Source organism: Prionailurus viverrinus, chromosome A2, assembly GCF_022837055.1.
Source record: "Prionailurus viverrinus isolate Anna chromosome A2, UM_Priviv_1.0, whole genome shotgun sequence".
NCBI classification, from domain to species: Eukaryota; Metazoa; Chordata; class Mammalia; order Carnivora; family Felidae; genus Prionailurus; species Prionailurus viverrinus.
This window is the reverse complement of record NC_062562.1, coordinates 163,682,513-163,888,938: the sequence shown is the minus strand read 5'-3', so window position 1 is coordinate 163,888,938 and position 206,426 is coordinate 163,682,513. Positions and strand designations below refer to the sequence as shown.

General features: G+C 57.4%; 12 protein-coding genes across 28 annotated transcripts; 9 read left to right on the top strand and 3 right to left on the bottom strand.

Annotated features, from left to right (window-relative positions):
* The first annotated feature begins 2,094 nt into the window (after positions 1-2,094).
* Positions 2,095-32,396, top strand: SMARCD3 (SWI/SNF related, matrix associated, actin dependent regulator of chromatin, subfamily d, member 3). 5 transcript variants are annotated; one of them, XM_047847059.1, is made up of 14 exons: positions 2,095-2,158; positions 3,986-4,126; positions 26,111-26,322; positions 28,053-28,095; positions 28,936-29,058; positions 29,179-29,301; positions 29,553-29,648; positions 29,820-29,921; positions 30,149-30,310; positions 31,007-31,104; positions 31,251-31,386; positions 31,665-31,787; positions 31,907-32,008; positions 32,209-32,396. In XM_047847059.1, exons 2-14 carry the CDS (start codon positions 4,088-4,090, stop codon positions 32,260-32,262), a joined length of 1,413 nt encoding a protein of 470 aa, XP_047703015.1. In that variant the 5' UTR covers positions 2,095-2,158; positions 3,986-4,087; the 3' UTR covers positions 32,263-32,396. The 5 variants fall into 5 exon arrangements, with proteins under 5 accessions (XP_047703015.1, XP_047703025.1, XP_047703035.1 ...); XM_047847069.1 differs by having other exon boundaries at positions 2,096-2,158; positions 4,017-4,126; XM_047847079.1 differs by having other exon boundaries at positions 2,144-2,158; positions 4,023-4,126.
* CHPF2 (chondroitin polymerizing factor 2) lies at positions 30,573-38,269 on the bottom strand. Of its 2 annotated transcripts, XM_047847039.1 has the most exons (6): positions 36,465-38,269; positions 35,466-36,030; positions 34,692-34,874; positions 32,168-33,988; positions 31,659-31,808; positions 30,573-31,405 (listed from the first exon to the last, which is right to left on the bottom strand). In XM_047847039.1, exons 1-4 carry the CDS (start codon positions 36,749-36,751, stop codon positions 32,681-32,683), a joined length of 2,343 nt encoding a protein of 780 aa, XP_047702995.1. In that variant the 5' UTR covers positions 36,752-38,269; the 3' UTR covers positions 30,573-31,405; positions 31,659-31,808; positions 32,168-32,680. The 2 variants fall into 2 exon arrangements, with proteins under 2 accessions (XP_047702995.1, XP_047702988.1); XM_047847032.1 differs by having other exon boundaries at positions 31,659-33,988.
* Positions 38,270-45,122: 6,853 nt separating this feature from the next.
* ABCF2 (ATP binding cassette subfamily F member 2) lies at positions 45,123-60,629 on the top strand. 2 transcript variants are annotated; one of them, XM_047848853.1, is made up of 15 exons: positions 45,123-45,265; positions 45,927-46,124; positions 51,773-51,985; positions 52,487-52,669; positions 52,769-52,940; positions 54,092-54,187; positions 55,016-55,118; positions 56,307-56,402; positions 56,574-56,693; positions 56,779-56,868; positions 57,233-57,343; positions 58,012-58,074; positions 58,275-58,403; positions 59,095-59,298; positions 60,007-60,629. In XM_047848853.1, the coding sequence occupies exons 2-15, from the start codon at positions 45,968-45,970 to the stop codon at positions 60,142-60,144; spliced, it is 1,875 nt and encodes a 624-aa protein (XP_047704809.1). In that variant the 5' UTR covers positions 45,123-45,265; positions 45,927-45,967; the 3' UTR covers positions 60,145-60,629. The 2 variants fall into 2 exon arrangements, with proteins under 2 accessions (XP_047704809.1, XP_047704811.1); XM_047848855.1 differs by lacking the exon at positions 45,123-45,265 and adding an exon at positions 45,357-45,431.
* A 2,534-nt stretch (positions 60,630-63,163) lies between these two features.
* On the top strand, positions 63,164-65,676 carry LOC125160175 (histone H2B type 2-K1). The gene is given in 3 exon segments (XM_047848856.1): positions 63,164-63,352; positions 63,355-63,455; positions 65,425-65,676. Coding segments are annotated over 3 exon segments (366 nt in total). The 5' UTR covers positions 63,164-63,324; the 3' UTR covers positions 65,662-65,676.
* A 1,680-nt stretch (positions 65,677-67,356) lies between these two features.
* On the top strand, positions 67,357-80,764 carry IQCA1L (IQ motif containing with AAA domain 1 like). The gene is given in 20 exon segments (XM_047848852.1): positions 67,357-67,367; positions 68,045-68,067; positions 68,070-68,371; positions 69,084-69,203; positions 69,522-69,707; positions 70,914-70,985; positions 72,528-72,733; positions 73,265-73,349; positions 73,816-73,941; positions 74,086-74,161; positions 74,570-74,676; positions 75,450-75,533; positions 75,622-75,677; positions 76,463-76,545; positions 76,703-76,810; positions 77,404-77,603; positions 77,981-78,067; positions 78,357-78,534; positions 78,927-79,165; positions 79,727-80,764. Coding segments are annotated over 20 exon segments (2,451 nt in total). The 3' UTR covers positions 79,829-80,764.
* A 1,261-nt stretch (positions 80,765-82,025) lies between these two features.
* On the top strand, positions 82,026-91,559 carry ASB10 (ankyrin repeat and SOCS box containing 10). The gene is made up of 7 exons (XM_047825964.1): positions 82,026-82,132; positions 82,251-82,530; positions 83,329-83,596; positions 86,312-86,831; positions 90,540-90,653; positions 90,934-91,119; positions 91,263-91,559. The coding sequence occupies exons 1-6, from the start codon at positions 82,130-82,132 to the stop codon at positions 91,117-91,119; spliced, it is 1,371 nt and encodes a 456-aa protein (XP_047681920.1). The 5' UTR covers positions 82,026-82,129; the 3' UTR covers positions 91,263-91,559.
* Positions 91,560-97,671: 6,112 nt separating this feature from the next.
* On the top strand, positions 97,672-117,327 carry GBX1 (gastrulation brain homeobox 1). 2 transcript variants are annotated; one of them, XR_007147372.1, is made up of 3 exons: positions 97,672-98,309; positions 114,795-115,490; positions 116,756-117,327. XR_007147372.1 is itself a non-coding variant. In XM_047835736.1 (2 exons), exons 1-2 carry the CDS (start codon positions 97,775-97,777, stop codon positions 115,346-115,348), a joined length of 1,089 nt encoding a protein of 362 aa, XP_047691692.1. In that variant the 5' UTR covers positions 97,672-97,774; the 3' UTR covers positions 115,349-115,593. The 2 variants fall into 2 exon arrangements, 1 of the variants encoding a protein (XP_047691692.1); XM_047835736.1 differs by lacking the exon at positions 116,756-117,327 and having other exon boundaries at positions 114,795-115,593.
* A 1,349-nt stretch (positions 117,328-118,676) lies between these two features.
* On the bottom strand, positions 118,677-173,927 carry AGAP3 (ArfGAP with GTPase domain, ankyrin repeat and PH domain 3). 7 transcript variants are annotated; one of them, XM_047835667.1, is made up of 19 exons: positions 173,805-173,925; positions 173,313-173,516; positions 147,054-147,112; positions 146,699-146,786; positions 146,410-146,495; positions 146,124-146,265; positions 145,603-145,737; positions 145,315-145,442; positions 143,569-143,727; positions 139,937-140,029; positions 135,206-135,310; positions 128,522-128,690; positions 124,749-124,862; positions 122,855-122,992; positions 121,001-121,155; positions 120,813-120,903; positions 120,444-120,666; positions 119,523-119,778; positions 118,677-119,381 (listed from the first exon to the last, which is right to left on the bottom strand). In XM_047835667.1, the coding sequence occupies exons 6-19, from the start codon at positions 146,143-146,145 to the stop codon at positions 119,175-119,177; spliced, it is 1,995 nt and encodes a 664-aa protein (XP_047691623.1). In that variant the 5' UTR covers positions 146,146-146,265; positions 146,410-146,495; positions 146,699-146,786; positions 147,054-147,112; positions 173,313-173,516; positions 173,805-173,925; the 3' UTR covers positions 118,677-119,174. The 7 variants fall into 7 exon arrangements, with proteins under 7 accessions (XP_047691623.1, XP_047691632.1, XP_047691614.1 ...); XM_047835676.1 differs by having other exon boundaries at positions 173,313-173,925; XM_047835658.1 differs by lacking the exons at positions 173,313-173,516; positions 173,805-173,925 and adding an exon at positions 148,367-148,781.
* A 2,844-nt stretch (positions 173,928-176,771) lies between these two features.
* On the top strand, positions 176,772-179,293 carry TMUB1 (transmembrane and ubiquitin like domain containing 1). Its single transcript, XM_047835747.1, has 3 exons — positions 176,772-176,894; positions 177,777-178,195; positions 178,478-179,293. The coding sequence occupies exons 1-3, from the start codon at positions 176,781-176,783 to the stop codon at positions 178,827-178,829; spliced, it is 885 nt and encodes a 294-aa protein (XP_047691703.1). The 5' UTR covers positions 176,772-176,780; the 3' UTR covers positions 178,830-179,293.
* Positions 179,294-179,550: 257 nt separating this feature from the next.
* Positions 179,551-183,916, top strand: FASTK (Fas activated serine/threonine kinase). The gene is made up of 10 exons (XM_047847466.1): positions 179,551-179,765; positions 180,549-180,971; positions 181,465-181,644; positions 181,771-181,910; positions 182,398-182,611; positions 182,716-182,875; positions 183,109-183,200; positions 183,281-183,416; positions 183,490-183,604; positions 183,705-183,916. The coding sequence occupies exons 1-10, from the start codon at positions 179,684-179,686 to the stop codon at positions 183,810-183,812; spliced, it is 1,650 nt and encodes a 549-aa protein (XP_047703422.1). The 5' UTR covers positions 179,551-179,683; the 3' UTR covers positions 183,813-183,916.
* A 95-nt stretch (positions 183,917-184,011) lies between these two features.
* SLC4A2 (solute carrier family 4 member 2) lies at positions 184,012-200,985 on the bottom strand. Of its 3 annotated transcripts, none has more exons than XM_047847443.1 (23): positions 200,621-200,985; positions 197,033-197,146; positions 195,188-195,353; positions 194,809-195,050; positions 194,610-194,728; positions 192,961-193,193; positions 192,727-192,869; positions 191,539-191,719; positions 189,479-189,614; positions 189,220-189,385; positions 188,953-189,067; positions 188,638-188,822; positions 188,300-188,525; positions 187,941-188,156; positions 187,712-187,860; positions 187,393-187,587; positions 186,275-186,529; positions 186,078-186,167; positions 185,712-185,878; positions 185,076-185,329; positions 184,811-184,980; positions 184,363-184,536; positions 184,012-184,256 (listed from the first exon to the last, which is right to left on the bottom strand). In XM_047847443.1, the coding sequence occupies exons 2-23, from the start codon at positions 197,081-197,083 to the stop codon at positions 184,176-184,178; spliced, it is 3,714 nt and encodes a 1,237-aa protein (XP_047703399.1). In that variant the 5' UTR covers positions 197,084-197,146; positions 200,621-200,985; the 3' UTR covers positions 184,012-184,175. The 3 variants fall into 3 exon arrangements, with proteins under 3 accessions (XP_047703399.1, XP_047703391.1, XP_047703410.1); XM_047847435.1 differs by lacking the exon at positions 200,621-200,985 and adding an exon at positions 199,383-199,554; XM_047847454.1 differs by lacking the exons at positions 197,033-197,146; positions 200,621-200,985 and adding an exon at positions 196,373-196,473.
* Positions 200,986-201,319: 334 nt separating this feature from the next.
* Positions 201,320-205,606, top strand: CDK5 (cyclin dependent kinase 5). 2 transcript variants are annotated; one of them, XM_047848909.1, is made up of 12 exons: positions 201,320-201,450; positions 202,108-202,196; positions 202,289-202,356; positions 202,525-202,585; positions 202,685-202,741; positions 203,471-203,566; positions 203,718-203,792; positions 203,957-204,053; positions 204,223-204,292; positions 204,958-205,018; positions 205,121-205,201; positions 205,328-205,606. In XM_047848909.1, the coding sequence occupies exons 1-12, from the start codon at positions 201,414-201,416 to the stop codon at positions 205,412-205,414; spliced, it is 879 nt and encodes a 292-aa protein (XP_047704865.1). In that variant the 5' UTR covers positions 201,320-201,413; the 3' UTR covers positions 205,415-205,606. The 2 variants fall into 2 exon arrangements, with proteins under 2 accessions (XP_047704865.1, XP_047704864.1); XM_047848908.1 differs by having other exon boundaries at positions 203,417-203,566.
* Positions 205,607-206,426: the final 820 nt, after the last annotated feature.

The following is a 206,426-nucleotide window of genomic DNA, read 5'->3' as shown; positions in this document are numbered from 1 at the left end:
GAGGGCAGGCGGATGTGTACTGCCTCTAAATAGACTCCTGTCTGCCCAAGGGGGTGAAGTCTGGGTCATGGGAAGTCTTTCAGGCCCCCTCAGATCCCACTATCCAGACAGCTTTCCATCCCTCCCAACCCCAAGTCATTGGCAAATCCTCCCCACCTCAAACTATCCCCTTCTCTCCTTTCCCTGCATTTCCAAGAGTCCCTTGTTAAGAGATAAATGTTCCTAGGAAGGACAGCATGGAGTTGTCAGCAGGAATACGTTTGATCGAGAGCATTGAGTAAGCAAATTTGGGTAAGAAGGCCACCATGGGTCCTTTAGCAGCCGAAGATCTGAGGTGCTCTGGGGAAGGGTCTTGAAAATAGAGTCACAGGGGCTGGGGAGGATCAAGCATGGCTTTCCAGGGCTGAGCTGGAGTATGTTTCTGTCCAGTTTAGTATCGACATGGTTTGTTTGTTTTTTTAAATGTTCATTTGTTTATTTAGAGAGAGAACGCTAGCCGGAAAGGGGCAGAGAGAGAGAGGGAGACAAGAGAATCCCAAGTCTGGGCTGTCAGCGTGGAGCCCAATGCACGGCTCATTCCCATGAACCCATGAACCGAGAGATCATGACCTGAGCCAAAATCGAGAATCAGACGCTTAACAAATTGAGCCACCCGGCACCCTTAATGTCAACACGTTTTAAAGGGGGTGTAAAAGCAACATTATTCACAGTGGTCAAAGGTGGAAGCAACCAAATTATCATGGACAGATGAATGGATACACAAAATGTGGTTGATACACATGTATACGGTGTATATATCGTGTATATATCCATACAGCGGAGTCTCATTCAGCCGGAAAAGGAAGGAAATCTTGACACCTTGAGGGGTCAGCCTTGAGGACGGTAATGCCCAGTGAAATAAGCCAGGCACAAAAGGGCAAATACCATATGAAGGTTTTTATACGATGGGCCTTGAGCAATCAGATTCATAGAAATAGAACGCAGAACGGCGGGTGCCCAAGGGGATAGAGAATGGAGAGTCATTGCTTAATGCGTAGAGTTTCAGTTTTCTAAGTGAAAAAGTTCAGAGATCATCTGCACAACAAAGTGAAAACACTTTACAGCTTTGAACTATATACTTCAAAGCGGTTAAGATGGCAAATTTTGTGTTATGTGTATTTTAACATAATTGGGAAAAAAGTTTTAAGTAAAAAAGGAAAACATAACAACAACAACAACAACAACAAAGTGGAGGTGGAAAAGCCTCCAAGCCCGCTCCTCTCCTGGACGGTGCAGGCCCAGGCAGCGCTGGGGGCCCCGGATCCCCAAATGCCCACGGTGTGAGAGGAGTGGCCCGGATGGGGCCAGGCTAGGCATCGGGGGAAGAGGCGAGACTCTGAGGGGACAGGTCGCCACCTCCACCCGGGCCTCAATCACAGCTCTTCCTGGTAGGGGGGTGGGCAGGACCCTGACCCCAAAAGTCCCTACCTGCTGGCTCCGCCACGCAGAGGCTCCCACTGCCTCGGAGCTTGGCTCAGGCTCTCTGAGGCTCATCCCTCTCAGCAGGGAAGAGCTGAGCCCCTACCGTGGGCCAGGCACTGTGCTAGCTGCCACTGATGGTTCGAGGACGACTCCTGGGAGACCCCACGGGGTGACGAGAGTCCGCTCATCTGAGTGGATGTGGGGCGAGGGCCTGTGCATAAAGGTAGGAGGAGGTGCCATCAGTCAGTGCCTGGCCCTGAACCTGGAGTGGAACCGAACCACCACTCCCCGCTCGCTGCGCCCCCACCCCCCCTTCCAGGGAGGTGTTTGTGTGTGTGCAAATGTGTCTGTGAGCCTGTGTGATCCAGAGCAGGTAATGTCTGCCGTCACTGAGGCTGCTGACAGTCTGTGTCAATCCGCGGGCGCGTAGGTGCATCTACAGACCTAAGGCTCCTCCGTGCACAGGCTGAGAATCACAATGAACTTGGCCGGGGCGCGAGCGTGGCGATCGCACGTTCGCCTGGATGGGGCGACGCTGCCTGCTCTGATCCCTAACTCATTATTAAGCTCCTCGCTCTTTGCAGACGCTCCCTGCGCCTCCCCCGCTCCGGGCTGCAGCGGCGCAGGCGCCGGGCCGAGCCGAGCGCCGAGCGGGGAGCGGGCGGCCGCGCTCCGGGCCGGGGTCCCGGGGGAGCAGGTGAGCGACCCGCGCCGCGCGGCCCCCAGGCCCTTGCGGAGACGCCGCCCGGCCGCGCTGCGCCGGCGCCCCCGCCTTCCCTGCCTGGCAGCACCCGTCCTGCCTCTGTTGGCATCATCCCTCCTCCCCCCTGCCTGGCATCCCTCCTCCCCCCTGCCTGGTATCTCCTCTGCTCCCGCCTGCCTGGCATCCCTCCTCCTCCCTGCCTGGCATCCTCCTCCCCCCTGTCTGGCGTCTCCCCCTGTCTGACAGCCCCCTCCACCCCCCCGGCCTCTCCCCATTCTCCTCCCTGCCTGGCATCTCTCTGGTCTCCCCCCCTGCCTGGCATCTTCCTTCTTATCCCTGCCTGGCACCTTCCCCTTACCTGGCGCCTTCCCCTTACCTGGCACTCCCCCTCCCTGCCTGGCATCGTCATCCCCTCCTCCTTTCCTGATCTCTCCCCCCACTCCTGACTCTCTTCCTCCCCCTGCCTGGCACCTCCCCCACCCCGAGCCGGGTATCTGTCTCTTCCTCCTCCCCCCTTCCTTGCACCTCTCCCATGGCTCCCATCTTACCTCCTCTCTAATACTCCCCCCCCCCCTCCTCTCTGCCTGGCATCTTTCCCTCCTTCTGTACCTGGTTCCTTCCCATCCTCCCTCCACCTGCATGCCCCCTCCTTCTCTTTGCCTGGCACTCTCCTGCCTGGTACCTTCCTCTCCTCCCTCATGTCTGGCACCTACTCCTCCCCCTCGCCTGTCACCTCCTCCCTGCCGAGCATGTTGCCATCCTGCTCCTGCCTGGCACCCTCTCCCTCCTACCCACTCCCCTGCCTGGCACCTTCCCTCCTTCCCCTCTGCCTGGCACCTCCCCACCTCTCCCCTGCCTGGCACCTCCCCACCTCTCCCCTGCCTGGTACCTCCCCTCTTCCCCCCTGCCTGGCACCTTCCCTCCTTCCCCTCTGCCTGGCACCTCCCCTGTCTCCACTTGGCATCCCGCCTGGACACCCCTCTCCCACCCAGGCTGTCCCTCTGTCTTCAGCCTTCCTGTAAGGCACCTCCCCCCAGCCCTGAGCCGGTAACCTCTCTCCCAGGGGCATCTTCCTCCTCTCATGACCTGTCCTGCCTCCTCACACTTGTCAGAGTCGCCTCCTGGCCAACACCACCTACGTGTGACCCTGAACTGCTCTCAAGCCCCCCGACCCCGTACCTGTAGCACTGCCTTTTCCTCGTTCCCCACACCCGCCCCTGCTCAAGGACTCCAGTTCACAAAGTGGGTTCCGACGCCAGCCTGTGGCCTTCCTGCTTGTGCAGGAGGGTGGGACCAGGAAAGCTGTGCACCCGGGGAGAGGCCAGCATGAGCAGAGCGGGCGGGTCACAAACAGGCCTTCTCTACCTGCCCGTCCCCCCTCGGACTCCCTCAGATGTCCCTGGGCTCCAGAAGCCATCCAGGTCCCATCCGGGCCTCCGGGTCGTGCCCTATGCCTCCGAGGCCTGGCTGCCCCCCTCCCCGTTCGCTGCCTGTGGCCACCCTGTTGTCCCCCAAACTGGCCTCCCCTGCCGGGCCTGGGTCTTGCCTGGGTTCTCTGCTCTGCTCTGTCCTAGCTCAGTCCTGCAAGACCTGGTCTCTGCCGACTGCTTCCTGCTCTCACACTGCTCCCACTTGCCTGTCACCTCCATCCTGGTCCCTTTCTGCACCCCTCCCGTTCTCTTTCTCAGACCTCCTTGTCACAGACTGTGGTCCACCCAGCTGGCCCCCTCAGACTCCCTCATCAGCCCTCAGAGGTCCATTTGGACTCTGCCTTTGGGGCTCAGGGTCTGGGCCACCCCTCCCACTGCCCTCTCCTTTCAGATTCTCCTCACAATGGCCCTTGGTGCTGCAGGTGCAGTGGGCTCTGGGCCCGGGCACCGAGGGGGCACTGGATGACTCCCCCGCTGCAGGACCCCGCCACCTATGACTCCAGGCCTTCAGCACCCACCCGCCGTGGTACAGGTAGGCGTTGCCCCCTCCAAACCCAGGAGCAGGAGCCCTGGGATGCCCCTGAGAGGTGTTGGCTCTTGGCCTCCAGTCTTACCCCAAGGCCGCCTCTTGGCACTTCAGCCCCAAGCCAGACCCGTGACAGTGCTTCTGGTCACCCCCTCCCACTGCTGCGGCCACTCCCCAGACCCTGGTGACATCTCCTTCCACCCTTCCGCCGCCTCTTCTGAGCGCCCTCACTTCCTGGCTCCCCGTTTCTGCCTTTCAAAGCCAGTCTGAGCCAGGAACCAGTGAGCCCGAAACCAGCTTTTGGTTCAGGTGAAAGTGGTCTGGGGCTCTGGTTTCTTTCACTTCCTCCTCACCCACAGACACGCTGCCCCACCTCCTCTGTGCTCAGCCGTGTGCGTGCTCGCGCACGCACCTGCACACCGTGTGCACACACGCTCTCTGCTAGCTGGGAGGGGCCTGCTTCTGCCCGACACGCCGGGGCTGTAGAAAACGAATTCTGGACATGCTGTGGCCACCCTCTACACGGCTTCCAGAACCCCGGTGGGGGTTTGTTCCTGGCGGGAGGGGGTGGCTGCGGCAGCCTGTGGCGTGGCCTCAGTAGGCGGGCCTCAAGCGCACAGGGACTCCGGGCCCCTTGCGCGTGAGTTGGACCTTCTTGAGCCTCCTCTTGGCAGAGCTCGAGGAGGCTGGCCTGGCTCCCAGTCCGGGAGGCCTGTGGTTCTGGTCTGAGTCCTTCCCACCCAGCCCCCACCCGCCATTCTGGCCACCTCACCAGCGGGAGTCCCCTGTGACAGGCTGGGCGCCGTGGGGCCCTGGGGGTGTTGGGGACTTAGTCCCGGCCCTCAGGAACCATAATCCGGCAGGAGGAATGGACTCAGGGGGTCCCGAGGGAAGTGCCCAGCAGACAGCTCAGGCCTCAGGCCCGTGGAGGAGGGGGAAGGCCTTGAAAGGAACAATTTGAAGTGGGCTTTCAGAGATCCGGGGGGGTGGGTGTAATGAGGGTGCCTTCCTCAGCTCCTCCTTCCTCAGAAGCAGCGGACGAACTTACTCTCCTGCCTGGGCTGTTCTGAAGGTCAGGGCAGCCCGTTCCCCTCCCAGCTTTCCCCCGCCTTTGCCACCGGCCCAGAACGGTGCTGTCACCGGCTGCCGGGGGAGCCTGGTGCTGTCACCCAGTGCTGGTCACTGTGGAAACAAATGCAATGCTGTGCAGGAAAGTCAAGCCCCCCAACAAAGGTCCTGCCCCTTGCCCCACAACCTAACCACTGCCTGTGTTAAGCGTGGGCCTGTTCCCCCAGCTAGCAGGGCTTGGCTTTTTCATGCAGAATCCTAAAGAAAAGGTGAACCCTGGTGCATTTTAGGGGCAACTCTAAAGTTGTCTGAGGCTGTATGAGGGTGGAGGCCTGCCTAGTAGGTGGGGCTGATGAGGGGGGCAGCTGGGGTCCCCGGGAGGTACAACACAGCCAGGTCCCCACGTGGCGAGTCCTTGTATACTATGGCTGGTCTGGGGTACGCTGAGCTAAGCCCTAATGGGGCTCTCCAACAGAGAGAGCTGGGTTGCTCTAGACCCAGCCTGAAGGAGGTGATCACCCTGAAGGATGGGCCGTTGAGGAGGGGAGGCCTGAGAAGCTGGGGGGGGGGGGAGGGTGGGAGGCTGAGTGCTCTGGGTACATCCTAGCAACACGTGGTCCTGGAGCAGCCCGGTCACAAGGAGAATTGAGGGTCCACCCTGAGATTCCTAGGGACTCGGGAGTCCCAACCTGTCTATGTGACAAAGGGGGTAAGGAGGGAGGTGCTGCGGGAAGTTTCTGGTGTTTTGTTTTAGAGTCACATTCAGCATGTGCCGTCCCAGGCAAGAAGCCGGCTTTGACGCTCGGCGGCTTGGGCACGTGCTGTCATTTGGATGCTGACAGGCCCCGTGCTACCGTCTAGACAGCACGGTCGGCACGAGCCCAGGCGTGCAAGCAGCTGGAGGCTGTCTTTGCCCCGAGCGCTGGCAGCGTGATTGCAGGCGAGAGCTCGTTATTAGCGAGCGTTAAGTGGCGGAGGTAATGAGCTGGAGGTGTCACCGGGAGGGGGTGTCCCTGGAGGAGGTGTCACGAGAGAAGGCTGGGTTACAGACACCCAGGATGAGTGAACGGCCCTCGGGTTTGGCAGGATTCGGAGGCCTCTCAGATCACCGCATCTGGTGGGCGCGCAGCTGAGGGACGCCTGGTGGGGGCCACGGCCGTGTCCCTGGTGTCCCCGCGCGGGTGAGGGGTGTGCAGACCCCCGGTCGCGGATGAGGACCCCGTGGGAGAACAGTTGCCCACCTCAGCCAGGCCCACTCCTTCGTTTGCTTCCCAAGCTGTGAAACCCATTTCTTTGTTACCTAAACTTACGTCCGGGAGATCCGAGAACGTGTCTTACGAGCATGTGTCCCCCGCTCATGCCTTTCCCGGAATTTGCACACTTGGATCATCTCCCGTGTCAACCTTCTTTCCAGACCGAAGAATGTTCTGGGGCCCGGAGCGAGGAGCAGCATGCTGTGGGGAGGGGAGAAAGGCGGGGACAGGAGGACGCCGGAAGGTGGGCCTGTGTTCCACCCCACCCCAGAAAGGGTTGGAGGCGGTTTGCAAAGACACGCACAGTGAGGAAGGCAGGACGTGGGGACCCGAGGGGCGGGAAAATGTGCTGCAGCCGCAGATAAGGTTAGCGCGCGAGACACAAGCCGTGAGGCCCCGGGGCCCCTTCCGTGGTGGGAAGACAGGAGCACGGGTGTCATTCATGCTGCCCAGAGAACCAAACGCCACCGGCTCAGAGACACTGTGATTTGGGGCCGTGAGACCCCAGGAAGTCTCTCCCGTGTGATGGCACGAGGGGGACACTGGGTGACCAGAGCTAAGCGATGTCCTCAGCAATACTGCAGGTTTCCCTGGGGCCCAGGCAAAGAGCGACACAATAGCGGGCCGCCATGTAAACATCGCTCGATCCCAACCCGAAGCTAGCACACCCAGAGAAGTGCACTGCACACCTTCAGGTTACACGCTAACGGTCACAACATTTCTGAGAAGCATCCAGCAGCGGGGAGGTCTGTTTAAAATCGGGAATTAAGTCCAGTCACGTTCTTGGGGAAGCGTAGTATCCTTGCAGGAAAACAGAGACCTCCGTCCGCACATATGCCCAGCAGGTGAGTTTGGGTACAGGGTGAGACCAGTCACACGCTTTACGCCCTAGGTCGCGAACCCACCGAGAAGTAGGCACGCGTGTCTGTTGCAGGCTAGAGAAGGAAGCTGGAACCTGAGGCCTGGATGTAGCGGGCGGACCCTACGCCCTAACTTGGGTTTGCTTACCTAGGGTATAGGAAGGTGGAGACGGGCTCCCTCGGGCCAGCGAATCCACCCACAAGGGAAGGACAGGCTTCAGGGGACGGCCCTGATGTCACCATCCCCGACTCAGGAAAGGAGCTTGTCCAGTAGATGTCAGGCCCCCACCTCATCAGGCAGGGAGCCCCTCCCAAGGAGAAGAGGCCTGGGAGGAGGGGTAAGATTGTTCCAGAGTCTTCTCTCCAGGAGAACAGAGTAGAAGTTTCCTGGTGAACACAAGAAGACAGGAACACAGGGTCCCCTCCACAGTGGGGGTGGGGCCGGCCATATTGCTGACAGTGATACAGAAGCTCAAGCCCTCACCTGGGAGTGACATTTGACCCTCCCCCTTCCTTCTCTCTCTGTTGGAGCAATCACCTCATTTTATTTTATTTTATTTTATTTTATTTTATTTTATTTTATTTTATTCTATGTCCTAGACACATCTCAATTCTGCCCACCCATTTCTCACGTCACCACCCTAGTGGGGCCGCTGCTGTCTTCTGCCCGGACCACGGAGATAGACGCCTCAGTAGCGCCCCCCCACCCTCGGTCTGGGCCCCTCCTCCCAGCCCCAACCCACCAAGGTGGCCAGAGCTTCCTGCAGTGCGGACCTGATCTCTTCTGTCTTCTGTCTTCATGGGCTTCCGGCACCTGCTGGCACTCAGGGCCTTCGCACATGCTGTTCTCTTTGCCTGCAACACCCTTCCAGCTCCCTTCACCTGCCTGGTTCTGTCCATCCTGCAAGTCTCCACTGGAATGCCACTTCTTGCAGGGAGACTTTCTCCCCCCTTCCCCCGATTAGGCATCAAGTCCCACCTCCTTACATCTTCTAGCGTGTACCCCAAATTTAAATGATCCCTGGTAGTGGTCCTTCAAGGCACAGCCTGCATCTGTCTTGTTCAGCACAACGCAGAAAAACACTTTGTGAATGAATGAGGTGGGGACGTGGGGGGGAGGCGGCTCTGACCGCTGATCTTGACATGACCCTGAGACCCCTTTGTACTGTTAGCCCTGCCCTCTCTGCACCCCCACAACGCAAGGGTGGGCCTTTCCGGCCTCCCCACCCTGAGCTGCCGACACCTGAGCCGCTCGTGGCCCACAGCTGGGCAGTCCGTCTCCGAAAGGACCTGCTCGCCATGCTCGCAGACACCCCCCCTTGTTTAGTGGTTCTTAAAGTGAGGAGAATCTTCCTGCCTGTGACCCTGGCCTTCCCCTTTGGAGTTACAGAGAATAAACCCCTTTCTACCTCTGTGACGTTTGGAGGCGGTTGTCCACACTTCCTGGGTCTGCTGTCAGGAACGTTCAGGTCTGGTTTCTTCAAACGTCCCAGACTTGGGGGCTGGGCTCTGCCCCTTGCCAGCTGGGCTGATGTGGGCAGAGGCACTTAGTTCTCCGAGCCTCAGTGTCTCCTCTGTAAGGTAGGACCTGACGCCCCTTCTATAGAGATTCGGTGGGATGCTAAGTACTGAGCACTCGGGTCAAGATCCAGAACGCCGTGAATGCCAGAGAGCCCCTTGTCACCCTGTGGGTTAAAATGTGATGCTCAGTGCTGCCCTCCCCACCAGCACGTCTAGCTGTCCTCTGTAGACCCTGTGACCATGTCTCCCTTGGTTCCAGGCCCAGCTGGCCATTCTCGCTGCTGTTACACTGTTGGTTCAGAAAGGGCTGGAGCCAGTGAGAAGCCCCTGGGCCTTTCCTCCCGTCCGCTGAGAACCCCGTTCTCCCCGTTCCCGTATCTTGAACTCAGACGCAGAGCTCTCTGGTTAGCCTTAGCCCGGCTTCCCAGCCAGCAGCCCTCCATCCAGCCTGATGCCGTCTGCATATTTGAGAAGCCTGCCTTCTTTACCTTTACGAAAGTTTTGAGCTGGAAATTTAAAAAAAGTGAGCCAGCAGGTGGAGGAGAGAGCGCTGTGGTCCTCTGACTCTCCCGAGCTGTGAGCAGATTTCTGATTTCCTCAGAAGTCACAGTGATTTCCTGAAGTCACAGTAGGGGCCCAAGGGGGTGGGCTTGGAGGAGGGCCCCCCCACCCCCCGCAGGGGGAGGGCAGCAGTAGGGAGAGGGGAGGCGGAGCTCCAGCTCGGTCTCCAGATCCCACACCCCACCCAGCAGGAAGCATTATTTTGCTTTTGCCTTCTCTTGCCTCAGTTTCCTCTCTGAGCCCCTACTCTGCCACCCCACCCCCCGTCTTACTCTCACCCCTTCCTTCGAGAAAAAACCATCTTAGATACCCTTTCGAAAAATGCCCACTGAGGGGAGGTGCCTGGGTGGCTCAGTTGTTTCAGTGACTGACTCTTCCTGGTTCATGGGTTTGAGCCCCCCATCGGGCTCTGCACTGACAGCACAGAGCCTGCTTGGGATTCTCTCCCGCCCTCTCTCTCTCTGCCCCTCTCCCCGCTCTTTCTCTCTCAAAATAGATGAACGTTTTTAAAAATGCCCTTTGGGTGGACCACAACCCCACCAGACCAGACTCCACCGCCGCACCACCCCCAACAGCCCCGCCCCCCACTTCTGTTGCCTGAGACCCCAGAGCAGCTCCCACAGGACAGAGGAGAGCCAAGCACACGAGCACAGAATACTAGCAACCGGTGTTGACTGAGAGCCTCTTGCAAGTTTTAGGAACTGTGGAGGATTTTTCGTGGTTCAGCTGATCGGTCCTCACAAGAGTGAGAGAAACTGAAACACAGTTTCATCGTGTTGGTGCAAGAGTCCCAGTTGGGGTCCTCCTGGCAGCGTCCCATGGGGGAGGAACAGCGAGGTGTGCCGTGACCCAAACCACAGTGACCCTGAAGGAGGCAAAGCAGCCAGCCCTTTCTATAGGCCCAGCACTGAGGCCCAAGGTCAAGGCTAGTTGTCCTGGTGCACAAAGCTCCCGCCCCTCATTTACATTAATTGCTGGGCCCCTGGGCGTTTAGAGTTTGTAACCCCTAAAATTGGGGGGGGGGCTTGGTGAAATGGAGAAACCCTGCCTCTTCAAAAAGGGACAGCCCCTATTAGCATTCTCTGATTGTTTCCAAGTGCATCGGTGGGCTTGTGTTGCCAGATTTCCAGTTTTTTGAGAGATTCTGGAAATCTGGCTGTTGGTGTGAAATCTCTCAATTTTTAAGATTTTAAAGAGCGTTTTTTAAAAATTTTTTAATGTTTATTTATTTATTTATTTGTTTGTTTGTTTGTTTAACATTTATTTATTTTGGGGACAGAGAGAGACAGAGCATGAACGGGGGAGGGGCAGAGAGAGAGGGAGACACAGAATCGGAAACAGGCTCCAGGCTCCGAGCCATCAGCCCAGAGCCTGATGCGGGGCTCAAACTCACGGACCGCGAGATCGTGACCTGGCTGAAGTCGGACGCTTAACCGACTGTGCCACCCAGGCGCCCCAGTGTTTATTTATTTTTGAGAGAGAGACAGAGCATGAGCAGGGGAGGGGCAGAGAGAGAGAGAGAGAGAGAGAGAGGGAGACACAATCCAAAACAGGCTCCGGGCTGTGAGCTGTCAGCACAGAGCCCGACGCGGGGCTCGAACCCACAAACCGTGAGATCATGACCTGAGCCAAAGTCAGACACTTAACTGACTGAGCCACGCAGGCGCCCCTTAAAAAGTGTTGAAGACACAGTGTGGGCAAAGTGACACCTGTCTGCCTGCCCACTCTGCAACTTCCTCCCTGGGCTCCCCTCCTGCGGTCACCACCCACCTGGTACCTCTTCTAGCCCTCTGGCCCAGAGCCCTGAGTCAGCATTCCTAGCCCTGAGAACTCCATCGAGGGTCCCACCCTGAGAGACATTGCACTGAGCTGCGGTCACTTTAGACAACCTCTTGTCAACGATGAATTTTAAGCAAAATGCAAAGAGGCTTGTTGAAAACTTGAGGGTTCTCCCCCAGGTAGAAACAGGGATCCCAATGACGTGTTGTGAACGGGAAGGACCACGGGTAGAATCCCCCTCACAGTTTGTCTGTGTTTTAAGCCCAGAGCAGTGGCCGGTGAGGGCATTCAGGGCAACTTTGACAACCAACGGTGGCGGCCGGGGTCGGGGGAGGGGGGGCATTTGGTGAGCCGAAAAGAACACGACCTTCAGATCAGGACATGGCGGGTTTGAGCCCACCTTTGACTAGTTCTCTGTCTGGCTCTGAATCAGTCATTAACCTTGTGTGCCTCATCTTTATAATGGGTATAGTAGTGGCTCAGTTGGTTAAGCGTCCGATTTCTGCTCAGGTCATGATCTCAGGGTTTGTGAGTCCGAGCCCCACATCAGGCTCTGTCCTGACAGCTCGGAGCCTGGAGCCTGCTTCGGATTCTGTGTCTCCCTCTCTCTCTCCGCCCCTCCCCACCTTGCACTCTGTTTCTCTCTCTCTCTCTCTCTCTCGAAAATAAACATAAAAAAAAATAAAAAATAAAATAAAATGGGTACAGTAATATCCAGCCCTTTAACTCCCTGGGATGTTGAAAGAACCAAATTAAATAACGCACACCGAACTATTTTGTAGGCTATGGAGCTCCGTAAAGATGTACGTGTTCATTTGAAGGGGTTTGACAAAGTCTCTCCCAATATCTGGAGCGTGACACATAGACGTGGGCTGGACGCAGTAGTGTGCTGGTAAATATTTAACAACTGGATCCTGACAGGGTGGGAAGGGGGAACTGGAATCTGATTTGTACTATTTGCCAATTTCCATGGCATAAATACTCCTACTGCAGCCGATTTTAAACCAGCAATGTGACACTGCGGCACGTCACTGGATGTCACTATGATTGAGCCCATTTGCTGCCAGTTGAAGACTAGCCTCAGAGGTTGTAGGCTGTCTGGAGAGAGGGCTTTGTCCTGGTGCCTGTCCTTTTCCAGAATAGTCAGCACAGACCCAGATGAAGAGGGAAGGTCATGTTCAGGGATTTGTGAATGACACACAGCTGGACAGGATGACAGATACAGCGGATAACAGAACGGGGATTCGAAAGATCGCGAGCTAGAATAATGGGCTAATTCTTATGAGACGGAATAAATATAAGTATCTGTTCTTGAGTCCAAATAGGCAGTTTTACCAGCAGGGAATGGGAGACGTGCTTCGGCACAATGAGAGTAGGAAGAGAATTGGGGGTGGGGGGGGCGCCTGGCTGGCCCCGTCGGTGGAGCCAGCGGCTCTTGATCTCGGGATTGTAGGTTCGAGCCCCACGTTGCAAAGCCCCAAGCTTTGCATGGCGTCAGCCAAGCCAGGGGACGTAAGGGGAGAGACCGGTGGCAGTTGGGACTGGCAGGCAGGCCACAGGAGGGCCCACACAGGAGTACTGAAAGCAGTGTTAGGGGGTGGATTCGTCTCCTAGGCTGTAACAAAGTACCGGGCTGGGCGGCTTAAACAATGGAAACGTATTTTCTGGAGGCGGGATGTCGAGATCCAGGCGTCAACAGGGTTTCGGGTCCTTCTGAAGCCATGAGGGAAGATCTGGCCCGGGCCTCGCTCCTCGGCTTACAGATGGCTGTCTCCCCACGTCAGTCTTCACTCTGTGTGTATCTGTCCCCGGGTCCCAGTTTCCCCTATTTTATGACACCAGTCATACTGGATTAGGGTCACCCTAATGGCCCCATTTTAACTTGATTACCTCCGTAAAGACCCCATCGCCCAATAAGAACATATTCTGAAGGTGGGGGGGTTAGGACTCCAGCAAATGAGTTCTGCTGGGGGAGACACAACTCAACTTGTGCCCGGGGGGAGGGGACCGCGAGGGCTGCCTTCAGAGTTTGGATCCGCGTCTCATGGAAGAGGAAGAAGATGAGCTCTAGGTAGCCAGAGCGTCCGGGTGGTGACCCAGGGGTCGTGTCCACCGCAGGAGGAGCCAAGGTGTGATCCATTGGGCCCCGTGGCCACCGGGACGCCAGCTCCTCGCCTGGCTCTAGCTTTCCTCGAGTGGGGACGGGCAGAGCCAAAGGGGGCCTTGAGCTCCTTGTCCCCGCAGGTACTGCAGGCACTCACCGGCGCACCCCACAGCTGGCTCCACGGCCCCCTCCGCCAGGACCAGGATCACCCTCGGGCATGGCTGCTGCTGCTGGCTTCCCCGCCCCTGCCACAGGCCAGCCACCTGCGAGCCACGGCCCCTCTGCAGGGCCAGCTGGTGGGAGCTGAATGCCTCTCTTCCCCGTAAGGAAGCCCAGGGCTCTGGCGTGGGGCGTGCTGCTCCTGCACGCCCCCGACCCCTTGCCAGAGCGGCCGCTGTCCTGCGTGCGGGGGTGGACGTGAGCTTCGCACCATATGGATGCCGGGAGCCCCTCCAGCCCCGGGCCAGTCCTCCTTGTGTCCCGAGGGCCGAGGCTGCGTCTAGTGTCTGTTGTGTGGCTGAGCCGCCCTTTGCACTGAACAGTCACACAGGAGGTGCCCGCCAAGTGAGCGGCAGGACGGCAGACGAGGAAGGGGACAGGCGTGCGAGGAGGCCCTCCCTGCTTTTCTTCCAGATGCTTCCCTTGGCAGCTCTTAAACCTCAGCTTCTCCTGGCCCGGTGGTCTCCCGTAGAATTCTTCTTAGGTGTGAATGCAGGTGCTTTGCTCCGTCTGGTGGCTTCGGAATGTTTCCCTGCCCGCCTTTCCTGCAGCCCTTTACCAAGTTTCTGGGCTGCACACACAGGCTTCCCGTGTAAGACCCACCCTGCAGACTAATGCCACTTTCTGTGCTCAAGGAAGCTTCCGGTGGTTTGGGTGGAACCCAGACTCTTCACGGGCTCCCAGAGCCACCAGAATTAGCCACTGTGAATAATTGCCTGGCCGACCCCTCAGAGGTACCCTCCATGGTATGTGGGACGGTCCCACAGCTGGGGGGCTCTGGGGGCCCCCTGTTTTCACTACTCCCCCAACTGGGGGCTGTTCGACAGCAGGACCGCTAGGACCCAGAGATAAGGCAGAGCAGAGGCAGCCAAGCCCCGCAGGCTCGGGCCAGCTTAGCATCAGGAATCCAGTAATGGCAGCGATTACTCGTTAAATGTGCCCTCTGTGGCAGGCGCCGTGCTGAATTCCGCACATAACGCGACCTCGTCTGAATCCTCACATCTACCGGTGAGTCAGGCGTAGGGCTCCCTGTCTTGAAGACAGGGAAAATGGAGCTCAGACGGGTCGAGTAACCTGTACCAAGTTACGGCCACCCAGTGGCTGAGCTGAGTGTGAACCCAAGACCATCCAGCTCAAGAGCACGGCTTCTCAACCCCGGGGCAACTTCACCCTCCAGGGACAAAGGCCGATGTTGGGAGATACTTTTGTTTGTTGCACTGGAGGGGGACCGGGGGGAGTGCTTTTAGAATTTACTGGATAGAGGCCAGGGATGCTACTGACATCGTACGATACATGAGACGGCCCCCACAATAAAGAATCATCCAGCCCCAAATGTCAATGGTGCTAAGGCTGAGAAGCCCTGTTCTTGGGTCTAAGCTCAGAGTAATCACACTTTGGTGCCTGCAGAGACCCCACCCAGGGCAGTGGGTTCAGGGCCTGGGGGAGGACGGGACCCCCGAAGAACGGGGACAATGGGTAGGGCAGTAGGGCCTCCCTGTCCCAGCCCTGTCCCAGGACAGACTAGGTGGCAATGGCCAAAACAAAAGCCCAGATCTGGGAGCAAGGGCAAGGGCGTCAGGGCTGGGTGAGGGGCTACCCGGAGGGGGTTCATTATATGGGTGGGCTGGGCACCAGCTGGCCTTAATTACAAAGGATCCTCCTGGAAACGAGGCGTGGGTTCTCAGAACCGAGAAGGTTCTGAGACCACTCCTTCCCTTTCCTCCCTTCTGCCCACTCCGTGGTAAGTCTTCATGAGGCCTCTCAGCCGTCTCCACAGCTATTCAAGCCCAAGAGTAAAGAGGGTACCCTGTGTGGGGTCACGAGAGAGGCCGAGTCTAGCTTGGACTATGAAATCCTTGATCATAGACCAGCCTCAAAGACCATCTCCTGGTTTTAAAATTTTTAAAAATTTATTATTGTTTTAATGCTTATTTATTTATTTATTTATCATTTTCTTTATTTTGAGAGAGACAGAGACAGCACCAGCACGACAGGGGCAGAGAGAGGGAGAGCATCCCAAGCAGGCTCCGCATGGTCAGCGCAGAGCCCAGTGTGGGGCACGAACCCACAAACCACACCATCATGACCCGAGCGGAAACCAAGAGTCGGACGCTCAACCGACTGAGCCACCCAGACGCCCCAGTGTTTATTTTTGAGACAGAGAGAGAGAGAAAGCATGAGCGCGGTCGGGGCAGAGGGAGGGCGCCGACAGCAGAGAGCCTGATGCGGGGCTCGAACTCACAAACTATGAGATCCTGCCCTGAGCCAAAGTCGGATGCTTTAACTGACTGGAAGCATGCCCTGAGGTGGCTAGGTGAAAGTTCTTTAGAAGCTTCTGTGTCTCCGTGAGGTGAGAAGCCAGGGCCTCAACTGGGAGCAGGAGCGGGGGAGGAGCTGGAGGTTGGAGGGGAGAAGATGTGGAGACTCGTGTAGGAAGCGGAGTGGGAGGGGGTGTGCGTGGACGAGGGACAGGGGGACGGCTGGGCAGCAGGAGGCCAGGTGAAGTCGGTGCTCCTGAACTGACAGCGAGACCTGGTCAGGGTGGCCGTGTGTCTTTCTCCAGCCACCTTCAGGTCCTGGGGACAGGGGAGGAGTTGGCGAAACTGGATTGAACATTTAAGTAAGAGAGTCAAGAGTATGTATGTGCAAAGCATGTTAAAATGGTAAATTTTATGTTATGTGTTTTATCATTTAAAAAAAAAAAGGATCATATGTAACAGTCTCATTGTGATGAGGGGTGCAGGTCAGAGAAATGGACCAGCGGTTCCAGTGGAGTCACGGGCTTTGGGCATCAGGGAGCTGGGCAGAGTGAGCTGGAAGGAGACAGGGCGGCAGTCAGAGTGAGCTGCTTCGGACTGATAAGGGGGTGAGGGGCCACTGGAGTGACCAGACCCGGGAGGTGACCCTGGAGCAGGTGGCTGAGGGAGGGTGGAGAATTTCCAGAGGAGAGGTGGCCACGGAGCGAGAGACCAGAGGTGTGGAAAGACCCCCCGTGAAGATCCCCAGAAAGCAGCAAGAACAGGACAGAGTCCGTGAGTGTCTCCGAGTGTCAGGGAGGGACAGCGAGCCAGGGGCTAGAGCCCTCGAGAAACGGGCACCAGACGTGGGGCAGATGCAGAGCCAGGGCTCTGGAAGCAGCTGCGAGGGGCAAGGAGGGTCCCTACCCACCCCGAGGCCAGTGGTAGGGGTGCTCTGGGAAAAATTCTGCCACCACAGTGGCAGTTTGGGGGGGGAGTGGGTCCTGGAGGGCTTCTGTTACAAGAAAGCAAAAGCGATGTTCACGGAAGCGGCCAAGTGTCTTGGAAAGTTTTATCTGTGACAGACCGCGCAGTGGAAGGGTTCAGGTCAGGAACTGGGAGAAGAGGGGCTACACAGAGCCTTATGCAGCTGAGGGTACCGGTGAGGGGAGTCTGGGGCCTTCTGTGGTGCCTGACATGGGCAGGGAGAACACATCATGGCAGGAAGGCAGGTGCGCTCAAGGCAGACCATGGGAGAGACAGAGTGTCGTGTGAGGAGGGGAGGGCATGGCTTTCTCAGCCCCCTCAGCCCCTGCACGGCCCACCCTTGACTCCTAATGGAGTTGAAGATACCTGGGAGACCAGGTCTGCGTGTGGCTTCCAGGCATGTTTTATCTACACAGTCCATGCACGGTGGCATTTGGCTTAATTTCCCTGAACAATTCTTTAAGGACATGAAGTTTTGTCTTGTTTTTGTTTTTGTTTTTGTTTATTCTACTCAGTTTTCTTCACTCAGGTGACATCCCAGACTGCAAAATGCAGCGGTTCTCAGGAATCCCTCTGACCACCTGGGCAGAGTAGTAGCTGAGGCCTCAGAAGCTCCTCTGGCAGGGGGGGGGGGAGGGGGGGGGCAGGGTAAGGGGCAGGACATTAAGCCACCAGGAGACTGTCCTGACACTGGTCATGAGGAAGCACTGAGTTCCAGAAGAGCGAGGAGAGGAGTCAGAGGTGCTGGGATGCGGCTCCTGTCTGCCAAGGAAGAGGAGGGCAGGAGCCTGGGAGCCATGGGGGTGTAAACAGGGCAGGAGTGATGGCTTCGGCCAGGCAGAGGGCACGGTGGGATGGGTGCGTTCCCAGGCCCTGGCTGGGATGGGCAGCTCAGGAGGGCGGCAGAGGCAGGAAAGGCTCGCCACTACCTGGAGTCTTAACAGCCTGTGAGTCCCAAGGACATGAATCCCTCGTTTTTGCCCCTGAATCTACTAGACAGGCCAGTGTTGGTCAGGAGGCAGCTGGCTGGGGAGTGAGGATGCACCTCCCTACCACCGCACCAGGCAGAGCTGGCCCCATGTGGCACCCCTAGGCTGCAGGGGACTTAGAGCACACCTCAGGATCCCGTATAGATACCTCCCCACCCTCCCCAAGATGGAGAGCAGGCCCGTGTGGCTCGTTTTTTTTGTTTGTTTTGTGTGTGTGTGTTTCATAGTGCTATAAGCTGTTGGGCATGGATGGCCCCAAGGGACCAATTTATGGCGGTCGGTGGTGAGGGGAGGGTGCAAAGCTGCCACAGATCCAAAATGTGCCTCCCCTCTGGGCTGGTGGGTGCTCAGGCCCCCGTGACCCATCTCTCCACCCCTCCTGTGGCCGGCAGTTTCAACATGCTGATGTTTGCAGTTATCGTGTGTGAGGTGTAGGTGGGGGTCAGAGAGGGGGCCGCAGAGCGCCCCATCAGACTGACGAAACCCCCCCGCGTAACAAGAGAGGAAGGACTCGATCGTGCCACTTATCTTTCTCGTACACCTGCTAACTGAGCAGGACCCTGGGGACCCGGGCAAGGCCTTGCCCTGCTCCCAGGAGGCTGACTGCACAGTGGTAAAGGCTCAGTGGCAGTGTGAGTGACAAGCACCAGGTCTCACCTCAGGTTAACGCCTTTGGTTAAATGGTGTGGGCCTATTTCTCTCTTGTTTCTGTCTCCCTCTCCTTCCCGCCTGGTCTGCCTTGGTTCCTGTCTCTCTTACAGAATCCTTGGATTTCAGGGCAGGAAGGCCCTAGGCATCATCTGCCTACACCCCTCCTTTTACTCCCGAGAAAGCTGAGGGGCAGGGAGGCAGAACAACTTGCCCAAGGTCACACAATTATCTTGGTGTCCTCGCTTATCTTTGGTTTTTTTGTGTTATGTTTTTTGCTTCTTTCTATCATATTTGTCTTTCTTGCGTGTGTTTGCAAAACTGACACGGAAAGGCAAAGTCACACAAAGAGACAGAGGGCCCCCTTGATAGTAGCAGGGGGTGTCCAGCCACAGAAACATTCTCGCACAAAGGGAGAGGCACCCAGCGCTGCTCTGGCCTGGGAAGAGTAGTGGGGGCAGCCTGGAGGAGGAGGATTGTGCCACGAGACATCCTGGGCCTGTCCGCCCCTGTCCGGTCTGCTGGCTGGGAGAAGTTCCTCACCAGAGGTGGGGGGTTAAGGTGCAGGCTCCCCTCCACCCGTCTCTGGGGACTGGGCCTGGCCCCAAGGTCTAGCAGGGGTTCCTTGGGGGCCCGGGATTGAGGCCAGGCAGGTAGGCTGGGTCAGAGCCGCCTCTGGGACCCCTGCATGTCCTGGGTTTAGTGACCAGAGGAGAAGGTGGGAGCTGGTTAGCAATGGGCCAGAACACGGAGATCAGAGGTCCTTAGCCTGAGAGCTCCAGGTGGGCACTTTCTGTCTGTCTGTCTGTCTGTCTGTGTCCCTCTCTCTCTCTCTCTCTCTCACACACACACACACACACACACACACACACAGGCTCACGCCCCAGTCAGTGAGGGTAATATTGCTGGGGGTATACAGAAAAGGGGGCAGCGGAAAGAGGTCTCTCCCTTCAGTCTGATTTCCTTTGTTCCTCCCTCGCCTTCCTCCCTCTCCCCTTCCCAGCTCCCCTCCTCTCCTCCTAGCCTCCTTCTTCCATCCTCCCTCCCCGGCCCCTCCTCCCCCTCCCCCCAGAGCCGGGTCCCCGTAACAGGACTTCCACTGAAGGCGGGGAGGGTGGGACCAGCGGGCTCCGGCCTCAGCCTCGCTGCCCATCTTCCCGCAGGGAAGGAGTTAAGTCTCTCCGCTGCATCCCTCCTCCCTCCTCCGCCTCCCCCGCCGCCACCGAGTCCTGCAGCCAGGCCCTGGGCTGACCTTCACCGGGAGGGAGGCCGCAGTGCGCATGCCCGGGCCGGCTCCCGTCCGGCTCCCGCCGCTGCCCGGGCCCGGGGCGGGCGAGGGCGAGGGCGGGCGGCCGCGGGCCGAGACGTGCCCCTCGCGCCCGGCCGCCCTCCGCTCCGGCGCGGTGGAGGGGGGCCGCCGAGCCCGTCCCGCCGGCCGCGGCGCATCTCTCCCTGAGCGGGGAGAGGCGCTTTGCCATTTGGTGCTGGTGGTGCTTCGGAGGGAAGGAGAGATGGGGGGACGGCAGGGGGGACTCCGGCTCCGCGCCGCAGGGCGGCCGCCCTCTGCCCGGACACGCGCACGGTCTGCCCGGAGCACGGCCTGGGCCGGTCGGGCCGGGGCTAGGGGCCCGGCTGGGCTGGGAGGAAGGCCCCCTGCCAGCTGGAATCGGGGCTCTCCCGGGGCCTCCACCTCCCCCGGGCCTGTGGCTGTGGCCGTGGCGCTGCTGAGCGCTCTTCTGGGGCTGAGCAGCTGGGGATCCTGGCCTTTGTGAGATGCGAGTCGGGGCTCCGGGCACCCACACCTGCGCCTCTGCTGTCTGGTCTGAAGGCTCCCTGCCCCGGGTCCGCACACCTAGGGTCGCCTCCGTAAAAGCAGTAGGCCAACGTGCCCGCTGGCCCGCGCCTGGTCAATCACATCTTGTGAGTGGGCTGGGAGGAGGTCAAGATGTGCCTGTGCGTGCAAATCCGTGTGGTTCCTTGTGCCTCCAGCGTTTGCACTCATGTGTGTGCCCGAGGGGCCTGTAAGCATTATGTATCTGCTGTCTGTGCTGGCATAAGGGTGTCTCCCAGCCAAGCGGCTGGGGGAGCCGGGGCTGGTGCTGGGGTGGCTCAGGAGGGAGTCATCTTTGGACTTGGGTGACACTCACCACTTCTTGGGTACCACCAGGGCCCTTGGTCTGACCACCTCCTGCAGTCTCCCCCACCACCAAGACCAGTCCCCTCCCCAATGCTGGACATTCCCGCTGTCCTTCATATCCCCCTCAAACTTAGCTGCCCGAGCTGGGGTGCCTGTCAGCCTCTTTGCTATCTTCTTGCCCCAGAAGGCCTCTCTGAGAGTTGAGAACTCTGAGCTTTACACAGAGCCTAAAGGTGACTGCCCCTGCCCCAGTCCCCCAGAACCTCTAAGGTCTGGGGTCTCACATGCCCGTGCGGGAAGCACCCACAGTGGGTGGGAGTGCCCATGGGGACTCACACCTTCAGGTAAGTGGCAGAGTGTGAGCTCCGTTCACTGGCCCACTGGGCTTCGGGTGGTTGCAAGAGTTAGCAGGCATTTGATGGTGAGCCCCTGTGTCCCGGCATGGGGGAAGGTAGCAGGACGTAAAGACCGGATCCTGATGTCAGGGGACCACATTTGGGAAGCCAAACCTACCGTCTCAGACGCTGGTCAGGCAAGTGCCAATTCACAGCATAGCATCGATGGCAATGGGCATTCAAAGAAGAGAAAGGTTGGTGCGCAGGAGTGGAACTAGGGAAGGCTTCCTGGAGGAGGTGGGGCCCATGCTCAGCTTTAAAGGATGAATGTGATCTGGACAGGCAGAGGAGCAGTAGAGGGATTCTGGGCAAAAGAACAGTGTGGGAGCAGAGGCTTAGAAATGGGAATGAGCGAGGGGTTTTGGACGTTAGTGGACAGACTGGTGAGTCTATGGGGGAAGCTGGGTAGAGATTTGGTAGGAAGGGGATATCTAGGTCCCTTGTTAGGCCAGCGGTAAAGGAAGGTTATCCTGGACCACTCTGGCCTTTCAGGAGATTGACAGTGGGCACCTGAGTGGACAGTGACAGGCAGGAGCACAACCAGGGTCCTAGGAAATCAGGCTGCACGCAAAAGGGCTCTCTGGGCAGAACACTCCCTTGGTTCTTCGTCTGACCTCTGAAGGCATTTTGAAGGGGTTGAGGATCCCCGAGTGTAATTCTGGGTCTTTAGGGTGTAACTTCAAATAAGTTGTCCAACAAATTCCCCCCCGCATTTCCCTACCCTCACCTGGCTTCTGGCAGTGCAGCCCCTAGAGGCACATAAACTTGACCCACTGTCGTCCCAAAGCCCTTGGGCTCTTTCTCCAGAAGGAGGAGAGAGGGGCGTGGCCTTTGGGGGCAAGGGTGGTGCTGTGGTTCCCAGCCTGGTGAGCTCAGGATTTGTCCCTCCTGTTTCCTGTCCCTCCTTCGCCCCAGGGACTGCCAGCTCCCTCCACACTGCCTCTTCTAGGGCTCCCTCAGAATCCCACACTCCCCGGGCTTTCTCTGGGGCCTGGAGGCTGGCCCTGCCATACCCAGTAGCCCCAGCGCCTCTGGGTCCCCTACCCCCACCTCATGCCCCATTCCAAAGCCACGAGGCCCACCTTGCCTCGATCTCTCTGCCCATCCACCCAAGCACCCACCCCAGCTCCTAGCCTCCCCTCTCATTCTCTCTTCCTGTTCTCATGAGTCCCATCCACCTCCCTTTTCCGAAATCCTTCCCCCATTGCCCTCGCTTTCTCACATAGAGACAAACAAAGACTCACATCCCCAGAAATAGACTCACACGGAGCTGGAAGGCACAGGCCATGTCCTGCCACACACGCACCCACAAGCGCGCACACGCACCAGAGGCTCCCGTGGAGGGAGGCACACAGAGAAGGCGTTTGTCTGTGCACGCACGTAAACAATCACACCCACAGCCACCGGGCCGTGCCCACACAAGGGTGCAGACACACACACACACAGCGGGCGAGACAAGGGCGCACACATCTGTGGACGCGAGGGGACACCGCCTCCCCGGGCACACCCACCACTGACGGCCTGGTGCAGGAGGAAGGCCTCCTCCGGGCTCCGGGCTCTCCCCCCCTCCACCCCCCACCCCCGGATTCCTTCCAGCGAATGTTTCCCTACTTGGCCTGCCAGGTCTCTGGGGAAAGGGCCTCAGAAATGCAGCAGGAGCCACTTGGGGGAAAGTTGGAACTGACTGTTCCCTGCCTGGCCGTGCCGGCGAATTCCCTAACCGAGAAACTATTTGTGGCGAGAGCCCGGGTGGCCGGCGAGCCCCCCGCCACCTCCCCTCGCGTCCCCTCCCCGCGCCGCCTCCCCGCGGGCCCTCGGGCGGCCTCGGGCTGCAGTGCCGCTGCCCAGCGCCCGCGAGCCGGGCTTGCCGGCGTGCCTCGCCGCTTATCTGCGCTGTTTGGACAGCGAGGGTTGGAAAGGCAGGCGTTTCTGTCCCCGCCGAGTCAACAGGCAGACCCCGGGCCGCCGGACTATTTCTGTCTTATCAGTGCAGGAATGCGGCAGCCGCGGCGGCGGCGGCGGCGGCGGCGGGCGGGCGGCGGCGGCGTGGGCCGTGGGCCGTCAGGGCAGCCCTGAAGGGGCCCCCTCCCCACTCCGCTCGAGTAGAAGTGTGAGAGAGCCCAGCAGGACTCAGAGGGGAGAGTTGGAGGAAAAAAAAAGGCAGAAAAGGGAAAGAAAGAGGAAGAGAGAGAGAGAGTGAGAGGAGCCGCTGAGCCCACCCCGATGGCCGCGGACGAAGTTGCCGGAGGGGCGCGCAAAGCCACGAAAAGCAAACTTTTTGAGTTTCTGGTCCATGGGGTGGTGAGTGGGGGAAAGTTAGCGGGGGAGGGTGAGCGAGCTGGCTCGGGCTGAATGGAGGGATGATCGGGAGGGGCCGGGAGGGGGCTCCCGCTCTCCCACCCCTCCGGCAGGGGCGCCGCGGCCCCGCGGCCCAGCCCCGGGACTGTGCCGGCGCCCTGGCACTCGAACACGTCGTCAGGCGGCGGGCCGGGGATGGGTGCCCGGGCGGGGACGGGAGGCGTTTGCATGGGTCCTTGTCAGGGGCTGGGGGTGGGACTTGGGGACTGTCCCCCCCCCCCCAAGTGGGGGGGGTCCCCTCCGTACCAGACGTGTTGTCTTCTGTTCTCTGCCTGGTGGGCCCAGGTGTTCCCCTGCCCTCCCCCCCGCGGTGGGGGTGGGGGACATGGCATCGGGTAGGCTGGGTTGTCTGCCCATCCGTTGGGACAGTGTCTCTCTGTGTCTCCGAGAGCAAGGAGCAGGTGACCCTGGAGGCACCGTGAGCGGGAAGCTCTCTAGCTCTCCTGGCAGGAGGGCTCTGGGGCTTTGCTGGTGGCCTCTGCTCACGGGGGTCAGAGAGAGACCCTCTCTAGGGACAGACCCCAAGTTAAGGGGTCTGAGGACCCCCTTGGCAGACTCAGCCACCAGAAGCTCATGTCCTTAATGCCTCAAAGGTGTGAAGGAAGGGCTGGAGTCAGGGATGTGAGGCCTAGAGACCAAAGGGGCGGGCCAGCACGGTCCTGCCACCAGCCGACTTGGAAGGCACACAGGGAACCTGAGGGAGCCCAGGGTGACCTGAGGGATGGGACCTCAGGCTGAGGCAGCAGGAGCCAGGTTGGGAGCCATGTGGAGGGCGGTGGAATGGGAGAGGCAGGGGCTGTAAGACTTGGGATGGCTACCGGGGTTGGGTTGGAGTTGGGTACAGAGGAGTCAGTCAGGTTGCCTATGGCCAGATTTGGTTGTGACCCGAAAGAAGGCACATTCTCGGTGAGGAGGGCCAGAGTCCCTAGGGTCTTGGCCCTTTGTTGGGTGGCCCTGGTAGCTAGTGCAGCCCTCTGGGGGCTCTGGAAGTTTCCCTCTCAGGGCCTCTTCAGCAGATCAGCAAGTATCGCTGGCCTTGAAGAATGGGAGAGCAGCTGATTGGGTGAAGGGGGTTTCGCTGGGGCTGCCTGTCCTCCAGTCCCAGAGATCCCTGGGGCAACTTCCCAGGGGGGCCTGTGTCTCTCAGCTGAGTGCCAGTCTAGTCTTGCTGCTTGGGGGAGTCCCTTTAAAAAAGGCCCATCCAGGAGAGAGAGGGGATATACATGTGGATTTTTTTATTTGGCCAACTTAGAGCTTCAGTTCTTGGGTGGCTGTGAGTCCCTCCTCTCCACTCCCTGTAGTTCATCTATGCTGGCGGGGCTGGGCCTAGGCTCCATTCTGGGCCACCCACTCTGGAGATGTGAGTGACAGGGTCAGGTGGGGTGGGGGAGGCAGACACATGGACAGGCAGTTTTCACTGTGGGAGAGACGGGCAGGGACAGCTGGCTGGCCGGGCGTTAGGGTTAGACACGGAGCAGGGCACGGCGCAGGGCAAGAGGGACAGAAGGGAGAGTTGGCAGTTAGAAGGAATTCACCCAGCTCGGGCCTAGGGCTCCTTCTTGTGCCTGGAGGCGGTGGGGGGGGGGGCATCTGCACTCCAGGGGACAAAGTGCGTGGCAAGTAAATGGTAACGGGCACAGGGGCCGCATCCCTAGTTCCCTCGTCTTCCTGCTCGCTTTGTCCCCATCACGCCCACCCGCCATTTGACAGCCCCTCTGGCCTTCCCCAATCCCTCTTCTGGAATCCGGACAAGTGGGATTTAAAAAGTCTGTAAAACACTTCACTTAATGAACTTGGATCTCATCTACATCCCATCTGAGGTGGCAGGGGAATACACCTGCCTCATCTTGCTCTCCGTGGCTTCCTTGGAGCCCTGACTCCTTCCTACCTCACTGGGGTAGGGGGAGAAGCAGAGGGGTTCTATAGGATGGAAACATCTCTGGTAACCCAGGCGGACAGGAAGGGGGAGATGGGTGTAAGAGGAAATGCCAGTGCCTTTGAGCTATCCAAGCCCTCTGGGCAGCCCACCTCCAGCCCAGCTGCCTCCTGTCCTCTCCTAGAATCCTGGCAGGGTGTGACCTCACTGCCTCCGGTGGCCTCCAGCCTTCACCTTGGGAGCAAATTATGGGGCGTGGGGGTGGGGGTGGGGGTGGCTAAGCCTTCCAAGCCCCTGGGTGTGGAGGCTTGGAACCAGCCAAAGGGGGTGTGGGTTGGGGCTGAGGGGCCAAAAGCAGGGGCCCAGAGAGAAGAGCTGGCTTCGATGGGGAGGGAGGGCGAGCGCGAGGCAGGACAGCCCAGGGGGTGGACGGAGAAGCAGAGTGGAAAGGGGGGCCAGAGGTCCCAGCAGGGAGCCGGGCCTCGAACCCAGACGAGGCTGCGGAGAGCGAGCCGCCCCGGCCCCCCGCGGGAAACGGCAGTTCAGCGCCGCCTTTGCCGGGAGGAGCTGCGTGACCTTGGCTAGGTCGCTTTTCTCCTTGAGCCACGGTTGCCTCATCCGTCAAGTGGGGATGGAAGGACCCCCCTCAGTCTGTCTTGCAGAGGAGCGCGTGGATGTGAACATCCGCTGAAAAGGTTGAGAGGCGCCATTAATATTCATTTTCGCGGCACCTTCCGCAAATCCGAGGCTGGCGATGCCCGGTGCCGTTGCCTGGCTTCAGTTAGCTTCCTGCAGCGAGACGCAAAGCCCCCTCCGCCGAGCCGCGCGGTGGCGGCGCCCCTGCCCCTCCCACCCCTCGCTCACGCTGGCGGCATCAGGGTCACCGGCCGGGGGGCTCGGGGTGGGAGAGACGCGGCTCACCGCGCCTGGAACCGGGGCCCTGGTCCGAGCGGCGGGCGCCCGTTTCTGCTTCACCTCCGTCCCCACCCCACCCCCAGCGCCCCGGGATGCCGTCTGGAGCCCGGATGCCCCACCAGGGGGCGCCCATGGGCCCCCCGGGCTCCCCGTACATGGGCAGCCCCGCCGTGCGACCCGGCCTGGCCCCCGCGGGCATGGAGCCCGCCCGCAAGCGAGCAGCGCCCCCGCCCGGCCAGAGCCAGGCCCAGAGCCAGGGCCAGCCGGTGCCCACCGCCCCCGCGCGGAGCCGCAGGTGAGTGGGGCCCAGCGCGGAGGGGGCGGGCCACGGGACCCCAGGGACGGGGTGGGTGAGGCGCGAGACTGGAAGGAGCGAGGAAGAACGGGCAGCGAGGGACGGGCCGTCCCCGGTGGGATGCCCTCTGGGGAGGTGGGCTGAGGGGGCACTGGTCTGGTTCCTTTGTGTGCCCACCGCAGGCGCGGAGGCCGCGGCCGTCGCGCCCTCCGCCGTGTCACCTGCTCGGTCCCTCTCTCCACCCCTCGTCCCCAGGTTCTGGGAGATGCTTCTGTCTCCGGGGTGGGGGTGGGGCTGGCGGCAGGACTGAGGGCTGAGCTTCAGGGACTGTGTTCCTCCAAGTGTGGCTGTCCAGGGCACCTTCCTCGGTCCCCTGGCTGGACTGTTTAAAAAGCCCCACTCCAGATATTCTGAATGCGACTCTCTGGCCAGGGGGGTGGAGCCTGGGGATTTGTCCTGTGGGTGGGTGGTCTTCCCCACAGTCCTGCTCTCAGGTGATCCTTAGGGCCTCAGAGGCTAAAGAGCTGCCCCGATCCGTCGTCTGGACCAGGTCTGCCTCTTCATCGCCAGGGGCCAGCCCATTTCCCCGTCTGAGCCAGCTGGTGTCACCCCAAAAGCCCCTGCTGGTGTCTGGCAAGAGAGATGCCCCTCTGGGTTTCACTATTTAACCAAACACACATGCTTCCCTTTGCACACCAGATGGAGTCCTATAAAAGGAGTAATACGGATCTTACCTCATTATTAAATATTTTTTACACATCAAGGAAAATTCACCATTTATAGGAATCCCATGATGAATTCTTTTGCAACGTGAATCATGCTCTTACACAGTACGCGCGTTCCTGGTTTGTCTTGTATGAACGGAGAATTTCACGTAGACCGTTTCTTCAAAACAAATCAGACCTTTTGTGAAAGGTGCTTACCTGGCCTTAGAAGAGGTTTTTGGACAGGAGGAGGCAGTGGTGAACACCACGCAAGGGCAGTACGGAGCCGTCCTCCGGGCTGAGTTCTAATCTCACCTCGCCAAGGATTTCCTGGGGTGCTCTTGGGAATCAGAAGCAGCTAGCGGGTCAGGAAGAGTCCGTGTCCCCGCTGCCACCCCAGGTTCAGCCCACAGTCGTGCCCCACAAGAGAGCACTCTCTCTCTCCGGATCCCTGTGGGGCTGTTTCTGGAGCCTGTTGGCAGGTGATCCAAGGGCATGAGCACTCCCTGCCCGTCAAGCCCCTTCCAAGCCCAGGGTGCCAGGGGTACAAGTCCCCCCCCCCCCAGCTCAGCCTTCACCTCCTGTTTCAGGGATGCGGTAGCGTGTCGGCGGTCCCCTCCCTCCGAGCTCAGGCCACCTTGGACTGTGCACCCCTGCTTCACAGAAAGGGAAAGTCCTCAGAATCCCTCCTCCCTCTCCTCTGTCCTCCCCCTCTGTAGCCTTTCTCAAACACTTTTGCAGCTCCCCCACCCCCACCCCTCCTAAGTCTAAATTTCTCTGGCCTGCGGGTGTGGTGGGGTGGAAAGGGGCTCCCAGGCTAGAGAAGGGACGGGACCGCGTCTGCTCCCCGCAAGAGGACTTAGCGCCATGCCAGACCCACTGCCGTCGCCCCTTGGGCGGGCGGACAAGCGGGCTGTGGGAACCCCAGCTAGGCGGGTGGAGATGTCGGGATAATTTAGCAGGTGGCCTCGTTACTCCCAGATCTGTCGCCATGGTAACCTGGTTTTTTCTTTAAAAAATGTACAGTGCCAAGAGGAGGAAGATGGCTGACAAAATCCTCCCTCAAAGGGTGAGTGCCTTTCACAGCAGCCCCCAGCCCACCCCCCGCCCTTTGCCGCTCTGCCTCCTCTCCCCCCACCGCCCCCCTCCCCACCCTGGGCTGCTTCCCCTCCCCCCTCAGGAGCAGAGCTGCAGCGGCCCAGTCACTTCCACTGTTTGTTTAAAAAGCTCATTAAGAAGTGGGGCTCCCTGGCCAGAGGGAGGGGGTGGGGCAGAGGGAAGGGGCGGAGCCATGGGGGAAGGGGGGGGCAGCGTCCTGGGCCCCGGGGGCGCAGTGGACTGAATTCCAGCGGGTCCGTGGACATAAAGGTGTGGGACAAAGAGGGCACAAGAGCTAGGGGACGAAAGGCTGGCAGAGGAGTGGAGGGAGCGGAAGCATCAGAAGTGAACCCAAGCCAAGCTAGGTGTGGGGGCTTATGGTTGAGACGCCAGGTGGAGTGACAAGGTGAGGCACCAGGGCAGAGGCAAGCAGCCACGTCCTCTGTCCCAAGGACCCCAGGGTCCTAGCCACTTTGCAGACACCCAAGGAAGGCCCAGAGGCCATGTGACAAGGGAAAGGATGAGGAGGTGAGGCCCTAGTGGCTGGGCTCCGTGGCCGCTCTGGCCTCCCCTAGTGAAGAAATGCAGGGACCTCTCTAGAGGGAGAAGCCGTTTTTTTATGCTTAGATGTCCAGGTCCTTTCTGCTGGATGTGCAGTCCCGGGGAGAAGTCCCCGTTTGCACTCTCAAAGTTCCGTGCCCTGAGCCTGGCCAGCTCTCCTCGACGCTCTTTGCTCTTCGTACCCTGGGACCGCGTGACAAGCACGGTCAGCCTCCAAGGTTGGCTGAGCCCCTCGCTCCTTCTCTTCCAGATCCGGGAGCTGGTCCCCGAGTCCCAGGCTTATATGGACCTCCTGGCATTTGAGAGGAAACTAGATCAAACCATCATGCGGAAGCGGGTGGACATCCAAGAGGCTCTGAAGAGGCCGATGAAGGTGTCTTGATTTGGGGGCAGGAAGAGGGCTTTAGGCCCTGTTGTAAGAACGGAGAGCGGGACTGCCCCGGGAGTGGGAACACGCGGCGTTTGCTCTGTACTACACTCTTTATTTCTACAGCAAAAGCGGAAGCTGCGTCTTTATATCTCCAATACGTTTAACCCTGCGAAGCCCGATGCTGAAGATTCCGATGGCAGCATCGCCTCCTGGGAGCTGCGGGTGGAGGGGAAGCTCCTGGATGACGTACGTCCTGGCCCAGGTCTCTCCAGGTGTCCTGGGGTGGGTATGGGGCCGAGCTGAGGACAGAACGAGCTGTGGGCACTATGGGTTAGGGAGTCAGCCCTGGCCAGGGGTGGGTGGCCTAAAGAGCCATTCTGGGGGCAGAGGCCTGCTTCTAACCATGCCGCCCTACCCGACCAGCCCCACCCGTTCCCAACGCATCCTGCCCCCACAGTCCCTGTCCTGCCCCCACGGTCCCTGTTCCTCTCCCACAGCCCAGCAAGCAGAAGCGGAAGTTCTCTTCCTTCTTCAAGAGTTTGGTCATTGAGCTGGACAAAGACCTTTATGGCCCTGACAACCACCTAGTTGAGGTAAGACCCAGACCTCTTTTGCCCTGGAACTGCCACCTTTCCACAGACAACGGTCTCACCGGCCGCACAGATGTGGGCCAGGGACCACCCTGGGACCCTGGCCCCCCCGCCCCAGATGGGCCTCAGAGGTGACCCAGCTCTCCCCCCTCTCCCCGCCTCCGCCCCGGGCAGTGGCACCGCACACCCACGACCCAGGAGACGGACGGCTTCCAGGTGAAGAGGCCGGGGGACCTGAGCGTACGATGCACGCTGCTTCTCATGCTGGACTACCAGGTCTCTGCCCCCACCCCTACCCCCCTGCCATGAGGCCCTCGGGCCCCCCATGCCCTTTGTCTTCGGAGTGTTCCCTGGGAGACCCCGTTCTCTTCCTTGCCTCACCTTCTCCAGAAACATCCTTCCTAGGGCCCAATCACCACGTCCCCGCCGGCCCCAGGCTGCCTGGCCTTGAGCTCTTTCCACTTCCTCTCTCTCATTTAATTTTCATGGCCATCTTTTCTCAGCCTCCCCAATTCAAACTGGATCCCCGCTTGGCCCGGCTGCTGGGGTTGCACACACAGAGCCGCTCCGCCATCGTGCAGGCCCTGTGGCAGTATGTGAAAACCAACAGGCTGCAGGACTCACATGACAAGGAATACATCAACGGGGACAAATATTTCCAGCAGGTACCCTCTCTCCTGACCGCAGGGGTGTGGGGAGCAGGCAGAGGCACCAGTAGGGGAAGTGCCTTTACTAAGGCAACGCTCGCACACACTTCTAGATTTAACCAAGCCAGGAACGTTAAGAGGCCAACAGTTTGGGGAATATGATAGTCTTGGCACTTGGAGTTAGGGGCCCTGGGCTCTAGTCCCGGATCCAGGCTCTACCAAAGTAGAGATTATTGTTAATACTACTTTTTGAATAAACACAGCAGATAAACTCGAGGAGCAAAGTAACAGTTGGTGTTTATTGAGCACTCGCCATGTGCCAGGCATGCTCGCGGGCACTTAACGTGGATCACATTTGGTCCTCACAGCCGCCCTGGCAGACAGGTACCATGACCATACCCGCTTTAGAGATGAAGACACCGAGGCCCCCGAATTTAGGGGACGGGCTCAAGGTTGCACTGTTAATGGGAAGAGGCAGGATTTGCACCACGGCCCCCGGCCCAGGGCCCATGCTTCCAACCACTGCACGGCCCCCACCCACCTCTGTGTCCGCACTCCACCCCCAGACACCTTAGTCCCGGCCCCAGGAGAGGAGTTAGACTGGCTCATAGCGTTGCCTTCCCAGAATGGAAGGCTCTAGGACTGTAGTTCTGCTCTTTTCAAGCAGACGAGAGTGGTGTCTCTCTCTCTCTCTCTCCCTCTCTCCTACTTCAGATTTTTGATTGCCCCCGGCTGAAGTTTTCTGAGATTCCCCAGCGCCTCACAGCTCTGCTGTTGCCCCCTGACCCAATTGTCATCAACCACGTCATCAGGTGAGGCCCCAGCTTGCTCCTCAGCCCAGGGAGTCATTGCCGTCCTGCCCTCCCTCTCCCCACCCCCACCCCCCACCAGTCTGCCCCTGGGGCCCCTGGCCTCTGTGGCAGCAGCACGGACACCAAGGCCTGGACTTCCCTGGCAGCGTGGACCCGTCGGACCAGAAGAAGACGGCGTGCTATGACATTGATGTGGAGGTGGAGGAGCCCCTGAAGGGACAGATGAGCAGCTTCCTTCTGTCCACGGCCAACCAGCAGGAGATCAGCGCTCTGGACAGTAAGGTGGGGCCCGAGCCCAGAGCTGGAGTGGGACATTAACCCGGAAATGACAAAATACAGACAACAGACGAGAGCATAGGCCCATGGAGAGATTGGGGGGGGGGGGGGCACGTGGCCCTCCCCTCGCTACTCGGAGCTCTGCCCATCCCCCATTCTCTGGGGCTGCAGAGGCGTCAGGGACCTGAGGGACTGTCCTTCAAAGGGACGCAGCAAATCCCCCCCCTTCCCGCCTCCCCCACATCCCCATGGCCAGGTGAAAGCGTCTGTCTTTCTACCTGCAGATCCATGAGACGATTGAGTCCATAAACCAGCTCAAGATCCAGAGGGACTTCATGCTAAGCTTCTCCAGAGACCCCAAAGGCTACATCCAAGACCTGCTCCGCTCCCAGAGCCGGGACCTCAAGGTGAAGGGGACTCAGGGAGCACTGGATGGAAGACAAGCATATTGGGAAGACAATAAATGTTGTCACACGCGGGCCGGAGGGGGTCCGGGCTCAGGGCTGACCCCGTCGCTTCCTCCCAGGTGATGACGGACGTGGCAGGCAACCCTGAGGAGGAGCGCCGGGCTGAGTTTTACCACCAGCCCTGGTCCCAGGAAGCCGTCAGCCGCTATTTCTACTGCAAGGTGTGGAGGGGCCCATGTCCCTCAGGCCTCCCCCTCTCACTGCAAGAGAAGTCCCGCTTCTCAGCCACTTCTACCAACCCCCTCACCACAGAGGAGCCCTCCCTGCTCCCAAAGGCTCTTCCAGGGTGGCTGGGTGGCTGGGACTGTCCTGTCACTCACCAGCAACAGCGTAACCTGCCAGTACTCTTATTTCTCTAAAGATCCAGCAGCGCCGGCAGGAGCTGGAGCAGTCGCTGGTCGTGCGCACCACCTAGGAGCCCCTGCGGAGGAGCACCAGGAGCACCACCGAGGGCCTCTGGGCCGGGCCTGCCCTGCCCCCGGGCTCTGCCATCGCCCCTCTGACGCCTTCCGGGTGAGGCAGGGGAATGATTAAAGCTCATGCATCTGAGAGCAGCCTCGTGTGTCATTGGCAACCGGGGAGGAAGGACAAGGGGGAAGGCGGCGGGTCCCTCTGGGAAGCCTCCCTACCCCCTCCCTCAGATTCTCCTCCTGACTCCATTTCCCCTAGACCTAAAAACAGTTTGGCAGAAGACACTTTTAATAACGTTTTCTTATTAAAAAAAAAAAAAAAATACAGCAACAAGCTCTCCATCTGTCCGTCCATCTTGCCTTGCCCTTCCCGGGGCTGCGGCAGAGAGGGGAACTCCACAGAGGGGCTGGGCCCGGGGCGCGCTAGGTGCTGTTGGCCTGCTCCTGCTCGAACAGAGCCATGGCGAGCTGGGCGCGGCCCCCCAGCCCCTCCAGGTTGCTGAGGCGGCAGCGGTGATAGAGCTCCTCGCTGAGCCGGGGGCTGCAGTCTCGCAGGGAGAACTTCTGCACCAGCCCTGGCTCCACGGCCCGGAAGAGGTGGAGCCCTGAGAACCGGAGGAAAACATCCATCACCTCCAGCCCCTCCAGGGCTTCCTCCTCTTCCTGGCCTGCCAGTTCCCCGGCCAGGCGGGCTCGGGCCGCCAGGTAGTCGGCGTTGTAGAAGCAACCCTCCGCGGAAGCCTGCCGGTCAAACCTGCCTCCTACGGGAGCCCCCCGGGAAGGGTCGGCACCGGGAGGGGACGGGGGGTCGGGGCCAGCCCCCGGGGGCCCCGCGGGAGATCTCTGTGGTGCCAGGGCAGGGTTGAACTCCTGGAAATGCACTGGGAAGAAGGCCTGCCAGCCGGAGATAGCATTCATGCGGCAGCGGTTGAGGACTTCGGGCCCCGGCCTGGTCCACACGGTGGTGAGGAAGAAAAGCGTGTCCACGGGGTGCTTCTTAGAGACCACGTCCATGAGCCGCACCTGGGAAGGGGCCTCCGCGCGCACGGCGAGCCAGGCCAGCCTTGTCCCGGGGTGCCGCCGCTCTAACTCAGCCGCCGCGGCCTTCACCCCGAGAAATGGGTCCGGGGCCCCCCGGCCACCGTCCCGAGGTCCGTAGACCAGCAACAGGGTGAGCAGCGCGTGCTCTCGCGGCTCCAGAACACTGGCTGCAAAGGCCTCGAGGAAAGCGAGGGCGGCAGCGGCTTCGGCCACCGGGAGTGGCAGCACCAGCTGCACGCGGGTGGCCTCGGTGACGTAGGGCATGGGCAGGATTTCCACCCGGCTCAGGGGCCGCAGCAGGCTGACCCTGCGGGCCAGGGCCCGCCGGTGCCCGCGCTGCGTCACGGCCTCCAGCAGCAGGTCCAGGGTGTACTCCATGCCCCGCGCCGGGTCGAAGCGCCGGTACCCGTTGAGCAGCCGCTGCTTCTGGAAGCGCAGGCGGGGCTGATAGCGCCGATTCAGCTGCTCCAGGGCCGTCTCCACGGCGTCACCCACGTCCGCCCTGCTCGCCCCCTGCAGCGGGCACTTGGGGGACCCATCTGCGCAGGAGAAGGTATGCTGCTCCGTGAAGTAGTCCCAGCCCAGCACCTCAAATCGAGAGTGTGGGGTGAAAGGGGCCGGGAGCCCAATGGGCCAGCTCAGCCCTGCCTCGCCCTCGGGGGTCAGCACGGTCAGGTTCTGGATCTGAGCCTAGGGTGGGAGGGATGCACAGTTAGTGCCCTCTAGGTCGTCAGAACCCAGCCAGGTTCCAGCGTCCTGGCTTTGGAGCTCTGTCCTGACTCTGTCAACACTTAGTGAGGTGCCCCCTTGGCTAACCGCTCAATTCCTCGTTCTTTCTGTCCTTGTCTGTGAAACGCAGAAAGCATAGGGATCATAACGCACCTTACACAGCTGCTGTGAGAAGGAAGCGGTGGGAAATGTGCTTTTGCAGAGATTAAAGCTCGCAGCCTTTCTCTCCAGGCCCAGAGTACGTCCTCTTCGTAATGGAACCTTGGCTTTCACCTGTATGCCACCTCTGACACCCCCCACTCCCCACAATCAACTGGAGGGTTCTTCCACATCTACCCTTGGGCTTCTGAAGGACAGTGCTAGAGATTTAGGGCTTCCTGGGCTTCCGCTCCTCCGGTGGAGAGGCACAACTGGAGAGAAGCTGAAGTGATCGTGTCTAAGTGCTATACCGAGCCCTGCTTCTCATAGTTCGCCTGCAAACACTTTTAACCACATCCAAGTCGAACCAGGGGCTTATCTCACAAGTGACCTGGGTCCCCGAGGGTCCCTTCTCCTTGGAGTTGTTTCACCCTTCCACCCCGCCAGCCTCCCCTCTCAGCTGCCTGCTCACTGTGACCCCGGACGCCTGAAGCCCCCCGACCTCCAGCCGTGGGCCCGGGCTCACCTGCAGTTGCTCTATTTCGCTGTACGCCCGCTCCAGCTCCAGAGCGCTGAAGCGTTTATGGAGCCTGTACATGAGGGTTCCCTCGGAGACAGGGTGCACTGCGAAGGCACTCAGGAAAGCCGAGCTCCCCTCCTTCTCAGGGTCCCTATTTTTGGCCAGCTCAAAGGAACGATACTGCTGCCCCTAAAGGGACCAATCAGACCAATCAGTGCCACACACGGAGGGCTGCCCGTCCCAACCACGCTTAACCGAACTCAGCATTCATGCTTTTTACTGCCGCCATCACGACGGAGAGCAGGAGCTCATTCCGGTGTTCCCTGAAACTTGGCCTTAGTCTTGCTACTGGATTCGGGAAAAAAGAATGTTAGGTAGGCAATTAAAGAAGGACCCCACTGCTTCCAGGAAACGAAAGGCATGAGCCAGCAAGGACTCCCACTACTCTGGTTTACTGTACTCCCTGTGACAGTGGCCATCTCTAGGACATTCCCAGATCGCTTACGACTGTGCATGTGTCAGAGGAGGGGGTGAAGGGCGGCGGGGGGGGGGGGGGTGATGGGAGGAGCTGGCGAGGAGGGGCACCTTTCTACCTTGCTCAGAGGGTCCCCGGCAAGATGCCACCTTTGACGGCCCCGGGGTTCTAGCCAGGGTCGGCGGCTAGGAAGGACAAAACCCCAACGTGCTGCTGGGAAGGAGCCAGCCGCAGCCACCCCGGAGACCAATCGCTCAGCCACTACCAACTGTCAGGGGCCAAGATTGACTCGAAAGGGCTGTCACCTGGTGCTGCGAGACACAGCCGATGCCTAGAGAGTCGATGAGGCAGCGGCCGAGCCACTCATCGGGACGGGCACTGAGAATGTCTCCTCGGCAGCCATCCAGATGTGGCCGCAATCGGAGCAGGAGACTCCGTGACAACAGGTAGCCAAAGCCCCCATGGCAGTACCGAGCCTGCTCGCCGGCGCCGATAAACTCCTCCGCTCGGCCCAAGTACAGGTCTTGGTTGATGCTGAGGTGGCCAGCAAGGGCTGCCAGGCGGGGGGCCTGGACATACGTGTCATCCTGCATGATGAAGAACCAGTCGTAGTCGGCCCCAAAGTGTGTGTGAAGGTGGCGCAGGGTCTCTGACATGAGCCAGGCCGGCCGTTCGTCCCCGTGAGATACCACCTGCATGCCCGCAGGAGTCCGGGCCCCCTGCTGCCCCGTGAAGTACAATAATCGAGGGAAGTGGTGGGCCACCGTGCGGTTGACGGCCACAGCCAGAGTGGACAGGGTGGCCCGGGAAGTCAGGACAGCCACCAGCAACCGCTCCCGAGAGCCCAGCTCCGTCTGGATGTACCGAGTCCTGCGGAGGGACCAGCATGCCAGGGGTCAACTCCTTATATCTTTAGGAGCCCAGTCTGCCCAGCATACACATCCCTCTAGTAATGAGTGGGTTGGGGTTGAGAAAAGAGGAGAGAGACACCTCCTCACTAACATTAATGAGCTACTACAATGAGCGTCCGCTGACACTGGAATTCATTTGGGGACGGGTCTAAGGATAGATTAGACGGTTAGACGTGATTCCTGCCCCGTTTAAAAAACATCCAACACTAACTTAACACCAATGAGTGAGACCTTCTTAGACCTGAGAAGGGAAAAATAGAAACAAATCATGATGGGTAATAAGGCAAACAATTGCTCTGGGAGCCTAACAGTGATTACCAGCGAAGGCAGAGACAAGGACTTAGAGCAGCGCTCAAGTGGGGTCTGGGGGCTACGTACACACATAGCTCTCACCTGAGCACCTTCTTGTAGGGCTTGTTGGGATCCCTGTAGTAAGGGACAATCCGGGGTTTGAAGTCTTCATCACTTTGGTCGAGTCCAGTTCTGGAGTCTGGATTATGTGGCACTCCTGGTTCCCCCACGGCCTCTACACAGGGATCTTCTCCCTCACCCTGGATCCAGGAAACCCGCAAGAGGCTCAGGCTGCACCCCAGAGACAGCCCGAGGATGAGGGGCAGCGCTGGTCGCAGCAGAGCCAACAGGGAACTCAGGCGCATGGTGGCAGGCCCTGCCACGTGCATGCCCCGGAGGGGACCGCCTCAAGGATCAATCAGTAGGTTGATGGGTGTCGGGCCAGTAGTAGGCGTATGGTTTTATCCAGGAAGCCTGGGGTCAATGAGGTCAACGACACAGCAAGGTTGCCAGGACTGCTGCCAGGCCCAGCATCCCCAGGAAGCATATGCCTGGGCTCCAGTCCTCAAGGTGCCGGATTTAACCCTTCGTCTAAATGGCAGTAAGTATTAGAGTCAATTTCACCCACTAATGTGCTTATGGTCTGTCTTCCATAATGACGAGGAAACAAAACTCAATCCTGCCAAATCTAACCCAGAAAGAAGGACTACATGCATCTGTAGACTGGATCTAAGTGGAGACAGCAGAAGCGAGTAAAGAAGGGGCTGGGGCCAAAGGCATGCTCCATCAAAATAACAGCCTCAACTCCAACAGCCTGTGTCGGTAGGCCTTTGTCAAAGGGCCCCTGGCTGGGGGCACGTTGCTCACTCAATGTACCAAAGAGGGTGCCGACTAGCTATTGAAGGCGAGCCCAAGGGAAGGGTTAAGGGCCTCTCCCTACCCTACTCCTGAGTGTTACGGAAACACACAGCTAGAGTAACCCCTCCTCCCAGTTGGGAGTGGTCAGGAGCCACTGCCATGGTGCACAGTTCTGCCCACCCAAGTGAGGTGGACAGATACGCTGAATCAGCACGGAGAGCCTCTCAGAGGAGCACAATGGCTGATGGAGCCATTTTGCAGGGCATCCTTCTCTGAATCCCAGCTGCTGAGAGGCTGGTGCTGCCCACCTTCCTCTGTGAAGAGACGACGAGCAAATGACGGTGACTCTGGCTGTGTAAGAGCAATTCGGTGTCTGGTTTTACCAGGGACCCAGGGCCCCAAGCCAAACCAAAGTGGGGAGATGAGAAGCTAGAGACAACACACGGCTCCTGCAAAAGCAAACGGAGGCTCGGCTGGCTTGGGAAGTGACCTCTGCCAAGGACCAGACCCCCTGCTCTATCTGCTTCTCAGCGATCAGAGACCAGCTCCAGCCCTGGAAAGAAGGCCCAAAGCGAGTTTTAGCTGTTAGTCTCCAAACAGAAATAAAACCGGCTGCGTCACGGAACTGTCGAGGAGGGGCTGGGGGACTCGGCTGGGTTTGTTCCGGCGGAGGCAATGCAGGTTCGCGGCTGGGACCGGAGGGCAAAGACCCCGTTACCAGGCCCGTCGGCGGGGCAAAGGCCCTGCCTGCGCCAGCGGATGAAGGAGAGCAGGCACACCCCGAGGCCCGCCGGGGGGGGAGGCGGCGGACCGGTAAAGGCGGCCCAGGTGTGGTCCACGCGGCCAGGACCGTCCTGGGGGGAGCAGGGACGAGGGCGCGGGAGTGGGACCTGCTCCTGTCCTCGGAAGCGGCGCCCCTGTGGCCCCCGCAGGGGGAAGGGCGGGGAAAGGGGAACAAACCCCAGTGCCCAACCGAGGCGCCGGCTCCGCCGCTGCAGCCGCTGCCACCTCACAGCCCGGCCCGCGCCTTCCTCTTCCGCTCGCCGTCAGTCCCGGTCTCTATGGTGACCGCATCCGGTCGCTCGCTCCGCCTCCGCCGTCTCGGTGGTCTCCCCGCCCCACTCCTCGCAGTGCGCAGCCGCGGTGCGGGTGACGTGTCCGCCCGGCCAGGCACCCGCCCCCAAGAGCGAGCGTGCGTTCCACGGACGCCGATACGAGTGGCCTGGAAGGTGCCCCACGTCTTCAACCTCCACTGTTACCTGCCTTGGGGGAAAAAATGCCCTCCTCCTCCTCCATGGGCGCGCCCCTGCCTCCTCCTCGACTTCTCCCCGTTATTACAGAAATGTTTGTTGTCTGCCTACTAAGTTGCAGGCCGTCGTTGTAAGTACGGAGTGAACCAGCGGTGGAGAGGTGGGCGTGGTCCCTGCCCTCAGGGAGCTGAGAGTTGAGCGAGACAAGGATGAAACACACACTGTCGTACCGAAAATAGGCGCTTCGGTAGAAATCTCAACCTGGCACAGGTACCATTGCAGAAAGTAGAGCCCAGTGGAAAAGCCTGACAAAAGGAATTAAATTAGACTGGGAGTTCGGGAACGCTGAGATCCAAAGAGTCAGTGTGTTACCCAGACAAAAAGTGGAGAGTTTTCTGGGCAAAGAGCAGAGCGCACAGGCGCTGAAAGACGAAAGCTAGTACCGTAGAGAAGAACTGGGGAGGCCAGCGCCAGGGGAGGCCGGAGGGCAGGCAAGGCCTTCAAAGGACCACCGCGGGTTCCCAGCCAGGATGGAACATTCCTAATAGGCAATTTGCAGGTGGACGGGGACAATCTTGTCATATGATTTGGCGGGGGGGGGGGGGGGGGGGGGTAGGGGGGGGTTGGGGAGCCAAGAATGCTGGGTATCCCAGGGGCACCTGGGTGGCTCAGTTGGTTGAGTCTCCGACTTGGGCTCAGGTCATGATCTCAGGGCTCGTGAGTTCGAGCCCCACATGGGGCTCTGTGCTGACAGCTCAGAGCTTGGAGTCTGCTTCGGATTCTGTGTCTTCCTCTCTCTCTGCCCCTCCCCTGCTCACTCTCTTTCTCAAAAATAAATAAAAACTTTAAAAATTAAAAAAAAAAAAGAGTGCTAGATATGCTGCACGTTGTAGGACAGTGTCATGCATGACTCATCTGCCCCACACAGCTTTCAAATGTCCTTCTAAAGATTCATGTAAGTGAAAAAAAAAAAAAAGTTATAATTAATCCTTGAGCCTGTGTTATATATATGGAAACAAAGTGATTTTGCAGGGTTGTAACGTGCTGAATTTTCAAGCAATGTAACTATCACGTAAATAGAAGCTAGTACTTTGTTTCATTCAGGAATTTACTAAGCAGTTACTATTTTGGAGGGGCGCCTGGGTGGTTCAGTTCCTTAAGCATCCGACTTCAGCTCAGGTCCTGAGCTCCAGGCTGGTCAGTTTGAGCTCCGTGTTGGGCTCTGTGCTGACAGCTCAGAGCCTGGAGCCTGCTTCCGATTCTGTGTCTCCCTCTCTCTGCCCCTCCCCCACCCACACTCTGTCTCTCTTTCAAAAATAAATAAAACATTAAAAAATGTTTTTAAAAAGTCACAGTTTTGGAGAACTATATCACAGTAACATCACTCATGGTGTTCTGTATGCATTTGTGCTGTCACACTCAAGGTGATCCTATGTACAGGTACAAATATATGACTATGTTTTCTAGCATACTGAAATAACAATTATTGGAAAGGATTTCCTTTTCTTTCTTCCGTTATGGTGAAGCACCTGGGCGGCTCAGTCAGTTTAGCGTCGGACTCTTGGTTTCGGCTCAGGTCATGATCTCTGTTTATGGGTTCGAACCCCTCATCGGGCTCTGTGCTGACAGTGAGCAGCCTGCTTGAGATGCTCTCTCCCCCTCTGTCTCTCTGTCCCTCCCACACACACTCTCTCTCTTTCCCTTCCTCTCAAATAAATAAAAACTTTTTTTAAAAAGTTTGCTATTAAAAGGCAACATTGGGGCTGGTAGAGTTAAGGACCACCATTCTAGGAAATACATAAAATAGGAGTTACCAGCATTTGTTATCCTTTACTGTTTTCAGTTTTCTCCTCAAGTAGTCTGCAATTTGATCTCCCCTGAACAACTGACACTTAATAGGTGGTAAGTGAATGATTTGTTAGAATAGACTCTGGGAAGCAGAGTAGGGATGCTCACCTTGAAGCTGGAAGATACAGATTCCAGACCAGTGTTGTCCAACAGAAATATAATGTGAACCATATATGTAGTTTTAAATTTTCTAGCAGTCACATTTTTTAAAACAAAAAGAAGTGACATTAATTTTAATAATATATATTATTAAATAGATCAAAATATTATTTCAACCTGTAATCAATATAACAAATTGAGATATTTTACTTTTTTTTTCACATGCAATCTTTCTTGTTTTATTTTTAATTCCAGTATAACTAACATTTATTGTTATATGAGTCTCAGGTGTGCAAAATAGTGATTTAACAATTGTATACATTACTCAGTACTCATTATAAGTGTACTCTTAATCTCCATCACCTATTTCACTCACCCCTGCACCCCTCTCCCCTCTGAATACCATCAGTTTGTTCTCTGTAGTTGAGTCTGTTTTTTGTTTGTCTCTTTTTTTTCTTTGATCATTTGTTTCTCAAATTCCACACGAGTGAAATCATGTGCTATGCTGTGTCTTTCTCTGACTTACTTGCTTCAGTTAACATTATATCCTCTAGCTCCATCCATGTTGTTGCAAATGGCAAGATTTCATTCTTTTTTAAAAATTTTTTTTAATGTTTATTTATTTTTGAGACAGAGACAGACAGAGCGTAAATAGGGGAGGGTCAGAGAGAGGGAGACACAGAATCGGAAGCAGCTCCAGGCTCCGAGCTGTCAGCACAGAGCCCGACGCGGGGCTCACACTCACGAACTGTGAGATCATGACCTGAGCCGAAGTCGGAGGCTCAACCGACTGAACCACCCAGGCGCCCCAAGATTTCATTCTTTTTATGGCTGAGTAATATTCCACTGTGTGTGTGTGTGTGTGTGTGTGTGTGTGTGTGTGTGTGTACATATCACATTTTCTTTACCCATCCATTTATCAATGGGTACTTGGCATTGCTTCCATAACTTGGCTATTGTAAATAATGTTGCAGTAAACATAGAGGTGCATGTATCTTTTCAAATTAGGGTTTTCATTTTCCTTAGGTAAATACCCAATAGTGGAATTATTAAATCATATGGTAATTCTATTTTTAATGTTTTGAGGAAACTCCATACTGTTTTCCAGAGTGGCTGCACCAGTTTGCATTGCCATCAACAGTGCATGAGGATCCCTTTTTCTCCACATCCTCACCAACATTTGTTGTTTTTTATCCTTTTGATTTTAGGCATTCTGACAAATGGGAGGTGATATCGCATTGTGGTTTTGATTTGAATTTCCCTGGTGATTAGCGATGTTAAGCATCTTTTCATGTGTCCGCTGGCCATTTTCTTTGCGAAAATATCTGCTCGTGTCTTCTGCCCATTTTCAAAATTGGATTTGGGGCTTTTTTGGTGTTGAGTTTTGTAAGTTCTTTACATATTTTGGATACTAACCCCTTATTGGATATATCATTTACAAATCTCTCATTCGGTGGGTTGTCTTTTGTTTTGTTTATGGTTTCCTTTGCTGTGCAGAATCTTTCTTTTTTGGTATAGTCTCAATTGTTTAGTTTTGCTTTTTGTTTCTCTTGCTGAAAGAGACCTATCTAGAAAAATGTTTCGATGGCTAATGTCAAAGAGATTACTGCCTATGTTTTCTTCTAGGAATTTTATGGTTTCAGGTCTTACATTTAGGTCTTTAACCCATTTTGAGTTTATTTTTGTGTATAGTTTAAGAAAGTGGTCCTTCTCCTCCCCCTCCTCCTCCTCCTCCTTTTTTTATGTAGCTTTCCACTTTCCCCAACACCATTTGTTGGAGACAGTCTTTTCCCCACTGCATATCCTTGCCTCCTTTGTATCCACGCACGCTCTTTGAAATTAATGATCATTTTACACTTATAGAACATCTCAATTCGGACTAGTCGCATTTCAAGTGCTCCATAGCTACATGTGGCTACTGTCTAACACATCGAACAACATAGTTCCAGACCCTTCTCAGTTACTAAGTTTCTAGGTAGTTCTGGATGAGATATTTCCTTCGTTGGGTCTCAGTTTCTTCATAGTTTATTTTTCAATTTTTTTAAGCAGGCTCTACACCCAGTATGGAGTTTGAACTCATGACCTCAAGATCAAGGGTTGCACATTCCATAAACAGAGCCAGCACGTACCCCTGTTTCTTCATATTTTAGAGAGAGTCGGACCAAATGTTTTTGCTTCCAGCACTGACCTTCTGTGATATTTCATACTTGGCAGTTCTTCTTTTCTCCTCTCTACCCACATCTCTCTCTGACTCTCCCTCCCATTTTCCCAATTTCCCCCCACCCATCCCCAGGTCTGTTCCCTGAAAGAGATCCAGCCCTTCCATGCGAATGGCAGAACTCCTCCTAAGTGGCCAATAATTTTTCTAAGCCACTCTTGCTGTGCCGGGGGAGACTCTGCCCAGCAACTGTTGATAATGGGAAATCATGGATGTGATTGGTTGCTATGCAGGTGGCTTCAGAGAAGTAGCTAGTTTGCCTTTCTCTGGCCAGCCCAAGCCATTTTACAAAGCTGAATTTCTGGGACCAGAAGATTCCAGCCTTAAATCCTGGTACTGTCTCCTACCAGCAGTGTTGTTTTATTAACAGCTCTGTGCTTTCATTTCTAATCTGCAAAATGGTAATAATACCCACCTCAGAATTTATTGGGGGGATTAAATGGGATAGCATAGATGTAAGAGCATAATAAATGTTAGTTCTCTGTAACCTGTAACCTGCTTGTAACCACGTGTTTTAATGAGGCTGGGAGAGGGAGGCATATGGTCAACAGTGCTCCCAGGAGGCTAGGTGCTTGAATGAATGATTTTATGTGATCCACAACCATATATAAGTTCTTTGCTCCATAAAGAAAGGCTTTGCAATCAGTTAACTATTGTCTATGTTCTTTACCTAAAACAATGTTCTTGCCCATAGTAGGTGTTTAATATTTGTTAAATATATTAAATAAATATCTAGTGCATACTTAAGTAAGGATTCTATTAGTAGCAGAGTTCAGCTAGCAGAACTCCAGCTAAGTAATAATTAGCCAATTAACAAAAATTAACCTCTAATCTAACAACTGTATGAGGTAAGTACTATCATCATTCCTGTTTTACAGAGGAGGGTGTATTTTGCCCAAGGTCACACACTGTAAATGATAGAGGAGAGGTCTGAATGAAGGCAGTCTGCCCCCAGAATTCATGGTCTTAGTTATGCTATGTCAAGTGAGCCCCACCTACATACTCGAACAGCATGCATAAGTCACTTCTTTTATGGCACTTATCACCTGAATGTCATGGACTGTTTACTCTTTAAATATTTTTTAAGTGTATATTTATTTTGAGAGAGAGATCGATAGAGCTCGTGCACCAGGGAGGGGCAGAGGGAAAGAATCCTAAGCAGGCTATGTGCTGACAGCACAGAGCCAGACATGGGGCTCAATCTCACAAACTACGATATCATGACCTCAGCCAAAATCAAGAGTCCAACGCTTAACCAACTGAGCCACCGAGGCACCCATTTACTCTTTCATTGCTCCTTCTTAATCGTGAGCTCCCTGAGGTCAGGGAATAACTTGTTTCCATTGCAACTCCAGCATCTAGCTCTGAGCCTAACACACAGTGGGCACTTAATTGGTGGAGGGTCTTGCAGAAAAAGCTATGCTCAAAGGCATGAAGGTATGAAATGGCAAGGCTTACTTGAAATACAAGTAGATTCTACTGAAGCATCAAGTTTGAAGAGGAAAACTAGTTCTCTGGAGAGAGGAGTGAGTTTTTTTTGTTTTTGTTTTTTAACTCGGGTAGGGCAATTTGGAGAATGTGCTCCAAAGGAGTAAAAGCTTCATTTTGCCTCCCTCCAGCTGTGTCCCTGATGGTGAAGCACCGCTGATCAGAAGCCTGGAGAAGTAACAGGGTCAGTCACAAAGGGCCTGCCTTGTATTTGAGGCCACAAATTTGGGGGTTACAATGTAGGTGAGAAGCCTGAGGGATTTTAAACAGTAAGACTCAAAAGAAAACTAACGGGCAAGGTTACATGTCTAACCAATGATACCGCTGAACTCAGGAAATGGGTCTTTTTTTTTTTTTTTTTTTAACTTCAGAGCTCTTACCACCAGACTTACACGGCTCTGATGGGAATCTAACAATTCTAGAGAGTGTAGGCTAAGCGGACAAAGTTCAGGAAGAACGTTCGGCACCTTCTAAAAGTTTGGCTAACACTAGACCAGCCTGTAAGATCTCAGTTCCAAAAAACGAGGACGCCTTTCTTTCAGGGATTTCTGTGCTTCGCATCATCTTCGTAGCGATGCGCCTCCTATTCGGGCCGCCTCTTCCCAGCCGCTTCACTCTTCCTCCTTCTCCCTCCACCTCCCTCCTCTTCTCTCCCATTGTTTCGACCCACTCCCGCCTGATGCCTGCTGGGAAGTGTAGTCCGTCGCCCTGCTGTTTGGGCCGGCTGTTGCGGCCCTAAGAGCTCAGTGCCTCCACAGAACTCGACAGATTTTCGAGAGGTGGGGTAAAGCCTGGAAGGCCCAGCCCCTTACCGGAGGAGCAGTCTGGGAGTTGCAGTTTCCAGGGCCCGAAGCGGGCAGGCTGGCCGCGGGTTCCCGGGCACTAATCCCGCTCCCCCTCCCCCCGCCGGCCTCGCGCCGCCTGATGACATCACGCGGGCCGGGGAGGCCCCTGCCACAGGCGGTAGTTCTCGAGGAGGGGTCTCCCCCCCGGCCGCCGCGCCTGGAGAACAACACTTCCCAGGATCCTGCGCGGCGGCGCGCCGACAGCCGCGCGATGCCGTGATTGGCTGGTGAGCCGGCCGCACGCGGAGGAGCCCAAGGAGCAGCTCTGTTGCGACAGAGGCCGAGCGGCGAGGCCCAGTGAGTTGGGGGAAGGGGCGCCGGGGGGAGGGTGCTGGCCGGTGAGGCGGGGGAGGGAAGGAGAGAAGGAGGAGGGACGGGGTCGAGATGGAGGAGGCGGCGAAGGAGAAGAAAGGGCCGAGGGAGAGACGCTGACGGGCGGGGGCCGGGGGAGGTTCAGGGGATGGTGAGTGAGGAGACCCTGAGGGGACTCACGAGGGGAAGCCGAGCGCGTCCCGGGAAGAAGCTGGGCCCGACGGCTCGGTGGTGTGGAGGGGGGAACGCCGGAGAGGAGGCCTGAGGCGGACGGGAGGAGGAAGCCCGGCAAAGCGAGGCGGCCGGCTGGAGCGCGGAGCGCCAAGTTGCGGGGAAACCGGAGACGGGGATCTCTGCCGCGGGGGCAGAACCTGGTCCTTGACTGGAGGCCGTGAAAGGAGGAGCGTTTCCAGAGCGAGGCAGCCCGTGGGGATTGGTGGACGGAGCCTGAGGGAAGAGATGTTAAGATCAGAAGAGCGGCCGGGGACCAGAATTGGCTTGGGAGACCCTGGCAAAATGGGGAGCGGCGAGGCATGGGCGGAGCTGGGGCTCGGCAGCCCGATGGGAAAATTCCCGAGCGGGATGGGGCAGGGCCCAGGCGTTCCGTCGCCAGTTGAGACTTTTGGGGCTGTTTGCCTCCCTGCAGGCTCCCTGAGAACAGTTTCGTACCCCCTGTGGTTCATCACCATGCCCTCTGACCTGGCCAAGAAGAAGGCGGCCAAAAAGAAGGAAGCTGCCAAAGCGCGACAGCGGCCCAGGAAGGGCCACGAAGAGAACGGAGACGCTGTCACAGAACCACAGGTGGCAGAGGAGAAAAGTGAGGCCAATGGCCGAGAGACCACAGGTGAATGGAGGGAGAGGTGGGCTCCTGGGATGGATGGATGGATGGATGGATCCCCCAAGCCCGAGCCAGAGTCCTGACGCTGGCGGCCCTGGAGGATAAGTCTGGTGCCGCAGAACTTGTCACAGTGAACCGAACCAAATTAGAGTGGCAGCTGGTGCCTCCTAGTTATTGATCAGGGAGGCTGCACACAAGGTTCTCACGTAGCTAGTGGCGAACACATCTATGGGTGTTGTGCTGCCTTGCTGCTCCGGGCGCTGCACTGGGAGCAGGAGGTCATTTCCTTGCCCTTTTCTCAGTTTCCTGCATTTGTGCACACGGTGGTCAGTGCGCCAGGTTCTTTGCCACGTTGTACCTCTGTCCTTCCAGGGGTAGTGACTGTCCCAAGAGAGGAACGTAGGAACTGTTTCATGGAGTTTTCCTAGCAAAGAGATGCTTTCCTGTTGTTTATATTTGGGGAAATATTTATTGAGCACCTCTCAAGTGCTGGGCACCGCGCTCCGTGCCGACGCAGGATGAACCATCTGCTGACTTACGGTCCAGCTAAGGAAACGTGGCAGTGTGTGATACAGAATTTTCCAGGCCCTTGACCGTCTGTTCCCAGCCTCCTTTTCTGTCCCTCTGAAGATTCCCTGAACAGACCCGCTCCATCCGGACTGTTACTGTCCCTTCACTAGTCACATTTTTGTCCCTTTACACTAAAGTTCTAATACCACGATTTTTGTGCGAGTAGCTACATTTGACATTTTTCTTAGGGCCTAGCTCAGGATAGCAAAACCTTTCCCCCATCAAACCTGACCTTTAAAGTAGTACCATTCACTATACCCCTATGCTGTCTTAATGGTGTTACTTTTTTTTTTTTTTAATTTTTTTAACGTTTATTTATTTTTGAGACAGAGAGAGACAGAGCATGAACAGGGGAGGGGCAGAGAGAGAGGGAGACACAGAATCTGAAATGGGCTCCAGGCTCTGAGCTGTCAGCACAGAGCCCGACGCGGGGCTCGAACTCACGGACCGCGAGATCATGACCTGAGCCGAAGTCGGACGCTTAACCGACTGAGCCACCCAGGTGCCCCAATGGTGTTACTTTTTATGTTGTCTCTTGTGTTTCTTTACATTGTTTAGCCTTTGAGTGCAGGGACCATGTGTCTTGGGTGATAGGACTAACCTTGCAGACTGAGATACTATGTAAACGTTTGAAGAGGAGAGCGGAATTACTAATACAAGTCATAACAGATAGGAATTCAGAAAAGGGGGAGTTAAAAGTGATTGAGAGAGAGCTGAGTGGTAGGAATTGTCTCCAAAATAAGAATTATGGGAGAAAGCTGGTTCAGTAAGGTCAGGCCATGGGGAAATTTTATTCCTGGCTGGAGTAGTGGAGGATTGCCAAGTTGAGAATAACGGGAGTGTGGATGAGCAGGCTGAGTTGTGACCTCTATTTTAGAGAGGCTCGGTCCTGTCTCGGCCCTCAGGAACCACGGTTAAGCAATGTATGTCATCAGCTCTACAGGTATGTCATCAGTTATTCTGGCTGAATCGGAAAGGTGGCAAAGTGAATCCCTCTTGAGACCATTGTCCACTGTTCCCATCACAAATATCTTGTTTACCTTTCTTTGCTCCTTGGAAAATGGGATTTTTCAGGAAACCCAGCTGTGGAATCCCCATCTCAGTAATAGATCTTTGGTTTTTTTTTTACCTTGCTTCCTCAGGGAGCTACTGTTCTGAAATGTGACCTTTGTTTTCTTTCCAGCCCTCTCAAAACTTTTTTCTGTCTTTCAATTTTTCAATTTTTTATTAGCATGAGTGTAGGAGAGAGGCAGAGGAAGGGAGAGAGAGAGTATCTTAAGTAGGCTCCGTGTTCAGCACAGAACCCAACATAGGGCTCGATCCCACGACCCTGGGATCATGACCTGAGCCGAAATCAAGGGTCAGATGCTCAACCGACTGAGCCACCCAGGCGCCCCTCAAAACATTTCTTATTGCCAGGGACCTGTGTCATTTCTGCTTCTCTCCCAAGATTGGGTCCTCTCTCCTGAGTTTGAGATTACGTGATGCTACAGGTTATCATTCTCCAACCTTTACTGATTGCCATTGCCACACAGTCTTCCTTAGGTAGTAAGGTATGGAAAGATCGAGATGTATGTCAAAGAAAGTGACTTTTGACAGATTAACCTTCTTTAGAACGTGAGACTCGTCAAGACAGGCACTGGAGTTCAGCTGGTCCTCTTGTTGGGAAGTAAGTAGAAAGAGACTTCTTGTGAAGTCTACAATGTTCTCCGTGATGAAGTTTCTTTCAAAATCCCTTTTCCATTTATTCAGTGCTGTTCATTTGTCTTTAAGTGACAAGTGTTTTCTGGGATGCTGTAGGCCAGGAAAATGAGGTCTGTTTAAGGCTCCTTCTTTTGAAGCTTAGGAGATGACTTAGGTCATAGATGCTGTCAACTTGAAGAGATCAAGAGAAAATGGTATATTAACTTTCCCTTAGTTTTGTTCTTCCTCTTGCCTGAGCAGATGGAGATCTAGACTAGGGGTCGGCAAACTTTTTCTGTAAAGATCCAGGTAGTAAATATTTGTAGCTTCGTGAGCTATATGGTTTCTGTTGCAGCTGTTCAGTTCTGCCATTGTAGTGAAAGCAGCCTTAGACACTATGTAAATGATGAGTGTGGCTGTGTTTCAATAGAACTTTATAAAAACATGCTGTTGGCCAAATCTGGCCAGCCTTTTTTTTTTAACCTCCATCCCAACCCCAAGCTAAGAACGGTTTTCTACATTTTTAAAGTGGTTACATTTCACATATCTTGATTTGGCCACTTGGCTCATAAACCCTAAAATATTTAGCATCTGGCCCTTCACGAAAAAGTTTACCAACTCCTGATCTAGATCATAAACTTCTTCCTACTCTGTCTTCTCAGCATCCGGAATAGGGATTGGCAAGAATCGGAGTTGTGGGAAGTCTGGTAACTCAACCGTGTAGAAAAGAGACTGAAAATTCCTTCATGCGAGTCAAAACAAAAACTTTGATCTCCATTCAAAAAGTACTCATCAAACACTTATTTCTAACACCGTACCCAGAGCTGCGGACAGAGTGCCCGCCAGCTGTCTACTGGGGCAGCCCCTGCCCAAGTGTTGGCTCCTTGAAGGCAGAGCAGGTTTAGCGCCAGCTCGTAATCACCTCACAGGATGGGGTATTCAGAGAGTGACCTGTGACTAACCACCACACACCCTCTCCCATGGAGTTGCTCTCCCCCAGGAGACACCTGTCTTCACCCCTCTACCCTGTCTTTATTTTTCCTGTGGACAAGCACACACTCTTCTCATTCCAAGGATTCTGTGAAGTCACTAAGGGAACATAGGTAAGGGTAACAAAGACTAAAAAATCAGCAGATTCACTGAGGAGGGCACCTGTTGGGATGAGCACTGGGTGTTGTATGGAAACCAATTTGACAATACATTCACACAAAAAAATGAATAAACATTAAAATTTTAAAAAATCAGCACATTCTCATAGTAGTGGAACCTCATGTGTAGTTTCTGACTGCTTCCGTAAAACGTACATAAATTGCCTTACTCTTTTCGAAGAAGCTTACCGGGACGCCTTCCACCCCCATTTCTGTCCCACTTTCAGTAATACTTTATGGGCACTTTTCTTTATGGAAAGGTGGTATAGTGACATAGTTAAGGTCACCTGGTTCAAGTTCTGGCTCTGTCGCTAACTAGCCTTTTCGACCTTGGCTGTGTTACTTGGCTTTTTCACTTATAGAACCGGGATTGTCAGTGTGTATCTCCTACGTGTTGTAAGGATTAAGATAGATGGAGAACAGTGGGGTAGCACAGAGTAAACTCAACACTTTTAGCCATTAATAGTGATAGTTCTTCCCAGGCTTAAGATGTAGTGATGCCTGAAAAACCACCAAGGCACAACAGCTCATGGTCAGTTTGCATCTTTTAAACCCTCCAGATTGGGGAGCGCCTGGTTTTCGCAGCCGTGGCTCTGCCTGTGTTGATCCCTTTGTGCATTTTCTCACACTGGTCCCTTCTGTGCTGCTCAGAGGTATATCTGGAGGCACCTGGGTGGCTCAGGTGGTTAAACATCTGACTCTTGATTTCAGCTTATGTCATGATCTCATGGTTCATGAATTCGAGCCCTGCATTTGGCTCTGAACTCAGGCTCTGCACTGACAGCGTGGATCCTGCTTGGGATTCTCTCTCCCTCTCTGCCCCTCCCTGCTTGCACACACATGTGCATATACTCTCTCTCTCTCTCTCTTTCTCTTTCTCTCTCTCTCTCTCAAATAAGTAAAAAACTTTGAGAAGTATATCTGGAGTATGGAATTCCAGTAGGTCATGGAATAAGAGAATGGCACTTCTGTAGTGTCTGCTTTTAGGTTTTAGGACTAATTCTTTCACACATACTTATGGAGAAAAATTGAGAGTTCTAGCCATTCCCCTCATGCATTTATGTCATTTAAGAATTAGAGAAGTGGGCCCCTAAGTGGCTCGGTTGAGCGACTGACTTCGTCTCAGGTCGTGATCCCGCATTTGTGAGTTCAAGCCCCACCTCAGGCTCTCTGCTGTCAGTGTGGAGCCCACTTCAGATCCTCTGTCTCCCTCTCTCTGCCCTCCCCTACTCGTGCTCTCTCTCTCTCTCTCTCTCTCTCTCTCAAAAATAAATATTTAAAAAAAAAGAACAAGAGAGGTTAGAATTAAAAGAGCAAGTTGTGATTCTATTGAGCCTTTTGCTTATTATGGGCTATTTACCTGTGTATGTATATTTCCATTTCTTTTAAAAAAAAATTTTTTTTTTCAATGTTTATTTATTTTTGGGACAGAGAGAGACAGAGCATGAACGGGAGAGGGGCAGAGAGAGAGGGAGACACAGAATCGGAAACAGGCTCCAGGCTCTGAGCCATCAGCCCAGAGCCTGACGCGGGGCTCGAACTCACGGACCGCGAGATCGTGACCTGGCTGAAGTCGGACGCTTAACCGACTGCGCCACCCAGGCGCCCCGAGTATATTTCCATTTCTTAAAAAAGCTGATATTTTGTTTTGTTATTGCCCTGGCTTGACACAATGTTTTTCTCTTTTGTGCTGTGATTTAATTGGTCGTGTTTATGGGAAGAAAATGCCAAAATGACATGATCTTAGGAAATCTGAAAAGGTGCCAGAAAATGTTTTCCAATATTTTCTTTTTTTTTTTTTTTTTTGTATGTTCTCTTTAGGCCTGGCTTACACGTTTCAGCAATAGGTAGCTAAACAGAAATAAAGTCTGTTTTGCCGCTGGTCTTAGAAAAGTTAAAAAAAAAAAAAAAAAAAAAAGAACAAGTTGTGAAGTGAAAAGTAGTCCGTGAAAGAAGGGTGTTAGGGCAGATCTGTACACTCTTGAAAGCTTGTGAAACATGTGAATCACCTCCACTCGATCTTGAACCAGGTCCTACAGGGCATGCCTTTTTCAGCATTTCGGGCTTGATATGACAACATTTGGTAACCTGAGTAAGGGGCAAAAGCTACAAATGCCCAAACAGGGACTTGAACCCTGGACCCTCAGTTTAAAAGTCGGATTCTCTACTGACTGAACTGTCTGAATGCTGTAGGACGTGACTTAGTGCGAGAGCAGGGTCTGTCTTATTCCCAAACTTCTTTTCTGTCTCCAGAAGTGGATTTGCTGACCAAGGAGCTAGAGGACTTTGAGATGAAGAAAGCTGCTGCTCGCGCTGTCACCGGTGTCCTTGCCTCTCACCCCAACAGTACTGATGCCCACATTATCAACCTCTCCCTCACCTTTCATGGTCAAGAGCTGCTCAGTGACACCAAACTGGAATTAAACTCAGGCCGTCGTTATGGCCTCATTGGCTTAAATGGAATTGGTGAGGCCCTTGGAAGGCGAGGTGGGAGGTGTCTCTCCTTGGCTCGTCTGTCACTCAGCAAGTATTTACTTAGCACCAGCTATATGCAAAGCAAGGAGTTTACAGTATGGGTGGGAGACCACATATGTCCAGGGAAAAGGAACTAGCAGTACAGAGCAGTGTGTGGTAAGTAACACGTGAGCAGTTACAGACAGTAGGTGCTGGAGAAGTGGGCGGGAGGGGCAGGAATGGTGGTGTGCGAGGCCGCTGTAGGCGAACTGACTTCACGCAGGAGGGGTGGGACAAGAATTGGAGGAAGGTTGGAAAGGTAGCCCGGGGTGGGGGGGGGTGGGGGTGACTGGTAGTAGGATTTGAACAAATGAAAGGAAGGAAGGGAGGAAGGAAGGTGCTCCACAAAATGGTGAGGTCGTGGTTTGGCTGGAGCGGAGGAGCTGATGCAGGGGAATGACAGGCAGAACTGTGCCGAGTGTCCTCTGCCCACTCTCTGCTTGCCCTTCTCAGGAAAGTCCATGCTGCTCTCTGCTATTGGGAAACGGGAAGTGCCCATCCCCGAGCACATTGACATCTACCATCTGACTCGGGAAATGCCCCCTAGTGACAAGACACCCTTGCAGTGTGTGATGGAAGTCGACACGGAGCGGGCCATGCTGGAGAGGGAGGCTGAGCGGCTGGCTCACGAGGATGGTAGGGCTCCTGACTTGGGACGGGGAGTCGGGGGGTCGGGGGGTGGGCTTCCTCCCAGGAAAGGCCCGGGGAGCCTCACGAGCCATATGCCGCCCACAGCGGAGTGTGAGAAGCTCATGGAGCTCTACGAGCGACTGGAGGAGCTGGATGCTGACAAGGCGGAGATGAGGGCTTCGCGGATCTTGCATGGACTGGGTTTCACGCCTGCCATGCAGCGCAAGAAGCTGAAAGACTTCAGTGGGGGCTGGAGAATGAGGGTCGCCCTCGCCAGGTGAGTTCCTTTCTCCTTCTCTACCCTCTGTAGTTGCCCATTTCCTTCAGGGTTGGATGCTCACTCCAGTGGAACTGTGTAGAACAGAGGTCAGGGGTCAGTAAGTGCCAGACGAGACACGACATCAACAGTGTGAAGGAGGGGTGGTATGCATGGGCTAAGGCGCGAGCCTCCTGGCCGAAGTGACCATTGTTGGATCTCTGGCACAGTGTTTAGGAATCCTAGGATCAGCCTTGGGTAAAATGGTAGACTGGGTCCATTTCTTCTTTCTTCCTGACTCCCATCCTATCCTTTTTTGTATTTCAGTCCTTCTAATTGTTGCTGCATAAAGATAAAATATTAGACAGCTGTTAAGTGATCTTTCCTTATCCCCCTGTGAGCTGGACCCAGAGTGAGTTTGTGTAGACCATCATTCCCTCAGCAGTCCCCCCAGAAAGTCCCCAGTTAAGTAGGTTGTTCCCTCACTCCACTGTTCTCTGCCAAGTGAATTGGTGACACTTGCTGCTTTAGCAAAGCTGCCTGCGTGTGCTTTGGAGCCGAGAGCAGTGGTTCCACGTGCAAGGATTAGCCACCTCCGTTCATCTAGGGAGCTGCAGAGGTACAGATTTCCTAGCCTCTTCTTCATATCTCTGTGGTTGGAATACTGGAATTTGGTGCCCAGAAATTTTATTTCTAAAAAGCTCTGCAGTGCGGTGACTGCAGATGTGGGAACCAGTGCTGTCCCCCTGCGTCTCCTGTCTTGAGATTCCATCTAAGAAAAGAACATTTTTTGCCCTCCTTGCTAAAGGCTGGCAACCCCATCGATTTAACTTGAATGCTATTTTGCTTTAGCAGTTTATCTCCTCTATCCTTTTGTCTTCCTGATGGTCACCAACTTCAGCGTGAAAGACCTGCAGACTCGTAAGGACTTATACAACCTTATCTTCAAACTGCACCATCCCTCTGCTTCTCAGCCCTGTTTTCTGCCCTTTCATCTCAGCTCTTCAACTCTCGTTTCTCTCCTCATTCTCCCCTTTCCTCTCAGGTGTAGAACCTAGAATTGGTTTCAGGACTCAAGCCAGGCCTGACCAGGGTTGCAGGTAGCAGGCAAGGCCCCTCCTGCGTAGCGCCCATTAGACTGAAGGGGCTCTGTCTCCTCTCCTGTCCTTCAGAGCCCTCTTCATTCGGCCCTTCATGCTGCTGCTGGACGAGCCCACCAACCACCTGGACCTCGATGCTTGTGTGTGGTTGGAAGAAGAATTAAAGACGTAAGGGGGTAGGGATGGGGTTGGGAATGGGCAGGTCCTGAAGGGGGAGTTGAGCAATCTAAAGGAAATGGGTGCCTGGAAACTGCAGTGATGCTAGAGCAATGAGAAAATGAACTGACGCGAGGTCGGGTGAAGGCCAGATTGAAAAAGTAGTAAGCACCTTTAGGGGAGACCATTTGGTTTGATTCTTTTTTTTTAGCCTGAAATGTGTGAAGTTTTTTAACTTTCTGGTTCTTCCATTTAAAATACGACACCTTTATTAAAGACTGTATTTTTCTCTTAACCGTATTTATATGCGTCATATAAAGAAAGGATTCCCACTTAAGATCATGATGCAGTAGCAAAGGAAACCTAGCTGATGTGGCAAGGGTCCTTGTATGGCTGCAGCACTGAATAACCCGGAATACTGTACCGACTCTGAGGGAAGGCTTTTAGCGGTCTCTGCAGTGACTGGTACCTTTCAAAAAGAGGACTACAGTGATTTTTATTGCGCCTGTTCCAGTTCTTCCCACCCACAGTATTACATACACTTATGGATATGTTTGTGTACATATGCTTGTTTTTACCATCATTGTTAAGCTACCATCTCCATTCTGCTGAAAATTAGAACAGAAGATGGAGAAAACTCAGACTGAAAGGGGTCAAGGTGTCGTTCCAGGTAGATGGTGCACTGGCGGCCTAGGTGGTTGCTGAGAGCCGGGAATTGGCCGTTAAATCTAATGGGGGCTCAGGATGGGAAAGGATGAAGGTTTTCTGGGCCTTTCAGCTCCCCTGCTGTGGACCGTCACAGTTTGGAGCACCTTCCTGACTGGTTCTCTGGCTTTGCAGTTTTAAGCGCATCCTGGTCCTCGTCTCCCATTCCCAGGACTTTCTGAATGGTGTCTGCACCAACATCATTCACATGCACAACAAGAAACTGAAGTATTACACGGTGAGTAGGCCCCAGCGTCTGCACAGCAACCTCAGCGCTTACCAGTTCCTTGAAGGTCTCCTTTAAAAAAAACAAAACAGACTTAGCAGCCCTTTTCTACCTATTGCTATAAAAAGATGTGAACAAGGAGTCCTGCCGCTTGTTCTATTTTAGTCTCAAAGTAGTTGCTCTCAGGTTGTAGGCCATTGATTGGCAGCCTGTGTACGTGATGTGTGTGCCTTATGGTAAAGAGGTTGACTTTGCATGGTGCCCAGGCAGGCCCTGCCGATCCCTGCCTTCTTGAATGACTGCTTAACTCTGCTTTGTGACAGCCCATTTACCTCTCTTTCTGTGAAGACTGGGAGTCTGGATCTCAACAGCCCACTTGTCTGCCTTGCCTTTTCATTATCCGTATTTAAAAAAAAGAAAAAATAGGAGTCCTTTTCATTCGTAGTTATACTCACTGTGGGAGTATTAATAATTTCTCATATAGTCTTCCAGAGATTTTATGTGTACTTGCACGGATTTGTAGAAAATTTTGTGTATACACATCACAGCTGTAATGTTAATAATCACTCTCTTCTGTAGGTTGCTTTTACATTTTAATATATCTTGCGCCGCTTTTCATATGAATAGTTATAGATCCATCTCATGCTTTTCAGTAATTGCATAATATTTCATTGTGTAGCTATCCACTCCTTTATTTGTCAGACCCTTTCTGATGAATATTCAGGTTGAGTCCAGTTCTTTGCAGATAGAAACCATGGCAGTCCAATTGTGCAGAATTTGCTAGGTCCTAAATCTGATTGGTCTGCTGTCTTCCTTCCTGGGCGCTGTTTCTGTAGCCTGCATGGGGCTTGAGCCTCTAAGGGTGGGGAGTAGTAGGAGGTCCTCTTGGAAGGCTGTGAGCCTTGTGATGTCCGTATGACGGTTGTGATCAGGGCTACTGCTGGTGCTGTGGGTGTCTTTACGGCTAACCTGAGGATTGGATCTGGAGCCCTGCTCCGGCTAAGCTAAGAGTGAGAGGCACACAAATGGAAAGACTTCAGGTTCTAGGTTAGGGTTTACTTTGCCAACGTCCTTCCTCTTTCCCTACTGCACAGTCTTCTAGCCAGGGCCAAGTCCGATGCCATCTCGCATCCCCCTAAACCCTGAGAACCCGGGACCGAGGCTAAAACTGCCTGCCTTACCTGGCATACTTCTCTTCAGGGTAATTATGATCAGTATGTGAAGACACGGCTGGAGTTGGAAGAGAACCAGATGAAGAGGTTTCACTGGGAGCAAGATCAGATCGCACACATGAAGGTAGGGCAGTTGTAGATGAGCTCACGTTCTGGTGGAGAGTCGGGGGAAGGTACGTGGGGAGTTCGGGGTGCCGGGTGTCAGGAAGACGTTGTCGTCAGCATCTACCCCGCATTTAAGGAGAGTTGCTTGATACCTGCCCCTGCTCCAAGCCCCCTTTCTGGTCTCTTTCAGAACTACATCGCTAGGTTTGGTCATGGCAGCGCCAAGCTGGCCCGGCAAGCCCAGAGCAAGGAGAAAACGCTACAGAAAATGATGGCATCAGGACTGACAGAAAGGGTCGTGAGTGACAAGGTGGGGTCCGAGCGAGTGGAGTTAGTGCCCGAGGTGAGGTGGAGGAGACATGATCTAACCGGAAAATGTCCTCTCCTTCTCCTAGACCCTGTCATTTTATTTCCCACCGTGTGGCAAGATTCCTCCACCTGTCATCATGGTGCAGAACGTGAGCTTCAAGTATACAAAAGACGGGGTGAGTCCTCCTGTGTGGTTGGGAGGCTGGGACACATTTTACAAGATAAGCGTCAACAGGTTGGGAGAGTCTCCGGTTCTTTGCTCAACACACCTGCTAACCCGTGTGGTGCACGGGATTTTTCAGGCATAGCAGCTTAGGTGCCTCATCCAGGGACTTGAGTGGCCCCTCTTCAAGTACTTGGAAAACTGCTCAGCTGAGATGGCGGGTGGAGGCAGTGGGTTGGGGTCTGCTCTGAGAGCTTTCTCCCTCCTCCATACTCCCGCCTACTCCGGTGGCGATGGGGGACATGACAGGGCTAATCTGCCAGCCAGATTGATTGATTGGTAACCTAACCTCATATTCATCTCTCTCATCCACTCAGCCCTGCATCTACAACAATCTAGAATTTGGTATCGATCTCGATACACGAGTGGCTCTGGTGGGGCCCAATGGAGCAGGGAAATCAACTCTTCTGAAGCTGCTAACTGGAGAGGTATGGTGCCAGGCTGGGGCATGGGACTTCCAAGAGTAGGTGCTTACTGTGTCTGAGGAGGGAAGGTGTGAGGGGCTTCTCGGAGGCCCTCAAGGCGCCTGAGTGCCTTGGTGGTGAGTGAGCCAGCTTCTGGGGTGGGGGATGTTGTCATTGGCAGTGCTGAGATTTGGAGCTGTTTTCTCAAAGAGAGGGAGGGAGGGGAGTGTGTGTGTGTGTGTGTGTGTGTGTGTGTGTGTGTGTGAGAGAGAGAGAGAGAGAGAGAGAGGCACATGCATGTGCCTCAACATTTTTCTGTTTTCAGCTAGAGCATCTCGAGGAAATCTGTGCGTCGAGAGCCGTGTTTTTGTTTTAGAAAACCCATGTTGTACATATATATGAGTCCTTTGTTTTACTGGTGGTACCTTCTGTAGTAGACCTTTAACTACTAAGTAGACCGTGTTGTATGTATCTTTGCCTCTCTTGAGAACATCTGTTTCAGTTTATCTTCCTAAATATTTTTAGAGTGGCCAGAATAGCAGTCTATGAGGTAGTGATGTAGATTCTATTTGGAAGTTCTGAGTCTTGTTCAGTGAACATATGTTTATTTCCCTACTCTGTCTGTGTCTGCTTCTCACCGAGTTTCTCTTTCTGTGTGCTTATCTTTCTACCTAATACTCTCTTCTTTCTAGCTACTACCCACAGACGGGATGATCCGAAAACATTCTCATGTCAAGATAGGGCGTTACCATCAGGTACGGGCCTTGGGGTCCGGGGAGATGCCCAGGGTGTGGAAAGGGGGCTGCATGTGACCAAGTCAGCTTTTGCCTGCTTCTCTCGGAATCTTGAACAGGTGCCTGGGTAGAGGTGGAGAGTTACTCAGCAGTTAACCCAGCGAGGTTCCTTTTGAAGTGGGACACCAGTCACATCTGAGTGGATTCCTTTTTTCCTGTAGCATTTACAAGAGCAGCTGGACTTAGACCTCTCACCTTTGGAGTACATGATGAAGTGCTACCCAGAGATCAAGGAGAAGGAAGAAATGAGGAAGATCATCGGACGATATGGTCTCACTGGGAAGCAGCAGGTCAGCAGAGGGGGATGTGGGGGAACAGCGCCAGATAACTGGGAGATTGTGGCTACACGGCCAGGGTGCACTGCCCTGGCGACCCAAGTTCGGGAGCTGTCCCAAAAGTCTCTTTCTTTTTCTTTCTTTTTTTTTTTTTTAAAGTAGGCTCCATGCCCAATGTGGAGCTTGAACTCACAACCCTGAGATTGAGATTCAAGTGTTCTACTGAAAAGTCTCTTCCTTTGATTCTAGCGTCTGAAAGAACCTGCTAGCTTTCCTTTGGCCTAGGTGTATGTATTGGAGTATTCAGGTCTCATTATGAGGAAGGGGCAGGGATAGCATCCCAGTCTCTGACATGCCTTCGCCCCAGACTAGCAAGATAAACCAGAATGCTTGAGGGGGAGGGAAATTGAAACCTAGAAAACGAGTTCCTGGACTCAGATCTCGATTGGGGTCCACCACATTGTTCCACTTAGTTACGATTTAAGTGCCAAGGGAGAGCGAGAGGTGTGGCCTGAGTAGCAAGTGCTTCCGGCTTCCACATTTATCCCTTACGGGCCTTGAGAGACTGGTACCATCTCACTGTGATCTTGGGTCTTCCTTTTTGTAGAATTGTGGCAGTATTAATGGAGAAGCAGCGGGGGGAAAGTGAGTCATGCTCTGTGGTGGGAGTAACACCAGGTTCCGTAAATGTCGCGGTTCCACGCAGGTGAGCCCAATCCGGAACCTGTCTGATGGGCAGAAGTGCCGTGTGTGTCTGGCCTGGCTGGCCTGGCAGAACCCCCACATGCTCTTCCTGGATGAGCCCACTAATCACCTGGACATTGAGACCATCGACGCCCTGGCCGATGCCATCAACGAGTTTGAGGGTGGTATGATGCTGGTCAGCCATGATTTCAGACTCATTCAGCAGGTGAGGCCCCGGCTGGAGTGGAAATCAGAGAGGAGGGCGGCCAGGAGATGGTTGGATAGGACACAGTCATGGCATGTGGAGGGCACTTAATATGTGTTTATTGGATTTGGGAAAAGGGCTCAGGGTGTAGACAGGGTGATGAGGACCAGATTTTATGGCTCTTTGAAAAACTGAGAAAGCCTTAATGGAAAACTTTCATTTTTTCAGTAGCTATTTGGAGACATCAGCCTACTTGGCATTTGGCAATGTTAGCCAGAATTGGCGAGGGAGTTGGGTAGAGGATAGGGTGCTTTTACTACCGTCTCAAGATTCTTCAGCATAGAAGTAGTATTATACTAAGGAGGATTTGGACTAGAGGGCTACCACCAGTCATTGGTGGAAAGGCCGCTGGTCATTTCTCTGCAGCTTTGGGAAAGATGGGATAGAGAACAGGAAGCTGCGGGCGAGGCCTCTAAACAGTTCTAGGCCCTGCCGGGGAGCTGGAAATCAGGAGACAGAGCAGGTTGTGGCTTGGAAGGCTCCAAACCTGCTGGTTACGGTACCCCTGGGTTAGGCATCCCAGAGAACAGAGAGAGACAGTGGAACTGTGAGCCGCATACGGGACTGGGCGGTGGAGGTTTCTTCCTGGAGTTCCTCTGACAGTGGTCTTCTGGGCAGGGATGGGGAGAGTGCTGGCCAGGAGGATTGAGCCTCAGATTTCCTTTCTAGGTTGCACAGGAAATCTGGGTCTGTGAGAAGCAGACAATCACCAAGTGGCCTGGAGACATCCTGGCCTACAAGGAGCACCTCAAGTCCAAGCTGGTGGGCGAGGAGCCCCAGCTCACCAGGAGGACCCACAATGTGTGAGCCCCTGCCCGGGCTGGGCTGGGCCTCTGGGGCCACACTCCTGCATTGCTGCAATACCGCTCCCCAGCCCCTCCCCTGTCCCCACCTGCCTTAGCTGCACTCTGTGATCTTATCTACAGCTGGACAGTACCTGTCCGTTTCCTGTCCTTGCAGTTACTTTTGTCCATGTCTGGACTCGGCTGGCTGTTCTGCCAGCTCCTTGCTGGTTACTGACCTGATGGTGATGCAGCCAGAGGCACCTGAGGGTTAGCCCAAGGGCCCACATCCTGGGTTGGCCTGTGAAAGAGCTTAGGGTCCTCGTTTTCTGGGTTTTGGTGATGTTGGAGGAATACCCCCCAGCCCACCGCCCCCATTCCTTTCCGCTTCTGGTTTGGAGCTGTGGACCAGGGCTTTAGTCCTGGTCGGTTTTTAAATAATTATTTAACAGTGTAACTTTTAGACCTGCGTGACATCTACCAAGTGTCCAATAAAGAAAGAAGAAGCCATGGTCCCTACCTTCCTTTTCTGGCCTCTGGGCCCTTCGCTTCCCTCTTCCCCTCAGCACCAATACTCCCATCCCCTCAGCAGGAGCTTGGGTGGAAATTGGCGGAATGGACGCAAGCAGGGCTGGAGTAACTCTCTCCTTCCTTTGATTGAAATGCTGCCTTTTGTTAGGCCATTGCCTCACAACACACACATCAGAACCACCTAGAAGACTCATTTGGTATCACAGGTCACCGGGTCTTGCCTCAGGGTTTCTGATTCAGTAGGTCCGGGGTGAGACCAGGAAGTAAAACATTTCCAACATGTTTCCAGGAGCTGCTGATGCTGCTTGTCTGGGGGCTGAACTTTGAGAACCACTCTCCTGGAACGTGTTTTTCAGGGTGGTCGGAGGCTCCCGTGCTGCAGCCTCTACCACAGCACTTGGGGCGGTGGGGGTGGGGGTGCTTGTTAAACTGCAGATCCCCGGGCACTGCCCTACTGATGCCGTCTGGTGGGTGAGAGAGGTGAAACGGGAGTCTGCATCTCACTCGGGTTTGTGAGCCACCGTTCCTGGGTGGGATGAGGAAGTTTTGTTATTTTGCCTATTCTCAGCCTTAATTTTTGTTAGCATGGTCTAATTTACTTCCAACCCAGAGCTCTGCGTGGTCTGTCTGAACTTGACAAGCATCCACAGCCCTTGTTCACCAGGGACACCAGTGCCCCTTCTTACTGGTGTGGCTTCACCTCTGAGGCCTCAGCGGCCGGCCCTGTGGGGAAACATACACAGCCGTGACCTTTCAGTGCTCATTACAATACATCTGAGACTGTAAAATACCCAAAACAAAGTCCCAGGTGGTGTCCAAACCCCCAAGGAGCTCACGATCTAATGGGAAGCCAACAGTGACTAGCGAACGAGACCGGGCATAAATCAGAGGCTCAACTGTGACTTGTTGGGAAACACAGAGGGTTCGGAAGGGAGGGAAGTTCTTGTGAGTCCGGAAAGGCAGGATTGGTACTCGAACTTGAAAGGTGAGTAGGACCTCAGGCGGCCCTGAAGTCCAAGAGCGTCCCCGGGGAAAAGGGACGGTAAGAGTGAACGTGACGTGAGAAGCCGCAGCTGAACCCTGGACGGCCGAGGCCGGGGTGAGGCTAGGAGTCCTCCTCTGCCCTCCAGCCCTGAGCCTGGCTTTGTGGCTTCGTGCCTCTCGTGGGACCTGGCGCAAAATAGCCTAAGTCTGTCTGCCCTGAGTATCCAGAGACTTGGGTAGGGGGGAGGATGGCCTCAAGAATGAGCTGCTGGAATGAGGGGAATGGAGGTGAGAGCTTCCGCTTCTTCGGCCAAGGGAGCGCCCGGGTGTGTTGGCAGGAACTCGCCTTGAAATCCCTCAGGGTCTCCACCATAGCCTTGAGGTGCCGAGGCTTCAGAAGTGGAGGAATCGAAATAGGCTACAAGTTGTCTCTCCCCCGCCCCCCCCCAAAAAAAAGCCAAAGTTTCAAAAACTTGGAGGATGCTTAAAAAGCCCACTGTATACAATCTCTCTACCAAGGCCTAAAAGTAGTGCTTTATTGCGGATTATGAATTGCCCTGCGGTCCTCTTAAACCTTAGCGTGCAAGAGGCAGCCGGATGTCGGGAGGTAGGTGAAGAGGTGAGGTTGGGGAGCTGGGCGCCGCTCAGGCTTGCTCTCTCGCCCACTGACAGGTGATGCTCGTCTTTGCTCCTCTGCCCCACCTCCTCTTGATTGGGAAAACCCTCTTTCCCTCCCGGCCTGTGGTTCTCATGTCGCACCAGGTTTCTGTAATCACAAGTCCTCTTAAGAACCTGAAACGTGTTCACACATGGGGCAAAGCGAGAACTCCTCCGTTTAACAGCCGCCTTTTTCTTCCCTTTGCAGCTAACCTCCACAGGGAGCCCACATCACCTGCTTTATGGAGAGCAGACAGTGTTTCTCGGCTCTGGCTCCTCCAGTCCACCCCACCCGCTCCCTGCCGGGCCCTCCCAGCCTGTGGTCCCCTGCTGCCCACATCTGGTCCGGGCTCGGGTTCTGCTCCATTTCTGCCTTCCTTCCAAGCCTCACTGTACTCAGCACGCATTGATTCCACCCTGCTTTGTCTTTCTGGGGACCAGTTCTCCCCACTTAAACTGTGCCCACCCTACAAGACCAGCTTCAAATCCCCACTCCTTCCGTGCAGCCCTTTGGCTCCTACAGCCCTCCCTCGTTTTCTTTTCTGAACTCTGCCCCTACACCCCCTCTTTAGTCCTTCCCTTCTCTGTTTCATGTGAGTCACTCTTGCCTCTTTGGCCGTATTGCAGGGCTCTGGGGGCGGGGGGGGGGGGGGGGGTGCCCTGTGTTCCTCCTGACACTCCCCTGCATTTCGAGTCAGCTGAGCACAGTGGTTGCAGAGTGATCTCGTGGCGTGGTCTGGTGGTGCGTGAACTCTTAACAAGTGTGTAATACACTGGGAGATGATCAGGTGGGGGAAGAGACGGTGGGGGGGGGGAGGGCTTCTTATTCAGAGACAGGAAATCACTTGGGAGAGGCGGAGCTACCAGTCTCCTTCAAGATTAACCCAGAGCATGTTCTGGATCGGGTTGGGCCAAGCTCCTCCCCGCCCACCCCCTCCACCCCAGGTGCTGGCCCCCAGCCCCACCTGGTGGGCAGCTGACCCCATAAAAGTCCCCCAAGGAGCAGGAGGCGGCTGTTAGGAAGGGCAGGAGGATGAGCGCAGAGCATGGACAGCAGCAGCAGTCGGGGGCCGGAGGGGCCGTAGTTCCGGCGACAAGAAGTCCAAAAAGCGCAGCCGGCGCAAGGAGACCTACTCGATGTACATCTACAAGGTGCTGAAGCAGGTGAGAGTGGGAGCTCGCGGGCGCGCGTGTGTGTGCAGAGTACGACCGACAGATTCGTACTCCGTTTCCCCCTGGCACTGAGGGGAGGGGCCTCAGGCACACCGTGCCCCTTGTGAAGTGGCCGCACTCGATCTCAGAGGTCCCCACAGCCTCCCAGTATCTGTCGTGCACCTGTGATGCGCCAGAGACAGTTAAAGCACGCCGCCACAATCCGGAAGCTTACGGGCTCTGGACGGACCAAACGCTTATGCGGAGCGTCAGGAGGGACGTAAGTAAAAGGCAAGACCGTACGAAAGTGTGGAGCTGAAGGACGATCACGTGCCGGACGCATCATGGTACAAACCAGAGGCGCTAGTCGGTGGTGGCCCGGAGCAGGGAGCCGTGCGTGCGAGCTGAGGTCTCGGGCAAGGCCTTCCAGCCCCACAGCACTCAGTCTCCGAGGGGCTGAGGGACCGGCCTACTGTACAGATGAGGAACTAAGGTCCTTGAAGGCGCAAAGCACTGACTGAGCCCCATGACCTGACAGCAGCAGCAGTCAGCCCCCCCCCCCCCCCCCCCCCCCCCCCCGGGCCCCTCGCAGGCCCCTCGCGTACTTCCCGCCGGTCGCGCCTCTTAACCCCCAGGTGCTCCGAATGCTCTCTGTTCATGCGGCCTACCAGAGCACCCAGGAGAAGCACCCGCTCCTGGCATTTGCACACTGACGGGTATTTGGGGGGCATCCGTGGGCACCCAACAACGGTGTGTCTAGTACACGAGGCACCCTGGTCTCGAAGCCTCTGGCCCACTCAGCGGGGCCAGGAGCAGGCAGCACAGCGGTCTTGCCTGCCCTGAGCCTCCCCGACCCGCCCGAGTCTCACTGCTTTGTTCGAGCAGGTCCTAGAGTCTAGATCCCGTTAGCAGTTTGGGTGACCTGACGCCCCGGGTCTCTGGGAATGCTTTTGTGGGGCCGGGGGCGGGGGGTGGGACCAACACTGGCGTGGGCTGGCCAAAGGGGGCGGCAGCAGAGGACAGACTCTGGCACCCTGGAGGAAGTGGGGCTGGGAGCGTCTGTGAGCCCTGCGGCTCAGCCGACCTTGGGGCTCAAAAACAAGTGTGGGCCCTGGATTGCACGCGCGAAGGAGAGCTGCTGAGTGAGTTACCCTCATTCCTGTGAAACTTAACTGTTACGCCCCTCAGCCGCAAGGGGAAAACGATGTGATGACGACACAAGGGGTTTAGGCTCCGATCCCGTGCTGTGCTGTCCGTGGCAACCAGTGGCGGCGGCGAGAGCCTGTGTCCACCATCGGCTTGATGGACGTCGCCGGTCGTCTCTTCTCTCCCACCTCTCAGGGAAACACTTGATGTCTGCCTGGTCACACGTCAGGGTTGTTAGTGGGCCCCTACCGCCGGTTTGACTGGAGATCTTCTAGCTCAAAAGCTGGTGTGACAGAGGAGGAAACTGAGGCCCAGAGGAGAGTGCCTTAATCTGAGGTCCTCCGGTGACTCACGGTCCGGCCACAGAACCCTGGTGTCCTAACTCCTAGTCTGGTGCTGAGGCTGCGTCACATGAGTCCGTCCTCTGGAAAGTAATGTGGTGACAGTCCGCCAAGTTAGGCGCATAAACCCTTGGACCCGGCGGCGGTCTGTCTCACCCCTGGGAACGTCACCTCGAGGAGTAACCCTATGCAAATGCATTAAATGAGAAAAGCAAAATGCTGTGTAACTGACCCCATTTGTCAAAGACTGATGCTCCCATGTGCTCATACGAGGACCTTAATAGCGTTACGTCCCACCGGTGAGAAAAACTTTTCACTCGGATGTGGTAGTAAAAAACCAAATCCCTACCTCCCGGGCTGGGCCTCTGGCAAGAGGCTGGGGAGGCAGCCTCGCTGTCCTGCCTCCAGCTTCCTGCAGTCCCGAACTCGGGGCTGGGGCTGGCGGGGTCGGGCGGCGCCTCCTCGCTAACAGAACGGTCTTGCTGCTTCCCCAGGTGCACCCTGACATTGGCATCTCTTCCAAGGCCATGAGCATCATGAATTCGTTTGTGAATGATGTGTTTGAACGGCTGGCTGGCGAGGCTGCCCGGCTGGCCCAGTACTCGGGCCGAACCACACTGACCTCCCGGGAAGTCCAGACGGCCGTGCGCCTGCTGCTGCCCGGGGAGCTGGCCAAGCACGCCGTGTCCGAGGGCACCAAGGCCGTCACCAAGTACACCAGCTCCAAGTGACCCAGGACCTAACGTTAATAAAGGGTGAACTGCTCCCGCACACTGTGGTCATTTGAAAAGGGGAGGTGTGGGGCGCCTGGGTGGCTCGGTCGGTGAAGCGTCCGACTTCGGCTCAGGTCCTGATCTCGCGGTCCGTGAGTTCGAGCCCTGCGTCGGGCTCCGGGCTGACGGCTCAGAGCCCGGAGCCTGCTTCCGATTCTGTGTCTCCCTCTCTCTCTGCCCCTCCCCTGTTCATGCTCTGTCTCTCTCTGCCTCAAAAATAAACATTAAAAAAAAAAATTAAAAAAATTGTTTTGAAAAGGGGAGGTGTGATGTGGGGCAAGGGCATTGTCACTTCTCACGGCTAAAAACTGGAACAAGCCTACTTTTCAAATCCTGGATATAAAACGGAAGGCATCTCATAACCTGCCAGGACCTATAGGATGTTTTCAGAACATCGTGTTTTCAGAACAAATTGGTAGGAGTATCTGGGGCTCCTCTTTTCTCCCAAATTTTACGTCGAAAAATCTCAAATCCGCCGAAGGACTGCGAGAAAGTACAACGGCCCCTTGTATGTCCTTCGCTGAGATTCACCACCGAACGTTCGGCCACGCTTGCTTTTTCTCGTTTGGCCTCTGCTCTACCTTGTGGGCATACGACCACCAATCCTCTCCCAAGCTGTGTGGAGGGCCTGGGGCTCGAGGGGTTGCATTTAGCGAGCAAGTCCAAAATCCTTTGTCGCCCCTTTGCAACTGGATAGATACAGGTTGTCACCTTCAACTTCACGTACCGAACAGCCATGTAAGAATGGCTGACGTTGGGGCACAGGCCTACATACTTCACATACGTTTCTCAGACGGAGTTGTAGCCTAACGTGCAGATGCCATGAAAAGAGAACCCATCACCCATATCTTAGTCCCACAGCTAGAAAGGGGGGGAGCCCAGGGCATCTGGCCCCTGAGCCTTCACTGTCCCCCATTCCCACTGTGTTCCATACCTTGCTAACCTGTGACTCAGAGACCCAACTCAGATCGTGGAATTTTCGACAAGATTTCGGGTAACTTGCATGTACCTTAAAGCCCCACAACTCCTCGTCCCTAGCTCCTCTTTGCTGCTGTCGCCTTTCTCCCCCTTTCCTTGGCCCTGGCCTCGTGTATTCATTCGTAAGTCCCCACTTAACACTGAATCAAAAAAGTCACCCCCAGCTGACTCCGTTTGTACTTTCCGAATGATGGCCTCCTGAGCCCGTAACGGCGATGGGATGACCCGCAGATGGCTCAAAGTGAGCCCCCAAAGACCACCGAGTCTCACCTACTCCTTCTAATGTCGATCTTTCCACTGGCACAGTTCACACGGACCACTGGCTCTGAGTTCAGGAATACAGGCTTCCTCCAGCTGGAAAAATGAATGCCAGAGCCTACAGTTCACGGGGTGACTTCAAATCGTGACCACCCTTTTGTTTGAGTCTCACAAGTAGCCACAGCTGACCCCACGCTCTGCTCTAGCCTTCCAAGGCTTGCGACGAGAACATCCTAAGCGTCCCCAGCCCTGCACCTGCTGTCCCCTCCCCTCACAGCCTTAGAACACTGGGACAATGGGACAGAACTCTTAAAACCGGGCTGTTCCGGCCTTCGGGGTGGGTGGAGTCAAGGTGGAGCCACAGGTTGTGTGGATGGCATGAGCAGCTCACCAAGGGCGGTGTGAGAAGTGGGCACCATGTCTGAGGGGTGAGTGAGGAGGAGTGAGGAGTGGAGCACCCAGGGCTGGGAAAGCAAAGAACGAAGGGCCTCGCCTGGTCCCGTCAGGCTGGGGCAGGTGGGCCGGGAGGAGGGATGCTGGGAGAGGGGCTTTCTGTGCTGGGCCAGCCTGGCCGGGCCCCTGGGACATTCACACAGCAACCCTGGCTGCTCCGGCCTGTGGTCAGCTTTCCCTCTTCAGCCTTTCCTCGGACCAGTTTACTTATTCCAGGATCAGGGGAAGAGACCTTCTCCACATTCATCCCTCACCCCCACTTCCCACCCACCATTCTAGACCCTTGCAGCCTCCGCGGGGCCGCACCCTCTCCCCGGAGGGACCCAGTGCAGACTCCCAGAGGCCCCTTCCTTCCTGGGAGCTCCCTGCTTATCCCCCAGCGGACTCCCTCCCGGTGATCCCAATCTCACACCTTCTCTAAGCCTGGGCATGAGTTCTCTGTAATCACCACCTCACTCCCCCCGGCGACTCCTCCCTTCGCCGAACTCCACCTCGGCCCCATGGGTAACCTTAACCTCTGGAACCCGAGTTCGCACTCCTCACAAGGCACGGCAGCGCCCCTCCCCCTGCTCCCCCCCCCCCCCTCACTGTCCCCACCCTTCCACGGCTCAGATCGCCCCACGCCTGCTGCCTCCTCTCCCCTCCTCTCCAGAGCGTACCAACGCCTCTGGGACACCTCCACGTGGCCCTGCAGGAGCTGCTGGACCAAGAGCAGCCCCTGCTCCAGCCCGTGCCGGACCGGGAACGGCAGTCGTTCCAGTACAGGCTCTCGTCGCTCTACCTGCACTACCTGGGGCTGCTGCGCCGGTTCGACACCCTCCATGACCAGATGGTGCAGCCGCAGAAGCGGCGGCTGCTGCGGCGCCTGCTGGACAGCGTGGCCGGCCGCGTGCTGGAGCTCAAGGACGACCTGGTGCGCGCGGACCTGAGCGAATACCACCGCCTGGACCGCGTGCTGCACGACCTGAAGTTCACCACGGTGCGCGGGCCACGCCCACTCCAGCGCCCGCCTCCGGCGGCGCCGAGCCCCGCCTCCCCCACCTGGGGCAGGAGGGGGCGGGGCGGGGCCGGAGCGCGACCGGCCGCGGAACAGCCCTGGGGTTGGGACCCCTGCCCCGGAAGGAGGGTGGGGCAGATCAGCGGGTTGGGGTTGATCGGGAGAAGGGTTTCAGCGAGAGGGCGTGCGCGCTACCAAGTAGCTAGGGGGTGGCTAGAAGAGTCAGGCCGGAGGCCCCGTGAGGCCGGGAATACTCACCAGCCACAGGGGATCGGCGAAGAGAATCCCCTGCCGGCTTGCTTCTCGAAGTGTGGTCCTTGGAAGCAGACACAGCGGCATCACCTAGGCGTTTGTTAGAAATGCAGAATCTCCGACCACAGCTCAAACCCACTGATCGGCTTGAGCCTTTGAACAAGCCCCTCAGGTGATTCTGACGCACGGCCAGAATTGGAACCACTACCCATCACCTATCGTGACCCTCCAGAACTCAGCTCTGGTTACACCGTGGAGCAGGGGGATAGAGGCATGACCTTCCGGGGGGGACCTGCCCATGACCCATAAATCTCCCACCCCAGGGCTCTAGGATGAAGGAGAGCATCACCAGGGTCCGTGTAAGCAGCTGAAAGTGGGAACGATCGGCCAGATGGCCTGGGTTTTGATTCCTGACCCTCCTTCCCCCGCTATCGCCCCAAAGGCAGACCTGGAGGTTCCAATCCCCAGATACTTCCTGCTGGAGCAGTCCAGCATTCTGAAGGAGCGGGAGCTGATGCTGGCAGAGATCCTGTCGAGAATGGAGCCAGTGACCTCCAGGGAGGTAAATCAGGGAGACACCCTCCCAGATTCTCCTCATACCCCGCTCCCAGGAGAGAGATGCCATCCTCCAGGACACAGAGAGGACATCCCCTGCCCTATAGCCACCTCCGAGCGCTCTTTGGGTAATCCCTGGCCTGCTTCAAGGACGCTCTTGTGCTCCTTGAAACCTTCTCACACCAAGATAGAGGACGGGACTGGGGCACTTACGTGCCCTGGGAGGATCACGTCCCCAGCATGCCCTTTGGCATGCCAAAGGCTGCCAGCCTGAATACAAGCCCTCTCTCATCTCCCCCTGAGCCTTTGCCTATGTTCTGGCCAGCGTTTTCCAGAACTGCGCCGGACCGAGGCCATAATCCTTCTGCAAAGGGCTGAGCGGGCCAGGCAAGGCCGGCTCCGAGCCATCTTCATGCGAGAAATTCGGAAAGAGGAGGAGCGGGATCGGAAGATTCGAGAGGAAGGTTGGCACAAGTTCAGTCAGGACCAAGCAGCTGTCACCATTCAGAAGGTAATCCCCCAGCACCCAGGAGGAAGGTCCGGGTAGAGTCCCCTCTTCCAGGAAGACTGCCTGGCTCACCAACCGAGGGCAGAGGTGCAGGAGCTTGGATTCTGTTGCCCCGCGGCTAGATCCTCAAACTAGGGACCTAAGCAGTCAATAAGTGTGTATCTTATTTGTTTATTACTTATTCTACACCTCTGTCCCCCAAAGGACTCGTAGTGGGATATCATAAAAGCCCCAGAAACAGAAGGATCGTTAAAATTAGGGGAGAAGGGGGCGCCTGGGTGGCTCAGTCGGTTGGGCATCCATCCAATTTCGGCTCAGGTCATGATCTCGCGGTTTGTGGGCTCGAGCCCCGCCTCCGGCTCTGTGCTGACAGCTCGGAGCCCGGAGCCTGCTTCGGATTCTGTGTCTCCCTCTCTCTCTCTGCCCTTCCCCCACTCACACTCTCTCTCTCTCTCTCTCTCCTTGAAAAATAAATAAACATTAAACAAAAAATTAGGGGGGAAGGATCCATAGTAAGTGAAGCACAGGCTGCCTCCCCCCTGCCCAGTGCCCACCCCCCCCCCCACCCCAGCCCCCAGTACTGGGCTGTCCTCGGCTCTGTGAGCAAGCAGCTGGAGGCCTGGGAGAAGAGCCCTGGGCAAGGAGTCAGGAAACCTGGTCCTGTCTCAGCTCGGCCCTCACGGGCTCTCGGACCCGAGAGAGGCCACATCCTGTCTCTAGCCTCAGTTTCCTTGTGTCAAAAATGTAGTAATTAATCAGGGGAGCTCCACAGTCCTTACAGCGCTGATGTCTATGTGCCTGGGGGGGAATCAAGTAGGTATTCCAAATGCTGTGGGAATCCAGAGAGGTAGAGCGGGGGGTGCTTCCTGGAGAAGGTGGCCTTTGAGGTCCGTGTCAAGAGATACACAGCAGATTAGAGGGCGGGACTGAGAAGGAGGGAATTCCTCGGGGCCCTGGGGAAGCAAAAGCTTGGGGCTGGACTGTGTGGGTGCACACCAGCCCCACCATGTTCTGGGCAGCCCCTGCTTGCCTGCGGGCTGCCCTGGGAGGTGTCCTCCCCAGCAGTCCTCACCCACCTCCTACCCCCAAGCTCCCCAACCAGACTTTCCTTGGGAAAGTGGCTGGTGCTTCCCCCTGGAGGCTGATGGCACGAGCCACGTCCCTGCAGAAATGCAGCATGGGAGTGTCTGGGCCCCTGTGTCCCCCCAGGTGTGGAAGGGTTACCTGCAGAGGAAACGCACTCAGCAGGACCGGCGAACTGAGATGGAGTTCATCGGCATGGTAAGTGCCCCCCTCGCCACGGCCACAGGCCAGAGCACGAGGCGGGCCGGTGCGTGGGGTTCCCTCCCTTATTTTTTTGTCAGAGTGCAGCCCTGCATAGACCCTCACCGCCCACACACCTCCCTCCACTCAGGACTGTGGTTGGCATGGGTGGAGGGGTTTAGGCCTTGCGGACCCTGGTTAAGGGATCCTTCAGGGCTTGCGAAAGAGGCCAAAGGAACAGAAAGCCACCAACGAGCCGGGTCCCTTGCCACCTTTCCCTCTCCAAAACCCGTGGAAGGGTCTCAAATGTGGGGCGGGGTGAGCGATAGCAGCACGGAGCATCCTGGACCTCGCGTTTGCTCCCCTGGCTGGAAGGAGAGGCTGGAAGGAGAGGCGGCTCGAGCGGCCCCAGCAGAGGGAGGAGGCCACAAGGCTAGTGGGAGCATCGCCTCCCTCCCCGCCCCAGGCTCTTGCAGCCTCTGGGAGAACCGTGAGGGCCAAGTTGGGATGGGGGCCACATCCCTTCCACAGCACAGTGTTTCGGGCCACGGTCTCCCCCACTTGTTCTGCGGGGGCCCAGACTGGCTTCTCCTCTGCTATGCAGGGACTAGAGCTGAGTGTTACCCATGTACATGGGAAAGGGTGTGCCCGGTGGGGCAGTGTGGGTGGTTACAGTGTGTGTAGACAGGCAGGGTGAGCAGGCCCCACTCCTTGAGAGGCCTCTGCTCTCTGATGGATCTTACATCGGGCTAGTCTCTGCTGACTTAGGAAAGGAAGGCCCTGGTGGGGGTGCGGCTTCCTGAGAGTGGGCTTTGCAATGTGCAGAGGCTGTGAAGGCCTCCTGATAAAGGGAGTTGGGGAGGGGCCGGGGCCCCAAAGGGATCAGAGACAAAGCCTGGGGTGGCTCTTCCCGGAGGCTTGGGGGCTTCAGAAGGAGGGAGGGTCCAGAGGGCACCGCAGGGGAGTGGAGGTCAGACTTGGGGGTTTGGAGAGCAGGGCCCCCGGGAGGCAAGAGCAGGCAGAGGGGAGGCGAGGGTCAGGCCTTGGGGGGAGGTGGGGGGCATGGCATGGTGGTGGGTGAGGAATGAGCCTGGCCGCCCGGGCCCATCAACAGTGTGAGCTCAGCGTTTTCAGTAATTGTCTCTGCGCAGAGTGATATTTAAAATACATTTGGGAGCCAATGAGGCGGGAAAGTGGCTGCGAGAGCGGCTGCCAACACGGGCCGCTGGGGCGGGGGTGTGGGTGGGGGCTGGGGCCGGAGGCTCACAGGGGAGGGTGTGCTTGGGGGGGGGGGAGCGGGCAGGGGGGCCGGCCCAGATGCATCTAGCGAACTCATTATCAGAGTAATTTACACAGGCGAGTTTTGGCTCTAAACACAATTTCTCCTGCTGCAGGCCTGCCCGTTGTTCCGTGTGGGCGTGTATGCAAGGCCTCACGTGTGCGGGTGTGCTGGGGAGCGAGGGGGGCAGGTGTGTGTGCCTGAGGCCAGGGGCTGGGCCCGCCCCCCCCCCCCCCCACCTCCCACTCCTGACACCCTGGACCTCTTCTCCTCTTCGCCAGCTCCCTTCGCCTAACAAGGTGGAAAGCTTGGGTATCATGTTCCAAGCTGGCCTCAGGGACGATGTCCGGAGGCTCTGCCAGATAGAGAAGGAGGAGGAGCTCCAGCTGGCGATGGTGAAGACTCATGATTCTCTCAGAGAGACAGAGGGACCTGACATAAAGGAGAAACTGAAGGAGCAAATCCGACAGTGGTTTATTGAGTGCCGGTCAGTGTCCCCAGCCTCAGCTGACCCAACCGATCCCTCTCTCCCTGCTCCGCACAGCGTCCCCACACCTGCTCTGTGCTCTAGTCCAGGCGGATCCCTTTTCTCCACTCACTCCCATCCCCCTCACTCGCTGCGTACACACCTGACTTCAACCTGGGGCCCCCAAGCTACAAGACCATCTCTACACATGACTTCTCATTTCCCCCGATGGAAGAGAAAATGCCAAAAACATATGGGGAAAGCAACCATGGAAGCCCCCTGAGGAACCTCTCCTTTCTAATCTGTACCTCTCTGTTCCTTCCCTCTTGTTCTCTATCCCCCTAGTCCTTTTTCTTTCCTCATCGTTCCCTCTGTTTAACTACCCGTCCATTCACCCACTCTTCTACTCACCCCGTCCATCCATCCATCCATCCATCCCCCCACCCATATCCACTGTCCATCCACCCATCTATCCATCCATCTATCTACCCATCCAGCCATCTGTCCATCCACCCACCTGTCCATCTCTCTGACCATTTTATGTTCACTTAGTGCCCTTACTGGTCGATTCCCTGATTATCCAGATGAGTCTTTAGGTGGATCCTACCTGATCTTTGCAGACAAGACTCCAGAACAGGTACCCTATAAGTGGGGACAGGAGACTTTTTGTGGTAGCAGGGGTCTGAAGTTATAGAGCCTACTGAGTGAAAACTGAGGGTGGTGGTGGGCGGGGGGAAAGGTCAGCCTCAGTGAGGGCAGACGTGGCTGGAGGAAATATAGGTAGCTAGCAAGACTGCGTGGTGGGGAGTGGGTGCCTGTGTCTGGAGAAGGCATCTTTGGCCAGGGAGAGAAAACATGTCTGCTGAGACTTTTGTGGCTCCCGGCCTCCATGGGCCAGGAAAGAGCAGCAGCTCGGATCAGAACACCTGTTCACCTGGTGCCCCTTTTTTCCTGGACCCCAGTGAGATCTCTGGGCTCTCAGCTATCTGGCCCCCACCCGTGGCCCTTGTCTACCCCCATCTACCCCCGTCTCCGGTCCGGGATCTTTTGCTCCCATCGAATCCCTTGGTCTTCTCTGAAACCTCTTCCGTCACTGATCACAGCTGAAAATGGAACTGGAGGCGCAGGTCCAGGAGAGCAAAAAAAAGGACCAAGAGAAAAATAAGGAAAAAGAAAAGGAGAAAAAAGAGAGGAAGAAGAAAGGGAAGGAAACAAAGACCAGGAAGGGGGTAAGACACCTCCCGGAGGTGTGGACCAAGTGGGCAGGGGGAAGGGAGTCTGAGGGAGCTCCTGGTGAGAAGCTGGTCTGAGGGGAATAAGGGCCAGAGATCTTGGGGGGGGGGGGTCAAGATAAAAGGATATTTCTATCCTAGGAAGCAGACGCAATACTGAAAGTCTCACCATCCAAATTTATACCTGTGATTAATGCCGCACACGAGGAGTATATAAGTAAGAGGGGAAGGGGCTGCGGAGGAGTGTCTAGGCCTTGTCAGGGCCTTGGGGTGACCCTTGGTCCTGGGGAAAGTGGACATACGCTGTGTGGGCCATGAGGCGGCAGTGTGGGGTGCAATGGCGTAGGCCGAGGGGAGAAGGCCGAAGGGGGACAGAAGTGTGAGGTATGGGTGATGCCTTATGACTTCGGATCCGAATCCTGAGGCCTTGGGATCAGGCCTCTGTGGTCCGGGTAGCAGCAGGTGCCAGACAGCCCCGTGAGGACGGAGGTCCCAGACTGGGGCAGGTTCCTGGCCAAGTGCGCGTTGAGTGCGAACGCGCGAGCCGATGCGCGCACGCGTGCCGGAGCGTGTGCGCGCCCCGGGACTCTGAACGTCATTCCTCTGTCCGTCTCTCCACGGTCAGCTGTCTGGAGACAGCGGCATGAGAGCGTACACCCCAATCAGAGTTTTGACCCCGAGATGCTCCGGGTGGAGAAGAGGAAGGAAGTGGAGCAGGAGATCCGGATACAGGTGAGCGGGCAGGCTCGGGGCCTCCCTGCAGGCCTCCTCTGTGTCCCCACCGGGGCCCCCGGATGCTTCATGCGCTTCCCCTCAGCCCCCCTCCGTCCTCCAGCCTGCCCCTGCCCCTCTTCTGTAGCAACCTCTGTGAGCCGCCTTTTCTAGAAGGTATCCTTCTAGCTCCACCTTGGTCCCTCTCGGTCCTACCGTCCTCTGTGTCTCTGTGTCTCTCCAGACCCTCTCTCCCCGGGGTGCAGATGCAGACTGGGGTGGGAGGGGGAATGGCAGGGGCTCTGAGCTGGGGTCTCGCCCACCGGCCTGCCCATCAGCCCTTAAAGGGTTCCTGCCATGTGGATACTGTGATCTTTCTGACACCCCTGAGGTAGGCGCCATGATTTTCCTGACGTCGGGAAACATGCAACCGCTCGAGTCACACAGACTTTGAAGGGTGGGTCTGGGGCTTGAACTGAAAGCCAGTTGACTGCATCCTGGAGCTTCTCCCCATTGGAGAGCAAGGCTCCCGTGTAAGCGGGATGTGGATTAGGATTGGGTGCGGACCGGTGCAGGGGCAGGGGCAGGGGGAGGGACGCAAGGCCTGAAGGTTCCAGAAGAGTGTGTAGGAAGGTTGTGGGTGGCCACCCGAGCTGACTTCCAGGGGCCAGTCTCGTTCTTCTCTGAGGCAGCCCTCCTCCTTTCCGCCCCGTCTCGGTGTGGCCCTCCCACCCGTCCTCTGCAGCCCCTCACTGCCCACCCCCCCCCCCCCCACACTCCCTGCTGTCACCCAGGTGGATGAGTTGATGCGTCAAGAGTTGAAGAACCTGCGCCTGGCTGTGGACAGGGAGGAGGAGAGAGCCTTGAAGGCTCCGAAGGCAAGACCGAGGGCTAAGACGAGGACACGCACACAGCGGGGGAGGCAAGGAACAGAGGACAATTGCCTGTGTGCTTGTTTCCAACCAGAAAAAGACCGGGAAGAAAACTGGGAAGAAGAAGGAAAAAGATCTGACCCCAAACAGGTAGCAGACCCTTACTGTGGGGGGGGGGGGGGGCGGGGGGAAGCCCCGGTGCAGGACAGGTCTGACTTCCGGGCCTGGTTCTGTTGCTGCGGGACCTAGAGAAAGTCACTTAACCTCTCTGGCTCCCTGTCCTCCCCAACCAAGTACCTGCCCTGCCAAACTCACGGGATAGCCGTGAGGATCAAATAGAAGCATGAGAAAGTGCTTTGAACAGGATGGCGCAGAGGCAGGTGTGAGTGGAAGAGTGTCCTCGGCGCTCCCTCCTTCCCGGTCCTCCCTCCCACCTTTGCCGTAGTCAACTGTGTCCCTGCCAAAGCCACCTGCCCCCGGCCTCCACCTTGTCAGTGGCCCCTGTCTACTCACGTCTTGGGTGAAATGAGTCTCAGGTACATTGATGTCAGCCGCCCTAGTGCCTACGGGAGTGTGTACGTCTTCAGTGTGGTTTCTAGGAAGACGGTGATATGTCGCCCAGACCACTGGGTTTCGGGTGATGGAACTTTGGGCCGTGAGCAGACTGACGGAGGGAGTGTCTCCGAGGGCCCTGGGCCTCCTCACACCCCACTCAACCCCCAGAGCACCCGCTGTGGGCTGGCTGCCTTCTGGGCCAGCGGGTTGGTGCTGTTCCTTCGTGTGCCGGCTGGCCAGTGGCACCGTGGGTATTTTTGAGCCCAGCTATGGGGCGCGAGGCCCCTGCCACCTGTCTCCTCGAGTCTGTAGCACCTCCCACTCATCTCTGTCTCCACTTCCCTTTGTCCTCGGGGGCCCCTCTGTGCTGTCCTCTGCAGGACCCTGGACTCTCTGTTTGAAGAGCTTGTGGTCTCTGGCTTCCTAAGGAAAAGTCAGACTGTGGCCTTGAAAGACTACATTGGTGAGACCCCTCCCCAGTGCCTCCTCCCGGGCCACGGCCTTTCCCACAGCCAGCTACCACCCTGTGCAGCGAGCCTTCTCCACAAATGGCTTTCGGCAACGCCCCGGTGGGTGGCACTCACCAGGTGGCTGCCTGTCCCCCCCCCCCCTGCCCCCAGGGGACTACCTCTATCTTGGATCCACGCTGAGTTTGGCAAACAAGTTGCCTATGCCTTCCCTGTTTGACATACGACAGAACGTGGCCTTGTACGCGGTCCTTCGGCTTGGTGAGATGCCCTGCGGAGAGGGAAGACCCAATGCTGGCAGGTGGCTCGAGGGGGAGACTGGGTGCAGGTTAGGGGGGCTGAGGTGGGCATGTCCCCCGTGCCGTGGACCCATGCTGGAGGCCGCACCCAGATGGGGCCACCCCAGAAGTCATGCGGGCCCTTGACCTACCGAGGAGACCACTTTGCCGGCCCCTTAGCCAGCCCCAAGTGATTTCCCATAGTCTGTCCCGTTCCCGGAAGACCAGGATCCTTCTGAAGTGGTGGGTCACGTGCCCTTTAGTTCCACCCCTTCGTAATCCAGATGTAGGAAGAGACGGTACAGAAAACAGAAAGGGCGTCGAGGTGGGGAGGGGTGGGGGGTGGGCATCGGGGGTAGAAGGCCCCCTCCTGACCCCGCAGGCCATTGACGGCCATCCCGGCTGCCTCTCTCAGCGAGCCCGCCAAGGGCTCACAAACCCCGGGAAGGCAATGCAGCCAGGATCTGAACTTCACCCCACCCAGCCTGCGGCCTCTGGCCTCACCTTACCCAGCGGCTCCACCCCCACCCCCCTGCCGGTCTACCGCCAGCCTCTGGCCCCTGTTTCCTCCTTCAGGCTCCCCAGATATACACTCCATGGCTCCCCTCATCCGTTCCATCCTCCTGGTGGGCCCCTCTGGCACGGGGAAGAAGATGTTGGTCAAGGCCGTATGCACAGAAACCAGTGCCAACCTGTTTGACCTGTCACCTGACAACCTGCAGGGCAAATATCCTGGCAAGACCGGGGCGCAGATGATAGTGCATATGGTCTTTAAGGTCTGGGTCCCCCGACTTGGGCGTTTCTCGTTCTCAGGCCGCGCCGACATGGCGGGGTGGGCTTTATGCTTAGGAGGCCACCCGTCTGCCCACTTGGTGTGGCTTCAGGAGCCGGTGAGGTTTCCCTCCCACCCCCTGCTAGGAGCTTGCAGATACCTGAAGCCCTGGGGTGGCAGCGGGGGGAGGGCTGTGTGCGCACTGAGCTGTGATGGACAGTGCAACAGGCCGAGACGGGGGGGGGGGGGGCAGGCAGTGCGTGGGAAGTGGGGGCTGGAGACTCAAGGCCAGCCCCGACCCCCTCTTGGTCCAGATGGGGAGGTAGGTGACCCTTGCCCAGGGACATCTGACGTCAGGTTTTTACTCCCTGACCTGTCCAGGTGGCTCAACTCTTACAGCCCTCTGTTATCTGGATCGGGAATGCCGAGAAGAACTTCTATAAGAAGGTCCCAAAAGAAGAGAAGGAGGTGCGGGGACCCGGGTGGCCGCGTGAGCCACGGGCAAGGCTGGCGGTCCCTGGCTTGTTCACGTCAGCGCCAGACCTCGCTCACCGTGCGGCCTTGGACAGGTTCCTTGTCCTCCCGCTGCCTTGTCCTGATCCTTAAAGCAGGACTGAGAGCCTCTCCTGGCCGCCTCCCGGGGCCCATGTGAGGCTGAATGTGGGCGTGTCCTCTGAGAGAACTCAGAAGCCCCTAGAAGTCACCAGGTCTCAACCCCCTCCCCTCACCCCCCACCCTGGCCTCTCACCCCGAGCAGATGGAACCGAAGCGAATAAAGAAGGATCTCGCCAAGGCCCTGCGACTGCTGCACCCGGGAGACCGTGTGATGCTGATCGGGACCACCAACCAGCCGCAGCTGGCGGAGATGCAGGGGCTGTGCCGGACCTACGAACGGATCCTCCTCGTGCCGCGGCCCGATTATGCTTCTCGCTACGGTGAGGTCCTGTGACGTGGAGACAGGCCAGACAAGGGATCCAGGCCCACCCCACCCCCCCCTCCCCCGCCCCCGCCCCCGCCAAAGCATCCTCACCCTTCTTCCCATCCCCACAGCTGTTCTGAGACCTCGCCTCCATGGCCAGATGTCCTGGAAGGGCAGCTGGACAAGCAGCCCAGTGGCCCGGGCCCTGGCCCAGCTCCGAGGTCCTGGGCCGGCCACTTAAGTCCTCAGCGTCTCATTTCCTCGTGTTAAGTGGAGACGATGATTCTCACGTTCCTGGGAGGGGAGGCAGCGATGAACAGAGAGCTGCTCTCCAGAAGCCTGGTTCCGAATACAGGCAGAGGTACTCACTGCCTCTCCCTGCCCTGTGTCCTCCCCCAATGTCTGCAGTGCTCTGGAGGCAGATGATAGAGGCCCACAGAGTCCACGTGACCCAGGGCCTGGACATCAGTGCCCTGGCCAAGGTATCTGATGGGTACACACCAGGCCACATTCACCAAGCCGTCCAATCAGTGCTGACCGAGCGGCGGGTCCTACAGTTGTCAAAGAGGCCCCTGGTGGCCTCGGAGTTCCTGGGGCATCTGGCGAAGCTGGAGCCGGTGTACCGGGAAGAGGAGGAGTCCCTGAAGGTGAGGTTTTAGGGCTGGGGGGAGCAGGGAGGGGGAGGAGGGAGGGTCTCGGGCCAGCACAACCAGGGGGTCAGCCCCCTGAAGCCCCAGGCCCACAGCGCCCCTTAGATCCTTCCCTCTGCTCCCCCATGGAGTTGAGCTGGGCAGGGAACAAGAAATCTCAGGGACGGAAACATGGGCAGGACCCGCTCACCCGGTTTCCTCAAGGGCAGGAGCCTGAAAGTGCCACCTGTGTGTTAAGAGCCCTTGGTTGGCCCTGGCACCAGGTGACACTCACTTTCTCCACCTCAGTCAGTGCCCACCGGTGCCCCGGGGTGGCAGGATGGCCGTGGGAGGACAGGACAGAGGGCTCGCCCCCGGCAGTGGTGGACCCTGTGGCCCGGAGTGTTGGGGGGGGGGGTGAACAAGGAAAACCAGGACTCCAGCAGGACGCCTGACTCCAGGAAGAGAGGAGAAAAGGCTGCTGAGGACACGTCTGTGGCTAGGGAAGGGCAAGGTCAGGAGGCAGGTCAGCAGGGGTGGATCTGCTGCACTTACCCTCCCCCTCTTCCTCCCACCCAGGATTGGTACTTCAAGACCCCACTGGGCAAGAAGAGGCTAAAACTCAGCAAGGACCAGGATGCTGAGGAGGCCAAGCTGGCAAAGGAGAAGAAAAGGAAGTGATGGCTGAGGCCAGGGCGCCCGGGCTTAGCAAGGGGGACTGGGCGGTGCCCGCAGGTGGAGGGCCGGGGGCAGAGACATAAACGCCCACACGGCTTGGGGAGCAGCTCTCTCTGTCCATCTCCATGCTTCCCGCCCCTGCTCTGTGCCCCCTGCCTGTGCCCAGGCTCCCCCTCATGCCGCACCCCTCCTGGTCCTCAGTCCTCGCCCACTCATAGCCTTCTCTGCTCGTGTCCCAGGTCCTTGTCCTCTGACCCCACCCAGGCCTTCATCTCCTGTCATTTCCTGTCCTGGCTCCCCAGCTCTCTTCCTCCTGGGGGAGGGGGTGGTGTTAAGAGAGAACAATAGAGAGAGCCAGGAGAAAGGGGGGTCTCCACTAAGTCTGGAAAAGGAAAAAAACAAGTGTGGCTGTCGGCAGCCCCCGGTCCTCGCCTCACTCGGTACTAAGTCTCTGTGTGATCTTACACAGCCCCCTCCGGTCGCTGGGCCTCAGTTTCCTTACATGTAAACTGAGGAGAGGTTGGACCAGCCACCCTCTGAGGTCCCCGGTGCTCTAGGGTTTGATTATTCTGCAAAAGTGTGCCGGGGGGTGGTGAGGACTCTTAGGCAGCAGTGGGGTGGGGCGGAGGAAGGTTCTAGGGAGAAAAGGTGTAATAGGCGCTGGCTCTACAATGTGTGGTCCCCACATCTTTCTGAAGCGCCCCCTGCCCACCTGCCCGAGCTCTTCCTCTGACCCAGAGCCTGTCCCTCAGGGGGCCGGTGGGACCAGAGGATGGGACCCAGGGCCGCACGCCCCTGGATGGAAGTTCATCTGTGGGTCCCCCTTGCTGGGGAGGGAAGAGTTGGGGGCACTGAGGGCTGAGAGCCCCGGGCTCTCTCAGAGGAAGCAGCATAAAGAGCGTGTCAGTTTGGCACGCCTGGGTGGCTCGGTCGGTTAAGCGTCCAACTTCAGGTCGGGTCATGATCTCGCGGTTCGTGGGTTCAAGCCCCGCGTCGGGCTCTGTGCTGATGGCTCAGAGCCTGGAGCCCGCTTCGGAGTCTGTGTCTCCCTCTCTCTCTCTCTGCCCCTCCCCTGCTCAGGCTGTGTCTCTCTCTGTCTCAAAAATTAAAAAATTAAAAAAATTAAAAAAAAAAAGAGTGTGTGAATAGAAGTCAAGGTATATTCTGCCGCTCATGGAGGCCAATGAGAGCCAGACGAGATGAGACCCGAGGAGCAAGCCCAGGGCAGGCGGTGGGGCTGCCCGGGGATGGGTTTCGAGTTCTCTTTCTCCCTGGTTTCCTTCTTATCTCTCCAAATGAAAGTAGTCTTGTTATCCTGAGACCCATTTCCTCCTTCTCACCCCCCGACTGAGGCCCCTCTAACCTTGGCAGGCAGACATGGGAGATCCAGGAGACATCCAGGGAGATGGAAGGGTCAGACCTGGGGTGGCCAGAGGGGGGCAGCACCTAGCGTGGACACTGGGAGTTTCTGTTGCTGCCTGTGGACCGAGCCTCTATCCTCCAGGCGGTATCCTCCAGGCGGAAGTCTGTCTTCTATTTTGTTTTTGAAATTTTTTTAATGTTTTTATTCATTTTTTTTGAGGCAGAGAGAGACAGAGCATGAGCAGGGGAGGGGCAGAGAGACAGGGAGACACAGAATCCGAAGCAGGTTCTGAGCTGTCAGCACAGAGCCCGACGCGGGGCTCGAACTCACAAACCGCAAGATCGTGACCTGAGTCGAAGTCCGACGCTTAACCGACTGAGCCACCCAGGCGCCCCAGGTCTGTCTTCTAGAGAGCCCCTAGAAGGAGTGCCTCGTGGAGTCGGGCGCTCTCTGCCATGTGTCACTGCCGTGGACTCTTTCCTTGGTTTGGGGGGGAAGGGTGTGCGGGGCTAATTGGTGACATTTGGGAGGGCAGGAGGAATTTCCTGGCACCCACATGCCCTCCCTCTGGGATCAGAGCCCAGGCCACTGGAGGCTGGCTTGGTGAAGCACATGATTGATGAGAGACAGTATGAAAATGGCAGCTTGAGAGCCCCCCCACTCCGCCCTCCGCCCCCATTCTGGTCCCGGATCTGCAACAAACTCACACCTTGGGCAAAGCACTTGGCACGTGTGGGCTCCGTTTTCCTTTACCTGTGAAAGTGCAGGCTGGATCCCACGATCTGGGTGACCCTTTCAACCCTGACAGCGGTCAACTCCAGGGTGAAACTCAGGGTGGGGGGGCTTGATCCCCCTCTCTGCTCTCCAGCTCCTCCCTGATTCCCACTCCAGCCTGAAGCCTCCTTCCCTGGGACCGACAGCTAGGACAGCCGGGGCTATTTATGGTATGGCCTGCGTGTGCTCCCCTGCCCCTCCCGCTCCAGGCCTCGGCCTGGCTCAGGCCCCGTCAGTCAGCCAGTGGAATCGTCCCGAGGCCTGCTTCTTTGGCTCCCTCTCTCCCAGAAACTGGCTATGCCTGGAGGAAGGAGCTCCCCTCCCCCCTGGGGACACCGTCTGGGGAGCCGTCCTTCGGCCCCTGCCTGCCGGGTCTGGGGGTCCCGGTCCGGCCCAGCCCGGGAGCCGCCTCGGCCGTCGCCTCTACTGTGCCGTGATATGGCCCTGCAGAACGCCCTGTACACGGGAGACCTGGCGAGGTTGCAGGAGCTGTTTCCCCCGCACAGCACAGCCGACCTGGTCCTGGAGCACCGGGCCGCCGAGCCTCGTTGGAGCAGTCACCAGAGGGGTGAGGGGCTGCCGGGAGTGGAGGGCTGAGGACCGGGGGCCGGGGTTAACCCCATCAGGCACAGAGACACCAAGTGCTTGAGGAAGAGGAGAAGCCCCTGGCTACTTCTCCCCTACCCAGAGGCTTGCCTAAGCCTTGGCCCAGGAGTGAAGTCATGCGGAGCCCAGAATAGCTTCTGCTGAGCCGCGTGGCCGGGTCAGGCTCAGCTCGGGGACACAGAGACCCTCTCCCTCCATCCGTCCCCGTTTCCCTCCCCCTCTCCCTCTCTCTCTGCCTCTGCCCCCTCCCTCCCCCTCCTCCCCCTACGCCTCTTCCCACAAGCTCATACTCTGTCCTCATGAGCTGGTCCCCAGAAGAGTGCAGGGGGCCGGGGGAACCCCCCGGTGACAGACACGCCCTCTGTGCCAGGCTGGTGGAGAGGCCCAACGGAGGGTCTGCAGAGCGTCCAGAGTCTGGCTCGGGACCCATCGTCACCCGTACGGCCTCGGGACCTGCCCTGGCCTTCTGGCAGGCAGTGCTGGCCGGGGACGCGGGCTCTGTCTCCCGCCTCCTCGCCGACTCCAGCACCGGCCTGGCTCCGGATTCCGTCTTTGACACCAGCGACCCAGAGCGATGGAGGGATTTCCGCTTCAACATCCGGGCTCTGAGTACGGGCCAGGGGCACTGGGGGGGGTGTCTGAGCGGGAGCGGGGAGGCTGGGGACAGAGCCCTGAGCTCCCTCTTCCCAGCCTCTGCCCACCTCCTCTGCTGCTCTCTGCCTGTCTTCGGGGTCTGAGGCCCATGTCCCTCTCGCCCTAGGACTCTGGTCTCTGACGTACGAAGAGGAGCTGACCACCCCGCTGCACGTGGCGGCCAGCCGGGGCCACACGGACGTTCTGCGGCTGCTGCTGAGGCGGCGGGCGAGGCCCGACAGTGCCCCCGGGGGCCGCACCGCCCTGCACGAGGCCTGTGCCGCGGGCCACGCTGCCTGTGTCCACGTTCTGCTGGTGGCAGGAGCCGACCCCAACATCCCTGACCAGGACGGCAAACTCCCCTTGCACCTCTGCCGGGGGGCTGGCACCCTCGAGTGAGTGACCCCTTGCCCTAACCCCCGTTCCACTCTTCGGGCAGGCAGAGAGGTGACCTCGGGGAGGATGAGGGAACACGTTGCGGGCTGGCAGGCCTGGTGAGTCGGGCTAGAGGAGACGGGGCTCAGGTGGAGAGTCAGGATGTGGTTACTCCCCAAACCGTCCTGCCAGCTGGCCCCGGAACTTCGGACCGGCCTGTACCTGGGACAGCTTCTGCTTCCCCAGGGGTGTCGGAGGACTGTGGTGGGGACCCACCTGCGGAGCCTATGTTGGGGAAGTTGTCCAGATCCATGGTGGGGAGGCGGTATACTATGAAGTTTTGGTTTTTCTGAGATTACCCAACGTTCCAGGCACCGTGCTCAGTACAGCAGGAACTGAGGCATGATCCTGCCCTCAGAGAGCTGACCGTCCAGGAGTGATCCGGATAGTCTGTAAAGGATAACAGCCCCCAGTTGGGGCACGCATCAATCCCTGTGGGCAGGGTCTGGTCCTACCTTGGCAGGTCTGGCATTTCCCTATTGGCAGGTACCTTCAGATACAATGGGCCTAGGGACCAAGCTCAACTAACTAAACTCACAAGAAATGGATGGACATACCCATGTGACAATGTATTATTTCGTGTGCGGGAAATTCCTTTACTGCGACCCAAATAATTATGCCCTACGTGTAGGAAGCATTGGGGGATGAGTCCTCGCTCAATTAAAAAAATTTTTTTTAATGTTTATTTATTTTTGAGAGAGAGAGAGAGAGAGAGAGACAAAGTGTGAGTGGGGGAGGTGCAGAGAGGGAGGAAGACACAGAATCCGAAGCAGGCTCCAGGCTCCGAGCTGTCAGCACAGAGCCCGACGCGGGGCTCAAACTCACGAACCGTGAGATCATGACCTGAGCCGAAGTCGGATGCTCAACCGACTGAGCTACCCAGGCGCTCCATCACTCAATTTTTTGATGAGCACGGAATCCTGGCAATCGGAGCCTTGGCAAATCCATGAACAAACTGTACATACAATAGAGGCCCTCTCTCTACTGACTGCACACTTGACAAATTTCACATCTTGCTTCTGAATGAGGCCACATTTTTATTCCTTTTGTGAACCTCCCTCCTGTTAATTTATCCTTCAGCAGACTCCACTGACTTACTATGGTTGAAGGTATATTCCATACCAGTGTGTTCCAATAGAAATATGTGAGCCACGTATGTAATTTAAAATTTTCTAGTAGCTTTATCAGAAGGATGAAATATGGGACACCTGGGTGGCTCAGTCGGTAAAGTGTCTGACTCTTGATTTCGGCTCGGGTCGTGGTCTCATGGCTCGTGAGTTCGAGCCCCGCGTCAGGCTCTGCACTGACCGTCAGGAGCCTGTTTGGGATTCTCTCTGTCTCTCCCTCTGCCTCTCTCTCTCAAAATAAATAAGTAAACTTAAAAAAAAAAAGATGAACAGTAATGCGGTGTCTGACTGGTTCCGTCAGTAGAGCTTATGACTCTTGATCTCGGGGTTGTGAGTTCGAGCCCCACATTGGGTATAGAGATTACTTAAAAATAAAATCTTAAAAAAAGAAATAGATGAAATTAAAAATTTTTAAGTGAGGTAAAATACTTCTAACATAAAATTTACCATCCTAACCATTTCTTTAAAAAAATTTTTTTTAATGTTTGTTTATTTTTGAGAGAGAGAGAGAGAGAGACAGAGTGTGAGCGGGAGAGGGGCAGAAAGAGAGGGAGACACAGAATCCGAAGCAGATTCCAGGCTCTGAGTTGTCCGCACAGAGCTCGATGCAGGGCTCGAACTCACGGACCGTGAGATCATGACCTGAGCTGAAGTCAGATGCTTAACTGACTGAGCCACCCAGGCGCCCCTAAATGAGCTACTTTTTTAAAAGATTTTTTTTTAACGTTTATTTATTTTTGAGACACGGAGAGACAGAGCATGAACGGGGGAAGGGTCAGAGAGAGAGGGAGACACAGAATCCAAAACAGGTTCCAGGCTCCGAGCTGTCAGCACAGAGCCCGATGCAGGGCTCGAACTCACGAGCGTGAGATCATGACCTGAGCCGAAGTCAGATGCTTAACCCACTGAGCCATCCAGGTAACCCCTATAGATAACTGCACTTCATCCATTGATCTGCCGCTGAACGATTAGCTTGCTTTCGCATTTCGGCTGTTGTGAATAGCGCTGCTGTGAATGTGGGCATACAAATATCTGTGGAACAGCTGGAATTAATTTCAATAATATATTTTATTCAACACGTATCTCCAAAATGTTGTCACTTCAACATGTACTCGATATATATATATAAAAAAAACTAACGAGATATTTTACATTCTCTTTTTTGTACCAAGTCCTCAAGCTGGGTGCGTATTTTACTAATAGCACGTCTCAATTAGGAGGCGTCATAGTACAGGGGCTCAATAGCTGTGCGTGGCTGGACAGCACAGCTCTACACAAGCCCACATTGTTACTGCTCGTCGTGTTCTAGTCCAGCCTCTCGGAGATCACACCCAGTGATCATGGTCCTTTCCTCTCCCGAGTAAACAGAAGTATTTTTAAATTTTTCATGGAGAGTTTTAAACACCTAGGAATGTGGGCCGGAGAATAGAATGAGCTCTCCTGATCCATCAAGACGCCGCCCCCCACCCCCCACCCGCTTTGCTTTGCTCGGACCGGTAGGAGCGCAGGGACCTGTCTTCCTCCCTACTGCCATCTCGCCCTCACCAGGTGCGCAGAACTGCTCCTGAGGTTTGGGGCGAAAGTGGATGGCCGGTCTGAGGAGGAGGAGGAGACCCCTTTGCATGTGGCCGCCCGGCTGGGCCACGTGGAACTGGCGGAACTCCTTCTGAGACGGGGGGCATGCCCGAATGCCCGGAATGTCGAAGGCTGGACCCCACTGCTGGCTGCCTGTGACATCCGCTGCACATCCTCCACCGAGGCAGAGGCCACCACCGCCCGCTGCCTCCAGCTGTGCCACCTGCTGCTCTCGGCTGGAGCCGAGGCCGATGCTGCCGACCAGGACAAGCGCCGGCCCCTGCACCTGGCCTGCCGCCGTGGTCACGCGGCCGTCGTGGAGCTGCTCCTATCCTGCGGTGTCAGTGCCAATGCCATGGACTATGGGGGACACACGCCCCTGCACTGCGCTCTACAGGGCCCAGCTGCGGCCTTGGCCCAGAGCCCAGAGCACGCAGTGCGAGCTCTGCTTAACCATGGTGCCGTCCGCGTCTGGCCTGGGGCCCTCCCCAAGGTATGGGGCTGGGGCCCGAGGGGAGGGCCATGATGGGGAGGGGATGAGGGGACTCGGACCTGTGTTCCCACTTGCTCTAGATGCAGCCTGACACATCTGAGCACGTGACTCAGTTCATCATCTTTCATTCATCAAGCAAGCAAAGCCCAGTAGGGGGCAAAGACAAGGACGCAGACCAGCAGGAGGGGTGTATGTGTGTGTGTCGTGTATGTGTGTGTGTGCGTGCACACACACACGTGCTCACACATGCATATACACGTGCGTGTGCATAAATGTGTATGCATGCATGTGTGCATGCACACGTGTGTGATGGAGGTGGATTGAGGGCAGGGGGCCAGATTGTCATGCATCTGAAAAGACGGGAACCAGGACTGATGTGGGCTTCAGGGAGTCCTTTCTTCATCAGGGGGGCAAGCCAATGAAAGAATCGTGCAGGAAGCTCTGCCTGGCTGTGGGATCCGTTCAGTGAGACATTCTGTGCCCAGGAGAGGCTTCCCCAGAGCAGAGCGATGAGCCTGGGTCATGAGGTTCAAAGCCTCCTGACCTTTTGCAGACAGACATGGTCCCTGTTTTTGAGAGCTTAGCAGGACATGCATCACCCAGACCAGCAGCTGCTATCCTGGCACGGGAGAAAAAGCCTTTCACTGTCAATTTCCTGTCTGTATCTTATCTTATTAACATAAAATATTCCCATAGTGGGTTCAACTTGAAGATCTGTGCTACTGATGTCCTGGCAGGGGGCCCTGTCCCATGCCGTGTCGTGTCTGGAGGGGGCTATGTAATGTCACAGAGGGTGCTGGGCCTGGGGCAGGGACTGCCGCCCCCCCCCCCCCCCCACTTCTGAAGAGCCCAGTCAGAATGGATACAGAGCAGCAGGCTGTGAGCAGGTCCCCTGCCCCATCTCTGGGCTTGAACTGTCCAGCCCTGCCTGGTCCTGGACATTCCTCTGCTGGCCCTGCCTTTCCCCTTCACTCACAAACCTAGAAGCATCTGTCTAGATTCCTAAGCAAGACCAAATAATTAAACAGCCCGAGAGTTCGGCAGATTGGTCTCCCCTTTGGGAAAATACAAGAAAATCAACAATTAACACTAATTAATCTCCTATTAACACCAGATAATTAGGAGACAAGCAATTCCCTGTAATCTGACGGTGGCTCTGACAGCTAATGATTTCCCCTTCAGGGAGGGGTTGGAAGAAGGAGGCAGAGCAGCAAACAGATTTCCTGGGACCCCACTGCCCCTGCCTCTTCGCCCTGCTCTGCCCTGCCTTAAGGACCAAGGGGGCGGGCACAACCAAGTGCCCCATTCCTCCCCTCCTCTGGGCGCCTCGCCCCAGGTGATCAAAAAGTTCAGGAAGGAGTCTGCCTCCATCTCCTATGATCTTCAGTGGCCCCACGCTTGCCAGAGGTCCCTGTCTCCCTGAAAGAAGTCATCTGTGATCACTGCCAGGCCCAGCCAGCTCTCCAGGAGCCACTGAGTGCTCAGGAAACCTGAGCTTGTTCCTGTGGCTATAGGGAAGTCACTGGAACTCTTTGAATGCGTGTTCCTTGCATGTAATACAGTGTCCTACCCACCAGTGATAAAAAGCTATAGGTATAGGAGCCTCGCGGATAACAGGAGTGAGCATAGCCCTAACCACCACCAGACACTTTCTAAAGTGTGTTGCCTGCTACGTGGGTTCCTCCCAACAGTTTTCCCAACAAACTCTGAGGTAGGTGGTGACTAAGAATGCAGGCTCTGGAGCCTTACGTACTACCCGTGTGCCCCTCGGCAAGTTGCTTAATCTCTCTGGGCCTCAGTTTCCTCATCTGTAAAGCAAGGACAGAAGAACGTGCCTGCTTCTTAGGCTCAGTATGAGAACTGAGTTTCATCCATATAAGGCCCTTAAAAATTTTTTTTTACATTTTATTTATTTTTGAGAGGCAGAGCGTGAGTGGGGGAGGGGCAGAGAGAGAAAGAGACACAGAATCTGAAGCAGGCTCCAGGCTCTGAACTGTCAGCCCAGAGCCCGACGTGGGGCTTGAACCCACGAGCGTGAGATCATGACCTGAACCGAAGTCGGACACTCGACCAACTGAGCCACCCAGGCGCTCCCATATAAAGCCCTTTAGACAGTTGGGGCACCCGGGTGGCTCAGTTGGTTCAGTGTCTGACGCCTGATTGCAGCTCAGGTCATGATCTCACAGTTCATGAGTTCGAGCCCCAATAAGTTGGGCTCTGTGTTGACAGCATGGAGCCTGCTTGGGATTCTCTCTCTCTCTCAAAATAAATAAACTTAAAAAAAAAAAGCCCTTTAGACAGGGTCTAACCTAGAGTCGGTGCTCCACACCTGTTAGCTCATGCTGTTCTAAGTTAAATAATGTGTGAAAAGCTCTGGAAAGCTGCTGGGCATCATCCCAATATAGGGAGAGAGATTCAGGCGGAACGGCCGCAGGAGGCTTCCTGGAAGGGATGGGACTTGGAGTGGGCAGGGCTTGGAAATGCAGGAGGAGGGCCCAGGCATTCCAGGCAGTGCAGAGACAGGAACCAGCGTGGGCTGGGAGGCCCCGCCTGAACAGCAGACAGGAGTAGCAGGTAAGAGCAGGAGAGCCAGATGTGACCAGACTGTTCTTTCCTAGATCTAAGGAGGAGGAAGTCAGAGACCTGCTCTGGGCAGATGGGATGGGGCTCCAGAGAGCGCTGCTAAGATGCAGGGCAAGAAGCAGAGGGCTTCAGGGGTGTGCGGTGCTTTCTCGGGGGCCCTGCTCCCGCCACCCAGCAGCACGAGGCACATGCCGCATTCCCAGCCTGCCAGGCAGAAGGGTTTTAAAGCCCCCAATGTTACATGTAAGTGTGTGGGGGGAGACGGGTATTATGCACAGGAACGCCGCCAGAGAGATAGCACTTAGCTGTTCTCAGATTTTACAAAGGGTTTGCGGCCACTGCCTATAGCTTGAGATACGGCAGAAGACACGGAATGAATGAAACAAATGTTTCCAGATAGACCGTGCAGACCCCCGGTGAGTATGATGGTGTGTGCACGTGTGTGTGTGTGTGCACTCAGGCCGAGTGCGGCTGTCTTTCTTTCCTTGTGGGCAGTCTCTGGCATAGGCTGCTCTCCTAGCATGGCTCACTCTTCACCCAATCAGGTCACCTCCTCAGAGAGGCTTTTCTTGACCACCCATCTAGGACAGCGCTCTCCCAACCATGCTCAGTCGCTACGCCTACTTATTTTTCATCGTGGCGGCTTAGCTGTAAGTGGTTATTTATGTGGTTATTGTTTTTTCCCACGGAAATAGAAGTTCCCAGCTGACAAGGACCTGTCCGTCATCCTGATGGCTGGGGCCCCAGTGCTCGGCCCATAGTGGCCCTCCGTAAATATTTACTAAACGAGGAAATGAAAGAACAAATCTGGATCCAACTGGACTCCACCACTGCTCCTTCATCAGGCCTCTCCTGGCCTTGTCCCTTCTCTCTGAAGTCCCTCCCTAATGACCTCATTTTAACTTGATCACAACTGCAAAGATCCTATTTCTAAATAGGGGATTTCTAATGGAGATTAGGACTTCAACGTGTTGGGGGGGGGGGGGGACGGGGAGACACAACTCAACCCATGGCAGCTGTCCTATTGGGACACCAAGGGATGTCTGATCATCCCGTGCGGCCTGGCTGGGGAGCCTGCAGTGTGTGGTAACCCCAGGAGCACTGATGCGTCTCTGCCTCCTCCAGGTGCTGGAACGCTGGTGCACGTCTCCGAGGACCATCGAGGTCCTGATGAACACCTACAGCATCATGCAGCTTCCCGAGGAGGCCATGGCCCTGGTGCCTCCTGAAACTCTGCAGGTCAGATTCCAGGACCCTGAAAACACGCAGTCACTCAGCCCGGCCCCAAGAGACTCCCACCTCCTACAGGGAAGCTCTGTCGGTTCCCCCACCCTGCCCCTCAGAAACTACCAGAGACCTGCTCACATCCCAGAAGAAGAAAACCCACAGAATGAACACCCAAAACACTTCTTCTTATAGGCTCCCGTAGACACCTGTTGGCCCCCAGCCTCCCCGCTTTAGGAGAAATGGGTGCCATTTGTCCAAGGCTGCCTCGCTGAGCCCCTCCTTCTGTCCCCAGAAGCACCACCGTTTCTACTCGTCCCTTTTCGCCTTGGTGAGACAGCCCAGGTCCCTGCAGCACCTGAGCCGCTGTGCCCTCCGTGCCCACCTGGCAGCCTGCCTGCCCCACGCCCTCCCCCGCCTTCCCCTGCCACCCCGCCTGCTCCACTACCTGCAGCTGGATTTTGAGGACGTACTCTACTAGGTGAGTCCTGGGGTCTCTGGGCAGTCCCAGCCATTTAGAAGGACGGGTAGGCGGCAAGAGAAGAGTTGGGGGCAGGGCCTTGGCCAGAACCGGCCAGCCCCCTGGACCGTGTGACCTCTCTGAGTCCACGCCTCTCCTTGCAGGTGTCCACTGCCTTTTGAGAGACCTGGAAGCCGGTTCCCCAGGCCCCAGGGGGCTCAGGTCTGCCTCTCACAGCACCCCAAGCCTGGGACGGAGTTGAGCTGGTTCAGGCCGAGGTGGCCCTGTGGATGCTGTCATTCCCACCAGGGAGAGAGGCAGACAGACCATGCGGCCAGGGGATGTCTGATGGAGAGAGAGCTGGGACTCACGGCAAGTGATACACTCCTCTTGGTGGTCTCCCGAGGCATCCCTCCAGCCCGGCCAGACCCTGTATGAGCATTAAAAATCTGCAGGCCTGTGCTGTCGGGTGCTGTCTCCTGCAGGCCTTCCTCCCAGCTGGTCACTCAGGGGGCTCAGGATGGGCAGGCTTGTGGGGCCGCCCTGGATCTGCCCCATGGTGCCAGCTGTGTTATCTTCCCCCTTTCGAATCTACCAGCTGCTGAGCAGTCCCAGGCAGACTGGCCCCTCTGGTTCACGATGTGGCACAAGGGCCACCAGGCGAGATAGCGTCAGAGGGTGGGTGAGCTAACAACCTTGGGTCGGGAGGGAGGACGGCAAAGGGAGCCTTGGGGCAAGGAGGTGAGGCGGCGAGCAGGAAGGCCAGCGAGAAGGTGGGTGCAGGTGTCGGCCATCAAAGAGGGTAACCGTGGTTCAGGCGAAAGTGAAAGATTCAGGTTTGGAAAAAGCAAACAACTCTACCTACTGCCTGCCCTGTGGGTCAAGGAGGACGGGACGCACACCTGGCGCCCGCCCCTCTCTATCTGCTCCTTCCTTCGCGTTAGCTTCGCGGCAGCGGGCGCTGAGAGTCACATGTCCTGGGTTCTAGACTCAACTCTTGCATTAAGTTGTGGATCTTAAGTCTCTTCCCCTCTCTGGGCTCAAGTTGCCGCATCTGCGCAACAAGAGAGGAGAGAGCCCCTGAAGGCCTTTGCAGGGCCAGGGTTTTAAGAACCCACAGCTAGTCCCCAAGCGCAGGTAGGAAGAGAGAGTCGCCCCGTGACGCAAGCGGCCAATCAAATGCACCGTGATCCGTGACGTCAAGGGTCGCCGGACAGGTTTCCCAGGGCCCCGGAGGGCGCAGGCGCCGGCGTTCACGCTTTTTCCCGCCAACTGCGGGCAGCAGGTTGCGGGGCGGGGCCTGGAGGACGCAGGCGGTGAGGGCGGGGCCGGGAGGGCGCGAGGCCGGAGAGGGCGTCGAGAGAGAAGTCGAGAGAGAAGCCCAGGAGGGTCGGCGCCGAGGTGAGTGGGCCCGGGTTCCCGCTTGGAAGGAAGTTTGGCCTTCCAGAGGCGGGGCGCGACCAGGGGGGGGGAGGGGGGGCACGGGCCCGCCTGACGGGAGGGTCCGCGGCCGGGCCTCTCGGCTGAGGAGCCCCACCCCCCCCCAGGGTCCTGAGGGCGCCGACCCCACCGCAGCGGGGGAAGTCGCGCGCGTGCCGGGTCGGGAAGCAATTCCCGCGAGGCTTGGGCGTGTGCGAGCTCGGCTCACTGGGCTCTGGTGCCCCGGTCGCGGGGGGGGGGGAGGGGTGCGGGGGGGGAGGGGTGCGGGGGAGGATGCCCCGGTGCCCATTCGTCTGTCCAACCAGGGTTCAGGGCCGCGCACAGCGGGGGGGGGGGGGGGGGGGTGGCTGGCTCCTAGTCCCTGTTGGCGTGAACTTTCTAGTAAGGAGGGAACAGTGTCAGGGGGATAAGCCCAACGCTGATTGGCAGAGAGTGCTGTTGGAGACTGGGTGACATTTAACCTGAGGCCTGCGTGACCAGGAGGAGCCAGCCATGGGAATGGAGTGGGAAGAGACGGGGGGGAGGGCGTGGGGGCGGGTGGCATGAACCGATTTAGGTTTGGAAAGCTCTCTCTGGCTGCTGAATGGCTTTGGGGAGAGGCGGGGGAGGATCAAAGGCCAGCAGGAGGCCACTGCTGAGGTCCAGAGTCGTCCCCAGAGATGGGGAAGCAGTAGGCGACACTTGGGACCCTTCTTGGAAGACTCCGAGGAGACCTGATGGACTGGACGTGGGGGGGGGGGGGCGCTGAAGGAAAGCGTAACCCAGGGTGCCTGTCAGTGTTTGGGCTGAACAACTGGGCGGAGGGTGGTGCTGATCGTTGCCAAGGTGGGGAGGGTGAGAAGCCGGCAAGGGGTGGAGGAATCGGCTGATCACTCTGGGAGCTAGAAGTGGGAGCTGCCCATTACACGTCTCAAAGAGGCTGTGTTACAAGGTCCTTTGGATCTACAAGTCTGGAGACCAGGGGCAAGGTCAGATCTGGGGATATAAATGGGATCGTTGGCATGTGACAGGTGTTCAGTGCTCTAGGAGAATCCCGACTCCCAAGGGGATGGCTTTCCTGAGCGTTGTTTATGCGTTTTGATGGAAATTTTATTTAAGCCCACCCGCGTCATTCGCTTTGTGCTTCCCGGAGTCCCAGGTCTTAGTCACTCATGTACAGCTGTGAAGGAGACCACTTCCTGCCCGCAGTGACTTTTCCATCTAGCCTGAAAAGCAAGCGTGTGAATGACTAGTTCAAGTACAAGGGACCATGAAGTGCATGCAAAAGGCACGTGGGAGCAAGAGCTGGGGGCTTGAGGAAGGTGAGCAGTAAAGGGCAGGCGCTTGGGAAGGCTTGACAGGAAAGTGGTAAGAAGGGAGAAGGATTTCCGGCCATGGCTGAGCGTGCACGCTCCTCTGCAGGATGCCTTTTTAAGGAGGGCGGGGGTAAGGGGAGAAAGGTGATGTGGAGTGGCCAATGTGAGGGGCTGTTGCCCAACCCCACGCGTTCTCCCACTAGCCGGCAGTGTTAGGAAGGTCCTTTCTGGGGTTAGACATCCACAGCCACTCTTGCAAGCCGGGGAGCTTCCTCCCCAGCCTCCTGGCTGCGGGTCCCGCGGGCTCAGAACCTCTCCCCGGTAATTGCTTTCCGTAATGTGTTTGCTCCAAACCAATTTCACGCCTCCGTGAGGACTCCGCCCTGCACTGGAGGCGCGGACCTCCCTCCAACACCACCCCCCCCCCCACCGGCCACGAACCTACCCACGTGCAACGCGTGCGCACACACAGACGGCACGCATTTTACACAACACACAGGGGTCGAGTAACTGGACACAAAAAATGTACCTGAACCTACACGCGTGCATACTAGACTTGATTCTTGGGTACAGTCCCCGCCCCGCCCAACCAGTGTCCTCACACTTGAAATGCCCCGCAGCAGCGCCCAGCGCGCTCGCCCTAGGAAGGCTCACCTGGCTGGGTTCCTTTGCCCTCGCACGGCTCCTAGACCAACGCCAGGGGGCGCTGCAGTACTCCGCACTTCTCTCGCGGTGACGCAGCTGCGCGCTGCCGCCACCAGAGGGCATCCGCGGGCAGGGCCCGACGCTGCCCATCGCGAGTGGACTCTCCCGCCAATAAGTGACGTGGAGGTACAGGTACGTCGGCTTTGACTTCAGAATACTTCGTTCTTAGCGCCCTACGTGCTGGCTTCCAGACCATGAAAGGCGGGGGGAGGGCAGATGTGAGGTCCGATACAGGCACGAAAGCACAGAGGGTAGATTCAAAATAACATTCTTCTGTATGAGCCTTTACCCAACAGGTGGAATATAGTGAGAGGGGGACAAGTTCGAGCATGTGGACGATTAAAGAAGCAGAATGCTATTTGAGACAGAAGAGTGCTTGCCCACAATGGGCCTGTTCGGGGATTCAGTAAGAGAAGCACAGAGTTTTCCTTTGGTAAAGAAAGGAGCCAGCTCTATTCAGATTTGAGAGTGACGGCTTTTTCCCGGGGACTGATAGCAAAGTAAAGGAGAGCCCCTGGCCGGGGGCTTCTGTCCTTGCCTACTCTGCTCTTCGTTGTCCATTTAGTACAGGAAGGAAAGGTATTTTGAAAGGCATTTCTTCATGTCTGACCCTTGCATGGGGTTGTTGGCAGAGTAGAAATTAATCACTTCCTCTCACAGATGGAGTTAAGTCAGAAGGGCCAAGGTTACGTGGCTCAGTGAGGGGTCAGAACAGGACCTTCACTCCAGGTCTTATTACTGGTCGGAGGGAGAGGGGTCGATATATACCCATTTGAGCTTTTGGAATCTTGTACTATGCAATTTTATTACCTATGTAAAAAAAAAATGGAGTGCCATTCCTTTTAAAAATGTCTCTTCCTTTGTGCTTCATTCGCTGGTGGTGTTACTGCTCATTCAGCTTTAATTTCAGAGCTTGTAAGCCAAAGTCTCCTCAATAATTTATCAAGGCAGTGAGCCTCTGTTGTGTGTCCGACACTGTGCAGCCATCAAGCCAAGTACTGACCTCTCATCTTCAAAGCACAATACACTTTTGAAACCTGGTCTTCCATATTGGTACCGTGACGCGCGTGGTCACTTCATCAAAGGGTTCCGAAGAGTATCTTTAGAGGGATGTACAAAGATTTTCCTAGTACGCTAGTAGTGAGGTAGGGCTCGCAGACCTAGGGTGAGGCACCTCTTCTTTCTCCGTGGCGACATCTTCCCACTAGGCTTGTCTCTCAGAGGTTTCATGAGTTTAATGTAGAGCCCGAGATAGATCAGGACCGCGTGGAAACCACACTCTTCTCCCTTTTCCACTCTGACGAGTTGTCAATCAAGCGTAACCAAAGAAATCTCCCTTCTTGGTTGCCCCCCCCCTTTTCTGTCCCACTCTGGTGACGGTGTCTTTCAGGGTACTGTTTTTTAATACCTCAGTCTGACATCAGTGGTGTTCACTAGGTCACCACGACACTCCTGATTTGAACAAGCGTCACTGAGATCCAGAGTTCTCCCCTTGCCTGCTCTGCCTTGGCTCAGAAACGCTTACCTGAGCCAAGTAACTTCCCCTATCTAGACTGCATCTTCCTAAACTGGCCTGGCTTTGCTATTAATTTTAACTAGCTTGACTCTCCCTGCCCCCCCCACCCCCAACAGTTTCCCAGTGACCAGGTGACCCTCATTTTAGAGAGGTAGGCTTGCTCTGTATCCTGAAGCTCGGGTCACTCTTCTGTTGACTTGCCTGTCTTAAGTCTTTCTTGCCCATTGACCTGAGGCTCCTATCAAGCAAAAACGCCCATGACTTTTGCCTCTAGATTGACAACTACGCTGCTGGGAATTGGGGGTGGGGGCGGCAAAAGACGCTACCATTTCTGTGTCTGAGAATGGGGGAGGTGAGTAGAGTCATCTGCAATTAGCGAATAATTAGCGCTGCTGACCCTTGGGGCTCATCAGCGCTCCTGGGGCCAGCCCCCAGCAATCAGCTAGGGCAGGTCGAGAGTGTCAGGCCCAGGAATGAATAGGGCTCATCAGCGGTGCTGGAGCCAGGGAGCCAATCAGGGAAATTAATAGCGGGAGAGAGGGAGAGAGGGAGGGAGGGAGGGAGACAGAGATAGACGGACAGACAGACAAGAGATACAGATAGAGGTGAGAAATGAGAAAAAATAGAATAACAACTGGGATAGGGAATGAGAAATAGGAATAATCAGGCAGGAATAGGGATAGAAAGGAAGGCAGGAAAGGGAAGAGTGGGAGGAAGGAAGAGCACGTAAGGGAAGGGGGAGAGGTGAGAGGAATGGTAAGTACTTGGCATAGTGTGGGCACTCGAGGAAATTACCTCCAGAGGCTACAGTGAGGAACTGAGGTAGTCCGCCACGGAGGAGGGAGTGAGGACGAAGGGGAAGAGCCACTGTCGAGAGAGCAGAGACCCGGGGAGAGGGGAACGGGGCTGGGAAGAAAGTACCGAGGGGGAAAGGGGCCCCTACACGAGGACCCTGAGCTGCGGCGCCCGGCGGCAGAGCGCGCCCCCTGCCGTCCCCGCCTCGCCGCCCGAGGGGGCGCCGCGGTCCAGTCCCGCCCGCGTCGCAGGGGCTTGCTCTTGGGGCGGCCCGGGAGGCACTCCGGGGCCTGGCCCAGGGTCCTGCGGCGGGCGGCGGCCGGGGCCTGGGGCTTTGTGGTCCGGCCCCGCCGCCCTCCCGCCCCTCGCGGTGTGCCCTCCTTGCCTGGCGTCCCTCACCGCGTCCACGCCCAGGCCGGGCGGGCCGAGTGGGGGTGGGGGGGGCGGGTTGGGTGGAGGGAGGGGCACCGACCCAGCAGCTGCCGCCGCCTTCTCGTCGGCCGCAAACTTTCACAAAGCGGCGTGTCCGGCCTCATCAATCTCCATTAATAATAGTTGGTTGGGCCGCGGGGGGCGGGCGGGGTCCCGGGCCGGCCGGCCGGGCCGCTGGGAACGGGCTCTGCGGAGGGAGCGGAGCCGGGCGCGGCGGCGGCGGGCGGAGGGAGGAAGTGAAGCGTAATTTGAGGAAGATGGATGAGTCCGGAGGGCGACACCCCCAGCCCGCCCGCTCGCCCGCCCCCTCCCTCCTTATGAGAGCGAGGGAGCGCGGCGCCGGAGCCACACTGCGCCGAGCCCGCGCCCCGCCGCCACCTCGGCCCGGGAGCCTGGGAGCGAGCCCTGCGTGTCCGCGCGGGGCGCCCGAGCCGCGGGGCGCACGGCGGCGCCCGGAGGGGAGCGCCCCGGGGCGGCCGTAGCTCCGGGCACGATGCAGAGAGCCGGAGGCGGGGGTGCCCCCGGGGGCAGCGGCGGGGGCAGCGGCGGGGGCCCGGGCACTGCCTTCTCCATTGACTCCCTGATCGGGCCACCGCCGCCTCGCTCCGGCCACTTGCTCTACACCGGCTATCCCATGTTCATGCCCTACCGGCCGCTGGTGCTGCCGCAGGCGCTGGCCCCTGCGCCGCTGCCTGCCGGCCTCCCGCCTCTCGCCCCACTAGCCTCCTTTGCCGGCCGCCTTACCAACACGTTCTGCGCGGGACTGGGCCAGGCCGTGCCCTCGATGGTGGCGCTGACCACCGCGCTGCCCAGCTTCGCGGAGCCGCCCGACGCCTTCTACGGGCCCCAGGAGCTCGCCGCCGCCGCTGCCGCCGCCGCCACTGCTGCCCGAAACAACCCCGAGCCGGGTGGCCGACGCCCCGAGGGTGGGCTGGAAGCCGAGGAGCTGATGCCCGCCCGGGAGAAAGTGGCAGAGCCCCCACCGCCCCCGCCTCCGCACTTCTCAGAGACTTTCCCAAGTCTGCCGGGTAAGTGCTGGGGCCGACCAGGGCGCCGGGCGGGAGGCTCGTTCACTTGGAAATCCCAGACAGCAGCCGGCTCAGAATCTCAGCACCTGCCTGGAGCCCTGGAATCCCAGACCCCCAGATGCTGGGTTCTGCAGAACCACCTCCAGTTCTGTTCCAAACACGGCACCTCTAGAGCCCAGAACCGCTGCCCTGCTCTGTCTTCCCGAGTGCCTGAAGCCTCACCAAAGACTTCCCAGTACTCCCTTCCAAATTAGTGCCTTTTCTCCCAGCACTCTACTCCTCACGCCTTGGCTCCCATGTCTCTTTTTAAGAATCCCTTCATTTTTCTTCTCTGCAGAGGATAGAGAAGCTGCGACTGTGGGATTCCTGGGGACACTAGCAAGACCCCAGGGTGAGGGTACATTGGGACAGCTGTCAGTCCAGTAAGGGGAAGGCGATTCTGGCTTCTGTGTGGACCCCAAATGGGCTCTGTGATTGCAGGGGCAAAGGGAGAGTCTTAAAGCAGTGGTGACCACTCTGGTGACCCGGTTTAGCCTTAGTAGTAGAGGTCACTTCTGAATTGGCAGATTTAGAGATAAGCCTTGAAGAACTGAGTAAAGGGCCTAGCAGCTGCTTGACCAGTACTGACTGGGAGGTCAAGAGAGAGGCTAAAGGCTGGGCTGGGTTGGGTGTGGCACAAATGCCTGGAGTCAAGAATCTAGCTAAGATTCTGGAACCAGTGAGATTCAGCTAAGAGATAATTCAGGAACCCTGGATCCTCCATGGGAAGATGCCCTCTCAACGGAGGCAGGGCGTGTTAAGCTGAACCCGGTTTAGAATGAAACTACTCTGAGCCCTCCTGACCTCCCTGGTCAATCCTTAACCCCTAGAAGCCAGTACAGCTTTCCCCTATCCAGGGGCAAATCCAGGTGAGAGGAGATCCAAAGCTTATAGGATTTAGTGGACTCTATTTAAGAAAAGAGGGGCTGCATGCAGGTGTGGGGTTCCTGAAGCTTAAACTTCTTTAGCCTGAGGATGGATCCGCCTATGCTTAACCATTCATCACATCAGCTTGGCCGGAGAAAGTGACCTCAGGAGGCCTGGAGGCTGACTCTAGCAGAGGCAAGGAGGAGATCCAAGAGTCCTTTTGTCCTTTGCCAGGAGAAGACAATTCCCGGTGATAGGTTTCTAGGCTCTTCCTTGAAATGGTCCAGAGGTCTCGTCATCCTTCCAGACTCCAAGCGCTGCTACAGGGCTTGTCTTCCTCTTCTTTTCCCCTTGACCCCTGGCCATTTTGGCTTTGGGGATCCAGTTGTTGTTTTTGTACCTGGTTGGGCCGGGGCGGGGGAGGGGGGGGTTGCGGTGTCCAGTGGCTGAAGTCTGAGCAGCCTCTTCTAAGGAGGATCAGAAGGAAATGATAGAGCAGCTCTTGGATGGTGGGAGGAAATGTCCACAAAATTCAAGGGCCCAGAGGGGAGGGGAAAAGTAGCTGGCGGGACGCCATTCGGAAGAAGAATGAATCAGGAGGCTTTTCAGAATAGGATAGTCCTAAGGTAGAAAAGAGCAAGGCAGGCCATCAGAGGGATGGCTTTGGGGGCAGTAGGAGCTGGAAGAACAAGCAGATACCTGAGGACGAGGTGAGCTGAGGGGGAGAAGAAAGGGAGGCAGCCCGGGGAAGGGGAACTGAGGGAGGAATCTGCCTAAGCCCTGGAGAGACTTGTCCTACTCTTTCAGGTCCCCTCGGTTATTTTCACCCATTTATGGAATGGAGGCTCTTTTCTGAAGCAGATAGAATATTTGCTGTAAAAGCAGACAGTGAGTGAGGAAATGAGAGGAGTAAGCAGAGGAAAAGAACTGAAAAGAAATATTGAGGAAAGAGGAATAGAGGAAAGGAAGGACCAACAAATGTGCTGTGTCCCCAGATTATCCAAAGAGAAAAGAGACAGAAGAGGTCTGTCTGTTGGAAGAGATAGTTACAAGGGATTTCTAGCCTGGGCTGTAAGAATAGTGAACAGAGTCTCTGGACCAGAAGTGTACTGTGTGTGTGTGTGTGTGTGTGTGTGTGTGTGTGTGTGTGTGAAAGAGTTCTGTTTTGAGAGGTTTGGGAGCGAACTAAATAAATGTTCTAGTAGGAAATGGGGAAAAGTGTCAACACTAGGAGTAATTTTTTAAAAAGGTTTTTCAATATTGGGAGTGATGGTAAACTGGAATTTATACGTAGAGAATGATCAAGGAGAGATCATCATCTGAGGAAAATGTTGGAAGCAATAACAAGACACTTGTTCTTTGAGTAAAGACAATTTTTTTGGGGGGGGGGGTGCCTGGGTGGCTCAGTCGGTTGAGTGTCTGACTTCGGCCCAGGTCATGATCTCATGGTTCGTGGGTTCGAGCCCCATGTCAGGCTCTGTGCTGACAGCTCGGGGCCTGGAGCCTGTTTCGGATTCTGTGTCTCCCTCTCTCTGCCCCTCCCCAGCTCTTGCTCACACTCTGTCTCTGTCAAAAATAAATAAACTTAAAAAAATTTTTTTTTAATAAAAAAGACTTTTTTTTTTTTTTTTTTTTTTTTTTTTTTGGCTAAGAATGATGAGAAGGAGACCCTACAGAGGAAGAATTCTGAGAGGTGCTAGAGTGAAGGTAATCAGTCATATTGGGAAGAGGTACATACACATAAAGGGTTTACAGTAGGGCTTGTGGGGCAGAGCAGTAAGGAGAGATTTCAGAGGATAGAGACTGAGATCTTTATCTGTGACTGCCACCTCCTATCACTCACCAGGCCACTCGCATCCCCCTGGCCAGCCCTCATTTTTCTCCTTAAGTAGTTGAGAAAAGAAAAGGAGGTTCCAGAAATGTTAAACGTAGAATCAGTGTGGGGAGTGATGACACATGGCCCTTGCTGAAAATGGGAAAACGGATATTTGGGGAATTGTATTAGAATATTTAGTATGAAATAAGAGAGTTTTGCTTGAATAATGGGATTGAAACCTCAACATTAGAAGAGTTTTGGAGAAAGAATGCTGTCTTTAAAATGACAGAGGAGGAGTTGCTCTCCTAGTGTGAATGGGTAACATTAGTCTGAAATTAGAAATTTCCATTTGTTTAGCATTTTACAGTTACTAGCCCTGTTAAGTGAAATTATAGTGAAGGTAGGCCAGTTTGGAGAATGATGAGTGATGTTCTTTTTCTTGGGAATTACTATTTTTTTTTTTTTTGAAATTTTGCTTCAAGAGAGACACCACCTTACTACAATTGATGATGAAGAAAACAGAACTTTATTACGATTTGCGTGCAGGGGTAGAAGGTCTATTAGCAGGCAAAAAAAAAAAAAAAAAAAAAAAAAACCAACCCAACACGGTGTTCAGAAATAATGGGTAGAAAAGGTATTGAGAATGGTAGATTAAAAATAATTCTGGGTTTAGAGTGTGGGCAACGGTGAGGATAATTGGGGAAGGTATCTTGGTGGAAGTGCTAAAAGAGGAGAGAATTTGGATTCCTGGAGAAGATTTAAAAGTATGAATCAACAGAAGAGCCCAGAATAGCAAGCCATTTATATAATTAAAAAATCACTAGCCATATTAAAACGGTAGAAACAAACAGATGAAATTAACTGTAATAACATATTTCATCAAACCCAATATGTCTGATACTACTTCAGCATTAATCGATATCAAAATATTTAATGTGATATTTTATATCCTCTTTCCATATTGCCTTCCGTCTCCAGTGTGTATGTTATACTCCCAGCACATCTCAGTTCCATCAGCCGTGTTTCAAGTGGTCAGTAGCCTCATGTGGGCAGTGGTGGCTTTTACTCAACATAAGTGATCTAAAAGTCGTGAGAACAGAGTCATGTGAAAGTGATGGGGGCAAGGAGCTTTGAATCGGGGTGGACAGTGAAGTCTCCTCTGTGTTAGGAATAATGCAGAAAAGAGAGTAGCAAACTCTAAGTAAACCATAAAAGGAGAAAAGGGAGTGGGCTGGGCAGCGGCGATCCTGTTGTACGTGAAGGTGCATGTGAGCTCTGACCGAGAGTAGGTCCCAGCTGACTTGCAGACGTGGTGCAAATACGCGTCACAGAAACGATGGGTGAAGGTGATGCTGTGTGCCGGGGGAATGATGGAAAGAGCTGTCCGTTGGTAGAAATACAGAAGAAAACTTTAAATTGGGGGTGCTTACAGCAATGATTCAGGGAGAAAGGAATTGGATTGCTTGAAAACAAAGACTTAAGAAGTGAGGGATGGCAGAGAGTCCATATATAATCGTTGGATGGATGATAAACATATAGTGAGAGATTCACATGGAAGATAATGCCAGTATGGAGCATGGTGAAGAGAAGAAAACATTTGAGAAGAAAACACTGAGATGATGCAGGAAGAAGAATATGCTGGGACCAACTGCGAGATGACAGTGTAGTGAACGTTATTTTTAAAAACTAAATTAAAAATTTGCTGATTTCTGAATAGAGATTGGCAATAATGACAGAAACCATGCAAGGAGACTAGGGAAACTTTCTAGGAGCATGATATTTGAGGGCTGATTGCTATGCGCTAAGCACCCAATTGTAGCTAGAGAACATTTTAGGTGACCAATTTTTGAATAGGTGCCCATTGTGACTGTCAAGATGTATTTACTCATGAGAGAAAAACAGGAAATGATAATGTGATATGGAATCAGAGACTTCTGTTACAATTAGGAGGGAAATTTTTCTTGGAAGCAATGGAGACGCATGTTTTCCTAGAAATGTTGAGCACACAGAGTGTTTGCTCCGCTGACATTTATAGAAAGGCAAGTGTTGCATTAACTTAATGTGATCGAAGGGTCATTTATTTAGGAGTCATGACACATGCACTCAGGTCTCAGCTTCGTCACTTATTAGTTGTGCAGCTTTGGCAAGTTGCTCCCTTCGATTCAGGGAACATTTATTGTGTGTTTATTACGGGCTTAGTATATTCAAGACACTATGGGAGAGTCAAGTCCTATAACTTCTCTAGGCTTAAGTTTCCTCATCTGAAACATAAAAGTTTTGATTTAGATTATTTAAAAAAAAATTTTTTTTAATCATTTATTTCTGAGACAGAGCATGAGTGGGGGAGGGGCAGAGAGAGGGGAGACACGGAATCGGAAGCAGGCTCCAGGCTCCGAGCTGCCAGCACAGAGCCTGACGCGGGGCTCGAACTCACGGACCGTGAGACCATGACCTGAGCCGAAGTCGGACACTCAACCGACTGAGCCACACAGGTGCCCCCAGATTAGTTTTAATGTCTCTGTCAATTCCATAGAATAAAAGCTTGTTTTTCTAGCTTCAGTGCGTTTCATGGGCCCCTTGTAGAGGGATCTGTTAATTATTAGTAGGGGGAAAATTACATCTTTATTTTTACTTTATTCCTAACTAAAAGTTGGCATTTTCTTTAATTACGAGTGTAGGCCAGAAACGATAGTAGTTTCAGCAGTAACTGAGATTTTTGTCATCAATAGAAATTACAGATGCTTTCTTATAAGTTTATATAGTCTTTGGAGGCATCTTGTTCAAAGAACTAACAAGCGTATATGATTATAACACAAATGCATTTTTAAATATCTGAAAACTGCATTTTTATATAGTTAGCTTCTCATGTAATCCTATGTGTTTTATGTTATACACCTAAAAAACATTATTCTGAGAAGGGATTCACAGGTTGTATCAGACTGCCAAGGAGTTCATGGCACAGTGTTAAGAACCCCTAGATGAGGGACAGAGATCTGAGAGACGACAAGAGGAAAATTGTATCCGGAGGATTAGAATGGGATATTGAGGTGCCTTATACCATTGTGCAAGTAACACTTGGGAGGGTTGGAATAGAGAAAGGGGATCTCTGCAGTGGCATATGTAAATATGGAGATATATATTTAGATGATTAGGAGGGTAATTCTTATACGCAGAATGATGGGCATAAATAGTCTATACTGGGAATAATGGGAGCAAGGAAGTAATTGGAATAATGAAGGGGAAATATTTTAATTGGAAAGGAGGAACATGACATGACGAACGAAGTGCTTTGCATTGAGAGTAATGTCACGATGGGAAGCTATAGGCAAGAATTTTGCCTTGAAAGTAATGGGGAAAGAAGGAGCTTTGCCTCAACCGAAGCTGGGAATTGGGAAATGGAAACGAGCATGATGGAGCAGATGTGTAGCAAGAGAAGCTTAAGTAGGACCGATGGCAGGGAAAGGGGTTGGTGGGAGAGGATTTTTATCTAGAGGGAATAGGAAAATGCCCCATGCTGGGGTAGGAGAGAAGAAACCCCGAACCAATGGAAAGGATGGCACTGTCTATGCCGGTGGTGGTGCTCACGGCTACAGTGGTAGTGATGATGAGGCAAGAGGTCTGGATGTGGGAGTGATGGAGAAAAGGCTTGGGTTTTTCGTTGGCAATACGGCCATGCCGGGAGCAAGTTGCCAGCTTAGAAACACCGATGTGTTAATTGGGAGAAAGAGTGTGGGGAGAAGAGATGCTTGAATTTGGTGTGATGGAACAGCGGACTTCCACAAGTTGAACTGAGTTGTGGTAGGAAGAGACAACACAGTACTACAACTAGTTGTGAAGCAATGTCTTCATTGCCTTCCCATTGTGGAAGGGAAAGGAATAACCTTCAAGTGATGACATGAAAAATCTGTATTAGAAGCAAGGGGGCTGCAGGGACTCAGAGAGACTAGGGGTATGAGGAGGAAAGAGCACGGTGTGAAGAATGAGCAGAAAAAAATGCTTCTGAACTGGGGGTGAAGGGAGATGGATTTCTTGACCGGATTACGGAGGAAATGGAATTACAATGGAAGCAATGGAGACAATGGAAGTCTGTATTGGGAGCAATGGGAAGAGAAGTATAGTGCAGAAGTATACTAGAAGGAGGGAGGAAGACGAAATTATCCTGAGAGTGAAGGTAAGAAGCGCTTTGTGCTGGAATTGGTGACGGCCCTTCTACACGTTACGCGTAGATACTAGAATCGTGTGACTGAGGGATCCTGGCCAACTCACACCCGTCTATGTCTTAACTTCCTCATCAGTACCATTAGGGGTTTGACTTAGATGATCTCCAAGGTCGCTTCCAGCTCTACAATCGTTTTATCTGTAAGGATACCTTTATTAATTAATTGTTTCCTTTGGGGGAAAAAAGGCATCCTGAGCAAAGGGGTTGGGGGAAATTCTGTACTTCTCAGTGCTGAATTGTCGTGGCCGCTGAAAAGGAGGCAGGCTGGGATATGTACATCTTGAGGCGAAATCGGGGCTGGGCTTGAGGATAGTGGAGGTCTTGTCCTCTGGGATTGGGGAGGTGTTATCAGAGCTATGGCTGTGTACGGTTGTCAGAGAGAGAAACGTCTGATGAAGGTGAGTGATCTTATCAAGGCCAAAAAAATTTGGGATGGGAGCCCCTGGGTGGCTTAGTCGGTTAAGCGTCTGAGTCTTGATTTCGGCTCAGACCACGATCTCACGATTGTGAGACCAAGCATCTGGCTCTGTGCTGGGTTTGGAGCCCGCTTAAGATTCTCTCTCTTCCTCTGTCCCTTCCCCGTTCTTGTTCTCATTCTCTCGCGCTCTCTCTCCCCCTTCCTCCTTCCCTCTCTAAATAAGTTAATAAATACACAACAACAACAACAACAACAAAACTTTAAAAAATTGGGGATCAGTTGTGCCTGACTTTACCTGGTGAGGAAGGAAGGAGTGTGCCCGTGAGGGAGTGAGAAAAAGAGAAGCCGTGTTGTGGAGCCCGTTTCTGGCCTTCTTTGTTACGTCGTCATCTGGTACAGGGTTTGTGCTAGGGTGCCACGGCAATCCAGTGTTCACAAAGGGATGTGGTGCCGCACAGCGGAACGAGCAGGGGCTTTGGATACAGATCTCGGTGCTACCCTTTCTTCGCGAGACAGATATTGACAGCAGCATACTCAGTCACAGTTTCCTCCCCAGCAAAATGGGGCAACGATACTTACCTCACAGAGTTAAGGATTGGATGAGAAGATGTTGTTCAGCATCCTCATGTAACAGGTGTGCAAGAAATTCCTGGTGTCGTCCGTGTACTGGAAACGGATGGGGAGCCTCGCTGGGAATTAAGTTGTGGAAGACTTCTTTACTAGAATCGCATAGGATAGGCGACACCCTTTGTGCTGATAGGGAGAAATAAGTCTGGAAGTAATGCTAGAAATAGCACTGTATCCTGAGAAGTGAATGCCGGGAGAGAACCAATGTATGCAGCGGATGAGGGTAGATGTCCCATTTTTTCCTTTGGCTCTTTCCCCCTCCTTTGATGTCTCTGTCTCACATTTCGGCATTCTCTGTAGAAGCCAAGACTACCCAACACCTTCCTTCCGTGTCCCACCGGAGCCTGTTCTTTTCTTTACATTGTGTGTATATTAAAAAACACCTCTCCTCCTCTCCTCACCCGAATTCCTATTCCCTCATATGTCTGATCTCGCCTTGACGTTAAGAGCAAAGCTATTGGATTAAAGTAATTCACACTCAGATGGATTAAGGAGATTTTTTTAAAGTCCACATGGATTTCAAACTGGTGGAATATTAGGTGGCGTCATTATGAATAATTTCAGGTAATGCGGAAACACTGTTTTGGATGGGATTGCTGTGGAGTGAGGCGGAGGGGCTTACTTTCCCCGGAGTCATGCAATTCTTGTCACTTGCAGTTACAGCACGGGGTGCGGTCAGAGCTCTTTGGGTTGCAGGTGACAGTAGCTCAACTCTAAGCTAAAACGGGCATTTATGGATTCACGTGGTTGTAAGTATAGGAGTTGAGTGGATCCGAAAATGCAAACAGTATCGGTTAGATCTTTTTTTTCCTTTCACTGGGCTGAAGGAAAGAGGCTTTGCCACATTCCGTCTTTAAGAGAGGTGAGAAAGGGCACAAGCATAAGCAGCTCTAAATTTTTACAATCCTAGCTTGAGACCCCAGTGGATTCTAACACACACAAAATTCTAGAGTGACCGATTCACTGGAGTCCAGTCTCCTGGCAGATGGGAGAGATGGGATGTTAGGATTGGTCAGATCCAGGCCACGTGCTGCACGGCCGTGAAGGCGGGGAAATGCGACGGGCAGGCCACCGTACTGGGTAGTTGATGAAAAGCGGTGCCCAAAGGGAGGGAGGGACGGGTGCTGAGCAGACAAAAACAAATCCCAAACAGATGTCTACCTCAACCCAAAGGAAAGAATCTACCTTAACTCCCTTCCAGTATCAGGGAGGAAAGCCTTCTCCCTGGCTCACTAAGTACTCCTAAGAGTGAGGGAAGAGACAGGGAGAGCGGAGCGCTGAAGAGAGCTCTGTAATGAACGAGGTGGAGAGATGGGCACGGTAGAAAAATGTCTATTCCTCAGTGAGGCTGAGTCCTGTACAAGAAAGAGCTGTACTTGAGGGATGATGGAGATATTTGTAAACTAGAAGCTAGAAGAAGAAATGGATAGTAAAACAAAACTGTTTCCATAATTTGGTGATACTATTTTTTAAATGAAAAAATACAGGGGTGCCTGGGTGGCTTAGTTGGTTAAGCGTCTGACTTCCGGCTCAGGTCATGATCTTACAGCTCGTGGGTTCAAGCCCCGCCCCACATCGGGCTCTGTGCTGACAGCTCGGAGCCTGGAGCCTGCTTTGGATTCTGTGTCTCCCTCGCTCTCCACCCCTCCCCTGCTCGTGCTCTGTCTCTCTGTCTCTCTCTCAAAAGTAAACAAACATGTAAAAAATTTTTTTAATGAAAGAATACATTTCTAAATAAAAGGAATGCTGACTGGTAAGCTTACATCATACAAACAATAAGGACAGAAAAAACTGATCTGGTAGGAATTTTGTCTTGGGGAATGATGGGAGAAATAGCCTATTAAGGACAAAGGTGAAATTTGGTAAGTGAGGCCTCTCTTATGGCAAGTGTAAGAGGCTTCTCTGAGCATAGTAAGGGAAGATATTAATGATGAGGCTGGAGCTCTGGAGTGATAAGTGAAGGGGATGAGATCTAACTAAAACCAGGTTTGGTGGGAAGGTTATCTGATGAGGCGTCTGGGCATTTACTTCAAGTGCGAAGGGAAAAGAAGATATTCTACTGGAAAGGATAGAAGGAGCATTGGTTGGAGATTTAGGAGACCAAGGTTGTAGACATTAATCTATCTCTAGCTGCGTGACTTAGGAAAATCATTTAATCTTTCTGAAACTCCCTGTTTTCACCTGAAATAAGGTTGCCAAGCCCTCCGTTAGTGCTACTAATAGGTCTACTCTATTTCAGCGAGTTGCTTAAAGGTAAACAGTAAGCGTGGAGATGTTTTGGAACATCAGCGTTTACAAGGGTGCCCTTGGCAATGACAGTGTTGGTATGCCATGAGAGGAACTCTGAGCTTGGAGTGGTGGGGAAATTGCCCTGAGCTCGTCATGAAGGTGGGAGGGGTCCTGGACGACAGTGGTGTAGAGAAGACTCTCAAGTCAATTTGGAGTAGGGAGTGCTGAAGGGTCGTGGGAGAGTGGAGAGACAGAAGGTAAGAATGAATTTTCCTTATTGCACCAAAAGTTATAGGAAGGGGTGGTAGCATGAAAGGGGATGAGTGAAAAATAAATTGAAAGTGAGCTAATTGCCGTAAATGACGAGAGAAAGTACTGTCTCCACAAAGAACAGAGAAATAATTCCATGCTGGACATCATGATGAAGATTTGGAAACGAGAATGGTGGCAAACCTACCTCTTTTTTTGAGGGGTGACCTGAGTTTCTTTCTACCTTTCGACCTCACGCAAAATTGTTTCTGTATTCAGGAAGCTGAGTAGTGGACTCGGGAGGAGACTTACTACCCTGACAGTAGTTCGGGGTGTGTGAGGGTAGTTGTTTTGGAAGTAGAGGGAAGTCAGAACTGAGTATCATGAGAGAGAGACTTCTCTTCAGTGAATAATAAAGGCTGTTGATTTTATAGAAGGTGAAACGGAACAGGATGGATGAGGGACAGCACAGGGGCTCTGTGAGTTCCCATAGCTGGGGTCTAAAGTGGTTTTCCACTCCTTGGGTGGTTGTCTGCACCACAACCCAGGCCCAGCCCACCCTTCTTGGTGACCACAGCTCTAGATGGTGCAAGTCTGGTGCTATTTATTTTTTCTCCTGGAGAGTATCTACCGGGGGTTCTTTGGCCCTTGATTTCTTCCCCAGCCTGACCAGACCCGCTCATAAGATGGGCTTTTCTGTACCTCTGGTGCCCTCTTGGAAGGAAGGCCCCACGCAGATGTGTCCCTGGAGCCTGAGTACTGCTCTCTGGAGTGGGAAGTATACTCTCGGCATGGACTTGACAAGTCATTGTGGCATAAACCTTCTGATTTCTGGTTCTTAGGATAATCACATCCACTGTGAGAATTCTTAAGAACTCTAGATATTTCCTCGTAACTGATCTGCCCCACACTCATAGGATAGACACCACACTTCTTCCTGATCCTAGGCTTACACGTAAGGAGTAAGCTGAAAACTCAGCATCCTCTTATGTCACCAATAACATCACTTTCATACGCAAAGAACAGAACCTTTCTGTTTGGCCTAGCTATGTACACAGTCAAATTGTTTCCAATTAAAACTTTTTTCTTCTGAAATTATTCTCATCAGAATCATTATTTCCCATGTAAAAATTTCAATGAGGTCTTATCTTATGGATCAAGTTTTCTGTTCATATCAACCGGTTATAGCGTCTGCAATTAGTAATTTACTTTTATGGACATTATATCTACCAAGCCCAATTATTCTAAATCAAATTTTGCAATTAGAAATTTTATTAAAAAGATTTGCTTCTGTCAGTTTTTAGTCAATAACACGTTTTTCTACGTGCAGTTTGTTTTATCTTGTTTGATTATATTTACCATTAATATTCATTACAAATCAGATAAAATAAAATAGCTTGCATTTATTTTGTAGCTCATCTATTAGAAAAGAGTAAGCTGTTTCAGGATTACTATATTGTTTTGTTTTTGAGAGAGTGTGCACGTGCACACAAGCCGGGGAGGGGCAGAGAGCCAGCAAGAGAACCTTAAGCAGGCCCCATGCTCACGTGCAGTGTGGAGCCCCAGTCCCACAGCTACGAAATCATGACCTGAGCAGAACTCACGAAGTGGATGCCACCTCGGTGCCGCAGGATTGGTACATTGTTAAGGGTTGGTCTCCCTTTTTGCCTCACCCAATTCTTTTGAATGTGTCTCCTTCACTTTGGGCAATGATTCTTAGAGTGCTCTTAGTGGAGCAAAGAACATGTGGCAGGGTGAAAATGTTTTGTTTTGCTCCAAATGCAGCAATGGTTGGGGGGAGAAAGGCAGGGGTGTGATTTTTTAAGCGTTTTGCTCTTTCCCCCCCTATTTTCTACCCCTTCTTTCGACTTTCCAGCCCTTTGACTTTCTCCGATTCATCATTTCATTCTCCTGCCACTACGTCTACCCCACTTCTCTCTTGTCCCAGTCCTCTTTCTGCCTTCTTTGGCCTTACCTTTTCTTTCTCACTTCTCAGTGTTATTCACTGCCCTAGACCTTCTCCTTTGAGGGTCAAGCTGTATTTCCCCCTCCCGTGGCTTTCTCCTATTGCCCCGCCCCCACCTGCCTCCAAGAGTTCCTTATCAGAGCCCTCGATGTCATGATTATAAAGGCTCAGAGAGAAACTCTGGCCCCTGTCACTCGGCATCCTGCCGGGATCGAGTAACCAAGAGAGGTTGTGAACCTGTGCCCCATGTATGGCTTTAAAAGCAGCACTGAGGGAGGCCTGCTTATGTGGGCTTGGTTTTATGGAATCTGTCTGAAGACAGAGGGATAGATGATATGATCTCAGGGGGCCCTGCCAGATCAAGGAAGCTGGGAGCCTCGTCTCAATCACCATCAGTTTAGATTTATGGGACGCCCCCTGGGTGCTCGGAGCTGTGCTAAATGATTTCACCCTTCAGGCCCTGAAATCCAGTTTCTGCCTTTTTAGCAGCTGTTTAAAATATTGTAGTGTTGGGCTGCGTTTTTACAAGCTTTTATTCTTTTTGTTATTATTTACTACAAACCATGTTTTAAAAATTGCAAGTTCAAGGATTTAGTAATGATGTACGTTCACTTCATCTTCGTGTATTTGGTAATGATGTATATAGTATATAGTATATAGTAATAGTATATAGTATATACTATATATATATAGTATATAGCATATAGTATATAGTAATGAGGGTAAAGGAGGGTTTCCCCTCCTTTCTTTTAGCATAAGACCCTATAGATTCCCACTGCATATGGCTTTCTCTCCAGCCAATGTGAGATCAGAGGGCATACTGAAAAGTGGATAGAATCATACTCATGGAGAGGATGTCTTCTGGGCACTGGATGGGGTGGAGTTGTGGGGAATATTTTAGGAGAGGGTTGGGAAAGGAAGAACAGAGATAGAAGTGGGAGAGAGAGGGGCGCCTGGGTGGCTCAGTCGGTTAAGCGTCCAACTTCGGCTCAGGTCATGATCTCGTGGTTCATGAGTTTGAACCCCGTGTCGGGCTCTGTGCTGACAGCTCAGAGCCTGGAGCCTTCTTCAGATTCTGTGTCTCCTTCTGTCTCTCTGCCCCTCCCCTCCTCAAGCTCTGTTTCTCTCAAAAAGAAATATAAATAAATAAATAAATAAATAAATAAATAAATAAATAAATAGAAGTGGGAGAGAGGGAGGAAGGGAGAAAGTGCTGGGAATAGGTTTTTATTTAGTCAACAAATATTTATTAGGTGCCTACTCTGTGCAGTTGATTTCCTAGATGCTGAAGATACAGCAGTGAAAAAAATGTATTAAGAATCCCTACCTTCATGAAGCTTCTATTCTAATAGGAAAAGACAGTCAATAAAATAAACAAATAAAATTGGTGACATGTAGTGTAGCAACAAATAAAGCAGAAAAGGGAGATGGGAATACTGGGAGTTGTTTGTTTGTTTGTTTAGGGAGTTGTCATTTTTAAAAGATAATCAGGGAACATCTCCTTGGTAAAGCAAGGACCTGAAGGAGGCAGGAAATGAGCCAGCGCAAAAATCTAGATGAAGAGCCTAGTATTCCGAACAGAAGAATAAGCTGGCGGAGGGGGAGGGCAGGGCAGGCAGAAGCAGGGAAACCAGTTTGGAGAAAAGGTCGATGAACTGGGCAAGACATGATGCTGACTTGGATTAGTGGTCGCAGAGGGGGTGGTGAGAAGGGCAGGCTCTGGGATCGGGCATGGGTTGTGAGAGAGGAGTGAAGGATTGATCTGAACCACAAGGAGGACGGAACTACCATTAACCAAGCCGGGAAATGCATGGGTGCAGATGGCGAGGAGCTGGTTTGGGGGAGAGGTCAGGAGTTCAGTTTGGGACATGTTAAGTTTGAGGTGCGTGGAAACGGAAAGGAGTGTGAGGAGGAACCACTGGCGACGCGAAGGAGGAAGCCAAGGATGTGACTGTTGCAGAAAACAAAACGTACTTGGCCAGGATGGAGGGACGGGAGAAAGTGTGGACCGAGAGGGGAGGACGTGAGGAGGGATATCGAGACACCACGTGGAGCGGGTGCTGAGAAGCTCAGACCAGCTGCCAAAGAGACTAGAGCATCCCTGCTAATGAAAAGCAACAAACAGGAGGAACATGGGAAGGCTGGGTGAGCCTAAACTAGGGTATGCCACACGGGTTTTGGAGTCAGATAGAATGAAGCACGAAAGGAAGCAAAGGCAGGGCCTGGGGATAAAAATGCCCTTGAGATGCGCAGCAGCTGACTGTGCCGGTGGTGGGTAATCTGGAGGTGGGCTGACAATTCTGGCCTCTAAGGAGAGTGTAAACATGGTTCTCAAGGAAAAGAAACAGGCGTAGATTGATTGCGTCAGGGTAGGGAAAGGACGACCCTGGGGATGGCGAAGGGGAAAGTTACTGGGCTGGTCCTTGAGACGCTGAGAAGTTCCTTCTGGAGCACAGGCAGGTGGGGAGGTGTGCTGGAAGGTGTTCTAGCCCCGTAGGCACGTGCACACACGTTTCCCCTTTAAAGCATTTCACCGCTCCCTGAAGTTACTTTACTTCGGGCCGTATTTTCCACCTCAGATCTTCTGCGTGTCCGTGTGACGCGTGGTGGTTATAGATAGATGCACTCCGGCACTTACAGAATCCTGCCCCCTTCGCACGTCAACCGGATGGTAAAAAGCTGACTGTTCAGTTTACTCTTGTTCTCTTTCCTATTGGTTGGCTTTCTTTTGAGTTTTTGTTTCACTGCTTATTGGCCCTTTGGGCAGCAAACAAGGCAGTTTTACAACTCAACTACTGAAAATATTTGTAATGCGTTCTTTGCAGTGCTGACAAAACAGTGGGCAGGAGTAAAACCAATGATTAAGTATTAGAACTACACACGGATTTGAAATGCTTCATATGGCTGATTACAAATAGTCAGTAATCTACTAAATGAGCCAAAATTTATTTCACCCTTTTCCTATCTGTATTTTCCCTTGTTGCACTTCTCTTTCTTCGTCTCCTCCCGTATTCCCTCCAGTTCCTCCAGCTGACGTCAAGCTCGGGGGCCTCAGGATTCTGAACTTGAGCAGAAAGCAGCTGTTTATGCTGCTCAAGCATCCTCGGTTGGGAAAGAGGGAAGGTGGGAAAGAGAAGGTATCATTTTATCATTGAGGAGTAGGGGAAGGATGAAGAGGGGACTAAGAGGGCTAAGCGATTGGAAGACAAATCTGGCCACAGATAAGGTGGCCCTGGGAGGGCTCGCCATTCTGGGCTGGACGATCTGGTCAAGAATTAGAAGTAGGGGTAAGGAAACCTCTTTGGGGTAAGGAAATCCTTTGATGGTAATATTTCTTGGGCCCAGATTGGGGGATCGGTGGGGATGGGGAATCAGATGACCCTTAGGTTTCCGTCTGGAAATGAGATCCTAAGATTCTAGATCTAGGGAAGAGGGAAGGTGGGGAGACAGTTTAGCACTGGGGCGGGTGAGGATTCCTAGGAGAGTAACAAAGGCCGCAGTGTGATGTCCCCCCTCTATCCTGCAGAAGCGCATCCTTCTAAACGGCTTCCTCCTGCCCACAGTAACGGAAAGCCTCCTAGGCCGGGTCCCACACCGCTTCATTCTGGGGCCTGAGGCCGTGCAGTCTGGATCTGGAGGGGCGGTGAAGGAGTGGAAAGTGCTTGGTCTGGGTTTGGAGAAAGCTGGGAAGGTAGTGGGTAGGGAGAAAGAGGTGGGGGGGGGGGGGCGGGTGGTAAAGTTGGGTCACAGTCCTGGGAATGACATTCCTTTGATATGCACTGACTGCCTCCCCCCACTTTGCTGTAGTGAAATCTGTGCTGGTTAATAGCTCTCTTTCCATCTCTTTGTCTTCCCTGAACCTCTTCCCCACCCCATGTCCTGGATGTGCCGTCCTTGTCCTTGTCTCCCCTCCTCCCCATCTCCTCCCTTCCACGTCTCGTGCCCTCCTGCCGTCATCCTGTCCGTGCCCGGCCCTGGTTCCATGTGCCTCCTCCAACCTGTCTGCCTTTTCCTTGCCTGCTCCTTCCCCATCCGTTGGTTTTCGCTCCCCACAGCAGAGGGGAAGGTGTACAGCTCAGATGAGGAGAAGCTGGAGGCACCAGCAGGAGACCCGGCAGGCAGCGAACAGGAGGAAGAGGGCTCAGGCGGTGACAGCGAGGACGACGGTTTCCTGGACAGTTCTGCAGGGGGCCCAGGGGCTCTCCTGGGACCTAAACCGAAGCTAAAGGGAAGCCTGGGGACTGGAGCTGAGGAGGGGGCACCAGTGGCAGCTGGAGTCACAGCTCCTGGGGGCAAAAGCCGACGGCGCCGCACGGCATTTACCAGTGAGCAGCTTTTGGAATTGGAGAAGGAGTTCCACTGCAAGAAATACCTGAGCTTGACAGAGCGTTCCCAGATCGCCCACGCCCTCAAGCTCAGTGAGGTGCAGGTCAAGATCTGGTTTCAGAATCGGCGGGCCAAGTGGAAGCGCATCAAAGCTGGCAACGTGAGCAGCCGTTCCGGGGAGCCCGTGAGAAACCCCAAGATTGTTGTCCCCATACCTGTGCATGTCAACAGGTTTGCTGTACGGAGCCAGCACCAACAAATGGAACAGGGCGCCCGGCCCTGAAGGGGCTCCCAAGGATCCTGGAAGGCAGCCGATCTGTCCCCGAGCCTGCTCTGAGACTGGGTTAGGGTTCTGCGGACCAGCGGGGCTGCTGCTACGATGCTGCCCTGGGAGAGGGCTCCGTCGGCAACTAACTTAGCGCTAGGTACGCTCTCCTGGCAACCTGAGACCTGGGCCCCTGGCCCTGAGCCTATTCCAGGGATCCTCAGACCGGGGGCTTCAGAGTTAACGGGGCTTGAGTCCTCATCACTGCGGAGCTGTTGTGGGCGGGGGGAGACGGACTCCTGGGGAGGGGGTGGGTTCTCACCCGCCAAGGGCCTGAGAGCTTCCCACTAATGCCCTGGGACTACTTCTCACAGGGGTGGAAAGAATCCAGGGTGATGCCTAGCCAAGCTGATCACAGCTCCTTATTTATTTTCTGTAAAGTTTGTATATATGGAGCTATCTGCCTCTGTCTGTCTGTCTGTCTGCACCCCTGAGAGAGACTGGGAAAGTTCGATGTTCCGTCATGATTAGCCAGAGTTCAGTTCCCTCTTACTGCCTCGTGGGCGCGGCCTGGCCTGTCTGTAGCGCAAGGGCATGCAAAGAAACAGAATGAAACTGTCACCAGCCTCCTTAGAAAACCTTCGGCTCGCACCATCTCCCCCCATGTAAACTACCTTCACCTCTGTCCTTCCCCGTCCCGGTACCTCCCACGGTCCGCACCTGGGCCTCACGTTCCCAGCACAACGCTTCTTTTCTCTTTACCCATTAAACAGGCAAGCTTCTTCATCTCTGCTTTCTTCTCTTTGGAAGAGCTGGCAGACTTGAGAACAGAAGATCCACTCCCTTCTGCATTACGAGGGGAAATGAGTACTTGACCCTAGTTTATTTAGCTGGCGTACGGCCAGGCCCCGACTAGGCAGACGCTGGCAGTCCTGCCAGTGACTAGGCAGGGCAGTTTGGGGGTGCACCGTTACCATCCGCGAGCTCGTTACTCTTTCCGGGCAGAGGACGCAGCAGCTTAGTGCATCTCTGCCGCGCTTTGGTATTTCAGATGTGAGGGCCCGGAGCACGACTCCTTTCTGGTTCTGTTCGTACTGCGTTAACTGGTGTCTCCTCCTCCCCATCGCGCGTTTTACCAAGGTTGGGGTACCAAATCCTCTTCCGTTATGAAACGACATTGGTTGAGAGGCCCCCCCCCCGCAAAACGGATGAGGCAGGAAGGAATGATGGTTCTGGACGTGTGTACTATAGGAGAAGCTACAGAGATCGGACCTGGGAGCTTGGGGCTTGGGATTCTAAGAGCTAGTTAGGGGGACCAAGTAAACGTGAGGATAAGAGACTTCAGGGGCACTTGCAAGAAACCGGGTATCCTGTGAGCGAAAGAAGACAAACTAAAGCTATTTGCCATTTCCCCCACCTTCACAGAAGGGCTACTATCCTGTACCAACTGTGGAGCGGGGCTGCACAGACACGCCTGCACAGACATTGGGGAAAGAGGATTATTACAGAAACCAGCTGAAGTTGGGATCATGGTAAGCGGGGCTTCTTGGGAAGAAACCTGACCTGCACTGATCTGGGAGGACAGCTAGGGGAGAGAACAGAGCCGCCGAGAAGAAAAATGGGCAGAGCGAGGAGTGAGGCTAGGACACTCAGAAGATTAAGGTCAGGGAGGGAAATACAAGCTCAAATACCTGGCCGGCCCCCTCACCTTCCTTAGAAAACTGCTGCTACTCCTGATTCCTAGCATGGCAGACCAACCAGTATTTACTCCAACATCTGCTGAGTGCCTCGTATGATGAAGACAGGCTTTCCTTGGCAGTTCCTTTCTCCTAGCTGGTTTTGGCAACCAAACAGCAAGCCGGGGCTGTGACCGGTTATTCGCAACAGGGTCGCGGTTCCCCAGCTCGGATGCAGGGGTCCAGGCTGCTGTTTGGCTAAAATCCAGCAAGGCTTGAAAATTAGGTTAAAAAAAGTAGTCCGGACCAGCCCCATTCCTGATCTAGATTGAGGCTCTCTCTGCCCACGAAGGGAACCTATGAGATTAGATGCTTTTTAGGGGCCAGGCCAGGCAGTGGTTGAGGATCACAGGCGCTATTGTCACTTTGGCGGTCGGGAATTCATGCCCACAGGTCTAGGGCTAGAGCAGACGTTCTCTGGTGCTGTGCCTGAGGGAAGGAGGCTGGGGGGAAACCGAGGCCCTGATTTGCCATTTTTTTCCGGATTTACTATGAAGCCTCCTAAACTACACTGGACAGTACTCAGCCAGTTAAGCAGCTTGTTTTCCTTAGGGAAAACAAGAAAGTTGATTATTGCTAGTATGTTTCTGAGCCCAGGAGCCCCTTCTTATACCAGAGGCCCTATTTCTGTTCTACCCTGATCTTTGCCTAAGGCTCTTATCAGCCTTGCAAAAGGGCTGCGGACCAAGAAAATACAATCTGGTTTCTTCTCTGAACAGCATTTACTTAGCATTTGCTTAGTTATCTACCTGCACTTAGGTGGGTTCCCATCAGAGTGCCAGCCCCCCCCCCCCCCGCTCCCCAGTGTACACTCATTAAATATTGGAGAAAGACGGGGCCACCAGCAAAGCGGTTGTAGGGATGGGAAAACGGGCTCCTTGGAGAGCAGGGACCTTAACTTTGCAAGTTCTCATCCTTCAAGAATAGGTATAGAGGGGTTTCCCTCAGGTCTTTCTAGAATGAGGGATAGAGGGAGGAACAGGAGCTCAGGATTCTGCCCCCAGCTTGGCAGGATGTTGGTGGGAATCCAGGTGGTGGTTCTGGCATCAGTGACCTACCTCCTCGCCTCTCCTCAAAAGCAAAGCCGAGGCCTGAGTCCCGGCGGCAGTGCTGCCCTAGTAAAGTCCAGCCACTTGCCCTTGTGGCTTCCTCAGAACTCTTCTCCTGCGCCTTGAGCGTCTCCCCGTAGGTCTGGCTGTGTGAGCTACTTCCCAGACTCTTAGGAAAGAGGACGACGCTTCTGTCCTCCTTCTGGGTGCACTTTGGCCAGCACCAGGTGTGGCATGAGGTTACTGGAGACCAGCCGGAAAACCTTTCCGAGGGTAGGGGTGGGGCATGTGAGGAGGGGAAGCAGCAGAAAGCTTCCAGTAGGAAGCACAAAGCTCCGTACCTGCTTTCGGGGTTCGAAGCCAGTGCTACCCACAAACTCAACTACGCTGCTGGCAGGAAAGGGCCAAAGGAAACGCATGTAGTGGCCTGAGCAGAGACCTCAGGGCCTCAGGCCAATCGAGAGAGGAGGAAGTCCCAGAGTACAGACTGAAGATAGCACCAAGAAGTAGGGCTGAAGGACCTTTCTGGAAGGGCAGAGACATAAAAGGGGAAAACAAGGCCACACACAGTCTGGTTTACTGGCTCATCACACACACCAGATATGTACACAAACATAAATACTCCAATGTACAAATTTACACGGACTCACAGATCACCCCCTCGTCTCTTTCATCCAGCACCCCCCAACCTGTGCCCTATCCGTCCAGGCTCCGTTTTAGGATGAAGGCTTGCAGGGGGCTGGCAGGAGAAGGTAGGAATCTGGAGGAGGGAGAGGTCCTGCTCCCCTCTCCTCACAGGTACCTCCAAAGGGTCCTGTCCCTTTTCAGTGGCACCGTGGGGTAGAGGGCTAAAATACCTCCACTCCCCCTCTGCTGCAGCTCAAATCCCAGATGCCTCCTCTGGTCCCTCTGTCTTTCTCATTTGGCTCTTCTTCTGTTTGACTCTTCCTCATTTCCTCTCCTTCTTCCTTTCTCTGTCTTGGCTCCCCCCAGTGCGTGTAGGGAGGAGGGGCCCCAGGCCATGGAGTCCTTCTGGCCCCTGTGCCCTCTTCCTGGGCCTTATAGAAGGCTAGGACTTCGGTGCAGCTCAGCAGAGGTGTTGGCGCCATTGGCAGGCTCTCTGTTGGGGGTAGGTGCTAAGCCACAGCCCTCCCCAGGGCAGCCGTGCTGGATCAAGATGTCCGCGCACTCCTGGCTACCGGCCCGACGGGCGTAGGCCAGTGGAGTCAGGCCCCGGGCGTCCCGGCTCCTCACGTCCACCCCATACTGCGGAAGGAAGCACATTTTCACAGTTGGCACGACATGGCAAGGAAGGTGTGGGTTCTTGGGGGCAGAACGGAGATCAGGTAGGTCAGAGGAGCCTTCGAGGGTGGCCCTGGCAAGGCAAGGAGGGAGCCCACGACTCACCCAGATGAGCAGCTGTGTGAAGACGACGTTGGCCATGGCGCTGGAGAGATGGAGAGCCGTCCGCCCATCCCCGTCGCCGTAGGTCTCGTTCACCTCCTCCTTGGACCCGTGGGCCAGAAGCATCACCAGCAGCCGCAGGTCGTCCTCCACCACGGCCCGGAGCAGCTGCTGTCCCAGCGGCACGTCCGAGCTCGGCAGCGGGGCCAGGAAGAGCTTCTGTTCGTACTTGGCCCGTATCCAGCGCTCCTTCTCCTCTCTGCAACCACAGGTCCATCGAGGCATGAGCCAACGGGCGGGGGCTGGGGAGGGCGGTCAGGAAATGGCAGGAGCACCCCGAAAGGGGAATCGGCAGAGACAAGGCATAGGACGGGGCAGTGGAGAGACAAACCTAGGGAACGGACGGCACAGAGTGGGTAATGCAAAGGGTGTGGAAGAGGCTGAAAGGGAGGAACACTGAAGAGAGGCCCCTCGGGGGCAGCAGGGACGTAGGGGGCTGAGAGGGCAGGAAGATTCCAGGCAGGGCTCCCGTGGTAGCTTATCTGGACCTGCTGGAACAAAGGGGGTGGGGGGCCTACACTAGGGGCCCGTGCGCTATCCTATCTCCCACCCATTCTCCCCATCTCAGAGCTCAGGCTAGGGCCTTCACGCCACAGAGCGATAGGGCCCTGCGCATGCGCCTCCTGCTGGCCCCTGACCTGCTGATAAGGCTCAGAAAGGGCCTCTTGTTGTGAGGAGCCTGAGTGACAGGCGGGGAGGGGGAGGGGCACCCCAAGGGGCCAACTGCGGAGCAGAGCAACAGCCAGTTTTAACCCTTGGAGCACGGCTGCAGCTACTCAGCACCATTCCGATCTTCCCCATACCTGGGCACCACCGTCCCTTCCCTTTCTGGCCAGCCGCAGGGCCCCCCCTTCATCCACTCACCGGCAGGCGTCGGGCCCAGGCTTCGCATAGCCATCCAGGGCCCCCTCCCAGACACTGTTGGCCAGGGCATTGCCCATGGCGGTCATGACAGCCAGCAGCTCGGGTGGCCAGTCATCGAGGTCAAGGGAGCGGACGCGGGAGAGGTGAGCCCCCAGGTGTCGATGGGTCCCTGAGCACTCAATGCACATCAGGGCACCCAGGTTCAAGCTGGCCCAGTCTGGATCTAGGCGAGGAGAGGAAGCAGCATGAAGTCCACGGGCAACCAGTGTGAGACCACCGGGGAGGTCCCCTCTGGTGGCCCACCGGAAGGCTCTCGTCAGGCTTTCCCAAAGCCACCCCGACCCCAGCCCCGCCGGCCTCCACACTCACTGGGGGCGTCGCAGTCAATACAGAAGCTGTTGCCGCGAACGGTGCGAACGGCCTGCACGGCCAGGGCCGCGTTGTGGTTCCCCACGCGAGTCTGCACAGCGGGAGAGACCGGGGGCGGGGCGGGGGGGGGGGGGCGGTCAGTCACCAGGCCACCTTGGGTCCCACCCCAACCGGGCCTCCGTGCCAACCTTGTCCTTGGCGCTGCGGCAGCCCTGCAGGCTGGCAAGGATCTGGGCCTGCACGCTCTGCACCCACAGCTCCCGCTCCTCCGCTGTCGAGGCCTCGAAGTGCCACGTCTGCCCGGTGAGGGACACCAGCACAAACTCGAAGGACTCCTCCGCCTCTGTGGGGACAGGGATATTTGCCACCATCAGGGAGGGCGCCCCGCTGCCACACCTCCATCCGCTCTCCTGCCTGCCTGGCTCTCGTCCTCTTCCCCCCACCCCAGCCTCCAAGGCCAAGCCCACGAGTGCGGAGCAGCCCTCAAACCCCTCTTCCCGACCACCTGTGGCGCCTCGGTAAAGACAGGGTGCAAGGTCTTCGCGTCCCTGGCTGGCACTGCCAGGAATGGGCCTGGAACTCGGATCAGGGTGCCTCCCGGAGCAGAGCGGGGTGTTTGGAGAAGGATGCGACGGGTGCTAGGAGGCGACGCTGGGAGAGGGTGGGGGAAGGCGGGTGCGGGCACCATCCGTACATGTCAGCTGCAGCCGCCTCATTTTGCAGCTCATTAAACCCAATATTCCTGACGGCGTCAGCGTGGGGCTCCTGGGAGCCGGGCCCCTCCCCCGCTACCCTGGCAGAGAGAGGCAGGAAGGACAAGTGGATGGGGAGAGGAGGCGAGGTTGTCCCCACAAACTGGGATGTGTGAGCGGAAAGGGACCTGAGGACAGCCGTGGTGCCCCGCTCTGTAGGCCGGACCGCGACCCCAAGCGACGTGGTGAAGCTGTTCCAAGCTCTGCTCCTCTCGGCCAACAGAAGACAGCGACACAAATCTCATTCCCAGCGGTCACCACCCTACGGGTGAACGATTCCTAACAAGCACCGAGACTGAATGTGTCCTGGGGGCTGGAGAGACAACTCAGATACCTGTGGGGAGGCCCAAGGCCGGAGTTCAGGTTCTGCCCCGCGGGCAGCCTCTCGCCTCAGTGACACACATTCCCTGGACGTCTTCCTGCTGGGCTCCTGCTCTAAGGGCACCTCTAACAGAAACTGCCTCCTAGAAAAAGAACGCTGGTACCCTTCCTTCCCCAGGCTCCACCATTCCACCTCACCTTGCTCTCAGTACAGCCTCTGAACTGCACAAACTCGGCCCTTTGCGGGGCTCAGTTCCCGGGTACCTGGGTCCCCTGCCACGCGTGCTAAGCATCACTACACCACGGTAGGCTGGGAAGGGCGGCTCTTTCCCCTAGAGGTGATCTCCACCCACACCCCTATCCCTGACAGTCGGAGCGGAAATGAGCCACTACGCATCGAGAAGTTCAACTTATCTGGGAGCAAAGAGACTTCAACCACTGAGAAGAGGAACACTTTGAAGATACTTTGGGAGAAAATCAGAGGAGTGCCATGATCAACGCCAAATTATGAGAAAGGCCCCGTGGAAAACACTCGAGGAGCTGGAATTCCTTAGCTTAAAGACGACTAAGGAGAGACCTCGCCAGCTAAGACACACGTATCAAGCACCAGTTATGTGCCCAGCACTCAGGAAACTCAACGGCTGATACAAGAGACACACGAAGCACAGGTCCTGCCCCCGAGTCTTGGAAGGGCTATTGGAGTAGCCGCCTGCCGTCTTTTACCTTCTACAGGGAATAAAAGAGAAGCTCACGTTTTAGTAGAAAGGGTTTAAATTAGGCACAAGAAAGTGCTTTTCTAAGATTCTGGGTCTAGATTACCAAAAGAAGTTGTGGAAGTATGGTTATTGCTAATTATTATTACAAAATGCTTACTCTAAAAATGTTAAGAATGGTGTTGCTTTTAGGGTACTATCCCCGAATCCCACAGCCCACCTCCTGTGCCCCAGTTTCCCTCTAGGTCCCCCTAACCTTCAGCAGCACCGCTGGGGCCGTCTGGTCGGGGGGTCCCGGTGCTCTTTTTCCGCCGGTGCTTCTTCCGGTTGGAGTGGGGAGATGGGGGAGGCTCCAGCTTGGGGCTGGAACTGAGCACCTCAGCTGGGCCACTGGCTGGTGAGGGGAGAGTGGGAGAAGTGTGGGAAGAGGGAGGGAGGGGGGTGCGCAGAGCGCGAGACCTGCCTCGTGCCACTGGGAGCTCCACCCTGAACTGCAGCTGGACCACCCTGGGAGAGCCCCGGGGAGGGGTCTGCCGGCCGGCCGGTCCCAATCCCAGGTCCCAGAGCTTCCCCAGCCTTGAAGGAGGAGAAGGTGAAAGGGGAAGAGTGTGGGGAACTCGGATGAAAGGCAAGGAGGCATCGTCGGCGGCTAGGGCAGGGCGGCTAGGGCTTTGGCAGCCCGGAGGGGCGGAAGGCGGCCCAGGGAACTCACAGGGAGCTGAAGCCCCAGCAGCTCCGCACCAAATTTATCCTCAATCACACTCCCCGCTCCTCACAATTAATAGCAGAATTAGAAACAATCAGGGAGCTGCCTAATTACTGTCAATTAGAGCGCGCTAATCAAGCTCCCGTCTCCCACACCCCGCCCGGCGCTCACCACTAAATGTCAAACTTCATTAGAGGCAGACACGCTCCCTCCCTCCCTGCCTTCCTCCTTCCAGACTCAACAGAGGGGCCCCAGGCCGTCAGGACAGGGACTCTGGGAAGCGCCCTCAGCTCCCCTTCTCCAACCCTCCGTGGTCACTGCCCCCAGGGGCGCTTGCACTTGGAGTAGGAGGTGGGGGAGATCCCCTGTGCTGTGAGCACCCAGTTCTTTCCTGCCGTCAGAGCTCAGACGGGGGTTAGGGGGTTCGTGCTTCGAGGGGGATGGGAGCCTGTGAGGGGCTCCTGGGAGGCACGTGGGGAAAAGAGTTGATGGGTCTTGGGCCAGCCAGGCACTGCTGCCCCGCCCGAGGCAAAGTGGGAGGAACAGCTTTGCCTGGGCTTCTGAGGGGACAGGGAACACCCTGGACTGGCCTGCTTCCCTCACACCCTTACCTGGGAAAGGAGGGCAGCCCTGTGCCCATTTCCCTTTCAATCTGCAGAACTGCTGAGCCGTGACCGAAGGGTTAGGATACGGGTGAGAGAAATTGGGGGAGGAAAGGGGGGAAGGGGAAGGGCAGTGTGTGTGCGCGTGTGTGGGGGGGGGGGGGGAGTGGTGCTCACTGAAGACGCAGGGAGAAGAAATCAGGGGAAGGGAGAGTCGGGATGTGAGCAAGGCACAAAAATGGACAAAAGGGGAAGAAAAGGAAGGAAGGTAGAAGGCGGGTGGGATGGCAGAGAGAAGGCCGAATTTCTGACCAGCTACACAGGATGGGGCCTCAGCCTGTCCAGCAGCAGGCCTGGGAAAACTGTCCGGATCCCGGATCCTACCTCTAGGAACCCCCTTCTCCGTGGTAGGAGAGTTGCCGCCTTCCAATCGCGTTCAAAGCCCCCAGCCTCCGACCTCCCTACTCCGCCGCTTCCCTGTCCCCCCCGCGGTGAGGCTGATGAGCTGGCTGCGCAGGGGGCTGATGGGGATGCGGGAGGCGCCACCGGCGCTGCCTGGGGACAGCGGTGGGTGGGCAGACGAGCTGCAGAGGGAAGGTCTCTGTGGCACCAGCCAGCCACAGGCAGGGCCCGGGGGCAGCAAAGGGGTAAACGGGCACGAAGTGGCCTTTGGTTGCTGGAGAAGGGAAGGGCTACAGCGTTCCTCAGACCACCCAGCGCTGGCCCCGCAGCGCTCTGCTGGGCCCCTCCCCTTGGCCTGGGCACCATCCCAACACAGCCTCCCAGGCTGCAGACGCTGCCTGGCTGCCCTCCTCTGTGTCGCTGAACAGGGTCCTGCGTACCTGGGGGCAGGGCATCACTCCACTGGTCGGCGCTGGAAACGGAGCAGGAGCGCTGGTGCAGCCCCTCAGGGCGAGGGCCAGCCCAGGCCGGGCTGCTGGCCGTGTAGGGGGCACCTGGGGGTGGGGGGGGGGGGAAGGGTCAGACTGGGAAGGGAGGCTGGGGAAGGGGCACACAGACTTTCCTGAAAGTAGGGCTAAGGGCAGAACGTGCGAAATTCTAGCAGAATGTTGACCGAAAACGAGGGCTTTGCCAGGTACCGGGCCAGGCGTGCTGGAGACCCAGAGGCCTCACCCGGGCCCTCCACAGCTCGGGAGGCAGCTGGTCCCACGTTTCACACCCCTCTCCATGAAGAGCGCGTCCGCCCCTGCCCGCTTCCTGTAGCTGCAAGAGCGGGGCACGGGGTACCCACACCCCCATGACCACGGTGCTCCTCGCCTGGCCACCGTCCCCGGCCCCCTTCCCCTCCTGACCGGGCCCCTGCACCCTGCATTCTAGTCCACACATGCCATTTGCTTTGCCTCAGCTTTGGTGCCGTTCCGACGAGAAATAAGTGTATCAAATTCAAGTAATTATGTCTAATTAGTATTAGTAATTATCCTGTTGGGCTGGAGAAAATTAATCTTTCGTTTCCCATCAGGGAGGAATGGCAGAGCCAAGGGGAACCAAAGGCTCAGGAGTCCAAGGCCAGGGCAGGAGGGCCTCGCATGCCCTCACAACTCCCGCCGGACTCCCTCGGCACGGAGTCCCTCAAAGAGAGCCCGCGGGGACAGCCACGGGGCCTCCGCTGCCCTCTCACCTCAGGCCACCTAAGCATGGGGACTGAGGCCAGAGGGCAATGGAGACGGGAAGTCTGAGGACAGGTGGACCACGCCCGAGGTGCTGGAAAAGCAGAGGCAGCCCAGCGCTGGAGGTTAGTAAGGAGGCAGAGACAGGGCCCGGGGGCCGGACACGGTGGGAGAGCAAGCGTCAAGAGTCAAGGCTTCCACCAGTCCCGGGAACACACGGGCGGAGTTTCTGGAAGCCGAGGGATGGGAAGCTCTGAGCTGAAGCCACTAGAAGGTAAAGAAACGTGCTCTGGGGACCGTGCGATGCCGAAAGGTGGAAGGCACGTTTTGTGTTTCTCTTGTATTCGTCGTGACACCCGAGGCAGGACCAGACGCTCAGTAAGTGCCTATTAATATACGTGTGGTGCCAACACTGCCTGCCGGCCTGCCCCACTCCCCGTCCCCCCCATCTCCTCGAGGCAACATGCCGGTACTTTCTCTTCACAATCCCGCCCCCCCTGCCACTCTGGGCTGACAGCTCCCTGCAAACGGCCCTTCCCGGGGCACCCTCCTCGCTCCCTGGCAGGAGACCCTCCAGGGCGGCATAGGCAGTTCCTAAATTCTCAGAGACCTCGCTTCCCCCTACCCCTCTCCCGCTCCCGTCCCCTCCTGGCTTCCAAATCTTACCCCTGCCTCGTCCCAGGCCCCACCCAAAGACATCACAGGCCCAACTTCCTCCCCGAGCCCCCCAACTCAAAACCCCCGAGGGAGGGAAAGTGCTTTCCCTTTTCTTTGTTAATTCTCCCCTCATTACGCCTGCAATCCCACAATCAGTGTGCACTGTAATTGTCGAATTTGATGCTAATGATTAATGAATTAAACATGGAGCCATCAATTAGTCCTCGGAGGATAATTCTGCATAAAGCAGCGGATAATGTAATTACAGTAACAAAGATAATGAGATGTTAACATCGCCCGGTGAGCGCGAGACATGTGTGAGTGTGCACGAGGTCGGTGTCGGCGTGCGGTGGAGGGGACACAGGCTTGGGTAAATGCCCCGTCTGTGTGTTCTGGGGACGCCGGTGCTCGTGGGTGCCGGGAATCGTGCGGGTGAGCGTGCCGTGTCTCTCTCGTCCAGGCGCACCCCTCCCCAGGGGAAGGCTATCAGGGCCCAGGAATGTGACAGGACAGGGGGTCCCACTGTTTCCCTTTGAGGAAGCCGCCCAGCTTTCCCCTGGCTACCTGACTTCAAGGAAAGGCTCCCCACCTAGAGTCCTGACACTTCCTCATCCTCTGGTATGACAGGAGAACGCCCACCCCCCACCCAAGCCCGATGAGAGGCTGCCCCGCATGGCCTCCGTGCAGCTCCGGAGCGCTTAGGGCCCTGGCTGATCCCCAGCCCTCCGTGCCCCTGCAGGCCAGCGATTTCCCAGCAGCCCTCACTTGGCTCTCCGGGCAGAGCACGTGGCCCGCCGTTTCTGCCATTCAACCCTTCCCCTAGTGCACCCCTCCAGGGGGCTCTCAGCACCCCACCGTGATGCTCACCCATCCTTCCTTCCTTCCTTCCCTTAGTCTACTAGAGGTCCCCCTCTGCACGGTCAAGGGCTTCCGTCCGAGCTCGGGGTGGCTTGGGGAAGCGTGGCTTTTCGAGTCAGGCACGGTTAGGTTCAAACCGCAGCTCTACCACTTACTGTGGGATCTTACAGGCAAGTTTTCTTAAGCTCGCCGAGCCTTCTGTTTCCTCATCCGCAAAGCGGGGTGGATGACCTCCACTTCCCGGGGCTGCGAAACCGCGGCCCGACAGGCTCGATCGGCAGGTGGCAGTCCCTCCAGCCTGGTCAGCGGGGACTGAACAAATGCCACGGGGCCGGGGTGCCACGTGCCCACTTGCCCCAAACAAGGAGGCCACGCAGGAGGCCATGGTCTGACCTCTGAACCCGGAGTCGCTCCTGCGGGCCTATCGGCATCCCGAGGGGGGCGGTTCTACGGGGTCTGTTTCGTCCGACTCCAGGGACTTAGTACCCACCCCTCCGTCCACTGAATGCCCGCAGCGGCCTAGTGCTGTGATGCAGAAGCACCCCCTGGTCTCCCTGCCCTCTGGGGAACAGCACACCTGTGCCACTAAGAGCCACCCCCGGGACAGGGGCACCTCGCAGCAACTGGGAGGGCGGGAGAGTGTCGTGAGCAGCTGTTTCTGGGTCCAAGGACAAGGAGAGCCAATCATCTAGGACAACAGTAGGGCCCAGAAGCCAAGGTGGATCTGGGGCAAGGGGACTCGGTGCGGGCGGGACAGCAGTGTGGCTTAGGAGCCACAGAGGCCTCGGGAGGCACAAAGAGCCGGAGACAGAAAGGAACGTAAGCATCCTTCACCTGAACTCAGGGTACCATCTGGAAAGGTAAGAACCGGTCAAGGAAAAGCCGCCACGCCCCAAGTCCACACTCTCAGGCTCTAGTCCTTCTTCCCGCACCGCCAGACACACGGCAGAGTCGGCGCGGCTTTTAGCTTCCCTCTAAACTCCGTCCTCTCTGAGCAAAGACCCTACCTCTCACTGCAGCCCCACGGACGTTTGCCCGGGGCACCCCAGGGAGCTCTGCCCCCGTCCACCTCCCTCCCCACCCACACGACACGCATGCCAGAGGTCCCACCGTCGCCAGCCTTGGCTCCAGACGAGGCCACATGGTCCCAGGACCCCTGACGGCACCTGTCGGCAGGAGGCTGTCGGGCCCTATGCTCCATCTGCAAACCACCCGCCGGGCTGTATGCCGGCTGCTACCCCTGCCACCTCCGTGAGGGCAGCGTTTTGGCAAATGCATTTGGCCGAGCCGATCCTGAAGCATAACCCTGGGTGGCAGGCATGTCTGGAGCCCTAAGGACCCAGGCTGCGAAATAGGCCCCACAGCCGCCTACCTTTTTAGGCCTCCGTCGCCACACTCTCCACTCTTCTAGAGAAAGGAAGCAATGCTCTCCACGTGCCCGCCAACCCCCCTCACCTTGGCAGCCACCTCACCTGTGCCCCCGCCCAGCTGCGTGTTACTCCGCTCCAAGGCCAGCCCGTTGGCCCGGGGGCTGGTGCCTGGGGCTGTGGCAGGCGTGGCTCGGGGCAGGCGCTTCCCTGGCACTTTCACTGTCGTCCGCAGCAGGTCGATCTCCTTGCCGTGGATGTTCTGCATGTAATCCTAAGGGCCACGTGGACAAAGCAGACAAAGATTCATTAGGACGGGTCACTCCTCGGCAGCACTTGGTCCCTGACGCTGACCCGCCAACTCAGGTCTTGCCCGCGCCGGAGGACACAGAAAGATAGAGGAGAAAGCCCAAGTTCTAGAAAGCAGGACCGGGAAGCCCACCGATCTCCACCTCTGGACGACACCCGAGCGCAGCTCTGGGGGGACTCAGCCAGGAGCGGGGCAGCGTCCAGGGGGAAAGAAGGGCGTGGAGCAAGAGCTGAGGCGCGGGGCTCCTCGAGGAAAGACAGCTCAGGAGGCAACGCAAATGAGGCCAAACACCGGACCGAGGCGGAATTTAGGAAGAGAAGGCCCACGTGGCCAGGAGAGGAACTGACAAACTCCCCAGGACACAGACGACTGGGTTGCTCCAGGCTCTGGGTGGCCAGCCACCGAGTACTTGGGCCCTGTTTCCAGAAGCTTCCGCCACCACTGGGGCCCAGGGAACTTTCAGAGCCTCGAACAGTCCCTCACTCCTTACAACAGTGCCTGACAATAAATATTTGTGAGCAGTCAAAAAGAAGCCTTTGATTCTTTTTGCCATTCTTAGGAATACAGAGACAGGTCCACGGTTTCACAGGTACCAGCGAAATAACAGTAACTGTTGTCACCACCTCACCTGCCCACTTATACGCCCCGCTATTCCCTGCACTCTGGCCACAGCTTATATTTCCTGTATTTTCACAAGGACATAGGAGGGGGTGTTACCAGGGCCACTTTACAGTTGAAGAAACGGCTCACGAAGGTTAATCTGCCCAAGGTCACATGATCAGAAGGCGGCAGAACCAGACTCGGGCCCGGCCTTTGCAGATTCCCAAGGCAGTGCACTGAAGGCAGACCTCCTCGGCCCAGGAACTCCCTCCGACTTCAAGTCAGCACCCAAGGGGCCCCAGAAGGGGAGGAGTGGGGAGCAACCAGAGAGTGAGAGCCGCTCCTTGCCCCCACCCGTTCCCACCGTATGGCCACTGGCCTAAGAGTCCCGCGGTGGAGCCACAACCTGGGGGCCACAGGGCAGAGCCCGGCCCCCGGCCTCTAGCTTCCTGCTTTAGACCCGAGCCTGGCCGGACCCGAGCTCTGCCCACTGCTTCTGGTCTCTCCTTCCAGACGGCCGACTCCCACTTCCTCGCTGCCGTCACCGGCAAGGCAAGGTCTGCAGCAGGTCCCAGCCTCACGTCCCCGGTGAAATGTGGCCAAAAAAACTCCTTCCAGGGAACAGGATCAGGCCGGTGGTGCCAGCTGCAGCTTTGATGGGATCCCACCGATCAGACTCCAACCTGCTCTTCTCCCCTCAGGAGCACCCTGGGGGAGCTTGGTACACAGAGTTTCCCTGAGACACGGTCCCCCTGTGGTTACAGCCCCCAGCCCCTCGTACCTTCACCCGCTCTGGGACTTCAGACTTTCTGTCACCTGGCGGCTCTCCTGCCTTCTCACCCGTTAGCTTCAGGGAAAAGGGACCGTGTCCTCAGTTTTTTTTTTTTCTAATGTTTATTTAAAAAAATTTTTTTTTCAACATTTATTTATTTTTGGGACAGAGAGAGACAGAGCATGAACGGGGGAGGGGCAGAGAGAGAGGGAGACACAGAATCGGAAACAGGCTCCAGGCTCCGAGCCGTCAGCCCAGAGCCCGACGCGGGGCTCGAACTCACGGACCGCGAGATCGTGACCTGAGCTGAAGTCGGATGCTTAACCGACTGCGCCACCCAGGCGCCCCTCTAATGTTTATTTTTTGAGAGACAGAGACAGCATGAGCTGGGGAGGGGACAGAGAGAGAGGGGAAGCCACAGATTCCGAAGCAGGTTCCGAGCTGTCAGCACAGAGCCCGACACGGGGCTCGAACTCATGAACCACGAGACCGTGACCTGAGCTGAAGTCGGAGGCTCAAATGACTGAGCCCCCCCAGGTGCCCCTGGTGTCCTCTGTTTTAAAGCGCAGGAGGGGAATGCTACCTTTTGGGAGACAAGGAAAAGACAGGGGCTGACCAGGGGCTCGCAGCAGCCCCTGCTCTGGGAACGACCAAGACGTCGAGCGGAACCAAGAGAACATGCGAGCTTCCAGTTAGGAGGAGGGGCAAGAGAAAGGAAAGGGCGCCCGATACCAGGCTCCCGCCTCAGGCTGCACCTCACTTCCGAGGTGGGTCATCAGGGCAGGGGACCCCTGAGGGCCATGGGAAGGAGGGGCGCCGCTGAGGCGAGCACCGTGGCCTCACCAGCGGCGGTGAGGCCCGGCCGGGCCTGTAGATGTCTTCTGTTCTCCATGAAGCTCGGACACCTTCACAGGCACACGGCCCTTCAGAAGGACAGAGGGGCCTCGTCAGGCACAGAGGAAGAGCGCCCCCCTGCTCCCCCCCCATGTGACCAGGGAGGAGCTCACTTCCACGCAGCTCTGGGCTGCGTGCACCCCCTCCGGCCACCACCTGGTCCCCCATTAGGAACAGCGCCCGGTGCCCGGCCCCCCCGGCTCCCAGGGGGTCGGCTTCAGGTCTCAGAACCACAGGACGACACTAGAGAAGTCAGGAGGAGCAGTCTTCACTCACGGGGGGGACCCCTGTGACAACCTCTCACCCCCAGGGTTCTCTGTCACCAGCGCTGAGCCACGCCACGGTGGCTGGGACAGACAAACCCAGGAGCCCCTTTCCTGTCCCCCGCCCCGTGTCCCTTCTATGCTTCCACTTTTCAGCAAACTCAGCACGCCCATCCGGCCACGGCTGGCCCTCAGCTCTTGCTTTCAGCCCAGAGCCCAGCATCGGCCCGTCTCGAGCCCTCCTTGGTGGGAGCCCAGCGTCCACTCGGCTTCTGCACGCACCCGTCGCGGGTCCCCGCACAGAGTCTCACATCTCGGATTGGCTGCTCCAGACAACTGTCAACAGCTGGCTGGGCCGAAGACGCAGCTGCGGTCCCCCTCTTGGGGGAGGGGCTCGGGCTGCTCTAGTTCACAAGGAGGTCACAGCAGCTGCAACAGTTTTCAGGCCCCACGACGGCCCTGGGACGCCCAGGCTGGGACGTGGGACAATCGGACCCCATGCCGAGGACAGAAGCTGCACAGAGGAACTCTGTTCTGGGCCCAGGGGCCAGAGACCAACCTGAGGGGCCCGGCCCCCCTCGGGCTCCCTGGCCACACCAGGGGGCATGGCTAGTGGCAGGGCAGGCCTGCAGCCTCGCACTCCGCTCCGCTCCGCGACCGGGACCTGGGACCGGGACCGCGCTAGGAGACTAAGAGAGGGGGGCCCAGCCCAAGGACAGTGTGGTAAGGAGCGCGAGGAGCAGCAGCAGGGACAGGGACACGAGGGGCAGAGCAACAGCGTTTCCCTCCGTCAGCAGAACGGGGAGCTCGGCGGTGGCGGTGGCAGCGGCTGCTCAGGAGAGCGGTCACCACGGCTGCCTTTATTACCCACCATCAAACAGCAATTTCTTCCCCAGCCTCCTCGCTAATTACCCAGCCAGCGTTCTCATCTCGTTTTATTACTGGAATTAACAACGAGTTCAGAGCGTGGAAAGCTATTAAGATGTGTGATTAAGCCACATTCAATTAGTTTCTACAAACAATTTAATTGATGTTGCAGATAGAATTAACAGAAGGTGATTGTGTGAATGGCTCCGCTGGCTGCAAAATGGGGGAGGCTGTGGCGGGCTCTCTTGGGCCAGGCAAGGATCGGGCGTAAGGCTTGAGGCCTGCCCACCAGCCCTTCCTCTGTACGCCCTTCCAGTCCCTCCAACCCCACTGGCCTCTGTCGGCAGGTGAGTCACCGGTACGGCCGCCCTCTGGTCCCTGAGACGGCAGCACCCTAGGCCCAGAGTAGTGCGCGTCCCTCTGGGGTTACCGGAAGGCCCCTCGGCCGCACGGCGCCCGAACAGGAGGGAACCTCCCGGGAGACAGGCCGCCCTCGGCACGGGGATGGCGGTCAACTAAGACGCTTGCTCAGGTTGGGAAACACGGCAAAGAGGAGACGGAGGCAGGTAAGCCAGCAACACTTGAGAGCTGCAACCGAGGAAGGAAAGCAAGAAGCGAGGGGGGCGGACGGAGCGGGCGGCCTTAGCCAGGAGGAGACGCAAACCCCGGTCACGCAGCGGCACGTGACGAGCCCTGATTTGGTCTTCACTCCGGCTTCTGTTTTGAACCCCGATTCGTATCTGCTGAGAAAAGCAGCGCCCACAGGGCAGGGATGCTGCCATCTGCACAGCCCAGTCCCCCTCGGATGCTGGCGTGGGAGGAAGACATAGGTTTTGATCCCAGAGTCAATGGATGAAGAGCGGACACAGAGCCTGTGCTCTCAGAGGAGCCTTTCGCTCAACCTCTCCACGAGGTCCCGTGGCCCAGAGAACAAGAGGCCAGCAGGGCCGCCTGCCTCTTAGACTCACCTTGCAGGAAAGCAAGGAAGGGGCTGGAAGCCCCTGCCACCCACATCCCGTCCCAGGCCCCTGAACACACCAAGAAGCACAGAGCTCAACAGGCGAGGCGCTGGAAGGGACTCGGAGAAGCTCAGGCACCCATCCTGGCCCAGGCAGGCCCATGGGTTCCCTCCACCCTTCCTGACAACAGTCTAGGCAACACTTGCCCGGATGTTAACTCTCCGAGAACTTTCTCAGCCAGCCCCAAAGAGAGCTGCTCTCGGCACATGCAGAAAATTCCGGGTGATGCTCCGAGTCAAAGTCATGGGTCCAAGTATTAGCTCAGCCAGTGGCTGGGTGACCGATGACGATCCAGCCGGCCCCGCCAAGCTTCTGCTCTCTAATTGGTTGAGTGTAAAACCAGAGTTCTCGCGAGCCTTTACCTTCCCTTCCTAAACCCAAACCAAACACAGCACCTCACACATTCCTTTGTGTCCCGGGACCCCTCTACGGTCCCCCTCCCCCTCTCCGGGCTTCCTCCATTATCTGAGACATGGGGACAGGCTAAGGGGACAGACACAGCTAGGGCGGCACAAAGCAGAAAGAACAGGTAAGGGTGCACAGAGGGGAACGCCAAGGCCACCCCCACACGGAGCGGGGAGGGGTGTAGGGAGGACTAGGATGCTTCGGAGAGGCTAGTTCCCAGCTCCACTGGCAAGACGCCGCCTGAGGAGAGCGAGTCCATCTTGCCTGGGGGCCGGGGCGGCCGGGGTGAAAATACAAGCAGCTGGGAGTTAGCAGGAGCTAGACTGGCCTAGAATCGGGCCTGGCTGGGAAATGCCGCGGCTCTGCTGTCTCTGTGCTACAGAGCCCTGTACCTGCAGGAGGCCCCGTGACTTTCTAGGACACCTGTGTCGCGCTGCCTCGCACGGGCTCAGCGGCAGGACCGGGTCTGCGTACAAGGCGGCCGCTGGAGTAGGGGAGGGGATGGTGCTGAGGGGCCTCTACCAAGTCCCCAAGGCCACCTGGTGTGGCCCGTCCTCAACCCCCCAGTCTCCTGAGGCCGGCTCCCACCCTGTGGAGGATGAGACGCTAGGAGGAAACGCTAAGTAGCGGCGTCCCCCGAGTTAAGGGGAACGGTTAGTGCCCGAGGAGTCGGATACGGAGAAACCCAGGAGGGCGAGGCCGGGCTCCGGCCTGATGGGAAGCAGACCGCCCGGCCGCTATTCCCGAGCCGGGCCTTCGTGCGTTTTCGTGCCTGGGCGGTGCCCTCGGGACCGGGTTACGGCCAGAACCGCGCATCCCCGGCGCCTCTTGGGTCGGGCCTCCCCGACACCTTGTGCAGATTCAGAGGCAGCCAAGGGACCCTCGGAGGCAGGCCCTGGGCTCCTGGGCCGGGGGTGGGGCCGGCCCGCGTGCTGTGCTTGAGGGGGTTCACGGGAGAACTCATTAGCCCCACAGTGGGGCGGTGACAGAGATGGATTCTGGTGACAGCTGTGTGCTGGAGCCACGCGGTGAGGGGAGGCGGGAGGCGGGAAGGGTGGGAGAGCTGCCACGGGGGCCACTCTACAGTCACCGCACCGCCCCCCTCGCCGGGGCACAGGCCACCCCCCCCCAGACCCCTCCACCCGCCATCGTCGCCACCCCCACGCTCCCTTTCCCCGAGAGGACGCGTGCCATTCTCCGCAGCCCCGGCCCAACTGCCCCCCGGCTCTCCATCACCCCAGGCCCGGGAACCCAGGGACTCCCGTGCTCGCGTGGCTCCCCAAGAGACAACTGGGCGGTGACACCGGCATCCCCAGCTTGAGCAATTCCAGGTAAGTGGGGCCCAATCCCGCTCTCTCCACAAGCAGGGGCCAGGATGTGGGGCCCGACCGCACACAGCAGCCTCGCCTAGAGGCAGCCATCCCCGGGGGTGAGTCTCCTCCCAAGGGCGCAGCCACAAGTCAGACTTTAGAATGAAGGGCTCGGCCCCGGCCTCGGTCGCACAGGCGGTGTGGTTCCCAAGCCGCCAAAGTGAGGCTCTTCCCGAAGGGCAGGTGCCTTTGAACCCACTGAGGCCTGCTTCCCTTCAGTCGTGGAGTCAGCGCCCCCCTCCACTCGGGTCACTCTTCCTCGGGTCCCCAACCCCTCCCCCAGACTCACGTGCAGACTGGGGTGGTAGGTGAGCAGTCCGTTGTCACAGAGCGTCACGTACTTCTTCTTCCACTCCTTGTTCAGGGACTTGCCACTCCGTTTCAGCAGGATGCCCTGAGGACAGAGGCGGGATCAGAGACAGGTGCCAGCCCCGCACGTCGGGGGGCCCGGAGAAGGTCAGGGGGGCACTAGGGAACACCGTCCTCCGTCGCCCGTCCTCCTGGGCCACTGTGCTCCTCTGAGCAGAGAGGCTGTAAAGGACCAGAGCCGACCTGGGGGAAGCCAGTTAGACGGGACCTTCCACGGAACTTGGGCTTCCCTGACGGTTCACCAGCAAGCAGCCTGGGGGCCGCCCCCTTCCCCGGAGTCGTGGGGCCGTGCCAGCAGCAGGAGGCAGGGTTTCAGGTGGCCTCTGGCAGTGACGCTCCTGCCCGTGTGTCTCCAGGGGTGGGTGAATAGGGCAGAAATCCCCTAACCGCCCCCAGAATGTTCCAGACTCCCCAAGGCGCAGCCCCGGCCACAGAGCTCAGCGACCAAATTTCCCCTGCAAGCCTGTCCGTGTGTTTTGTTCACTGACACACCCTCAGCACCATGACAGTGCTTGGGACACGGCAGGCACTCGGCGAACGTCCGGTGGGTGGGTTGAAAGAAGCCAGCTGAGACCGTGGCCGCCAGAGATGCTGAAAGGGGAGGACACCTGCAGAGAACTCCAAGAACGGCCTCCACCTGCCTCTAAGGACAACCCCTGAAGAGGCCCTCACCCGTCTCTGGCTCTCTCCTTGACACGACAGTCATCACAGGAGAAGGAATGGCTGAGGAGAGGAGCGGGGGTCAGGGGAAGGACAGTACCACCAACAGGTCCCGGTGGCAGGTTCTCAGGACCAGCATCAACCGAAGGCAGGAGGGCCGACAAGAGGCAGTGCCGCCTGGAGATTCCCAGACAAAACTCCAAGGGCACAGCCACCAGGAGGGGGCTCAAGCGGGGAGTGAGGATCAGCAGCGGCCTAGGAGAGCAGGGGAAGCACCCGGAGCCCAACCGCAGTGGGCACCAGAGAGGAGGAGCTCAAAGATGTGGCCCTGATCACAAGGCCTTCTCCCTTAGGAATGGAGGGCCCTGCTCTCAGACAAGCAGGAAAACCGGGATTAAGAGATTCGAGTGTGGGGGCGCCTGGGGCCTCAGTCGGTTAAGCGTCCAACTTTGGCTCAGGTCATGATCTCACGGTTCGTGGGTTCGAGCCCCACGTCGGGCTCTGCGCTGACAGCACAAAGCCTGCCTGGCATATTCTCTCTCTCTCTGCCCCTCCCCTGCTTGCACGTGCTCTCTCATAATAAATAAACATTAAAAAAAAGAGAGAGAGATTCAAGTATGAGGAAATAGTATCACCTATGGTTCTGGGGCCCAAAGGGGGAGGTTAACCCCAATTCTCTCACACCTCCTCTCTAAGCTCTTCCGGAGAGCAGGCTCAGTCCTAAAGGGAGGAGGTTAGCCAACAGGCGATTGGAATTTCCTGCCCGATCTACCTCCTCACGAGGGACCAAGATGGGGCTGAGAAAGTCTCCCACCTTTCAATACATCCCCACTAGCACTTCTTCCTTTCTCTCTTTCTTCCCGCCGCCCCCAAAAGGCAGATGCCGTTGCGGGGAGACTCAGTTGAGCGTCCGGGGCCATCTGAGGACACGCTCTACCACCCGGTCCCCCTCAGCACCAGACACCCTATCCTCACATGGAGCACCTGAAGACGAGTGGTATTAATGGGACCTTCGCTGGAGTGGGTGGCTGGAACATTCCGGAAGGCAGTCAGGCCCCTGCCCAGGGGTCCATGAAGGAGCCTCAGTGACCTGCTTCTGGGCGTGGCATCCACCCCCTCACAGCCAGGAACAAGGCAACGGTAAGCTGCTCCCCGTCCCCGGGCTGTGGACAACACCCATGAGAACCAACAGCCAGACTCTGGACAAGGCAGCCCCCAGTCTCACCCAGTGCCCTCAGGAAGCGCTGGGGGGACGGCAGCTCCCCTGCCCCTCCTCTCTCCTTCTTCCACACCTCCTCAGCCTCCAGTGGGAGAGTCCACGTCAGCCTCTGTTCTCAAGTCCTCCCAGGCCCCGCCCTGGCCTCCCTCGCCTGACCCTTCCTCTCTATCATGGCCGAGCCCTTCCCTCCTGGGCCCGGTCCCAGCTCCGGGTCAGGTCGAGGGAAAGGGAAGCCAGACTCCGCTCCCCCTTCTGCGGCCAGCTAGCCCCTAACATCAAACAAGTGACCGCCTGAGCCTCAGTTTCCACAGACAGATAGGGAGAGCAGACTCACGTATGGAGGTTTCCTCCCTCTTCCCAGCACGGAATCAGGACTCAGGATGCCAAGGAGGGAGGCCCTTTTCTACCCAGAACTCTCTCCCCTCCTTCACCTGGGCCTTGGTCGGGGAGGAGCCACGGAGGAGCCACGGACCAGCCCAGCGCTAATGAGCTCAGTGAGCTCACCGGCAGGGGTGTGGGAGGAGTGCCGGCTTGATGGAGAAAAGCCGGCCAGGGCCTCAACCTGCCACCCACTCGCGCCTCCAGCCCGCCTCTCACCTGCCAGCCCGGCCCAGACGCAGAGCAGGCGGCAAAGGCTGGGCTAGCCGCATAGTGGATAGGCCTTGCCTACCCGGCACCTCCTTCCCTCTCGAGTCCTGCCTTCCGAGGAGGGAGACGAGCTACAGGGGTTCCTGCTCCCCTCCCTGGCCGGCCCGGCTGCGCACGGCGGAGCAGGAAGCAATCTGGGGCGGAATGGGAGCGGCGCGGAGGCGCCAGCCCCAGAGGACCCGTTCGCCGCCGCCTCCCTCCCAGCTCCGCCAGCCGGCTTAATTGCGGAGTCCGGATTGATTGGGAATGCAAATGGCAACTGAAATGCAATCTCCACTCCCAGCAGGAGTGGGGGGGCGGGGAGGGGGAAGGAGTGGAATGGGGAGGAAGGGACCCGAGGGTGGGGAAGGGGCCAGAGCGCCCGGGCGGGCAGCTGGAGGTTGGGGGAAGTCACCCGAGGATGAGCCCCTGGGGCTGGGAAACTAGAGCAGGGAGCACCCCCCCAACCCCAGCGCAGGCACACCCTAACCGCCCCGAGAGAGAGATCCCACCGCGGATCAGCGCTCAGGTTCCTTCCTGCAGGGGGTCCCTGAGGCTTAGTGGCCTGTATCGGCCAAGTGGCCTAGTCGACCCCTTAGGCCGGCCAGGGGCTGGGCCTGAACCCCGGGTGCAAGTTCACAGGGCCTCACCCCCACCCCTCAGTTTTCCCCTCCCCTCTCTGTGGGGGATTCAGGGAACAGATACCTTAGCCCGTACCCCCAAACAAGATGGGACCCCAAACAGGACGCAGGCATTTGAGACCACGTTTATCTCAGAGCAAAGGCCCTGGAGAAAGTGTTCTCTTGTATTTATTCAACGTTTGTGTGCGCGAATACACCCTCTCAGAATGCACCCGCCCCCAAAGCAGACAGTGACGGGCCTCCGTGAGACGCATCCACGGTGCCCGGCTCGCGCCCCCCCCCCCACCGCCCCCAAGGAGGTGGTGGGTCTGCAGAGTCCCAGAGACACGGGATCACATCACCAACAGGTTTGTGGTGTCCGATTCTGCACCCAGACACACACACACAGACACGTCTCTCTCAGCCACTCCACGTGGCCTCCCCGGAGGTGGCCCCACTAGACTGGTCTCTGCCAGGCCTCAGTGTGACGCTATTTCAGGGGAGGGCAGAGGCATTACGTGACGGGTAGTTCCCTGCCTTCTGGGACCCTGACACTTCCAGGGGTCTCCATTCTAAATAACCTTCACTGTGGGGTCGGAATCTCACTCTCACATAGGAATTCTGGTCAGACTGCCCATGGGCCCCAGCAGGCCCAGCCTGGAGGACTAACCCGACCCCAGGGCCCGGGCCTGGCCAAGCTCTGGTGGTCTGGCCACACCAGTCTCCTCTGTGGTCAACACCTGACAGACAACGTGGCCCCTGTAGACACGGCGCGTCTCACCACCAGCTCCCAAGATCCGCGCCGGGCCCAGCAGACCAACCAACCAAGCCACCGCCCCCAACCTCATGGGCACCTCAGAGACGGACACCTCCTCGCTTCACCCCCATCCAGCTCAGCAGCTCAAGAACCCTGCTCGACACACCGCCATCTTTGCATAAGGACGCCCTCCGTTGTTCAATGTCTTTTTCCGGCTCGGGGACCGCTCTGGGGGCGGGGGGTGGGAGGGGGGGTAGGGGTTGTCTAGTGGCCCAGCCCTGCCAGGCAGAGACTCAGAAAAAAAAAGGGGGCCAGGAGGGGGCAGCCCAACTCAGCTCCTCCTTTACCAGCGAACAGAGGCTCGTGTGGACAGAACTGCACCAATGAACCCAGGGGAGGACCAGCCCTCCCGGGGTACCCTTTTGTGAATTCCTTTTCTGGGACTGGGAGAGGTGGGCCAGGTCGCCCGGCTCCAGAAGCGCCAGCCCGCGCGGGCCAGCCGGTGAGGACGGCAGGTGGCTCTCTGCTGCCCCCCGGTGGTGGTGAGGAGGACGCGGCCGAGCTCCCGCCCGGTAGCCTCTCTTCCCAGGGGGGTTTGCCCTCAGCAGGCGATCCGCTCTCTCATTGAGGATTCAGGCCCGGCAGGGGCAGTGCTGGCCTTACAGTAACCAGCCCCCAGAGGCGCTGAAGAGCGCCGCCCTCCAGCGTTTCCTGGGCCTCATCCCTCACCTCCACTGCTCTCTGGCCACAGGGGAAGGGACTGCTGACCTGTTTGATGGGGATGGCCCGACCGCTCCCGATGCTGTCCACCTTGCAGTCGGCGGCTTTCTTTTCCCTGTCCAAGTCGGCACCCTTTCGAGACTGAAAGAGAAAAGAGGAGGCGTGTTAGAGGGGCGCAGGGCCCACGGGGGACAGCTGCCCGCCTGGACTCCCCAGCCCTCCCCTCCTCCCTCCTCCTGGGCAGGCCCTAGCAGTGGGGGCGGGGCCGGGGCGGCGGGACCGGGAAGGAACTGAGACCACGAGTATTCCAACGGGTTTATTCTTACACACGGCACCATACAGAGCAGCACAGGTCACTGAGCCAGGCCCGTCCCTTACAAAAGAGCAAGGACACGAAATACCGAGGGCGCAAGGAGCGCGCAGCCCAGGGGGCTGGGGCGTAAGAGAAGGGAAGGGGCGAGGAGAGGTGGACGGTGGGGCTGAGGGACGGCTGGGAGCACAGGGCACGAGAACCGGGGAGAGCCAAGTCCAGAAGTGAGCGGGCAGGGGCCCGTCTGCGGCACAGACACCACACGGCACGTTGCACCGAGCGCGGTCGGCGAGGCCCGAGGGGCACAGTGGATGGAGAGAGAGAGGAGAGAGGCCAAAAGAGGCCCTGCGCCCCTGCCAGGCTCCTGGGGCAGAGCCCGCCCCAATGCGGATCCTAGGAAACGGGGAGGGGCCAAGAGGGGGAAAGGCAAGCGCGCGCGGCGTGGGCGTGGCGTCCGGAGCGGAGCAGGAACGGCAGGAGTCCATGCAGGAAGGAGCAGAGGAGGGAGGGGCGGGAAAGCTCCCCCCAGGAGCAGCTGGGCCGGGGCGGGCGCTCGGACGCCCCCGCCCCTCGGGGGCCTCGTTGCGCTGGCCCGGGGCGCCGGGCGTGGGGCCGAGCTCCCTTCTTCTCCATGCAGCGAGCCTGGCGCAGCGCGTCCAGCCGGGCCTGGTCCCCCGGCAGCCCCCAGCCGCGGGCTCCAGCGTTCCTAGCCTTCCCTGGGGGTGGGGGTTAGTTACAAAGGTTCCTGTGGGTCTCTGGAGTGGGGAGCACGGCGGCCGCTTCTCATCTGAGAGCAGTCCCAAGGCCCGGCCCGCCTCCGGCCCCGCACAGGGGAGAATGTCCAGAGGTGCTGTGTGTCACCACCTGGTCTTCTAATTTGGAAGGAGTTGGAAAGGCCTTTTTGTTGATGAAAAGTTGGAAACAGTGGCACATATCTGCAAATATCGAAAGAATAAAGATTTTGGCAAGTTATACTCAAGCCCCGCACGAGTCGGTCAGCACTGGTGAGGGCAGAGACCCAGGTGCCTGGGGAGAGGAGGCAGCGGGATGAAGAGGAGGAGGAGGAGGAGGAGGAGGAGGAGGCGGTGGCGGCAGAGGCCGCTGGGCAGTCCATCTCATCGGGGAATGTTCGCCACTGGGCAGCCGGGGCCCCTGTCCCTCCTGTTGTCCCAGGCTGCCAGGAGCCGAGGACACAGGGCACAGGACTGCAAATGCAGCGCGGGGGGGTGGGGGGGGGGTGTCAACCGAGGGAGCAGAAAGAATCGGGCCAGAGGCTGCTGCCTGCAGCTCCACCATCAGCACCTGCCCGGGGTGTCTCCTGGGCGCCACGGCCTCTGCCCCTTCGGCCCAGGGAGGAGGAAGGTGGATTGGGACTACCACCACCGGGTCCCCGGAGCAAAGAGCTGGTTGGGGGGGGGGGGGTTGCAGCCTGCCCCAGCCAGGCTGGTGAGCCAGGAGGCCCCCCCAACCACCGGAGGATCCCTGGGAGCCCCGAGGGGCAGCCCCCCGCCCCCCCCCCCCCACCGCCCAGGATGGGAACCGGGGCAAGAGTGGCAACAGAATGAGTACATGAAGTCATGGGGGAGACTGGGGACATCGATGGCCACATCCAGGGGGGTGGGTCACAAGGACACCAGGCCACAGAGCAGGCGTGGCTCTGCTGGGGAGGACGATGAGGGCGAGGAGGTGGCCCCAACAGCAACGATGAGAGGGGGAGGTCCCGAGATGCACTCCTGGAGACGGACATGTCTCGAGGCCTCCTCGTGGACAATGGCGCAAGTGAGGTCACCATGGAAACAATGGAAAGAAAAACTAAGGTCGCCACAGTGAAGATGGAGAGAATGAAAGGGCCCGAGGGAAGGCTGTGCCATGGGCGCGCGCAGCAAGGATGGCAGGCGGAGGCAGCACAGCGGAGCAGGCAGCGGAGAGCACAGGGCAGGGGGCACGAGGGGCCGCGGCGAGGAGGCCGGGGGCTGCGCACGGACGGTGGATAGAAGGGGGGGCAGAGGGAGGAGAGCGTGCCCTGGGGTGTTGCAGGCCTGGCAGCGGAGGAAGTGGGAGGTTCGGGATGGTGCTGAGGGAGCGGGTGTCAGACAGCAGATGCCAAGGGCGCAGACGGCGGTCACTGCAAACACAGGCACCCGAGGGCTCTACGGCAGCGGCAGCAGCGGGCGTGGGCACAAGCAGGCAGCCCAGGGCTCTGTGTGTCTCAATGGGCATGAACAGAAACAAAAAGCTTCAGGTCTAGGCAGGGTCGGGGCCGGGGAAGTGCCATGCGGCGGCAGCTGTCAGCAGGAAGGGTTGGTCGGCATGGACAAGGAGGGGGCACACGGCAGGCACAGGGCGGACGGACCAGGGCACACCGGGAGCGGCAGTGTGCCGGGCGGGCGGAGGCGAGAATGAATGAACAAGGCCTGGGGGCACTGGCTCTGTCTGGGCGGGGCTCCCGAGAGCCTGGCGGGGCCTGCCCGGCCGGCCGGCCGCGGGACCAGGCTGGGGACCAAGCCCTGATGGTCCGAAAGAGGCGCACGGACTGACGCAGCAGTACAGAGTGATCTCCTGAGAATCCACACGGGCAGCTCAGCCACCTGTGTCTGACCCAAGCCTCCCAGAATGACCCAGCCAAGTCCCGGCTGGAGGTGAGGGGCTGGGGGCACTGTGTCTCAGATGCTGGGGGCACCTAAGAGCTGAGGGGCTGGGCCCCTAGCAGTGGAAGGCAGTGGAAGGTCCCTGGTGTGAGGTCTGTGAGGGCGGGAGCCTGACTGAGGGCTGGAGGTGGGGAGGTGAGGCCTGGGGAAAGCTGTCTAAGCCTTTGGGGGACCCACAGGCGCGGGTGGGAAGCGTAAGGTCACAGAGAAAACAGAGTGCGGACAAGGAGGCCTGAGCCCCCCATTCTGGCTCCACCAGCTAATCTCCGTGCGGCCTTGGGCCAAAAACTTAGGGGGCTCAGTTCACAACTGTGGAATCAAGAGCGTCGGGCAGGGGGTGGAGGGAGCAGGGAGTTAGGACAGACACGTCCAAAGATCCTTCAAGCTAAGCTGGCCCAGAAGACCTAAGGGTCAGGGAGAGGGGGTGAGTGTATGCAGCGGAGGCAGGACAGTATGTATGGATACGCTGCGGGAAAGCCCTTGTGGGCACAGAAGAACAATCTGGAAGAGTCTGGATGTGCGCGAGGGCCCTGGTAAGGGGCCCATGGAAGCTGTGTGTGTCTGTGCGGATGGAGAGCCTGCGGTGGCATCTTCCCGACTCAGGCTGCCCCGTGGCCCGGCTGTCTGCGGTTCTTGCCTGCTCCCTCCCAGCTGGGGGCTGGGTCCCGCCTACTCAGTGAAGGCAGCCGGGCAGGTGCCAGGGCAGGGCTCGGGGCACATACCGTGAAGATGTTGGAGCGCCGCTTGGACTGCTTGCGGACGGGTGTGGGGGTGGAGGAGGCCGCCACGGTCTCGATGCGCAGCTCCCGCTGGCTGACGCTGGGGGTGGAGGGGACTGAGGATGAGTAGTCGCTGAAGGCGCTGCTGCCGCCATTCGTGGCCTAAGGACAGAGAGGGCTGCTGAGGGCTGCTCTGGGGTGAGGGGCAGGCAGCAGGTGGGAGCTGGGAACCCCTGAGGCATGGGGACCTGGCCTGGGACTCATGGGGCAGCAGAGGCGGCCTGGAGGCCAGCGGGACGCAGTCACTACCGCACGGGGCTGCCCCCCGAGAGCCCCGGCAGGGGTGATTCTGTGCCCACCAGCGAGCTGAATCAGAGGCAGCGCTTGCGGGCCAGAGTTAAGTGACAGAGGTGAGAGTTAAGTGAGCGCACTGTGGGGTCTTATCTCACGGGTGGGTCTGGCGCGAAGCAAGAGGTCACCTTGGATGAGCTCCCAGGTCCTATGCCAAAGAGGCAGGAGGCCAGGGTGGGGCTCAGGGGGGCCAGGGGAGCCTGAGGCCTGCTTCTGGACAGTGTGTGCGACAGGGGCAGGGGTCCGGGAGAGCCGAGGCCCGAGAGCAGACCAGAGCAAAGACTGCCACCAGAGTAAGCGGATGAGGGACAGAGGTGGGACAGGAAGAGAGACAGAAGGGATCACAGGATGGAGACAGAGAGTGCACAGCAGTGACTGCCCTGGGACCCGGGAAACACGTACGGCCCAAGGCCTGCTCCCTGCCTGCCCGTAAGACGGTCACTGGGTAGAGAAGGTGTCCCGCCCTGACAGCCTCTTCGAATCCTCCCCTGCGCACAAAGAGCACAACGCTGGCCCTCGGCCGGCAGAGCCACCCGGCAGGGCCCGCGCGCAGAGCCGAGATGTACACGCCCTGAAATGTGCCAGCTGAGGCGCAGCGGTTCAGAGATAGTGAAGACAGACCTCTTCTCCGTGGGGGACGCTTTCAGGGAAACTAAACTGTCTGTCTTCTACACACTAACGGAGGGGCCTCTGGAAAAAGCCACCAGACTGTCCTCAGGAAGCTGGTGGGCCGGGGCAGGCCCTCAAGACAACAGCCCTTGGCGGAAGGAGAGCGGAGGTTGTCCGCCTGACCACTCGATCCGGCTCATCTGTGATGACCCAGGGCTTTCTGCAGAGCCGGCCATGGAGTCGGGTTAACAGTTACAAAAGGAAGGGCCAGACCCAAACGCCAAGGGCCAGGAAACAACCAGGCAGTAGGCAGCGAGCGGGCAGGCATCCGAGGGGCATTACGGGAAAAGTACGGGCAGGACCCGGCTCGGAACACCCCTAACGCCCCTCACGGCACAAAGGCCGTTGGTCCCTGTGGGGCACGTGCTGTCCTTCCAAATGCAGGCCCCACAGGTGAGGGGCAAGTGGGCCTAAGAGAACTCTTCTGCGCCTCCTGAGTGTGGCTCCGCGGGGCGTAGCTCCTGACACGGCTCTATCGGCACCGACCTGAGCGAGCGCTCAGGATGCTTCAGCTAAAGTGGCTGCAGGGATGGACGCTACGGGGAAGCGGTCACCACGGGGCACAGATGAGGCCAGGCCAGGCGTGCAGGCGATGGGGGACTCAAGCCAGCGCTTCCACACGATCCGCAAGGCGCGAGAGCAGACGGGGTGGGGACACGCAGGCAGACAGACAGGATGATGAGGGCGGTGGGGAGGACACATGGCGGGAGGCGGGGAGGCTGGCCGCACCTGGTTGATGTGCACGGCCGGGATGGAGGCAGCGGACACTGCCGAGTGGCTGGGGGAGTTGGGCAGTGACTTGCAGGGCCCAATGGCCAGCTGCTGCTTCTTCCGCAAGGCCACGACCTTCTGGGCCACTGCAGGGGACAGCAGAGTCAGTTACCCCTCTGGGGGGAAAGGGAGAAGCCCGGCTTAGAGCCGTCCCCCGCCCCCACCAGGGCCCACGGCTCCCCGCCGGCCGCAGAGCCTCCTGCGCCGCGCTCCGGGGGGCGCCGTCCCGCCCCGCGCCCGAGTTACCGTCCTGGAAGACGCGCTCCACGTTGAGCCCGTAGGTAGAGCACGTCTCGTAGTAGGTGCAGCGCTTCAAGTCTGTGGACAGCTTGCGGGCCCTGCTGTCGTCGATGACCCGGGGGTTTGCGGCACTGATGGCGTCTGTCAAAGGCGGGAGGGTGGGAATTTACTCAGCCGGCTGAGAAGCAGGTGCCACGGCCAGGGAGGGTCGTTGGGGCAGAGGCCGGGTGGGCGGGGAGCCGAGACGGCGGGCGACACGGAGCACAAGCGTAAGGGCCTCCAGGCCTTAGACCAGCCCTGCCACCGACTCAGAGGAGAAATGAGCCAGCCGCTCTGTTCCCGCGTCTCAAAAGACACGGGCGCGATCGTCACGCAGGTGGGAGGGTCTAGCGGGGGGAGATCCAGCGTGCGCACGCACGGCAAGGAGGCGCTGCCCGTTCTGGGGTGACACCAGGGCTCAGGAAGCACCGAGAGGGGAGGGACCCGGGACCACGCCTCCCCCGTGCCAGCCCCGTGTGCCCGCTCACCCTGCGTGCCCACCAACACCATGGGCACCTCGCTGGCATTGCGGAAGCTGCACAGCCGCAGGAAGTAGTTGTACACGGTCTGGAAGCTGATTTCATCCTCCAGGCTGAACACAAACACCACCGCGTCCACCCAGGCAGCAAACTAGGGGGACGGAGCAGAATTACCACCCTCACCTGCTCACGGGCAACCTCCGCGCCCTTGTCCACACACACACAGCTTTGCCCAGCCCCAACCAGATCCTCGGGAAAGGGGCGCCACGGGCCGGGGCTGGGGCAGGAGCGTCACCTGGAGCTCAGGGGGGCCTCCTTCATCTCGGATCAGCAGCAGGTAACTCTGGCCATCCACCACAATCTCCTTCTTAAACCGACCCCCTAGGACAGAGTGCACGGTCAGGCCCCAAACTGGGAGAGCCCACGGGGGCCAAGCGATTCTGAAATCCACAGCTAGCAACACAGGAGACGGGAGGACTTGGAAGGACAAGGGGCTCCAGCCCCCACTTTGCACAGACGACAGCAAAGAGAGGAAGGGGGCAGAGGGGCCAGCCTCAGAGCCCAGGCAAGCCAATGACGCTCACCTTCAGGGGACTCTTCCTGGACATACGTCCCTGTCAGATAGCGGTGCACCAGGGCCGACTTCCCACTAGACAGGTTCCCCACAATGCCCTGTGGGAGAGGAAGGGGTGAGAGCAGCGGTCAGAGGGAAGAGACGGGGCAGGAAAGGCAGATGACGTTAGGAAGGAGAGGGGCCAGAGCTAAGGGCCAGAAAGGAAAGGACCAGAAGCAAGGGGCCTCGGAGAGAGGCCAAGACCTGAAAAGGAAGGGTCTGGCATCGGGGGCGAGGGGGTGGGGTGCAGCAGAGCCTGGGCCCACTGCTCTATCCGTACCCACCCAGCCCCAGGGCGGCCTGGACCTCCCACAGGGCTCACTCACCACTTTAAGCTCCGGCACCGAGCGGCTCAGGGTCCACTCCTGGCTGTTCACAAAGGAGTCTGCAGAAGAGAAGGCCACCCATCAGGACCGAGGTGGCACACACCTGTGCTATCTGCAACCAGCTGTGTCCTACACTGCCCCTTCTTGGGCCAAGGCCAGAAAACAGCACGGTCCTGATGGGACCCCAACCCTCACCCCTGATTCCCTAGAGAGCAGCAGGAAAATTCTTCTGGAGGGGACCGGAAGAATGATAGTCCTCAGGGGAGAGGACCCTGAGAGGTGTGGGCCCAGGTACCCCCCGCCTGGGCCTGTGTGCCTCCTGATCTCTTACTGCTCCAGCAGGCGGTTCCCACCTTGAGCTGTCACACCCGGCCTGGTGCCACCAGGGCCCAGATGAGAGGCCTCTCCAATAGGTCTCAGCTCAGACCCAAGCTGGGCTGGGCGCCTGGCAGCTGGGCAGGGGGGCCAGCCTCCTGCGAGTAGGGACAGCTCACCCTCACAGGGTGGGGCCACCCACCACATTCCTAGGCAGGGTGAAGAGGGAGGAGCCCTTACCTGGCCTTGTTCTGTGAAGGGCAGGTTGAATGAATCTAGCCTGCCCAACTGGCCCTCCTCCCTAAGCTCCTCCTTAGTTGGGAGGCCACCACTCTTTCTTTCCCCAGGGACCCGCCTCCTGGGCTGCCTGGGCTCCAGTTCTCAGCTCTGGCCTGCCTCTGGCAGTGTCCCGGGAAAGGAAGCCTCCAGCTGCCCAGAGTCCCCCTCCCCCCGACGGCCAGACCCGTGTTCTTTAAACTCTGCACTGTAACAGACATCCTCCAGCCAGCTCCAGGTGGCCCTGGCCTGGGCGGGCCTCTCTGCCTGCTTGCCCTCCCCAGGCTGTCTCAAAGAGTAGCCACCACCATCGATCGGGTCCACAAGTAGTCTCAGCTCATCTGCACAAACAGCCGCTGGGAGGGCTCAAGCCCCGCCCTGAAGCTAGAAACTCGTTCAGCCTCCGCCCCTCCTGGGCCTCAATTCTGCAGGTGCCAAAAGTGAGGAAGGGACCTCGTCTCCTACCATACCAGGCCACGGGCCAGAGGTAGCACCCCGCGGCGGGCGACCCCGACTGGACGCACCTGGAAGGCCTCCTCTGCCACGGCCACTTCCCCGGCCCATCAGCGACCCAGAGCCCAAAGGGGCGCCGATCTCACTTGGTCCCTGGCCCCGCACACCACACCCACCTCTCCCAGGCAGGTTCACGGTTTGTTCTCACCCCCGCTCTCAACAAGGGGCTCCAGCCAGAGAGGACTCCCAGGCCGGGCTCTCTCCCTTACCGCTGGGCGCGCCCAGGAGCCCGGGGGCCGCGGCCGCCCGGCGGCTCCACAGCGGCTCGGCGGGCGCGGGCTCCCTCCGGCGGAAGCGGCTGGTGAGCAGTCTCCAGAGGCCGGCGGCGGTGCGGGGCCGGCCGGGCTCGGGCGCGGCGCGCGGGGCCTCGGCGCCCAGCAACAGGTCGCGGCGGCTGGGGAAGGCGCCCAGGGAGCTGGCGTCGCCGTCGCTGCGGGTGCGCGCCCGGGGCAGCAGCCCCGACTCGGCACGCCGGATCTCCTGGCCGCGGCGCAGGCGGAAGCTGAAACTCTTCCTCAGCGCCGACAGGCCGCGCCGGGGACTCGGGGCGCCGCGCCCGCCGCCGCCGCCGCCGCCGCGGAGCACCTGCCAGCGCTGGCTGCTCCACAGCGAGGCGCCCCGCAAGAAGCCCGCGCTGCCCGCGCGGCCCAGCCCCGCGCCCGCGCCCTCGGCCGCCGCCAGCTCCAGGCGGTTCACCTCCAGGAACGTCATGCTGGTGGGCCGCGGCCGCGGCTCCTGGGCCCCCCGCGTGCGGCTGCGCCGGGCCGGCGCGGGGCTGGGCGCGGGGCTGGGCGCCGGGCTGGGCGCGGCCGAACCGGGGAGCCCCGAAGGCGCGGGCCCCGGAGCCTGCGGGCGGCCGTCGGCGGGGCCGCGGCGGCCGAGGCGCGGGCGCAGGAGGCCGAGCAGCAGGCTGCGGGCGCCGGCGGGCGGCGGCCCCGGGCCTCCCGAGCACACGCTCCGCGGCCGCGCCGGCTGTTCGCGCGCGGCGCTCAGGGCGGCCTGGAGGGCGACGGCGGCGCGGCCGGTCGGGGCGCCGTGCAGGTCCAGCGAGTCGCAGACGCTGAGGGCGCGGCGGCAGGCGGCGGGCCGCTCCCGGCTGCAACTGTCCCCGGGCGGCCAGCCCCGCTCCATGCTCAGGGCCCGCGGGCAAGGGCCAGGCCCATGGCGAGGGGCGCGGGGCTGGGCCCGGGCCGGGGCCGCGGCCGGGGCGCACGGACCTCCGGCCTCTGGGCACCTGGTGTCGGGCGACGGAGTCCCTCAACGCTTCCACCTCGCAGCCGGCAAGCCCAGACCTGGAGAGGCCTGCAGCCAGCCCCGCAAGGAGAGGCGGCAAGCCTGGCCTGGAACACCCTGGAACGGCGGCACCAGGGGAGTCGGCCTGCTGGGGCAGCCCCCGGAGCCCTCAGAAAACAGGAAATTCCAGCCCAGGGCTCCTCCTCGGATTGGGGCAAGTAGGTGAGGAGCCGTCATTACCAGCAGGGCCAAATAAATAACAGTCCTCAGCAAGCCACACACCGGGCCCTGTTTTGGACAGAAGTGGGCATTTGCTCTTTCTCTGAAGCACCAAACAGGCGATACACCACGGGGCCCAGAATGATGAAAAGCTTCAGGGAGCAGTCAGGAGGCAAGTCATAGGCCCTCGCTGGCCCTCAGCCTCCTTATCTGTAAAATGGGGGGCCTGACTGGGGTCATCCTTAGTTTGGGGCTGAGACATTCTGAGGTCGGGAAACTCCAGGATCAGAGTCGCTGGCTCTTCTGTTAGTGGCTGAGGTGATCTTCTCCCTCAGAGACTAGAACATTGTCTAGACTGGATTAAGTGTCCCGCCTAAGGGCAGCAGAAAGTCAACGGGTAAAACCTTCGGGCCCGGGCCACACAGTTCTGGACGAAGCGACTCATTTCTGGTCTGAGGTCTCCAGTGTCCTGCTTGCTGGGTCGCACCTCCTGCTGTGCAGGAGGCTGTGCAGAGGCTGGCCTGCCGAGGTGAAGTGCTCGCCCTCAATACTGGCTGGGGCCTGACGCTCACTCCCTCGGAGCTCCGATTCCTGTCCGCGCGTGTGGGCTGCACCAGAGACTCGTTGAGTGCATCGCTCACCCAGGGGCAGGGGGCTGGCCCGCTGTGCTTTCCAGCGCATTTTAAACATCAGGCCTCGGCCATGAGCTGGTTTACCAGAATCCACAAGGACCATGAGCAGGCAGAGAAACCAGCTTAGGCAGCGACAAGGATAAGGGGGGGCCCCCCGCACGCGCTTTAAAAGAATACTCCCAAGTTTCCTCCACCCCCAGTCCGGCCCAACTGCCAACGTCCCTCTCAGCCTCAGAATTCCAAGTTCCTGGTTAGAAGCAAAGTGGCACATTCCTGAGGGGGCTGGGGTGGGGGAATGCCTAAGGAAGGCAGAGCCTCTCCACCCTAGGTGCTCCCGAAGAACCCAGAGCTGGAAACTCTCAAGTCCCGGGCTGGATCTCCCAGGGCTGGAGAGCCCCGGGGGTGATTGCCTATTTTCCTGGGACTAGTTATTAACAGTGATGGGGATGGCTTCTCCCTCTCCGGGATGCATAGCCCCCAGATAATAGATGGTTCCACAGAGGAACCTTCCCCAGGATCCTTCAGGCATGGAGACAGGAACACGGCCCTGGAACCCTGACTCGCTTTTCCACATTTAAGTCTCCCACACTCAACTTCCCTATCTGCCTATCTGTCTGTCTGCCCTCCCTCTCACATACACCCGGGGAGTTACCCCTCCCCAGAAGACCAAAGCTGCTTATCACCAACCGTCCCCCCCAAGCCAGTGAAATTGCAAACACCAGACAGCGGCTATGCCTGGGGACTGAGAAGGGACAGGGCTGCTGTAGAACCCCACTGGCTGTCTCCGTGGGAGAGGAGCAGGACAGCATAAAGGGGAAGAGGCTCCCAGACAGACACACACGCATACGTGCTGTGGGGACACAGGCATCAGTGGCTTCCCCGAGAAGGGAAAGAACACCTTACATTCTGGGAGGATGCACCAGCTCCTGGCTCCCACGGCACCTGCAGAATCCAGTCCAAGCAAAATGCTCAGCCTGCGTCAGTTCCCAAACCTGCAACAGCGTCCTCATCCTCACCTGGCTGCCTCTTTCCTATCTCCCCTTCCCGGACCCAGAGAAGGACACCTGCCTACACATAAATACCGCCGGGACACCAAGCCAGCCGAAGATCTCAGGAACGAGAACAGCACGGACACATACCTCCCTTTCTCACTGGCGTCAGCCCCTGGTCAAGACGAAGTCTGTGTTCTGCCTGACAAGATTCTGCTCCAAAGAGATGTGGCAAACACAGCCCCAAAGACCTGAGGCCCCTCCTAAAAAGCTTCAAGCTGGGGTCACGGGAAGAGCACTGAAATCCCGCGACGCTGGCCCTCCTGAGTTCGCAGAGTCCTAGGGTCATCAGAAACACCAGGCTAACTCTTGCTGAGGGGTGAGACAGTCCGTGGCAATTTCTGGGGGAATTAAAGACACAGTTTCGCAGGATGCCTGGATGCCTGCGGTGTGCACTCGGGGAGCGGGGGGGTGGGGGAGAGAATGGACACACTTTACCTGGAAGCAGACAGTACGGAAAACGAGCGGTAATATCAGAAGCCGACTCTACATGTATCCACAGCTGGGTGGGCTGGACCCACTAGGTAAACCGGCCTGGGCCTGCGACATTACGAACCCCGGGGAGCCGGGGTTTGGAAAGAGAAAGACCCCTGTGACGGCGTGACCTGGGAGGCACTGCACAGAAACCGAACACTGGTGTGAGGAAAGGGCAGCCTCCAGCCTGAGAATCCCACACAACCTTGGACCTAGTCTCCGCTCAAATATTTGCTAGGGGTGACCCACTGATAAGTAGGCAGCCGTGCCCGGCTGAGGCCACCCCAGCCAGAGAGAGTCTGAGGACGTCCTTCTCAGAGAGGAGGAAGGGCTAGCTCTCTGCTCAAAGCCAAAGGGTGCACGTGAGTGGAGGAAGTGATCTGGGCTCCTTCCGGGCGGCCGGAGGGGTCTGAGAGTCACCCTGGTGTCTCCAACATCGGCCACGCTCTTCTTGTCCACAAGGTGGCAGCAAAACATCTTCCTGCAGCTTGGGCGCCGCAGAGAAGGGAGGCCCCAGGAAGGTGGGAACAAGGCCGCAGGAGGACAGCGGCGAGGGCCACACCCAGAGCTGCGGTGGCTGGATGGTCTCTAGCCCTCTGAGTGGGCCTCCGGGTGGGGGGCTGGGGAGGCCGCGAAGAGGGGGACACTCTAGACTAGGCTGGCCCACGGCCTCCCCAACAACGCACCATTCCCACCGTAATGGGGGACACGGCCCTCTTTAAGGGTCAGGAACTGTCCACTGAGACGCACAGCGACAGCTTCGTTACTGCGTGCGTGGAACACTCATCCCTCTCAGGTGCTTTTCTGCTGCGTTTACTGCTCCCCCACTAGACCTCGGGCCGGCACGCAGGAGACACGCAATGGTTGAATGAATGAATGAATGAATGAATGCATGCATGCATGCTAAACACGAATTGCATACCCTGACTTTCATTCTCCTTGTGAGGAGGGAGGCAGACTTAGACGGTCCCTGGCTGGGACGGTCCGCTAAGGAGATAAATGACAGCCCAAATCATCTGCAAAGACTGCCGGTCGAGAGACGTGGGGTGCACTAAGACACAGGCTCTGTAGTTGAAAGAACTTGGTTCACATTCAACCTCTGGACCCTGCTGGCTGCGTCTGTCCACAGTCACTTGAACCTCACTGGGCCTCGGGTTTTAGTCTATGAACCAGGAGTAATCCCATCTTGCCCCCTGACATTGCTAGAATAGAAGACCAGTGCTGTGATTTGCGGAGGGTCCGACACGGTGCCTGGCGCAAAGCAGGTGATCAGTTAAGGAAGCCGTTCCTGCCGGCTGAGTGACAGCGTGGAGAGTCCTGTTGGAAGCAGGCACAATTTCAACTGGTGCCAGCTTTCTTCCACTCGGGAACCTAATTGGACACGCCAGCAGTTACACATCAGCACAGGCCCGTCCGTTTGCTAGCTCGCTCTCTCTCTTCTCTGCAAGATGCAGACCTCGGAGATCCCCGGGGCCCTGCTGGATCCCGTCTTTCTCTGAACACCTGATGAAAGCTGTCATGGGCTGCGCTGTGTACCCCCCCCCCCACTTGTATTATGAAGTCCTAACCCCCAGTGCTCTGGAATGTGACCTTATTTGGAAATAGGGTGCTTGCAAATGTAACTAGCCAAGATGAGGTCACACCAGAGTAGGGTGGGTCCCAACTCCCCTATGACTGCTGTTCTTACGAATAGGGGAAATGTGGACATGGGGGCAGTGATGGAGAGAGAAGATGATGTACAGAGACACAGGAGGAAGACGGCTGTCTACAGGCTGAGGAGAGGACAGAGGCCTGGAACAGACCCTCCTGAGTGCCATCACAGGAGTCACCGCCCTGCCCTGCCTGCCCACTCCCGCATCTCAGACTTCCGGCCTCCAGACCATAAAAATGAATGTGCTGTGGTGCCGTGTGACGGCAGCCCAGGAGACGGACGAGAGCTAGACCCAAGACGGTGGGCTCCAGGGGCCCAGGCAGGTGTGACTGCACAGAAGCCAGCTCCTGTCCCCAGGCCCTCCCAGGGTTGCACAGAGGAATAGGAGCTCCGCCCCCATCGCCCAAGGTCAGGGTCTCAGGGAGCTCACCAGTGGCTGCGTTCCCCCACCACCCCGTGGAGAAGTGGAGAGGATCAAGGGGACAAGTGAGGGTTGGGGGCAAAGGGAGGAACCCAAGACCACCCCTTGCGGGGCAGTTGGCCAGCCTGGAAATGGCCTTCTAGCACCCAGCTAGCTACTGGATAGCAGTTTCCTCGTTTTCTTTCTGTCCACAAACTCTGCGCGAGGCTCAGTACCTCTGTGCGCCCTCCTGACCTCCCGGACCAGCCTCCTGGCCTTTCTCTGCCTGGCCACATCCTAAAACCCTAAGAGAGACCCAGACAGATACTGCTCCCCCGGCTCAGACCGAGAAAGAGCCACAGGGCTGTCTGAGGACCGTGGGCCCCGAGCACGCTGCGCTCTGCCCAGACAAGTCCTCTGCCTTCCAAGCAGTGTGCTTGTGCCGTATCACCTCGTCTCCTCCCTGTGACCGTGCGGGGGCAGGGGCGTGGCACTTGCCTTGTTGCCTTGTTCCAGCGCCTGGGGGGGGGGGGGGGGGGGGAAACACTGGGGACTCCAGACTCACAACGTACCACAGCGTGTGCTTCCTAATGGCTCCTTGCCTTTCCATCCCAATTTTGACCCATTTCCTACATTTCACGTGTCTTCCAAAGTGTTCTCTTCCTTCAGAACTGAGCAATGGTCCGGCCCAAGTCCCAGGAGCTAACAATCTGCTTCTTCCAGTCCCCTGGCTTCCAAGGGCAGTCAGTTGATGAGATCTTCATTCCTTAGCAGCAGGAGCTGGGCTTATTTGTGTTCACCTGATTTTTACAAAAGTAAAATATCTTGGGGCCCCTGGGTGGCTCAGTCAGTTAAGCGTCCGACTTTGGCTCAGGTCACGATCTCGCGGTCCATGAGCTCGAGCCCCGCGTCGGGCTCTGTGCTGAGGGTTCAGAGCCTGGAGCCTGCTTCTGATTCTGTGTTTCCCTCTCTCTCTGCCCCTCCCCCGTTCATGCTCTGTCTCTGTCTCAAAAATTAAAAAAAAAAAAAAGAAAATTAAAAAAAACAAAACAAAACAAAAATATCTTGGGGCCTCTGGGTGGCTCAGTCAAGCGCCGGACTTCAGCTCAGGGCATGATCTTGTGATTTGTGAGTTCGAGGCCCGCATCGGGCTCTCAGCTGTCGGCACAGAGCCCACTTTGGATCCGCTGTCCACCCCCCTTCTCTCTCTCTCTCTGCCCCTCCTGTGCATGTGCACTGGCACTCTCTCTCTCAAAGTAAATAAATAAAACCTTTAAAAAATGTATCTTACTAAAGGAAAGAACGGATGAAGTATAATAATTGCACAAATTCGGCTCCAAAATGGAGGCGCCACAGAAAGTGAACTGCTAGCAGGTGCCCCACTGCCACCGACCCCACCCAGGGAGCTCAGGTGCACAGGGGTAAGTTCAGGGCCCAAAGGAAAGGAGGCTGCGGGGTACTGTACCCTAAAGGGGAAAAAAAAAGAAAGGCTTGGGTAGTCCAGTTTTGTTTTAATGTTTATATACTGGGGCGCCTGGGTGGCTCAGTGGGTTAAGCCTCCAACTCTTGATTTCAGTTCAGGTCATGATCTCACAGTTGGTGGGACAGAGCCCTGCATCGGGCTCTGTGCTGATGACTCAGAGCCTGCCTGGGATTCTCTCTTTCTTTCTTTCCCTCTCTCTCTCTCTCTCTCTCTCTCTCTGCCCTTCAACTCAAGCTCACACTCACTCTCTCTCAAAATAAACAAACATTTTGGGGGAAAAAAAGAAAAAATGCTTATTTATTTTGAGAGCGAGAACAGGCGCATGCATGCACAAGGGAGGGGCAGAGAGAGGGCGAGAGGGAAAACCCCAAGCAGGCCCCATGCTCAGTGCAGAGCCCGACAGGGGTTCCATCCCACGATGAGGAAATCATGACCTGAGCCAATATCAGGAAATGGACGCTTAACCGGCTAAGCCACCCGGGTGCCCCGAGAGGCCAGTTTTTAAACAGAAGTTTAAAAGTGTCTGAATTCCCCTTACAGATTTTGAAGGCAGGGCAGGTAACTTCCACAGGGGGTGGGGCCTATGCTGAGACCCAGGCTCTATCTACCCTATTCCCAAGGCCACACCTGCCCAGTGCGGGGGCGGGGGGCGGGGGGGTCCTGCATGGGCTCCCGTGGAAGGTAACTGAAAGCAGGGCCTGGACAGGGAGATCACCTCCCTCCACCCCTGCCAGTTCCCAGACCCTGCAGCCCTCTCTCAGCATCCCTAGCTGGACTTGTCTCTGCTGTCGAAGCTAGTATCTGATCTGCTCTCACTTCACCAGGTCCTGGGCTCCTGGACATACACAGGCCAGCTCTGCAGACAGTGGAGCCACCTTCGGTACCCTCTACACCCAAGGCAGCAGCCACATGGGACACCACCGGTCACCTGATCATAAGAGCCACTTACTGAACACAAGTAAGCCACACTGAGCACCTCACACACACTGACCTGCACAACAACCCTCTGGGAAAGGTAGTTAATCTCCCCAACTTACAGATGTGAAATCTGAGGCACAGACGTCACACAGCCTGAGGTCACCAGCTAGCAGTGGCTGAAGCTGGCATTCCAACCCGGGCCCTCTGACTGGCCCCGAAGCCGGGTGGCCCGGCCAGATTTCTGCAGACACAGGCCAACCTGGGCCCAGAGCTCATCCTGCGGGGAGCCCCTGCCTGTCTTCCGTTCCCGGTCCTCGCATCAGCCAAGACCAGCCCTGCCCTCCCTAGCAAGGGCCCTCCCTCCAAAAAGACCCCCCAACTTCCTCCTTCCCTACCTTCCAAACTAACTCCTGCCCCAGTCTCACTGCCTCAGTCAGAGCCTGCCTGATCCAGGCTCTGGAGATACACCTCTGAGAGAGGCGGGGAGGGAGAGAGAAAGAGAGGTGGCACTTACAAAGGAGAAAGCCGCCTCGAATGATTACTTCTAACAGGCAAAGGGAGGCTGTTTGGGGCTGATGAGCCCTTGGCCCACATGACTTTCATGCCGCGTAGACAGAGCCACAGAGAGGCTGGGGCTGCGGGTCAGGAAGGAGACAAGTCCATGAGAACACCCTCCCGAGTTGAAGATGCTTTCCTCTCCTGGGGGAGCGCAAGCTTTCTGAGCTGAGTGTCTTACTCCCCACCTGCCCTGCAGGGTGCCTGCTGCCTCGCTTCTGCCCACACCCGAAGGTGGTGCCCAAGCCCCGTGCCAGCCCACATGCAGAAGGGACACGGGGCGCCTCTGCATACCCTCCTCGCGCCCCTCGCTTCCCAAAGGCCCTGGTTACCCACACTCGACAGTGCGGGGGGCGGGGGAGGCAGGGGGGGAAGGGGGGAGCCAGGGGACGCCAATCAGCTACTGCTGCGGGGAAGGGGGGAGGCGGGAAGCAATACGCAGCAAGGCTTGTCAGATTTCCAGGCAGAAAAAGGATCAACAGGTCCAACTACATAAAAATACAAAATCCAGAACAATTACAAATTCTAAGTACCCAACGAAAAATAGAATTAAAGGGAAATCAAACCTGGGGGGGGGGAAACAAGGTGACCGTGTCAATGGGTTAATAATCACAAACGTTGCTTAAAAAACAGGGCGCCTGGGTGGCTCACTCAGTTGAGTGTCCAACTTCGGTTCAGGTCATGAGTTCGAGCCCTGAGTCGGGCTCTCTGCTGTCAGCATGGAACCCGCTTCCGAGCCTCTGTCCCTGCCTTTTTGTGCCCCTCCCCCACTTGCCCGTTCATGAGCATGTGCTCTCAGACTCTCTCTCAAAAATAAACATAAAAAAAAAAAAAAAAAAAAAAACAGGGGAGCCTGGGTGGCTCAGTCGGTTGAGCATCCGACTTCAGCTCAGGTCATGATCTCACACTCCGTGAGTTCGAGCCCCGCGTCAGGCTCTGTGCTGACAGTTCAGAGCCTGGAGCCCGCTTCTGTTTCTGTGTCTCCCTCTCTCTCTGCCCCTCCCCTGCTCATGCTCTATCTCTGTCTCAAAAATAAATAAAAACATTTTTAAAAAATTGTGAAATGTCTGTTTTATTCACTCTGCTGTCCAAAACATTTACAGGGAGCATACGACTTTTGTAAAAGGAAAAAGAAACAGAAGCAGCCAGAAGGCTGTTACGCTTAGGGGTCAGAGCTGCACGAGGAAAGGAAAGCCGGTTCACCAGAAACACAGGCGAGTCTGCGCTCTGCTGGCTGCTTGCTCAGCCCCCCAAAGCCCTGCTCTGGCCAGCCCCCAGCCCCAACATCTGCAGCTGCTCTGGGGTCACCACGCATTCTAACGAGGACTCACGAGAGCCTTCTTCCAAGCCTGGCTCTGGGTGAGACACAAGATAAGAAAGCGAGCTAGGGCTAGTACATATAGCAAATGTACCATTTCCATCTTCTTAAAATTAAAAAAAAAAAAAATTTAACGTGTATTTATTTTTGAGAAAGACAGAGAGAGCACGAGCGGGAGAGGGGCAGAGAAAGAAGGAGACACAGAATCCGAAGCAGGCACCAGCCTCTGAGCCATTAGCACAGAGCCCGACGCGGGGCTCGAACTCACTAACTGTGAGATCGTGCATGGCCTGAGATGAAGTCACCCAGGCGCCCCTTAAAATTTTACTTGAGGGTATAAAACCGCTTTCACAACACACTCAAAAACTGCTTTTGGCCCCCTGCCCCTTTCCTTCGGGGGGAAGTTTCCAGAATGAGTATCCAGCCCCCCACTACCTCAAAAGGACTGGGCCTCCAGCCCTGCACCGAATTGTGCCAGCGGCTTCCAGAATGCTCTTGGACCACCCCCCGCTGTGGACTCAGTTCTCGTTCACCCTGGTTTGTTACCACCTTCACGTGTCACGGCGCATACTCACCACCCTTATCCAACCATTCCCCTATTCGACGGCATCCTGGTGGCTTCCTTTTTTAATTTTTTAAGCCACTACAAGCTTCTCCTTTCCATGGGCTACAGGCCCAAAAGTAGGACAGTTGTGTTCAAAGGCAGATGAGTTTTTCGTGTAAATGGATCGTGTTTGACGGCTTCTCCAAACAGCGACTCATCGACCCAATCTCCTACGAGCGAGGCGGCCCGACAGCGGCCCTCCGGCCAGCATCGATGGCTATGCGCTGGCCGCCTGCTGTCAGACAGGGGAGCCCAGGACCTCGCTCTTCTGATCTGGGTCCCCGATGACTCATGAGGTTAAGCATCTTTTCATGATTACCAACAACGCTCACCTCCTCTTCTCTGAAGTGTCTTTCTGGCCCTGTGCTCTCCCCATTTGTCTTTGGAATTTTAAAAATCTTTTTCTTAACGGTTCGCGGGAACTCTGTATCACAGGCATCGTAAGCATTTAACTGGCATATGGACACGGCAAGCAAACTCTCCTACTCTAGTCCACAGAAACGTAATTAAATCTGTTAATTTTGTAATGGATTCCATTAGAACGTCTGAACAACAACAACAACAAAAATCCGTGAAACAGTGATCATAAAAAGAGGCGGGCTGGGACGAAGCTCTGCTCGATCGAAGATTAATGCCAGCTAGGACTCGCAGAAGGAACACGCGCCTGAGAAAATCAGCCCGTGGCCACCCTAACACAACCGATGCAGGCGAGGATCGCTGGTGCCTGCGAACCAGCCCCAGAGAGGGTGAGGTCCCTGCAGGCAGCTTACTTCCAAGGTGCTCAAGCCCCAGCCCACTGTGCAACTACTGGACGGGAGGAAATGGCCCCTCCAGACTGTTCCCTCCTCGGCATCACTAACAGCAGGGCCAGATGTGACACAATAGGGGGTAACCCTGTCAACAGGGTTTAACCTGGATCTCATCAACCCCCAGACCTCACCCCAGGTCCTGGGCAGCACGAGGGGGCAGGGGCGGGGGCAGGGGGGGAAGAGAGGAAGAACGTCGATACAGCCAACCAGCAACAGCATCTGAATCCGGGGCACGGACCGGACCCGCTACAAGAAATCTGACCCAGCCTCTTCAAGGGCCGCGTGGTGGGGAAAAAAGCATCTTGGTGGATCCCGTTCCATCCCGATCCCATCCCGATTTGGAAAGACAAAAAGGTTACGGAAGGTATCTGGGGGTAACTGAGGAAATTTAGCTATGGGTGAGCTCTCAAGTGATGTCAGACAATTCTTGGCTCATTCTCTCGGGCAGGACACCGGTATCTTGTGACGTGGAAGAATGTGCCAGCGCTAGGAGATGCCAGCTGAAGCACCACCCCGTCGACAGCTGCTGACCACTCCCATCACCAAAAAGAATGTGAGGCGGGGAGGAGAGAGGAAGGAGCGAATGTACGTTGTTGTTGTTGTTTTTAAGTTTATTTATTTATTTTGAGAGAGGGGGGGAGCGCACAGGCAGGTGAGGGGCAGAGAGAAGGAGAGACAGAATCCCAAGCAGGCTCCACACTATCAGCACAGAGCCGGATGTGGGGCTTGAACTCACAAACTGCGAGATCATGACCTGAGCGGAAACCAACAGTCAGACCATTAACCAACTGAGCCACCCAGGCGCCCTGCACACGTGTTAAAATGTTAACGAGGCCTTTGGCGGTGGTCATTTTTCAAAATAAAAAGCTGGGGCGGGGGGGGGGGGGGGGAATCTGTCAGGTCTTTTCCTTTATAAATTCTAGGTTTCCTATCTGGCTTAAGAGGATCCCTCTTATCCCCAGAAGAGATAATATTCTTTAAATTTTCTCCCGTGTTTTATTTAAATTTACTTATTTATTTTTTTAACGTTTATTTATTTTTCACAGAGAGACAGGGGGTGAGTGGGGAAAGAGCAGAGAGAAAGGAAGACAGAATCTGAAGCAGGCTCCAGGCTCTAAGCTGTCAGTACACAGACCAACATGGGGTTCGAACCCGTGAACCGTGAGATCTGAGCCGAAGTCAGACACTCAACCAACTGAGCCACCCAGGCACCTCCTCCCGTGTTTTAAAATTTTTCTCCGTTTCATGGCGCAGCCGCATATGCTGGCCGAGAGCACAGGCTCTGAGACCAGCCTTCCGGGGTCAGGTCCCGCCTCCGCCATCATCTGGGGGCCACGCTGGGCACGTGCCTTTCCATCTCCCTGCCCCCACCAGCAGGATGGGGGTCACACTCACCCTGTAGGGATGTCCAGAGAATGACCAGGAGGCGGGCGGGGCGGTGCCTGGCACGTAAGGAGAACCATCGGCCAGTTAACCTTTTCAGTACCGTTCTTTCCGAGATCCCAGATCTGATCCTGCCGCCCTTAACGTAGAACCCCATAGAACCCTGCAGCTCCCCGCACCGCTGCAAGAGCCGTCAATCTTGCCGCGTTTGCAGCACAAACACAAAGTGCCAGAGTGTGGGGTGGCACATTTGAATAGTTGAAAAACACACTACGCCAGCAATTTTCATAATCAAACCACTATTCCAGTAAAACAGTGTCTCGCTGTGCCTATCAAAGCAGCCAGGCTTGCCTGGTACCCACTCGGCCGCCCTTCCACACCAGGTCACCGTGCACAAACCCCATCACGGCCCGAGGCATGCAGGCTTGCAGGAGACACAATTTTTCTTCGGTGGCGGCTCAACGGAACAGCCGAGGCCGCTGAGATGAGGGAAGGCCTCTGCTCGGGGCCTCACCCACGGTCACCCTGTCAAGCCACCCACCAGTGAGGGTCACACAGTGTGGGCCAGTTCAGGGCTATCTCTCTGCCAGTACTTGGCTCCTTCCCCACCTCCACCTGGCACGGGCCTGATGGAGGCAGGGCCACACTCCCATACTTCCCAGGGAAGCTTCCTTACTGGCCAGGAATGGCATTTCAGGCCTGAGCCAGCGGACCCGTCAGAAGCATACAGAGCAAGCACGACACCCGTGTTTTCAGTGATCTCGCAGCTCTGACCCAGCTCTGACCCCTCGGGGAGGAGCGTGAACTCCAAGAGGGAGGACAGAGAACCAGGCATGCCTCCTCCCGCCCGATGTCACTCCACGAAGGTCCAGAGCCAGGCCCAAGCCAGCGGAGAGCCAGCTCCGCAGACTCCAGTGGGAGACCCCTCCCGACCCTCCTGACAGAGAGAAGACACAGGCCTCAGAACGAGGACACCTGGCCCCCACCATAAATGGCTTCCCAACTTTTGGCCCTGCTCCTCAGGCCAGCAGGGGCCCACATGGCCAGGAGAGGGCCCCTTGGGCAGCACCATGGCCCCAGAGCGGGACAGAGCACAGTGATACAGGTAGGAGGCTCCCTGAAGGACCGCCAGTGCCCAGCAGGGCTTCTGGGCTGGCTACAGAGCAGGGAGGCCCCCTGGTTGTTGGCCAAGCATTCTCTGGAAGTGACAGCAGGGCTCTGTGCCCACAGGGGCAGCAGATACCAGCTTATGACACCGGCCAGCTGGGGTAAGAACACCAACCGCTCTAGGCCCTGTGAGGATCGAGGGCCTCAAACTGGAAGGGTGGGCCTTGGAGCTGGACAGACCAGGTTTAGACCCCAGCCGGCCGAGCACCTCCATGAGGCTCTCTTCCCAAGACTACTCGGGGTCCAGGGGGAAAGGTGCAGAGCCCTGAGGCCCCATCCGGCAGGGGGACTGGGGCCCAGGAAATGACAAGAGAACCTATTAACCTAGTTCAGGACAGGGTCTCCTTTCCAACAGTGCCGAGGCTCGGGACGATGAGAGGCCTACGAGATGACAGCCTCTGTCTCCTTGGGTTGGCTCGGAGGTGTCCCATCGAAGCTATCACAAAGGGATGCCCAGCCCACCCCATCCGCAGGTTCCCTAGTGGCTCTCTGGACAAAGAATCCAGGCCCTTCCTGCCATTAGAAGAGCAGAGGAGTAAAAGGAACCTAGCATTTATTGCTGCAATAAACGGGATACACCTTCCTGGGTGTGGTCCAGGATAACCTCACCCCCGAGCAGGGAGCAGGGGGGCGCCTCCTTTCCACAGGAGGAGAGTGGGCTGAGACAGACCAAGGGAGCCAACCGAGAACTATAGGCTAATGGGGGGCTTTACTCTGTGCCACACGTCTTCCAACTGCACACACGTTTACAAAGTTTCTGCTAGAATATATATATTCCGCTATTCATACACACACACACACACACACACACACACACACGCACACAACCATAAATTAAAGGCAAAACATAAACCAGGAAAGCCTACAAAAACAGCCTCTGCCTAAAATGCCAGACACGGTGAAGAGAATATTGTGACATTTGCTGGTTCCGTGTAGCATCTTGGCACCACCGCCATGGGTCATGGCTGAAGGGGAGGTGACGAGCAGGATGGCCCAGGCCACCTCTCCTCTTGTGAGCTGGAAGGAGGTCACCATGAGGCAAAAAAGCCTGGAGGCCAAACCAGGCCCGGCTGCTAACCAGTGACCTTGAATCCTGGGTCAGTGGCTTCTTCCGCCCTCCTGGCCTGCAAGGCACCAAGACTGGGCTCGCCCTTCTCCGACTGTGACCCAGGCCACGCAATCAGCACCCTATTCCCTGACTGGGTGCACCTCCCCGGCCAGTGCTCCGTCTGACCTTGTGTAAAGCTGACAGGCAGAAGGCCACCTAGTCCACAGATTGGGCCGTTCACGTGACCCCGTCCACCAGCAGCTCACCAGTCCGCACTCGAGAACCTGCGGGCCCGTCCTGCGGAGACGGAAGGAGCCGGGGAAGTGTCATGGCCCTTCCCCGCCCACCTTTCTTCCCTCACCCGAAATTCAGGATTACCCTCCAGGTCCAGGCGACAGAGAGGCAAGGGGCTGAGAGGGGACGCGAGGAGGGCCGAGCAGCAGCCGCATGGGATGCGGAGGCCAAACCAAAGTGACGTGAGCTACACCGAGGCCTGCGGCCAACCCACCGGTAACAAGGCGCTGCCCACCAGGGGCCCCCGACGCACCCATTTATCTCGCGAGAGGGGGGCCTGGGCTCACACACCCCCTTCCATCCTTGCACAAAACCGCAGGAGTGCGTGAGACCCCGTGACAAGAAAAAGTTTGTGGTGGTGCTCCCACAACAGCAGGCCGCTTGAGATTTTAAGAAAAACGCACAGCGACAAAAACCTACTGCAAATCCAGTAGGATCTGTTTGCGATCTCAGTGGATCTGTTGGCGATCAATCATCGGGGTCGTGGCAGGTGCTCAGGAAGTCCGTGCCTGTGGACTGGCTGCTTGAAACTTTTTTTTTTTTTGTGCTTGAAACTTTTAAATACAGTAGAACCTTGGTTTGCGAGCATAATCTCTTCCGGAAACATGCTTGTCATCCAAAGCGGTCACACATCAAAGCGCATTTCAAGAACCATTGGCTCAGTTGTGATCCTGCAACGTTCGGGGTCATGTACAACTCGTATTGCAAGACATCCCTCGTTTATTAAGTTAACATTTAACAGAAATGTTTGCTTGTCTTGCGGAACACTCGCAGAACAAGTTACTCGCAATCCAAGGTTTTACTGTACAATACTTTAGAAAGCTGAATCCGAAAGGATATACCCTCTGCATTCACTTTTTACAACAAACAGGTGTTCTTTTGCTTATTATGGGCTAAAATTCAAGATGTTCTTCCAACACCACGGCCACGGCCCCCCCTCATGGTTACTGAGCCCTCCCCCCTCGGCCTGTCCAAATGGAGCCATGCTGAGGGCGGAGCTTGAAGACAGGACGAGAAAAGAATGTAAAATACCCCATTAATAATTTTTCATCCTGATCACATGTGGAAATGATTATTATTTCAAATATACTGAGTTCAATAAAATACAGTATTAAATTAACTTCACCTTGGGGGGGGTTACCTTTTATTTTTAAAGTTTATTTATTTATTTTGAGAGAGAGAGAGAGAGAGAATGCAGAGGAGGGGCAGACAGAGAGAATCCCAAGCAGGTGCCGTGCTGTTATCGGGGAGCCTGATGTGGGGCTCAATCCTATGAACCCCAAGACCAAGACCTGAGCTGAAATCAAGAGTCGGAGGCTTAAATGACTGAGCCCAAGCACCCACCGCCCTTTTTTTTTTTTAACCTTTCTTAATATGGCTACTTGAAGATTTCAGCCGACACGTGGGACTCACATGTGTAACTGGGCAGTGCTGAATTACAGCAAACACTTGAATCGACAGGCAAACAATCAAATGAAGGCCATGCTGGATGGCCATGTGACACTCACTGTGACAAACTGCGGTCCAGGGTCTGGACCCCTCAGCCAGAGCCTCGGAAAAATCCTGAGGTGGCTCCCCGCTCTGGGGCCTGCCAGGCTATACCAGCTCGCCCCAATCTCCGCCCCTCCAGAGTCCGAGCTACAGGAGGAGCCCCAGGCCGCAGGCACCGTGCACCGTGCACTCACTCTCGGTGCCCTCACTTAGTCGCCACCCCCACCCTGGAAATCGTGACGGGGCCTGCCACTCGAGGAGCCCTTCCGAGGGAATGGTGCCGCTCTAAAAGCTTTGCAGGCATTAACCGACTTCCTTCTCACACCTACACGACGAAACGGCTGCTTGTTAACCTTATTTTGGCAACGTGGAAGCCAAGACACAGAGAGGTTAAGGGACTCACCAAAGGTCACACAGCTACCAACTGGTTCAGCCTGGGATTCAAATCCAGGCATTGTGGTTCCAGAACCAGGTCTGTGCCCCACACAGGCCCCTTCACACCCAAGGGGCCTGTTTAACAAAAAAATCCTCACGGCCGGGAAGTTCGTCGGCCCCTCCCTGGAAGGTACGTACCAGCAGCAGAGGGGAGAGAGGGAGCCCCGAGTGGGGACCAGACCTCCTGGTCTCGCCCACCCCACCACGCACACAGTCACACATGCCCCGAGAGGCCATGGCTGGGCTTGAATCCCACTCTGTGAGCTTGGGCTCTGGGTTTGCAAGCCATCAAAACATCAAATTAAAAGGCAAAAGAGAAACCACTGGAGGCGGGCTCACCAACAGTGGCAAGGAGGGGTGCCGACTGACAAGAAAGAGAAAGAAAAGCACCCGCTATAAACAGGCGCAAAAACAGAGGCACATCCCTCTGAAGCCATGCGGTGTGGGGCCGCTCTCAGCGCCCAGAGCACAGCCTGGTCAGCCCGGCTCAGGGTCTGGGGCGGGGGGCCCAGGCGCTGCCTGAGAGATGGAGGCACACAAACGTTCACTTCAGAAAAATCTCCATTAAGAGATTAAAACCATCTGACATGCAGTATGAACAGAGTAAGGAACCAAAAGGAAGATGAACAAAGGATGAGAACGGAATCGAACAAAATACAAATGACCTAGAAATTTTTTTAATGCTCTCACTAGTAATCAACTGAATATGAAATACAACAACAACAAAAAGCATTTTAATGGTTTTTTTTTAATATTTTCTTAAAGCTTGTTTATTTGTTTTGGAGAGACAGAGAATCCTAAACAGGCTCCAAGCTGTCAGCACAGAGCCCAACGCGGGGCTCAAACTCACGGACTGCGAGATCACGACCTGAGCCGAAGTCGGACGCTTAACCGGCTGAGCCACCCAAGCGCCCCATCCTGCAGCCTTTTAAAACAGCAGCCAAGTGGGGCGCCTGGGTGGCTCAGCCGGTTAAGCGTCCGACTTCGGCTCAGGTCGTGATCTCGAGGTCCGTGAGTTCGAGCCCCGCGTTGGGCTCTGGGCCGACAGCTCAGAGTCTGGAGCCTGCTTCCGATTCTGAGTCTCCCTGTCTCTCTGCCCCTCCCCCGCTCGCACCCTTTCTCTCTCTCACTCTCTCTCTCTCTCTCTCCAAAATAAACATTAAAAAAAAAAAAAAAAGGCCAAGCAAGGAGTGACCTGCCAGTCACAGCCTGGCAGGAATGAGACCCCAAGTATCCCGAGTCCCTGACAGGGAGCTAACAGATGGACAGATGAACGCTAACAGATGAACAGATGAATGCAGGGGCTCCCTTTCTACCAGTGGAGGCTTTTCCACAAACACACAAATCCCACCTTTGCCGAGAAATGCCAATAATATCAAATCAGCTCCTCTGTGACTGATTTGTGACAGCAGAGAACAGCTAGAGAACAGACCAGGAGGACAAGCATCAGGCAGGTAACAGTGGGCACCTCTAAGGGGCAGTGGGGGGGGGGGGTACACGTGTTTCTTCTGCTTCCTTCCACATCTGAATTTGTTACACAAGCATGCGTGACTTTTGACGCTCACACATATGTTCAGCTGTTTTCAATGTTTAAATGTTTCTTTTTAAGTTTATTTATTTATTTTTGGAGAGAGAGAGTCTGCGGGTGCAAGCGCTGTCGGCACAGAGAGGGACGCGGGACTCGAACTCACACACCGCGAGATCGGGAGCTGAGCCGAGATCACGAGTCGGACGCTCAACCAACTGAGCCACCCAGGTGCCCCACAGTGTTTAAATATTTCTGAGTGTTTCCTGAGCAAGCATCTCTGTGCTATATGCAATCTCTGTGCTGCTCTTGGAGGGGAGAGACACCTCCCAGAGCCACCACTCAGTTGGGGATTCAAAACATCCAGAAGAAAATTACAGCAAGAGAGAGGGGCCCTAAATTCCCCTTAAGTTACATCCTAAAAGTTTCCATGGGTTAAACTGGAGGTCAAAAAGCTTCCCTGAGAGGCACCACAGGAAGGCTGACTGGCCAGAGCTCATCTAGTCCATCCATCCAAGGGAGGGAGCACCAGCCCCGCAGCTGGAAGACCAGTGTCTGGTACGGCCTTGGGAGAGTTACTCAATCCAGGTCCCAGGCTTTGCAAAATGGAGAGGATACTTGCATACCTAGAAAGAGACCTGCCAAGTGTTTGTTGCAAAAGCCCATGACCATCTCCAGCGGGCAGGAGGGGAACGGTAACCAGGGCAACACAGTACCAGCCAGTGCCCACATCCTCAAAGCAGGTGCTCCAGGTTACCGCCCTCCTCTGCTTCCATAACCCTAGGGCTCAGCTCCATGCCCCCAAATTAGCTCCCCTTTACCCCTTGGCCTGGAAGTCAGGAGGAAGGCAATCCGGTTAAACTAATTTCAAGTTAGCTGCGTATTAAAAACAGAATGAGGGTGAGGTGAGCGGAAGGTTCCCCGGATGAGTGTTCAGGGGATGCTGAATGAGGACACAGGAGTTCTCAGGGCCCAAGCCTGCCCCTGCTCCAGGCCTCAGCTCCCCTAAGCCTGCTTTGCAAGAAAGGCATCTTCGCTCCCGCCTGGTCTCCCTGGGGCCACTGCTCCCTTGGATGCTCAAACCGGGGTCCCCAGGCCCGTCCCCTCCAGACTCAATGCCTCAGCCACACAGACCAGCCTGCTGCTCCTTGAATACCACCTTATACTTTCACCAGCCCCCCCGCCCCGCCCCTGCTGCCTCTGCAAACCTGTTCCTTCTGCAGGGAAAGTCTCCTGGAGCCCCATGCCTGGCATACAGGTTCCATGAAAGAAAGAAACGGCAGAGGAGGGGCGCCTGGGTGCCTCAGTCAGTTAAGCATCCGACTCCTGGTTTCGGCTCTGGTCATGATCTCATGGTTCCTGAGTTAGAGCCCGCCATCAGGCTCCTTGCTGACAGTGCAGAGCCTGCTTGGGATTCTCTCTCTCTCCCTCTCTCCTGCTTTCTCTCTCTCTCTCAAAATTAAGTAAACCTCAAAACAAAAAAGTTAAAAAAAAAAAAAAGGTAGAGAAAAGTATGTAGCATGAGCTAGCCCCAGGGTACTTAGGAGCAAGAAGTGTCTTATTCGGAGGGTGTCATCCACTTGGCAGAGAAAAGAAGTTCAGGGACAGAGGACTGAATGGGGGGGGTGGGGGGAGGGGGGCCACCCTGCAGTCTGGAGGAGGTAGTCTTTCCATCCCTCTCCTGTGACCTTCAAGAAAGGGGTCTTGATAAGTCTTCCACAGGCTCTAACCTTTGCCCTGGTTGTGTTCAAATCTTGGCTTTATTCCCACCCCTCCCAACCCCTGCTTTGGCATCTGCAGGCGGATCCATTCAACCTCAGTCAGTCCAGCATGCTGGCGGGGCTCCCCCCCTGCCTTCCACTGTGCTACATGCAACTGGGCCACACGGTAGGAGCTAAATAAATGTATCTGGAACAAACGCAGCTTTCCCAGGCCACTAGCACCCACCCAGATATCCTCTTTTTCAGAATTCCTAGAACTCATCTGTGCAAAGTCCTACCTAAGCCTCCAGGCCACCACCAGGCACTCATTCCCGAAACCAGCTAATTACCGGAACTCCAGGGTAAGTGACAGACCCAGATCCCTGGGCCCCCATCTCAAACCCACTGAATCAGATCCCTTGCAGGAAGCCTCAGAAACGTGCACTTCAGCAAGTCCCCCAAGTGAATGTTACTGCCAGGCTGGGGAACAGCCGGGAGAGTTTCCCGGTCTCCAAGATGGCTATGATTGCCCTCCACCTGCCTCACCGCACGATGGGGCTGCTGTCGGGACCACAGGACACAGAGAAAGCAGGGCGCACTCAAGCCCCCAGGCAGGCCCGTGAGCTCCTTCTGAGCCCTCCCCAACACCTCTGCCTTCAGCTCAGGGCCCCCTTCCCTCTCCAGCCTAGGCTCAAACGCAACGGGAACACCTGTACCTCCTTACCCCAGTCCCGAACACTCCCCAGCCCCCCGCCCACGGTGGCAGGCCCGCAGATCCTGAGTTCACCCTCGAGAGCTAGGTGGAAGGGAGAACGAATCAGCCCACTTTGGGAATGCTCAAAGGCACTTCATCGTTTTAAAAAAAAAAAATGCTGGGGGCGCCTGGGTGGCTCAGTCAGTTAAGCAACTGACTTCGGCTCAGGTCATGATCTCACGGTTCGTGGGTTCGAGCCCCACATCGGGCTCTGTGCTGACAGCTCAGAGCCTGGAGCCTGCTTCGGATTCTGTGTCTCCCTCTCTCTCTGCCCCTCCCCCACTTGTGCTCTGTATCTCTCTCTCTCTCTCAAAACTAAATAAAATGTAAAAAAAAAATTAAAAAAAAAAATCCTGGAGAACAGGGCGCCTGGGTGGCTCAGTCGGTTGAGCCTCTGACTTCCCCTCAGGTCACGATCTCACAGTTCCTGAGTTCAAGCCCCACAGCGCAGCGGGCTGTATGCTAACAGCTCAGAGCCTGGAGCCTGCTTTGGACTCTGTGTCTCCCTTTCTCTCTGTCCCTTCCCCACTCATACTCTGTCTCTCTCTCTCTCTCAAAAATAAATAAATACTAAAAACAATATTTTTTTAATTTTGGAGGAAAACAAAGGGGGCGACAAGTCGCCCAGTTGACAAAGTCTGGTTCCTCCCCAAGTAGGAGCCACATGGCATACTTGTGGCCAAGGCCGGCTTCCTGGTCCTCCCTGTGGGCCCACAGGGCCCACCCCTGCTTGCACTCCCCTGGGGCAGACCTCCCGGGATTCACATCTCCTCAGAGACAAGCCTGCCTTTCCTGGCCACTTGCTGGGACCCCAGGCGGCTTCTTGCAGGAACTCATCCTGGCTCCTGGCTTACTTGGCCCAGCATCTGCACGTTCCATGTGCCCAGGCTGTCCCCTATCTGGACTGAGCCAGTTCCTCTGCGGCCCTCTTTCTAGGGCACAGCCAGGAGACCAAGCAAGTCCCGAGAGCTCCTGCCTGAGGCCCCACACGAGCCCTGACTGATCAGCGTGGATCCCTCCTTTCTCCGAGCCTCAGTTTCCCCACCAGGGAGAAGAGCCTGGCTCAGAGGCTCTGCACACGGTGAGCCTGCCATCCCACCACCCCCACCTGCCGGGTACACTGCTTTCATGCCTTAAAACAGCCAGATGGACCCCTTTTCTCCTTCCTTGGCCTTTGGTGGGAAAGGAACTTTTCAAAAACAGCCTGCTTCCCCTCAAATCCTGTCCTGAGACAGGAAAGCGGAATGTTCCTCTGCTTCCTTCCTCCTACCCTGGCTGCGGGGTCTGAGGTGACTGAGTAAAGCAGGCAGAAGACAGGAGGGCAAGGTGCCATGGTGCTCCCTCAGTCCCAAATGGATTCCGACTGCATCTCCTGGGTCACCTTCAGAGCTGGAACAAATAAATCCTTCACCGAAGTATTACCAGAGTGAGGCGGAAGCTTATTATACACTAGGAAAATGTCATCCCTTCCCACTAAGAGGCTCAGCCCTAGTAAACACAGACCGGCCTCCCGGCTACGGATGTGTTACGTAACAATATTGCCAGGACCCAGGTTTGATGCTGGGCCCTGGCAGGGGGGCTCGGCCAGGCTCACAGGGAGCCGGGAAACGCCCCAAGAAGCTGCTCTCCTCCCTCCCCCAAGCAAGAAGGTGGGGACACTGCTTTACAAGGCAGCAGCAATATGGTTTGGCAGATGGAGGCTCTACAGCAAGAAAGGATATAGGGCAGAAATTGGAGAAGGAGTTTTCTGGGTTTGTTTTTTTTTTTTGGTTTGTTTTTGGGGGGGGGGGGTTATTTGTTTTTCTGTTTGGTTTTGTTTTTCGTTTTTTGTTTTTCCCTGCCTGCCCAGAGCAGAAAATCTATGTGACAAAAGTGGGGAAGCAGGGGTGAGGTGGGTGATAAAGATGGATCCCAGGAGAGAGGCTGGACAAAACAGGGGAGCGGGAGGAGAGAGGTGCAAGGCCCCGCCAAGGGAGAGCAGGGAAGCGGGGATCAGGAGAGCTGCGAATGCAGCGTGCGGAACAGCTGGGCCCGGTGACAATGAGACATCGGGTCCCGGGATTCACGATACCAAGCTTCCAGGCTAAGCAGACAGAACATGGGGTACTTCCAAACCGCAATGGGGAAGTTGGTCACGGGGGAGGGCTCTACGAAGAGAAATTCCGCCCAGCACGTTGAATTTAAGACAGGGACGAAAACTGAGCACGTCCCGGGAATCATGAGCCTCGTGGCACAGAAGATGCCCAGCTGGAGGCCTCCTGAGTCTGGGCTGGGGGGGGGGGGGGGGGCGGGGGTGGTCACAAGCCACTGCTAAGGAAGTTGGAGCTGGATGGGAACCCAGCTGATTCTGCCTCTCCCTGCTCTGGGAAGCGCTCTGAGGGAGGTGTCCTCCCTCAGCCCCCACCTCGGGCTAGTCCATCAAGTCTCTTCGACAAAAGGAGCTGGGGGGAGGGGGGGGTATCTGAGAGCTGTTCCTGAACTTCTACTTCCCCAGAGGGACAGTGACGCTCTGGGGAATGGCGACTCTCCCTGCCCCACCCGTTTCAGATCGAGGAGGAAAAATTGGTCATCTCCTCTCTTTGGGGCCCTGGGCTCACACAAATGCCATCTCCTGGTCCCCAGCCACAACGGTGATTCAGGCCATTTACTTGGATCCATGTTAATGAGTTTTTCCCCGTCGCCTAATTAGTTCCCTGTGAACTCAGCCTTGAGAGGAAAGAGGTAACAGAGGATTGGGGAAAGGACAGAAGGAAGTCAGCTTGGAGTGTGACAAGAAGGCAGGACTCTGGGTCTAAATGGGGTCTGCGGCTCCCAAAACACTGAATGCTCCTTCCTCAGCTGTGGGGACGTCCAAAAGCAGGAAGGGAGTAGTGTTCAGGCACAGGAGCCCTGGAGCCTTACACAAGGAGAAGGTGGGAGTGTGGCCCTAACTGCCAGGCCCAAGAAGTGGACAGGCCGTTGCCCACAACTCCATGTCATCGCCCAAACACCTTGCAACTAGCCCCGCATTTCCGCTAAAGCTGAACCCACCACCTGCTTGCTGGGCGTCCCCCTTCCAATGGAGCCAGAGAGGAAGGAGATGACCCAGGGCGAGGCCCATCTGCCCCTTGGATGCTCAAAGGTCACGGTGCCACCAGGGAATCTGTGGGTGTGGTGCCCCCCACCCCGACACATCAGGGGTGGTGGGATATGTGCCGACAGCGTGAACCCACTTCCTCTGCGCCCCCCCCCCCCGGTGGCAGCCAAATTCCGGGGCTCAAGAGCCTAGAGAAAAGGGCGCTAGGCAGGGCAGTGGCCCGGGATTCTGGGGTTTGACGCCCAGCGCCGTGTCCGTGGAGGTCAGACAGCGCCCCGCAGTCCCGCGCCCGCCTCCCGAGCGGCTCCTGGGTGCGCGGGGGACCGGACGAAAGCGCGGATGTACCGGCCGGTGCCTCCCACGCGGTCGCGCCGCCGGAGCCCCGCGCCAGGCCCGGCCTGCGCCCGCCTTGGCAGCGGCAGCGTGGGGGGTGTGCGTCGGGAAAGGGCGCCGCGGCGAGCGCCACCCTCCGGGGCCCGCGGGCGCTGGGCCCGGGAAGGCTGCCATCCACTAACGGGAGGCTCGATTCCCCCGCCCCGCCGCGGGGCAGGGCCGGGCCGGGGCAGCAGCCCCACCTCCCGGCCCGCCGAGGCCCTCCGAGGCCCTCCGCGGCGCCCACCCTCCCAAGGCATGCCTGGCCTGCTCCGGCCCCAGCCCCCCGCACCTCTGCGGCTCTGAGCGCACCTGTCCCCGGGGCGACACCACCCTCAAGCCCTGGGGTACTAAGAACGGAAAACGTGTCCCCTGGCACGGGACCGGCCCCGAGCCCCAATGTCCCCGGACGAGATACAGCGAAGCTTGGACGACCGCTCTGCAGCGCTGGCGATCAGCAAAACCGCGTGGCCAGGACCTCAGGCGCGCGACGACCCCAGACGGGGAGAGCGTGGCCGAGCCGGGCCACCGCGCCCCAGCTCCCGCAGACCCCGGCTCCGCTCACCCTCGATGGAGATGACGTGCTCCCGGATCTGGTTCTGCAGCGCCAAGTCCTCGATGCGCTCGATCAGGTCGTAGATGGCGTAGATATTGGGATGCACGGATTCGAAGCGTTGGATCTCGGCCCGGATGGCTGCCGAGTTGGAGAGCGCGAACTGCTGGGGGGGCCCTCCGGCCAGCTGCTGCGAGGGGCCGCCGCCGCCCCCGGCCCCCGGCCCCGCGCCGCCGAACTGCCCGCCGCCCCCCGCGCCGCCGCCGCCACCGCCGCCGCCCCCCGGCGCCGCCAGACTCGGCTGCTGCTGCGGGCTCTGCCCCCCGCCCGCCTGGAAGTTCATGGCTCTAGAGCCGCGGGGCCCGAGGCGGGCCCGGCCGGGGCCCGGGGCGGCGCTGCGGCGGCGGCGGTGGCGGGCGGGCGCGCGGGGCTGGCGGGGCCGGGACTAAGGAGCCGGCGGCGCGGGGCTAGCGCATGAGGCCGGAGGCCGGGGGCCGAGGCCGGGAGGCGCCGCCGGGCACGCTGTGGCCGCCGCTGCAGGGCGCTTCTCGGCGTCGCGATCCCGCTGCCTCGGAGCAGCCTCCAGCGGCAACAACAACGGGACCGGGAGCGCGCGGCCCGGGCCCTCCCCCCGCGTCATGCGCACGCACCGCCGCCCCCGCCAGCTCCGGCACACGCAGCCCGAGCCCCCCTCCCCGCCGCCCCCGCCCCTCCTGCGCGCCGGCCCCAGCGCCCCCGCCCCTCGCTCGCTAGCTGGCTCTGCAGCCTCCACCCCCAAGCCGCGCGCTCCAGCTCCGGCGCCCGGGCCCCTCCCACCTAGCCTTGGCCCTTCCGCCTCCTCTCCAGCCCCCACCCACACCCGCCGTGAGGGCCACCAGCCCGAAGTGGACAGCCACTCTGGCCTCCTCCCGGCCCCGGCTCTCTCGTTCGCCTCCCTGCTCTGGTCTGGGTGGGGTGTCCGATCTTTGGGCAGTGCCCGAAACGGTGCCCTGTGCCCGAGGGTGCTGATGAACGCGGCAGATTGGCCGAGAAGGGCCTCCGGCCCAGGCACAGCTGTGCCTCACACAGTTCTGCCTTTTAGTGCGACACGAGCCCCCCTGTTCCCGTCCGAGATCATCCTCAGGGACCACTCTGTCCCCACGGTTCTCTCTCTGGTCCTCCCCTGGACTCTAGACTGGGGGCTGAGGCACAGAGCCTAGAAATCTGGGTTCCCTGCTTCCGTTTCCAGTTCTCCCTGAGAGCTTCCTTCATCAGCAGGGCCCTTGGAAATGACACTCTAAACAACAGTCCCCACTCATCTTCAACCTTCCCCTAAAAGACTTTCCTTTGGGACCGGGACGGTTCACTGACTGCCACCACCCTGGTCCCGGCTGGTACACAGGCAAAGAAGGGAGATGAATCCAGTATTATGCTTTCTTCTCCCCTCTCATCCCATTCAAGAGACTCACCAGAGCCCACAAGGCTCTCTTAATTGTCACTCCCTCACCCACCCTGTGTTCCTGTCCGCTCCTTCCAGGGACAGGGAGCTCCCTTCAATGTCTCAGTTCCTCTGCATCCCCATTGCCAAAGCCGTCAGCAGTCCTGCTAATCCACCTCCATCCCCCATCTTTCTTAAAACGTGTAAGAGAGGGCATGTGCAGGGCACTGGCCCCAGCCAATCCAGGGCCATGCCCCGATGTCCTCTGGGACAGTTGACATATGCCAATCTCGATACACACACTTCCACCTCCCAGGCCAAGCTAGGTCTTTTCCCAGCAAACAGTTGACCCCATTTGGCCATTCACATAACTCTGCCCCAGTCACCAAGGCAGTCACCTAAGTGTCTTGTACCTTCCAAAGAACCAGGCACAAGCTACTCAATACCCGGGGCCTCCCTAGCTCCTGAAAGATTCAGGTTCTGTCTACATGTTTGACCTTACTGATGTCTTGTACCCTCTCCATGCTTCATCAGCAAAATATAGTAATTGAGCAAAACACCTAGCTCTCGTACTGTGTAATTCTAAAAGCAATAGCAAAGACGTCTTTTAGATGCTTAACTAGAAAGGACGGTAAGAATCTGCACCAGGTACCTCCCAGGAGAGATGCTGAGAGTAAAGAGTATCTCAAATGGGTTGCCCCAGCAGCCTAACAGATCTTCGTTAGGACTGTGGGCTTGTCTACATGTCTGTCTCCTATTATTATATGAGCCGCATGAGAGCAGGGACAAGTTTACCTGTGTGATTCACCATTGTATTCCCAGCATCATGCAGTGTGTGTGGCATTTGGTATACCTTTAATTAATGTTCCGCGTGCCTGGGTGGCTCAGTCGGTTAAGCATCCGACTCCTGGTTACGGCTCAGGTCATGATCTCAAGGGTCGTGAGATAGAGCCCTGAGTCGAGTCAGGGCTGTGCTGACGGTGCAGAGCCTCCTTAGGAGTCTCTCTCTTCCCCTCCCCCCTCTCAAAATAAATACACTTAAAAATGTTTCTAGAATAAATGAATGAATGAGAGGGAAGGAACTAGAGAGAAGTCAGGTCTGTCTGCCATACATCTAAACTGGCTTTCCCAAGGCAACACTTGGGGTACTTGCTCCCACAGGTAAGCATGAATGGAAACTGTAGGGTACATTGCTTTTCATCAAGACTGGCCTATAAAACCCAGACATGAGATCTCTGTGGCCCAGAGGAAGGAGGGGAAAGCCATAATTAGCTGACCCAAGCCAGGCTGGGGCTCAATGTCCTCTACACAGTGACACTCTGAGGACCCAGTTTCCAAGCCCAGATCTGGGTGGAGAGAGTGTACTAATACTAGGTGAACAAATACCTACTGTGTAACAGATCCCTTACATCGTTTTCATGCTTATTTAATAAAATCTAATTTCTTCCTTAGAATTTCATTATGAAATTATGCTTTAGGAACAAAGAAATTAAGATTCAAAGAGATTCAGTAGCACACCCAAGGTTATACAGGTGATAAACACAGGATAAGAGATCGATGGGCATCTGTGCCAGGCTCCAAGGTCCATGCTTCTTGCATAGTGTTACAGGGGCAAGGGGAAAGGACCAGGGAAACAAGACAGCACAAGCCACCGTGGCCAGCCTTGGGGAGGGGTGCGTAACCAACCTGATGAGACAGCCCATGGGTACTGGGCTCTGAGCCAAAGAGTCAATTTAGGGGGCCCACAGTGCCTTTTGGCGTTCACTCTGACATAAGAGCAGACCGGGATAGGGGCCACCTGAGCTCTCCAGTCACTGCATCTGTTAACACGGGGACTCTGACGTGCTCTAGCTGACGTTGGTTTTTGGAGTGACAGATGCCCTGGATGCCAGCAGGGGAGGGGGCGGATCCTACTGTCGCCCAAACCTCAGGGGACTAGCAAGCCCGCCTCCGCGGGCCCCTCAGCGTCTTGCGGGCACCAGGACTATCCTGCAGATCCCCGCACGTGGGTCCGCAGGGTGGAGGGCGGGAAATGCGCACCGCGCAGGACTACAAGTCCCACAATGCTTCGGGCGGCGGCGGCAGGGAAGGAGGGGGTGCCTTCAGGTGTCCGCGACCTCGGCGCCTCCCGCCCGGAAGTGCCCGAGGGTCCGCTATGGAGCTGGCGGAGCCGGGCGGTGAGTCCCTGCGCGTTGACCGCGCCCACCCCACCGCCCCGGGCCCCAGCTGGCCCCCTCTCGTCCCGCCCCCGGTTCTCCGGTTGCCCTAACGCGGCTCCGGGGGGGCGGGAAGATGGGAGGGGTGATGGAAGAGCTGGGGGTAGGGAGGGCGAAGTCCGGATTCCTGGGCGGGATCTGGGGTCCGCCTGCGGAATGGGTTTGGAGAGGCTTCCAGAAGAGGCGCGGAGTCGGGCCGCCACGGGGTGGGCCTTCAGTAGACTGGAGGGGCCAATTTGGGTCGGGGGATGGCAACCATTGGAAGCTCCGAATTGCCAAAGGGCGGAGATTGACGTGTGGTGTGGGGAAGCCTTGGGAAGCAGTCCCCATCCGCGGATGGCGTTTGGTTAAATGATAACGGGGCGGGGGGCGGGGGAAAGAAACCCATTTTCTATCCCCTTGGAGCACCTTCAATGATGGAGGAGTAGATGAGCGTTGGGATGAAATAGACGAAGGAGTAGATAAACTCTGGGGCAGTGATGGGAGACTAGGTCAGCTTTGGGGTGAAGTTCGGTGAGGGTTGAATTTAGGGAAGAAGTTGCTTAGAATGTCGAGGCCCTTAAGTCGGGAGAGTGTTTGGATGAATGGAGGAGCGGGCTGAAGACCTAGAACTCAGTTTAGAGCAAGTTAGGACTCGGGATTTGGTGATGCGAAGGGGCCCTTGAAGCAAGGTTGGGACATCAGGTTTCAGAGCAGTAATGTGCCCTAGGGTGGAGCTTGCGCTAGCGGGAGAGGGATAAAGACTGTGGGAGAGTTTGGTGGGGTGGCTTCAGGAGCCTGTGGAAGTTCAGAGGGCTGTTGGCCAGCGATCCAGGCCCTCATGGGTTCTTTGTGCCTCTCCAGCTCAGTAGCGTGGCAGGCAAGGCAGGTGCCATGGCCTTGATTGAAGGGGTGGGTGATGAGGTGACCATCCTTTTCGCGGTGCTTGCCTGCCTTCTGGTGCTGGCTCTCGCCTGGGTCTCAACACACACCGCGGAGGGCGCCGACCCACTGCCCCAGCCATCAGGGACTCCAACACCAGCACAGCCCAGTGAAGCCATGGCGGTCACCGGCAGCATCAGAGGGGAGGCCCCAGGAGCCGAAACTCCCAGCTTGAGACACAGAGGTCAGGCTGCACAGCCAGAGCCTGGCATGGGGCTCTCAGCAACGTCACCAACCCCGGACTCCCCCCAGGAGCCCCTAGTGCTCCGGCTGAAATTCCTCAACGATTCAGAGCAGGTGGCCAGGGCCTGGCCCCACGATACCATTGGCTCCCTGAAAAGGTAAGCTGGGATGGGGACAGGAAAGAAAATTCTAAAGAGTGGGGTGGCAATGATCACAGACCCAGAGAGGCCACGAGAGAGATCGGAGACCTCCCCCTCATTCTATAGAGGAGGGAACTGAGGTCCCCACATGGCACATTGTATTGTCCCCCCATAGCAGGAAGGGACCCCCTTAGAGGCCACCAACTGGGTGGTGGGTGGAGGCAAAGGTGAGTGTTGTTCTGGGCAAGGGACCAGGATTGCCTGAGGCCTGCTCTCTTACCCAGGTCCCTCTCTCCTCAGGACCCAGTTTCCCGGCCGGGAACAGCAGGTGCGACTCATTTACCAAGGGCAACTGCTAGGAGACGACACCCAGACTCTGGGCAGCCTTCACCTCCCACCCAACTGCGTTCTCCACTGCCACGTGTCCACGCGCGTGGGTCCCCCACATCCCCCTTGCCCACCGGGGTCAGAGCCAGGCCCCTCCGGGCTGGAAATAGGCAGCCTGCTGCTGCCTCTCCTGCTTCTGCTGCTGCTGCTGCTCTGGTATTGCCAGATCCAGTACCGGCCCTTCTTTCCCCTGACCGCCACTCTGGGTCTGGCCGGCTTCACCCTGCTCCTCAGCCTCCTGGCCTTTGCCATGTACCGCCCGTAGTGCCTCCACGGGCTCTCGGCAGTGTCGCCGGCCCCTCCGGACCTTGCTCCCCACGACACAGTGGGAGTTGTTGTCTGCCCAGGCCCACCACTCCCGCCTGCCTCTTCCCACTACCCTGGAGCCCAGCGCTGCGCAGCAGAGCGCTCCGGGAGTCGGCTGAGGCCCCTCCCTGTGACCTCCATGGCTCTGGGCCACCTCCTGGGGCTGCTGGCTCTCAGCCCCCATTGACAGTCAGCTCTTCGGGGTCAGGCAGCTGCTGTCACTGCCTTGGCCCTGGGCAGAGCCAGGCTACACCCCTGGGCCCATCTTAGTATTCTGTCTGAGGACCCAGCCACTTCTAGTCCCTAAGAACTCCTTGGGCTGATTTGGGGACCCAAGAACTGCGGGGCGCTGGTGAAGGGGAGCTGGGAGGGGCAGAGGGCTTCTCTGGAACATGTGCAGATTAAATAACTGTGAAGTTTTCACTCTCCGTGTGTGTCTCTGAGTGTGCGGGCCCGCGGGGGTGTTGGGCGGGGAGCCCTTGCCCACTGGGAGAAAAGGAGCGAAAGGAGCGCACTGAGGTCTCCGGGTGTCCAACCAACCTTACACGACCCGCCGCCGACTTCCGCTCTCTGTTCGCCGGAGCCTCAGAGCCCGGCCTTCTGGCTCCGCCCCCGGCACCGCCCAGGCTCGGCGCGCGCAGCTTCCCGGAAGCGGGGGGCGGGGCGCGCGGCGGCGGCGGCGGCGGCGGCGGCGGTGGCGCGCGCAGGGCCTGACGGGAGCCACGTCTGTCCCGGTCTGGGACTGAGCCGCTATTGGCGTCCGGGCCGCGATCCGGGGGCTGCTGGGAAGATGGCGGACTCGGTGGCCCGCCGATGAGGAAGCCGCGGAGGGAGCCCGGCTCCCGGGCCCCGAGACCGACTGAGGGAGCGACCTGCGCGGGGCCTGGGGAGTCATGTAGGGGTGGCATCTGCGGGGCGGGCTGTGGGCGGGCGGCGGGAGTTGGCGTTGGCGACCATGACCACGGTCTGCTGGCGTCCCCGGGCTCGGGTGGGTGTGGGGGTCCCTGACACGGCCGACTCCGCACCTTTGCAAAGCTGCGCGCTCGGGCTCCACGGGCGCCCCGCGAGGTGGGCGCTGCGTTCTCGTTTCACGGGTGAGGAGGCTTGGGCTGAGAGACGAAGCCACTTGTCCAAGGTCATGCCGGTGGTAAGCGGGAGCGCCCAGCATGGAACCCAGGACCGCCGGCTCCGGAGCCCGCGTTCCACCCTCCTCGCCGCTGCCGCCTCCTGCGGGAGGGGGAGGTGGTCGGGAGGGCGTATCGACGGGGCCAGCTGGGCTCCAGGCTGGGCACGACCACTAACCCGATTCGTGACCTCAGGCTTCACTGCCTTTCCTCTCTGGGCCTTGGTTTCTCCACCTGTGAAATCGATGTAGTGCCAGCCCTGCCTACCACCTCACAGGCGTGTGTAGAGGACCAGAGGAGATACGCAATGCATGTGGAATTGCTTTGTAAATATCACTGTGCCGCGTACACCGAAGGTGCCGTTTCAAAGGATGGAAGGAGGCAGAGAGGGGCGGGGTGGGGAAGACTAGAGCAGTCTCCAGGAAGAGTGAACATGAGTGTGGGTTGCTCCGACCCCAGGGCCCTCTGAATTGGGGAGCGAGGTAAGGATTAAGATAGCGGGTTTTCCTCCCCTTTGGAGAAAACCTCACCCCCTTTTCTGGGCTGCCCCTCAGGGTCTCCAACACCAAACTCCATGCTTCGAGTCCTGCTCTCTGCCCAGGCCTCTGCTGCTCGGCTCTCTGGCCTGCTGCTGCTCCCGCCAGTACAGCCCTGTTGTCTGGGGCCCGGCAAGTGGGGGGACTGGCCTCCTGGAGGAGGCCTCCATGCAGGCCCCGTGCAGGGGCTACAGCGGCTTCTGGAACAGGCGAGGAGCCCTGGGGAGCTGCTGCGCTGGCTGGGCCAGAACCCCACCAAGGTGCGCGCCCATCACTACCCCGTGGCACTTCGTCGTCTGGGCCAGCTCTTGGGGTCTCAGCCACGGCCCCCTCCTGTGGAGCAGGCCACACTACAGGACTTGAGTCAGCTCATCATCCGAAACTGCCCCTCCTTTGATATTCACACCATCCACGTGTGTCTGCACCTTGCAGTCTTACTTGGTGAGGAGGGTGTCTGGGGGTGGGTGGGTGTTAACGGAAGAGTAGAGAAAGAGCATAGAAGACCCGAGATCACTGACAGAATTCACCTCTCAGGCTCTGCCAGGAATGGCGCATACCCTGGCACGCTTGCTGCCCCTCCCGTCTTCACAGCAGACACCAGGAGTCCAGCAGCCTTCGTTCCAGCTTAGCTAGGGTGCCAACCCTGATTCCTTCCAATACAGTGCTCTAGAAAGCCACTATAGCGTGTCACCATTGGCATGAGAGGAGAACTCCCTTGCCATCTTTGTATAAGGCCTTCCCCACAGACCGTCCTGATACCATACGTTCACATGGCGTTTCACCTTTCTCCAGTGTTTCCACTTACACTGTAGCAACTCTTCCAGTCCAGAACGTGGAGACGTGAGAGGTTGGGAATTCACCCACTGAACCCCAGGACTGGAGCAGAGCAGCTCTCCGTTACCAGGACTGCCTCCTCTGACCCTCTCCCTCTCAGGCTTCCCATCAGATGGGCCCTTGATGTGTGCCCTGGAGCAGGAGAGAAGGTTCCGCCTCCCTCCGAAGCCACCTCCCTCTCTGCAACCTGTCCTTCGCGGTGGGCAAAGATTGGAAGCTGCTCTGAGCTGCCCTCGTTTCCTGAGGCATCCACGGCAGCATCTCATCCGCAGCCTGGCAGGTGCTGGAGGGGACTAAAGGCAGGTGGCGGGGAGGGACCGAAGAGGAGGCAGGTGGTGGTGTCTGGGCTAAAAGGCGTCGTCCAGATCTGGCCCGAGGGTCCAGCATAATAGGCTGTTTTTCACAGAGGCCAGGCCGGAGGAACTGACACCCCACGTGATGGTGCTCCTGGCCCAGCACCTGGCCCGGCACCGGTTGCGGGAGCCCCAGCTTCTGGAAGCCATTGCCCATTTCCTGGTGGTCCAGGAAATGCAGCTCAGCAGCAAGGTGGGATTACCTCCCGCCCTGCCATGCTCCTCTCCCAGCCCTCCTCAGGCACCTTGTCAGGCCCAGCCCCCCATGCAGCTTGACCGGCTGCTGCTTCCTGCGGCAGACAACCAGCTAGGCTCTCTGCTCTGGCCCCTGGGGGTTCGTCTTTGCTCAGACCCTCTTGGCTTGTCCACCTACCCAGCGTGTATGCCTGGTTCTCTGCAGTTCTCCAAGCACTCGGCGCTGTCTTAGCTTCGTTGAGCCCACTCCTCTAAGTCTTCAGGGCCGGCCCCCACAGCGACGTCTCCTCTACTGGTTTGATTAATCACATGGGGCTCAAGACACTGGTTACGCTGTCAAACTTCTGGTGTGTACGCCGGGGTAGAGGGATCGTTCTGCCTTTACAGAGACAGCAGCTTGCAGGCCAAGCCTCCCTGAGGCTCAGCTTGTGGCGGATACCGGAGAACTGTTTCGTGCGGGGTGAAGGGCTGCTCTTCCTTCACAGGTGGTACAGAAGTTGGTCCTGCCCTTTGGGCGGCTGAACTACTTGCCCCTGGAACAGCAGTTTATGCCCTGCCTTGAGAGGATCCTGGCTCGGGAAGCAGGGGTGGCTCCCCTGGCTACTGTCAACATCTTGATGTCACTGTGCCAGCTGCGGTGCCTGCCCTTCAGGGCCCTGCACTTTGTCTTTTCCCCAGGATTCATCAACCACATCAGTGGTGCGCGGACAGGAGGGCTGGCTGGGTCCCCCAGGGCCAGCGGGCAGGGGCGAGTGGGGGTGGGGCCCCGCAGCCCAGCGAGCCTCCGGCCTGCTTTCCCACAGGCACCCCTCACGCCCTGATTGTGCGGCGCTACCTCTCCCTGCTGGACGCAGCCGTGGAGCTGGAACTTCCAGGATACCGGGGTCCCCGCCTTCCCCGAAGGCAGCAAGTGCCCATCTTCCCCCAGCCACTCATCACTGACCGTGCCCGCTGCAAGTACAGGTGGATGGGGCAGCCTGGGGGAGGGGAGGGGACCAGCCTGCAAGCAGCACAGAGTAGAAGAGCCAGGGGGACCCTGAACTGTCGGTGCTCGTGCGCCCTAAGTGGTCACGGGAGGGGACAGAAATGGGCCTCGGGACACGGAAGGCATTTGCCCAGGGTGGAGAAGCGTGCAGGAGTGATTTAGGAGGAGACTCTCGAGCCTTTCCATATCGGTGTTCCCCCTCCCCTCTCAGTCACAAGGATATAGTGGCGGAGGGGCTGCGCCAGCTGCTGGGGGAAGAGAAGTACCGGCAGGACCTGACCGTGCCTCCAGGCTACTGCACAGGTGAACCCCAGGTGGGGTGGCCCAGCCCGCAGGGATACAGAGCCGTGGCTGGAAGCCAGCGGCCCTTTCTCTTCCTCCAGACTTCCTGTTGTGTGTCAGCAGCTCTGGTGCCGTGCTGCCCGTGAGGACCCAGGACCCTTTCCTACCATACCCTCCCAGGTCCTGTCCCCAGGGCCAGGCTGCCTCTCAGCCCACGACCCACGACCCGGCCCAAAGGTAAGGGGAGAGGGCGGAGGAGCCTCCCCTGCCTCTGTGGACAGCGCCCTGAGCTATGGTCCGTCCCCTCCAGGGTGGTGCTGATGCTGCGGGAGCGCTGGCATTTCTGCCGCGACGGCCGAGTGCTGCTGGGCTCTCGGGCCCTACGGGAGCGGCACCTGGGCCTGATGGGCTACCAGCTCCTGCCGGTGAGCGGCCCCTGCCTCGCCCCGGGAGAGACTCCACGCCGTCCTTTCTCCCCTCAGCCCACGGGCCCTGTGGGTAACGTGCTGTCCTCCCCCCCCGCAGCTGCCCTTCGAGGAACTGGAGTCACAGAGAGGCCTGCCCCAGCTCAAGAGCTACCTGAGGCAGAAGCTCCAGGCCTTGGGCCTCCGCTGGGGGCCTGAAGGGGGGTGAGGGGACACACACGGGGCTCAGGATGACCCTCCGATGGGGGGTGGACGATTTGCACTTTGGCTTTCTCTGTTTCGGTTTCTCATTAAAATCCCTTTCCTTCCTCATCTTGCATCTTGTTTCTGGGACAGGGAGCGGGCTGGGTTCCCCCACCTCTTTTCCATCCGTGCCCCCTCCCCATACAGAGACAGAAGGCCAAGGATAGGTGGGGGCCGAAGCACTTTACTGTGGGGGGGGGGGGGTGAGGATGGTAAGGGGACTTTAAATTATTCACTTAAATAAAAATGAGGGAGGGGAGGGGGAGAGCACCCCCCAGCCCCTGTTCCCTCTGTCCGTCTGTCCCTCGGCTGTCGGTCCAGGCAGCGGCTACACAGGCATGGGCATCTCATTGTACTCGTCCACACCCTCCCGCTCATCGAACACTGGCTCCGCCTCATTAGCATCCAGCTGTGGGGGTGGAGGGAATCAAGAAGGTGGATCCTGACCTCAAGCTGGAAGGGGACGACCCCAGAGGGCGCCGGCGGGGCTGGTGGGGAGGGGCAGGAGGCCTTACACATTTCATCTCTCGCTCGGTGAAGATTCGGGTGAGCACCACCATGCGGAGCGGCACTGTGAGGATGAGGATAAAGGGGAAGGCCAGGGAGGCGGCTGTGGACATGACCGCCCAGAGCAAGGCCAAGCAGAGCAGCTGCAGGGCTGTGAACAGGTGCATACGGAGGGTCCGAACCTGGGGGTGAGGCGGGAGGAGACACGTGAGCCCAGGCTTCTCCCCGGCCTCGGAGGGCCACCAGGCCCGCCACATTCAGGAGGCCCGCCGCATTCTTCCCTGCACAGGGGTGGGGATGGAAGTGCCTTCCTGGGTGCTTACCAGAGCTGCGTCTGTGCAGACTCAATGGCGGCTGGCCCAAGTGGGCAGATGGGGTGCCGGAGGGTATGACCCCCCCCCCCCACCACGGACCCAGAGGAGCAGAAGCACGGGGCTCTTCAAAGCGGGCTCTTACCTTCTTGACGTAGGTCACATCTGGGTGGTGTTTGGGGGGCATGAGCAGCAGGTGCAGCCGCTCGTAGAACTGGATCCCGTTAAGGGAGGTAACTCCCATGTACAGAAAAATTCCAAAGAGCACAGCCAAGGGGATCTGCCGGAGCAGGTCCCCAATAACCAAGGAGAGGCCTGGCGGGGGGGCGGAGAGGGAGGAACGGCTGGCACCAGGGCTCCCCATCCTCAGAGACCCCTCTGGGAAGGGCGGGGGCAAGAGGTGGACGTACCCACAAGCAGGGCGACCAGCAGCCCTGTTACCCGCTGCTCCTTGACCTCCTGGATCTTGGGCTTGTCCCCAGGCGCCACGGCCTTGCTCATGACGGTGAGCGCGTTGGCGTGGGTGACGGAGCGGACAGTGGCGGCAGCCAGCCAGGGCAGGCCGAAGAGGGCACAGATGCCTCCCATGGCCACGATAAGCAGCAGGTCCAGGTGGAAGCCGGAGCCCTTCTGCAGCATCCGCTCCTTCTTGGAGATGATCAGCCTGAGTGGGGACAGGCACTCACTGACGCCCTGGGACCGGCTTGGCACAGAGCCGTGTCTTTCCAGAGCATCCAGCCAGTAGCCTCTGTTTTGGGAAGCTGGTGGTCCCTGCCCATCCCGTCAGGATAAGACCTCTGTCACGGCTGAGCCTTCCCCAGGCCACCCTCCCTGCCCTTCAGGACAGCTTCCGGTCCGTACCGCGCCCATCCCAGCAAACGTCAGTGGAACCTTCTATTGTCTACAAAATAAACTCTAGGGGCCAGCCAGGCATCCTGGGCTCCCCCCACCCAGTCCACCCATTATCTCCCAGCCTGGCTGGGGTTCCCTTCCGTGAATGATGTGGTTCCTGTCCACAGGGCACCCTCCTGGCTGGGACCACTCACGTGGTGATCTGAGTCTCCATGAAAATGAGGATGAAGACCAAGATGGCGGGCAGCAGGCTGGCAACCATCATCCACACGGGGAAGGAGCTGTTCTCCCCCAGAGGGTTGATGACCCAGCCCCGCTTTTCTGGGGCTGTCACGGAGAATCCACTGGGCACGCTCAGCTTCTGCAGGATAGAGGTGGGCCTGGGGGTCGGTGAACCTTGGAGGGAGAGCCCTGAACTGCGACAGGCAGGGTGAATGCCGAGGGCCTGCTGTGGCAGAGGCCTGGTGTGTGCCCAGCTGAGAGGCAGGGGCTGGGCTGGAGAACATCTGGAGCCGGGTGCCAGGCAGCACCCCCTCCCTGCTGCGTGTGCTCCACCTTACCTGGGTATAGGTGTCCTCAATACTGTAATCCACAAGCACCATGATGAGGATCGCGATGGGCACCCCAAAGTCCCCAATCACCCGCCGCACCTGTGGGCAAGCACCGTGCTCAGGCCCCCCGCCTCCCTCCAGCCGTGACTCAGTCACCCTTCCTGGCCCCCCGCTTCCACCTCCCTCCGGCATTTCAGCCCACACACCCGGCCAGGGAAGAACCGGCTGTTCTTGAATTTGCGCAGGAAGAAAGCGATAAAGAAGGTGCCGGCCATGAGCACCAGCGACAGCAGGGCCGTGTTGGGCTGGCCCCGGGGCCTCCCCTGCCCGGCTGGCACAGGTGAGCTCCCATTCCCCAGCCCCAGCGTGGCTCCTGCCCCGTGCCACGTGGTGTTCTCGCCGCTGTCTGCCTCAGAGCTATTGGAGACGGAGCAGCCGTGGAGGGGGTGTTCCTGGAAGATCTGGGGAGAGGACAAAGGACTCCATCAGTGAAACTGGCAAGATTTCTGGGCCTAGATGTATGCTGAGCGGGGCAGACGGGATAGGGGATGGCGGGCCTGGCCTCACAGGGGTTGTCCTGTTGATCAAGAAAATGGCTGAAGTCGCCAGCTGTGAGCAAGGGAAACCGGGCATGAAGAGAGGAGCTCGTCTACTTCGGGCAGCTGTGGACTACAGAGGGACAGAGTGCAGGGCGCAGAGGACCGCAGTGGCAGTCTCCTAAGCCTGACCCAGGCAAGGGTCTGGTGCCCAAGCCGGGACTCTTTGTCACCTTGGGGGCGTTTCTCTTTTATGCTTCTGGGTTGTTTGCCACTTCAACAAAAGGACGTATTACTTTTGTTATTAAAGCACGTGTGAGTGGGGCGCCTGGGTGGCTCAGTCGGTTGAGTGTCTGACTTCGGCTCAGGTCATGATCTCACGGTCCATGAATTCGGGCCCCGCGGCGGGCTCTGTGCTGACAGCTCGGGGCCTGGAGCCTGCTCCCGATTCTGTCTCCCTCCCCTTAGCTCCTCCCCTGCTCACACTCTCTCTCTCAAAAATAAATAAAAAAATAATTAAAAAACCAAAACCAAAAACACGTGGGTTTTTAAGATTGACGTGCAGCTCCAGTATGTGTGTTGGTGGTGACAGGGAGGGTGGCGAGGGGCCAGGAGGAAGAACCAGCCTGTGCTCTGTGGGCTCCTCAGACAGCAGCCCAGGGGAGCTTCAGACAGCCTGGAACCTCACACCCGGAAGCGAGAATGAGAGACGGGCAGGATGTGCCCTGGCTCCCTCTGGTCCCGAGGCCTCACCCCTCCCAGCCCTGTTCTCAGCAGGGCCTGCTCACCTTAATCAGCTTGTAGAAGGTCTCGTAGATGAAGATGAGGGAGATGAGGAAGGCAAAGATCTCCTGGGTGAACCGGGAGACAAAGCGCACCAGGAAGCTCCCCTCCAGGGCCACCATGAGCAGGGCCAGGAGCACCAGCCAGAAGCCGATCCACACGCGGCCCACCAGGTACTCCAGGTTGTTGCTCCTGCAGAACTGGGGGGGCGACCGGTCAGGTCCAGAGCCCGGGGGGCTAACAAGGCGGGCGTGTCGGGGAACAGGAGGGGCAGCTGCGGCGGGGCAGGAAAAGCCAGCCCCCAGATAGCCTGCGGGCCCTTACCGAGAAGAAGGCCTCCTCAAACACCAGCAGGGGCCCGGAAAAGCCGATCACCAGCAGCGGCTGGGCCCCCAGCAGGCAGAAGATCACACCCTGGAGCGCCGTGGACATGATCAGCTCTGACACCCCAATCAGGTCCTGAGTTTTCTCTCCTGGGGTGGCAGGGAGCAGCTCAGGAGCTGGCAACCAGGGCCCTGTGCGTGCCCTGCCCCCACCCGAAGCCTCTCCTTACCCAGCAGCCCCCCGAAGGTGATGGCAGGGGACAGGGCCGCGAAGTAGATGAAGATGACGGCAGCCAGGCACTGGGGGTCAAGCGCATCTCGGAAGTCACTCAGGTAGTGGGGATAGCGGCGCCGCACGTCCCGGATCAGGCCCCCAAAGGGCCGGCCCGTCCGCCGGAGGGGATCGTCTTCGACTGCGCCTGCCGCCTCTACCATCTGCAGGAGCGCTGCAGCCCAGGCCTCCGTCAGGGCGCCCGCCGCGGCCCCTCCGTGCTCACCCCGCTCCTCCACGTACACACGGACCCCAGCCGGAGCCCCCGAGCCCCCGCGGGCAGCCCGCTTCTCGCCCCTGGCCCGCACTGGCCCATACCCTTATCTTGGGCCGACTTGGGCTCCAGTCCCGCCCCCGTGGGCAACAGCCGGCCCTGCTCCTCTCGCTTCTTGAGCATCTGGCGTTGGAAGTGAGCGACGGATCGCAGCAGCTCCTCGCCCTGCACCTCTGAGGGCGGCAGCACCACGCTGCAATCCAGGAAGGCGTTGATGGCGGTCAGCAGGTCCTCCCGCTCGTCTGCCAGGTAGGCTGCCTCGTGGAATTGCTGTCAAAACAGGCCGGGGACCGGTGAGGGCACGGCGCGAGGCCAAGGGGCCCGGAGCCGGGCTGGGAGAGACACCCAGGGGTGTCCCGGCGGGCGCTGGCAAGGGCCTGACCTTGTCGGACATGAGGGTAGAGATAGAACGGCCGATCTCGTGGTAGTCCATGTTGGCGCTGCTCGGGCCCAGAAGCAGGAAGAGGAAGCGCACGGGCACGGGTACCTCCAGCACCGCGTCCAGCTCCACGGCCTCCCGCAGCCGCACGAAGGCCATGGTGGGGCGGGAGAGGAACTCCACGCAGCCTAAGGGCACGGTGCCATCACGGGCAGGAGAGGGCACGGGCCGCCCCCCGGCCCCTGGTCCCCAGCCCCAGGGTGGCACCGAGGCAGGCGTGGCCGCCGACACCCCTGTCCCCGAGACTCGCCCACATACCCACAAGGACCACCGTGGCCTCGGCGTTCTCGGGGATCTTCTCCAGGAGCTTCAGTTCGTGCTTGGACTTGGAGCGAGTGATGCCGGCTGGCGGGGCTGGAGGTGGCAGCTCCCGCTGGAAACACGGAAGAACGGAGCTCAGCCCTGCCGGCCCCAGCCCCCACCCCGCCGCCCCACCTGGCGTGTTCACACCGGGCTCGCTCGCAGTCCCTCGGCCAGCCGTAGTGGCTGGGACCTGAACCAGGTAGGGCCACTGTTCCCCCTCACCTCTCGTTCCACCTCTAGCCGAGTCTCGGGAACGCCTCCGATGAGAGGCTCAGTGACATGGGGGTCGCTCTCGGCCCCCTGGCCGTGGTGATGCCCTAGCAGGGAGCCCAGGGAGCCGGCTGAGATGTTTCGAGGGAAGGAGAAGTCCTTCTCATCACTCGGGTGGCTAGAAGAGCAGAGGGCGGTGAAGGAAGGAGAGCGGTGGCCAGGGCAAGGGTCAGGCAGGCAGGGGCAGCAATGGGTGGGGGGGGGGTCTCACCTGTGTTTCAGCAGCAGGGCCCGCAGCACGTTGGCTCTGTCTTCAGCCTTGATCTGGTCAGAGATGACCATCTGCTCCACCACCTGGTGGGCCACCCCAGGCAGGGTCTGCTGGTCCAGGTCCAGAAGCACAGCCCCTGGAACAGGATGGCACAGAGGGGCCTTCATCCCCAGGCAAGAAACGCAGCCAGGGGGCGGAAGGGAGAAAGAACCAGGGACAAGGGGCCAGCTAGGTAAGCATGGTCCCAGGAAGGAGCCCTGGCCGAGAAATCAACGAGCAGGGCTCCAGGCCCCAGCCCCGTCACCTCTCTGACCTGTTCCTTCCAGCACTCTCTCCCACAAGAACATCATGGGGCTCAGCAGAGGCCACCGAGGCAGGGCCCTCCCAGAGGCCCCTTCCAAGGAGCGCGCAGCCTCAACTGGGGCACCCCAGGCCGTCCACTCAGGCAGGGTCACTTTTTTTGTTGTTAGAAAGTTCCTCCTTTCAGCGAGCCCCACGCTGCCTCCCCTAACATCCACTCTAGGGGTCCTAGTTCTGCCCTCTGAGCGTGACACAGCCCATCTGTGGCCTTGAGTCACCTGAATATGTCACCCTCCGCCCCAAGCTCCTCGACTTCCCCAAGTCCAACAGCTGCTCACAGGACAGTTTCCAGGTCTTTCTCCCAGTCACTGCTCTGAATGACTGTTTGATACAGAAATGGAAGTCCTTTCAAAAGCGACCAGGTCATCTGTCAAGGTCACTTGCAGGAACACAGAACCAAAGAACAGACAGAACCAAAGACCCCTGAGCAGCCAAAACGGATTGCAAAGTCCTGTGATAAAGCACCTGCACTGTGGCACCTCATACAAAGCCTGCAAGCCTCGCTCAGAGCCTATTTACTCCTGGTTTTGAAATAATTCTGACAGAAGGTTTCTGAGTCCCCAGCTGCATACAAATAGGCCTTCTGACAGCAACCGGGAGTGACCTCCCCAACAGGAAGGAGCAAACAAAGAGCAGAAATATCAGACCTAGACCTCAAGACTCCTGCATCTCATTTTTTTAGTGAAATTTACATAGCCTGTGGGGCCCCTGACTGGCTCAGTCGGTGTAGCATGTGACTCTTGATCTTGGGGTTGTGAGTTCAAGCCCCACACTGGGTGTAGAGATTACTTAAAAATAAAAATCTTTGAAAAAAAAGAAAAAGAAAAAGAAAATTCACGTAGCCCTATAGATTAGATCATTTCAGAAAAGTTTCCATCAAAATTCTTTAAAAACATGTCAGCATCCCAAACATACCAGCTTCAGTTATCTGAAAACATCACTTAAAGAAGCCATTTGCTAAAAATCCCAGATAACAGAGAGTTGTGTCAATCCTGCCCTGCAATCACCAATGACAGAGCCCAAGAGGTGACAGGCTATATGACATCATGAGAAGAGAAGGCTCTGTCCTGAGCTCTGGTAACATCATACACTGTGCTGGTTAAGACAAATTTCGGGGGGGGGGGGGGGGGAGGGGGGCGGGAGTATGCTTGACTGGCTCAGTCGGTTAAGCATTTGATTAGGTCGTGATCTCATAGTTTGTGAGTTTGAGCCCCACGTCGGGGTCTGTGCTAACAGCTCAGAGCCTGGAGCTTGATTTGGATCGTGTGTCTCCCTCTCTCTCTCTGCCCCTCCCCTGCTTGTGCTCTGTCTCCCTCTCTGTCTCAAAAATAAATAAACATTTGGGGCACCTGGGTGGCTCAACTGGTTAAGCATCCGACTCTCGATTTTGGCTCAGCTCATGATCTCGCAGTCCATGAGATCGAGCCCCACATCGGGCTCCACACTGACGGTGCAGAGCCTGCTTGGGATCCTTTCTCTCTGCCCCTCCCGCCCTCGCGCTCGCTCTCTCAAATTACATACGCTTAAAAAAATATTTTAAAAAATAACACGCCGCAACTAAAAAATAATAAAAATAAATAAGTAAACAACCATTAGGAAAAAAGAGAGATAAATTTGTGGGTTTCTGGTCCTCAGAGAACAGGCTCAGTCAACAAGATTTACCTGGGATGAGGATGGGGCAGGGGGGCAGGGCAGGTTACCATGGGCCAGGGTCCGGCGGAGCTCGAGGAGGCTGCGGAAGGACAGGGAGGCCACGTGGGGCTTCCCCCAGCGCTCCGTCTCCTCCTCCACATCCTCCTCAAATTTGATCCAGCGCGCTGTCTCCCGCCACTGGGGCTCCTGGTTTTTGTCCAGCAGCAACTCATTGAGCTCCACAAATACCTTGGGATAAGATAAAAGGGCACGACAAGGTCAGAGCCGGCGGAGCCCAGGGGCTGTTCTCCAAGACAACCAGTGTCAGGGTGGGCGTGTGACCCGGCACGGGGCATGGCACGCGGGCACGGAGGTACATAGGTACGGAGTTCCCTCCTCTGTAAAACAGGAGTAGGAATACCCACCTCAAAGGCCTGTTATGAGGATCCAAAGAAAAAGTACACAAAACGCTCGGCACCGTACGTGACGTAGTAAATGCTTGATGAACGGTCACCACCCATGCCCCCCGACACTGGAGTGTCCTATGCTTCCACGTCTACACGTTCAAGAACTGACCAAACTGACTGAGAACCACAGAAGAGCAGTCACTGCTGAGGGCACTGAGCAGAGGCGTGAAGGAACCGAGTGCGGAAAACGCTCTGTGTCCAGGGAGAGTTAGCCAGGTGTTTCCGTGTGCAAAAAAAAAAAAAATCACCGAGCTGTACGCTCAGCCCCAGCGCACCTCCCTGTATGCTGTGAGACCTCAATAAAAAGGTCAAAAAAAAAAAAAAAATCCACCGGAAGGGGTGGGGTTCAAGACCAGAGCCCTGGAGCCTAACATGGACAGCGTCACTAAGTAACAGTGATCCTGGCCAGTCGCTGCCCCTGATTGATGGCTCGTGCCAGCTGGGCTGTCATCTTCACAGGTGTGGAAGGCCCAAATGAGCACAGGTGACTGGATTCCGAAAAATGACGCGTACGGCTCTACAGAGCCACCTCTGGCCCAAAGGGTCCTCAAGCTCCTCACTGCCAGCTGCCAGGAAACGGCCACGATATAGAAAAGAACAGGGTCTAAGACGTGAAACAGAATCTTAACACCCAACTCAACAACGTCAAGGATTCTTGTGCAGTGTACAAGCCTCACAACTGCAGATGGCAGTCCTGGAGTTTGAAATTTTTGCTGGGGTGAGGGCGGGGGGCGGCTGTGGGAAGAAGGACAGGTTGATGACAGAAGAGCATGAAGTAGAGAACAGTACCTCGTGAGGCTTGTGGGGAGCCCGGGGCCGGGTCCGAGGCGTGGGGCCAGGCTCTCGCCCTTCCCGGCCACCCTGCCCAGACGCTTTGGCATTCTTCCGCACCAAGTGCCGACGCACTCCAGGAACGTCCTCGAACCGGTGGCCTGCGGGAGGCAGAGGAACGGTGTCGGGCTCCCCCTTTCTCTTACGCCCCGTTCCCACCAGCATGGGGCACGGCCCGCGCCCAGCACTCACTCTTCATGAGGTCTAGGTCAGCGGTGGCCAGCGTCTGGGCCTCACTCTCGTCTGTGGGGACTCGGGGGAGCAGAGCCTGCTCAGCCCCAGTCATGCTTCCAATACGCCTCCTCTCCTGCAGGTTGTAGCTTCGGTGCCCAGGCTGCGCTTTGGGCTGGGGGCGCCCGGAAGCTCCCCCGTCATCACCTCCTGCCGCGCCACTGGCTACAGCCGCCACCTCTTCCGCCGGGGCTCTGGACCGACAGAGCAGCCGTGAGCGGGAGTCACGCAGCAGGATCCTGGGAAGGGGACTCCAACCAGACCCCCTGCTCCTGCTCCCCGCTCTTGGTGGGTGTGGGCGTGGAAGAGTGAAGATCCCAGGAACGGATGCAGCATTTAAATCTGGCCCTACCCTCTCCTGGCCGTGCTGCCGGAGCAATCACGCCGGCTCCCTCCAAACATAAACTGCTCAGCAGCAAAAGAGAGCTGGGGCCAGCCTCCTGGGGTGTGGGGCAAGGTGGTGCCGGGAAACGCACCCTAGTACAGCGCCCCCCGCCCCCACCAAGCACACCCCTCGCCATGGACCCAAAGAGGGTCACGCGTCCAAGTTCCTAACCAAATGGAGTCAAGTACGTAAGAACGGGCCTTTACAAGTATAGACGGCTCCCTGGAGGTCATGAGAACACAATCGCCTTGTCCTTACAGGTGCCAGCTTCTGCTCCTGTCCCCCAAATCAGGATGCCCCCTTCCTCTCTACCACTGCCAGGGAGCCCAAGCCCTGCCACGTCATCCTAAGCGGCTCCTCCCCAGCCCCGAGCCCAGGTCCCGAACGAGGCCCTCCCAACAGGCTTTCTCCCCCAGTATCCACCCACCCCTCGCCCCCGGGCTCTCGGTTCTGTCTGCACCCCTGCCCACAAATCTGACCTACTTTTCCAACACTACGCTCTCTCTGAGGCTCCTCCGCCTCCCACCGGCCCCTGGGCTGCCCGCCAGCTTGTGCCCCCGTGCACACGGCCCATGTGCTGCCTGCAGCCTCAGAGAGTCGTGGAGCATGCCCTTCTGTTCCCCGCAGCCCTTCACACTGCCTGGCACCCAGAAAACAACAGGTCCGTGATAGTGGTGACCTTGAGACCCAGGGCAAAGTGGTTTCCTCCAACAAGCCTTTTCGGGCTGACACCCCCAAACTCCAATCCCCCGCTGATACCGCCTAAATCTGCCCTGCAGCACAGTAACTTTTCTGGTCCACTTCCCAGGAGCGAAAGGGGCTTCTCCTCGTCTTCTCGCATCTTTGGAGCCCCAGGGGATACTCGGAGGTTACGGATCCAACCCCTGATCCAGTGCTCGCTGCTCTACCTGAAGCCACAGGTGCAGGAGACGCGGGTGGGGGGTGGGGGGCGGCCTTAGCCTGCACACCTGTTCTGTGCCAGGCCAACCCACACTTAACTTTCATTCACACCACCCTTCGATTCCTGCAACCGCCTTGCGAGAGAGGTTCTATTCTTCTGCACACGGAAAGGCTGAGGCTGAGAGAGGTCGTACTTGCCCAAAGGGGCAGGGCTGGGATTTGAGCCCCCAGTCTGAGGATCCTGAGGCTCGTGCTTTTTTCTTTTTTTTTTTTTTCCTACATCACGTCACTGACATCAGGAGGGTAAGTCTCTGGGGACACTTACCCAGTCTGGGCCCCTCTGCTGGCCCGGGGAGCCCCCTCCTGGTGGGGCAGCGGTGGAGGAGGGGATGGACTGGTCCTCTCTGCCTTCCGGTCGGGGCCTTCATCCTCCTGGAGAAAGAACTGGAACAGGAATCCATGAGGGCAGGTGAGGCCAGGCTAGGGATCCCGGAGGCACCCCCAGGAGCCCTGCCCCCACTCACCTGAACCGAAGAGGGTGTGGAGGCAGGGGATGGTTGGGTAAGTGCCCGGGGCCCCTCGGCCTCACTGGCCTCATCCTCATCTTCCTCCCCCTCTTCAATGGTGGGGGTCTCCCCGGTAGGGGAGGCTCCAGGGCGCCTGCGAGGCTTCCTTCCCAGGCCCTGGGGGGTCTTGCGGCGGCGGGCGTCCGGAGGCAAGTGGGCAGACAGCGGGTGATGGATGTGGTGGGAGGACTGGCGGTGGTCTACAGGGAGGAGGGGGTCAGGATGCAGGCGAGGTGCAGCATCCCTCCCCTCCCCCGCCGCCCTGGTTCCTCCCACTAGGCCCCCCAGCCCCTCCCCTGCTGGACAGTCGAGCCCAGTGCCCCCGCTGCCCCCTCACATTCAAAGTCTTCCTCCCCATAGCTGCGGCCTGGCTCCTCTCCTCCTCGAGACCCAGCCTCCTGCAGGATCTCCTCAAACCGCTCCACACCCAGGGTGCGGTGGAGTTCATCCTCCTCCTGCTCGGGGAACCCAGGCGCTGCAGAGCCCAAGCTCTCTGGCTCTGGCTGTGGGGAAGAAGGGGTGGAGAGGACACAAGGGGGCTCACCAAGGGTCGTACCCTGAAACCCCACCCTGTGCTGAGCTGGGGATCCAGGACCCCCCCACCAGCAGCCTTCCCCTCAAAGGCCAGGGCTATCCGCGCCTGGCACGTGTGCCTGTGCCCGTTCCGGTCCGTTCTAGGGCAGGTGCAGAATCCTGTGGATCCAGCCCCAAGGTAGGGCAGGGCGTGTGAACTGGCCAGTTCACATGGCTGCTGGTGAACAAATCCCCTCTGGCTGGAGAACAACTATTGAGCCTGAAAAGTAACTTCTGGAGGTGCCCAAGCTGACTGGCCGGGACTCTTCTGAGTCAAAGTGAAACCAAGCCCCTGGATAGGAATGCAGCGCTTCACCTTGTAAGGAATTCCCCCCCCCACACCAACCCCAGCGGCACCCCACCGAGCCCAGGGCCCCTCAGCCGGCTCCTAGCCCCGCCTCTCACCCCCTCCCCCACCTGAGTCATACTGCAGGAGAGGAGCAGCGGACTGCGGTGGCGGCGATGCTTTGGAGAGCTCAGCCTAGCTAAGCAGCCTGCTGCCTAGCCACAGTCTTTGTCCAGCCCCCACCACCCCTGCCAGTCTCAGCTCCAAGCACCGCCAAATATTTGCTCTAGAGCTTCTGGACCTCAAGGGCATCGGGATCTCCAAGGGCGGGGTATGGAGCCCCCTCCGTGGCGGTGCCAGTGGCCAGAGCAAGGGGAGGAGGACTAAGAAGAAGGCGGGTCCTGGAGAGACACCGAGGTGGGGACAGGAGCAGCAGGGAGTGGCAGGGATACTGGATACAAGATACAGGGGTCGGGGGGGGCTTGCTCCCCGCCCCCCCCGCCCCGCCACCGCCCATCTCGGCAGCTCTAGCCCGTTCCCCAAGCGCCGGGCTCCACTCTCACCAGAATTAGCAGCAGGAGGAAGGCGGCAGGAGGTGGCTGAAGCGAGTGAGCACAGGGAGCTACCCAGGGTGGGAACAGGGGGGTCAAGAGCCCCTCGCACCTGAGGCCGCAGGAGGAAGTCCATGGCAGGCAGGGGTGAACTCGGGAAGGAGAGGGAGGGGACCTGCCCGTGCCCCTTCCCAGTCACGTGCCCTGCTGGGCCAGATGACCAATAAGGGGCTGATTATGGCACTTGGGGTTAATCATTACACTCCTCAGGAAAATCAGGAGGGGGCCACGTGGGGCGATGGCCACGTGGGGCGGGGCAGGGCGGGCCTGGGTGGCACGTGGGGCCAGGGGCGGGGCTGTTGCTGCAAACTGCCCAGAACCACTGTGCTAGGGCGCTACTGCCTCTAAAGCTGGGTCAGAGGGGGTCGCCAGGTTACAGACCCAGGGTCCCCAAAGTTCCTCTCTCTCTGAGGCTAAAGAACCTCCCAGGTCTTCAGGAGACAGCCTCCACTCCCTTCATGGGACTGGAAGTAGCATGATCCCCCTCCAACCAATACGCATCCCAGACCCCAGAGACCCCAATAAGGCCAGGGGAGGGATGGAAGCGCCCCTCCCCAATCCATCAGAGGCTCCCCTTCCTCCAGAGTCTGCCTACACACACACACGCACACGCACACACAGACACACACGCACACACCCGTTTGATGTGGACCCTCCGTCAGAGCACCTGTGGCCGTGGGAGGAGCGGTGAGGTGGGCTGGGCAATACTCACAGTACAGAAAGAATCTGCGCCCGAGGCGGGGCGCCGGGGGGCGCTGCTCATGGCCAAATCTTAGCCCTTTTCACTGTCACTGCGGCTTTCAGGGCAACAAGGCGGCGGCATAACCTGAGCAGGGGGAGAGGACCGATCACGTGAGAGCAGGCCTCCAGGCAGAAGTGCCCTGGCCTTGCTCAGCCCCCCAACATACACCCCGCCCGGGGAGGGGGGGGAAACAGGTCTCAGGGATTTCCCGCCAGCTGGCACTGACCGGTCTCCCTGCGGCTCGGGATCCTCTAGACTAGGAAGGGTTTTAGGGTGGCCCTTAGAAGCCGGAGGGCAAAGAAAAAAGTTACTTATAGGAAGAAATGAGAAAAACAGAGAGGAGAGGACTGAGGCCAAGGAGGCCACAAAGGGCCAAGTGACTAAGGGAGTCCAGGCCCAGACCTCCAGAGAAGGCAGCAGAAATCAGGGTGGGGAGTGGAGGAGAGAGGGGGAGAAAAGACAGGCTGAAAAGGCAGAATCAGGAGCAGTGACTGGTGGCACCCGATGGGGGCTGACCAGGCAAAGAGTATCCTGGGGAGAGGCAGACACCCCGTGGAGCAGAGTGGGGAGAAGGAAAAGGAGAGACTGGAGGGAGCCCCAAACAGCAAGCAAGGGGGTGGCAGAGACACCAGACCCAGGGCTGGGAGGAGACACAGGACTGTGCCCCCTCCCCTGATGAAGTTGCTCCCTGGGGGGAGGGGCAGGAGCCCAACTCCACTCACTCAGTGGGAGGGAGGAAGGGAAGACAGCGGGCAGCAGGCACTGGCAGGACTGAGCTTTATAATGGGGGAGGGGCACGTGACGGACTGGGAAGAGGGTGGGCACAGAAACCCTGAGGTTCTGCCCTAAGGGGCAGTCTTGATCCCTCCCCTCCCCTAGGCGGGAGCCAGGAAAATATGAGTGTCAGGGCTGACGCCCTCCTGACTGTGACTGTAGGGGTGTCTGGGGAGGGCACTGTGTGTGGTGGGGAAGCAGAACAGTTGTGGTTAAGGAACCTGACCAGTGCAAACCAGGGTACTCATTCCTAGTGGGGGAGGCAGGGGTGGGGGGGCACTCAAGGTTCTCCAAAGTAAAGTACTTAATAAGTTCCCCAGTGTGTTGTTGGGGGGCGGCGGGGGGGGGGGGGGGGGGGGGAAGGGGACACAGTGTCCCACTTAGGGCAATCTCGGCATAAGACAGGTCAGCGGAGGGTCAAACAATATACATCTGGGGGGTCAGTCCAGGGTGGGGAGCCGGGAGCAACACATTCTTGGCAAGCACTCCCACTCAGCTGACGCTCTCTTCACCTCCCCCTAGCAGGCCTTCAGCCAGATCACGTCTGGTGTGGGGGAGAGGGGCACAGGGAGGCCCCCCCCCACCCCCGCCTGAGAAGGGCGTGTGGTGTCTTGGGCACCTGCAGGTGCCCCACTCCCACTTCCAGGCTGTGCCCTCAGTGTACTCCTCCACCCCCCGCCCCCCACCCCCTCCCCGCCCTCCCAGAACACAAAGCAGCTTCTGTCCAGAGCATCGGTGCCGATAATCCGGGGTGGGGGCACATTCCGGGACCAGCCCCGACCGGCCCGGAGGATTAGCATCTCCCCCACCCCTGCCCAAGGGATTAGCACCCCGGACCCCCACTTGGGCATTAACCACCCCCCAAGTGAACTCGCACATTCCACAGCTCTTCGACGTGTGGCTGGTGGGGGTGGGGTGGGGGCGGAGGGAGGAGGATAAAGTGGATTTCAGGCAGCACCGCCCCCACACTCAGCACCGGCTCCCCACCCAGACAAGCCAGCCCCCCCCCCCCCCCCCCAGTCAGGTCCAACTCTCCAGGCTCATCTTTCCCATCTCCACCCAGGTGCTCCCTCTTCTGCCTGACCCCTTGTCCTGACCTGACCCGACACCCCCTCCCTTCCCAGCTCCGCCTCCTAACCCGGAGGTCGGGGGTAGCGGCCTGGGGCGACCCCCAGGCTAAGGCACCCTGGACGGGCCTTAAGAATAGAGCAGGGGGTCTTAGGGAGGGGGTATCGTCTGGAGCTCGCCCAGGAATTGGGAAGGCCGGCGGCGCCTCCCAGAGACTACCCTCTTCTGGTGGCAGGGGGCGCGGCACCCTCGATTTAGGTTAACTCTAAAAAACGGACCCCAGATCCCGCTCCCGACCCACACTCCGCGCGCCTCCGCATCCTTCTCCCCAAGACCTCGCTTCCCCGCGCCCCAGTCTCCGCCCCTTCCTCCACTTCCACTCCCTCCCTGCTCTGAGTCCCGAGTTCCCCCCTTTCCTTCCCCCTCCCTTCCTCCCTCCGCGGCCCTGGCCCTCCGCCGCCGCCACCTCTCCGCTTACCCGCTTGCTCTGGACTTCGTGCCCCGGGGGTCTCGGGGTCTCTCCCCCTTCTCCGGAGCCCTCGCGCGCTCCCGACGACTCCCTAGTGCCCACCTCGGGGCGCACCCCCGCCGCTCCCAACTTCTCCCAACTCAACTTTCCCCCGCGCCGCGGGCAGGCCAGCCCCCTGCGTGCGCGCCCCCCCGGCGCACCGTGCGCGGCCCCGCCGCAGCGGGTAGGGAGGCGGGGAGCCGGGGCCGAGACCCGGGACGGAGGCGCGCTCCCAGACACCGCCCCGCGCTGGGAGCCCGGCGCCCCAGCGGCCACCCTCTCTCCTTCGGCTCAGTCCCGTGAGGCCGCCGCCCGGGCTTCCCGGCACGGGACTTGAGCACCCTGAGGACGCCGTCTCTTGGCCGCATTAGGCACCTCGGGGCGGAAGGGAGCCCGCCTTACGCTGGCGATCCCAGGCAGGAAAACGGCGACACAAAAATGATCGGGAAATTCCGGGCGGAGGAACTTGAAATAGAATGCATCGGAGTCAAGATTCTCCCCCTACCACCCCCCTCACCACCCCCTCCCCAGCAATCCCCACTGCCTCCAAGAAAGGCCGCGTCTTTGCCTGGGGGACGGGAGGGGGTTGGCGATAGGGGTGATTGCTGCTGGAGGTTGGATTCCTATTACCCTGAGCTGACCTAGACTTTTCGAACCGGGTACTTGTGCCTCCGAGAGATTTCCCTGTGGCGACCTCCCTCCTCAAACCCTGTTATAATCATCCCCTGCCATTAAAGATCGCTCTGTGTATTTCTGGTTTTCTCAACTCGATGATAAATTCTTCCAGAGGAGGAGTATACTTTTCTTTTTAAAATTTTTATATTTTTTAGTATGCCACCAGGTGAAGCACAGCATTGTGTTTGCCAAAAACGGTCTGGTCTAAACGAGTTAATTAACAAATGTTTAGCACCAACTATGGTTTGGGTGCTGAGGAGTGCTGTTTGGGGCCGTTTTTGTCCAGTTCACAGCCCTCAAGAATGCAATCATGAGACAATTAGAGAGGAGAGCAAGAAAATCTATAATCAACTCCTTAAGGGATGAGGTCAAGGCTGCTGCAAGTATAGCATCTGTCTGTGCTTCTGTCTGTTGAGGGCGGTAGCCGACCTGCCAGTCCTCGGCCACACCCTGGTTGACTCCGGTGGGCCCGGGCTCTCCAGACGGGTATGGGGGGTGGGGGTGGGGGACTCCCAGTGTTCCAGACAGCTTGCCTTGGGGTGTCACAGTGTAGCGAACGGCTGGAGTCGGGTGGGCTCCGAGACGACACACGGGGCCGAGGGCAGAGAGGGGTCTCTGGCGTAAGTTAAATCCAGGGGCACACCTGCCTCTCTTCCCAGCCTTGTGGTTCAGCTGGTCCCTGTGAAGTCATCACCAAAACATGGCTCGGAGCCATTCCCCAATCAATCCTGAGGTCTCCAGATGGCCTGGGGAGGTGGAAATCCGTAGCGCGATTGTCAGGAGGTCGTTGGAACCTCGACACCATCAGTCGCGTCAGAGCGCAGCTATCCGGGCCGGGGATGCAGGCCGCCAAACCCCAAACCCCAGAGAGCGCCCCACCCCCACCCTACTGCATTCTGGATGTGTAGTCCCAGAGAAACTCTTTTCAAAAGAAGGTTGTGATCACAGAAAGGAATAACAAGAGCAGGGCACACTGGGAGCTGTGGCGCGACGGCTGTGAGGCCCGGAAAGCGGACACGCGATGCTTCCTGGGACTTGAAGTCCAAGGTTTTCCTCCGCGGTCGAACCGGGGCCCCGGGAAGCGAGTGCTGCAGAGAACCTTCGCGCAGCCTGCTGGGAGTTGTAGTCTTTTTGTTGCCTAATGCCCGGGACATTGCTGGGAAACCTGCGTACCCTTAGTACTACACGGCCCAGAAGCCCTTGCGCAGGCGGGGGGGGAGGAGGGGGAGGCGGGGCAGGGCCGGAGGCTGGGGTGCCGCCTCCTCTGCAACGCCGGGGCCGGAGTCTTAGAACCCAGGGCCCGTAGGGGTCCCCGCGGCTGCCGCGATGCAGAAATACGAGAAACTCGAGAAGATTGGGGAAGGTAATGGGACTACGAGATGTTCCTGCAAGATCTTCCTCTACAGACCCTTCAACATTCCTTGCAGCCTGGCTCCTCTACCGTCAGCAATACCCACAGGCTCCGACCTCAGCCCCGACTGCAGCCCTGGCCCCGAGCTCCACACTCCTTGCGGACACCTGTCCTTCCCGTTAGCATTTCCCGCAGACGCCCCTTCCCAACCTTAGCACTTCCTGGAGACCCACCTGCCGACCTTAACACTTCCTGCATCTTCCACCCGTAGCCTCAGCACCATTTGCAAAACCTCACCCAGCCCCCAGCCTCAGTTCTCGATGCAGACCTCCAACCTCAACATTTCTGCCGATCCCCACTTTTCTCCCAAACCTGCCCACCATCCCCAGACCCTCCGGAAGCACCGCCTTTATTATAGACCTCCTAACCCTCGCAGCCACAGCCTATCCCTGCTGCAGACACGCGTGAGCCATCTATCTACAGGCACCTTCTCTGCCCCTTCGTCACTTACAAAGCTCTGCAAATGCTGAGCCTTTCACCCTCAATCTCTTCCCTTACTCGTCCAGACATCAGAAATAACGCACACCTGCGTTGCCTGCTCTCCTGACAGGGACTTCCTGGGGTAGGAAGGGTGTCCCATCTTTACCCTCGCCCCTGACCTTCCTGTAGGCACCTATGGAACAGTATTCAAGGCCAAAAACCGAGAGACCCATGAGATTGTGGCTCTGAAACGGGTGAGGCTGGATGACGATGATGAGGTAGGACTGGGACATCAGGGCTAGGGAGGGGGTTGAGGGCCCAGGTTGGGTGGGATGTGACTGTTGCCCGCCCGGCCCCCTCCCATGTGTAGGGAGTGCCGAGCTCAGCCCTTCGGGAAATCTGCCTACTCAAAGAGCTGAAGCACAAGAACATCGTCAGGTGTGTAGATGGGCAGGGTCCTCCTTGCCTGTGTGGTCAGTTGGAGGAGGGGGGCTTCAGAGATGGGCTGGGCTGATGCTGGGACCAGGGTTGGGCTGATACAGATCCCTTGGGGACCTGAGGCTGAAACTCGTGGACCTGCCCCGCTGAGTCCTCCCTCCTCCCTAGGCTTCATGACGTCCTGCATAGCGACAAGAAGCTGACTTTGGTTTTTGAGTTCTGTGACCAGGTGACAGGGGGACTTGGGGGCCAGTAGCCTTGGGGGAGGGTATAAGGGCCCAGACTGAGGTTAAACTCTGTCACGTTCCCCACTCCCATCCCTTTTTAGGACCTTAAGAAGTATTTCGACAGCTGCAATGGTGACCTAGATCCTGAAATTGTAAAGGTGAGGGGCTAGTGTCCTGGAGACTCACTGAGGCCAAGTGGCACTCTGTCTTCAGCGTATGCACTCTCTGAGCACCAAGTTCAGGGCCTGAGCGGGGACACGCTGGGGTGTCGGAACGAGAAAACCCTGTCTCTACCCTCCAGGAGCTTTCTGTCTGAGCAAGCATCTTGACATGGTCTCTTTGATCTGACAGTAATACTTTGATATCAGTGATACGATTTGCATTTGAGAGACGAGGAAATGAGAGTCAGAGAGATACGTTTGTTCACTCATTCATTCACTCACTCATTCATTCATTCAACAAACACCTATTGGATGCTTTGCTATATGCCAGGCACTGTGCTAGGCCCGAGTGCCTGGCCCCAGTCCCAGGGGAAGCAGCGCTGAATGATAATACAGCACAGCGTATATATTGATGGCTACGAAGTGTGTGCTTACCTAAGGCCAGTTAGGGGAGAGATCAGAGTGGGAGGGGGGGAAGGCCCACTAGGCTGTAAGTTTTAGAAGGGTGGGGAGCAGGGCCCCCACATATATACCTATATATATGGGTATATAATACCTACCACCGTACAAAGCAGGTCCTCCGTAGCGAAGCGATGAGGTTGCTGAAAGATGGGTGGGGTTTTGAGGCTAGCAGAGGGTGAAGAGGGGAACGTGACCCACTACTGGCTGCAGCTTCCTTCCAGAAGGTCTGATGCTCTCCCCCTGCCACCCCTCTCCACCCCACAGTCCTTCCTCTTCCAGCTGCTGAAAGGCCTGGGATTCTGTCACAGCCGCAATGTACTGCACAGGGACCTGAAGCCCCAGAACCTGCTGATAAACAGGGTACCTCCTGGGGAGAAGGTGGGAGGTCAGGGAGGCTGTAGTCACTGGCTGGCACAAGTGATGGGGGGAGCTGGGCTGGGAGGCAGAAGAAGGAGGCCTGCCCTGGGACTGTTGAAAACCCCTCTCAAAGTCCCTTTCCATCTCCACTCAGAACGGGGAGCTGAAATTGGCCGATTTTGGCTTGGCTCGAGCCTTTGGGATCCCAGTTCGCTGTTACTCAGCTGAGGTGAGCTGGAGGGGGGGTGGGAGATGGGGGTGAGGGAGGGGGTCCCCTCTGAGCACCTTTCCGTCTCCTACTCCAGGTCCCACACAATTGTTTCCCCTCCTCACCGAGCCCCTCCTCCCCAGTCCTCTAAGCAGGGGGGTCGCTGTGGGTGGGGTCTTCTCCAGGTGGTCACGCTGTGGTACCGCCCACCGGATGTCCTCTTTGGGGCCAAGCTGTACTCCACGTCCATCGACATGTGGTCGGCCGGCTGCATCTTTGCAGGTGACATGCCTGGGGGTCTGCGGAGCCACTGTCTCTCCCATCTGAGTGGACAGATCGGGTCTGGAGTGGCCCCTCTGGGGAAGGGAGTGAGGCGCTTGGGGCTGGGGATAGGACACACAGAGGGTGCCATGGGAATGAGGGGTTCTTCATACCCCACTGCACCCCCTAGAGCTGGCCAACGCGGGGCGGCCTCTTTTCCCGGGCAATGACGTAGACGACCAGTTGAAGAGAATCTTCCGATATCCTTCGACATTTCCCTTTGCCTCGAGCTCTCTGAAGGGGAGTCAGAGGGGGCACCTGGCAGGCTCGGTCGGTAGAGCGTGCGACTCTTGACCACGGGGGTCACGAGCTTGAGCCCCACGTTGGGTGTAGAGTTTAATTTTAAAAACATGAAGGGGAGTAAGGAGCCTGTGGAGCGCAGAGTGCATGGGCTGGGCCAGGAGAGGGGGTGGCTTTGGGCGAGGGGATGGAGGGCGGACACCCCGGTAGGGCAGGGTTGAAGCTGTCTGCTGGAGAGTGCGTGACCTGTGACAAGGAGGGCTCACTTGGGGGAGTAGCTGTGAGCGTGTTCCTCCAGCTGAGAAGTGAATCCTTAGGACGCAGGAACCAAAAGCAGCGGGGGGGGGGGGGGGGGGCGGGGGGGGTAGATGTGTGAGTAGGAGAAGGCCGACTGGTTCATCAGCAACAGACATCGGGGTTTATTTAGGTCAGAGGAGTGAGCGTTTGTAAAGTGCCTGGCGCGCCCCGGGAACACCCTGCACGTGCTGGGTCCTGCCTCTGGCATGAGCGGTGGGATAAAGTGAGGGGTGTGGAGGTGGGTATATGAGAACCCCCCCCCCCCAAGGAGGGGAAGAGCCCCTCGCCCGCCCCTTTCCACCTGAGTGATCCTTGACCCCATGGACACGCTTCTGGGGACACCAACCGAGGAGCAGTGGCCTGCCATGACCAAGCTGCCAGACTATAAGGTGTGACGGGGAATAGCGGGGGTCCCTTTTGCTTCCCAGCTGTAGCAGCCTCCGGGCCCCCGCACTGCTGGTCTGACTCTCCCTGCACCCCCACCCCCACAGCCCTACCCGATGTACCCGGCCACAACGTCCCTGGTGAATGTCGTACCCAAGCTCAATGCCACAGGGAGGGACCTTCTACAGGTGACCGAGGGCAGGGGCCGAGGGTGGGATCCAGACACTTGTCAGGAGGTCTAGGGGAGGCTGGGGCTGGAGGCAGTTAACCCAGCCTGAACCCGCCTTTCTTCGCGCCTTTCTTCGCGCCTTCAGAACCTCCTGAAATGTAACCCCGTCCAGCGCATCTCGGCAGAGGAAGCCCTGCAACACCCCTACTTCTCCGACTTCTGCCCCCCGTAGGCTCCAGGACCTTGGCCGGGCTGGGGCCTGGCCTATTTAAGCCCCCTCCCGGGAGGGGAGGAAAAGCCGGGGGTGCACGGGGTGCTGAGCTCCAGCTGTGCTGGGCCCGGCCGGGGTGGGGGTGCCCCGGCCCGTGTTCTTCGCTCCCTCCGTGGACTTTATTTAATTTCATAAATTGGCTCCTTTCCCACAGTCTGGCTGATGTGGTAGAGTGGCTCTGAGAGGCGGGTGGGCTTGGGCAGGGGTCTCTGTTTTACCGCCCTCTCCGGCCTTGCTTCTGGCTCAGACCCAGCCCAGTGGTCCAGCCTTTGCTCCACTACTCTGAGTGGCCTGACACTTGGGGGCTGGGGGCACCGCCCCCCACCCCTGACAGCTGGGCTCGGGGCAGTACCACCCCCGCACATGTGCTTATGCTGGCAGCCAGTGTCAGAGTGAGGATGGGCCTGCACCAGAATGGGGAGAAAAAGGGCGGGGCCTTTCTTCACGGCTCTCCATACCCCACGTGTACCTCCCCATCTTTCCCTTCATCCCCACCCCCCATACCCAGGCTGATAGGCTGGGACAGCAGGGATCCAAAGATGCGGTTAGACGAGGAACATCCCTTCCCCTGCTCCCTTGTCAGTTTTCCAATATTTGAGGCACAGAGAAAGAGCAGGGATGGGGCTGTAGCTGGGGCCAGGATGTCTTCTTACTGGCAGGAGTGGGAAGGGAAGGCCTCCCTCCACCATCTCAAGCTGGGACCTTCTGCTCTTTGGGAAGGTTGGAGACACAGAGCAGTTCCCATGGAGACAGGTGGTGTGCTAGTGCTTGGTCCCAAACGTGAGAAAAGAGTCATGATCTAAGGCGGACAGCAGCTTGTGTTCTTGGAAGTGGCTACACACCCTCTGTCCTCTCCCTGCCCCCCACTTCTTGCCAGGCTCTGGGTCAGAGCCTTCTTCAACTATTCCCTGTGTGCCGCGAACATAACTGTCCTCCCGCTGAGTCCTCTTTGCCTTGATACCTGGCTTTGGGC

Excerpts from the sequence above, each read along its gene's own strand:
- AGAP3 (XM_047835676.1), bottom strand. The coding sequence starts at position 173,643 with ATGAACTTCCAGGCGGGCGGGGGGCAGAGCCCGCAGCAGCAGCCGAGT. Across the intron at positions 146,787-147,053 it reads CGGTGCCGGAGCTTAAAGTG|GGCATTGTGGGGAACCTGTC; the intron begins GTGAGTGAGCCC and ends CCTCTCCCACAG. Across the intron at positions 119,779-120,443 it reads CCTGGGCCCGACGCCTGCCG|AGAGGAGAAGGAGCGCTGGA; the intron begins GTGAGTGGATGA and ends CTGTGGTTGCAG.
- SLC4A2 (XM_047847443.1), bottom strand. The coding sequence starts at position 197,083 with ATGAGCAGCGCCCCCCGGCGCCCCGCCTCGGGCGCAGATTCTTTCTGT. Across the intron at positions 195,354-197,032 it reads GCGCAGATTCTTTCTGTACT|CCAGAGCCAGAGAGCTTGGG; the intron begins GTGAGTATTGCC and ends TCTTCCCCACAG. Across the intron at positions 187,861-187,940 it reads CACCTTCGGGGGGCTGCTGG|GAGAGAAAACTCAGGACCTG; the intron begins GTAAGGAGAGGC and ends CTGCCACCCCAG.
- CDK5 (XM_047848908.1), top strand. The coding sequence starts at position 201,414 with ATGCAGAAATACGAGAAACTCGAGAAGATTGGGGAAG. Across the intron at positions 202,586-202,684 it reads TTTTTGAGTTCTGTGACCAG|GACCTTAAGAAGTATTTCGA; the intron begins GTGACAGGGGGA and ends ATCCCTTTTTAG. Across the intron at positions 203,793-203,956 it reads TTCGCTGTTACTCAGCTGAG|GTGGTCACGCTGTGGTACCG; the intron begins GTGAGCTGGAGG and ends GGTCTTCTCCAG.
- FASTK (XM_047847466.1), top strand. The coding sequence starts at position 179,684 with ATGAGGAAGCCGCGGAGGGAGCCCGGCTCCCGGGCCCCGAGACCGACT. Across the intron at positions 181,645-181,770 it reads TCTCATCCGCAGCCTGGCAG|AGGCCAGGCCGGAGGAACTG; the intron begins GTGCTGGAGGGG and ends TGTTTTTCACAG. Across the intron at positions 183,417-183,489 it reads ACCCACGACCCGGCCCAAAG|GGTGGTGCTGATGCTGCGGG; the intron begins GTAAGGGGAGAG and ends CGTCCCCTCCAG.
- ABCF2 (XM_047848853.1), top strand. The coding sequence starts at position 45,968 with ATGCCCTCTGACCTGGCCAAGAAGAAGGCGGCCAAAAAGAAGGAAGCT. Across the intron at positions 51,986-52,486 it reads CATTGGCTTAAATGGAATTG|GAAAGTCCATGCTGCTCTCT; the intron begins GTGAGGCCCTTG and ends TGCCCTTCTCAG. Across the intron at positions 59,299-60,006 it reads ATTTCAGACTCATTCAGCAG|GTTGCACAGGAAATCTGGGT; the intron begins GTGAGGCCCCGG and ends TTTCCTTTCTAG.
- ASB10 (XM_047825964.1), top strand. Across the intron at positions 83,597-86,311 it reads CGGGGGGCTGGCACCCTCGA|GTGCGCAGAACTGCTCCTGA; the intron begins GTGAGTGACCCC and ends CGCCCTCACCAG. Across the intron at positions 86,832-90,539 it reads GGCCTGGGGCCCTCCCCAAG|GTGCTGGAACGCTGGTGCAC; the intron begins GTATGGGGCTGG and ends TGCCTCCTCCAG.
- GBX1 (XM_047835736.1), top strand. The coding sequence starts at position 97,775 with ATGCAGAGAGCCGGAGGCGGGGGTGCCCCCGGGGGCAGCGGCGGGGGC. Across the intron at positions 98,310-114,794 it reads GACTTTCCCAAGTCTGCCGG|CAGAGGGGAAGGTGTACAGC; the intron begins GTAAGTGCTGGG and ends CGCTCCCCACAG.
- TMUB1 (XM_047835747.1), top strand. The coding sequence starts at position 176,781 with ATGCTTCGGGCGGCGGCGGCAGGGAAGGAGGGGGTGCCTTCAGGTGTC. Across the intron at positions 176,895-177,776 it reads GGAGCTGGCGGAGCCGGGCG|CTCAGTAGCGTGGCAGGCAA; the intron begins GTGAGTCCCTGC and ends GTGCCTCTCCAG. Across the intron at positions 178,196-178,477 it reads ACCATTGGCTCCCTGAAAAG|GACCCAGTTTCCCGGCCGGG; the intron begins GTAAGCTGGGAT and ends CTCTCTCCTCAG.
- CHPF2 (XM_047847032.1), bottom strand. The coding sequence starts at position 36,751 with ATGCACGTGGCAGGGCCTGCCACCATGCGCCTGAGTTCCCTGTTGGCT. Across the intron at positions 36,031-36,464 it reads CCCTACAAGAAGGTGCTCAG|GACTCGGTACATCCAGACGG; the intron begins GTGAGAGCTATG and ends GTCCCTCCGCAG. Across the intron at positions 33,989-34,691 it reads GCGAAATAGAGCAACTGCAG|GCTCAGATCCAGAACCTGAC; the intron begins GTGAGCCCGGGC and ends CTCCCACCCTAG.
- SMARCD3 (XM_047847050.1), top strand. The coding sequence starts at position 23,102 with ATGGCCGCGGACGAAGTTGCCGGAGGGGCGCGCAAAGCCACGAAAAGC. Across the intron at positions 29,059-29,178 it reads CTCTGAAGAGGCCGATGAAG|CAAAAGCGGAAGCTGCGTCT; the intron begins GTGTCTTGATTT and ends TTATTTCTACAG. Across the intron at positions 31,387-31,664 it reads TCAGCGCTCTGGACAGTAAG|ATCCATGAGACGATTGAGTC; the intron begins GTGGGGCCCGAG and ends TTCTACCTGCAG.